The following is a 249,272-nucleotide window of genomic DNA, read 5'->3' as shown; positions in this document are numbered from 1 at the left end:
TGTGTCTGGCAGCCTGGTGAGGGGCCTCTGCATGCCTGGTCCCACTCATATAAGCTCATGTAATGCTCTTGGCAGGGAAAGAAGTCACACACAAATTTGTAAAGCCACTGGAGCCTGTAGGAGATTGTAATGAGAAAAGGTTAAGGAACAGGCTACTAGCAGCACCCACACTTGCCTTGATTATTTGGCTCTTCGAAATATTACTGCTCTTCTTGCCTCCTCTTGCTTAAAAACTACCAGGCCTGAAGGCAAGTCTCCCCTTCCACCTCCTGGGACAGCTGTTTTGGACAGTCACAGCCAGCCTTGCTGAGCACTGCTGCTGGGACATACCTACTGCTGTTTCACAGCCTTGAAGATACCACCAATGGGCACAACCAGTGTCTTCACCTGCTCCCCACCTCCACAAACAAACCCATACCTGGCTTGCTGGGATGCAGCCTGGAGACAGCAAGGAACTGCAAGGTCTCCTGCAACGTATGATGTGCACAAAGCCTGTGGTCTGGTCAAAAAACAGTAGTGCCAGATCTGACCATGGTGAAGGATCATCCTCCAACTGATCAGAGGTATCACAGGACAGTGAAAATGAACTCAAGACCTTCACAGACAGGTAAATGAGACCAGCTGCATGGAAGGGGCCATGCACTTGTGAGTCTTTTGATGTACTTGTAATGCTAGATACTACTGAAACCCAAAAGTATATCACAAGATAGCAACAGTTTGTGAGCTTTAGTATGTAACAGGTTTTGAGTTTGACAGATTTCAGCATATAAATTAAGAAAGGAAAGAAAATACACATAAGAGGCTTGAATACATGTTTTCTCTGGCTCATTGCAATGGGGTAAAATAGTGTCATGCAAAACTGAGTATATTTATGCCAATTGTATACTGTAACTCCCACTGCATTTTTTTTTCCATAACATTGTATATGTTTCGCCAACTGAATCCATATACAAGGCATTAAATCACAAACACAGGTTGTTGTTTACAAATACCACACCTACTAAAAGACCTTATATTGGTCTTCTCTAGACCAATGTACTGATGAAGCATTTGACTTCAATGAAGAATAGGTTTATATCTGAATGCTGAATAGTGGGCATAAGTTCTTGTGAGTGGGTAGTTGTATTAAATATGTCCCCCATTACATTTATTAATTCATCTGCAGAAATGTAAAAATTATGTGCTCATAAAGTAGGTAATACACTCCTCACAAAGTGTACTGTGTGTTGCATTCTCAATAAATAAATAAATAAATAAATAAATAAATAACCCTATTTCAGCTGTTTTTTTTTTTTTTTTTTTTTTTTTTTTTTTTTTTTTTGTGTTGTTTTGGTTTGGTTTTCATCTTCATAGTAGTTACAAAGTCCAGCCACAGTCTAGTAAAGGTAAGGCCTTCTTAATCTAATCCCACACAACACCAGAATGTAGGAAGTGACAATTCCTAACCAGCTCCAGGTGAACAATTAATTACTTTATCCTTTGTCACTGCTGGGGGTGGATTGATTTAATCAAAACTGATCAAAGGGATAATTCCATCCAACCCACAGACTCTACTGCCATGGCCTTTTAGGCCATAGGGAAGAAATTTTAGAGCCTCATGTGAGGCCAGACAGCTGCACACCTTCCTTGATGTCTGTACAAAACACAGTGCTTAGACTAAGGAAGTTCTGGCATTTACAAGGTCATTGACATTAGAAGTCTGGAGCAACATAATTTTAAAATAAATTGTTTAAACAAATACAAACACATTTTCATAAAGAAAAATGGATTTGCAGTAGTTGGTGTAATCTCAGAATTCACCTTGCAACCAAAGAAATCTGTATTTGTTTATTCAAGATATAATTTAGTTTAACATACACTGACTCAATATTTTTACATTTTTTATGTCAGATACTGAGGAATGATGAATACATTGTTTATTGGGTTGTTTTAACTCACAAGATGGGTAAAACTGCAGTAGGGATTTATCTAAATGTCATTAAAAAAAATCATTACTGTTATTTCTGTGTATGATACTGGTCTATTACAAACTTAATGTAACCACACTGTAACAGACTTTAAATACTGATTAACATGTCAGGTTTCTAAACTGACTAAGGATATGACTACAATAGCAAAGTATTTCATTGCAGCAGTGCATTGTTGAGGCAAATCTCTTATTATCCCTACTTAGTATGCTTTCATTTTCTTCATGATGCAGTTTTGGTTCCACACAAATTTTGCTTGCCTTTTCAATGCACCTTTCAAATGCAAACAATCTGGAATGTGCATTCCTGGAGTGCATATGATATATTGCTAATGTGATAAAATATATAAATGCATCTTTGTCAGAACCCATGAATTCCAGAGCAGCATTGCAGTAGTGTCCAAATAACAGAGGGTTTGGGAACCCACAAGGTCAGTGCACCACGGATCCTTCTAGCCAGAGGGGCAGTGTGGCCATCTGCGTTCATCCCAAAGGTCAAACATGCAGTCTGTGCTGGTAGCTGAGTCAGAACAGACAAAGGAGACCCCGTTCCTCAACTATCTAGTACAGTAGTAGAGACTGACACAGACATTAGCGTTCCTGAACAAATGTCAAGGACGCTCCAAGACACTAACTGAAGAAGAAAAAAAAAAAAAAAAAAAAAAAAAAAGCAGCATTAAAAAGGACACACTGTACACAAAAATTGCATGCAACCAAGATTACGGTCCAAGCTAACCCCTGGGCTGAAAATAGTCATCGGGTGCCAAAGCTACCAAGTGACAAGCACATATATGTATGTGCTTTTTCCTGCATGCCTTCTACTAACTGGGCCAGGAAGAATACTAGATAAGATTTACTCTTGGTGTACCAGTTCGATTGCTGTTACATACTTCAGTATTTTGTCTTGTCTTTCTACTGTTTCACAAAATATATAGATAGTGTTCTGCACACTATGGTTGAAAGTACTGTCTTACAGTATGTTTCAGATATGCTGCAAATGACAGACTACATCTGAAAAAAAACAGTAACAAAAAAAAGAGACTAGGTTGTATGAGATACTAGATGAACTAATTACGACCTTGTACATGTAAGAAATACCCAAGCTCTGTAAGATTATTTTGGAAACGCCCTGAGGGATGCAAATGTAGTTTTTGTGAAGATCAAAAACTGAAGGTATTAAAATCTATTATCAGAATATAAATATTTCATAGCAGTATCATCTCCTCTATTATAGAATCCTAGAATCATTTAGGTTGGAAAAGACCTCATCAAAGATCATCAAGTCTAACTGTTAATGTAGCACTGCCAAGTGTTAAGGACACTACCACTAAAATAAGTCCCTAAGCACTACATCTACACATCTTTTAAATAACTCCAGGGATGGTGACTCAACCGCATTCTTGGGCAGCCTGTTCCAATGCTTCATAACCCTTTCAGTGAACAATTTTTTACTAATATCCAACCTAAGCCTGCCCTGGTACAACTGGAGGCCTTCCTCTTGTTGCCTGGGAGAAGAGAGAGGTCCCCACCTCACTACAACCTCCTTTGAGGTAGTTGTAGAGCACGATAAGGTCTACTCTGAGCCTCCTTTTCTGTAGATTAAATAAATCCAGTTCCCTCAGCCACTCCTCCTAAGACTTCTTCCCTAGACCCTTCACCAGCTTCACTGCCCTTCTTTGGACATGCTCCAGCACCTCGATATCCTTGCTGCAGTGAGGGCCCCAAAACTGAATACAACACTCGAGGTATGGCCTCACCAGAGCAGAGTACAGGGGGACAATCATTTCCCTAGTCCTGCTGACCATGCTATTCCTGATACAAGCCAGGATGCTGTTGGTCTTCTTGGCCACCTGGGTACACTGCTGGCCCATATTCAGCCAGCTATTGACCAATACCCCCAGGTCCCACTGGGCAGCTTACCAGCCACTCTTTACCCAGCCTGTAGCGTTGTGCGGGGTTGTAGTGCCCCAAGTGCGGGACCCAGCACTTAGCTTAGCTGAACCTCATACAGTTGGCATTGGTTCATGAGAACAACCTATCCAGACCTCTCAGTAGACCCTTGCTACCTTCAACCAGATCAACACTTTGCCCTATTTGGTGTCATCTGCAAACTTACTGAGGGTGCACTCGATCCCCTCAAACAGATCACTGATAAAGATATTGAAGATAACTGACACCAGTATTCAGCCCTAGGGGACACTACTAGTGACTGGCCTCCAACTGGATTTAACTCCATTCACCACAACTCTTTGGGCTCTGACACCCAGCGTGTTGGTTTTTTTTGTTTGTTTGTTTGTATTTTTGTCTTAAACCCAGCTAAACATACACCCATCCAAGCCATGAGCAGCCAGCTTCTCCAGGAGAATGCTATGGAAAACAGCGTCAAAAGCTTTACTAGCATTTTTTGTCTAGGTAAACAACATCCACAGATGTTCCCTCATCCACTGAGTTCATCACCTTGTTGTAAAAGATCAGGTTCATTAAGCAGGATGTGCCTTTGATAAATCCATGCTGAATGGGCCTGATCACGTGGTTGTCCTGTATGTGCCATGTGGTGGCACTCAGGATGATGTGCTCCATAACCTTCCCAAGCACAGAAGTCAGACTGACAAGCCTGTAGTCCCCCCAGGTCCTCTTTCCAGCCCTTTTTGTAGATGGGCATCACAATTGCTAGCCTCCAGTCAACTAGGACTTCTCTGGATAGCCAGGACAGCTGATAAATGATGGAAAGTGCCTTGGTGAACACTTCTGCCAGCTCCCTCAGTACCCTTGGGTGGATCCCATCTGGTCCCATAGCCTTTAGTGTGTCCAAGGAGGTCTCTAACCATTTCCTCTTGGATTATGGAGGCTTACTCTTCTCTACATAAGTAATTTCACTAAAATTTCTGCGTATGAAACCAAATATTTTTCAGAGGTGTTAATGTTTTTATTTTCATAGCAAAATGTGATGTTTTTCAAAGTGTAGGTGACTTCTGTCTAATCCTGTTTTAGTTCAGTGTTGAAAAACTTGGTTTATTTTGATTGTTACTTGCCCACAAGAGAAGGCATAAATTATTTTGTGGAATACAGAGTACTTTGCATCCAAACATAAAGTATGATACTTCTAATAATAAAACAACTTTGAATGAGTTGACATTTCATATTTCAATTCGGCAGGTTATTTAATATTGTCATTAGTTACAGCAGTTTGTATGAAGTGATCTATATTTCTAGTGATTATGCAGAAATGTGTAATACTGTCAAGTTCGGGGGAAAAAAAAAGCTAATTTCTACAAATATTAAGACATTAAGTGTGAGGTGTTCTTTGATAAAAAAATTAATTCTAAATTTTGAGAGAAAAATCTGTATATATGTATTTGCAATGATTTGACACAAAACTTCAGTTTCTATTAGGCCCTGACTGATCAATGTGGATTTCTCTGCAAATTGATTTCATACATGTAAGGGTCAAAATACTGAAGTGATTCCATAGTTTCCCAGCAACAAAAGAAGCTACTACCCTCCTTCTGCCATAGCAAGTGATTATGTCATTATAGACTGAGGTGTTAGCATAGACTAAAATATTCTGCAAACATATTAACTCAAGGATAGTGATATATATACATGTATATTTTAAATTGTGCCAAAGCCTGAAATAAGTTTGATTTGTTCCTTCATCGAGGACAGAAACATAAAGTTCCATGATTTGAGAATGTAAACCAACAGCCCTGTGCTTTTATCCTTCAACGTTATGACAGGTCACCCTGTTCATCTTGCAAAAGAAATAAGCATGGGAACAACAACTGACAGAACAGAATGGTCAGTAATGTACCAAGATGTAAAATTCTTGAGATCTTTACCATCATGGAGTGGATGAAAAGTTGGTAAACATTATGGAATTAGTCAGATCCTTCTAGCAACATTTTTTTTTTTCCTGGAATTACTTGCTGTCCAATAATCTCATCGGCCCTTTACATTGTTCACATGAAACTTAGATTCAATGGAAACAAATCCTCAAAACTTTCACTGTATTACCAGCTAAACCAAACTGCTAGCATTTGCTGGATAGATAGGGTGAGAGATGTTTATTTAAATTAATATTCCTTCTCATGAACTATTTGAATGCAATGCTATGTTTATTAACTCTTTATGCTTATATCTCAAAGCTACTGTTGCAGGTGAGTGAATGCAAGCTCTATAGTCACCCAGAGATTCACAGAGGCTAAATAAAGATCCTACCGAGCAGTTACTAGTTTGGTAGCTCAGAAAAATTAGGTTCCCCAGTAGGAAGTAGTAGTTTCACTTGTAAAAATGCATTTTATGATGCAAGATTGTTCTGTTATACTTAAAGCTCTGTCAATTCACGATTTTTTATTTTTTTTTTACATATTTAGTTTGTCTAGTAATTTTTTTGTAGATAGTTGTTAAAAATGGTAACAGGGAGCTATACTGATGGTTACATGGAGCCTTGAAAATCACAGTAAATCTATTAATGGCTTGAAAACGCTTGTTTGGTCGAGGGCAATTTGTAGGGAGTTGTGTAATTGAGTAATTGTAGAGTTTGAGAGAAGTATGAGGTGCTTATGATAAAAAGGTATGATAAAAAGGTGTCAAAGACTGTCAAAGCATGTATACAAGTCGTAGACAGATGCGGTGATATTGCACAGCGAGTAGGAGCTTGTAAAGAGAGCGCATCCTCGGCTTTCGGCCGATTACAGCCAAGCGCTGCTGGCGACACAGATGGCAGGAGCGATCAAGAGCTGTACAGTCACTCGAGCCGCAGGCGGGGACGTGCCGGGGCCACAGACCCACGGAGCAGCGGCCGTCAGCTGCGCGGGCACCGCACCCAGCCAAAAACCGCCCAGAGCTCCGCGCCGCCGCCCCCCAAGCACCCACACCCCACGGCAGCGGGGGCACAGGGCGCCGGGAGCCGCGGCCGCCCCGGCCCCACGGGAGGCACAGCCGCCACCGCAGCCCGGCGGGCTCGCACCGCCGCCGGCCCTCCCGCCGTTAAGATGGCGGCAGCCGGACAGCTCCCCCACCTCCGCCGGCTCCTCGCTGCCATTTTTTGGGGGGTGAGGAGGAGGGAGTGGAGGGGGGGGGGGGGGCGTGGGGAGCGGCCGCCGCCGGGCGTTAACTTCCTGCGCGGCCCGCCGGCGGCAGCCCCCTCAGCCTGCGGCGGGCGCGGCGAGACCCCCGCGGCGGGCAGCGCGCCGGAGCCGGGCTCCTCCTCCCCGCCCGCCGGATGTGGCGTCGGGCGGCCCCGGGCGGCCCCTCGCGGACACGCCCCAGGCCACGGGCCCGCCGCCGCCGCCGCCGTTCCTCGCCCGCCGGCCCTGCGCGTGCCCGCGCGGCGGCGGCGGCGGGAGGCGCGTGCCCGCGCCCAGCCCCGGGGAGGGGAAGGGTGGGGTGGGAGGGGGGGGTAGGGGGGAAGGGGGGAGGTGCCCCCGCCCGTCCCGGCGCCGTCAGTCAGGGCCGGCCCCGCCTCTTCCGGGCCTCTCCGCCTGGGCCGCCGCCTCCTCCTCCCTCGCTCGCTCTCCCTTTTGTGAGTTATAGCAACCGTTGCCTTGTGAATCAAGCGCCATAGTCACCGTAGTCCTGGCGACTGTTACCCATCAACAACAACCGCTCCTCTCCTGCTCCTCCTCCACCTCCTGCCGCTCCTCACCCCCGTCCTCACCCCCTTCCTCGCCGTCACCCGCAACAACAACAACAACAACCACCGCCACCGCCACCAGCACCGCCGCCACCGCCAGCACCGCCGCCACCGCCACCGCGGCAGCAGCCGCCGCCACCTCCGGCACCGACGACAGCGGGGACGCCGCCGCCGCCGCAGCCCGCCTCAGCCCAGGTGAATATGCCCGGCGGCCGCACGCCGGCCCGCCTGCCCTCCGCGCTGCCTCCTGCAGCCGCTGCCTGCCCCCAGCCGGCCTCGCAGCATCCGGGCCGGGGACGCTCCGCCGGGATCCCCGCCGCTCCCCCGCCGCCTCCCCCGGCACGGCCCGGCCCCGCCGCCCCTGGGTGCGCGGAGCGCGCTGCGGGGAGGGAGGGGAGGAGGGGGGGAGTCGGCGGGGATGGGGTGCCCCTGGGTCGGGGGAGCGGGGAGCGGGGAGGGAGGCTCGGGTCGGCGGCACGCTGCGGGGAGCGCCCGGAGCATCGCGGGGATGCGGGGGGGAGGCGAGGCTTCGGACACAATCGAGGTGGTGTAGTTTTAAGTACGCGAAGGAGAAAAAAATAAAAAAATCAGCAAAACCCGGGGGAAGGGGGGGGGGGGGGAGAAGCGGCCAGGAGCACGCCGAGAGGCAGGGGGTGTTTCTCCTCGCACTTGTAGGGGCCTTGTTCTGGTTCGGGTGGCTGCTGGAGATGCAGATGTTTGTGAACTTCCGACGATGTCTTTTAACGATACTCCTGTGCCTTCAGTCGCTTTCCGTGCTTTCTGGAGCACAGTTTTTTGCCTTTTTCTTTTATTCGTAATTAATGTTGCTTCTTGTTTTAGGGTAAGCAGTATTTTCTTTGTTTTGTGAGGTGTTTTCCCGTTTGTCCAATACCCCCACCCATACAAACATACAGTCACAGTTTTTTTCTTCTGGCAGTCCTTCTGTTAGTCATTATTATTATTACTATAATGATGCTTTTATACTGCTCGTGTCGTATGGAACAGTGCCTTTGTAGATCTAGTTCATTCATAGTGAGTTATGTTCATGTGGAGAGGATCTATTTGATCTTCCTTAAACTCTCCACAATGAAGGAAATCCAAGATATTTCACTGCCACTTCAAGTTTGTGTATGAAGAAGCTGGGGGATAAAAAAAAAAAAAAAGTCTTTGTGATTTCTCTTATAGCGACTGTATTTCAGGAGGATTCTTGGGGAAGAAGGGAAGAGGCACCTTTTAACCTCTTAAGGGGTTGAACTAGAAATTTTGTTATAAATGAGCGTGCTTTTCTTTTTTTTTTTTTCCATGCAAAATGCTTGTTCTATTAATCGGTTTTTGTGGTTGCTTATTAACATATAAAGATTTGTTTTGCCATTGTCAGAAAATCATACTTTATACACTTCAAAAATATTTAGGATAAAGTCTATTTTTGGTATCTATTATGGCAATGAAATTCTCTTTTAGCATCTCTATAGCCCATTGCACTCTCTTCCTTAACATGTCAAATCACCTGTCGGTGTGGCAGGCTTTTTTCTTTTTTTGAAGTGATGACTTACTTACTTCCGTATTGCTTTATTTAGTTAAACTGCTAGGAAAAAGCTTAATCAAAACAATGTTCTTGTTTTTAATTAAAACCCCACAACGTAATTGTGTATATACTTTTTATATTTGTATATCTCTAGAGGAGCCCTTTGTAAAACCCAACAGTTTTTGTCAAAATTTAACAAGAATATGTTGTTTTATCTGGAATTGGAACTGGCAGTGAATGTGACAACAACAATTCTTCCAAGTTGCTATCAACATTTTATGTTGATGTTAATATATCTTGAGGTAAGGTGTACTGGCTCTTTACATATTTGGCCTCCGAGACATTCAAAAGAAAAAAAATAAAGTAGAAAATAAATTGTTTTGGGTGATGACCAAAGGCATCTACATTGTCATCTTTTTATTTTATTCAAGAGGAAACTGTTAAGAGCTAATTTTGTAGATAGTGCTTTGAAATATGACTGAAAGATATTAAGAATATTCAATGTGAGTATCAAGTCAGATAATGTATGTATGGCAGTCGGTAGGTCATAGGACTGTATCAGTTATATGGCACATTTAAATCTTAATGTAGTTGTTATTAGTTTTATCAGGTGGTATATGCGATTCATCGGTTGTGAAATGATTCCTTGCATCTACTGTTGTGGAAAAGTTAAGAGGTCAGTTCTGCACCATGCCTTTGTTGAGAAGCCCTCTTACAATGGGACAGAGGTTCTTACAGCGGTTCAGGATGGACTCCTTTCCTGGGTGTTGAGGTTTGTCCTTGCAGAACATGCATCCAGATCCCTGGTAGCAATGGAAGCGCACAGGCTATGAGTCAAATTTTGTTTTTCCTCTCAGAGGACACATAAGGAAGTTTTAAAGTCAGATTAAAAGTATCTCTCTCTCTCTCTCTCTCTCTCTCTATATATATATATTTTTTTTTTTTCTAAATGAAAGGCTTTTTTAGTATTATTTAGCTGCATTTGTTTCAGGCTGCAGTTTGAAAAGTAGTAATGCAGCCATTGTCACCTCTTTTAATACTATGGACTTCACTGGGAAAATTATTGACCCTATTCATTTTGGAATGCTTTAGTGGTCATAGATGAGATCGGCATTATGCACTCAGATTCCCTAATGCCCTCAGCTATCAAAATAGTTTTATGTTTGTGATGCTAACCAGTGTTTTGAAAATGAAGTGACCTGTGATTTTTTGTATTCATTCATTTTCATGACTTAGATTTTGTAACTACATCGTTGCTTCAATTGTTTCTGCACATCCTAATGAGTCTTTCTGGATCATATGCTCTGTTGTGTTGTGAGCAAACTTAGACTGTGCTACAGTGGAGGAAGGTTTTCATGATGTAGTGAAAATAAATGAAATGGGAATTAAAGGTACAATGCTGTTAGAGAGTTTAAGGTCTGGGTGCTTTATTTGGTAATTAGGTTTGGCTTTGTTAGCAGTATCCAATTTCTTGTTTCTGCCTGGTACAGGAGTTTGTTAATCACAAAACTGTCTCCAGATATATATGTTACTATTTCTTTTCACTTATTAAACTTCACATTGAGAAGAAAGGCTGTTTGGTCCTCTCTTCTTACTTGAAACTTAACCAAGTATATGAAATGAAATAATCTTTTATCATTGCAGTTCATTTTGGTGTTCTACCTAGTGGTCTGGTCTTCATGTTTTACTTTTCCCTCTTACAAAAGACTTTCTTTTAATATTCCATATTAGTCGCATTTTTACGTGTAGTCTCCGAAAGCTTACCAGCTTCAGATAGTGTCATGTGGAATATGTTCATTTTTTAAAGGTTATTTTTTAAGACAAATGACTCTGAAAATCCTTTTATAAATTGTTTTGAGTTGAAATAACATCTTGTGAATCCATCACAAATGCAAACAGAATGAAAAATAAACTTTCAATGATAATGTAGCATTCTTGTAGATGGAGTTCAGGTCTTAAATCAAGCTTTTTGTCAAATGGGCATATTAGAATACCAAAAGAAGTATCTTTTTAAATTATGAATGAAACTACTTATTTTTTACTCAGAAAGAGGAATGAAAAATTAATGAGTCTTTTGAACCACGTAAGATAATTATTAAGATGATGTTTTACTCTTGTCCACAAGTTTAGCGTTATTTTCATTGTTCTGGTAAAGGTGCTTTTATCTCTTTGTGATTGCAGATATGATGTATACACATATTTTGGAAATTTAAGGAGCAGCACATACACCGATTTAGCTAAATCTAGTTTGCTAGGGACAGATGGCTGGTTTAAACAGGTGTCACTTTCATTTCTTGTGCATTGTGTTGAGACTTCCAGAGGTTCACAAAAGAGCTGTCTAAAGCAGGTGGTGTTCTCTGCTTTTGTGATTAGCAAAATTTACTTTTGTAGGAAAACTAAATGTGTTTTAATAGTTAACGTATCACAGTTTTAAGCATTCCATATAGCACAATCATATAATATTTTAAACTTACTTTATTATCAAAATTATAGAGGAGATGCAACTATTTGGGTGTGAAATTTCACGTTTTATGACTATGTGGACAGCTGTAGTCCTAATAATTGTCCTGTTTGCAAGACCAAGAACAGAAAAACAGCTTGATATAGCATTTGTTTCACCAAATTACTGATTTTTAACTTTGTTAAATATCACTAAGCATTTTTTAAAATAAAAATGACCTACTATTAAGGACACAGAATTAGTTTCCAACTTTTTTTTTTTTCCTTGGTACTTCTAGCACAGCTGTGTTTTTTCTTTCTTTTATTTTTTCCATTTATAATAACCCTGTTATAAAAGATTGCAACAAGAAAGAATGATACTGAAATTTGACTTTTTTTTTTTCCTGACATTTCTTAGGCATGTGATTTTTCTGTTATTGGGGCTCTTCTTTTTTTTAATTTTTTTTAACACTGCATTTTGTATAACAATGACTGGTGTTTATTCAATTATTTTCCTTCTAGTAGATGCACCAGAGGGTGCTATGCTATTTGAAATACAAAAAGAAAAAAAAAGAAACCCTAACAAATCTTTCAATAAAATACAGTGATAATGTATATGGGGTTTAAATAAATCTTACTTTTCTTTTTTTTTTCTACTTTTTTTTTCTATGCATAGTGACATAGCAAACGTATTACTTTGGTAATACTTTGTGAAAAATTATGGAAGAAGTTGACTTTTGTATTCTAGAGTGTGTCTAAATACATGTAGTACACTCAAAATACAATCTGTGTTCACTGAAACTGAACAAATAGTTATATGTAAATTATGTCTGTATAGCATACAACTGAAACAGTTTTTATTTATTGACGTAGATTATTGCTCATCTGAAAAGTGAGGTGAACTTGCTTGAGAAAAGCATTGTGTAGTGAGGTTTACTGTAGTTATATTTTTCATTTATCAATATATGTAATTTATTTATTTATGGCTGAATTCTTTTATAAAAAATATATTTCTGCATTTTTTATTTTTTTTTTTGCTGAAATTCTTCCTGGATAACATTGAGGTTAAAGCTTACCTGTTTACTTCTGAAGAAGTAAACAGGAAAGTTAGTTGATCAGGATAGATAGTTTTCTCTGCTGATACTTAATTCTGGGGAAAGCAAAACAAAACAAAAACAAAGAAACAAACAAAAGTAAAAAAAAATATATATATATGTCTTCTACATATTTATGATGACAACTGTTTTCCATTTCAGAAGTTCCTCTATGAATATGAGACTGACAGATCAGAATTTCATTTTTGTAGTTTAGTAATATCTATTGTTGTTCTGTACACTGCTAGACTAATAAGGTAATGTTGTTGTTGTTCATTTATTTATTTACTATTGTTATTTTTTATGTATGTGGATGCATAGTGGTGTCCAGTTCAACGTAATTTGCCTTTGGAAACGTGAAAATCTGCAGTCTGGAAGTTGGGATAATTTACCTTAAATTGGTTGGTTTTGCACACTACTTTTAGTTGCTTTTCTTCTGGCATACCATGGTAAGTTGTTTAGTTTTAGTCCCCTACCTTCAGACTTAGTGCCCCAAAACTGAGAGATGGTGGATGGAATATATTGCAAGTTGAATTTAACAAAGGATTTATGATTTATAATATAAATTTTAATAAGGATTGAAGGTTTAAATTCTAGCAAGTCAAAGTTGCTCTGTAATTCCCAACATATTTCTAACATTACTTTCCTGTTGCAATTCTTACATGGCATTCATAACAATTCTATGTGAATATCAAAGATTCTATATTAATCACAAGTTTGATCTAATGTACTTGTAATATTTTGTGACTTATGACTTGATTGATTAGCTAGAGGAAGAAAGTATCTGGCAGTATTTTGAAAGGTCGTTTCATCCTCCCATGAACCCAATACATTGAGAACAGCTCATCTTTTTTGATCTTTGGGTAAACACGTAAGGCAACCATTGTGTAATGTATGTAGACTATATAATGATGTAGCACTATTTCTTTAGTTCTTTCATGTTCTTCTTAGTGAAGTCTTATTTAAAATAAGTTTGTAATCTCTTTAAGGCGAGAACAATGTGTTTAGATTTCTTTTTTTTTTTTTCACACTTTGGATCCTTCCACTACAAATAATAAATAACCGGGAGCCACATTTATTGTTCATCTGCTAAATAAATGATTTCTATCTTCTGTTTTATTACTTCATAACAACTACTCTAGCTGTGTTTTCTCTTACATACCTCCTCGAGTACATTTTGTAAACAGTTGAACTTAGGATACTTAAGTCCCTGATGCAACATTGCAAAGCAGAAATAAAAATGAGCAAATCCCTAAAAAAGCACAGGATGTCCCTTTGCAGATGCTGTTGAGTCAGTTTGTTCTATTTCAGTTAAGGTCTACTATTTTCTTTTTTGATTACCTCTTTTTGTACATTAACTATACTTTCCTTACAAAGGATGGAAAAATGAAATAGAATTCTGAGCCAGAACAATTTACACTATAGCTATTAAGGTTACAGATAGCCCTACAAAATCATAAAAAACAGCTAAAATTTAAAAACACATTTTTATCTCATATGAGCTAGTTCATATCTGCTGAATTTTCAGGTGTTGAATTGTATATAGTGTCTGAGGTACATTTGGTCTCTTTTTGCTAATGTGCCTGTATTTTGGGGGAGAAGGTAGGAGAGTTGATCTTCAGTCACAATTTTAAGTCACAGAGTCACATTTTTAAGTTACTTTGACAATGACATTGGATGTTCATAGGCCATACGAAAGTTTTTTTTGCTAGTGGTTAGATGATTAGGATTGTGAATTTAAGCTAATTCTCCTTGGTGTAGCCTGCTGAACATTATCTGTAAAGCATCTAGAAGAGTTAGTATTTGTCTTGGTAGACTATCTAAACAAAACAATACACTGTTGCCTGAGCTTTATCTTCCTCATCTCCAGGTGCTAACAGCTGAGAGTACAGACTGAAAGTGCAAGTGTTAGAAGAGTTGAAGTACAAAAAGTAGCTATCTACTAGGGAGGGATAAGTCTACAGGCAGGTGAAAGCAGAAATAACAATATAATTGCCGTTACTGTGGAAAGAGTTCGGAATGTCAGGATTTCTGTCTTATGTCAAAATGTCTCAAATCTGAAGATTGTATTTAACTGCTGGAAGAAAAAAAAAAAAAAGTTTTCTGTGTTCTTAGAGCCTGTGTTCTTAGTGTTGTGTTTTTTTTTTTTTTCCCCTTCTCTTTCCCTCCTCTTTTCCCTCTTCTCTAATAACATCTGTGCTGTATTCTTATATCTTTATAGTTCTGTAGCTTGACATAAGCAGGGGAGACAATTGCTTTACAAACCTACTGAAGGAAGAATGTTTCCTCCTCTATGTTCTTGTTGATTAAATGTACAATGTAGAAGAAACATGAAGAAGCATGTGTGGCTGTACACTAAGGATTGCCAAACCATAATTTTAGTTAAGTTTTTTCATACTGTATTTATTATTGCTATTCAGCATTCTTTGCAGTAAAGATGTAAAGAAGAAAGGAATTTACTTGCTTAAATTAAAAACCAGTGTTTGTTTTTCAGGTAGTTTTCTTAGGAAAACGGTTGTTCTGTAATAACCACATTTAAACTAAATTTACTTAAAATTCCTGACTAAAAATCTGAAATAATTTAGTGGTTGGATCATACATGTTTTTGTGTCAAGTTGTAGAAAATTAATCAGTGTTTAACTAATTATATATATGTATACATAGTCTATCACACCTGTTTATAACATGAATAAATGTTTTATGAAATATATTTAAATTACACCTGTAGGAAGGTCTGACTATATTTAAAGTTATATTAGCCTTAGCTAGTGAGGAACAGTTGAACTACCTGCGTAGTAGCTGTTTTCTCAAATTAACTGTAAGCCATAAGATGAAGATAACATGTTTGTTTATGGAGCAAGTGGTAGCTAAGGCCATGCCAACATGCAGATTTCTGTTTAGCATTTAGTTCACTATTTTATGTGGTCCATTCTATTCAACCACTTCATCTGAGTGGCAAGTTGCCAAATAATTGATAAATAATTTTTCTATATTTGTTTTTTTATTTTACATGGGATTTAGTAAATGGAAAAGTGTGGAATACAGTACATGTTTTTGCTTCCTCGGAGTTCCTTCTGTTTCACAGTAATAGCAATTACCCTAACTTTTAGAAGGATTTTTCTTCTGACTTTCTGAAAGGCTTTGAAAACTTTTCTGTGAGCTATACCATTGATTCTCTTGTTTCAGGGAGTAAAACATGCTCAGCTTTACAGTGGAGGTATGCAGCACAGAAACCTGGCTCTGTTTTGTTATTTTCTGGAAATTCTTTTATGGTCAGATTTGTATCTTGAGGTGAGGCAAGTGAGAATGTGCTAAGATGAAGGCACGGCTCTTTGTGGCATTGTCTCTTTTCAGCTTATCGGGTACCTTCTGACTGAAGGTTGTCCTGAGTTACACCGTTTTTCTCCCAACTGCTCTTTACAGTAAGAACAGTAGTCCTGACAGAGTATGTCTGGGAACAATAATGAGCAGGTAGGTTTGTAGAGATTTTGGTGCACTGCATCTATTGTTATATGAGATGAGAGAGGTTTATCACTTCAGGCTGGTTTGCAAAAAGAATTCACAAGTTTTTGTGACTGAAGTATGCTTCATGATACAAAATTAAGTCAAAACGAGGAAAGATTTTTTAAGGTTTAGAATCAGAATTAGTCCTGCAAAGCAATAGTATAATTTATCATACACGTAGTGATTCTGATTTATGGAATGGGGCTTCCGGTATTTTAAACATTGTGGGATTCATTATTATTGCTGGTTCAGTTGCAACAGTTTGGTGTGCTTTTTAATATTACTGTCTCAAATAATCCAGATGGTCAATAGCCAAACAGAATGAATTTATAAACTTGAGTTTGCGTAGTCTGGAATACTCAGAATCCAGTTGCCACATCATATCAATAGTTGTTTGGGGAAATGGATTATTACGATTTGAATTTCAGATACTCAATTTACCTTTCCTAATACTGATATGAACCACTGTGTCTAGTTTCATACTTCCAAGAAGGCATGAAGGTGCTCAGTATCTTCACCACTTGCCTTCATTTTAGTACAATATCTCTGTGGTGTCCTGATTGATTTCCAAAGGAACTGACATTTCTTGTCTTATGGGAACCGCTATCCACAGAATCATGACTTCAGTGCAGCAACCAACTTTCACAACCTTAGGAAGGTTGCTGTTCATATCTCCATGAGTCACAAGGTGTTTATCACAAACACATTTCAGGTAACTGAGATGAAGGGGAGCTTTGATATTTGTTTGCATGTGAAAGACTGCCTTTCGAGGGTTTCCACTGCTTAATTTCAAGATGGTTTTTAGGTTATATGGCTGGGACCTGGAACAACACAGTGCTGTAAATCCTGGCATCTCTTACTGGCTTAAGTCCTCAGTATTGTAAAAAACAAACAGTACAAGTTCTCGTGTCAGTATGTTTGTGTTGCTGGTTACATGGCATGCTCAGAGGATCCACAGAGATGATGAAGGGACTTGAGCATTTCTCTTTTGAGAGAAATGGGGGTCTCTTCAACTTGCAGAAGGCTAAGGGAGGATCTTCTCAATTTATATAAATACCCAAAGGGAGGGTACAATGAGGACAAAGACAGGCTCTTCTCAGAAGACAGAACAGGAGACAGTGGGCACAAATCTGAGCATCAGGTAGCTCTTCTTCACTGTGTGGGTAACTGAGCAATGGCACAGTTTGAACCCAGGGCACTGAGCACAGCTTGCCCTGAGCGGTTGCTATCTAGGCATGGTCCTGGGCAAGCAGTTCTAGGTGTCCCTGCTTGAGCTGTGGGTTGGACCAGATGGCCTCCAGAGATCATTTCCAGCCCCAGCCATTCTGATTCTGGGATGGATACAGGCTGGGGAGCAGCTTTGTGGAGAAGGGCAATAAGCTGAACATAAGCCAGAAGTGCACCTGGCAGTAGAGAAGGTTGACAGTATCTCTTGGGCTATAGGCACAGGGATACAGTGGGAAAACTGAGGGGAGTGATTTTCCTGCCCCATTCAGCAATTATTAGGCAACACCTACATCCATTCCATGAGCAGTTTTGCCATCATCTTTCCAGCAATACAGGACATACAGTAAACTGGAGTAAGTTCAGAGGAGGGCTGCAGAGACAGGAGTGCACACATGCCTATGAGGGACACTGGAGGACTTGGGATTGTTCAGTTTGGAGAAGAAAAGGTTTCAGTGGACCTAACAGCAGCCTTACCTAATACCTGCAAGGAGGTCTTCAAGATGTAGCCAGGCTTTTCATAACAGTGCACAGTGGGAGGATGAGAGCCAATGTTCATAAGTTGAATCAAGCAGTTTACACTGGAGAAAAGGAAAATATTTTTCCCTGTGAGGATAGTCCAGCAGTGCAGCTGGGACCAAGAGAGGTTTTGCTTTCTCTGTCCTTGGAGATCTTCAGGCTCTGACTGGATAAAGCCTTGAGGAGCTGGTCTCTGACCCCATGCCTGTTTTGGGAAGGAGGTTGGATTTAGGACCTGAGGTCCCTGGTGGCTTGAACTACACTGTGTTTTTGCTTGTGATTCCTCTTATAAAGCAGAAATTCCTAGCCTGTAATCTAGATTGTCTTCTTTTCTTGTTGGACAGTTCAGTTTTGTAGGACTTCAGTTGAATTGTCACCTCTGGAGGGAAAAGAGGAGGAATGGTGTCGTGGGGATAAAAGCACAAAATAGTAGTTTTGAGATGTATCACAAAGACATAGATTGGATGCACAAAAGAGTGTCTCCCAACAGCTCAGAACTATTGTGTTCCTTTTTCCTTCAGTGTGTTATTATGGTTATGTTACTTTGGCTCTGACGCTTTATTCTCTGGACTTTACAGACTTAAGACTAGACATAGATTGGATTCTGTGCACTTATTTATAAAACGCTTTTCAATAAAAAGCCTTGTAGAGGCAAAAATAATAGCAGTAGAAAAAAAAATGCAGTAAGAGGGAAACAAATTTATTACGATTCTTCGAGACAAAATGACTATAAGCAAAGGGATTTAAAAAGCAAGAAGAGGAAAGACCTGGACTAAACACCTGGCAAAGCCAAATCCCAATTGTTAATTTGTGTTTGCTTTTATTTGTATTTGTTTGTTAAGGTCTTAATTTGCTGTTCTTAACTCTTGTTGTGGTAAAAGACAGAAATGAAGAAAAAAGAAAACCAAGTTTTCTTGGTTAAAAAAAAAAAAAAAGGTTTAAATTCAATTCATAACTGAAAGTATTAAATTGAAATTTAAAATTCTTATTTGAAAGTATTTAACGTTAAAAAAGACTCAAAGACACTATTTTAATAATTTTGGATGAAACTTCAACTCCAGTTCAAAGGTTATTGATGAAGCAGTCTATATTTGACTAGCTGCTGGGTGATCTGTAAATGATACATAAAAAGTATAAGAGTTCTTTGTGATGAGGAAATCTAAAATATTTGGCTACAACTTGCCTCTGTTCATGTTAATTTTGGTAAGAACTGGTCTGTTTCGATAAAGGATGTGGGAAGTGAGGACGACAATTTCTGAGTGTCTGAAAAGAGATGTCTGTTTAGAAAAAAAAAGTTAGCTTTATCATATAGCTGCAAATATAAATAGCAGTGATGATGGAGGTGAAGATCAGTGATCTGAAGAAGCATGTGTCAGTATCTACTATTGGTGAACTCAGAAAAATACTTTCTGAGTCAACAGTCCTATTGATTGAAGTGGTTCTGACTATATTGTTTTGGCTGGGGTTGAGCACTGTGGGACATACAGATGCCAAAGTCCATAGCAGTATTAATGTATCACTCACGTTCAGGACTGCTTGAGGGATATGCAAAGAAGTATTGTACATATTGCTAACCGTGATAAATACAGCTGTGATAGTCAAGACAGCATTAGAAACTGATTCCATTATTTAAATGCTGATGTTTCATTTTTGAATAAAATTGAATAATTAAGGCATAAACAAGAAAATACATGATTCAGAACCTGCATTTTGATTGTGTTCATAAGTTGTTAAATCTACTTCTCTCAAATTCGAGAATTTCACTTGAAACGGTTACAAGATTTCTGTAAGGTGTTCACAGTGCATTTTTTCTTGGAAAATACCTCTTTTTTCCATGTGAACTAAGTAACTGAATGTACTGTGAAACTTGAAATGACCTAAAGGATCTAACACCATATATTCATTGTATTCAGTGTTGTTGATGTATGTCGTATTTTAGATTTTGATGTTGCCACATTATAAACAGAATAGGTAAGGGTACCTATTTAATAGGGTTATTTTACTGTTATTTGGCAATTCTGAAAAACAAAGGAGACATTTGTATATACAGTATATACACATACGCACACATATATGTGTATTGCATAGCTTTACATCCTTTTCAAATCACTCTCTGTAATCATCATGTATGCTTTCAATGCGTATGTCATTGAATATTCTTTATATATCGGTTGTTTTCTGGCATATATTGTATGTGTGCACAAGTATGGAGCAGAAATTTTATTAAGCAATTATAAAAGTCTATCAACATTACCTTTAATTAAACCCTCTTTTGAAAGTAATGGCACTTACATTACCTAAACATTAGGCTCAAGCTTTTTGACAGATTAATTGAAAATTTTTGTTAGGAATGTTCTTTGATTTTATAAGCCAGAAAAACAAACAAACCATGCTTTGGATCTAGCTGTTCTGAGATTCTGTATATTCCATTTGTACTGTGTATATATAGAACTCTCATAAATGTAGGGATTTGCTAACTACTCACAATCACATAGTGCTATCTCAGTTCATCTTTTTTTTTTTTTAATTATTTCTTGTAATTAATGGATTTCTCTCTCTCTCTTTCTCTCTCTTTTTTTTTTTTTTTTTTTTTTTTCCCAATTCTGTCTGCTGGTATGTTGTTCAGTATTCATCACTTTATTTGGCCTTTAGGCTGTCCTTTCTTCTTGTTCTGTCTCAGTTCTATTTCAGTGGTTTTGTTTTTGGAGATGAAAAGCCATGCAAGATAATTTCCAGTATAAAATACATCAACTAGATATGCCTACTTGAAGTAAGCCAAGTATTTGTTTTCAATACTTTTTAGTTTCAGCATTTCTGTTACAAGAACCATTGTGTTTTTTCACAATGTTTTATTTCCACATGCTTTATTGAATCAGTCTTAAATGGGAGCCTAGAGAACTGTTTCTCCAAGAAGTGCAGTGTTAAGTAAGGATTTAATAATTTTAGAATATTGTTTACAAATATACGCCTACAAACTAAAAACAAACAAGTTTAAGTGTTTGTTTTTAAGTCACACATGGAACAAAAATAAAAAATATTGGTATCTGCCCAAGAAATGCAAGCTGAAACTTGTTCAAATCACTGTCTTCTAAGGTGCTGACTACTGTCAGGTTATAAAAGCAGAGTGGAATGCATTGTCTGGGAATGTCTTTTAGTGAAAGCTGGACAGAAAGCCATGTGGGAGGTTCTGTTAGGTTTTGTGTGGTGCTTTTTGGATTATTTGGTTTAAGGAGTTTTTTAGTTCATTTTGTGTTTATGAATTTGTGTATGTTTTTACATTCAAAAAGTTTTTCATTTCATAAAGTACAGAGACACTAGAATTGATTTTTATTTTTTGAAACGATTATGTTAATAACTTTATTATTGTTTTATTTTTTTAAGCATTTATGGCAATAACACAGTTTTGTGAATAAATATATGGTTGTGAAAGATAAGATGTTAAGAGAAAGTTACATGAGAAAGCAAACAGGGTTAAAACAAGTATCTTAAATGTTGTTGTCCAGTGTGATACTGAATGTCAGACATGTTTGGTAATATGATTTTTTTTGTCATCACGTACAGCATAATACAGTTCTTATGCTTTCCACGTAGAATTTCTGTTGCTGGATTTACTCTTAACTTGAATATATCTTCAAAAAAGAAAGAACATGATAAACATAGTGATAATACTGTGATAATAATAGTGATAATAACCTCTTACACCTATACTCAGGTGGCAGAAGACTGGAATACTTCTATCATCAGTTAACATCTATCTCCATTTTCTTTTTCATAATCTTTTACCACTGCAGAATGATACTGCTTGATTTCCTTTTGAGATAACTTTATTACAAAAATATAATTTAATTTTACAATTACTGTGCTTTCAATATATGGGTGCAAAACAATAGATTTTTAAGGAAATACAATTCAGATGATTCAAGGGAGAAGGTAAAGGATATCTGGAACATAAAGCAGTATTTTAAAATAGCCAAAACGTACCAAATTTTGACATTTCTCTGTGAATACTTGTTTGAAAATCACAGGAAAAAATAATAATGGGATATTTTCTTCATATATATACTTAAATATTGTTCATTTTTATTTTCTCCTTTTTTTTAACTTAGCAAATTAAAGTAGGTATCAGTCTTTAAATCTTCCTTCATGTCAACATTTTCACTTCTTTTGCAATTTATGACTTAATCTTTGCTGCCTTAGTGTATTATTGCTTTTAGTGATGTTTGTTTATATATATATATACATATGTGTGTTTGTGTGTGTGTGTGTGTGTGTGTATTGCCACTATGATTCTATTTGTAATATTTTTGGTACTTGTTTTCAGTTATAAAGCTCCTCAGTTCAGTACCCATTGTTTTTTTCCTGTTCCAGATTGTAAGCCTGGCTTGTATGTGGTTTAATATTTAACAGTTTACCTGAGATAGTGGGGTGTGACAAAGCTGCTAAGCATCACACATGGGGCATTGCTGACATAGATCCAGCTGGGTGGTGGGTTAGCCTGCAACAGCTAGTGATCTTCACCTTCAGGGACTACACAGTGCGGCCTTTGCTAGCAGCCACTCTTCCACCTTCTTTACTAGTTTCAGGTGCCAGGGTCTTTTGCCTGCTTCTTGTCAATGTATACAAATTCAACACTTAAAAAATACATTTTGAAAATACATTCTGAGGAAGATTCGTTTGGCCAATTTTCTATCACTGCAAAAAGCATACATGTATATTGTACTGTTTAGCAACCTGAGAATAGGTAAATCTCTCCCACCCCTGGGAAAAAAATTCATTGAGGAATGGAAGGCTCCAAAGATCTTAAAATTCTTTTTGTTGTTGTTATTAATTGCTTTGAACTTATAAAAGTGTGCTCAGTTGACACCTGCTAAGATTTCTGCAAAACCCGTTAATATTTACTTGCTATTTTAGTGGCATCACAGTGTTAAGCTTCCATGACTGGTGGACCTGGCTGAAGAGCTGCTGCTATTTGTAGCGGTAAGATTGTCAGAATATGTCTTGGAAAAAAAAAAATTCACAGTCCTCCATCACAAAAGGAGGCCAAATTTGGGGGGGGAAGGGGGAGTCCAGGTCCTCCCAAGATATCATCAGTTATTATTCTGTTTACAACCATGATTTTCTTCACTCTTTTCCACACTTAGTTGTTTCTTGGTCAAACTTCAGACCAGAAATATTTAAATATTTCAGGCAGTCCAACCATATTGATCAGCTTCAAAGTATTGTCTTGCTGTCTCGGTTCAGGAAAAACTGAGCATTAAGGTTTGAAGCGTTCAGACTGGGTAGTTCTGTTTCAGTCTGGAGCTCTTTTCCAATAGTATGAGAAGTTGTGTTTGCTTAGAGATCCAGGTTTCTGCTACCTGGTTGTTTTGGATTCTCTCAGCCCCTTGTATTTATATACATATCCATTGTCCTTTATATGTGATAAATTCATATCTATATTCTCAGGTTTGAGTGCATTTTCCATGCACAGAAGGTTTAGAAAGGTTTTTTGGGGGAAAATTTACAATCACCATTTTCATTTATTTCCTAAGGAGTGTATTATTTTTGTAATGTTATTGTTAGGTTGGTAATTTAGATGCTAACTTTCATTAATATAATGATGAATTCAAGTTTTCAGTGGAATTATAACATACTACATTTCTTTTTGGTATTTATCTATTATAAAATACACAGGTCTTATTGCAGGCCAGACGTTTATGTTTGGAGATGACAAAAGGATACTATCTCCTTTCATATAATTCATAGTATTAATGAAAAAAAGAAAAAAACGCTTCGTAATTTAAATTTTGCTATTTTTTTAAAAAACAAAGGTGTAAGGAGCTGTAAAAATAGTATTTTTGTATGTTCACCTGGATACGTAGATAGAGGAAAGGACACACTTTTTATTTCACTGCAGTTAGTTTTTGTAGCACTTGGTTGTATGTACTCTTAGGTCTGTTATTTCAGAATATGAAATTTTTAGCTCTTGTGATGTTGAAAATCTAATAATTTGCAAATGATGTGATTGAACACAATAATGTGGTTTTAATAAATGAAGATACTAAGAATGTAGTAGATTTCATTAAGAGTTATAAACAATTAAATGGAACATATTTTACTTTAAAACAAACAAGATATAGTTATTGTAAAGTTTTTATACTTCTGATCTCTATGATCAATGTATTCTCTACATCAGGGTTGATTAAACTTGTGTTCAGTTTGTCTGCTTTCTATTCTTGTATACGGTGCTCTGATTTTGCAATCATTCTCTGGACGTATGGACAGCCTTTAAAAGTTTTTTTGCTTCTTTCTAACTGTTAGGCAGGAAAAGTAAAAGTTTCAGAAAGGGGAGAACTATTAATTTACACACATTATTTCCGTCTATCTTCCCTGCTTTTCTCTACTAGCTTTTGATTGCTTCTTTTCTCAGCTAATAGCTGGTCCTTTACATATCCTTTCCACTTCTTTTGCTGATTAGTCTCTTAAGTGCTCCAATTACTCATCCTTCTTTTGTTCCTTTCCTTGTCTACTACTTGTCCTTCATGGTTTTTCTGTATTAGCTGTGGATGCGCTGGAGATACAGGAACAACAATTTCTCAGTCGTTGACCTTAGGGCTAAACACCTTAATAAATTTGTTGGAGAGCAGTTTTGGAAAAAATCTTAGTCATCTCCATCTTGCTGTGTGTTTGCTGATGTGAGGCTATGATGTCAGTAGTCTGTATGAAGAAGATGATGGTGTGAGCAATTCATGCATTACTAACCAACATCTCCAGAGAAATTTAGCAGTCAGTTAAAAGCTTGATTTTAACAGTTTCTAGTAATGAAGTCTTACGGCTGTGCCGCATTTATGTTACTTTTGAAATTTGTGCATTTACAAAACCTTGGTATCAAATTGGCCAGGTTTTCAGTATCATAAAATGTTTATATTTAAATACAGTCAAAAAACCTTTTTTTTCTGTACCTTACTCTCAGAATCGAGGAGAATTTAATCTTCTAAAACTGCCTATTACTGCCTGTAAGGGTTAGAGAAATTCATGTATATTAAAGATACAATTAAATAAAAACACTTAAAATGGAAAAGCTTCAATAATACGAAGTATGGTTGGCAATATCTATGCCACTTAGTTTGGATAGATGTACAAATAGATTATACACTGTGAGTATAGGCATGTGTACGTTTGTATATATATGTTTTCAATACTGTGTATGTGTATGCAGAGAGGCAGTGTGTATGCATGTATCTTGTGCTTGCTTATAGCGTATGCAGAAACAAATCTACTCCACTAGCACTAAATGATTTCACATTTAGAAAGTATGAGAGAGAATTAATTAGTGGGGAATACTTCTGCAGGACTCCTAGCTCCATGTGCTCTTTCTGAAGGCTGAAACAGCTCTTCTGAGCACTTTAGACGGTTCATTTCTTCTTTCCCCACTTGCAGTGGTACCCGCAGAACATCAGTTTATTTTCATTACATTTTATTTATTTATTTATTTATTTTAATTCTGAACAGAATACATACTGGAGCAGTTCTGTGTGCATTTTCTCTGGTGTAATTGTGGTAGTGAATTATATCCTAAGAATTGGAGCTGTAGAGTTACAGGAGACAACATTAACTTCTTAAATCAGCTCAGTAATGTGGAACTGTCTCCTAGAGCTAATTTGCTACCTGCCAAGGGAACATACAGTTCCTTGAATAGCCACTCGTACAGGTGAGAGATCTTCCTAAGATGGAGGTAGAGGTTAAGGCATTAGGCCCACTCAGGCCAGGTTCTATGTGAACTTCTTTTCATGGGTTTTTAATGAAGACAACAACAGTGTCTCACCAACTTTAACAAATCTAGTCCTTATCCTGTTCTATGTAAACAAACTGTGGTGTCTGCAAGCTTCATTTTTTTCAGTGACATTGAAGGGAATATCGTGTGATGCTTACGAGGGGTCATTTGTGGAGAAAATGGTAGATGGATGAAGTTTTGGATCTCTGTTCTCATTTTTAAAGTGCTTCCTGTCTCTACTACATCCTTCTGCAACACAAAGACACTTAGCAAGCTGTAACAAAATGATGACTGTATAACTTAATTCAGACAATCAATATTTAGATTTTAATTACAAACCAGTAGGTACTTTTACAGCATTGCATGTTTTGTTTATTTTTTTTTAGCTGCATCTCTGTTGATGTTTTCCAAGCTGCCTGCTGTCTTTGAGATCACAGCCACTTGGGTCACCTAATATTGCAGTGATCTTTTCATTATAAAAATACTAAAAGTAAAGTGGCAGTGATCTAATACAGTAAGACTTTCAGTTTAAGTTTTTGGCTGTGTAACTTCTTCAAGCACTGCTCCCACACAGCTCCGTACCATGGGGTCCATCCATCACCCAGGAGCAAACTGCTCCAGCACGGGTCCCCCACGGGTGGGCGGCAGCTCCCCCCAGACCCCCTGCTCCTGCGTGGGCTCCTCTCCACGGGCTGCAGCTCCGGCCCGGGGCCTGCTCCTGCGGGGACTCTCCATGGGCCGCAGCTTCCTCCAAGCCACATCCACCTGCTCCACGTGGGATCCTCCATGGGCTGCCATGCATTTCCAATAACTTTTGAAACATTACATTTCTTCCTTTGTAGTCTTAAAGTGATGTGTTTTTGTTTGATTTTTTGTTTCCTGGTATGGCCATATTCAAAAGAGGGATAGACGTTTCAGAAAAGCAGATGTCAACAAGATAATTTATTTTCAAAGGTAAGCCAAAATGTAAACTTCCACTGAAGAAAAGGCAGTTACTACTCAGTTTATACTCACAGCAGCCTGCTGAGTTGGTCTGCAAACATTCACACCCTGTGCTAGTGTGCTGTCGTATGGATGCATTAAAGCACAAATCTGGAGAAAACATGGCTTTCTTAATTCTGTTACTGCAGAACAATTTGTTCTTTGGTGCAGGCTGGAACAGCCTCAGATTATTAGAAAGAGTAGAGAATACTTACATGTCATTTCTTAGCTGTTCTCCAGCAGATATGCAAAAATGATGTTGAAAGAACTCAATCTGCAGAGATGAATCTAGATGTCTGTTTTGTCTTGCAGCATCTGTATATGTGACAATGACACAGAAGAGCTGTTTGACAGTGATGTCTCAGATACAACTTGCAGGCCAGTTGGTTGGACATGTTCTAATATGGAGAATAAATACTAGGCATTATTTGGAATTTTTGAATTATTATTGTTATTGTAAGTTCCACTTTATGGAACTATGAAACTTAATGTGTTGTTCTGTTGAAGTTCGTTGCAAATTGTCTGCATAGACCACATTGTGCAACTCCGTTGTACTAGCAGCTGAAACTAACTTTGAGGGGGTTAGGTACTTGCGGAAGGTAGCCTTCCTGCTTAAACTGATGAATGAGAGGAAATACTGTTGTTTACTTTGCAGTAAGCGTGCAGGAGAAATCAGATATATTGCTTTTGTGTAATTTTTCTGGTTTCGTGTTTGTTTATATTGTTAGAGTCTGTCATTGTAACTTTTTTTTTTTTTTTAAGGATATGCTTGGAGTTGGGGGTTGACTGAGAAGAGTGTTAATCTATTTAAACAAACTGTGTGGAACCATAGGAGGAGGCCTGCGGGGTTTTTAACGCTTCTTAGCCTGAAAGCACTGCATAACCCTTTTAGGTTGCATAGCAACAGACTCCTAGCAACAATAATAGATTGAATTTCCAATAGTGACCAGGCCGGATGTAATAATAAAGCAAGAGTACAAACAGTTGTCATGGTTTTCTTTTCATAATAAACTATTCTGAATTTCGGGAGTTTCTGTTTCTCACAGCAAACCTTTTTGCAAAATGAAGGTACTTTTGAAAAGTTCTGGTGTTAACAAAGCTTCTTAGAGAGAGTGATTTTGAAGTAATAGTTTGAAACCTAGGAGAAAACAAAGAAACACTGAATGGATTATCAAGTGCTCACTTTTAAATGGCTTGTAAATCCTGACATTTTTTTATATAAATTGATCTGTACAGGAACTTCACGGAAATCCCTAGCTATGCAAGTAGATATATGTTACGGAAGGAATAGAACGAGTCACTCTCGAACTGGTGCACTTGGAAAGAGACTTCCCTTATGGAGGTTACTCTGCAACTCCCTACTATTTGGATTCTCAGTGTGTATCTTTGGAGCATGTGGTATCAGCTACCACTGGAGAGTGGTTGCTAGTCATAGTCAGGCTTTTCTGAACTTAAGTGTTTGCTCTGTTATCTTTTCTTGATTCAGCTAGCAGGTATTATGCAACAGTGCATCTACTTTGTTTTTTTGGAGGCAAGTTGTTAAAAATAAAAATCCATATTGTGAAGGTCTGTGATTCTTACAAAGCAAATAAAATAGGTTCCTTTAAATCATTAGAAATCTAACATTATTTTTAAAAGTTTGGAAATGTTTTGTGAAGATTATGTAAAATGGGGTAGTGAATAAAACTGAATAAAAGGGAGTAGTTGCCAGATAAATTAATTTTATGTCATACTAGTCTTCCAGCATGTCATGTTTTCAAGACTTGTGATGCATGAAAGAGAAATACGTGGGCAAGCTGGTGATCAGGGATGAAAGAAATTTTCTTGCAGAATAGTAATACATATATTACTGTACAATTACATCTAAATTTAAATGTTTTGGCCTGAGTTGAAAATTGAAACACTGATTGCTAAGGTAAATACACTGTACTCTAGATAAACACTCTTCTTCAATTCCCTGTCTGTTTTTTTGGAGTGGTTAAAGTCTTGTCATGGTAAAGGACAATTACGTCAACTGGAAGCCCAAGTTAGTTATTTGGAACCTCTTACATTCCATTAAAATGGAACCATTGTCTTCTGAAAAACTGAAAGCAGTTCTAAGGGTGTAAAATATCTGCAGTTGCTCACAAAAGTGGCAACAGTCAAGTGGCTACATAGAATAGAACAGAAAATTACAAAATATAAACAACTTGATGTTACTGAGTAGACTTGGGATTTTTACTGGTGTCTACTCTTTCTGTAGATTGAGATGTAGATCAACAGTATTTTTCCTTTTCTTACAAATATATATAGAATACAGAAAAAAAAAAAAAACACGAAAATCACGCTTTTTTTAAATGGACCTCTTAGATCTGACTATGTGATTAGTGTATCCTCCAACATAACTGTTCATGTCATGATGTTTTCTTTTGACATCATTTAACACTGGAATCCTCATGAGATAATATTCATCTGGTGAACTGCAGTTATGGGAGTTCTGTTAATTTAGATATGAGTCAAGCACTAGTTTGAACAACATTCTGAATTACTATGGGGTTCCTAATTTAGAAAATCAATTTATTTAAACTCCACAGTTTTAAAATATAATCTGTGGATTGATAACTTGCTGTATGTATTTCAGAGGTACTTATATGGCAAAGTAACTATTGCTCCTGCAGCTGGAGAGCCATGAGACTTTGGAAGATTTAAAAAAAAAAAAAAAAAAAAAAAAAAAAGGTTTATAGTTTAAAAAAGGTTAAAGTGTGATAGTAAAATTATAGCTAATAAGTAGAGAGCAGAAATTCAAAAATAAAAACAAAACAGAAACATACCTTCTGCAGTATTCATATTCTTAGACAGTACCTTATATAGGTGTTCTTACTAAAAGTTATTTAGTAAAGTAGTGAAATTTTGAAGGAGTCAAAGAGTCTGAAGCATTTTTATTTTCTAATATAAGGAGCACAATCCGATATTCACTATGGTGAACATGAATTCCCGGATCATGTAGATTACTTTCAAAATTTCATAAAGTTTCTGTAAGGATGCAGTTTAGTTTCCAGAACTCCAGTTGTTATCTTTGTTCTGCTACTCCCATCTATTCTCCCAAGTAGCTAGAATACTATATATTTTATTGATGTTTATTTCTAGACTAGACGGTGTTTCATAGAATCAGCTGAATTTCCATGAAGTTACAAATTCAATGCAATGAATTTCCATGTGTTATGTCTTCATATCACTTACTTATTCCTGATTTTTTTTAATTACTACTGTTGATGAACAACTTAATTTCCAGAATTTCCTATTTCATGTAAGTGTATTTTATTCTCATTTTGATTAGTGTCAAAACACTTGTGCTGAAGATGAAAGTATTATGTATCTTTTTAATGTCTGAATGTTGAAAAGCATGGCATAAAACATTAAGCCAGATACTAATTCTGAAAAAAAAAAAAAGTCCGTGAAAGCAAAACTAACAAATAACAAATACAAACAATAAAGTTTATGTAGTTTACGTAGCGCTAGTGAAATGTTTTGTAAAATTACTGCATGTTTTAAAGTATAGTTTATTTTATGTGTAAAGAATGAGTTTCCCATAGTTAATGTTTTCGAAGTCAAAACCAATATTGGCATTAAATGTACTTGTTTTGTGAATGACTACAGAATGTAATTAATTTTCTGGGAACCAGCTGCTATTTATGTGCCACTAGAGCATGTATAGTATTATTCTTCAATGAATTTACCCATATACAGTTTTCACTGTGGGATCATATACTATATTTATGGCACAATTATCTGCCAAGGAGAGTGAAGAACATAAATGAGCTGTTTTTCTGCTTAATTAAATACTTAAGACCCAACTTAATGAGCCTAAATCACATAAACATAGCACTTAATGAGATATAAGTACAGAACGCTATTAGAGTATTGAAGCTATATTTGTGTATGTCAGTATCTCTCTTAGTGATGTGCCCTTGAAGATTTGGAAGTTAGAGTGGCTTGTGTGGAAAAGGTAGGTGTAAGAGGCTTCTGTGATTCATCCCTGCATTTATCTAGATAGGACAAAAGTATACAAAAATTATCTTTATTGATGGCCTTTTGAAGAGATGGATGGAATTTCAAGTTGGTAGATGTATGTCCGTTAGTTCAAAAATGATAAATAATGTTACAGGAAATGGACAAATCACAGAATGACAGAGTTGTAGGGGTTGGAAGGGACCTCAAGAGATCATCAAATCCAACCCCACTGCCAAAGCAGGTTCCCTAGAGCAGGTTGCCCAGGTAGGCGTCCATATAGGCCTTGAATATCTCCAGAGAAGGAAACTCCACAACCACCCTGAGCAGCCTGTTCCAGTGCTCTGTCACCCAAATATACATATATACAGGCATACATAAACACACACAACAAGTATCAGTTTGCTGAGGACCTGGGACCTGTCCAGAAAGGAGGTAGGATTTTCAGAATGCACATTTGTGCAACTAAAAAAATAAATTATTTGTGAATCTACTTTATTTTTACTTTTTAAACTATAAAGAAAAAAGTGCATAAAGAATGCAGAAATGTGTGCATGCACATTAATTCGAGTTCTCTGGAAAACAGTCTCCTTAATATTTCTAGCTTCTCAATTGCTAAGAAGTGATGACGTTTCAAAGATTAATGGAGACAAAATTTTCTGTTGGGTTATGATACTCTTTTTTTTTTTTTTAAATACTCTTTTAAAAAAAAAATACTCTTTTTTTTTTTTAAAAAAAAAAAAAAGGTATTATGTTGGTTACTTAACATGTATTTACCATACCAACCTTAGAAGGGGAAATGGTATGTAACTCTTACACTGTCTGAAGGGAAAATCTTGATTACATAAACAACCTCACATGTCATTGTGTGCCCATGATTTAAGCACCTAGAGTATAAGTAACAACACTTTTTCAGGTTATAAGTAGGGGCAGTAAATTATTTTTGTAAGACACTGGAAGTGTGTCTTTCTTGCTCCATGCTAACTCAAAATAGTTGGATACCATTAATGGAAGAAGCATTTATTTCATTGAGACCTCAGATCCTCTAACGTGGTTTGGCTGTAGTAGCCATAATTTTTTCATTTCCATTAATCTGGGATCATCATTGCATCAAGGCATCTGATTTCCTCTGGGATGGCACAGTTTACAGAATCTAGGGCATGATGTATGTGAAAGAAGTGATCTTTTCCCTGTTTTACTAATATGCAATTTCCTTGTTTCGTTTGTATGACAGGGTAGAGGCTTATAGATGAGAGTAAGGAGTTAGGTATTACCAGTAGTCTTAAAATGCAGCAAGGCATACCTATCAGCTTTGTGAGTTAAATTTCCACCATGTTAAGGAGAGAATAACATGAAAATCTAAGGGAGGAATGGTAATGTCTGTATCCGTAGCAGTCAGACGAGCAGAAGACTTAAGAAACAAACTTTAATTTAAAGATCTTACAGGGGCAGGAAACATCTTAAATTATTTCCAAACATTATACCCAAGTAGAAATTAGGGAAGGGGAGGAATAACCATTCAAACATGTAAGCGATGATCAACATGTATCCAAAAGTCGTAGGCTTTTTTTTGACCTTCTGCTGGGGAAACCTATGTTCAACTGTCAATAATCGTTGTAAAATTCAATTGTGAATGGTATTCTTTACAGATATATAAACTTATTTTGAAAATAGCATTAGGTATATATATTGTATTGTAAGCCACGAGTAAATAAATACATTCATCACCATGCTTGTTTTGGGTATCAAAAATTGTGTGATCTAATGTGCAGTGCCTGATTGGATGTACTAAGTTTCCTGGTGTGCATTACAGCTAAAGGAAGTTGTGGTTTCTGTCGTATGAACAGTCCTTGATTTGGCCTTTGACAGTGTAAATCTAAAGTAAACAAGAACAGCTGCTATAAACTAGTAATTGCTATCTTAATCCATTTTCTTGACTTTTTGTGCTGAGGAAGATTATCTGTGCGTGTGTTCCTGTGATTGTTATTTCCTGCTCTCCACTTACTTGTCATTTTGGTTACTTCTTACGGTGCTGCCCATTGAGCTACTATATGATCTACTGTTCATATAAAATAAATGCATTTATGTACAGTGAAATAAATTAGTGTTGTAGGTTCAGACAAACGTCAGTCCTTTTAAACAGCAGCTGCTTCCTAAGACTATATGGCTGAGTTATCATTATCAAAACTTAACATGTCAGTCGTGACATGCATTTGAGTTTGGGTCTTTTTCCAAATTGAAACACTGTTTTGGTTTTCTTTGTTATTGGTGATTTCAATATCTGAAATGAAACAATTATAATGTTGAAAAGATGTCTTATACCAAGTAATAATGCCCTAAATGTTTAGTATTTGTATCCCAAATTGTACTGTTAGTCACTTGTTCCTTCATACTACAGTTCTTTCTTGTACTTGTCAGTTTAATTCTGTTTCTTTTCTTCAGCATGTGAGATGAATGTGTCATGGATAAAATGAATTGTTTAGATTGAAGTGGATAAAGTGAGTTATATAAGCAAAGTATCATTCTCATTGTAGCTGTATAAACATTTGTGATGTTACAATCCTACATACGCCACAGTGAGTTGGATCACAAGGGTAAAACAGGCCATTTTAAGGAATAAGTTTGCTTAAACAATCTCTTCAAGGATTGTTTAAATATTGAAATTTGTGGAAAGGAGAAGAGGGAATGAAATGTGAGACAGAAACTGAGGATAAATTCTGTGGGTACAATTTGAGGCAGGAGATCTGGTGGCAAAAGACATGGAAAAGGCCCAGGTACTCAGTGCATTCTTCATCTTGGTCTGTATTGGTAAGATGTGGGCTCAGGAGTCCCAGATTCCTGGGACCAGTTAGGAAGCCTGTAGCAAGGAAGACTTACCCTTGGTGGAAGAGAATCAGGTTATGTGTGTTTCATGATGTCTCTGAAGTGTGTGCTGATGCTGCAATAAGGCAATTAAGAACCATCAAAAGAGACTCCCTCAAAGCAATGTTGAAAGGATTAGAAGCACAGGTGATGTTCTCTGTCTTTGTGGTCAGAGGAAGGGGTTCAGGAAGGAGAAGATGAACTGAACAAGTGAATGCACGGCCAGTGCCATAGTTGAGGTTTTGATTTCTATGACGGATATACTTTTGGAAAGCTCTGTCTGTTGGGAGCTGTTGGGATTCACCTGACCACATTTTTGCCAAATAGCTGGCCAGACATATAAGGAGTGAAAGGGATGGAGTTTTGAGCATCAGATGATTCAGAAGCTGCTGATGTATTAGGAACCAACAGGAAAACACCTGTGAAATGCCTCAGAGGAGTTACGGCTTGTTCCTCCAAAAAGGTAACACTGTCAATTGCACAGCTGAAGCGCCTCCATACAAATGCACATACCATGTATAACAGGAGGAGTTGGAACTCATTGTGCAGCCAGAAAGCTATGATCTAAACACTGTCACTGAAACTTAATGGAATTAATCACATGACTAGAGCAAACATCACCTTTGTTCAAGGGAAAGACCTAAGGAGCTAGAAGTTGGGCAGCCTCACGTCAATCAATGAGAAGGTGATGGAGCAAGTAATCCTGGAAACAATTGCCAAACTGTATGGAGGAAGGTCACTGGGATGTAATCATGCCTGACCAACCTGATGTTCTTCTAAAATAGGATTGCTAACTTGGTGGATTAGCAGAGAGCACAGTACTCTTTATTATTATTACTATTATTTTATAATAATAAAGTACACAGTACTTTTATTATCATTATTATTATTTTATTTTTATTTTAGCAAGGCTTTCGACACTGTCCTATAACATCCTCGTAAAGAAGCTGATGAATCATGGGTTATATGAACACTGAGCTAAACTGCAAACTGACTGAACTGCCAGGTTTATGGTATTATGATCAGTGGCACAAAATCCATTTTGAAGCCAGTCAACAGAAGTGTGCCACAGGGACTGATCCTGGGTCCAATTGTTTTGAATATCTTCATTAATAACCTAGAGATGTTGGGACAGAGCACGCCCTTAGGAATTCTGTGAGTGATAACAAAATTAGGAGGAGTGTTTTGTAGACAAGATGGATGAGTTGCCATTTAGATTAACTTCGACAGGCTGGAGAAATGGGCCAACAGGAAATCTCAAGGTTCAACAAAAGGAAATACTGAAGTCTGACATTTGTGGAGAAGTAACCCCATACAGCAGTACTTGCCGGGGACTGGCCAGCTGGAAAACAGCTTGGCTAGAAAGGACCTGGGTTCCTGGTGGGCAATGAAGGAGAATGGGAGAATGAAGAACCACCCACTGTAAAGGATTAGGTCTGAGGCCATCTAAGGAACCTAAAGGTGCACAAGTCCATAGGAGAACATATGGAATGTATCCATGGGTCCTGGGATCCATGAAGGAGGATCATTTCCAGATCCTTCTGGAAACTATGCTAAGGTACATGGAGAACAGAGAGGTGATTGTTGACAGCCAGCATGACTTCATTAAGGCAGATTGTGCCTGAAAAATCTGGTGGCCTTTTATGATGGGGTTACAGCATTCTTGATAAGGGAAGAGCAACAGATGTCATCCACCTGGACTTGCGCAAAGCATTTGACACTGTCCTGCGTGACAACCTTGTCTCCAAATTGGAGAGACATTGAAGGAAGGGTTACTCGGTGGATAAGGAATTGGCTGGATGGCCGCATTCAGAGTTGTGGTGAATGTCTTGATGTCTAGGTGGAGACCAGTGACAAATGGTATTCTTCAAGGGTCAGTATTGGGACTGGCACTATTTAACATCTTTGTTGGTGATGTGGATAGTGAGATAGAGTGCACCCTCAACAAGTTTGCTAATGGCACCAAGCTGTGTGGTGCAGTTGACATTCTGGAGAGAAGAGATGTCATTCAGAGGCATTGTAGGAATTTCTACATTTTATTTTCTCTGAAAGTGTGCTACAGGTACTCTGTATTTTGGCAGACAGTACTGATCACTGGACCTGCAAAATAGGTAGGACTTCTTGATGCTCTATTAAAGCAAGATAATATTTTTTTCCTTTACTTTGCTAAGTGGGGAATAGAAGAACTTTTCTTTTTTTTTCTTAGAACCCTCTTGAGTTTTCTAAGAAAGTTTTTTGAAGACAAGAGGCATGTTAATATTCTTATGAAGAAACACCTTGTAATAATAAGACTATGGTATGTTCACTGAAATTTGTGTTGAAATCTTTGTTGCCTTCATCAGTACAGTCACCACTAGCAAAGTCAGTGTTGAGTTACTTGGGCCAGAGAGACTTTGTGCCTTAAATTCATTCCAAACCAGACTGTTCATCAGCAGTAGAATGTCTTATCAGCTTTTTGTATTTTCATACTTGTCAGAATCTTTTAGTGATGTAACATTATTAATTGTTTTTACTACTAATACTTTTTTGTTTATAGCTGTGACTTCTTCATTGGAGACAGCCTTGTGTGATAATGTGAAGATAATACAATTTTTTAGACATAAGACATTCAGATGCTTTTCAAGACAGATGTAATGAATAAAAAAAAAAAAGAGTTGAAGGGAATACATATTGCCCTTCAAAGTTTATCGGGAGGGTTTTCTGAATGTTTTAGGCTGGGTTGAATGTTTTAATGCTGTGGTTCCAGAAGCCTTGGAGGCCTCTTAGAAATTTAATAGTCTAGTAGATATGTAGATCTGCTCTTAATGTTCAGTCTTTTGTTCATAAACATGACAAAATTCTGAAACAGATTTCGTCTTTGAATTTCCATTGATTCAGTTTAAACTGAGACTTCATATTGAGCTCTTTTGAGTAGGAGCACATTTGAAACTTCTGTAAAATACATAGTATTGTTTGAAGCAAAAAGCTACTTATTTTACTTTAATTTGTTCTTGGAGGTATGTTGTCTATATCATTCTGCTTCTGTAAGTCTTGAAATATTAAATTATAGTTGGCAGAAGGACCAAAGGGACACCTGTGCATGAGGTTGTAAATGAGGACATTTCTAGCAATCAAAAGGCATGATTTACCCACCAGTTGCATAGAAGACAGCACTACATTTGGAATATTAGCTCTCTGAGATGTACCTGTAATTTAGCTGTTCCATTTCTATGATTTCCATATGTTGCCACATATTCCTGGTTTGTAGGTGTATTGTATTCTTCCTTTTGTATATTAAGGAAAATGAGAATTTCTAGTCAATTTAATTGTGTGTTCCAAATGATTCTTAAATAAGTCAGTGTCAGCATAAGTCCACACTTTTTGTTCAGCTGCTTCCTGACAGTAAGTTTGAGCATACTTGTTTTGTTGCAGTCCAGACTTACTTAGTGCCTGGACAATTGAACAGTATACCACATCCCATTACGAGCTGGAAGGTAAGGGGCACTTACAAGAAATCTTGCTGTGATGTGAACATTATGGAGGTGGGGGAAGGCCAGGCCAAATACACAGAGAGAAATGATGAATTCTTCAACTCATTGAATTGGGTGCTAACATTTCAAATCAAAGAGACGGGAAAGTTGGGTAGAATGGATGGAGTCCATGGATACATGACTGAGATCCTTGCATTGCTGATTGAGATAAAAGGCATTTCATACCATCAGACTTATCATCTCAGTCTGACTGAGAGCGTCAGTCTCCAAGTGTCATCTCTTTATAATCATGGAAGTGTCTTTGAGATGCAAGGTCTGCTGGATCCTCACAGTATCCGCCTGTCTAGATGAGGGAAATGTTTCCTGGCGCATAAACTGGCAAGACTGATTGAGAGAGCTTTAAGCTATAAACTAGGATCACTTGGGGAGGTGGAATACCAGTGGGAACACTGAAGTTAAGCAAGGGATTTCAGTGGCACCATCTGAGGATGGCTAGACTAATGGGAGCATCAACAACATTCCAGGGAGCACTGAGGATTCAGGGGCCTGAAATGCTTGTATATCAGTGTGCTCAGTATGAGGAACAAGTGAGATGAACTGAAAGCTTTGGACCTTTCCCCAAGTTATGATATCATTACTATTAGAGAGACTGGGTGAAACAAGTCCCACATCTGGAGAGCTGGGATGGATGGCTATTGGCTGTTAAGGAAGTGTATGCAGAGGGTTTAGGGGTCCATGAAAGCTGGTTACTTTTTAAGAACCACCTTTCAAAGGCCCAGGAACAGGCAACCCCATTGTGTTCCAAGTCAAGCAAGTAGGGAAGACTAGCTTGGCTGAACAGGGAACTCTTCTGGAAGCAGGGCAGAAAAAGGAAAAATACGGTCTCTGGAAACGAAGTCAGGCTTCACAAAGAGATTTACAAGCTGCAATTCACATTCTGCAGAGAGAAAACAAGATAAGCCGAAACTCAACTTGAGCTGACATAAGTCATTGATAAGTCATTGTGGTGTCAGACAACAAAAAAAGCCATTTTAAGTACATCAACAGCAAAAGGAGGTCTAAGGAGAACATTGGACTGACTCTTGATGCAGATGGTCACCAAACAAGTTATGATAAGGAAAAAGCAGAGGAATGTAATGCCTTTTTTGCCTCAGTTTTGAATAGTAATGATGGATCTTGGGCTGCCTAGTCCTCAGAGCTGGAGGAGCATGATCTGAGGAGCAGTGAGCAGTGATTTGCCATTTGTGATTTGCCACCTAAATTGCAAGGAATAAATTGTATCAGGTGAATATTCATAAAGCCATTGGGCCTGACAGGAATCACCCTAGAGTACTGAAGGAGTTAGAAGAGGGTATAGCTGGACACCTCTCCAGTAATTACCAAAGGTCCTGGGAGTCTGGGGAGGTCCCTGCTGACTGGAAACTAGCCAGTGTTATTCTGATTTATAAGAACAGCATGAGAGAAGACCCAGGAAACTGAATGTGTTAGTCAAGCCTCAGTACCTGCAAAGCCGTTTAAAGAACAAAGCTATTATCAGACACAGTCAACTTGGGTTCATGAAGGGAGAGTCTTCCCTTAGTAGTTTGATCTCCTCCTATGGTAAGTGCACCCGCTTCGTGCATGAAGGGAAGGTGGGGGATGTAATCTTTCTGGATGTTAGTAAGGCCATTGATGCTGTCCCGCACAGTATTCTTCTGGACAAATATTCCAACTGTGAGATGAACAGGTTCGTACTATGCTGGGTGGTGAACTTGCTTGAAGGTAGAGTTGAAGGTTGTAGTGAATGGGGCTACATCTTGCTGGTGGCTGGTAACCAGTGTTGTTGCCCAGGGCACAGTCCTAGGGCCAGTCCTGTTTCTCTCAGTGATCTGGATGTAGGAATTGAATATCTCCTTAGCAAGTTTGCTGATGTTACTAACTTGGTAGGTGCTGCTGACTCCCTGTAGGCCTGCAGAGAGAGATCGAGAGAGACTGGTGCACTGGACAGTCATCAGCGGCATCAAATTCAACGGGGGTAAATGCCAGATTCTGCACCTGGGATGGAGTAATGCTGGACACACAGGACCAGTGGCTGTGTAGCAGCTCAGCAGAAAGGATCTGGGGGTGCTGGTTGACACCAGGCCCAACAGGCCTTCCAGGCCCTGGAAGTCAAGAGGGCAAAACACATTTTGGGGTGCATTAGACAAAGCATAGTCAGCTGGTCAAAAGAGGTGATACTCCTGCTATATTTAGCACTGGTGCGCCCTCTCTTAGAATATTATGTGCAGTTCCGGGATCAACATTTACAAAAAGGATATTGAGATACTCAAACATGTTCAGAGGAGAGCAACAAAGCTGTCGAAAGGGCTGGAAGGCATGTCCTATAAGGAAAGGCTGAGGACATCTGGGATATCTAGTCTGAAGAAGAGGCTAAGAGGTGGCCTCATTGCTCTCTGAAACTTCCCGAGGAGGGGAAGTGGAGAGGGAGGTGCTGGCCTCTGCTCCCTGGTCCCTGATGACAGGATATGTGGGAATAGCAGAGCTGCAAAGGGAGGTTCAGACTGGACATTAGGGGAAAAAATTATTTACTCTGAGGGTGTTCAAACACTGAAACGGGTTTCCTAGCAAGGTGTTTGATGCCCTGTGCCTGTCAGTGTTCAATGCCTTCAATAATACACTTTAACTTTTAGTGAGCCCTGAAGTGATCAGGCCAGTTGGACTAGACGATCTTTGTAGGTTGCTCCCTTCTCCACTCCCTTCTCCTCTCCACAATTTTTCTTATTTCAAAATGGCCTTTGTAATGTTGAGAACTTAAATATATTTTTTTATAAATGATAACTACTGCTTTGGAGCATACTCTCCAAAAGTCCTGCCTAAGTGGTTGATTTTATGTTTATAAAATCCAACAACTGCAGTTGGTTAACACACTGACTCGAGGTTTATTCTGTACCTTCAGATCAGTTCATAAAACATGCAGTGTGCAGATGGGAATATGTATTTTATATTTTAACTGTACTTTTGTTGAACGCCGTTGTTTGTATATACTTATCACAGAAGCATAATTGCTTTTTGTATATTCTCATTAGAAAAAAATAGATATCTATCTATAGTGTTCACTTTTGCTTAGGATCAGGTTTGCTGTTCTGGCACCACACAGGCTAAAGAGAGAGATATACTGGTAATCTTGACTTTTTCTATTTTCTTTTCCTCATGCTGTTACAACATTTACTTATTCAACTATTCACTTATCAAAGTTTTAGAAAATTGAAGTTTGTTCTGAATGTAACATGATATGATTTAGTCAGTGTTTTCAAAGCTGGTTTGCTATTTGGTTTCAGTTTATTAAAACTGTTTCATGACAGTTTATCCACTGCAAATATAAGCAAGTAAACAAAGCTATAGCTCTGTAATAGGTTGCTTTTCATGAACTTTAGTCAGTTAAATAATCTTAATCAGTTTTAAAATCTATTGAGCTAAGTCTGATTAAATGCCAGAGTCAAAGGAGAGCACAGTGGTCGTCTAGATAGAAGGTGTGTAGTACAATTCCTTGCATTTTGTTTGTGTTGTTTTAATGGGAAAAAAATAAATCACTGAACTTTTCAACATACTTGAGGCTTTGTCACTAGATGTCTTACTAAGTGATCTGCTGCTCAGCACTGAGCTTATTCCTCTTGCCAATTTGATTTAAAATGGGTATCTAAGTGTTACACATTATATAATTGCTATCAGTGTCTTGTACCCATCTGGGGCTATTTGAGTTTAAATGACAAGGTACTTGGGAATTGATTTACCAGTCCTGAACATTAGCCAGAGCATATTTCAATAGGAAATGTCTGTCAAGACTCAATTGTTCCAGTCAGCAGTGCCAGTCCTAGAAATCTGAGAATAGTCTACTTCATGTGCTATATGCTGTTTGTTTGTTTGTTTGTTTGTTTTAATATATCTCAGTAGATCAGAGATTTCAGTGTATTTCTTCAGACTTGTGTGTGAGAGAAGTACGGCTTCTCCTGGAGACAGAAGTACAGCTGTCTCCATTTCAGAGAAGACTGAAACTCAGGCAGGCTAAGTGACATACTCAAAGTCCTGAAAGAAAAATGTGGGAAGGCTGAATATGGAATTTAAAGATCCCAACTCTTCAGCAAGGATTGTTACTGAATGAACTCTCCTGAACTTTCTATCCCAGAGGCAACATAGGAAATTGAATGTGTTAAATTTACTGGATAAATTTTTAATTCCCTTTCTATCCTTAAGTTAGTGAAATACATAAACTTGTATGTTCCATTAGATGATACCTATTGTGTATATTGTGTTATTGTGTATATTATTGGAGTCTAGAGCTGAAAAGAAGAGACTCTCTTCTGATGTTAGGTTAGAATTCAACGCTTGGAGATGAATATCATCTCTTCTGTATTACCTACTAGAGGGTTGAGTTCTAAACTTTCTGGAATGTGAATTTCCAGAAAGATATGAGAAAAGCAAATGGGTTAATAGACCAATTGCATTCTAGGTAAATTGGTTAAAATAATCAAAATCTTTGTTATTGAGTTAGGTCTTTATTTTTATTATGCTGCATGGTGCATCCCTTCTGTAATGATCCTGTAGTTTTCTAAATCAGCAGTTCTATTGGAACAAGAAGCAAGTAACCACAGCTAGTCCATTGACTGGAACTTCCAGGATTATCTACAGTTTAGCTACGTTCTTAGCGTATTTAGGTCTTTAAAATCATGTGCTCATACATAACTTTCAAAATCTAACATTATTAGAGAGATCTTTAAAATTTATCTTCGTCCTTGATCCTCATGCAGTGTAGGAAGAGCTAAATCTATTCCTTGTCTTCAGTGATACTATTGCTGGAATTGACTTAGCAACATCTTCGTTAGTTGAATTGTCAGAAATAAGTTCCAAATGCATAGCCACTGTGGTGGAACATGCACTGTAGTTTTAATTGATGTCTAGATAACAATTTAACAGTGTGATCAAAAGCATTTGAAATGATATGTGGATATGAAAAAGCATGACAGTATGTTTTTTTTAAATTAATCTTCAAACATATTTCATTAAGATCAGGTATATCATGTTTTTAAATAATTTCTGCATGCTGCCACAAAATAGAATTAAAATAAAATAGACCATCCAGATTAAATAAACATCTGTCATGTGGCTTCAAGTTCTGTTTTGGTAATGGTCTGTCCATATCAGTATTCATTAGAAGATGAGAAAGGAATGAGATATTCAATAGACTTTGTACAGACTGCACCTGAAATTGTAGACTGCTACATGTATGAAGTATTCATAACAGATGGTAGTAATAGAAACAAGGAGTTTCTAACTTCTTACAACCACATGAGTATAGGGGAGTCTATTATCAAGTGCAATCTCTTCATTAGCCTATTATATTTTTCTGCAGTTGATTTTTATGGTTTGAGGGAGCATAAAGATTTTTGAGCTTTTATACCATGATAGTTTAGAGATGATTGAGTAACTGCTTTGCTTCCTATGTGCTGCTTCTATACTTACATCACTGAGATACTATGAGGATAGTGATGATGTGCAATTGATTTAGTTAGGAAATGTTAAGTTTTATGTTAACATTTATTTTTTTTCTGCTTTGCTTGAAAACAATTAGACCCCAGTCCTGATTCTTTTTGGGCTGAACGGAAAACCAGTACTAGAATTACAAGTAAAACTAAAACTACATAACATTCATTGTTTTGTAATGAAGATTTATCAGAAACCTTAGAATTTAGGAGTGAGTGCTTATTACTGTAAAGGTAACACAGAGTGTACTTCTGAAAACTGCTGTACTTACTAAACAACATGTCTAGATGTCTACACTATGTAGGAAGAATTCTTAAATTGTGCGGTTACTGCATTACGATATACAACCTAACTGCTTTTTCTCACATGGATAAATTGGTACTTCCCTCCTTTTTTATCCCTAACTATCTTTTTTGTCAGCCTACTAGATGAAATGATACTAAAACTAGATGTTTTTTCTGCAAGTATCATTCATGATTAAAAAAAAAAAAAAAAACACTTCCTTGTCTCTATTCTGCCACCCTGTGGACCCATTTATTTTACTTCTAGAATGAGTTCTTCCTCTGTTTTTTGATAAAGAATATTTATTTATTTATTTATTTTTCATTTGTTTGTTTTTCTTACATGGATTGTTCTGCAATTATTTTCTACTTACTGTTTTTTAAAACTGAAATATAACAAACCTTCTCCTAGCACTTTAAATCACAGATAAGCTTTTATAGAAGGCTGGTCAGTCTAAATTCTTTTACTGACCTTATCTCCTACACTCTGGTGTCTGAATTTCTATAAGCAGATCAGCAAGAGGAAAAGATACAATCTGTAATTAGTGTTCTTATAATATACACATCAAAATAGTGGAGTGTATGTAGTTCAGTTCATTTGGCCCGTTGCTACAAGAAGTACATTGAGGCCCTGGAGCATGCCCAGAGAAGGGCTACAAAGCTGGCGAAGAGCCTGGAGCACAAGTCCTGTGAGCAGTGGCTGAGGGCACTGGGGTTGTTTAGTCTGGAGAAGGCTCAGGGGAGACCTTCTTGCTCTCTACAGCTACCTGAAAGGAAGGTGTGGGGAGATGGGGGTCAGCCTCTTCTCACAGGTAACTGGTGATAGGACTAGAGGGAATGGCCTCAAGTTGTGCCAGGGGAGGTTTAGGTTGGAAATGAGGAGACATTTATTCTCAGAAAGAGCAGTCAGGCACTGAAATGGCTTGCCCTGGGAGGTTGTGGAGTCACCATCCCTTGGGGTTTTTAAGGAAAGGTTGTATGTAGCACTTAGGGACATGGTTTGGTGCATCATATTGGTAGCAGGGGGATGGTTGGACCAGATGATCTTGGAGGTCTTTTCCAACCTTGATGATTCTATGATTTATTACAATAACCTTTAAAATGTTATTTTAACTTCTTTTAGAACAAACCAAGCAGAAATCTTTGAATGAGATATGTCTAGATTTTTTTATTTTTTTATTTTTATTTAGTTGTGTAACGTAGAAATGAATTTGAATGTCTAACTGGAAGTATTCTGTAGTCATAAAATTCTTGGATAAGAAAGAACACTTAAAATTTGCTTGTGCTATTTGCCTTCATTTCACCCACTGTGGAATTAAACATTTTAGTCTGTATTCCTCTTACTGAGTGTTTCAGCACGAATTAATCCAGTGAGTTTAAAGTATGTATGTAAATTTAGAAGGCAAAAAAGCTGGAAAAAGTATTTCTTGTTCTGGAATCGAGATTTTGTCCTGTGAAAGCATTAAAGTTTCATTTCATTTTATGCTCTAGAGAGACTCTAGACTCTTGCATTTGCATTTAATACAAGGTAACCTGCTCACTATATACGAATGTAGACTAATCTAAATTATATTTAAAAATAATAAAATTGTTAATTTTAGATCTTCCTGATATTCTTTTTCCTTTGGACATGTCAAGATTTTAATTAACTTTCTCCACTTATGGTGTAATATTCTTCACATATATGAAGTTTAAAAGCTTTGAATTTGATGTCTAAATATGCATGCCAGTAGAATGATAGTTCATTGTAATCCGTGAGGCTTCTAGACTGCATTGCTGATGAGCTGGCTGAAAAAACACATGGAAGTAAATGATGAATTTTGGTGAATCTGTGTCAAGCAAAACACCTTTAGTGAATATTCCTTGTAATGAGTGCTAGAAAGGTTCGCTTTATAACTGGAATTCAGGAACTTTGCTGTATTTTTCATTCCTCTGTGTGATGTAAATCTCCATCTGAAATGAAGGCATCAATGGCAATTGAAAGAATTAAAAAACAAAAACAAAACAAAATTTAGCTAATTTCATGTGAAATACCATCAAATTAAGAATGGAAGTTTAAAAATAGCAGATCGATTGACAAATTGGTCCATTCATTTGTAGTACTCTACTTAGATAATATTCTATATTGACAATTAACTGAATATGACAGGGTCTTGAAAATGGAAGATTCTTGTTGGGGAAGAAGTTTTGTACAGGGAATCAATGACTGATTGTGGAAGCATACACAAAGGAAGTTGAAGACAGTTGGGCAGACTTGATATACAGCATAGAGAATTGAGAAGGAATATTTTGATAAATTATGTGCTATAGATGACAATAGGAAAGAAATGGGGAATGGTATCAAAACATTCCAGATAGGAAGAGTGGAAAAGAATATGATTACTGTTATATTATAGACGGATTCTTATAAAATACAGTCGTGTTCAGTTTTTGACAAAAACGTAGGAAAAATAAATAAGGTTTCCCTAAAGCTCCAGATGTGTCAGTTTCAGCCAGTTAGAAAAATAAGTTCAGCCAGTTAGAAAAATAAGAACAGAACGTATGCTTTTGTCATCCATCCATTTCCTCATCCCCTCTCTCCATTTTTTTCTTATACTTGGCTGAAGAGAAGAGATTGTGATAGAAGGAGACAGTAAAGAACCAAGTCTTAAAAGGTCACATCTTATGTGAGTGACTTAAAACTTTATAAAAGAAACCTTCTACGTATAATTCATAGTTTTACAAGACTTCAAGATTCTCTCTGAAGTTTGAATTTAAATGTGTTAATATTTATATTTTCTGTGAGATTCACAGCCTTTAAATATTGAGCAGTGCGACATGAAGTATAATTTTTCAACAATTTTTTGTGACTTTAGACTATGCTCTTGTATACATAGAGTTTCTTTACAATTGTCAAAATTCTAGATAAAATAGTGAAATAACGAGTAATTCTCACTGAATGTCACATTCATCTTTAAAATAATATAGGGAATTGTTTTTGAAAAATTAAATCCTTAGAGTTCTTATGTATCATGCTTTTGTTCACTTTTCTATGTACACTTACTGTTTTATAATAAAATCTTGCTTTTCAGAAAGGGGGAAAAAATGGAATTTAAATGTGACAAATATTTTAGCTTGTCCAAGGCTAATGTTGATTTAAATAGGTCTAGGTCTTCATGGCTGACAGCTGCAGGTAATTAGCTTTTTCTTCCTTAACAAAGAAAGCAAATGGAGCTGCAAGACATTCATTGCCTTTTCTGTCATCATAATAATAATGTATGTATTTAAATTCTGCAGTTTCTTAAATTGATTTAGTGCTAAGCTGCCTACATTACATATAATGGGAGTGACAAGTAAAAGCTGCAAAGCATATTTGTATTGCAAGAGAAGGAATGATTGACAGCTACTTTCCTCTTTACAAGAAAAAGCCATGTTGGAGAACCTAAAAAATTGTCCTAAATGTATAATCCTTAACACTTCAGAACTTAATTTTGAAAAGTGATTACCACTTCAGTTGCTTTTAGTATGGATACAACAATGACTAAAATATTTTTTTCAAAAAGGAGTTCTTGTTCAAAATTTGTTAGCATCACCAGCAATGGAAATTAAAGAAAAGAGGTTCTGTATTTTACATTCTGAAATACATTTCAACCCAATTTGAAATAAACCAATTAACTTCATAATTAATCCAAATGTGTACCCTGGAAGGCAACGGGATATAAAGTAGTATATCAACGACATTCCATTTTGATAGGAAATAATTCAAGATACGTAGTTTTATTTCGTGAAAGATGGTTCTGATTTACATTAACATGTTTTTATAAATTGTATGCATATCTCTAATGTGTGTCAGTTCTATTTGATAAGGAAAGAAGATCCAGAAACAAGCATGTTAATCTGGAGACTTAGTCTGTTCTGTTTTGTCCAGAACAAGCTATTTGTACCTGAGTACCCAAAGCCATTTAGGACCATACTTACTCTTAGCTAATCCTTAAATCTTTCAAGTATTAATTTAATTACTTTTCTCAAAAGTGTGTTTTGTTTTTTTTTTTTTAAGTTTGTCAATATACTTAACATAAATTCATATTCTGATTTAGCCTCTCACTTAAGTTATTGAATTTGAAACAAAATTATTAGTATTTAAGAGACACCAGTCTTGTCTCACCATTTTTTCTTCTTTCAATGCTTATTCCATGGTTGTTTTTTTCCCCTATTTATATTGAGGAAATGATGCACAAAAATGACAATAGCTTAGTCAACAAAGAATAAACAAGACTGAATTGAAGGCTAAAATTGTTTATCATAGATCAGTCAACAAAAATTATTTTGGAACTCGACTATCAGTGTCTTTCTTAATCTATCAATTTATTTCCCAAAGGTTAATCCTTATCATTGTTAGACAATGCAAGAAAGCAAAGCTTAAAACTCATTCAAAAACCAGATCAATCTTATCGTGACATTCAACTAGCATCTATAAGCCATTCGTACCAGTTTTGTACGAATGGATGTACTTGCTGAAGGTGCACTCTATACCAGTCATTAATGGTCATTAATGAAGACATGAAACACATCCCAGTTATCAGTCCTTGCAGGTACTCAGCTAGTGATTGACCTCCAGCTCGACCTTCTGGCTCTAAAGGACAGCTCTCTTCTACAGTTAAAATTTACTCAGAACTCTTCTTTAGAAAGATGCATACCCTTAATGTATTACTTTTTAAACAACTTAGCTAGTCTTTTGCAACAAAGTTTCTGAATTACAACTCAAAATTTCCTTTTACCATCTCCAGTAATGTGGTTGTCTAAAGTGGCACAGAGGTGCTAACACATTCCAGTTCTTAATCTGTCATGCTCATGATCCAAACGAGTTTTTTTTATCCATGCAACATGATTAGTGAAGTAGATTTACAATATGCATTGCTTTTTAACAAATGCTTTATTTATTTATTTATTTATTTATTTTTCTGTAATGATGGTTATGCTTCTGTGTTCCTGATCACATGATGATAATTTCAAGTGTTGCACCAAAGTAGTTTTATTTCCTTTTGGGGTGGGAAGAGAGGGAAGGGTCCTAAGTCTTCTGATTTTGTTGTTATTGCATGAGATTTACATTATCCAAAACAATTTCCTAATGAGGTTAGATGCAATCATGTAATTAACTTACACTTCCCTTGCTTAGGTTCTCATCAGTAGTAGTAGTTTCCCTTTTTGTTTTATTTATTTATTAGCTATTTTTCACAGAATCACAGAATTTCTAGGTTAGAAGAGACCTTTAGATCATCGAGTCCAACCTCCGAATTAAAAATCGGGTATGGAGATTACTTAAATCTTTTCCAGCATTCTTCTTTGTTATTTTGAAGCTCTCACTACATCATGTTAGAGTGAATTGCAAACTCAGGTGGAGTCTAAGCTTTACTAGTAGTGAGTGAACATGTTTGAAACTCGGTGGTTCTATCAAACCATCTTTTAAGATATTTTATATTTTATTGTGCTTTTGTTCTTCTTCTACTAGCTGTAAGAATCTGAGTAAAATTAACTTCATGTTGTCTAGTGTAAAAGACATACTGTAGATGATAAAGTTGTTCCTTGCCTGTTTCACTAGGTTTGGACCTGCAGCCATCTTTGAGCTGGCTCTGCTAATGTAATGCTCCAAATAATGTAGAGCTAATCATAAACTAATACACAACAAAAGTTTTTAGTGACTTCATTATCGTAATAATACAGTAATAATAATCTTCATATAAAAGCTAGACTATAATTCTCAATAATTGTGATGATAAACTGTTAATACACTGTGACTTTGTTGTATATTAACTCCTGAATGAATTTTTCTTTGACGTTTATTACAGGATGTGATAACAGTAACTATTTAATTTATGATGACTAGCTAAAGGAAGTATACCTCTATTTACCCGAGGTCAGATTCTGCGTTTGCATTTTGTTTACTGCTTGTGTACTTCCTGTTCAAATCATTCAGCTTATTAGTTTTTATTTATTTTCTTGCTAAGTAAAACTCAGAAACTTGAGTCTTGCTAAAACAGAAAACAACAAAAACAGCATGACTGCTTTGTAACCTGTGCAATTAATTTAATAGTAATTTAATGCAAGTCGATAGATTTTTTTTTTTTTTTTTTTTAAGTGATTGTCATTTCAAAAGCAATTTTTTCAGTATCAAGTGACCATAGGAAGTTCTTTGGAGAAGACAGACTGAAATTCTTACCAAACATTAATACACTGTCTAAAACTTTTCATAATGGTTTATCTCAGCCTGCTTCATTGCCTCTTATAGCCACCATTTTGTCACTGCTGACTCCCCAACTTGGTACAGAGCATCCAGGGACCACTGGAGCTCTTGCAGCTCTTGATGCTTTACCCAATGCAGAGCAGAACAGGACATGCTGTATGGCTAGCACCATGCACCATTCTGAAAACCGGTGAAAGGACCAGGCCACTGGCAAGGCGGGGAGCAGCACAAGGCCAGGGCTCAGCCTGCACCAGGCACGGCAGCACCCCGGCCTCATCTGCATCGCCTCCGCTTGCCCCAAAGCCCCTCACCCAGGGCTCACACCGGCCATTCCCCACCACTCGTAACCCTGTGGAGCCACCATTTTGTCAGTGCTGGCTCCTCAAAGCAGAGCGGAGCAGGAGACCCCCTCCCACCACAGGCGCGGGGCCTCGCTAGGCTTTGCCCCCTCCAACATTGCATGGCAGGAGGCTGTCTCATCTGGCATCCTCATAGTGTGCTTTATACAAGTATTGTTTATTGCATAAATATATGTTGACTATACATATAGTGTAAAGATACATCAAATTAATCTTTCTCCTTGAAAGTGCACATAGAAAATGTGCAACACTGTTCATTGTAAGGACTAATAAAATTAAATAAAGTTTAAGGGTGCATATTAAATTCACTTAAATGTATAAATTAAATTCTAAGATAAAGTATGGCTGGGGGCCCCATTCCGCAAGTCAAATGAGGAACTCCTGGCATGTCTGGGGTAGTGGGAGAGACAAGAGGACAGAGGGGATTGTGATGAGGTTGGAGGGGTACAACCAAGTGAGAGCATCCACAGGGCCTATGGACCTGTCCCAGGAGTTGGTCTGTTGGGAGCCCCGTGCATCTTGGGCCATGTGCAAAGAAGAGCCCAGTCCCGGACTAAGAAGCCCTGCTGCTGGCACCAGACTGCCTGCCAGGATGGCCATGCACTACTGCTGATGCAGCTGTGGGGCTTTGCGCGGTGCTGCAAGACACAGGCTTTGCTGTCTCTAGAAGTGGAAATCCAGAACAAAATGCCAACTTTACAAGAATGTGTTAAGGGATGGGGAGGGGGAGGGAAGATGGTAAGGAAAAGCCCTGGAGGGAATCCCTAACAAGACCACGCAAAGCAGAAGAACCATCTGATGGGCTCATGAATCAGGAACTCTTCTTCCAGGTAAGTTTCAGAGAGAAAGGGCAAGTCCTGATGGGAGCTTCCTTTGCCCAATGCTTAGGGGGAATCTTACAGCTTCTTCTTATACCATGATGTGGTACAGGCTTGTGTTACATGTGTTTTCCTTATCCGTAGGTCGATGTCCTTATAGAATGTTTTAAAAAGCTCCAGCTGGCCATCTGAGGAGGCAGAAGAAGGAAGTGTTCCTACCTTGGCCTACATCAGTGGTAGAACAGAGAGTGGACAGTGGCTTTCAAGGAAGTGAAAAAATAACCTGGAACAGTTTGACCAGTGACTCACATGCATCATAACCTGTTAATAAAGTCTCTCTGTTAATGAATTAAACCATGGCCAAGTGTTCAGTTTCTTACATGTTTGTAGTAATGGCATGTCAGCAGAAATATCAGTATTACTTATCTTTTCAAACTCTTAGTTACTGTGTTCCTGGAGCAGTGGGAAGCTTTGGGGACATAAATCCTGTTTTATCCAACTGTTGATATGAAGCAAAACCAAATGGCTATTTGGCTTGTTAACTAGAATGCCTGCAGATTACACAAGTTTCCATGAAAACACTTTAAAAGAAACAAGGTGGTTGTGAAGAGGTGCATGCTCAATATCAACAGATCTGGTGGATGTACTGTAGCTTTTGAAACACGACAGCAGTATTTATTACAGCTTAAGTACCATGACAGACATATTATCCAAGCATGTCTCTGCTACTGGTCTAAAGGGCAAAATAGGTTCTGATATAACCAGGGCTTTTAAAGCAATTTTTATCAGGTGTTGCACATGCCAGTAATTACGGAAAGGATTTTTACAGCAGCCTTTAAAGAAGCTGTTACGGCAGTGTAATACTCACCGTCTGCTTACAGTAATGACTTAAAAGCCTTCACTACAGAGCATTTTAATAGGATGCTTAAAACTGAGCAGTGGAGATACTTTGGTGTGCAACACTTTTCATTCTATTGATACATTATCAGAGTTTATAAGGGGCTATAACCATAGTATCTACAGACCTATTAGTGCAAGGCCTGTGGATATGATCTGTTTAAACTCTGTGAGGGTTTGGAAAATCAAATCCTGGGACTCACTTAAAGAATATGCACCTTTGCTTGAAAAGGGAGAGCATATCACAGTGTTTATAACAAATGTGTTTTGAGAAAGGTTACCAGCAGATGTTCATGGATGGAATTTTCTTAGTAGCTGAAACTGGGGGAACACGTACTTACTCACCTGTGCATAATAAGTTATGATCCTAAAACCATTGAGGGAACATTTTATCCTAAAGAACTTTAAAAGTGAATCTCAGTGAGGGAAAAATCTATGAAATCATTGCTGTGAAAGTAAAAAGAAAGAAACAGCAGCCCAAGTCCGGGACATGTAGTGACTGGAGTTCAAACTGGGGGAAAATAAGGATGGCAGGTGTCAGGTTCCACCGTGTGCTACCCAGCAACACCAGCACCAGACTTTTCCCCCAGAATATCATCTGGAACATCGCCATAGACTTGGTGAGCATCTTAGAACTATCTGTTAAGTAGCAGGTGAGGCTGACAAATACAATAACTGCACAGTAAGAATGACAGCAGTGAAGGCATAGCCTTTTGAAATAGCCAGGTAAGAAATGGGGTAACAGAAGGCTGTATGTTTTGCAGAAAGCCTCTTATTATGATTCTTTCACTAGAGCTTCAGCCATGAACTCTCCAGCTGTAGTCCTGGCCTATGATCCTGTTGTAACGAAAACAAAGTGTAAAATTACCTTTATTTATTGTAATGATTCTCATAAATGTATCGTGTAAATAAAGCTTAGAATCCATCTGTAAGGCTGTGTGTGTGTTATTTAAGTATCCCACCACATACTTATTTTTAAGTGGGCAATGTAGACAGCAAAGTTTAAAATTTCATGATAACTGATGTATGACAGTGAATATTACAGGGTGAGTTGCTGGGGTTTTAGGTAGCTTTCTCCTGACATTGGTTTGTGTGTTGCTTCTCATTCTCATCATTCAACTTTAATTGTTCCAAGAGAGCGTGGTCTGCTGCATTACCTGTGACAAATGATGGGACATTTGCCACAGCCATGGCTTCAGGAAAAACATTCCAATCTTTAGGTATTCTGCATGTTAAAGAGGCATGCATCTCAAGGGCATCTCAGACGAAACTGGGCAAGCTGTCCCCTTGATGAAATCCTTGTGTAATAAATCTTCCCTGTTTTCCCAAGAAGAAATATGTCTATGTTCCTTAGCTTTTGTAGCAGTACTTGTACATTCCTATGTTATGGATTCATATTATCCAACACTTCCTGAACAACAGGGTCAGGGGCCTCAGGAGTTTCAGGTGGCTTTTCCACTTCTGTCTTGTTCTGTTCTAGAAAAGTGAGTTATTTTCCCCCTTTTCTGATTTATCTGTTCTGTGTTCTCCAAGTGTTTTTGCAGAGCAGCTGTATACATTTTAGCTTTTTTATATGGTGCTGTGTTTTTGAGAATGTCTTTCATTTCATCATCCAGTGCCTTCCCCAGATACTGGTGGCACCCTAACTTTATTAGATACATCTTAATTTGATCAGAACAAGTAGCCCATCAAAGTGTTCACATTCTCAAAAATAACTTCAGTTTGTCCAACTGAGAACTGGTTTGTTGCTGAAGGTATAGAGGCTAGTAAAATCATAGTAATATACCTTTATTGAGGTCTGCTTTGTAATAAAGACATACAGCATTTGTCTTGCTGCAAGAAGTGCACCTCTGATTATCAGCAGTATCACCAGTGTGGTCCTGGCTAAGAACTCTGTGAGAATCCCATCTGATTTCATCATAGCAGTCCTCTCATGCTCCCACATAAATCTGATGCTGATGTCAGTACACTTCAGGTGGTCCATCTTTTGCTGTGACATGCCATAAAAATGCCCAAAGGTGATCCCTGTCAGAAGGTTCTGGTCATTTTCATAGAAGCATTTGACACAGCCATGGAAGAAAAAAAAAAAAAAAGCTATTCAAAGCTGTTGGCACCCTGTCAATGACTGCATAACAATACAAGTAGGCACCTACTTTATATTCACTGCTTTGCAGTATGTGATTGATTTGAATGTTTTCCTTTTCAGCCATGTACATAAGACATTGATTTTAGGGAGCTGCATATCTTTTTCCACCAATGATCGCCTTCTGGAGGGAGAAATGCCACCATGTTATGTTTAAGAAACATAAACTAGTAAGGAGAGGTGAATACAGTATGCCGAGAGGAGTCTACACAGAGGTGAACATTAATCTCTTCACCTTCCTTTTTCTCATAGAATGCACATATTGCTTGAAGTCATCACCACAGTTCTGTTGTTGTGTATTCTACAAGCATACCTAAAAGGCTTTGCATCCTGTTGGCTACAGTAATAGCATCCTTTTTGCAAGTCAAAAATCTTTTGATTAGCTGTGTACCATGCCAAGAATTGCTATTTCTCTTCAAAACATGATGCTGTCAACCCCATAATATTCAAGTTGGAAGAGGGGCTATGTAATTTTGTTTTTAAGCACTGCTGAAAAAAAGGAGGAAATAACATTTGCAGCACTTAATTTCCAAAGCTTGGGGACCACTACTGAGTTTAACAGGCAAAAATTTAGAGAGTCTATGAACTGTATGTATTCAAGCTGTTTATCTCTATGCACATGTTTACCACTTCGGGGGTACCACTTTGTCAGGTTTTTTTCTTTAGAAGCTGGCTAATAATTAAGTAGCCATCATAGCCTTTGCAATTAGATGCTAGCAAAATGTAGTCCTTAAACTTTATGTCCATAAACAATAAAGTAAATACCACAGAACATATTTCCCCTTCAATCTCCTATTCTCCTTCGGTTTGCTTTTCCGTCCCTTCCTCTTTATCTCAGGGTGCATCTGGTGCTAACTTCAGAGTCAAAATGTAATCTGGGACATGTGTCCTGGTTTCCTGCATGCATTTCATATCATAAAAAATTACAGCCCTGTACTTCTGGATCATGAGCGTGAAGTCCTGGTTTATGTTACAGAGCTCTTCATAGCATATTCTACACTTTAAGGCCAGTGGTTACATTTATGATGCTTCCCATAGAAAAACTCAATTTGCTTTTTAATACCTGGGGCCTTGTACTTCTGTAAACATTCCCCAGTCCTGCAAGGCATTTGTCAGCATGGTTAGCTTATCTTCATACCTGTATTAACTGCACAGTCATCTATAATACTTACAAGTGTGTATGGGATTATGAAGTATAGAATAATGATCACAAAAGTTTCTTACCCCAAATAGCTTCTTGATGTCCCTTACACCATAATTATATTCATCCTTTAAAGCAGAGAACAGATGTATGGAAATATGAGGCTGTTGTTTGGCTTTTAAGTTGTACAACCTTTTTTCTTCTCAAATAGGAGAATAATGCTATAAATATATATATATTATAATATGTAACAGATCCTCAAACAAGGGAATCTTAGCATCATCTTCATGTGCACAGACCACCCTGTTTGTTCTGTAGCTTCTGCAGCACTTCACACTTCTGCATGTCAGACCAGTAAGTGCTTTGAGACTTCCAGCAAAAAAGATTAATGTCACCATTACTCAGATAGGTTAAATAGTGCAGCTGTTTGCCTGTAATTTTAGAATGGGGGATTGTATTGTGTACCCCACTCCTAATGGCTTTTATAATAATGATAGCCAAGTAGAAAGTCTCATAGAAACACAGCTTTTACTATTTGAGTGCTAACACAGTCTAAAATTCTTTGTGCTTAATATTGCTTAAATTAATAGTGTGAAAATAAAGGCTTCAGCTTGCTGACAACATGAAGACAGCACTGAGCATAATCACAGTGTTCAAACGAATAACATAAATGGTCAGAAATTTTCTCTGGACCCCAGACAAATGTTTCATAAATACCTGATCTCATATAACAAATCTTTATTCTTCTGCAGATCTCCAAGCCCCAAACATCTGGATCAGCCATGCTCACTGCTGCATGTGGCTTCCATGAATCACTCTGCTACCCTGTCCTCCTCCTGTGCTACATTTCAGGGTGAGGGGAAAGCTGGATTTCTAGACACCCTGTTGAGGTTTGAGAGAGCAATTTGAGTGATGCTCTTCCTGCAGACATCCTCTCATACTCACTCAACTTTTGCGGTCACAAACTCTTGCTCTGCAGTGGGTTGCAGTAACTAGAAAGGACTTTGCAGGTTACAACCCTGTGACCTAGCATGAGATATCCTCCTACTGCTTGACTAAGTTCAGAAATGTAGTTTGCACCTATGGGACATTTTAGTTTCCACAGCTCCTTGCTGATAAACACGTAAGAGTGCTGCAAAATTAATTCAGTTCTCCTAATCAATAGTCTTCTTTTAACAGACCAGCTCATATATTTACCCATCTTGCCTATCGCTCTACTGCACCTGAAAGTAGTCTTTGTGCTTCAGCTCTGCAACACCTCCTTGCACTTTCTTAAGTAGCTGTTGTTTTTCAAGAGCATAGTTCTGCAGGCTGCTTTTAAAATGTAATGGAAAATGTGTCCTGTATTCACAGTAAATGTGGTTTAAAAAGGCAGCCATCATCTTCTTACATGTATATGCAATTAAGGATAAGGAAACATAGAGCACCTCATCATGGTATAAGAAGGAGGTGTAAGATTCCCCCAAAGCACTGGGCAAAGGGAGCTCCCATCAGGACTTGCCCTTTCTCTCTGAAACTTACGTGGAAGAAGAGTTCCTGATTCATGAGCCCATCAGATGATTCTTCTGCTTTGCGTGGTCTTGTTAGGGATTCCCACCAGGGCTTTTCCTTACCATCTCCCTTCCCCCTTCCCTCCTTCAACACATTCTTGTAAAGTTGGCATTTTGTTCTGGATTTCCACTTTTGTGAACAGCAAAGCCTGTGTCTTGCAGCACTGTGCAAAGCCCCACAGCTACATCAGCAGTAGTGCTGCCATCCTGGCAGGCAGTTTGGTACCAGCAGCAGGGCTTCTTAGTCCGGGACTGGGCTCTTCTTTGCACATGGCCCAAGATGCACGGGGCTCCCAACAGACCAACTCCTGGGACAGGTCCATAGGCCCTGTGGATGCTCTCACTTGGTTGTACCCCTCCAACCTCATCACAATCCCCTCTGTTCTCTTGCCTTTTCCATCACCCCAGTTAAGCCTGTCCCACCACGTTCTGGAGTTTTTGTTTTGGAACTGATCACAGACCCCCAAGGGGGAAATGAGTGGCTGGCTTCTCCTGCCCATGGGAACCATGCATGTGGTAGTCAGCCTGAAGGTGCAGGATGTTTGCTTTTTCAAAGGTAGTTCATTGCACGCTTTGCCACTGTGAGCCAAATGGCTGTCATTACAATAAGTAATTTCACTCATAAAATGTGTCTATTTGTAAACCTAGTTTAATTTTCTTATCTTTCTTGTATATTTCTCATTCAGAAATGAGAAATAAAAGTGATACAGTGTATGAAGTTTGCAAAGTGTACTGGACCTCAACAAGTTGCTGTGCTACAAGTGTGAGCATTGTTGCATGTGTTGAATTTGTTCTTTACAACTCATTATAAAAGGTGCAGAGTTACATTGTATAGGGTGACATTTATAGTCACTCTCCTGTGAACAATACTCCTTAGTGAACAATAGCTTTTATGGAATAGGTTATGTTGTATGGATCTAACTATTCTCTTTTGAGCATGGAATAAAATTACACACACACACACCTCCAGTTTAGTGTGTTCACTTACAGAGCACCAAGTGTGAGACACATTACTTCTGTCCACACATAGGATACCAAGTGTGGGGCAAATAATGCTTCTTTGTGTTACACTAGCTTTCATTAAGTTACTAGCAATGTCCACATACACTCAGTTCAGAACAGCTAGCATAGTGTGTCTGTATCATCCTAATATTGAAGGTGCTTCCACATCATTATTAATATTCTGGAGAATGCAGAATAGGAATCTCTGTCATATAGTCCTTTTGGTATTGTAAGGTTTGCCACTTACATTTTTTACTAATAACTGTTTACAGCATACTTGCTGAATAAAATTTCATGGCTGCAGTTTATGGAACTCCGTTATCTATACCGGTTGAATTTTCTTCATTCTCTTTTTGATGTTTTTTCTTTTCTTTCTGATGAAAACACCCAGCTTATTGAAACTGCATTTTTCCCTAGATAGTCTTCATTTCAAGACAGCTGATACTGGAAATATTTCTTAAATTCAGGAGGGATTCTGTGGTACATACACATTTGCATGTCAGCAGTTTAAATGTGGAAGTGTTCCCATAGCACAGGAAGAGCCCAGGTTATGCGGAGGCTATATCAATGTTCAATTTAATTCATTGTTCTGAATGTAGAGAGGAGTCAGTTCAGAGTATCTGCATTATTTTAGTATTTGTTTAAAGTTAGTAGAAGGCAACTTACAAAATAACTTCATAAATTTGTTTTAGCTTACACGGTGGTACCTCAATACATGTATAACTGTTCCTGTTTATTTTTCTTGTCTAGTAGTTCAGGAACATACTTTTAATATTTCATTATGTATATTAATACATATAACTTTGTATTCTTTGTTAGCATTTTCACATTCTGTGTAACAGCTGGTGTTATTAACGATACACAGAATCATAGAGTGGCTCAGGCTGGAAGGGACCTTAAAGGTCACCTAGCTCCACCCCCCCGCCACCCACTAGATTAGGTTGGCCAAGGCCAACCTGGCATTAAACACCTCCAGACATGGGGCATGGGTTTATATTTTAAAGCAAAATTTTGGCAAAGCCTAAGAAAAAGACCTTAAATTTGCTATATAAACCTTGGCCTGAAGACTGCAGGCACCTTATTTCACCTTAATGTGCCATGTCTGCATAGGTGATAATTACATTGTAATTCCTTTGCATGCACCATCTGTAAATGTAGACCATGTAAATACTGATTTTTTTCGTGTTGTATCTCAGAAGTAGCCATGTTTCTGATATGAAGAGGGAAAATATAAAATGGATTATTTTTTTTTTCCACAATGCAAAATTACTCTATTTCTAAGGTTTGAGTTAGGTAGGTGTAATGTGCAAGTAGTGTTCCCTAAGGTAGAGAACTTTTCTTCAGGAACTTGAGACTTTTGGGAAGGTAGAGAGAAAGGTGGGATAGGAAGGAAGAAAAAAGCACTGATTCTGCTAAACATGACAAAACTCTAATAAGGATGTTCCTATGACTTCATTGTTTCTAGAAAATGCATAGCATCTGTCTCTGTAAGTAGTTTAAAAGTTAGGAAGAACATTTCATTGTTTTTTGATAGTCTTTTCTTGTAGTGTGTAATAAAGCATGCAGCTCATCCTGGTGTTCTTGATTTGTGTAATTTGCACTTCAGAAAGAAATTTTGTTTTGCCTGAAGTGTTTAAATACAGTAATTGAAAAAGTAGTAAATATGACTGGCTTCTGTAGTGGTTAATAAGCAGCCCTAACATTTCAAATGTGAATAAACTGTTTAGACTTGGCTTATTTGTAAACATACTCGTTATGGATCTACAATGGGTACAGCAGTACTCAGAGCATGAATCTGTCCATTTTTTAAACTCCCCCAAGTATGGTCACTGAGCTTGTGTAATATATATGGCATCAGTTGAACTACATTTCTTTCTCTTGCCTTTCCAAAATAATTGATGTAATTTTGTCATTATCCGAATTCACCAAAAATGAAGAATCACTTGGGAACATACTAGACTTTGACATTTTAACTGACTGTATTTTAATTGTGGTGGCAGAGTTCAGGGGTTTTGTTTATTGCTTTGTTTCTTTGTTATTTCTTGGAATTAAAAAGGGATTTCTGTTTGCTTGATATTATTGTAATACAGGGAACTGTTTAGTTTTTGACTTCGAAAATTACAACTAAGGAAATCTGGAGCAGAAAGCTATTAAGTATTTGGTACATGGAGCGTATTGTATGCTTTGGAATAACACAATGGAACATGGCATAGCAATGTTGAAAACAACAACAACAAAACAAACTCTTAAGCCAAAAATAAATATTTCTGCTTGGTACTTTGTTCTAGTCTGTATTAGAAACTTAAATTATAATCTAGAGAAATAAAGCAGATGAAAATCATTGCTTTTCACCAAAAATTTTAAACAAACAAACAAACAAAAAGACTATTCTTCTGGGCATGATCTTGTCACTATTCTATTTATGAATTGATCTCAGATACAAAAATGTAAATATAATAGCTGAATTGGTCTATATACTGTGAAAAGTAACACCTCAACAAACTTGTTTAAAACACATATCTGATTATGTAGTGTCTGACATTTAGGTGAGTATTCTTTTGCAGTCAAGAAATTCCCCATACAGTGGTTGAGATTTTGCATGCTTTTGTTGAATCTTGGCAGAAGTGCCTGTAATACCTATCTGTATATCCTAAATAAGTGAGTAGCTGTGACAATTTGTGGCTTTCAGCTGTGTTAAAATTGTCCTCCTAAAGTTACAAAATAAACTACATATTGATTTGTGTTGCAGATGATGTAAGAACTGCTCTCTATTTCTAGGAAAGGAAAGTAGCTTGCTCTCTGAAATAAGGGCAGAATTGGAGATTTGGTATATTAACTCTATAGGAATAAAAGTGATTTTTGTACTGAAAGTCTGTACATGCTGTTTTATACAGTGCAAGTTCCAAATGTCATCAGTGTATTTGCTCTTTCTGTGTGAACAGAATCAGCATAGCATAATTCGTGTAATTTTTGTTATGTAAAGAAGACTCAAGGGATGAAGCCATTTTATAGAATAAAAGCTGTGCGAAAAAATGCAGTAGGAATCAGACAGGTGTTGTTTTCACCAAGGACAGCAGGCCTGCTACTGTAATGCTGCAAGGTTTTCTGCAGTGAGTGCACAAATAATTCCCTATCTGTGTTAGCTGGAGGCAGGAAGATACCATGATATATTCCAAACAAGGTAAATGAGCAATGTAGTAGTGAACTTCATTATTAATGAGGCAAAGTTACATGAAGCATACTGAGTAAGTTATTTCATACACCCTACCAGCTGTTCTTGAACTAGCTCTTATTATTTCCATCTGTATGGTGGTGGAGAAATTTGAGATATCTGTTTTCCTCTAAGAGCTTTCTTTTCATTTTTCATTTGTGAAGATGATGTACAGATCCAAACTGTCCTTCTTTCTTCTTCTAGTTTATTGTTAGTATTCTTACCTTAAAGACTTGTAGCTTTGTCTTCTAAACTTTTTGTTCAAACCTAAGCTTCCAGTCTACTCATATTAGTTTTATATCCCATTATTCTTTTGGGTATCACACACCACACTGCAGCAAATGCAGAGAAACTGCTTTCACTCTTACCGTCCAGTAGAATCTGGAGCCAAACCGTCAGTAACCTCTCCATAGTTTGAGTTTGAGTGTGTTCTCTCCTCAACTGATCGTGCCCGCTGCGGCAGCCAGTTAGTATGGTTTTTCACTTCCTGCATACGGACCCCTTAAATGTAAGTGAAGCTATTTAGAGGAAACTTAAATGTTCCAGATTTTCTGATAGATTATCTCCCTTTTGATGCCTAGAAAATAGCAAAATAGCGATAACTAGACATCGTAATAGCTGGATAAACTGAAAATAGGTTAATGTACCTGCTGATCACTACCAATTTTCTAGTTTTTACCCCCTCAATGTTAGATGAGTCAAGAACAGATAAATGAGATGTGGAAAGAATGTTGTTAGGATTTTTTAGGTTGGCATACCTTTTTCAATGAAAGTCTAAGTTGTTTTAGACTTACATTATTAGATCACTGATGTATTTGAGAACTAGAGTCACTCCAGCATAAACATCATCTTTAGTATTTAGAAGATGTCCCACTGAAAAACAAACAAACAAAAAACCACAGTACAATACCAAAATGAAGGTCTCTTCCTCATAGTTTTGTTAATTAGTAACTTTGAATTTTGGCTCCCTGGCTATCTATGACAATGGTTAATACAGTTTTTAACCTGTGTTTGAGGAACACTTCCTATTCTATCATATCAAGAAATCCTTGAGGGACACTTGAAGAAATAAGGAATATTTTTATGCAATTCATTTTCTTTGGAGTGGACTATACATTTTGAAAATTCCTATTGGTATTTCTTTTTCCTTGGAATCCTAATATTATAAGATTTATGGAAGGAGGGAAAATTGACTGGAGTGCCATGTAACTTTTAAAAGTCTTGCAGTCAGTTTTGAAAGGGTAGGAAACAAGAACATGCAAGCATTTCTCCAATGAGTACTATTTGCTACAAATGACATCAGGAAATTGCTACTTTTTATGACTGAGCGTGTGGGGAGTCTGTCTCAGAGAAACTCTGGTAACCAGAAAATAATATTGTTTACCACTAAAAATACTTTGGTGTACCTTTTCTGAAGTTATAAAGGTATGTCATGACATTTAGGAGGGAAATAATTTACCTGTGCGTCTTCTCTTCAGGAGATTGTGCAGTTAGTTCAGAGATGGACAGTTAACCAGAGAAATTGAAGGAAAAAATATAACCCTAGAATGACTAACAGTACTGGTAAAGGCTGAGATGGTCTAAGTGCTCTTTAAGCAGACTAATTCTGTAAGCTGGCACATCTCCAACCTGATAATAGCCTACAGAGTACTGGAGGTTCTGAAAGACTACACAGCTTTAAATAACATCCTTTTTGATGTGATTATTTTATATTACTCAACATTGCTGTTTACTTCAAAATTAAATGCAATAAAAATGTATTTTACCGCTTTTTCTCTTATTTCTACTACTAGACTATAGTCCTTATTTATGTTATAGAAATTACAGTCACAGAATAACAGAATAATATGGGCTGGATGGGGCCTCTGGAGTTTATCTAATCTATCCCATGCTCAAAACCAGGCTAAGTAGACCAGGTTGCTTAGTGCATGTCCAGTTCAGTTTTGAATACTTCCAGGAATGGGGTTTCCAAACTTATATCACCTTTTCCATTATTTGACTACTCTTGTAGTAAAATTGTTTTTTCCTTGTATCTATTTAAAATTTTCTGTGTTCCAACTTCTGTTTGTTGCCTCTCATCCTGTCCCTGTGCATCTCTGGTAGTTTTCTAGCTCTGTTACCTCTACACGCTCCCATTGTGAAGGAGATGGATAGTGATAAGATTTCTCTGTAGACTTCTCAAGTCTGAATAAATCCTGTTTGGTCAACCTTTCTTCCCACATCAGATTCCCCTGCCCTCTGACCACCCTTGTGACTCTCAGCTGGACTTAATTGCATCATTTTTCTTTTTGTAGTAGGGAGTCCTAAACTGGACAGACCTTTCCAGAAGTGGTCTCAAGTGTAGAACAGATGCACCTGATGGCTACACCCTTCCTAATACAGTCAAGGTTACTGTTGGTCTTCTTTGCTTTCCATTTTCTTTATGGAGTAATGATTGTGTCTGAAAATGTAGTACTATGAAAACTGAAGAGAAAGCTTAATCAGAAAAATTTCCATGTATCAGTGTTTCACTTAAACAAATTAATATCATGCATAATTACAATTAGCACCACAAAAAAAAAAAAAAAAAGATACAAGAAACTTTTTTATGATCTTATCTATAACCAGCACATAAAGTGCTAAGATTTGTACCTTTTAAATTTTTCAGAAATAAATTAGTCTATGTTCCACTGTCAGTCCATTAAACCATTCGTCCTTAAAAATCCTCTTTGAAACATAAAACAAAACTCCCTAAGTATCTGCAGAGATATATGTGCTACTACAGCAAATGCTGTCAAGCCAGGAACAATCATAAGTGGAAGGGAGAAGGATGCTCTCTGCAGATCTATAAAGTAGATTACAGCATAAAAACATACAAACCTCCCGGTAAGTAAGATGTCCTAAAACATCAGTTTGTGTTGGTTTAAGACACAGAATTATTCAAAATACTACTTTTTAAAAATTCCTCTAGTATAGGTTTCATGTTTTGGTATTCCAGACTCTGTGAGTTATTTGGTCAACCGTTTACACCAGAAAGTTGTGGTTTTATTGAAACAGTTAAAAATGCTTTTCAGTTGTGGCAATTCAAAGGTCACATCTACGTGATGTACTTCATACAGCGGTGAGCAAGCTATGTAGGTGTTCTGTGCTGACTGCAGCTTCATGGCTGAGTTAATTACTCTGCTGTCAAGGAAGAGTTCGCATACCCTGCCAGACTGTTCCAGGTAATTCATGTCTGAGTGTGATCAGTAAAGGAAAGGAGCTTTGCACTGAAGTAATTCCGTTCACAAAACTTTGGCTTATTCTGTACCACACTGAAGATTGTTCAAGTCATAGGTGTACAGTCCCATAAACATAATGGTTATTGTTGGCTCTGATATCCACAGTCATTCATAGGTTTTAGTCTCTGAGGTCAAGATGGCCAAGCTTCTGGACTCTTGGACAAGGAAACATAGAGCAAAAGTGAGACTTTTTTCTCTTTTCCAGCTTTCACGAGATGTCATTGGCACTTGAACACCTCTTTGAGGGTCAAGACCAGTCTGGCCCAAAGGCACTATTTATCCTCAGGTGTCACTACATAGATATTGATCTGTTCTGTCTTCTTCAGAAGATCATTACATATTTACAAACTGCTTTCCAGTTTTGTTTCCTGTCAGATAGTTGCAGACTATTCCAAGGAAGCAAATAAGACAAAATACTACATTTCCTATTCTAAATCAAACAGTCTAATCAGGAGTCTGGGTGTAAGTCAAACAAGATATTTTCATTTTTCTGTTTTAGAGGCAACAGTTTTGTGGTATGTGTGTGGGCCAGAATAAAAGTGTATGTTTCACAAGTGGGACTCCACACTACAGAAGAAAGCACCGGTGAAAGATATATCTAGTCCCTTCGTTTTTAACAGGAGAAGGTAATCACTAAGTCATCTGCTGTTCTGCAAGACATACATCCTTCTCTCACAAAATGGAAGAAACTGATGAGATTTTATCCAGTCCATTCAACCTGGAATAGTTTAAATGATTACATAGAATTATCACTGTAGCAAGCCTACAAATATTGAAATATAGAGAGGATTTGGGTTAATTTGCTCATTTGTTTTAATCCAAATGGCCCTGCGCAATCTGTTCTAGGTGTCCATGCTTGAGTAGGGGGTTGGACCAGATGGCCTCCAGAGGTCCATTCCAACTTCAACCATTCTGTGAAAATATAACAGGAAGCATCACAACAAAACATTTGTAACATGGAGTTAACACACAGAGAACAGAAACTACTTCCTGTAAAAATTGCTCATTCTGTTAAGTAGCTTCTCCAATGACTATAATGCTTTCCCTGTTTCATTTTATATTTTGATCTATTGAGTGATGAAAACAAGTGTCATTTCCGTTTTCATACCAGATTTTCTCCCTTTCTTTCATTAGTATCAGGTTTACATAAACTCTCTTTGGACAAAAGTATTGCAGCATGTTAGAAAAAAATAACCCAACTCACCTCTGAAGTGAAATATGAATCTACTTCCAGTATCATATCATCAATACAGAAGTGAGAGGAATGATCTTTTACAGGTGGTGCTCTGCTTTCACTTTCTTCCTCAGAAAACATTGTTAGGCAAAATATCTTAAGTGGTGATTGTCAATGCTTGAAGTATTAGATTATATCCACCCTCCACCCCTCCCTGGCCCAGGACAGAATATCATAAAACTACTTTTTGTTAATCTCAACAAAAACATTGCATTTTTTTAACCAGAGCAGTGGTAAAAGAGATGGTTGGTGGAGTTGCCAGCAGTTACCACTTGCATTGGTCTCTTTTATTGTGTGCATTTCCATACTTCCTCTTGCTGTTACTCTGCTATTATAGGGTTGTACTACTGGAAGTTATATGTGAATCCAAAGAATCAGATTATATACTTTATTCAGTGCCATTCAGACCACTACTCTACCCATATATCCATGAAAAGCTGAGAAGAGTAATGAAATGCACGTTGCTAACTGAAATATTTAGGAACCAGTCTTTATATCTTCAGTGTTTAGCTGCTTACCTTGGTATCCCTAAGAACCAGGGAAAAGGCAAATGATCAAATAATGTTTAGTAAGAAATTGGTGTTCTGACATGAAAATACATTAGTATCTTAAAATTACTTACAATATTCCTTTTTTTCCCCCACTGTGAATAGCATGTATAAACTGCCTTCTGCTTTACTGCTAATACAAATAACTGCTTCCCTGTAATTCATTCAATATCTCTTGTTTGAAGGCAGTTATTCATAAAATTTATGTTTGCACAAATATTAAAAAAGAATTCTTATCTAAAACTCTAGGGTATTATTAAGACTTGTTTCAATTTATGCTGTTGTTCAGGAACCAAGCATTCTTCATTACATGTTGAAATTAGATGTTCTAAGAAGCTTTCCTTTATTGTGAAACACATTATGTGGCTAGAAATTCTTAATGAGTATATTGGTGTTTCAACATTATAAATACATAAGATCTGAAGATTAGCTTTTTATTCTCACCATTAAAAGCTTGTCATTATTGTGTATGATTACAAGATTTTGTTCACTTTACCTTCTGGGATGTTTTATTTAGCCTTCTGGAGGAGAAAAAAAAATTTCCTGCTGCACTTGAAAGTAAATAACAGGCTTTTATTTTCTGCATTAAATTAAAACCTGCTATATCATTTTGTGTAGGCAATAATGCATATGCAGCTGAACAAAACTTGGTGTACTCTAATAGCTTTAAAAAAAGTCAATTAGTTCAGAGTGAAACAGTCCAGTAAGAAAATAAACAGTAATCGTTAATATGACACATTTTAACAATCTTATTTGATAACTAATTGATCAAGTTAGATAGTTTTCAACTATTTAGCCTTGATATTTCAAGTCTAGAAGACAGAAGGATTCCAATTGTGAATTTCAGTGTATTAAAAAGTCTCTGGGGAACTTAACAGACAACATGAAATTTTACAGAATATGCAGGAAAAGGGTAATTTTCAGCATAGTAGCTTTGCCTGAGTACTGCTAGACTCAAGAAATACTAATCTTGTCACGTTCAGCAGCTGGGCTTGGGCAATATCTTTTTCCCACTTGGAGGGGTTAATTAGCCTTCTTTCAGAATGTGCCCTATTTGCTTTACATTCACATGATACAGCAAGCACTGGCTATACAAAGCAAAACCATTAACAGGTGGGTGTGTCCAACTGCTTAATTAGCCAGAATAAAAAGGATCTTTGTCAAACATGCATCTGTTGCTTGTGATACACCTGACTCCCATTAGGCAAGGATGGTGTCTTTTTGCTGTAATACATGTATACAGTACTGCACTTATAAGTAGCATCAGTGAGAAATGGAGAGACTCCATTAGATTATCAAAATGTGTTCATATAATATCGATGCAATGTAAAAGAATTACACTGACTGCCTCACAAACATGTAGTTACAAAAACTAATAGTGAATAGGAAGTTGATAAAAGTTTACTTTCAAACATATTATATGGCATCTGCAAAGGATAGTCAATCATGTATAACGTTGTATGGTAAGGAATTGCGTTTGGGATGAAGACTTAGAGCAGAATGATGAAAAAAATACTATTGAATAAGTCAGTATTCAATCATTTGGTTATTTCTGCATAGGGAAAACAAACAGCAAAGTTTATGTTCCCCAGCCATGCTGCAGCCATCCTCATTTACTTAGTGATAAATCAGTCTATAGAGCTACCAATTAGCCTGTCAGATTATTAAGAAAAATGTAACTATGATTCTGAGCTACATGAGCACATTAAATTGAATACTTAAATATGGGTCTGTCACCAAATGGACAGTGTAAAGATGAAATGGGCTCGGTCACCAAGCCACTTTGTTCTGAAACGTAGGTGCAGTTTACCAAGTTACACAGCTTCCCTGTCCTGTGGATGAAATGACGAGGCCTGAAGTTTGGCAGGTCACTGTCGTAGTGCCAGCTGTGTCATAGGTAGTCCTAGGACAGGCCACGGGGTCCTCTGGGGTGTCTGCAGTTCTTGGGGATTCTGTCCCACGTGCCCCTGGATCCACTCTCCTATGTCGCTGTAAGGTCTCGTGTGACTTTGTACACTCACCTGTAGGACTGGGCAGAGTACCTGATTCTCGACTACCCCTGTTTAGCATCCCTCAGTGCCTGTCAGCAGACTGTCAGTGGTACCTGTGGTCTGCCCATCTCAAGGCTTTTCCACAGTGACTGGCGGCTGGCTTACAAGCAGGGTATCCTCTCTTCTTGTGAGAAAGCTGATTCCTTTTTCTAAAAGGGCTGGCACTAATGGCAGTCAGGCACACTCCATGACAACTGCCACAAGGACAGGAAGACGTTAGGTTCCTCTCTCAGATTAGAGAACCTCCCTCTGACTTCACTTCATCTGGAATTGCAGATGTAATTAATGATCAAGTACAGTGTGAGATGTGACACAGCAATTAACAGTGTCGGAACGGCTTCTTACCAGTCACAACTGTATTTGACTACAGCAGCACTCCTCCTCCCTTTCGGTGACTGACATGTTTGTACACTGTAACCAGGAAACCACATGAAGTCAAGTGAAGCTAAAGGGTGCTACGAAATAATGCCTTTTAATTCTTTTGGACTCTCCACTTTTGCTTCCTGCTGGACATGCAGTGCCTTGTATGAGTGTTTGTTGGAACTGGTGGCTTAAAATAACCCTATTAACTGAGCCACGAAACAGACTGGAAGTGCATTTATATAGCAGAGAAATGCTTTAGGAAGTTACTTAGCATTAAGCTTTTGATTTCCACTAATCTGTCAGCCTACCAGTGTTTTTGCCCGGGTAACATGTAAGAGTGAACTCCAGCTGGCTCAGATGAGCTGTTTCTCTTTTTACTTCACATCTGAAGGATGTTATCAAGTTGAAGGCAATGGGCTGAGACAAAAGTTCATATGATTTATGAGTTAAGGGCTGAGCATCATCACTAACTGAGTAGACATATCCACAGGGTTGTTTTGATACTTTTGGAAAATTTTAAATTCTTAATTGGCTGAAAAGTAGCTTTTACCAGGCAGCACTGTGTCTGCACTACACATTTTTATCTTCTCTTCATTTTCTGTATTTATGAAGGATCCATAATGTGTAAAAAATTGCCTAATGATTTTTATATATGATTATGTAAAACAGGAAACTGTTTCTTCTAAATATTTTCAATTAAAAAAAATAGTTAATAGTGACTTTGCTTTTTAAGTAGTAAGAATACTTCTTTATCAAAATCGCTTGACTTCAGAAAGTGAAAGATCATCTGTAAATGAATCTGAGATGATCAGAAATTAGATCTGTAAATGAATTAAATGCAAATCGAAGTTCACAGTTTCCTGTAATAGCCAGTTTCATTGCATTCTCCTTTAAGAATGTAGATCTTATTACAGCCTAGGTTCTTTCTTGTTAGCAGTGACTTGGTGCTGACCAAGAGATGAGTAAAAATTGAATTGCGCAAATTTAGAAAATGGTTATAGTGTTTAAAAGATAGTGTTAGAATTTAGTATAAAACTAAAGTATTCCTTTTATCAGTATTCCATTAGGTATGTTGCCATTATTATGTCATGTGTTATGTTTTCGATAACCCCCAAAAGCACTTGCTATCCCAGTGTGCTGTGTCTCTTCACAACGTATGATAATCAGTGCTATGATTACTATTTCCATTTATAAGTTTATGCATATGTATATAAAACATAAATTCCCATTTTGCCTTTCTTTGCAGAAAATAGTTTTCCAAACCTTTGACTCAGAGCTTATTTAAGATCATACATTTACATTGTGGAGGAGTTTGGGCTAATATCTAAGGTCTTTTATGGCACAATGTTAAGTTAACTTACCTGAAGAAACTTCAAAAATGATTGCATATTGGAAAGTAAATAAAATTTTCTTTCAGGACTTTACTACTGGAAGATGAATGCTCTTGTTAATATTCGACTTAAGGGCAAAACTATTGGTTTTCAGCTAGGATAGACTGATATGTAAAATGTAGCACTGTTCTCTGAGATAAATAACTTTATTTTGGATTTTGTACTGCATTTTCTTTAGATACAAATAAAAGTATGAAATTTACTGTTTCACAGTAAGTGTATCTATCCTGAGGACATCCATTTATAATTGGGAATTTAAATCCTAATTTAATTAGGACTTTTAATATTTCAGTCATAGTCTGTGAAGTTTAGTTTTTCTTTTCTTTCTATATCCTAATTTTTGTCAGGCAGGCTGGAAAGAGGTATAGGGTTCAGTTGTCATAGTAACTTCGAGCTTATTGATCAATCTTGAACAAGTTTGATCAACAATTTTTCAGCCTTTCTGAATATTGGAAAAGCAGTTAAATCTGTTATGCACTATAGGCATGGCTCAGTGAAGTTTAAGCCAATAATGTTCCCAGCTGGCAAACTCCTGCCTGTCTTCTGTCCCTATCCCAAATTTATATGCCTGTTTCCTGCTCTGCATGGACTACATTTGAATGCACAGTCAGTTAGAGGGAGGGGCTGCAAAAACCTGGCTTTAAATCAGCTTAAACTGCTCTGGAACCCAGCCTTGAAAGGAAGGTCTGTTATTGCAGCTGGTTCAGTAGTCAAGCAAGGAGAATATTGAATTTTCTGAGGAGCTTCCAAGGTTTATTTGTGCAATAATGAATTCCTCCTACTATGAAATAGTATGCTCCTGAATAGATACATTTTTGATTATGGTTTTGTTTCAGTAAATATTGTAGCTTGTTTTTTTGGGGGGAGAGACTTCTTTGTCTGGCGGAGGTTAAAGTGTACTTTTTTTCCTGCCAGCCATCTGTGTCTGGTTGGTTAAGCTAAAAAATTACTTGGTTAGGGCATTGTAAGTATTAGTAGATCTGTAGATTATTCAAAGAAACCTAGATAGTAACGCTACTCGTTTTTGGTGATATTGGTACTTGGGTTGCCAAAATATTTTGTAGCTAAAATAGATTAATACGGATTAAGAAAGGCTTTTAGATAGTGATTAGTTTAGAGATTACTATTTCATATTTGTTTACTGTAATTCTTCACAGAAATATACAGCCTTCTGTTTTGAAGGTACCAGGTGAAGAAGAAACTGCCTCATCTGGTTATTATTTTCACTGGTTAATAACCCACTGCATAAAAGATACTGATTAAAAAACAAAACAAAACAGTCTTCTTCCTGGCTTTCAAATACTGTTGATTTGTTTTCCAGTCAATTGTATTGCTATATCTTCTGTGCAAAATTGAGGAACCCTATAGTTCCCAGTATATATTTTCTGTGAGAACAAATGGCATTCTCAGTTGTCTTTCTGATAAAGTTTTCGTTGTAAAGCATTTTCCTTGTCTCACAAATCATTTCACTATATTGTATCCAGTTTTCTGTTGTTCCCTTTAAAATGTCAGTGTCACAATTTTAGCTGCTTTTCTACTGCATATGTACTTTATGGTTTTAGTGGTAATATTTCTTCTCAGATTACAACTACAATGGTTGCTTTAATGCTTTCTGCTGAAGGATATTTGAGTTGCTTTTTCACTGTGACTCGTTAAATGCTTTTCAGAGACTGCTTTCCAGATTACAGCCCTTCATTTTGCGAAGTGTTCTAAGCTTAACTTTAAACTTTGTATAGAGTTTTTAGTATAATTCAGTAAGAAAGAAAATAAAAAGTTTTCGATGACCGGTTAAAAGCTTAGAGAAGACTTTACTTGCTGCTGATTTTTCTGAGTTATTCCTAAAGTAACAAAATGAGATATCTCTGCATATGTAAATAAAAGATATTTTAAATATAAGTATTAAAAAAGTAAGATGGAAAGCATTTGCACTAACTCATGCTAGCAGGGGAAAATTTGCCTTTTAGCTAATACCAAGATTGGTATTAGCAGATTTTGATATCCAATTAGGCTAAGTGACAAAACCACCAAATTAGGGTGCCAAAATAAGTGTCAAAATGAAAAATAAAAAATAAATAAATGTACTAACCTTTTAATTTTACTTCTTAATTTTATTCAGAGACCACGATGCAGACATCAGAGACTGGGTCGGATACAGGTTCAACTGTGACTTTACAGACATCTGTGGCTAGCCAGGCAGCTGTGCCCACGCAGGTAGTACAGCAAGTACCAGTTCAGCAACAGGTAGGTGGTGTTAGTTTTGGGAAGAGATAAAAAAATCCTGAGGGATAGTTCTTCACAATGTAGTAAAGAACTTGATTTTGTATGGGGCTGCTGAATTAACTGTTTTGCTCAGCTTTAATGATTTTATTTTGCTGGAACTAAAGTAGCCACGTAGAAAAGCAATCTGTTTTCAAGGTCTGTTCCTTGAACTAGAGTATCTTGACAAGCACCAGCATACGTGATTCTAATAGTATGTTATTATGTACTTTATCTAATAGCTCATATACATTTAATTTGTATCTCTGAATATTACATTTATTCCTTTGAATCATGAATAATGAGTATATTTATGATATTGCTGGCTGTATCATTTTCCCTTTAGTTTTGAGTTCCAATTAAGTGAAATATAAATGTTGCAATGTAAAGTGATTAATCTCTAGCCTTGATTCACTGCAGATCTTTACACAATGTCATGAAAGTATTTGTGATATGACCATATGTAATTCATAATGTACATTTGCCAGGAACGTAAGAAGACTTGTAGCAGCCAGAACAATTTACACCTCTGTTACATGAGATTGTCACTCACTTATGTAGCACCCACAAGCTTTGTGAGTGGTGACTGAAGGAAAAAAGAAAAAGTCGTGAAGTTGATAACAGGGACTGGACGTGAAAGCAGTAACAACTGTCTAAGATTTTTCCTGTTTATACAGAAATTAGCTGTCTGTGTGACAAGTACTCTAGGTGACAACTGATGTTGGTTTTCATCAACTGATGAAAAAAACTGACTTCAAAAACTGACTTCAAAAATCATTAATTTGAAAATCGTTAATTTGAGAATTGGATATAACTTATTACATAGTGTAGTCAGTCTCTGTCAATGAACAGAGTTCATTGTTCCCTAAATTATTTTTTTGGCATTTTATCAAGTTTAATTCCAGGTGGTATGTTTTTTCCAGGTGGTATGTGCTTTTGTAACATTTTTCTACACACTCCTACATTTTTCTAACATTTTCTACCTGATGTACAAGATACATTTCAAATGCCTTTCAGTACTATAGCTACTGCTTGTACGTTCATGTATCTTTTAGGATGCAAGCTTGTTTTTAAACCAAAAATGTTTCAAAGCATTAAATCTGGACTTAAAAATGTTATTTAAGTCTTTGTCTGTGTGTATTTGCTCAGAATTCACCGTTAGTGAATCAACAGTTGTCTGAAGTATTTTCCTGAGTTCAAACTATTGTACAGCTCTCTCCTAACTTGATGTTGATTAGAATAGAGGTTCTTTAATAGTGTGCTAAGTTTTAATTGATGCTTCAGTGATGCTTCAACTCAGAAAACCTCTGTAGGAGATTCTGTCTGGCTAATTATTTTTTAAGCACTGTAAAGTACAGGACTTTTTTTTCTTTATGAAATATGATCTGGATAACTTGACGAGTTTTTATGTTCTCATATGATGACAGATATTTGTTGGATGTAGCTTATGTGATTTATTCTTTGTTATTGCTGTATTTCAGCTTTTCAGATAAAATACAACAATTTGGTAGTGCTACACAGTTGTTTATTTAAGCAAATATGTTATATGGTGGTCTAATTTACATATTGAATTTGATCCATGTGAATACTGATCACTGTGATGGATTGAAGATTGAAAATCATTTAGTGGCATACAGGATACTTTATAGTATTTTAGTTCTAATCATTAAATTGATTAAGTGTAAGGATGGGATCTTCTATGCATTTCTGTTATATTTTTTCATAAGAAAATGGACAATGCATATAGCTTTGGTATTTATAAATTTTTGTTGTGTAAAATTGCTACTTTTCTGAAAACTTGTATCATAGATTTGGCTCTTTATTTTCCTACATAATTAATACATTTATCTCTGTCACCTATTGTTTGTATCTTTTCTGAAGTTATTCCAGTTTATCAATATAATACTCATGTCAAAAGACAGAAGCCAAGGAGTGGATTGTTTTATTGTTTTGGCCTTACTAGGCCTTAATGAGAACTAATTATTATTATCGTTGTTGTGGTGGTGGTGGTATGCAAGTTTGGAAAACTGTCCTTGATCAACTGTTACGTCCTGTTTAGTACTACTGCTTTCTGAGTTTTCGTTGCATTCAATACTCTATCAGTATTTTGGATTATTTTTCCTTATGGTAATATTAGACTATACTTTTCCAATTGCCTCCAACTCTGCCAGTAGGAATCAACATAATGTTTCAGAAAGAAAAGCTAAGTGGATCAACGCAGCCAAGGAAGAGGAGTTTTGCAAAATTTTGCAGGCATTGAATAGGCAATGAGAATGTTAGACCAGTCAATATAGACAGTATTGCAGTGAGTAAAACATGGTATGTGGGAGATACTTACATATGGAGAAAGAAAATAGATTATAGAATTATTGAGAAAACATTAGGAATTTTAAAAGATGTGGATGTATGGTGAGGAGAAACATAAGAGTGAAGACGTGAGCATGCTATGCCATTGAGAAATGTGATGAAGAATGCAGGTGGGATAGGTACTTTCAGCTGTAAGGTGAGGGGGGAAAAAAAGAATATCAAACATTGAAACAGTCATTGTGTAGAGAAGACTGTAGGTGTGATCTGCCCTGAAGAATTCTCTGCGTATAGGTTGCATTTGCCTAAATATTCGGCATTAGGTATACTCATTAGGAGCACGTCAATTTGCCTAAAGAAAATCAGGAGAAACAAACACTAATTTGATTATGTCATTATTTAGATGGGAGATAGAGGCCTTATTATTTTTGCATGTTCCAAGTTACCAATGTTGAAAGTGTGAGGGAAGGTTTTAGGTGAATGCTATATACAATATTCTTTTTTTTTTTTTTTTTTTTTTTTGTATGGCTTATAAAAGACATACTTGATAATAATGCCAGCGGTATCCACAAAATATGTGAATATTCACATTCATTTTATAGTCTTATATGAATATAATTTACAAAAATAATAGGGTATTTCTTGAATTTAGCAAATTCTAAGTTACTATAATATGCATTTGTGTATGTACAGCAGTTTGGTGTAAGCTGAATCTTTTCTATTTTTATGTTTATAGTAATTTATTAACACTTCTTACTGAATAAGACCATTTTAGATTAATTTTTAATTAATATTAAAGCTGTGTATAATATTTCATTTTTTCCTTTGAGATCTTTATTTTCGACATTTGCTTTGCTGTTTGTACACCATACTTAAATGACATCTCATGCCTGTATGAATTCAAGGTTATTTTCATGGTATCAGTGTTTTCATTGCCCACAAAATGTATGCTATATCTTTCCAAATTAACTTTTTTTTTTGCGCAGAAGAAGAACCAACTGGATTAGTGAAAGGGTGTAAGAAAGCCTTTCTCTTACAGCTGTGTTGTATTATGGCATCCTGTCTTTTCAGCAAACAACAAAAGAGTACCCCCTGATACTTTCAACTAAACAAATCCCTCATTTGCATATAGCTAGTATATATGTGGCTTTCATAAAACTCTGCTGTGGTACTTCAAAACAGAAAGGAAAAAAAAAACACAGATACCATTAATGAAAACCTAGGATTCCCTTCTGATAAACATTGCAATGGTGGTAGTTATTTATATGCAGCACAGCAACTGTCACTCTTGAGATGGAATGGAGGGGAATGGTGAGAGGACAAACATACACATGTGTAAGCAAAAAGCAACAAGGGTAAGACCAAAATGTTGGGAGTATAATTAAACTGTCTTAATAGCCTGAGGAATTTCTCAGGCTTCCTCAGATAGGGGGATTTTTCAGTAATCTATCATTGTTTTTTCAACAAGTGCCCTAACACAGAGCAGAAAGTTTCTGAAGATTAAAAATTATCTGCATTTAGTAGTTTATGTTATGCAAAGTAGAAAGATTGGAGAAATAAAACTAAAAATAATCATATAATCTGTTTTACAAAGGTATATCAATGCATCAGAAGTTGAACAAAGCAATTCTTGTAGTCAAAAAACAACACAGCCATCACCTTTAGAAAGAATTGTATCATTAAAATGAAGATGCAGAATTCTGGTAATCAAAATTAGTCTCAATGCAAAATCATGCCTGGCATATGAAAAACATAATCACGAGCTGACATTAAGCATTATATAAATATGAATGTGCTTAGAATATTACAGCATATGCTATTTATATATTGCTTGCCAAAAGTAATCCATACTAATGAAAGTAGAAACATTATTTTTATATACGAGGACAGAAGATGCATATACAACTATTTTGCATAGGCACCATGAATAATTATGTGTTCTCTTTTAAATGTGGTTTAAAAATCCTTATATGTTTTACTGTATTTTTCTACTCTTTGATTACTAGTGCTTTGAACATCAGCAAATTTCAAATCAGAATTTTCTCTTAAATTTTGCTTTTATGCTTAAAAGTATTTTCTGTATTTCCATGTGCTTTTATTCGATTTCCTTTGTTGACAAACTCTCATAGATACAATGTGACTTAGTCCCTCATTTGCTCCTTTGAGGTAGTATCATTAACAATATAATTTTCTTTTTTTTTTTTTTTTTTCTTTAACTAGTGATTATAATTACACATGTATATCAAAATAAGTTTTCATTCTCCTCTTGTTCTCCTGGAACATTTCAGCTGCTTACTTCTAATCCTGTTCCAGTTATTTCAGGATAGAATCACTGAAGCAAGAGGAATGAATGATCTTCTGTTTGACCCTATTTAACTCATTATTTCCTATGCCAGCCAGTTAATTTTCTGTTTTCTGGCCAGACAATAACAATTCCCATGACTGGTTCACCAGTCAACCCCACAAACATAAAATTTTTGAACTTGAGTACTGTTGCTTTGTAATAAATGTTTCATTGTATTTTCTGTTTTCAGCCTTAATCATTTAATTAAATTATTGGGAAGCTTTTTGTGTGTGTGTTGTCTGTTTTTTTGTTTCTTTGTTTTTATGCAAGTAGTCTATTTTGGTTTAGGTATCTGTTCAATGTTCTCTCAGTGATCTTCAATTTCTATTCTGCCCCAAAGCTAATGAACGTATCTAATGCAATTCCGTAACTAGTTTAATAAAATGTGCAAGGAAAATGATAAATAGAAGACAAAACGATTTTTACAATTTGCATAAAAATTGATTTTTTTTCCTGTGGTATTTTGTTTCTTCATAGCTAAATTCTTCTCAGATAATGGTGTGCTCATGGAGAGTACAGGTATGCACTTGATTTCTTCCTGTCCCTGAAGATTAAACAAAAAAATCCACAGGCACTTAAACTAATATAACTCTAATGAAAACATTTTTCCCCAAATGAAGTAAAACAGGAAATAAAAGTAGAATTTAAGTTATTACATGCCAAAGAGTCTCAGCATGGCAGAATTTTCAAATGCAAGGCTACTCTAAAGGTCACTTGTTTGATATTCCTTGGCAGGAAGAATATTTAAAAGCCTTGAGGTAGAGAAAGTCAGAGGTATGTACAGTGCAATATGGTGTAGTCACTAAAGATTTCAGCACCAGAATCAATTTAACTTTAGCAGTACTGAGTTTTGGAGAACCTGAAGCAAAGTAACACTTTTTTATAATCTGTCTTTATCGAGCTTCATTATTAAAATTTAAAAGAAAAATACTTTGATCTACAAATGAAGATTAGATGTTCTTATTAGCCCTGCACTTTAACCATTCTTAAATGCCAATTTAAAAAATGTTGTTTTATTTGCATAAAGTTATATTTCTGGCAGTACTGCATATTAGGCCCATAGATAATATATGTAAAAATTGGTGAAAATTTGAAACTATTCAATGAAAACTTTCTTTTAAACTTTTTTTTTTTCCCCTGTGGAAAACGAAACAAGTGTTTTGTCATTCCAAATCAGAAATTAAATATGTTTTGAAATTTTTCAGTTCCCTGTCTGAGCTTTGATACAGGCTATACCATTTCCTTCCTGCAGTCTCCTCTCAGATCCATGTTACAGGTGTTGCACTGTGCTGAATCCACAGTTTATGAAATGGTAGCAGCCTGCATCCAAGAGTATTATATTCTTATAAGAAGACCATAATAGCTTGTACAGAATGGGAACGTGACCTGCATTTACTGGCAGGAAGTTTTTAACCTTGCATTTATATGTATAGTAAGTTCCAGTTTAACCATTCGGAGGTTTTAGGAAAAAAATCAATTCTCTTTATTAATAAAACACAATGTTTGTTTTTTTGTTTGTTTGTTTGTTTTTTAATATAAATAGGGAGTAAGCCATATTCACTGCATGTGAGCAGGGAATAAAGGGATTTTTCAGAGAGGTTGGACAGAAGTATGTTGATAATTGCATCATTTCCCCAGTGTTTCCACTGGTGTACTGCTGGGACAGAAAATGGAACTGATCTGTTACATGGCAGGTGACAAATTACTGGTTTTAAGAACAAAGTCTGTTTTAAAGATGTTTTCTCTCTGTATAGGTTAAGTAGATCAGTTAAGTGCTCTGCTCAACAGTGACTCTTCCTTTCCCACTGATTACAGGTCATCATAGATTTAGAGTCACCCGAGGAGAAGAAATACTTTTAGAGTCAATACTTTTAGAGTCATATAAACACTTTATCTTAATAATTAGAATAATAATTAGAAATATCTTTATAGTCTTTATTTTTTTTTTTGAAGTCTTTATTATTTTTTTGGAAGTGGGTAAATCATATTTCAGGAATTTGTGCCAATTTAGATAATGACTTACGTAGCAAGTCAGAAAAATGTGCCTTTTAATAGATAGTTCAACCATCATATTGTATCACACCATTGCTATCATACTAGTAAAGCTGGATTCAAAACACTGTTGCATTTGTTTTCAGAATTTTAATTTTAGTATCAACCTAAGAAAAGTTTTCTGTGCAAAAGCTAGGTTTTCCTTTCACAGTCCGAGGCAATACTATAAAAGACTAGGAGAATTGTGTTTATTTAAATAAACCTTTAGAATATAATGGAGTGAAGGTATGACAATGAAGATATTCTCAAAGAGCTCTTAGAGATGATCCATCAAATGTAAGAGGTGCAGTTTGATCTGGGATTATGTTGTTTGCTGTTCTTAGGAACATCTGGATCAAGCTAAAGCTGCCTCATAACAAAGTATCCAAGAAAAATATCAGTCATTCACATGTAGTTTATATTAAATCTATTGAATAAATATGTGCATTGTCACTTTCTTGATTCAGTTCTAGGGTAATATTGTGCTAGTCTAAGAAGTCTCTAAAACATTTTGCTTCTTTTAGCTTTAGGACTGCTGAAATATGGCTTCTTTGGACAATAACGTGTAAAATACGGGTTTCTTTATCTCTGTTGCAGAAGAAAAAAAAAAAAAAAAAGACTGGACAGGAAATTTTCATGACCTTGAACTGCTACACATAGTATATGAGTCAAAGGAATTGTCTTGTGGCTAGTGATACACTCTTGCAAGGCAGGCATACATTCTCAGCCATATAGATGAAAATGCCATAGTGCTTCTTGTTTAACTCATTGGCATTATAAAAAGTTTTTCTTGGAGCATCTTATAGCTGCTGATATTCTGGAAAGAGGGTGACACACTGGGGTTCTTGATCTGTAATTGTACCTTTGGGTTAAAAACATTACTAGAAAAAAAAACTTAAACCACTTTAGTTTAACCCCAGTTGAACAAGAACTAAATAATTTTGTTGTAAACCTTTATTTCTAAATTTATTGTAGCACATTTAAGCTGTGTGTTACAGTACATTAAGAAGTATATTAAGGCTTCTGTTATTCATGGTTAAAATGAAATAAGAAAAGGCATACATATAGACAGAGGATACTTAGTAAATGTAATTCTTCAGTCTTTTTATGACAGCATCCCAATTTTAGGGTGTTCTTGTTTTCAGGTGCAGCAAGTGCAGACTGTGCAACAAGTACAGCATGTCTACCCAGCCCAGGTTCAGTATGTGGAAGGAAGTGACACAGTCTACACTAATGGAGCTATGTAAGTTGGCAAATGATCAGAATTTGTTTATTAAAATGTGAAGTTAAATGTGTATTTTCAGTAAGATTCTACCAACAACTGTTGGAAGAAAAAAAAAGGTTGAATCAAAATCTTTACTATTGTCATTTAAAATAGTTTTTGTATGAAAAGCTAAATTCACTGTTTATAAAGGTATAATTGTTGTGTGAAAAGAATCGTTGTGATTGTTTTAGTTGGACTTAAATGAAGTTACATGTGTACAGCATAGCGCTCTTTGAAGAAGTACCTTTTAGGTTTATGAGTAAGTTCTATTCATAGGAAGTGCTGTGTAACTTTGTGGTAGTGTTATCTTCTCATAGGCCTTCAGTCTTCCTTGCTGCAATCGTAGTGGAAAATCCATAAAAAGCTTCAATGGCTGCAGTTATTATTCAGAGAAAGTAATAATGTAATCCATTCCATTGTTTAATAAAATGATTTAGAAAAAAAAATCCAAAAGAATGAGGAGAGGTAGAGGAAAGAGAGTAATGCTTTCTTCTTTTGCTGCTTCTCTAGCCTCTTTTGTGGCTATTATCGTGCATTTCCTGCTTTTCCCTGAATGTGCTTTTTCAACATCACATTCCTTTCTTCAACACACAAGTTTAGAAACATAGAATGATAATCTAGGTTTGGTGGGACCTCTGGAGGTTATCTAGTCTAATCGGTGGTTTGGAGCAGGGCCAGCTCTGAAGTTAGCTTAAAATAAGATCATGTTGCTTGGATAGGAGCTTCCCTACCTGTCTTTTTCACTTACCTGCCTTTTTCTATTTTTGGTATGTTACTGGATTGAGGAGGAAACAAAGATCATTTAGGAAGCTTATTTACTGTTTTTAGTATATGTTGATGCTAATCCAGAAATGATTCAAAAGAGCAATGTAATTTGATTCAGAGACTTCTGATGTTAACACTAGCAGCCTGCTTTGGTCAATCACTACTGTTATATACTATCTTGTCTGCTTTTTTTTCACTTGTAAATCCTAAACAATGTTTTAAATATACATTAGACTTTCCAGTTATTAAGAAAGAGTGTTGACTGTTATCTAGTTTAAGCTATCACAACTGAAAGTCACTCATACGATTGTTAAACTGTAAGCATTTAGGTTTTCCATTTTCTGTGAAGAAAGCTACTTTTCTTGGAGCTAATTTGTTTTGCTTACATTGTTTTTGAAAATTGAAGGCATTTTAACTGAGGACATTCAGCTGTTGAGATAAAGGAAAACATCCTGATTTTCCTACATGTTAATTAGCTGTTCTTTAAAAAGTTCTAGCACTTCAACACTTTCAGCTGGAAACTTAAATCTGAGCAGTGGCATTAGGAATGTGTGTTTTGCTGCAGTTTAAACTTTTTCTGAGTTTCTAGATTTTATTTATTTTTTAATAAAAATGTTTTATTCTGTTGAGATGTTAAATTATTGAATGCTATAATAAAATTGTCAAACAGTACAAGTAATAGCAGTAAGTGAAAGACAAAAAAATCTATGCTAAAATCTGGACTGGGGTCAATTAGGCACTGGCTGTTAATTTTAGATAGAGTACTGGTGGAAGGGATTGAGAATGTGGTATCCACATTCTAGAAGACAGAAGGCAGAAAATTATGACAAATCTAACAAAAATCCAGGATGAGTGGGTGGCTGGGGGAAAAAAAAAAAAGTGTTAAAAAGGTGTGAATGGATAAATAGCCCTGAAAAACTGTTTCATGCAGGAGACTGCACATTTTTATTTATGTTGCTCTAGTTTTGCTGATATAGCTGCTCACAGTTTCTTCTCTAGACATTTTACTTCTCTAGACATTGCTTACAGTTTAACAACTGTGACTTCAAAAATAGGTAGAAGGAGGAGCTTGCTGGTACAATGTAGCTTGTACTGCTTTAGTGACTAAATGATTTTTATGTGATCAGTATGTTTCCAAAAGTGTAACTGTTTGTTTTCTATGAAACTAAAATAAACATATTTCAACACTAGCAAGCTTTGAATAAGCTAAGATATCATGTGGAAAATTTTTCTAGAGAAAAGTTGGTGAATATTTCCTCTCTCCTAGGTGATAAAGGGTAATTTGAGAACTAATTATAAATATTATAAGATGGGCCCTGTAATATTATATACTTATATATATAAGTATATAATATATATTATATATACTATTATAATATAATATATATATTATATACTTATATACTGAACATCATTGTTTCAATAAGCGTCTATAAGTATATTACTCTCAGGGGACAAAGAAAATATGTCCCTTTATACAAGTTTTTAAAAAGAATGAATCCACCACATTATTGTTCCTTTTTAGACACGAGAGTTCAAGACTTCTACTAGATTTAGTTACGGATTTGAAGTATTCCATGGTCACTAGCTTCTCCCAGATGTACCACAAAAAGGTTGTTCTCACATGAGCTGTCGGCACATGCATTTTTGGCAGTGCATGATATCTATATGCTTACAGTGTTTGGAGAAAAAAAAAATGTTACTGACTGCTTAGTATGAACTTTTGAGTGTCCATGTTTTTATTTTATTGTGTTTCTATATCCGAATACCTTTGTTAGTTTCTGTAGAATCAGTCAATAGGAAATAAAAAATCTCACTAATGAATAAGAGCATTCTTCTTATTAAGCGAGCCTAATCCAGATTGTCTCTCACACAGAAGAAGACTTTGCCAGTGATATGATTTCTGGTCCAAAATTTTTAGGAACTTTAACCTAGAGATTTTGGCTTCTTCCATGGAGGATAGGGCCAGTCTGTGAGTCTGTGTTTGTATTCAGAAGTTTTAAAGACTGTCTCTAGAGAAATTCATTTTCCCTTATACTCTTATTCTGCAGATTAAGAATGGAAAAATGTTGTTGATATGAATTAAAGTTACTGAGCATACGTACTATATGTTGAAATGCCATTCATTTGCCAGAAATGGGACCCTAGGTTGCTGTTAGCTAGCTTCCTTCAGAGCATAAAGAATTCTTCTTCTATTTGCTGTTTTTAACATAAGTTATGTGATTTATATAAAATAAAATAAAAAATCGTATCTGTTTCTCCTCTTCTTGTTTTGCCACTAGATTTGCTTATTGAGAGCTATATCAATGTGGAATTGACATTTGAAAGTTTTTGGAAGTGAATCAAAAGCTCACTACATCCCTAAACAAAGCTGGCATAGACTGTGTTGAGTTCTGCTGTGATAGAAAACACGGGCCAGCCTTTCTTTTGCTAAAAATATTTAGGCAAGTGTTCAGATTGCAGTTCATCCTTTTCTATCCATCATACTGAAATCTGTGAAAGACAAGCCTCTTGGATCCTGAAAAATTGATAGAAGTGTATTAGATCCAATTTATCTCCTTACTCCTACTCTAGAATTTGTCAATTTAACTTTCAGAAAATAGAGTTTTGTTTGTAAATGATGTGATTGAGTAGAGTGATCCCTACTTCGTCTTTTTGGTTATTTTCATATGATTATTTATTTGATTTATTCTATGACTATGTTAAATCAGAGTCTTAATTCTAACTCAAAATATACACAGCATATACTGCATAATCTATCAAATCATAGTTCTGCCTTAGCAGTGGAATAAGAAGTCTGCAACGCATAGTGAAGGATTAAGACATTAATTCATTATACAGGGATTACTGAAGTAAAAAGTTACAGTATGTCTGGTGAATGAGTTGTTCTTCATTTCGAAATAAAGAACATGTGCGCTAACATTGATTTAAGCCCATATATGATAGCAACAAAGAATGCGCTTTGAATATCTAGGAGAAAATAGTTACTGATTCTTTTGATTCTAATTATAGGAAGCTTGTTGGCTTTCACAGTCTGTCAGGTGCAACTGTAGTATTCATATAACACAGTTCTTCCTACGCATTTTATATCATGATTTGTCTACACTTAAACACTATTTGGTTTTATTATAATTGTGGGCATAATGATGATACAAGGGGTGTAACCTGCAGCTTGTCACATACTTTGTTTAAAATATGAGAATATTTGAATGATGTTATCTACCTTTGTGTCTTGTTAATAACACTTTTGCTTGTCAAGCATGTCACTCTATCTTAAAGCAAAAATGCATTGTTGTGATGTGCAGGTTACCTGGAGTTTTAAAATAGATAGGGAAAGTATATTGTCATTGCACATAGATTAAGAAGCCAGGTGAGGCCCTTTTTCTAGGCATGAACTTTTTTCCTACTCAAACTGTAATATTTACTAATGTATGCAATCTAATTAATTAATCCAAAACCAGACTTTTTTTTTTTCTGATAATTCTGGTGTGGCAAAGAAGGATTTAATTGCTGGGATTGTCTAAGAATTGATAATGCTGTTGAATCCAAATTGAATTGGTCATTCTTCACCAATTTGTTGTACTACAACAGTTGTAGACTATGGGTGAAACCAAGAATTTACTATTACTCTAATTGAAGTATAACTGTCTGATCAGAGAATTATGACTGCAGTTAAAATTACTATCTTCCTAAGTATCTTTCTTGTACTTGCTAGTCTCTTTTTTTCTCTGGTGTTACACTTAACCTTCCACTACCACCGTGTATACGATGGCCAATGACTTTCATCTAAGAAAGGGTTAGAGCCAGTTATCACCACCACAGTTGCTATGCCTGGAAAAGTATAATGGATCCACTTGCAGCTATTTTATGTATTTTCTAGCAGGATATACGCCTCATTCATTCTTCTGTGATTTCCATTTCTATCTTGTATCTTAATTTACTAGGTATTATCAATGAAGGTCACCTATTCATTGTTATGGAACAAGTTCTCTGGTTACAAATGTATTACACATGTAGGTTTTAAACTTTGATTTTGGCAATTTAACTTGATTGATGAAAAGAAACAATGATTTACAGTTTAATTAGTTCTTCTATCTCTGGCTGTCTTTAGACCAATTGAGAAAGCTTTTGTGGAAGACTTCACTGGGATTTGATCTGTTATTAAAATGCCTTGAATCAATATTCTGATTACAGGAGTAGATTTCTTTCTGGGGAGTAAGGAGACATAACCTCCAGATACACTCTCCAGAGGCTGCAGTAATGCACTGGATGCAGTGAGGCCTTCTGTTCATGTAAGAATCATGGAGTAATAGAATCATCAAGGTTGGAAAAGACCTCCAAGATCATCTAGTACAACCATCCCCTTACCACCATTATTACACACTAAACCATGTCCCTGAGTACTACATACAGTCTTTCCTTAACAACCCTAGGGACGGTGACTCCACCACCTCCCTGGGTAACCTGTTCCATGCCTAACCACTCTTTCTGAGAAGAAATGTCTCCTCATTCCCAGCCTGAACCTCCCCTGGCACAACTTGAGGCCATTCCCTCTAGTCCTATCACTAGTTATCTGCGAGAAGAGGCAGACCCCCATCTCCCCACACCTTCCTTTCAGGTAGTTGTAGAGAGCAAGAAGGTCTCCCCTGAGCCTTCTCTTCTCCAGACTAAACAACCCCAATGCCCTCAGCTGCTGCTCACAGGACTTGTGTTCCAGGCCCTTCACCAGCTTCGTAGCTCTTCTCTGGACACGCTCCAGGGCCTCGATGTCCTTCTTGTAGTGAGGGGCCCAGAGCTGAACACAGTACCTGAGGATGGCCTCACCGGAGCTGAGTATGGGGGGTGATCAGCTCCCTAGTCTTGCTGGTTATACCTGGTATATACCTATATTCCTGGAACAAGTCAGGATGCTGTTGGCCTTCTTGGCCACCTGGGCACACTGCTGGCTCATGTTCAGGTGAGCATCAGTCAGCACCCCCAGATCCTTTTTCTCTGCACAGCTTTCCAGCCACTCTGTCCCAAGCCTGTAGCGCTGCATGGGGTTATTGTGGCCAAAGTGCAGGACCTGGCACTTAGCCATGTTGAACCTCATCCCACTGGCCCCTGCCCATTGATTCATCTTGTCCAGGTCCCTCTGCAGAAGCCTTCCTACCCTCTGGCAGATGGACACTTCCCCTCAACTTGGTGTCATCTGCAAACTTACTGAGGGTGCACTCAATTCCTTCAACCAAATCATCAATAAAGATATTAAAGATGGGCCCCAACACCGATCCCTGGGGAACAACACCGGTGACCCGGTCACCAGCTGGATTTCACTCTGTTCACCACCACTCTCTGGGCCTGGCTGTCCAGCCAGTTTTTAACCCAGCAAAGAGTGTGCCTGTCCAAGCCATGGGCTGCCAGCTTCTCCAGGAGAATACTGTGGGAGACCATGTCAAAGGCCTTGCTAAAGTCTAGGTAGCAGGCTCAGCAGGCTTTTCCTCATCCACCAGGTGGGTCATCCAGTCATAGAAGTAGATGAGGTTGGTCAGGCAGGACTTGCCCTTCATGAACCCATGCTGACTGGGTCTGATCCACCAATTGTTTTGCACATGCACATTAGATGACTGATTCTGTTCTTAGTAGTTTCCATGAAATTCACAATTAGCTTCAGGACCACAGTAATATGCTAAAATGTTAAAAAAATTTCAGAATATTGTTCGGATGGGAAATTGACTTTCTTGGCTTTCATGCGCAGAGGTTTTCTTCCATATTGTAATACCACAACATTGATCATAAGTATTAGCTCCTCTGTTTTTAGATAATAATAGCATGTTTATATTGGTACACAGCTGAAATATTTGAAATGTTAATTCTCATCTACTGATTATTATATTAATATCCCAGTAAATAATACCATAGTTAATTAAGTATCATTAACTATGATTTCACTAGAGTTCATTACAGAGATGACAGCAAAAAATACTTAGATGCCTGTCTGCTAAGCTATGTAAGCAATCCATAAGAAAACCCATTTGAGTATTTTTGGTGTTATTACTAGATCAACAAGATGATTATTACACTACTTGTTTGCTTACAATATAGAATTACAGAAAAATAAAACATTTGACACTGAGTCGTTGTACAGCCACTGTGAAGGGCTGCTAATATTTCAAGTTATACAGTATGAAGGTATATATCTTTAGCTAAAAGACAATGTGTATTCTATCCGATACTTGCTATTTCTTCATCGGTGCCTGTAATTGATGACAAGAAGTCAATTCCTAATTCCTTATTTTGCAAGTCACTAAAGTTACTGGAATATAATTTAAAATTAAAACCTAATTTAATACAATCACAAACTGTACTTGAGTTAACTTGTCTGGAGTTCTAAACAGTTCATGAAATAGGAAATTATTCTGGTTTGTGGGTGTTCGTTTTGTTTTGTTTTGTTTTTGTTTGTTTGTTTGTTTGTTTGTACTAACATGTAGAGTGATGGAAAAATCCTTCACCAAAGCAAACATTTCCAAGCCATAAATAAAACAGGCATAATTCAGTAGGTGATGCTTTCTAGGCAAATGTAAATATGGTAAAGGTGAGTCTGTCACATCAGCTATTTGTTCAAAGAAAAGTTCATGTAAATACTGAGACATGATGGGGTGGCAGGAGCACAGATTTGTAGTAGTAAATAGATCAGAGTTTTGACATATACATAGAACCGAATAATAGATGCAGCTGGGAATAAATGATTTCCCATGTGTGCATGTGCTCTCTGACAACTAAGGGAGAGTGATAGTAAGATTTACTCATTCTCCAACATTGTCTTATTTATCTCCTTTATTCAAAGTGTCAGTGTCTTTGAAGAGACCGAAGTGTCTCTAAAAGCTAAGCTTAGTAGTATTATTGTCAATGTCTGTAATAAAATTGAGGACATTGCACTTAATTGGCAATGTCAGTGCAAGGGCTTACTGAATTTAGAAATTACTGCTTTCTGTTTTCATTTGCCAGAAGTATACTTTCATTAACAACTTTATAACACAACTCCATGTGTTTTGTTTCTAGCATTAAGTTTTTATTGGAAATCATTGTAAAATGTTTGTAAGCAATAAAGTATAATAGATGGTACCTCAACCTATAGTACTTCACAATCCTAGTCCAACTCATGCTGGTCTCGTTAATTTCCAATGTGGGATCTGAACATTGGACACATGTTCAGATTCTTGAATCTAGATGGAATTCATGCAATGTCTCTAACTTTGTGTGGCATGCTCTTGGTGTAAATATTGTCTAGTTTGCACAACTTCTGGAAGTTCTTCAAGTGTTTTAGTAATTCTGATGAACTTTCTAATATTTCATTCTAATAAACACTGAATTTCATAATTTTTCAGTGGATTTAGATTCTGTTTACTACCTTGTATCTCAAGCCCCAGTATATCACCAAGGTATTCTCATAAAGATCCAAAAGACTTCAGTTACATTGAGCTAATCTAATCCCTAGAGGATCTTTACATGCAACTGTTGAAGAAAATAAGGCATAGGAGGCTTGTGACAACCTTTGTAACAAGAAAGAAATTACTATATGATTTATGTCAGATGATTTGAGAACATATCGCATGTTTGTACTACAAGTGCTGTGGAGAGGTAGGATAACTCCCTTATTTCAAATTGCCCTTTGTGTGTGTTTAAAGGATATAACATTGTATTGTTCTCTTTGCATAATTTCATGGTGACAGTTTGTATTATTGTATGCACTGAAATTAAAATCTTTGAGTCACTGCTTTCCAAAACATCATCTTACCCAGTTGGTATGGGATATGCTTTTTTGTTTGCAACTCAATTAGTTTGTATTTTGGTTAAGCTAAAAAGCTCTTTGGTAAATTGCAATTATTATTGCATGTAATAATAACACTTGTACCTGACTTTTAATTACCCTTTTGATTGTTGCTGAAGGTTTGCTAATCATCTCCAATAATAATGTGTTTTTAAAGAATCAGCTGTAAGCATGGTTGTTAGAACAAAGACAAGTGTGTTTATCTTGGGATCTGACCTGTTGATCTACCCCAAAGGTTGCACTTGATCCAGTGATAAGGAGCAGTTATAAGCAGATGTAGGTGTTGTGATACAATCAGTCCTTACTTAGAGACTATGTATGATATACATACCTGAAAAAGGTAAAAGGAAACAAGCATTTCCTTTTCCCTCTCCATCTACAGGAAGATTGTGACTTTTTTTTTGGTGAAACATTGGGCATTCTCTAGCATTTGCATTGCTCCAAAGAACTGCTTCTTGAAACTTCTGCAAGTAACATATGTGACATCTTGCTTACATCCTTCGGACGATCTATTTCCTCTAGCCATAACTATTTTTACTGACAGCAGTGGCTTTGCATTTCATTCATTTTCTTACTTTGCATTTCATTCATTTTCTTACTGTGCTGTAGTAGAGTATTTCTTTGGGGATGGGAGTGGGGAGAGAGTGGATTTACAGTGCTCACTCCTTTCACAAACATTAGGGTGAAATGTTTTTCACCCTGAGCTTCCGCCATTCCTAAATGCTGCATATCACTGTTCATAATCTAAATAGTGTGACTCTAAGGCACATGCAACATCAACTCTGCTAGCAGTTACCTTGTTCATCACAAGGTAAGCAATATCACAATAATACCTTGGCTTGATTAAACAGGTGAATCAGTACCTGCATGGTTGCTGAACACATACATAGGCTATTGCAATGCAAACATGAACTGATGTTAGATTTCCAAAAGAAATATTAAAAAATTAACTGCCCACATGAGCATTGTCTCTAAAAAAACTGTTTATGTTTGTTTTCAGTAGACTGCAAGGCATTTATTTTAGGTTAACTTCAAGTTTCATGCAGCTGATAAAAAAGCTTTTGAAATACTCCATTGTTAACTAACTAAATAAACTAATTAACTAACTAAATCTCCATTGTTAACCAACTAATTAATTAATCTTGTGTAAGTTTCCATAATTAAAAAAACACAACAACAAACAGTAAATTTTCATTACCTTTTCTATATTGTGGTAAGAAACTAATTCTTACTTAGTTAACTGAAAAAAAAAATACATCTAATTCTTGGACAAGTGTATTAATCACCTTCTGTCTGTATAAAAGAGTGAATACTGCTTCCTGCTTTTCTTGTACTCTTGGATAAAAGCAGCTGAATTTTTTTGCTGAACTTGTTCATTGCATGTTTTCATATAATTTTGTAGTCCATATGATTATAATAAACAAATTGGAGACTTATGAAGAGATTGGGCACCTCTCATCTTTTTTTTTTTTTTGAATCATACTACTGTTAAAATGTAATTACTTGGAAAGACTGCATCTTAGCATAAGCAAATACAAGTTAATGGGAAACTCAGAAATTCTAAATAGTATTGTAAGTTGATTACAAGCAATACTACAGAATTTTATGTTTAAGCTAGAAAATTAATGGTTAAGTAAACTTAGTTTAAGTTTTTTACCTTTTGACTTTTCTGTTGTCATGCTTGCCAAGGTACCAGGAGTTGGACTTGATGATTCTTATGGGTACCTTCCAACTCAGGATGTGCTATGATTCTATGATTCTGTACAAATCTTAGCAGTTGGGAAAAAAAGATAAAATTTTCAGGCAGACTTTTCCAGAATAAGGAGTTTGGCTTTGAACCAATGAGTGCTACAGAATTAACAATTTTCAGATATAGAGATGATCCAACTGTACACAGAAGCAAGTACATATTCAATAACTATAAATAGATTATATAGATTATATAGATTATAATAGATTATAATGATTCAAGATGAGTGGTTAAATATGTGAAACATATGATAAAAGGTTGCAGTAGCTGAATAGTTTTTTTGTGGTAAACTGGTTAATGAGGCATATGTTTCATAGTTAGAAGTGATTTAAAAATTTTACTACTGCACACCTTTAACTTTGTGACCTTTTTACACCTTCTGGTTTGGTTTTATTTCTTAAATGCAGTTTTTCATCTTAATATGGGTTCATGTAAAATTTTAAATTTACCCTGTAAAAATAACTGCACGCTCTAAAATACCAGTGAGCTCAGAATTTCAAGCTTCAACATAGGACTATGAAAAATTTAAAATTCATAAGATGCCCGAATGTTGGATTTTCTTGGCTGACATTTGTATGATGTGTTCACAATTTTGCAACATGCACAGTATGAAAAGTGTGTAAGATTACTAAAATTCAAAATCTTACGGTAGAATTAAATAAAAAAAAAAAAAGAATGGAGCTTGATAAATTGCTTTACAGTTTATTAATAATTGTATGAGCTCTTTCTGTTTCCTCAATTTTGGTCATACTTCCCTTCTCTGCTCCTCTTCAGGTAAGACTAACAAACTTGTCCATAAGATTTGTTGAATACTTGGTTTAATGTTGTCACTGAATTAGTTATTTAGTTCTTCGACGTGATGAAATGTTATTCTCTGAGGAGGCAGGGATTTTTTGCCCACCATATTTAATTTGGTTATATCTGTTGCACACACATTTCTACAAATACAACATTTCCCTCAGCTAAATGAACAATACAAATAATTTCTTTTCCTTTTGTTTTCTTTTCTTGAAGCCGATCTACAACTTATCCATACACAGAAACCCAGATGTACAGCCAAAACACTGGGGGAAATTATTTTGATACTCAAGGAAGTTCTGCACAGGTGACAACAGTGGTCTCCTCTCATAGCATGGTGGGCACTGGAGGGATTCAGATGGGTGTCACAGGAGGACAACTCATTAGCAGCTCAGGAGGGACCTATCTGATTGGCAATTCAATGGAAAATTCTGGTCATTCAGTGACTCATACAACGCGGACTTCCCCAGCTACAGTAAGTATTTCAGACTGATGTGAAATCTCTGGGACTAGTTTTTTAGTCACTAAGATGTTCTTTCAGGCTGATATAATGTTTGTGATAGAAGATACAGCAATATTATGCTAGCAGAGTAAGTACTATACAGTACTTTCTTTGTAATATAAGAAATAAATACATGTATAAACAAGATACAGGAGTGAAACCTAAACACAGAGACCTTTCCCTTGATGGGTTGCAAATATTTACATCTTCAAGGTTAAATTTTTTCATGCAAGTAATACATGTGAAAACTTTGGGAATGCTCACAAAGTAGTATGTCTGAGATGAATATTGTAGGGGAATTCAACCAGCCCCACTTAACACTTTTTTTTAAAAAAAAAAAAAGGAAAAGCAATCTTGTTGATTATAATTATGTTAAAATATGTAAATATTATGTAAATGTAATATAATGTAACTTATAAGTAACTTCCCTGCATTTGTAGTTTTGTTTGTTTGTTTGTTTCTCAATATTAGTGTATGTCTGGTAGCTTATTTCAAAATATTTGCATTTCTTTGTTCAGAATACTACTTTGTTTTTACTCATCCATGGCATTTCCTAAACGTGTGTTGTGGAAAAAAAGCTCATTGTGGAAGTGTCTTACAATGCTATGGGAAGGTGCACGCTGTTATAATTGTGATAGATACTATTGTGGACACTTAAACATAGACACAGACCTTTTCCTTAAGAGCTTTCTCAGTTAGTCCTTATTCCTATTAAGAAAATGGCCATCAGGAATACTTTTACCTAATTCCTTCAGGGTATTTTGATGTGGTTGCAGAGATTTGGAAGTAATGGGGAACAGAACTGGGAGATACAGAGTAAGAAGATTTGAATAATGTCCCAATGGAGATAACACATGATTAATAATACTGATTTATCAGTAGTTTAATGGACTATGAAATGAAGGGACTTTATTTTTAAGAACTACTGTAACAAGTAAAAATCTAATATTCTTATTTTTATTTTATCCAAGTTTTATTTGAAATAATGATGAACATTTAATACAGCATTGGGTAATTTATATGATCCAATAAAGCATCTTAAGTTTAATTCCTAGCAGTTGGTATAGATAAATACACAGGTTTTGTACAGTCTGTAAACTTAGTATTTCATATAAACTTTGAGAATGCTTTAACTGTGTAGTATTATTTTCTGAGAGTAAAATTTATGAAGACTCATAATGAGTGAAGAGCATACTTATCAATAATGTAGCAAGAGCCTTCAGCTGGCAACAGATAATTTTGTATTTATTTTCTGTGACTAAATGAAAAACAGTGTTTTCGAACACTTGCCTGCACTTTACATGATTTTAATAGAAAAAAGTATTTCTGAATAGAGCAACATTCCTGTTTCAGATTTATTTAATTTAATCAATACTTTTTTTTTTTCTTTTAAAATGTTCATTTGGCTTATTTGAAAGATATGTCATGCAACTTTCTACATGGCTTTATGATTACCAAGCATAGGTAGAACAAGAATATCTTTCTGTAGTCAGAAGTAAGGAAGTGGGTCTCTAGACCGAGTAAAATTGGAAAAGTGGTGTTACTTTAAATATGTAAATACTGGTGATATTCCAAAGTATCTGTAGTTGATTTAAATTTTTGCACATTTGAATACAAATATTGCCTCTTTTAGAAATCATGCTAGTCTTCTCCTTCAAGTAAGTTCAAACAAGAATAGGTGCAGTTTTGTGGTTTACATATCACATTGCAAGTTTAGTTTTCTATTGTGACAACAGAATAAAGACATGAAATGTTTATCTGAATGTGAAATCAAGTGAGGTATAAATGTGTCCAGTAAACACAAATGAAGAGTAGTAAACTTAATTTTACGTTGGACATGCTAGAATCACTTGAATGATATCAAAACTCTGTTCTTCATTTTAAAGACTAAAAACCGGATTTTGTTGCTGAATTGAAGTCAGATTTGCCAAATTTAACAAAATCTGATGTTCGTTCTATCAACAACACTTTGTCTTCATGTATCAAAAATCAGCCTCTTTTAGTTGCTCTAAATAACCTTTACAGATCAATATTAATTATTCTGTTAAGAATATTAAAAATGCCCATATTTAAATCACAATGATTTAATTGTATTTTTTACACTAAAACAATATCTTCTGTTTTCTTTTTAAGGTACTGTTTATTTTGTATACTATAGTTCTGTAAGTAAGATGTAGTGGATTTCTTTCTAATTAAGTGGGACACTTTAGATTTTATCATTTTAGGCTCTTCATATGTATTGTTCAGCTGAAGTATTGAAGAGTCAGCTGAAACATTAAAGGTTCGACTAAAACTGTAAAGTTAAAACACAAAATCTGTTTAAATTTTACTAGAAGACTTAATTAAACTATGCAAAATAGAGCAATGTAATGTTTTATCTGGATTATACCTTAGAGACCTAGAGCTCGTTTCACTTGTGATCCTCATTTGATCTTCATCATCATCATATTTTTCATTCTTGCATAGAAAAGATATTGGAGAAATCAAAATAACATGTATGCAAACTGATTTGCTATTATAAATTTCAGCAAATATTTCCAAACATTGAATAAATTTGAAGAATAGAAAAAGGATATAGCAATGAATGAGAAGTTACTTATTGCCACATGTAAACAAACCAAACATTGTTTATTTTTGCCATAGTTTTGTTTACATACAAAGTCCTTTTTGTACACTACTACATATACATTATTTCTTTTATGCAGTATTCAATAAAATAGACTCATAGATTTTTTTTTAGTTTAAGTCTGTCTTCACTTTATTTTGTTGTGGCTGAGTTCAGTTTGGGGTTTAATAAAGGGTGAATATTTGTTCATAACTTGATTCATATTAATTTCTCTAAAGCATTTATACAAGAAAGATCTCCTGCACAAGCTATAAGAGGTGATAACAGTGTTTTTATAGCCAAAATATTAAGATTTGTGCACTTCCTTAACTGTTACAGCATAAATACTGTAGTGGCTTATGTTAGAGTTCATAAAGACAATTTTTTTTAGCATTTTCTTCTGTCATCTCACTTCCATTGATTTCATTGTTTCTTCCCATGATATCCTGTGCTCACCTATTAAATTATTTCTCCACTTATTATAAATGTATGTATATTTTTAATACAGTATAGAGGCGTTCCGATCCTAAGACCTATATCAAATATTAGGGAGATAAACAGCTTTGTAAATTGACCATTTTGATGTCAGTATATGTGGATAGGTCAAAAATAGATTGTGAATGCATTGAACAAGAAGTGATTCACCCTAGCTGGTTGACCATTTGAAATGAGTTTACATGTTTCAATTTGTTTGAAAGGTCTTGGCTAATTGGTAGTTATCCTTAAAGACGGGGCAGCTAGAGTTAAAAGTCTAACTTGAAAATTGAATTTCCATATTAATAATGAAACTTAAATCACCTACAAGTGTCTAAGAGCTAATCTTGTGATAAAATACATATATATATGTATATATATAAAATGATCGGATCAGCAAATGTCATAATACTATGAGTTTAAAAAAATACAGTTTTTAATAGTAAAGGTGTTGCTATGCTTGTCAGCCAGTGAGAGGCTTTCCTCCTCCCCCCCTCAACTTTAGTCTTTTGTTGTTTTTTTTTTTTTTTTTTTTCTAACCACCTTTAGGATTGTGCTGCAGATACAGTTGCCATTCATCAGTCATCACCAACTATAGGAAGTCTCCACTGATGCTGTTTCAGAAATGTAGACACTTTCAGTGCAGATCTAAATATGCATTAAAATAAAACCAAAATTAATATGGACATGTATCACCACAAATTATTATTTCTGGTAGCAGTAGAGTATGCTCCTATCCTTAAATAAGGGATGATACCTATCCAAAACGTGTCATGTAATTAATGAAAGAGAATAATAGATGATGTAAGGAAGCCTAGTGTAGACATCATATCCTGATTATAATAGCTCTACTGAAATTATATTATTGTTTTAAGAAAAAAAGCAATAAATGTTAAAATGTTTCATCTAAGCTGAAGCAGTTATCATTTGGAAAATAGTTGGAGATTAGGTTTTATTCATTAATCTCTTTCCCAGTAGAGGAACACTTTCCATGTCCATTCTTCAATTTTTCTGATAATTTGTGGCAGAATTGTTATTCATCTGTCTGTCTTAACAAAAAACAAACTATTTCTGATAAAATAGAAGATGCGTAGATTTTTATGCTGCGAAGGAATATTAGATCGTCTGGTCTGATCTGTTACATTGGCAAGATACTTCCTTATGTCTTCTTCAACTGAGCACATTAACATGCCTTTTTTGGAAAAGAAAAAACATCCATTTTCAGATAGAAAACAAATAATATTTTTTTTCTTTTAAATGAGTCATAACAATGGTTAATCACTACCATTGATTAAAAAAAATAAAAAAATAAAAAATATGTAGTGTGAATTAACTAAGATAATAATTGGAGGATCTGTGGATCCTGTGCCTTTATAAACCCCCTGCTTTAGTTTCTCCTTCAGAACTCTGGAGCATCATGGCTTCTCCTCTATTCAGAACAGTAGATAGTTTTCAATGTTGCATCATGGCCATAATAATTTTTCTTGTTCTGCCCATGTGAGTCCCTTGCTGCAATGTATGTCTTCAGTTGACGCTGTGCCCGTTCCACAAGATAAGGAATACGGGGAAAAGGGAGAATGACCCAACTAAGGTCAGACATACCTACCCTGTCCTGCATCTCACTTCTTCACCTTCCTATTCTCCTTGTTCCTCTTCTGAATTAAGTCTGGCTTACGCTTCCATTTGTTGGCTTTGGCTTCAACTTTTGTTTGTTGGCTTTTGGTCTGTTTTCTAAGTAAAAAGCCTTGTAGCAAGTTTTTCTCATAGTTTATTTCCACTTTGGCAATCAAATATTTATTCTGGTATTTTTATAAAAAAAATGAAGATGGAGTATTCTTGGAAACAAGATTTATTCCAGTGTAGCATTCCAATTATTGATAAAAGTCATTGCATGACACACAATGATTTTGTGATACTGAGATATTCAAAATGGGTGTGTCAGAATCCATGAGAAAATTTTCCATTATTTCCTTTTATTTGAAAATGCACTAGCTGGATGCAAGATGACATTCCATTAATATTCTTTTAACAGTCATTACCAGTGGTGTGAAGGTATCACCTTTCTGGAGAACTGGATCTTTCTGATTCTGACTAAATACCTTTTTTTGTTCTAAAACAACCAATCTCCCTCTCTGCCTTGACATACATGCTTTCAGGTTTGGTTTTAACAATAATCAGAACTCAGCTTTCCTTTTGGCTTTTCACTTTTGATTTTCTTATTTGAGTAACTCCTAAAAATGTGTATGACTTTTCCATGTTTTTCAGAGTTAAGTAGAATGTGCATTCTCTGAAGTTCTCACCTAAGCCTGATTTTTATTTTTTTTTCTGGAAAGTATTTGTATCATATATTGGAGATATTACCAGAGAGAAAAACAGTTTAGAATCTATTTGAAGCTGTAGATAATAGTTATTACACATAGAAAGAACTGGATGACCCTAGAGAGAGAGAGTGGAATTGGTCTCATTGTTTGAGAACCACCATCATGGAAGAGAAACATGGAAAACAGTTTTTCAGTTGTAAATTCAGGAAGGAGAAAGTCATCTGACCTAAACATTTTGGATTTTTATCAACCTATGGCTGTTACACATACTTTTCCAGTTTAATCGCAAAATGTCAGGCTTTAAACTTCATCTGATTGTCTTCAATCTATATGTCTTCACTTCCTCAGAACAGATTTGTGCTAATTAGCTGAATCATGAAAAAGTACTGCTTCTTCTGTCGTTGGTTCTTAGGAAAGCAGGTGGTTTTTTTTGCTTGTTTGTTTGTTTGTGGGTGTTTTCTTTTCTTTTCTTTTTTCTTTTTTTTTTTTTTTTTTTTGTAAGTGGATTTGGGATAGTTATTTGCTATGTCTATTTTATACACATCTGAAATTATAATGCATATTATGTTTATCTAGTAATAAGTTAATGAACACTAATGCATAAACTAACAAGAAGAGTTAATAACTTCCAAATCAGTCATTCACATAATGACTGAACATTGCAGGTTTATGGATGCATGTACTGGGATCAGACTATTGTATTTGTTAACACCAGGGAAATACCCTTAATCAATAATAGCTGTGTCAGAATATAAGGTAATATTTTAGATGGCAAACAAAGTAAACTGAGGGTGAAGTCCAAAATGATAGTTTTCATGGCTACCATGCTTTAATTTAGTTCACCCTCAATATTTATGTTACTGTAAAAGCTGATTATCATGCAATATTTAGCATAGTTCAGTAGAATTTGCAGTGATAATGATAGTGTACATTTCAGTTATCAGTCAGAACATTTTAATAAAAAATATTTTGGTCTTTTTAAGAGAAAAGTAGAAGAAATGTATGACTGATCAAAATAAATGAATATACACTCAAATAAATGAATGTAATTTTTTTTTTGTCTTTCAGCATTTTAGATACAAATAATGTTAGTTTTGCGTGGAACCTCTCAGTGCATATTGCTAGAAATGCAAGGATATCAGTCTTCTATGTATGCAGTACATAATGTAAATGTTAAAATTATTTTCATATTCTTTCTGCGAAATATCGTAATTTAAAAAAAACCTACATTACGTATGTAATTGATGTCCGTATGTGCTTATGTGCTGTTTTGAATAGAAATTAAATTACAAATAAATTAGTGTCTGAAAAATCTGTCTTCAGATTAAACTTATTTTATGCTAAAAACGTTGAAGAGGTGAGTGTTTAGCTTACTTAGGAAGAAGGTTTCTGTTATTAAAAAGAGAGAGATCTTTACAAAATTTAACAAACTTAACTTTACAGAAATTTAGACTAGAAATAATGAACAAAATAATTGGTAGTAAGGACAATTTCTATTGAGAAGGTTGTGATGATTACTCAGTTTAAATACAAATCTGATATCTTTCTGTGCTTGAGTTAAGTAACATGGGTTAGTGTTGGCCAACAATGGTGAGTTTGCATTATGCAGAAAAAGTGGACTAGATGATCCTAACAAAGTGAAAATCTTGTTTTAAAATCTGTGGATTTGTAAACATAGATTTATTGTCCTCAGTGGTACTAATGGTGAAAGCTACTTTAAAAAGAAACCCAAGCCACAACATTCCCCCAAATGACAACAAAGAAAGTTCTTCTTTATTTGGCTAATTGCATAGTGCCACAAACCATTGAAGAAATATGGCAGTGAGGAATCAATGTGATATGTAATGCCTCTTTATAAGTGTAATTTTTACTACTTTTTAACATATTGGTTCTCTAAATAAATGGGACACGTTGCAACAACAAAATGAGAGTAATGCAGTGGAACGAGCAGTACAAAGAAATGAGAAAGAGGACATGTAACTTTAGTGTTGTAGTATTGCTGCAGACTAAGCACTGTTGAACAAATAACCTGTGTTTCAGAATTAGGATTTTTATGTGTATGCATTCTTTGTTGTTTGGTGGTAGAAGGGAAATTCTACAGCTGTATTATATAGTGAGTTGATCTTACCACGATGATGTGCTAAACTTGTATTTATCATATTGCATGCTTTTAAAATTTGAACATTTCTATGTGATTGAGTACTTTAACCTCCTAGTATTCTCCATTGAAACAAGAATAAATCAGAATATTAAATTATTTCCTTGCCAGAGTATATTTTCTTACACAATAATAACATATTCTCAAGGCACTTCTATAAAAGTTTTATATATTTAATATTAAGTAGTTATAGGAAAGAAACAATAAATGATTTCTTATAATTAGTACAATAAAAATATTGGTCAGTCATTCTCTTAAGAAGAAGGGAGAAGCTAATTTTATATGTACAGTAAATTGGAATATCAAAGTATTTTTCAGTTTCTGGTATATGGAGAATTAATTAATCTTATACTGATATGACTAAAATCTTTGGATAGTACTGTGATTTTTGAAGTAGGATAGGAAGGGCTCATGAAAAAAGTACAGGGAGAATGACAAGTGGTTTTAAAAATATAGGTGGCATTTTCGTTGCTTTTGTTTTGGCCATTTAATGTAGCTATTTAATTATATGCCTTTTATTGCACATCCTATTGTCTCTGTCATTTTCGATGTTGGTTTTGCTCGGTTAAATTACAGTTAGGTTCCAATTTTATTCTTTAATGCTGTTGTTATGGAACATCAAAAGATCCGCTGATATTCAAAGAGAAAAGAAGAGGAATGGATGTGAGAGTGTTTATACATTTGCATTTGGAGAATAACTACTGTATATTTAATTAGCGGTGTGATGTTCTTTTCCCTTTAAAAGACAAAATTATTGTGAACAAAGCTTTTTTTCCAAAGGCTAGATCCTGTAGTCTGTGTGACTCCTGAGTTTCCATTTGCTTTGACAGCTGGGAATATTCAAAATGTGCTGCTGCAGTAGTCAGTTACAGTGATATCCTGTCCCATTGAAGCTAATGACAGAAAACCAGTTGAATTACTTGGGGTTGATGAGATGTGCTTGTTATTGCAAAAAGTACAAGTTTTGTTTCAAATTCAGTTGATTTTTTTCAAGCTGTACACTGTTCTTTCTGATTTGGAAGGAAAAACATATGGAAACCTTTCTTAAAATTCTGCTTAGGTTTTGTTTGGTTTTGTTTTGTTTTGTTTTATTAGTGATATCTTTGTTCAGTCAGTCATTGTTGCTTTATTGTTGTTGTTTTGTTTTGCTTTTTTTTTTTTTTTTTTTTTTTTAATATGTTTCAAATAATTTCCTGAGCAAGAAGGAAAGTAAAATGGGTTTAGTCTGTGATCCTATGATATATATGCAAACAACATGCCTTTTTGACCTCATTGGGGAAGTTTGTGTTCAATGGGACCCTGGAATGAGGCCTTTTAGAATGTATGTCCTAGCCAGGAAAAAAAGGAGGCATTTCTGTTAGTCTGTAAGCAACCTGTCAAAACTTCTCTGATCAGGCTTTTTTACTATCTTGTCTTGAGTCCTTTTTTTAATGACATCTATTATCAGATTGAAATGGCGATTGAGACACTGCAAAAGTCTGATGGTCTGTCCACTCACAGAAGCTCTCTTCTCAACAGCCATGTAAGTTGTCTCTTCTTCACATACACTCTCTCTTGCTTGTTCTGCATGCTTAGCCTGCCTCTAAATGTTTTATTTTATTACTACTTTGCAGTCTTAATCTTCCCATTTTATTTGCTTGTAACCTTATACTACATCTCCCATGGCTTTATTTTGTCAGGTTAAATGTCTTTGTGGTATATAGCACTGTATTATCTGTTTTGAAGGCTCTAAACCTGCATTAACACAAATTAACAAATTTGTTTTGCAGATTATAGTGTAAAAGTCAAGGTAATGTTCAAATGATCCTTCATTAGCTAGCTTTTCAAGAAAGTTGCCTACCAAGAACAATCTGTGTGCTCTGCATTAATTTGGGGGCATGTGAAGGATGAAGAGGCAAACAACACGACTAAATATCTTTTGATTATTTTTAGATTTTTCTTCATTTATTCTAACTAGACAATTTACCATGAAATGATTTAGGAATTCCAAAGATCCATATCATGACATGGAAAAAAAAATGAAAGCAGTGTGTTAGACTGAAGTACACTTAACTGTCTTTCTCTTTATTCATACTTTGAAAATCTTAACAGTTAAGAATTTTCCACATAGGAAGCTAGAAGATATATGTGTAAAAAAAAAACAAATATAGTGATAAAACCATTAAATGTAACTTTGACATGAAAGGAAAAAGGACCGAAGTTAGTTTAAAACTTGGTGTATAAAAATAATATTACTTCGTTAGTTCCTAGTCTTTCTTGAAATGCTTTTTTTCTGTCAGTATTTTTATTTTTGTATTTGATATTTTTTCCATGTTGATTGGTTCATATTCATCTTGCCTCTTTTCTTACTTCTCAGCCTAACTTATGTAGGTTATTCAAATTTTTTTATTGCTTTACTGTAGAAATTTAAATTTGGTCTGTGGTCTTAATTTAAAAATGTGGTTATAGAGCCTGTCACTCAAAAATCAAATTAAAAATGTACATGTAAGTAGGATTTAGTTCAGGATATTTTTTTTAATGGGTCTGGTAATTTTGTAATGAAAGCTAGAATTGTTTTGTTGCTTTGTGCTTAAGTTTTTGTGTGTTTTTGTTCTTGTTTAATTGGTTGGCTGGTTGGGTTTTTTAGTTTGTTTAGAAAATGACAAAAGTTAATGAGGAAAATCATACTACACAGTTATGAAACAGAAGGACTTTTAGATTTTAATCTTCTAGATTTTACTTCTTTTGTAAACATCTTTGATTTTATAATAGAATTGCTTTGAAGATAGGACAACCAAAAATATTAAAATTATTTAAATATCATTGTTAAGAGACCATAACATTTTTTGCCAAAATCTCAGAAGGTTGTGTTAGCACTTGAATTTATCCACTAGCTGATAAGTTTATGTTTAATCCCATTACAAAGTCCAGAATTTGTTACAAAACTGAGACTAATTATAAAATAAGGTCCTGTAAACCCTTCCCCTCTACTGTAATCCACTAGTTCCCAGTTCTCTGGAGTATTTACTATTTAATATCACTATTAATTTTATGTGCATCCAACTGTTACAGAAGTGTCATCATGCTATTCCTTTCTTGACTCAAGTTTTTTTCAAAATTATTCTGATGGGAATGTTATCTTTGATTCCGTGGAGTGGAAAAAAACAACAGCCCCTGTATGTATTTTTTTGGCAGTCAAATTTTCCTTAGCCTCAGTCATTTTAAAATAAGTTAATACAATCTAGATGAGACTTATTTGCCACTTTACCTATTTTAAAGCAATGCTTATTGTCTTTAAACTCAAGTAAAGGCAATATGGAGGGAATTTAAGTACAGGTTTGATGTTTGTGTCTTTAAGCTCTTCTTAATTTTGTCATCTACTGCTGGTTGGCATTTATTAAAAGAAATGGCTTTAATAGGTTTTAAAATAGAATTCTAAATTGTACATTTAATTAGTAGTAACTTTCACTTTGCAGGTGATGTATTAATTTGTGGGAAATACAAAGTCTTTGGGTTTTCACGTTGTGATATCTGTATTAGTTTTTTCTGGGATTTTTTGACTGAATTAATGTGTGCTTACTGTAGGGAATTTGTCATTTCCTCTTCTTTTCTCTCCTGATTTATTTCTGCATGAGTCTGACTTATTAAATTAATTGGTAGTTTAATGTTTTATGAATGTTACAGCTCAATCAGAGTCAGAATCAATTTAGCAGGTCTGACTGTAAATATTTCATACTTTTACCAATTTTACCCATACAGTATGGTCAACACGATGAATTAAAAAACTAGAATTCAAACCTGAAAAGTTCAGTTTTAGAATTATGTTTCTTCTTGTGAAGAAAAAAAAAATAAGTCTTAAAAGCTACCTAGCAGCAAATTTATAATATTTGTAAACAATTCTCTTTTTAAAATCATATATTAACTGCACTTTTCCTTCCAGGTTATAATCTAATAAATGATTCCAAACCTTTGCTACTGAAGTAACTCCTGGAGCAAAAATTCTTACATTGTACATATCTTTGTGTGGGAGCTGGGGGGTAGGAGTAGGAGGTGTTTGTTTTTGTTCTTGTTTTTGTGTTGGTGGTGGTGGTTTTGGCAGCCAAGATACAGTTGAATAACATATGTTAGAAAATGATATTGTTAATGAAGTGCACTTAAAGTGAATCCTAATAGGTTATAAGCCATCTGGAAGAAAATGTCTTTAATACTACATAGAGAACTCAATTGGAAAGAAATATGCATATTTTTTTGTCCAACAATTTTTTCCCTTTGGGGAAAACCAAAGTAAAATAAAATAAGAGTACTTCACATTTCTTATCTGTTCTGATTTAATTATGGATTTAATAATATATGACATGTTATATAATACATATTTATAATTAATATATATTTAAATTAATATAAATGTACTCATAGATTTAAAACAAAGATTAAACGTAAAGTTAAAATATAATTACCATTGTTTCTAAGCTCAGATAGGCTTATGTCAGGTCATTAGTAAAATTAACAGCTCAATACACATTGAGGCAAGAGTTTATTTTAACAATTACGTTTTTTCTTCAGTTTTAATATTTTGGTTTAAATAGTTAGGAAAAAAAAGGGAAATAAAATCCAAACAGAAAACAAAATTTTCAAATCATTCAAGGTAAATCTAAAGAAGGATTCCAGAGAACTGAAACCATAGCAAGTACTGGGGAAAGAAGGGGAAAATATTAATATGCCAGAAAACTGAAACAGTGAAACTTAAGAATGTCTTCAACCTCTTTCAACCTATTTCTAATTTCCTTTCTTGTTGTCCTTTATCGTTACATCAAGATGTATTTAATTGTCATTTTTAACTTGTTTTTTTTTTTTTTTTTTTTAAATCTATTTTGCACATTATTGGCAGCTAGAGGTGTTTTATGTTTGTTTGCTGTCTGTAAAGTCCAGTGATGTTAAAGTCTTTTCTTTCATGTTGCCAAAATTACCCACCATTGTTATAAGAAAATATTCATATTTTTCCAAGAACCTCACTCTGTTCCTCCTGGAAGTGAAAGTTAAGCAGACTACAACTGAGGAGTATTGTACCCCTTACTACTTTCAATGTTATTATCTAAATTGCTCTTTGGTTTATATGCAATAGCATTTTTCTTTTTGAATCCAAGAGCAAAAAAAATATATAAATCCTATTCAGTTAAGTATTCTAAAGTCTTTTTATTAGCAGGGAAAGAAAAACACTTTTTCTAATGCATCAGCTAACTATTGTTAATCCAAGGAGTTTATTTGTGCAATTTATGTGAATTACATTCTTGATGATTGTATTTCTGTGAAGTATTAACAGTTTGTCTCCAAACCATAGTTGCTGTGTGGTACTGAACCAAAAGTATTTTACGAAATAGACATTTACTTGAGATCACAAGTGCAATGAGTTACACTATTTCTTGGTAATTCTGGAGATCCTAAAGGATTGTGATGTAGCTAGCAGTTCTGGGATCCCTGTATAGAAATGAAGTTATTATTCAATAGACTTGAAGAGTGACTTCAAAACTGTCATAAGTTAATGTTGTATGATTAAGATAATAATAAAGTAGTAATAATAAAGTTTTAGTGAATTAATAATGAATTTACCTTTTTTTTTTTTCCCACCTGTTTTATATGTCATACAGCTTCAGTGGCTTTTGGACAATTACGAAACTGCAGAAGGAGTGAGCCTCCCAAGAAGTACCCTTTACAACCATTACTTACGACATTGTCAGGAGCACAAGTTGGATCCAGTCAATGCTGCCTCCTTTGGAAAACTCATACGGTCAATCTTCATGGGATTACGGACACGAAGACTTGGAACTAGGTTTGTGTTAATGGAATTCTGAACTATAATAGAAAATGCAAGCAATAACTGTGAGTAACAAACTTGTCTGCTATTCAAGAAACAAACAAAGAGTTTAAACATTACAGTGGTTTTCAGTATGTCAGGTCTGTCTCTTAATTTCAAACAGTTTTATGATTTCCAGATGTTATTTTTACTTTTCCTGATTTTGATGGTTAATATATTTACATTTTTATATTTACACTGCATGTTCTTATAAGCATAAATAAAATAGAGTCTGTGTTTGGAAATTACTCAGGATTGTGTTTCTTCATGACTTCGAGAAGTTGCATTTTGTTGTTGTTGTTGTTGTTTGTGTTAGTTTTGTGGTTTTTAATTTATTTTTTTTAATTATGATTATTTCTCTTAAGTGTAAAATTCTGGGTAATATTTGAGAGAGTGAACTAATTGCCCAAAGGTTGTAAAATGACATCTATGAAAAAAAAACAGGTATGAAAGGGGAGTCAGGCCTAATTTGTGGATATAATATTCCAGTCAATGTAAACTGTAAAGTAATGTGATGTATATGCATAAAAATGTTCTTACAGTGCTTGTTCTCTCATAAAGGGGCAACTCCAAATATCATTACTATGGGATTCGTGTCAAGCCAGACTCTCCTCTTAATCGACTACAAGAGGACATGCAATATATGGCTATGAGACAACAGCCCATGCAGCAGAAACAGAGGTAAAGTGTGAAATGAAGATGAATACTTATTAATAGTTCTAGTTCATAAAGCCTTATGTTCTCTTACATCGAAAATTCGAATGAGAATTCTGTTCACTTCCTGTCTTTGAATCATAGAATCATAAAATGGTTTGGGTTGGAACAGATTTTAAAGATCATCTAATTCCAAACCCCCTGACATTGGCAGAGACACATTCCACTAGACCAGGTGGAAGCCCCATTGAACCTGGTCATAAATACTTCCTCCACGGCTTCTATGGGCAATAGAAAAACAGAAGTTCGCTGTTATGCAACTGCAGATACACACTGAAGTCACACATCAGTCAACATAAAAAAATATTGACCTGGAAATCATTATAAACCCGCAAAAATTAATAATAAAAAGTGAGATGTGATACAACCAGACTCTTTTAAACTATCTTGAGATCTTTTACCACAATCTGATGAAAAGCATTAAAACCTTGAATTTTAAATGTTATTGTTTTTAATATGATACAACTTTATATATAAGCTGTTTATAACTGAGCTCGTGGTTAAGTTCAGTTTGACATTTATTTCTTTTCCCTGCGAAGGACAAAGATGACCATAACAGTTTGCCTGTAAGTGATTTAGGTATTTTCTCTTAGCATCTATTTTTACTGGGGATCTTCTGAAATCTCTGAAGTATTTGAAAGCAGTGGCACTTTTCTGGGAAGACTGAAGGAGATTTTTATTTTAATTTTTTTCACAAATGTCAAAATGACAGCAGAGGCCTATGCTTTTGGTGAAAGAATGTGCAGATATGCATATAGAAAAACCTGTATTGAACAGACATTTTTAGGGGGGGAAATGGAAGTCAGTACACTTCTTTGAAATTACTTTTTCGTTGAATGATGTCACTAGCCTCCCGTATTACACTAAAGTGAAATATCTAAGATGCCTGAGAAATATATCTAAGAAAAGCATGTTTTATCCATTTAAGTGCATTCACTTACAGGTTTCATTCACTCATGCTCAAAATCAAATGCATGCCCCAAGATATATGCCACAGTTACCTAACCAGAATTGTTTGTGTGGGACATGGAAGATAAAGGATGCCAGTTAACAAATCATCACCACCTCTTTTGTGTTCTTAATTCACAATGACAGAGTGATTTTGAAATTGTATTATATGACTCTAGGGAGTGGACACAATTTTTCCTTACTATTTGCCTTAATGTTTTGCTTACTACCATATATCTTGCATAGTTCTCTTGTTTTCCTTAGCTAGGGATGTTTGGCAGCGTTTTCTTAACTCTTTTAACTTTTCTTAACTTTTTAGGTCAGTTTGGCCTATGAATGAAGTCATACATCTGGCATTGTGTAGCGTTTTGTGCTTATCTTTCCTTCAACCCGTGTTTCATATGTGCACATGCATGCTCCCTTTCATATTCAGTTCATACCACACTTAAGCTTTGTTGCGATAATATGTAAAGATGTTGATTAAGGATGGAAAGTACAAGGCAGTGAGTAAGACAGTACATTTTGGAAAGTACAAGGCAGTACTTTTTCTGTTTAGTCATACCAATTCGTCCATCTCTATCACCTCTTAATTGGATAAACACTTTTAGTCCTTTCTTGCAAAAAATGCAGACTGAATATATGCTACCAACCATTTTCCTTCGTTCCTACTCTTAATCTGAGGGTCATGAACCTTTTCCATTTGTGTAACTTGGCTATTCCAAAGTACTCCTGTATGGTCATGTTCAGTTTGTCCTGGGCTTGAATTCGTGGTCTGAGATTTATCAGACATAAATTTCAGATGCAAGGTAATGCTCTTGGTTGCTTAGTCTTGGTTGTGATCAGTGTTAGCTGTGGGAGTACTCTTTCTCTGTTCCAGTAAGAGGAAAAAAACAGTAACTACCAATCACAGATGTTAACAGTCATATCTTCCAGCTGAGACAGTGGTTTGGAGACAACAACCATAGATCAAGAGACTTAAAGCACCTATGAATTGGAGTGAAGAATTGCAGTTAATGACTAGTCTTGGCTGGAAGATAATAGCTAACACCCTGCCTTACAGCTGAACCTGCTGTATGGCTCAGACTTGCAAGGGAAGGCCTGGCTTGCCTCTGCCATCAGACATTTTTCAGGGTAGGAATAAACAGGATATTTAAATGGTTATATTATCCATCAGTTCTGGGTCAAATGCAGGCTAACAAATGGTAAATGGACACCAAAAGATTATTAGGAAGAGATGAAGTAATATCCAACCCAAATATTTTGCCGGGTATACTTGTACAATTTTATGTCTGACACTAAACACTTGCAACTTTAAAGTATAGTCTTATTATGATCTCTTTCCCATAAGCTGTCCTTTCCAGACAGTTGTATCAGAGACTCACTCCCTACAGTCAAGTTCCATTTTTTTATTTTTTTATTTTTTATTTTTTTCTCTCTTAGCTCATAATGAGCAGAAACTTGTAGCTTAGGAGGAGGTGAGTTATCTTTATGCTTTACTCTCAGCAAATAGTTATAGACACACTTATCTGTTCCTTACGGCATTCTTCATGTTTCCATTTTTATTTCCATGAGTAAACCTCCAGCTTTCCAGGTTAATTTCAGATATATATCTCAGTACTTCTATACACAAGTTGTAGTTCCTTTTATTTATGGGAGCTCCACAGTCAGCTAAGATATTTTTTAATATATACAATAAATATATTGTTTTATACTGCATATTGTAACATTAAGCTAACACATTTATTAGTGTTCTAATCAGAACACATCAATCACTGCTTTCTATAGATGCTGTTTACCCTACATATTTATTTTATGTAGAAAATAATCTGTATTTTGGTACTGTTCTCTTGCGTGTTTTCTTGTGTTCCCCAAATATACTGTTTAGTCAAACATTACTTTTAAACCAAGCTATCTTGAGTCCAAAGCAACAATTATTTATTAATCTTTTAAAAGAGGGTTTGGATTTATGAACAGCAGAGAAACTACATGTTATAGCATTTTTGTATTTGAAGATACAGATCAATGCATCACTGCCCCAAAATACCAGTATCTGTAAACTCATCTACAATTTCCTTGAGACAGTATTCTAAAATGATTAATAATAGAACTTACATGATACACTACTAAACTAATTCCAAATGGAATACTTCAGAAAACACCCACAGCCTTTCTCTTGATCAAGGACATACCTTTTGTATATAGTATGGTTGGGTGCTGAGCTGACTGTGGCTTAAGGAATTAGAAAGGTCTGCTTCACCTTCTAGATTATGTTTATCTCAGCAACCAAGAAGGACTTTTTTTAAAAAGTGCACACGTTGAATTTGCATTTTTTAAAATTCTGTGCAGTTCTACCTTATTTGATTTTAGACAACCATGCTTTAATTAAAATACTGCCTGCATATTTTTGAGGGTTTATAATGTTTCACAACAGTGTACTTGGAAGTGTTGTTATTTCCTTTATACTAGAATGCAACTGGTATAAACTTGATCTCAATACCAAAAACTTCTAATATTCCTCAGTTATTTCTTTGTTACCTGCAACTTCTTATGCAATAAATATTTAAAGTATTTGGCTTTCTTTGATTTTTCTATAGTTAACTCTAGTAAGTGTTGCCTTTTGTATTAAAAACTGTTTGAAATATCTTGTTTTCTGCTAGTTTTAAAAGTTTATTTTTTCCCCCTGCTGACATTAATGGGAACATTTTATTTGTACACAATACTAAAATGCTTTACCATACTTTACACACTGTTATCCATAAGGTCACCACTTTGTTACATACTTGGGTGACAATGAAATCCTAGTGATAAATCACAATAATAGATTTAAAATGAGAAATGCAAGCATATTCTTAGAGCTTAGTTCTGTTTGTTTCTACAACGCCTACATATTTTGAGCAAGCTAGAAGGATAGAAATTTTTGTTATTAACAAAAAAAGAGAAAGAATATTATAAATTGCATAACAGCATGAGTTGAATTTTTCAGAAATATATTAGATTCTAATACTTAGAGGAAAATCCAAATACTGGCAACAAGGCAACAGTGCAAGCAAACAACAAATCTGCTGAAAACTTAACTGAAAAAGCTGCTGGTTTGTGTCTGTCTTGTGACTTAATCAGTCCATTTTGGCTCCTATTTATTTATTTACTTTATGAATTTATTTTTGTTTTGGTTTGCTTCTTGTCCTGCAGATCTTTCTTGTCCTGTATGTGCACTTCACATCAAGCAGACATTTTCTTATTCTTCCCCTTTCTGCCTTATTAATGAATATTAATTGTTTGCTGTACAATAATTTTAGGCAGTATTTATTGATCTGTTCTGTAGTGGGAGAAGAATTTTCTGTTAATAACCTTTCTTCAGAGTTCGACGGTGGAAGTCAATGGAGATGTATTCTAAATTAGGTGCCTAGTGAGACCAGTATATCATTCTGCATCACTTTTGAATTCCATGTTCTGATGTCAGATGTTCAGATTTTTGAGGGATTTCCATAGCTTTTCACAAATTGAGAAAATCTCTGATATTAACTAAAAACTTTGCTAAATTTTGCTATGTTTATGTTAACCTATATAAAATTAAAATTATGTCCTTTCTGGGTCAAATATCTTAAAAAGTTTTAATATTCATGTAAAATCAGGTATTATTTTCAACTCCGGGTCTCCTGGCACGTTGTAGTTTAAAAGAAAGGAAAAGGATGAAAGATTAAATAAGTTATAGGTTAGTAGGGGGCTAGAATAGGAAAACAAAGCTGAAAGTCTAGATTATTTTTTTTTCATAATAATTTTACTAGCTAAGAAATTCTAACCATTTTTTTCAATGCATCAAAAAAGATAGAATTTAACTAATGGTTTGTGGAGAGCCTTTTCTCATCTAAACTGACGAAGTTCCATCTGTACATAAACAATAGCAGATCTAAAAATCTTAACTACTGTTTGTGTATGTTTCATCTGATGCTCCTGTGCTCCTGCAAAGAATATTTTCTTTTTTTTTCATTCCTTGGTTTAAGTAATTTTGTAATGAAAATGGTTAATTCCTGTTACAAGTCCCCTGTCATAGTGCCAGAATTAGGATTTTTGCCTGGCATATGTTCAGTAAAGCACAGCAGATTAAGAAGGTGGGTAATCCTGATTCTTAGCACCAAAGGATTAAGTTGGCTTTTTTACTTTTAATTAAAGGTGGTTTTTTGTTTTGTTTTGTTTTGTTTTCATAACTGAAAAACAAAGGAGTGTCATTTTTAGTTCAAAATATTTTGAATCATGTTTCAAAAGCTGAAGGGTCTGTAAAATGATAAATTTTAAAGAAAGTATTGGAACTGTCATAGAGGTTTTGAAATACAAATATTTATAGAAGTTGGTCTGCCTGGTATTTGCAATTACAATACATAATGAGAGAGAAGTTAAGAATTCTTCCTAGATGAATGGCCTGGATTACAGGGAGATTTACCATCTGAGTTTAGTGCTACCATGATACCATAAATGAAATTTTAGTCTTTTTAAAGTCAATTAAAGCTTCCTTTCTGTCTTCAGTAGGCTCAGGATTTTACACTGGATGATTACAGAATGTGAAACTTAATATAAATGTCCTAGAGATAGGATAGGTATGGGTGTCTCTCTCTCTCGTTTTTTTTTTTTTTTTTTTTTTTTTTTTGTTTGTTTTTTGTTTTTTGTTTTTTGTTTTTTTTTTTTTCCCCAAGCATTTGACATTCCTGAAGTTATAAAACTTCTTATTAATCAGGCCAAGAGTCTTTCTCTTTGAAAAGGGTACTTTCTCTGTATTTTCTTATTGTATAGTTAAATTCCTTTCAAGAATGTCTAGAATACTGAATGGATGCTTTTCATGGGAACTTGCTTTTAAAGTAGTCTTAGTAGTTACACAGTGCATTGCTATTGTATGTTTACCAGGAACAAAATGAAAGTTCCCAAATGATTAAACTGCTTCTCAAAGTAGTGCATCTAGTATGGAATTTATTTTCACTTTTCTGAAGTTAGCATGGAGTTGAACAGTCTGCACAGCAATTCAAGCTTGAGTGGTAGTTAAAACACATCCTGTTCAGCTTTGGGGTTTCACTTATTTCCTTCTCTGCTGGCTACAATTCTGTTTTGAAGTGCAAAGTATGCAACATGGTACCATTAAGAACTGGGACAGAGTAAATTCTTATTTTTTAATGCAAGTCACAGGCAGGATCTTATGCCTACCAGAATGATGTCTTACAACACTTGACCATCCAATCTAACATTCCCATTTTAATAATTGTGATTTTTATCCTTTATAAAAGATTCTGATATATGACTAATGGAGGATTTAGTTTTCCAAGTAGCTTTCTCAGGCCTTCTATGTTTATAAGATATGTTTGTTGCATTTCAAGATCTTTCAGTTTTGTCCTCAGATAGTAATGCTGTTTTTCTTAAGGTAACAAGAACTTTGTTTTATAATACTTAATTCCTTGGAAGATGTGCCATTTGGAAAGGGAAATATTTCATTTATTTTGGTGTAAATGAGCTGGTCTTATAGGTATGCTGTTCCTAAGCGGCATTGAAGAATAAATTGGTATTAGTGCTGTAATATCACTTGCATGAATTCTGTTATGCATTGGTAATGTTCTAGGTTCCCTTAGTAATCTGTTTCTTCTGTTATTTACAAAGTAAATAAACTTTGATACATTATTTTATTACTTTTCCTCAAAATTTTATTTTGAGATGGAGAAATCAGAATGAACATAGACTGTATGAGCTCATTTATGAAGACGTGAACAAAAGGGTTAATTTCAAACTTGATACTTTTGTAGGTATAAGCCTATGCAGAAAGTGGATGGAGTTGCAGATGGCTTCACAGGAAGCGGTCAACAGACAGGCACGTCTGTTGAACAAACTGTAATTGCCCAAAGTCAACATCATCAACAGTTTTTAGGTATGAAAGCATGTTTTATTCTGCTGTATAAATAAGATGACCTCCACTGCAGATATCAAGTCACATAAGTACAGGAATTATTTCTAAAGTTATAATGTCCTCTTTACAATTTTTACTGACAACAGCAGAAAAAGGTACTTAAACTACATAACATGTTTTCTGTTGTGAGCTTTATGTAACATTTAATGTGCATCATGTAAGTATAAAAGGAAAAATATGCACATTCTGTGTTTGTGTGGTATATTTAATATTGTATAAATCACAATACAGTTGCTGTGCAGTTATATGTAGACATGTGTACTGAAATTCCTGTGATAACGATTGTTCCTTGCATGGTCGTTAAAGTGCATTTTGATGATTAATAATGTGTGTATGTGTGTGGGGGGTATATTACAGTTATAGTTTAACCACCCTCTTTTGAAAGTGTACTTCAGTGTTTTAAGTGGAAAGAGAAACAGTTGCAACTAGAACCTCAGGGTTCATGTTTAAAACTCTGCAAATTGTGCATTCATTGATCCAGTTAAGCATTTAAATTTCTCAGTAATGAAAACAAATAGTAACTTAGAAATTTGTTTATGTAAAAAGACTGTCTATGTTATTGCAGATTGTTGTGCACTTAAGTGGTTAGGATTTTCAAGCACTGAATCAGTTGGCCTAGTATTGTTATTATGGAAATCATTGAGTACACAAGGATGCTGTTAAAATACTTTGAATTGCCCTTTCCAGATGTGTTTTAGTGCAGCAGTTTTCCCTCAGATCAGCTTCTCTCTTGGAAATATTTGTGACAAATACAGAAATCACACATTTCAAACAAAAGATACATTATTGAGTCTACTAAGACACTTCATGCCTGACTACGTAGAAATTACAACAGTTGTACAAGACAAAAGCTATTCAACAATTAATCTTTTATACATTGACTTAAATATTTTTCTTCATCCTGTAACATCCTGAGCATGTTTGGTTTAACTTTTTCTATTTAGGTGTAGTATGTACTTTACCTGGCTTTTATATCTTTAAGAATCATTCTTTTTTTCTTTTTTTTTTTTTTTTAAATGCTGTCTGAATTTCTTTACAATATTAACATAAAACAAGTATGAAAGAATTTTCACTTTGAGCATTATGGCCTTTTGACATTTATTTCTTTGTATCATCTTTAATTTTTTCCTGATCATACTGTAATAGGCACTGTTCACAATAGTATTCTCTCATTATGTTGTCATGGAAACAGATGCATCTCGAGTACTTCCAGAGTTTGGAGAAGTTGAAATATCTTCTCTACCAGATGGTACTACCTTTGAGGACATCAAATCACTGCAGAGTCTTTATCGAGAGCACTGTGAGGTATCTCCTATATATATATTTTTGAATGGGGCTTTGGTCAAGTGGGACATGTCCCTGCCCATGGCAGGGTTGTTGGAACTAGATGATCTTTAAGGACCCTTCCAACCCTAACCACTATATGATTCTGTATGATTCTATGATTGTTTGGAAGGTCCCCTTCACAGGGAATAATATATAAATGAAATTTTCTGGAGAATGAAAAGTAGTTGTATTTGATTTCAAAATTTTAGAGAAACTAAACTTCACACTGTACATGAAGATCTTTGCCTTAGTAGGAAAACGTAAAAAAAAAAAAAAAAAAGTTATTTATTTACATTTAAAAACAACACTTTTTTCACATTAAAGAAACATTGAGAAGTTTAAAACACATTTCATATTGAATAAAAATATGTATTTTAAAATTATTTCAAATGTGTTTTCAAACCTATCTGAATGAATAAAATAGCAGGTTTCCTTTATGTTTGCGTGAACAATCTTTTGGGCTTGAATTCCTGTGATGCGTTTATGTAGGCTGCATTCATTTCTGGAGGCTTCCTTGCATGTGCACTTGGTCTTACTGTCAGTGCACAACAGCTTATACTACTGGATAATACATGGATATCAAAGATATTAAAACATTTATTACTTCAGAAATGTAAAGTTTGCACATGCTCCACTACGTTTTGAAGGAAAAAAAGCCATACCTTTAGTTGAAGTTGGGATTAGTGAGAAGCTGGGTAGAAGACAAACAGTATTTGCATTTTATTTTCTCAGGCAATACTGGATGTGGTAGTAAATCTTCAGTTCAGCCTGATAGAAAAATTGTGGCAAACTTTCTGGCGCTATTCTCCCTCTACTCCACCTGATGGCACTACCATTAATGAACCAAGGTCAGAAGATATTTTGTCTTTGTTTACTGCTTAATGGAAGTGTAAAATAATAATAATAATATAAAACGTTATTGGCTTTACCTTCAGAGTAGTAATCTTCCTTCATATACTGTTTTTTCAAATTAAATGTACGTTTTCTTTCACTTTCATTAAAGCTGTTTTTATGGCAGATTGCAGATCTGAAATACTTTTGTTTTCCATTTTTAATTCTGGTTAGCCAACTACAGTAAAGGTGTGTTTTCACAGTATCTTTTCCAGTTCTTTTAAGACAAAACGATCATTCATACCTCTGCATAATTTATGGGCTAGAGCAGTCCTATGAAAGCATTTTTCTAATCTAGTTTCATGTGACACAAGGTCTAAAGTTCTGTTCACTGTAGTTGAGCCATCTATAACTTTATTAAATAATAATTTTAACACCAGTTGTTGTTTTTTATCTTCTGCAAATGCATTTTCATTTATTCATTTGCTGCATTTGTTCACTCCAGCAATTTGAGTGAAATAGAAAGTCGACTTCCAAAAGCAAAGCTGATTACTCTGTGCAAAAATGAGTCTATTCTGAAATGGATGTGTAACTGTGATCATGTGATGTACCAGGCTTTGGTGGAGATTCTCATTCCTGACGTCCTTAGACCTATTCCTAGTAAGTTGAAAACAAAATATTTCATAAGGATTTTTGTGCGTGTATATATGTAGTGGTGGTTGTCCTGTGGCTTGCGGGGAAGTTTTAGAAATGATTTTCTGGGTTAGAGAACTACTGCGTATCATTTATCCCTAATTCTATTGGTTAGGAGACTGGATGCATGCCTTTATATTTTAAAAGTAACTAAGGATCTTAGAACAGTTGGAAGATCTAGTTCTCAAGATCAAGGTTCCCATGAAAGGTGCTTAGACACACTGTGACCCTGAGACAATGTGAACTGTCCATCAGTCTTTCCACTAAATTCAGTAGCTTTTAGTTTAAGCATTACAAATTAATGTCTGAAGAAAATGTATGTGAGCTTTGTGATTTCATTTTTGGACATTTAGTCTTTTGCTCCTTATCAGTCGCTGCTGAAATCAACTTTAATGGCTGTTAAGGCAATGAAGAATTAGCTCTGAATTTTTTAGTCCAATTTATTATTCTGACCCAGTATTTTTTCTCTCTTATATCCTGCAAGAAAGAGTCAGTAACAGTCTGACCATTTAACCATTATAAGGAGTGCATCTTTCTGTTGAAAGCTAATTTTACTAGAATCCATCATTGCTCCGGCAATGTATTTTTATGGCTATTTTTGGTAGAAAAAAAGAGAAGTTAACTCATTTATAAAACCTTTATTATTATCTCATGTGTATTGTGTTAAATATTAAAACAAAATCATGTTAGTAATACAGTATAATCCTTTTAAGTCCTAAGTGTTATATCCTTTCCATGAAACAACCAAGTCACTTTACAAAATTGGATTAATATGTTTTTAAAAACTAGGACCTCAAGTAGCTTTGCAGATAATAAAGTTATTTTTTTCATGCTGTAAACACCCAGTGACAAGCAGTTCATCAGAAGATGTGCACGTACTGCATGAGAAGTTTTATAGACTTTATGCATGTCAGTAAAACTAAACAAGATTTCAGTAAATTAAGTATGATACAAAAGAATTTGAATCATCAGTAACTCACATGGTAAAAAGAGCATTTCTAAAAGACAAGCATTCATTTCTTAGTCTACCAGGAAGTATTCAGCCATATAAACAGAATCCAGTGAATCTATACTTGGACAGTTTCTTCTCACATGTAACTAAAATCATTTGAAAGAAAATGTAGTTTTCTATTTATTTTACTTGTCTTTTTTTTTTTTTTAAGCTGCATTCATTCTCTATTAGCCTTTAGAAAGATGTAGTTTTTATTTTTGTCTCCTTTTCAGCTGTTTGAGTAAATGCAGTGATGTCAACAAGCTAGTGGTAGGTAATAGAAAATTAGTTTTTTAGTACTCAGGAGATAGGGTTTTCTTTTTTTCCAGGTGCAGTTCCTTACATTAAAATGTTTGAAAAAACAAAAGTTACCTTTTGAGTACTGCTGATCATTCAAGAGCTTCAATATCTCTCAAAATCTCTGTCACCCACTCAGCAGTTCTGTGGATGCTGTAGTGAAGGAAAAAAATACACACAGATTTCACACCTGTTTGAATAATCTAACCTTCTATCACTAAAACACACTTTCATGTTTTGCTTATTGATGATATCCTTAAATACTGCATGTTGGATTTTGTTCTTTAAAACTGAAGTGAATGGCACCATGATAGTATTTCTGGCTATACTGAGCTTGTTTGAGGAAACTGCAGTATTTGAATAATAGGATTTTTTCCAGTCTTTCTTCTAGAAGAGGTACTTAGATGAAATGGAAAGCTGAATGTTTGTTATGGATATTTTCAGTGGACAAGAAACAAATGCTGTGATTATTGATGTTCTTGTATAAGAATGCCCAAAACAATACTGCTTGGTCATCAACTTCTTGAAAGATTAGATGTGGAAGTCAGAACTGATTATTAAACCAAAACTAAAATCGTTATTGCATAATCTATATCTGAATGAGGCATTTTGAACCTACATTGGATTTGTCTTTTGAAAGTAAAAGCAGCAGATCTGCATATTGGCTATATAAGTGCTGAGGATGCAAACCATTTCAAAACAGGTACATTTATTTCTTTTCATTCCGTTTTTATTCTTTAATGTACAGGTGCCTTGACCCAAGCCATTCGCAATTTTGCAAAAAGCCTTGAAGGTTGGCTTTCAAATGCCATGAACAATATTCCACAGAGGATGATACAAACCAAGGTAGACAAAATTATTGCAGCGTTATTCTTGCAATGGCAAACCCAGTGGGCAGTATTATCTAAAAGAAATAGCATTTTAACTTTAATGCTAAATTTCACATTCAGCACTGTGTCAAATGGGAGAATAAACAACTTAAGTTTTGTAAAAGAATTAAAGGGAAGGAATTCCTTAAATTCCTTAAAAGGAATTTGATGTTACATTAACATAATTCACATTTCAGGGATCATTAATATGGAATATTAAAATTAAAGTAAATAATTAAAGAATTGATCTGCAGATAGAGAGTACAATATTTAAAAAGAAACGGATTTTTTCATAGGTTGCCGCTGTAAGTGCCTTTGCCCAGACTCTGCGAAGATACACATCTCTTAATCACCTGGCTCAAGCAGCTCGTGCTGTTCTTCAAAATACTTCTCAAATCAACCAGATGCTCAATGATCTTAATCGTGTTGATTTTGCCAATGTTCAGGTAAATTTTAGCTTTAAATAACAGGCTATGAAAAAACAATGTCTTATTTCCTCCAAGATTTTGAACTTTCATGTTAGTTGTCGTTGTTCTATTAAGAAAGTGAAGTGATAATGTTTTGCTCATTCATATATGCACTGATTTATTTCAAATATGCCAGGTCACACTTTAGGAAAGCGGAGCTGAGAGAGCTGGGCCTGTTCAGCTTGGAGAAGAGAAGATGGAGAGGGGATCTTACCAATGTGTACAAATATTTGAAGGCAGGTTGTAAAGAGGATGGGGCCGGACTTTTTTTAGTGGTGCCCAGTGACAGGACAAGAGATAAAAGGCACAAACTGAAACACAAGGAAGTTCCAGCTTAATATAGAGGGGCACTTCTTTACCGTAAGGGCGACAGAGCACTGGAACAGGTTGCCCAGGGAGGTTGTGGAGTTTCCTTCTTTGGAGATACTCAAAACCTGCCTGGATGCCATCCTGCACAATGTGCTGTAGGTGATCCTGCTTTGCAGGGGGGTTAGACAAGATGAGCCCCAAAGGTCCCTTGCTACCTCAACCATTCTGTGATTCTGTGAAAGTGAAAACTTAAAAGCATTGTCTGTTTACATTTACTGTCTTCAAGTGCTTGTATTCTTCCAAATTCTTTGCAAATGTGTCACACGTACATTCTTAGAATGGGTATCATGAATGATGTCTTAGTAATAGCTTAAATGATACTTCACGATTACATCAAAGATAGTAGAGCAGTGTTTGAATGTCTCTAAAAGTAATTAAATGCACAGCATTGTTTTTAGCAGAGACTGTTTCATTAATTCAAAGACAATTCCATTAGTATGCTTCATCTAAGTGTCTGTGCTGAAGTGCACAAGATCTCCAGAGCAGCTGATTAGATTAGTACTGGTTTCCAGTTAGCTATAAAGTGTAAGTTTATAATTTCATTGCACCTTCAGAAAAGGTTTCCCAAATATTTCTGCTCCTGTGAGGAAAAGGTTGTTTGTTTGTTTGTTTGTTTTCCTTTTGCCCAGCAAAGTGAAATATTCCAGGTTACTAGTAGTCCTATGTTTGAATTTTTTCTTTGTGAATAGATATTATTACGTACTCTTAATAAAAAACAGTTTACTAGCAACATTTCTATTATTTTTGGTTTTGACATACGCTTTTTAATGAATAATGTTTAACATATGTACTTACACTATACAACAATATATAAATATAAACTATAAATGGTAGTATTAGAATAGTTCAGTTGGAAGAGACCTAAAAAGAGCATTCTGTCAAAATAACAATAGAATATCATAGAATAAGAGAGTTCAGTAGAGTTCAGTAGAAAGGTACCTACAAAGATCATCCAGTCCAGCTGCATGACCACTTCAGGGCTAACCAAAAGTTAAAGCGTATTCCCAGGGGCATTGTCCAAATGCCTCTCAAGCACTGACAGGACGGAGCTCTGAGGACTAGGTAGCCCAAGATCCATCATTAATATTCAAAACTGAGGCAAAAGAGGCATTACATTCCTCTGCCTTTTCCTTATCATAACTTGTTTGGTGACCGTCTGCATCAAGAGTCAGTCCAATATTCTCCTTAGATCTCCTTTTGTTGTTGATGAACTTAAAATGCCTTTTGTGTTGTCCGACATCACACTGACTTAACTTCAGCTCAAGTCGAGCTTCAGCTTATCTTGTTTTCTCTCTGCAGATGTGAATTGCAGCTCGTAAATCTCTGTGAAGCCTGACTGTTTCCAGAGATCATACCGTTTTCTGCCCTACTTCCAGGAGAGTTCCCTGTTCAGCCAAGCTAGTCTTCCCCACTTGCTTGACTTGTGACACAATGGGGCCTTTAAAAGGTGGTTCTTAAAAAGTAACCAGCTCTTGTGGATCCCTAAATGCATGCCCAAGATCCTATATATGGGTCCCATGTATGCACGCCTGCTGGGTTGTGAACTCAGTGGTATTTCAGAGACGTGGTGGGTTGGTTACTGGCATGTTAGGATGGAAGGATGGAGGCTCTTTAGGAAGGACAGGCAGGGAAGGTGAGAAGAGGGCATTGCCCTCTATGTCAATGAGCAGTCGGAGTGCATGGAGCTCTGCCTGGGGATGGATGAGGAGCTGACAGAGAGCTTACGGGTCAGGATTACAGGGAGGGCAGGGGCAGGGGACATTATAGTGGGAGTGTTTTATAGGCCACCTGATCAGGAAGACCAAGCAGATGAGGCCCTCTATAGACAGAAATAAGCAGCCTCACATTCACAAACCTTGGTTCTCAGTGGGGATTTTAACTGCTCCAATATCTGTTGGAGGGACAGCAACAGATATTGGAGCAGTTAGTAGGCAATCGTTCCTGGAATCCATTGATGACAGCTTCCTTCTTCAAATGTTAGAGGAGCCAACAAGGAGAGGTGCAGTGCTGGATCTTATTCTCACCAAGGATGATCTGGTGGGGAATGTAAAACTCAAGGGCTGCCTTGGCTCCAGTGATCCATGAAATGGTGCAGTTTTAAATTCAGAGGGCAGCAAGGAGGAAGCACGGCAAGCTTGTTATCATAGACTTTGATAGAGCAGACTTTGCCCACTTTGGTGTTTTGCTTGTTAGAGTACCATGGGACAGAGCCCTGGAGGGAAGAGGAGCCCATGAAAGCTGGTTAATATTCAAGGATCACCTCCTCCAAACTTAGGAGCGATGCATCCCAACAAAGAGGAAGTCAGGCAGAAACACCAGGAGGCCTGGATGGATGAACAAGGAGTTCCAGACCAAACTTTAATAGAAAAAGAATGCCTGGAGAGAGTGGACGCAAATACAGATAGTCTGAGAGGGATACAGAAATACTGTCCAAGCAGCCAGGTATCAGGTTAGGAAAGCCAAAGCTCTTTTAGAAATAATTAAAACAGGGACATCGAGGGCAACAAGAAGGAGTTTCATATATACCTCAGAGATAAAAGGAAGGTGAGGAAAACTGTGGGCCCTTTCCTGAAGGAAATGGGAAACCTGGTCACTCAGAATATGGAGAAGGCTGAGGTATTTGATGACTTTTTTGCTTGAGGCTTCATTCACAAGAACTCCAGACACAAAGCCCAGGTCACAGAAGGGAAAGGCAAAGACTGGAAGAATGATCAATCACCCAGTGTAGGAGAAAATCAGGTTTGCGACCATTTAAAGAAACTCCAGATGCACAAGACCATGGGACCTGTAGGATACATCTGTGGGTCTTAAGGGAACTGGCAGATGTAGTTGCTAAGCCACTTTCCATCTTATTTAAGAATTCATGGCAATCCAGTGAAGTTCCCACTGACTAGAAGAGGGGAAACATAACCTCCATTTTTAAAATGGGGAAAAAAAAAAAGAAGACCTGGAAAACTACAGGCCAGTCAGCCTTACCTTTGTGCCTGGCAAGATCATGGAGCAGATGCTCCTGGGAACTGTGCTAAGGCACATGGAAAATAAGGAGGTGATTGTTGACAGCCAACATGGCTTCACTAAGGGCCAGTCATCACTGACAAATCTAGTAGCTTTCTATGATGTGGTTACAAAATTGGTGGATAGGGGAAGAGCAGCTGACATCATCTACCTGAACTTGTGCAAAGCATTTTACACTGTCCTGCATGATATCCTTGTCTTGAAACTGAAGAGACGTGGATTTGATGGATGGAACATTGGGTGGGTAAGGAATTGGCAGGATGTCTGCATACAAAGTGTTGCAGCCAACAGCTCAAGATCCAGGTAGAGATCAGTAATGAGTGGTGTTCCTCATGGGTCAGTACTGGGACCAGAACTATTTAACATCTTTATCAGTGACATGGACTTGGAGATTGAGTGCCTTCTCTTGTCAATGACAACAAACTGTGTGGTGCAGTTGACATGCTACAGGGAAGACATGCCATCCAGAGGGACCTTGATGGGCTTAAGAAGTGGGCCTGTGCGATCCTCATGAGGTTCAACAAGGCCAAGAGCAAGGTCCTGCATCTGGGCCAGGGTAATCCCAAGCACAAATTACAGGCTGGGCAGAGAATGAATTGAAAGCAGCCCTTATGAGAAGCACCTGGGGGTGTTGGTTGATGAGAGGCTTGACATGAGCCATGAATACATGCGTTAAGACCAAAATGCCAACTGTTATCCTGGGTTGCATGAAAAGAAACGTGGTCACCATGTGGAGGGAGGTGATTCTCCCCCACTACTCTGTTCTCATGAGACCCCACCTGAAATGCTCTGTTTAGCTCTGGGGCCCCCAGCACAAGAAGAACATGGAAGTATTAGAATGAGTCCAGAGGAGGGCCATGAGGATGATCAGGGTGGTAGGGCACCTCTCCTGTGAAAACACGCTGAGGGAGCCATGGTTGCTCAGCCTAGAGAAAAGAAGGGGAGACCTTATAGTGGCCTTCCAATACATACAGGGGGCCTACAGGAAAGCTGGAGAGGGACACTTTATCGCGGAGTGTAGTGGTAGGACAAAGAGTAATGGCTTTAAACCAAAAGAGACAGATTTAGATTAGATATAAGGGAGAAATTCTTTCCCCTGAGAGTGATGAGGCACTCGCACAGGTTGCTGAGAGAAGCTGTGGATGTCCCATTCCTGGAAGTGCTCAAGGCCAGGCTGGATGGGGCTTTGAGCAACCTGGTCTAGTTGTGTGTCCCTGCCCATGGCAGGGTTGTTGGAACTAGATGATCTTTAAGGTCCCTTCCAACTCAAGCCATTCTATGTTTCTATGATTCGGAACCCTCTAAAGCAGATTTCCAGGAGACACCACTAGCTCCCTAAGTAGCTCATAAAATAAGTAGCTCTAAGTTTGCTTTCTTAAAATCCAGGATGGCAATTCTGCTGACCTTTTTTCTCACTACACCAAAACTTTTGAAGTTCACTGTTCCATGATCATTGCTGCCAATACAGTCACGTATTGTCACACCTCCTACAAGGCAGTGATATGATAACTTGGGAAGGGACCAAAGCTTCCAGTTTGTCCAATTTATTCCTCAGTGTCCATTTCTAAATGAGCATTTCAGATGTGCCTTTGAACCCTCCAGTGCATCCCTTGACTTGAGTCCAGTGATCCTAGTGATCGATCCTATTTTAAAAGCTTTCTCAATCGGTATAGCCAGGTTATGAGCCAAGAATCATTTCCCTCATTGAGACAGTGGATCTTGTCAGGCCCCAGCAAATCTTGTGTCTCAAAGACTCCTCTGTGATTATAAAACCCACAGTTCTGGTTAGGGCACCAGTCTTGGAGCCAGGCACTGATGACCTGGGCTCATCTATTTCTTTTCATGTCTCTCATTACTGGGAGGATTGAGGAAAACATTGCCTGTGCTCCTGAGTCCTTTTGTGATTTTCCAAGGGCCTTTAAATCTCTTGTGATCGACTTCAGACTTCTTGTTACAGCATCATTGATATCTACATGCAAGAGTTGGTGTGGGTAGTGTACTTGACCAAAAATGCAATATATTAATTATGGTAATAACATAACATAGACACAGTCTGTGAATTTTGAGGTGTTAACTTGGCACGATTGCTATAGTTTAAGAGCATGGCTTCAGTGAGTCTCCATTTGTTATGTCTTAGTTTCTGAAGTGTCCTGTTAGCCTCATTTAAACTTGATAACACTGACTAAATTAAATTGTTCATTATTGCCTTCAGGGTACGTTTCTCCATTTGCTTGCAGTTTACTTTATACTTTAGGTAATGTGTAACCTATTGCTGCCTATAGTCAGCAAACAAAGCAATCCTTGTTTATATACAAAGCATTCTTTTATAAGACAATATAACTGAAATTGTCTTTAGGCTTAACTTTGTCATAACTAAAGGAACCTAGCACTTGATTTCTTTTTATTTTTTTTTCAATTTTAAATTATTATTATTTTTATTTTAATGGGAGTTTATTACATGAAACTCCAATTTAACTATTCTTTCTGATTGGCATGCCTGCAGTCCCAGCAAAAACTGGCAATTCCCAAATATTTCAGTAATAAAATTATGAACGAGGAAAGTGAGAGATGTCTTTTTTTGAAGATTAACGCAGAAAACTACAACATACTTGATGTTTTCTTTTACATGTTGTATTTTCCCCACCCACTGTCTTTCAACAAAACTGTGACATATATAAAAATAAAAACTATGAGTTTGTGTCATAAGCATTTTTTGTCCTTTTAATCCACTGAATTGCTTAACCTTTAAGAATGAATTTCATTCTCTGCTTTGGTTTATGTATTGTTAATTCAAGAGTTGCCATTTGCTATAACAGGAGCAGGCTTCCTGGGTGTGCCAGTGTGATGACAACATGGTTCAGAGGCTAGAAACAGATTTCAAAATGACTCTTCAACAGCAAAGCACTCTGGAGCAGTGGGCTGCCTGGCTTGATAATGTAATGATGCAAGCACTGAAACCATATGAAGGAAGACCCAGCTTTCCTAAAGCAGCACGGCAATTTCTGTTAAAGTGGTCTTTCTACAGGTAGTATTTATTAGAAATCTAAAACATTTTAAGTATTCTCTTATTTGCTGAATTGTTGACAGATGTAACATCCTACTGACTCACTAAGTCATGAAAAAATTATTAAAATATATATATATATATTGTTCACATCAAATTCAGGGACACTTGTAACTTGGCAGGAACTTACGTGATATTCTTTTAAAGTCCATGTGAAAAAGAATGCAGGTAGAATTTTGTTATGAGTTAGAAAGATCGTGTGAAATCTTTAGGTTGAATAACTATACAATTATTAGGTCACTATTTTTAATATTATTCATTGAAACACTGGTATCTATGTTTATTAGGTAAGGAAGACAAAATTTTTTTTTAATGTATGGAGAGCTCATTAAGACAAGCGTTCTGTGTTAGTTGCTTATTGAAACAGTGTGGTGGTTTTACCCAGCTGCGAAGCTGAGCTAAAGCACAACTGCTCTCTCACTCACACACCTCAAAGGGAAATGGGAGAAAATACGATGAAAAGGGCTCAGGGGTTGACATAAGGACAGGGAGATCACTCAGCAAGTATTGTCACAGGCAAAACATACATGTACTCAGTATAAGGAGATCAAGAAAATTTATTGTCTATTACTAACAAGGTAGAGCACTGAGAAAAAGAAAAACAAAAAACATCTTCCCCCCATCCACCCTCTCCCACTTCCTCCCCCTGAGCAGCACAGGGGAATGTGGCCTGCGGTCAGCAGCTTTGTCTCTGCCACTCCTTTACAGTCACCATCTGCCCCTGCTCTAGTATAGGTTCCCTCCCATGCCATTCTTCCCAGCCTGATCCTGCATGGGTTTCCCACAGGCAGCAGCTCTCCAAGCACTGCTCCCACATGGCTCCATCTCAAGGGTCCATCCATCCATCCCCCAGGAGCAAACTGCTCCAGCACAGGTCCCCCACAGGTGGGCGGCAGCTCCCCCCAGACCCCTTGGTCCTGCGTGGGCTCCTCTCCATGGGCTGCAGCTCTGGCCCGGGGCCTGCTCCTGCGGGGGCTCTCCATGGGCCGCAGCCTCCTCCAGGCCACATCCACCTGCTCCACTGGGGGCTTCTCCACCCATGGCGGGGCTGCAGCGTGGAGATCTGCTCCATGTGGGACCCATGGGCTGCAGGGGGACAGCCTGCTCTCCACAGGCTCCAGGGGAACTGCTGCTGCCTGCCTAGAGCACCTCCTGCCCTCCTGCTGCACTCACCTGGGGACTACAAGGCTGCTTCTCACTCGTCACTCTCCCAGCTGCTGTTGTACAGCAGTTTTTTTTTTCCTTTCCTAAATCTGCACCTCCCAGAGGTGCAATCAACATCACTTATTGGCTCAGCTCTGGCCAGCAGTGGGTCCCTTTTGAACTGGCTCTTAACTCACATGGGGCAGCTTCTGGATTCTTCTTACAGAGGCCACCCCTGCAGCCCTCCTGCTACAAAACCCTTGCTGTATAAACTCACTACGAACAGTTAGCAGAATAAACCTAGTAACCTAGTTCTTTGAAAATGACTGTCAGCTAGTTGCTGAGGATATCAATATCATATATATTTTTTTTCATTTTTTTTCTTTCTGTTTTTGAATTTCAAAGTTTTAAAATTCTGACAATGAAAACCTTTGTACTGGGGCGGTGTGCTCAACATACATTATTTAAGTGTTAGCTTGTTTAAAGTGAAACAGTTTTCATACACTTTTGTTTCTTTTTTTGTGTGTGTGTTCTTAACAATTTTATTCCTTCAGGTTAGATTTTACGCATAGTTAAGTATTGGTAGTTACGCATATATGAAAACAAAGAAAATGGAAACCAAAACAATCCAGTTATTTCTTAATATAATGTGGTATCCAACAATACCTTCAGCAAAAGGAGAGAAGCAAATACTTTTTCCTGGACATTTCTTTCTGAAGACACCATAAATCAGACATTTGTGGATGATGTTGCTTTTAGGAATGTTGGTTTTGAGGTGAAATGTGTGTATGGATAACTTAAAATGACTATAACATATAACAGAAATGTATCTTTTTCTATTTTTGAATAGCTCCATGGTGATTCGAGATTTAACCTTGCGCAGTGCTGCTAGCTTTGGCTCTTTTCATCTGATCCGCTTGCTTTATGATGAATACATGTTTTACTTAGTAGAACATCGTGTTGCTCAGGCAACAGGAGAGACACCTATTGCAGTTATGGGAGAGGTAAGAACATGTAAGAGACTATACTGATGGATTTAGTGATGAATTTGAGTATGTATCTTTGCAAATTTTCTAAATATTTATGTGGAGCTGCAGAAAGTTCTGCAGTGTAAGAATAGATTGGGTTATTAGTACATCTACTAATTTGTTGATTTTCAGAGTTCTAAAATCACACTGAATTCTAACATCCAAATCTTTGCTAACAAGCTTACTCCTTTACAAACCTGCACACAGATTCATGTGCCTAAGTTTGGGCACAGTTTGAGAAATGTTTTTCAACATAAAATATTTTTTCAGTTTTTGACAACTGAATGTGTGAAAAATAAAAAGCAAAACCAAACCCTGTTGCTTACATGGATCTGTTTACAAGTATTTACACACGTTTTAAATTTCAACACAAATGATAACACAAGTGAGCTGACTACCCACACTGACCTGAGAAGGGTGTCTCACTTGCAGAAATTTGGTCTGTATGGTACTGTTCACATTCATGTCACCAGTGCCAGCATGCTTAGAGGTCTGTGACACAGCTGATTTTCGTATCTGTGTTTCAAAGATTATAAGCTTTAAAAAACACAAAAGTCTCAGTTGAGAACCAGTGTTTGAGAACCAGTGGCATCTGCAAGGCAAAGTTTATCTCATCCCTCTGTGCTCCAGTACTTCATCTATCTAACCTTTTGAGTGAGATGTTTGATTTTTCAAAATAAATTTATATTAAAAGTGCTGGAAAATTGATATATTTAAAAATATACTCAATGCTTAATGAGATAGCTTTGTTACATTTTTAAATTTGGGAGTCATTGTATAATATTGATTACTGATTACTTCCAAGATATTTTGTGTGTGGATGTAACATCAGGTGTCATTCTTCCTTCAAGATACACAAATAGTATCACTCCATACTATAAACAGATATACTTTCAAGAGAAACTGGAGATTTCTTACTTCATTTGTCAAATAATTTCAAACCACATGGCATAAGGTTTCAGAAAAAATAAATTATAAAATTTCTGCTTAGTGACCCACCAATATTATATTTGCTTAATCTCTGCCTTATATTTGCAAAAAGATACTACAGAACTATATTGTTTACACATCCTTTTCTTCTTAATAGATATCATATATTTGTACATACATTTTTGGTGTAGTGTAGAGTCTTAAAAAAAAATTATGCAAATTGAAGATGGATATATTACTGGGAAATAAGTAACCTAGAACTTCTGGAGGTGAAACAGGCAAGACAGAAGTTGTGAATTCTCATTAAGTATATGCTTTTTACTGTTTTCCTATGATTGAAATAAAACAAGGAAGTCTAAGACTGTAGTCTGACAAACACTGGTGTTACAGCTAAGAAAAACATTCTCATTTTCCACCTGTCCCCTTCTCCCATCTTTGGACACAGGTATTGGCAAAAGTACTTTGGAGTGCTGTAGTTAACTGCAGCCAAATAAAAATGACCTCATGTTTAAAGGTTTTTCTCTTAGGTGAGTTTTGTTATACATTTCTGTTGCGTGGTTGTGTGAACACTTAATGAACACAGCCAAAATATAATGATAGGTATGATGATGTGAAAGAATGGCTACTGGAGTTTATTCTACTAGCATTCCTTAAATTACTGTCTTACCTTACTGTACTTCTGAAAAAGACTGGTATCATTAATTATTGTTAGAAATTTATTATTTATCTGAATAACATACTCTTTTCATTTGTGATTGATTCATGACATTTTGCTTTGCCAATCTCATTAAAGAGTAGGTTAGAAGATTCAGGGAAAGAAAAAAAAAAGGAAGGTTGTGCGTCTAGCTTGTGAGCAACTTCTTTGAAAAGGTATCTTTTTGATATAAGTGAACAGTTAACAGATTCTAAACCTTTTCTCAGCAGTGGCCTTCATCTACCTTGTAAATCTGCAATGCTGTAACTGCTTTTTTTTGTAACTTCATTTTTATTCTAGCTTCTCTGGGAAATTTTAAAAACAGCTTTTGGATAAAATATTAACAATTCAAAATGGATATATGTATATTTTCTGACCTTATGCAACACAGAAGTAATTCGGTTCAGGTGATAAAGGCCATGATGAAGGTATCTTAAAAAAGAATTATATTATCACCCATTTTAATTTAAGAGGGCTTACTTAGTGACAGTTATCTTAGAAAGTATGAGCCCAGGATGGAATCAAAAATGAATCGATGTGTAATGGATGTGGCTACAGTCAATACTATGTGTTCATATGCTAGCCTCAAACCAGTATGGACCTGCTCCTTCACAGGTGCTCTAAGTTTATATTTGCATAAGATGGTGTCTATTTTTTTTTACCGTTTATTTTGCAGTTTGGTGATTTAAATGCTGTGTCCCCTGGAAATATGGATAAAGGTAAGCATTTTAATCTGTCCAGTAATTCTGTATAGAGTCTCTGAGCAAAGTAGCTTCTTAGATTTTAAAAATACATATACATAAATACATATACATACTATGATTTTAAAATGTGTGTATATGTATTGTGGATACATTAATATATGGATACTGCATCATATAATGACTACAATATTTTAGTTATGTTTCCTAATCAGAATTTATTTTAAAGATGTTTACTATTTACACAAGAAACATTCCAATTTTTAACCCAGCATTTAGTTGTTTCTGGTAGGACAGAGAAGGGGAACAGCCATGGGAAGAAAGCCAAGAGTATGCTCATGTATCTTTATTACTGCTAAGTGAAGATGTCAGGATTACATACAGTTGCTAAATAACTTGTCAGTGAAAAAGATAGGAAGAAAAGAGTTTTTATAAGGTCTTCATGCCATATTTTGACATATATTTTTATACTGACTGGTTGTGTAATTTGATGTCAAGTCATAACCACATTTCACCTCAGTTTCCCGATCTATAAGTAAGAGTAACAACTCTTTTAAAAGTTTATCAAGTTTTATAGATGAGAGGTATTTTGCAATTATGAAGTTAATTAGAGTTTGATTTTGAGGTTGCTAATTGCTCTTTCTTGTTACTATATGAATAGTGTGTAACTGAAGTGATCAGAACTGGGGTAGTCTGTTAATCTATTTTAAATAATCATTAATGTTTTCCATTAAAATTCTAACTCTTCAGTTTATACTCTGTGAGATTGCTAGTCTTCCCTGCATCTTTGTATTTCAAATACTATTTGCAAAACAAAAGTCCTTGTATTACTTTTTTTTTTCCTTTGTGCTACTTTTACGGTTGTTTGTTTGTGCAGATGAGGGCAGTGAAGTTGAAAGTGAAATAGATGAAGAGATGGATGAAAATGGTGAGCCACAAGCCAAGAGGGAGAAAACAGAGATAAACCAGGCATTTCAGGTGGGCTGCATGCAGCCTGTGCTTGAGAGTGGAGTACAGCAGAACCTCCTGAACCCAATTCATAACGAGCACATTGTTGCAACTACTCAGACTATCAGACAATGCAGTGCTACTGGAAATACATATACTGCAGTCTAATATGAAACTTTCCCCCCACCATTACATTAGCCCTTTGGGTTTAATATGAAAAAAAATAAAGAGAGAAAAAGTCTGAAGGTTGACTGTTGTCAAATTTTAACTGTGCTGAACATAATTTTATTGGGGTTATTAAATGGAATGGATGTATGTATTTTGCCAGATCTGTTTAAAAAAAAAAAAAAGAAAGAAAAAAGAAAAAACAACAAAGATTTTTTTGTAAACTGAATCATTTTACATTGGCCACTCAATATGAAGAGTTTTCTTAGAATCAAATGCAAGGAAGATTTTTGCAAAGCTTGATGTTAATGTTTTTGTCCTCTTACAATAATTTAAAATTTTTCATAGTTTTTTAAAAAAAATTAATGTTAATTATTAGTTATGACAATGATTTCATATACATAGGTTTCTAATTAGATGCACTTCTGTGAAATATCAAAAGAACTATTTTCTTTGATTTACACTGGAGGCATACTTATTTGACAGCAGATGCATCAAATTTGTTATAAAAGGTGCTTTTCCTTGGACAACTAAAAGACACTATTTTTAAAAAATTGTGAGCATTCAGGGGGAAATTTTGTAATAATGCTGGAGGATTGGGAAGATATTCTAGTTTCTTTCTGTAAGAAAGAAGCAAGTTTAAATAATGGAGTTATAACAGAATGTGATAATATGTACGTAATAAACGTACCTAATTATTTGACCATTATATTAACAATGCAAGGTTCCTTTAAAATCAACAGTTCCAGATATTATTTCCTTACCAGTTCCTCTGTTTTGAAGACTACTGATTCTTTATGTGGCACCACTGAACAGGTGCATTTGGCTGTTGAGTGGTACTGTAGTTGTTAGAAGCTGAAGCTGAAAAACAAGTGACTTTATTATTATTGTTAATTTTTAAGTGTACATGCTACTTAAGCTGAACTGGACATACAGGAAAACATTCCATTTGGATGACTTTCTTCTATTCCAGGTCTTTTCATATTAGTGGTTCAATCTGCTGCTCTTAGAGAAGATGATTTATAGAGTGCAAGGAATGTAGCAACCTGCATCATTTTCCTTTCAAAAATATTTCCTTGTTGTTAAAGGGGAATTAAATTTTTACAAAAAAAAAAATTAGATAAGGCAGTGTAACTGGCACACCTCACTTGTACTTATTCCCAATTGTGTAGAATTTGAATAGGTGGCTAGATGGACCATTGCCATTTAAGAATGTACATCAGGGATCATTGTACCTCGGCTATTACATGGTGCCTTAAACAGAACTGAAGCTAAGATTTAGTACTTTTTGTTATTCTTAATTCTTAAAATAATTCAACAAGGTGTGCCTGTCATTTTCAAATTCCCTAAGAAGTAAGGACAGGTTACATAGCCTTCAAAAGAAGAAAATGATTTTTTATTATTAAATGATTTTAATATCCCTCTTAGAATGACAATAAACCTATTTTTTCTCATTTCTAGCTGGATTTCACTTTATTACAAATAAAATTTGCTTGGGAATTTAGAAGGCAAAACTAGCTTTAATACCAACTTCAAATGTCAAAATAGATTGACCATAGTCCCAAGCATGATTATATATTTTTTAGACCCCTGTCTACTTTTAATTTTAAAAAGTAAAAATAAATAAATGAGCAGGTACATAATGCAGTGCATGTTTTCAATATGTATATTTTGTGGGGTATCAGCCTGATTTTACATTTTAATGGTTAAATCTCATAATGACAGTTTATATAGCCCATATTGATTGACATTAAACAATCAGATTTTTCTTCTTAAACATTTCATTATGCGGACACGTGAATTTGCTACACTAAAATAGGGAATTAAATAAGAAACAAAGCCAAAAACTAAAGGAGAGCACAAAAAGATCAACTTTATACAAAAGACTGTGTAAGAAAATTAGGATTTCATTTATTTTGGATTATCTACTGTGTCTGTAAAATGACTTTAAAGTAATATATACCAAATGGGAGAATAACATGAAATGAATAGTGTACTTACAGCAACAGGTTTGTTGCTATAAATTACATATGCTTCAAAGACAGCTACATGTGAACTGAAACGTCCTAACATTGTTGTACAAAATTCAATTTAAATTCCTTTACGGAATGGGGAGGTGAATCCATCCTGCTTATTCTGTGTAGGTATAATTCCTAGTTAATGTCAGTAGAAGGCTTTTGCCTCAGTAAAAAGTGAAAGTGAGGCTTATATTCATTACTTCTAAACTCATAAATGCACTGAATCTCGTTATATATTTTGTTCTCACCTATATCGCTCAGTGTGTCCTGATTTTTCCATGGAAATCGGCACATCTGTACCCTTCACCAAAAATGCTAAAACTAAGCTGTGATAAATATTTACTCCCCTTCATTGTGCATTATAAGATGTTTACAATTAAAATAAAGTGACATAATTAAACTTTTTTTTTCATTTTCAACTTTTTTTAATTCTGTAGTACTTCTTTAATTTTTTGTGTTGACAAACCTATAATGTTTTTCTATTATTGTCTTTTATTGGTTTAATATTGTATTTGTTGTTGCTGAGAAAAGAGAATGATTGTAATAGGTAAATCTAGATCATTAAAACAGGTGGGACCTGAGTATCTTTAATTATTTAGCTCCCCACTCCCATCCAGTTGTTCACTGTTCACAAAGTGCAAAAACAACAACAACAACCAAACAGAAAACCAACCCACAAACAAAAAAATAAAAATTCTGAAAGACAAATACAAAGCTGGAATGCTGCAATGTATTTCATAGCTTCTATAACAATCAGTTAACAAAGCAAATTAGAACTATGCCAGACTTAGAAAACTGAATGGCATCTATATTCCTATTCTTATCAATTGATTATTCTGTAGAGTTTTTAAACACTCTTTTCCCCTACCTTTTTATCATATTTTTAAAAGAACTGAGTTACTGTAAGCTAATTTGTATAGTTATAAGTTTGGGAGTCTTGTGTTTTGTTTTTACATTTACTGAAATTTGAATTGAACGTACTTAGGCAAAATATTTTGCACACTCCTACTATCTTTAATAATTTTAGTAATGATTATATGACAGAGATACGAATACCTCAGTCCAGATCTTATAATGTGTATCGTGTGGTTGCATTGGCATACCAGCTCTGAAGGCTAGTGCTCTGGAGAAGTGTAGCATGTATCTACAGGATAGACATTATTAGATCTGATAACGATTTATGTGTTTTATCTGATCTTGACATAGAATTGAAAATAATTATTTACAGGCATTTTCTCCATTAGCACAAAAGGCACAGTGAACAGTGTGAGGGAATGGGTATTGTTGAACTACCTTTTCAAAGCACAGGGCCCAATTTTCAAAAGTTTTATATTTATGATAATTTTTGGTACATTTCCATCTTTCTCATGGTAAATCAGTTTTAAAGCTTTTCTTTTTTTATGTTTTCAAATTTTTTTTTATGTGTGTGTTTTACTCATGTACTGTAGCATGCTATAAGCACCTTCTTTTAAAATAAAACTTCCATAAAAAATTGGAAAATAGATTTGAAATCATTTACTTGTAAAATGATGACTTACAGCATTACAGCCTTTAGTTCATAAATAAGAAAATAGATAATGTTCTGGTGTATGGTCATTCAGGAATGTATAGGTCTATATACAAATTTAATTTAAAGCGAGGTATTTTTAAATATCTAAAACACCTCTGTTTTTCACTTTTTTTCCCTAAGAGACATGATCTGATATCTTTGTCAGTATCACTTGTTGACATCTGCACTGTTTAGAAAAACTTATTAGAGATGCACTGCAATCCGATTTAATTCAGAATGGTTTTACAAAATAAAAGTAACAGTCATTAGCCATAAATTATCCACTTCCATAAAAGAGGAAGAAAAATATATTCATTAATAATGTAAGTATGTTTTGGTACTTATCCGCAACAGTAATTTCAGAGTTTAAAACATTCATTTGAGAGAGCAGCATGAATTTCTGAAAATTGGGCCCTTGTCTCTCTAACGGGACAACCTCTGTGTGTATGGTTTAAAACAAATCAGTAAATGGAATTGTACTATCTCTGCTAATTTGTTTGGTGATCTAAGACAAACAAATAAAAAAAAAAAACTGGAATAGGAGCATAAACACACAGTGCTTAGTTCTAGTATTAGAAAATTAATTTAATGTAATGCCTTGCATTAACCCTTTGAGCATTGTAAGTCACATGATGAGAATAAAGCTTTTTAGATAATTTAGTTAGGTCACTGAACATATACTTTGAAATACCTGATAGCATGGTAGATTTTTTTGTTTGTTTGTTTAATTTCTAAAGTAAATACTTGCATACTATATAGGAATGATTTTGTGATAGGAGGTTCAATAGGTTTAGCCAAAATATTCACTGCCATTGATGTGTACTGTCTAATGGAAAACAGTTCTTCAGCTCCCTTGTTTTCATAATCGTAGAAATACATAAAGAAAATCAAATGTGTTTCTACAGACATTAAAATATCTGATTTAAGATGCCTTTAGAAGATGAAGGTTTAGAAAATATATTATATTTAGCCTATTTTGAAAATCTCCTTAGGTAGGTTAGTATTGGAATACTCTGGTACTGTACAAGAGAATCTTTAGGATTAAAAGAAAGATTAGTGAAGAAGAAAAATTTTACAGAATATTTGATATGTTTGCATTAAAATTTTCTGCAGTCTTTTTTGATAAGCAAGAACACAATTATGTTCATATTCCTTTTAACATTCAGCCATTGCAATAATAACTATTGGAAGGATGAAGGTATTCTTTTCAGCTTCATCTATAGGGGTACAATTTGGATGGCCCTTATTGTATGTCAGAATTTTAAAAGCAACCCAGAAACTGCACCAGCCTTTTGCCATGTTAAAATGCCCCTTAGTTCTTATAAATACTGCTCGAAAGAACAAGGGAACAAGTGTAGTAGCAAGTACAGATTCTTTGAAATTAAAGAGAGAAATGCCACCTTACTAAGTGAGAGTACTGTACATTTTCTACTGGTTTCTTGCAGTATCAATCAGTCAGCAAACACTAAATGCAGCTGTACTTATTTAAGTCTAGCTGAGGGCAAAAACAAAGGTCTCCTTTTAAGTTATTTAATGCAATTACGTCAGTAGTATAATGCAAGTAAGCTGTAAACATTTTTAGTCAGTTAATGCAAGTTCATGCAGAATTAATTATCATAAATGCAATACTCAAAGGGTTTTAATTTAACAACTTTTTTATTCATAATTTAATGTAAATGCTTCTGAGTTTGCATGCCTTGATCATTGCTGCTAGTGATTTTATGTGCCAGTAGACCTGAGTTTAATTTACCAGTTTAACTTGAGAAATAGTAAAAGCCACTTACAAAGTGACTGCCTAATGTTTGTTTGAAGTAAAATATGCCTTAGTTTGAAAATGATCATTTTAACTCGTTTTTTTCTGATTTTTTTTCCTTTTCCTTTTGAAAAAATAAATTAACAATTTGGGATTGGAAGCCCTGAGTAGTTAAATATTTGCTAAGAAATGTTCTTATAGATTGCTCATTAAGGGTGAAATTTATTTTAGAAAAGAAGGCCCAGAACAAGACAATGAGCATCAAATGAGCCTCACATCTAAATCAGAAAAAAATATTTTTTTCTATATTTTTAAGCACTTTCTTGATTCAGGTGCAAATGTCTTACAAGAGTTTTCAGTTCTGGATGAATTTTACTCTGAAACAATAAATGTCCTTGTCACAGGAATTTTGGAGGGCCAACCTCACATGGATTGGTATTAACCAGGAACTCGTTTCAATTATTTTTGACTTGCTGATGTCAGTAAGAGCTTTTTCCACAAAGAGTACTAAAGGGTTCCCCAAATAAAGTTTCCTTCAATACAATATTAATGTGATTGCTTTGCATTTAAACATTATATCCATCTTAAAGTAACCCAATTTACAATGTCAGAAAAAATAACACTTTGTACCAAAGCAAGTTGCCCATCTCCATGCATCTTCACTGAAAATTTGGATTTACAGTTAGTAACCAATGAGGCTGTTAAAGAAACTTCGAGTGCCTTTCAAAAACTTGGAAAATTGTGCCTGAGGTGGTAAACTTTAATTAGGTTAATTCTAGAGCTACCAATCAGTAATTTTGTCATCACTCAGGGCTTTCTTACCTTCTAGGAAACTTCCATTCTTGCATTTATTTTATACTGTATTTTTTTTTAAAGTGCCATCATTTAAATTTTCACTTAGTAAGTGGCAGATTACATTATTCAGTCCCACAGCACAGAAACATCATAACACTAGGACATATTCAAACTTTTATTTTCCAGTTGACTGAATATATTATGTAAATGAGGTAAGCAACTTTTTGTAGATTGTATGTGTGAGATAATGTAATGTTCTTTTCCAGTTTTTGGACTACAGTTGAATATACTTTTTAATTATTTAAAAAAGACATCTTTACAGAATAACGTGATGGTTTTTTTGTATAATGTATTTGATTTTGTAAATACGTATTTCCTGATGTGATTTTTGTGAGAAATGCTAAATCTTTTAGTATATCATGTCCTCTCAAAACTGGCAGGAGCTAAATAATAGTTTGTGGGCAATTTGTATTGTGTACTGTACAATAACTGGGGAACTTTTATAATTATAAAAATATATATTAACTTTTAGTGTGTTGTTTAAAAAAATGACTGGAACATACTAAAGACAGTAGGATTTTTCTGAATATTTCAGACTTGAACTCAGGCTAGCTTTTTGTGTTTTTCAAAACAAAATTGTGTCTTGTCTTTTAAAATCAATAAATTTGTTTTCTTGTTACAAACATAACTGTATTGCTTCAGTTTTTATATAGCCAGCTATTTTGGATTGTAATACTGTAGATTTTGAGAGAGAAGATTATTTCTACTTATGAATTCTAAATAAAAGTGCAAACACTTACTTAGCAGCAACAAAAGTAAGTAAGAACATGTCTCAGACTGTCCATCTACCCAGTAAATACAGATAGTAAAATACTTACTAATTTAAATATCATCAATACTTCCCCATTACAGATTTAGTTAGTTAACAGCTGTCAGTGAGGGGGCTTGCAGACTGCGGCCTTCAGGAATAATTGGGTGTTAATTTTCATTGCAACTAGAAACTACTTCTGAAGGATTTGTTGTAAGTATTCTACAATATACTGATGCACTGAATGTTTTTGGAGTTTCACAAAACGGGCTGTTTTTCTCGTGGGTCTCTAGTGTGTGTTCCAGCCATGGTTTCATATAAAATGCAGAATGTTATTTTAACTGGGGAGGACCTGCCAAATAATAGGTGACAAAAAATCAAAATGGCTATTGGATACAAAATATAGAACAGGTATTTTTCACAAAATTATGGTAAGGATAGGAAAGCTTTGTTATTCTCAGAAAGTTCAGCTGTAAGTTGAACTGTAGTTGAACTGTGTCTATCATTTCATTTCAAATAGTCCATAAGCTTAGTAGAGTATAGTACTGGTTCCTGCAATGCATCCTACCAAACAAGACTAAAAATTTTCTGCTACGGTGACCAGCCACATATATCTGTGTTTACAGAATGCTCCTAATTGTTTTGTTAATGAACATGAAGTCTCCATTGCCTAACTGGTGTCTTGCTGACGCTGAAAAGGTCTTGCTCCAGCACACATACAGGAGAAAACAATCCATAGAGGAATATCTCTCATGCCAACTAACAGTTGATAGAGCCAACAGGCTGTATCATTCGGTTCTTGTCCAGTGATGGCATTACCATTAAGATCCTGCAGAATTCAACCTCTGCTGTTGCTGATGTTAATTAATGTGTCTTAGTTAACTGAGGAAGGTTTTGTTCAGCATCCTGAAGTGCTACAGTCCAGCACTTAAAGCCTGAACCACAACAGAAATATAGGAGAAATTCAGACAGAGCAGGCGCTATAAGAGGACACTAGTGTAAGGGTTACAAATGAAGATTATTTTTATTATTATTACTTCTGTGAAGTAATTTTCTGCATGATGTTAATGATACAAAATAAATACGATACATTCTATAACAAGTTATTTAAGTGTATGTAATTTCTCTTATCTAAAGCACTGGTTTCTATTCTACAAAATGTCATATAGCCTGCAGCTACCCAATTTGTATCAGTTTATGTCCATATTAAGGTCTATGCCAAAAGCCACATGAAATTTAAAGTCAGTTATTGTTCCAAAAAGACATCTAACCAAGGCAAGTTAGAATCCTTGATCCATTTTTGGCACGCTGACAGTACACCAGAGAGAGTTTTTATGCTTACTAGATTCTGCTGTTCTGATTTCATTCTAAATTTTGCTAAATCCTATTTTATATGTTCTTATCTAATACCTGTATTAACCTAATCAGTACATTTTTTCTATTAAAAATATAAAACTACTTGTCCTCAACTACAATGTGCTGTTGAAGGCAGTTTATTCTAAACAATTTTATAAGCAGGACTGTTCTAAAAAGAATCTCTCTACATATTGATATTTTCCACTGGCATACTGCACGAAAAATCTGCTGCTGCTTTCATTATCAGAGTTTAGGGCAGACATAGTAGGTCGGTGCTTATTTAGTAATTAGTAGTTAGTAAATCAGACATGCTTTCAGAGATGCAGCTTGAAGTGGTATAAAAAAAATGCTGCCTCAAGCTGTTCTCTTTTTGATTGGATATAACTCTTGCCTGCAGTGGAACCACACTAATGGACAGTGTCCCGACACAGCTCTGGTTTAACCACCTTTGTTCAAACTACTGCTAAAAGTGGTTTGTATTAATGTCTCTGCTGCTGTTGGTTAGAAAGGCCTGACAACCTGCTGAAAGCATGGAAGTGCTCATTTTCTTTATTTTCTTTAACGATGTAATGGCAGAAGGATATTTACAATCCTTGAGGTGTTAAAGCAGAGTTAAGTTAGCTACTGGGAGTACTGTTGTGAACAGAAATACCTGAAAACCATTTAATATGCACTTTAGAAGGACCATGAACTGGTTCGTGAACTGGTTGTTTGCAGAAGCTAGAAACTGAGGTTATATTGTCTTTCACCAATACTGAAAGACTGTAGAAGCTGCTGAAGAAGCTGTGCTAACAATAAATTGATTGAAGTGATGGACACAAAGACTTAGGTATAAAGCAGCTTGTAGTACTCAAAGAATTTATGTGTGTTATGGTTTAACTTTGCAGGTGGCTAAGCACCATGCAACTCACATCCCCTACCCACAGTGGGATGGGGGAGAGAATTGTTGGGGTGGGGGGAGGAAGGGGGGTGAAGTACGAGCTTGTGGTTTGAGATGAATACAGTTTAATAGGACAGAAAATGAAGAGAAATATTAATAATAAATAATAGATACAAACTTACATATATACATACAAAGCAAGTGATGCAGAAAGCAATTGCTTACCACCCACTGACAGATGCCCAGCCCGTCCCTGAGCAGCAGCCCCCCTCCCCCCTCATCCTGGCCAGCCACCCCATTTTTATTGTTCAGCATAATGTCATATGTTATGGGATATACCTATAGGACATCCCTTTGGCCAGTTTGAGTCAGCTGTCCTGGTTCTGTCCCCTCCCAGCTTCTTGTGCACCCCCAGCCTTCTCACTGCCAGGACAGCATGAGAAGCTGAAAAGTCCTTGGCTTTGTGTAAGCACTGCTCTGCGACAATTGCATGTTAGCAGCATTATTCTCATCCCAAATCCAAAACACGACACCATACTAGGAGGAAAATGAACTCTATCCTAGCTGAAACCGGGACACTATCTACCCCTTACTGCATACCACTTATGTCATGCTCGGGTCCCACACTTTCCAAAATATCCCAATTAATCGCTTTTCCTGTATATATACATATAGACATATACATGGTGTCCATTGAGTTAGTTTAGTTTGTCAGATGGTGTGTGGTGTTCAATTGTTACATACTGAAGCCAGTTCTGATCCCATCACTGCTGTGTTTGCGCAGTTCTATCAAAATTCATTTGTCATTATCCAGGCGACTCTTACTGTGATACCATTAGTGTGACATGTAGCAATCTTCTTTGTGTTGATGTACAGTATTACACAGCAATTAACATCATACAATTCAAATCACGGGCTATTCTCACACATCAGATTCCTGTGAAGTACATACTGGACTTTCCCATTCTTCAGCATTATCCACCAAGTGTACCCAGGTCTTTGAGCAAAAGAAACCCCACGGATGGGTTTGCTTTTGCCTGAGGCAAGAATAGCCCAGACTGCCTTTCCCAGCTTGTTTTTTACAGGCAGTACAGGGACTTTATCCCCTTCAACAGTACGTAACAGGTTTGATTGGACAGGTCCAGCGTGCTTGGTAGATCCTCTAGCGTTGACTAACCATTTGGCCTTTGCTAAGTGTGTATCCCAATGTCTGAATGTCTCAGCACCCATTGCCTTCAGTGTAGTCTTTAACAGTCCATTATATTGCTGACATTTCCTGAAGGCTGGTGCATGATAGGGGATATGATCACAGAATCACAGAATCACAGAATTTCTAGGTTGGAAGAGACCTTAAGATCATCGAGTCCAACCTCTGACCTAACACTAACAGTCCCCACTAAACCATATCCCTAAGCTCTACATCTAAACGTCTTTTAAAGACTTCCAGGGATGGTGACTCCACCACTTCCCTGGGCAGCCTGTTCCAATGTCTAACAACCCTTTCGGTAAAGAAGTTCTTCCTAAGATCCAACCTAAAACTTCCCTGGCGCAACTTAAGCCCATTCCCCCTCGTCCTGTCACCAGGCACGTGGGAGAACAGACCAACCCCCACCTCGCTACAGCCTCCTTTAAGGTATCTGTAAAGAGCAATAAGATCACCCCTGAGCTTCCTCTTCTCCAGACTGAACAACCCCAGCTCCCTCAGCCGCTCCTCATAGGACTTGTTCTCCAGGCCCCTCACCAGCTTCGTCGCCCTTCTCTGCACCCGCTCAAGCACCTCCATGTCCTTCTTGTAGCGAGGGGCCCAAAACTGAACACAGTACTTGAGGTGCGGCCTCACCAGAGCTGAGTACAGGGGGACAATCACCTCCCTAGCCCTGCTGGTCACGCTGTTTCTTATGCAAGCCAGGATGCTGTTGGCCTTCTTGGCCACCTGAGCACACTGCTGGCTCATATTCAGCCGACTATCAACCATCACTCCCAGGTCCTTCTCTGCCTGGCAGCTCTCCAACCACTCATCTCCCAGCCTGTAGCTCTGCTTGGGGTTATTGCACCCCAGGTGCACTTGGCCTTGTTAAACTTCATGCAGTTGACCTCAGCCCATCGGTGCAGCCTATCCAGATCCTCCTGCAGAGCCTTCCTACCCTCGAGCAGATCAACACATGCGCATAGCTTGGTGTCATCTGCAAACTTACTGACGGTGCACTCAATGCCCTCATCCACTAGAGCCTTATACTTCTGAGGGTCTGACGTGCCAGAACATTGAACCCATACAGTCCAATAAACTTGATTGTCCCTTTCCTTATTCTGGCTGGAGGTAGGGCCCCTCTAGTGCTGATCAGAGTATTCATTACTGTGTCTGGGGGACCGACCACTGGTAGCTAGAGCTGCAATTTTCTCAGAAAAACTCCCTTTTGTGATTGCCTTTCCTTGAAACTCACATACCTGTGCCTCCCATTTTCCATCCCACTTTCTCAGGTCCTCTCCATGGTCATGCAGGTAAAACCACAGTGTGGCATGTGGTACCCACAATATCCCCCTTCCTGAGCAGAGGGATGCAAGCAATCCAGCTGACTGCCAAAGCCCTAACTTTTCACATGCAGTTTGCTATGCACAAACACCTGATGGTATGTGCAGACTGTCTTATTCCCCCTTTGTAAAGGCGAAGTCAATTTTTTGTACAGGAACATTAATAATTCCTTGACAAAAGAACGGGGGGGGGGAGGGGGCGGGGATGTCTCCTTTTCCTTCTTAGGAAGGTTAATTAAGTCGAGGCAGAGAAACAGGCTATTGCAGTGACAGAACTTTGTTGCCTTTACAGACAAAACATCCAAGTCATCAGTGCAAAGAAACGCTCAGCAGTGTGTGTGCTACTTGACTACATTTTGTGGGTTAAGTGGCTCAGTGGAACAAGTTCCTGTCCATCTGGGCGACCAACCTGCTGACACAGCCAGTGCAAGCACATCCTCTGGCTTTCCAGCCAGCTAGAGACAAGCTAGCCCGTGTCATGGCCTGGAGATCTTACCGACGCACATGTTGCAATAGTGCCTGGGAAGTGAGCAGAAGCCCGTGTAAACTTTCAACAGAAAAAGAAAAAAAAAAAAAAAAAAGAAAAAGAAAAAATATGTTATTTTTCTCCCATACCAGGACTTAAAAAATAAATAAATAATTTTAAAAAGAACAATCACGGAAAACGTTTTATAGCAAAATAGCGGCACCTACTGCTTAACGTCAGGTACACGGTTAAGCTCCTCGAAAACAGAGCGGCAAACATCGAGGTGGGGGGGGTGCGCAACCCGCACCGTCTGTGTTTCCCTGCCTCTTCCCCGCACACGCCCCGCCGCGGGCTCCGTCCCAAGGGGCCGGGTGCGAAGGCGGAGCCCGGCGCGGGCCGCGCCGCCTCCCCCCCGTGCCGGTCCCGGTCCCGGTCCCGGCCCCGGCCCCGCGCCGGTCCCCGTGTCCCCGCGGTGCGGTGGCGGCGTTTCGGCCGCGAGGTGTCGCTGCCGGGCCGCGGGAGGCCGCTGCCGCCCGTGCCCTCCGCCACGGGCCTGAGGAGCGCCCTGCGGGGCGGGGCGGGGCGGGGCGGGGCTGCCGGGCAGGTGCCGGACAGCGCCGGGGGGAGGCTCCGCCGCTCGGGGCAGGCTCCTCCGCAGCCTTCCCACGGCGCTGTCAGGAGGCAGCCGCAGCTCCGGCGGTGTCCGGCTGGTGGCCGAGGCGGTGCCGTGCGGCGGTGGCGGTGGCGGTGGCGATGGCCGCGTCGTCCCTTCAGGCGCAGCAGCCGCTGCGGTGCGGCGTGAGGCTGCTCTTCCTCAGCGAGGAGCTCCTGGCGGGGCTGCGGCTCGCCAGCCCCAGCCAGAAAGCCCTGCAGCTGGAGCTGCAGCCGGGAGAGGACGCCAAGCTGATCGTGACAGACGGTAAAGTGCCTCCGCCGCCAGTGGGGTTCGTAGCTGTGCGGGTAGAGCCGGGCAGAGCCCCGTTCAGATTTTGGTCTGTGCAGGCTGATAAATGGGCTGGCATTGAAAGCTGAAGCAAACTCTCCCTGATTCCGCACGGTGGGATGACTGGGGAAAAGCAGCAACTGCTGTATCTATAGGAAGTAATGAAATATGCTGTCAACGAGGTGGGTGAACATGAGCGCAGTCCTACACAGGTCGAGACACACAGCGCTTGTTGGGACTGATTTGTGAAGAGTGAGCTGAGTGACTTCGGACAAGATTGCTGAAATATACGGGTTACAGTCTAGTTTAGGTTTGGGTCAGCCATGTTAAAGGTTGGACTTGATAATCTTAGAGGTCTTTTCCAATCTAAAGGATTCTATGATTCCATCTGAATAAACCAGTATGCGAACAGTTCAAATTCAATCTATGTCAATATGACATATTGAGGTATGTCATATACTCAATGTTTGCTTGTATTATCAGATACTTAACATGCCATTTAAGGAAGTGTGAATGACATAAACTAACCACTAACCACAAGATCTGCTTCCAACTTAGGTTGTATTAATTTGATGTAGTTAATGTTGTTGTATTGGTCTTTCATTTCACATATGCTCATTCTTGCATGCAAGCGTATGAAAGACCTGCTGGAACTGGGTAACATTGTTACCAGATTTTTTATTGGAAGGGCTCACATAGAACACAACTGAAAACTCTGAAGATGCAGAAGGGATTTTAAAAAATACTTTTGTATTTACTTTAACACTTCAGTGTTGCCAGGCATTCACTGAAGACTTGTCTGGTAAATTTTGAAAGAGGGTGCATCTTTGAACATCAATATACAGCTATGCTATTCTTGGTAAAAGGGGGGAATTGCAAACCTGTTCTAAAGTGCAAGCTATTTTCTTTCCTCTTCTTCATTTCATAAGAAGATGTTGAAGCTATGCCCTACCAGACATAACACAGATACATACATAACACAAATCTTTTCAGCGGTATCTGGGAGTTCAGTAACAATGTTTGAATACTTTTTGCATTAGATGGGAGAAACAATCTGCAAACACCTAGTTTGAAATACTCTAGTTCTGCCAGTGTAGTGTGTTTGTCTATAGTTACCTCTATACTCAGAAATCAATACAACTACTCTATATCCTCTGGAAGGAGTTGGAAGCTGTAGAATTTCTCTATAAGTGGAACCACTGGTTGTGACCCTGAGAGATGCACAAACTCATAGATAAACACAAGATGTTGAAACAGGAAAGAATGAAGGATTGTGCTTTACCAGGCAAAGACTTTCTCCCATCTCCCTGATGGGAGAGAGAAAGAAACTCCACAATGTGTTGGTAATATATGTAGAGTGAGAAGAAGCACTGGACTTTATAAAGTACAGGCGCCAAAGGCAGGATGCAAGTACACTTCTGAATGCTATACAGTGGGCCCAGTGCTGATCTGGAGCTACAGCCATTTGAGGGCAGGGTGCATCAGGTTTTCTGGTGAGTTGTCCAGCACTTTCTTGGAGACCTCTCCTCTCCAAGGAGAGCTGGAAACTGATGCCTCTTGCGGAGGAATAGTGTCAGTAAGACAGATGATCACCAGGTACTACTGATTGTCTGAGATGGTTCGTAACATCTGATTCAGGTCTGAAAACATTGACTGCCAAACTACTCTTGAAATGTTGTCAGCTGCTGCTGAGAGGACTCAGACCTGGTGTTAAAATATTTCTGAGGGTGTTGAACAGAATAAGTCCTGTTGTTTGTGGCTTTGTGCATTGGTTTGGGAGGATGTGATACAAAAAATGTGGCTTGTAGCAGTTTTATGGAATGCTCATAACAGAATTGCGGAAGTCCTGATATGAATAGATAGAACATCTTGGAAGAGAGGAGAAACTGGTGTCTAGGATGTGCTCCTGAGAGACCAAGAGAAAAACCAGAACTGCAACCTACTTGGATAAAGGGAAGCTTAGGAGCAGATGGCTGAGTGTAGTACAATGCAAATGTAGCAGTGTGGTGGCTTCTCTGAGACTGGGAGACCTCTTGGATTTCATTTTCCTGTGATAAGGTTTGGTATGTAAGCAAGTGACAATCTTAAACTAAGTTCTAATTGAAGGCTTCAAACCCAAATTTGGCAGTCTGGAATTTTTTCTTAGCTGCAGCAGTCCTTTAATTATTCCATATTCCTGCTTAGGTGTTCTGAAAAAATACCGGTTAGCTACTGGTTCTCTGAAGTATTTTTCCCCACATTACCTGACAGTTCTATAGGCAATTAAAACAATGTGCCTTGAATCCTCTTTAAGAACACACTGTTAACTCCTTGGAGCCATGCATTGACTTCTGTTCCTACCATTGCGATATTGTTGTCCTCTTGCAAGTATCAAGGATATAAATACAGACGAGAATTAAGCTTCCAAAGAACAAAACATGTCTACCTCCGCATTATGTAGTAGAAGTTGATAATACTGTGCTCAGTCATGGTGTTTCTCTGATGAAACAAGGTTTACAGCTATTGAGGCTCAGGATAGGAAGTGGTGGCTAATAGTTGCAGCTTCCATGTATTTCTGCATAAAGGTCCAAGTTCTGTAGAAGTGCACAGTGTACCAGCTTTTCACTCATTAATTTGTTTTTCCTCAGGTTACTAAGAAAAACAAATATATGGTATCTTTTTAGGAAACGGTTCATTGCTATGCCTCATAGTTTACAGTGACGGAGGGAAAGAGAGAAGCTTTTGTGTGCATGTATGTGATTCAAGGGATAGTTCAAGAAGAAATCAGTTCAATAGCAGTCTAGCAAATAATGTAGTTTTCTCTCTAGTTGTGTTCAGAATAAACATAGTGATACCTGAGTAGGCTGCTTTGCAAACTTCCTTTTTGTTCAGTGTACCTGTATAGTAGCTAGATGAAACTGGGAGGGCAGAAATTCTTTCTTCTGAAAAATAAGCAAGCAGTCTTCTTTGAAATTCTGCTGTGTGTGTGTGTGTGTGTTTTTTCCCTTGCCTTTCATATTTCAGTACCTGCAAAGAGCTTTTTAGTTGTAAATGACAGACATAAAATTGTGAGACTACTAAATGTTCTCATTTGTTTTCAATTGAAAGATTAGGAAGTCTGCAATAAATTTGTGTTTTGTTCTTTATATGTTAGGTGACGTCAGAAAAGAACTTGAACCTTACATAAACTGCCGGGTAAATGCTATCCTTTCAATTTTTGTTACAGTGTCTTCACATGTACTTAAATTTTTAATATTTTTCTAACTATGGCTGATCAGAAACTATGAGCAACTATGGATGGCATGAATTTTGGAAGAATTGATACAGTAAGTAAAAGCCCCAAAGAAAGTTACATTTTACATTGTCACTCATGTTTAAGATCCATCACATCATCTAAAAAGTTGCCTCTCTGAATTCCAACTTCGGAACTCTAGGAAAAATAACAACCATTTTTGGTTGAGTTATTGATAATTTATTTTTTTTTAATTTGTCACATACTCTTCAGGAAGTAATACTGTGCCTGAAGAAGCATATGAAAAGTCCCAGTCATCAGTGGTGTTCCTCAGGGTACTGTTTTGGAGCCCATCCTCTTTAACATCTTTATTGATGACTTGGATGAGGGAATTGAGTGCACCCTCAGTACATTTGCAGAGGACACCGAGTTTGCGGGAAGTGTCAATCTGCCAGAGGGTAGGAAGGCCCTGCAGAGGGACCTGGACAAGATGGGTCAATGTGCAGAGGTCAATGGGATGAGGTTCAACATGGCTAACTGCTGAGTCCTGAACTTTGGTCACAACAACCCCATGCAATGCTGCAGACTTCGCGCAGAGTGGCTGGAAAGCTGTGCAAAGGAAAAGGATCTTGGGATGCTGGTTGATGCTCCCATGAACATGAGCCAGCAGTGTGCCCAGGTGGCCAAGAAGGCCAATGGCATCCTGGCTTGTACCAGGAATAGCGTACCCAGTAGGACCAGGGAGGTGATCGCCCCCCTGTACTCTGCTTTGATGTGGGGCTGCACTTCGAGTGCCATGTTCAGCTTTGGGCACCTCACTACAAGAAGTATCTTGTAGTATCTCAAAGCCTACTGTCGAGGCCCTGGAGCATGTCCAGAGAAGGGCTACGAAGCTGGTGAAGGGCCTGAAACACAAGTCCTGTGAGCAGCGGCTGAGGGCACTGGGGTTGTTTAGTCTGGAGAAGAGAAGAGAAGGCTCAGGGGAGACCTTCTTGCTCTCTACAACTACCTGAAAGGAAGGTGTGGGGAGCTGGGGGTCGGTCTCTTCTCACAGGTAACTGGTGATAGGACTAGAGGGAATGGCCTCAAGTTGTGCCAGGGGAGGTTCAGGTTGGGAATGAGGAGACATTTCTTCTCAGAAAGAGCAGTCACCGTCAGGCACTGGAAGGGGTTGCTGAGGGAGGTGGTGGTGTAAACATCCCTGGGGGTGTTTAACGAAAGGTTGCACATGGTGCTTAGGGACATGGTTTAGTGGGTGACATTGGTAGTAGGGGTACGGTTGGACCAGATGATCTTGGAGGTCTTTTTCCAACCTTAATGGTTCTATGATAGGCAAATCATCTCCCAGCTACTTCAGAAAATTAACTGCAGAGAAGATGGATAATAAGTAGGGAGTACTAACTATCTCACAGGATGCGATAAACTGTTGAGAGCCACTGCTGCCTTTTGTCTTAATAAGTACTAATACTGTTAGCCATATATTTAAGTTTTATAAAATTACATAAGTGGGAAAGTATGCAGCATTGATGGACTCAAACTGAATGTGTTCTATTTGTGCTCTAGAACACAGGTGATAATTAAAACTTTGTAGCTTGGAAAAACTCATCACTGCAAGCTACTCCAGTTCCACCAACTCAGTGGAAACAAAACAGAGATGGTAGTGAGTTTCAGGCACTATTGATCTGGACTGGATGTGAACCATTAACCACAAGAGATAAATTCTGCATTCTTTCACTTGGCCCCTGCTTAATTACACACATGCAGTACCTTCTAGCTGAATATATTGTGTAATATTTTCCTATCACATACTGAGAACAGTGTTAAATCCTAAAACATTAGGAGACTAGGAAAATAAAATAATTCTCATATGAGCTGAAATGCAAAAGTATCAGGATTGGATACCCTAGAAAATGTATTAATAGTGTGAATGGTCATTTACGGTCTGATACTGTACGTTCACATGCAGTTGCTACTAGTATCGGCATCCCCAGTGTGCTGGGAGAGGGCAACCACTGTGAACCGTTCTAAACAGCAGATCTGATGTAGTTTGACATTTCTTTTTCCACCATGAAAATCTTCATTTTTTTCTAGTGTGGAAAAATCAATTGCTAGAGAAAGTTTGAATAGATCACAATTGCTAGAGAAAGTTTGAATAGATCACTTAGTTAACATTTTATACGTAAAAGTCATGTACACTCTGACATGGAGGTGATATGGAAGCTTTTAGCTGCCCTTTCCCTCTTCTTTCAATATCCATCAGGGGAACACAAAAGGTTTGGAGGGGTAGGTGGGAGGTCGTAAAGAAAGCACTTAACATTTGTATAAATTATAATGGTTATTTTCAGGCCTTTTTTGTTTACTTTTCATTTTCCCTGCCCCTCCTAAAGGGATATTGCATAAGCAGAATAGTGCATTTGAAGGAATTGTAGTGTTGTTGAACATGGTATGATTAGAAACAGTAATCCTGTTTTGTTTGTTCATTTGTTTTCTTTTAACTGTTTCATATCATAGTACTAAGCATTCTAGTGGTTAGTTGAGTAGATAAATCCTTAAATTTAAGTTCTAAAGGATCTTTTTGTTATTTCTCCAGTGCATTTTTTTTCTTTCTTCCCTACAGAAGCTTGTTGTTTTTTTTTGAAATATGTAAGTAGCTTGCTAGTCAATATGCAAAATATGTTGTATCTGCAAGGAGATGTAGATAAAGGAGAAGTGTCAGTTCTGCAGTAGGAGCATGCCTCACCATTAAAATAAAAAGCACTCATTTTTTGTATTTGCATGAATATAGATGTACATATATATATATATATATATATAAACAGGCGTGTGTTTGTATAAGTAAGTAGGTAAGTATATAGAGAGATAGTAAAGACTGAATAAAGAAGTTTGATAACTAACTTGAAAGACTACAGTGGACTCTGGGTAGCTTGTTTGTGGTTGTTGCTGTTGATGGGATTTGATTTTATTTTATTTTTTAATGTATTTATTATCTGTGTGTTTGCATGTGTGTGTTTTGTTTGCTTCCTCTTTTTTTTCTTTTACTTTTTGGTGATGATGATGATTATTATTTTGCTTCTCCCATCTTAATTAACTCTTGTTAGGCTTTTTTATTATACCACCACATTGCATGTACTGTATATTAAATGTGGTGCTCTGGCTAGGGATACCTGGGGATATACGGAAGCCTGATCTCAGTTCTGTGCTCTCCTATGAAGTGTCTGCCTCAACGATACAGCTAATCTGTCTGTAAAAATGTGGTGATAAAACTTCTTGACCCATCAGCCATGTGGTAAAGCTAAATGTTTAAAGTTGTGTGGTGCTTAGAAACAGTGGCAATGAGACCATTTGTAGATGGATTGAAATATCTTTATAGTGTATGATGCTGGTACTGGAAGTGTTAGAGCTTAATGTACTGTAAATAGCATCATCTATAATGATGAGAAGCCACTATATTTGCCCAGCCTTATTATCCTGTTAGTGTATTTGCCCTCTGAACCAGTTCCTTCTCGCATGCCTGCAATTTTAAGGTGCAATTTGATGGTCTTTATGCTGTTGCTGTTAGTAATGCTTTCTAGGAAAAAAAAAAAAAAAAAGAAAAAAAATGAATTTTCTATGTTTGCTTTTAAATGTTTTGCAGTGCTGCTCAGATACCTAAACCAAAACAGAATAGTTATTTCTTAAGGAGTTCAGAGCCTAACTAGAACATAGGGATTTTAAAAAGTCAGTAGGGAGTAAAGGAAGAGATCCTTGTTTTGTTTGTTTGTTTGTTTGTTTTCCTCTAGATTGCAAAGCTAACAAAGAAGCATGCCATACTAGACAGTTTTGTGTGTTTTTTGTGTCACATGAAGTGTCACAGTAATCTAGGTTGAGTTTAACATATGTCAGCCCTCTGAAATACATTTACTTTTCTGAGTTTGTTTTTGAGGAAAGAAGGGAAATTATTCAGGTTTTTATGGGGATTGGTTTATTTAGAATCGTATAATCATAGAATGGTTTGGGTTGGAAGGAACCTTAAAGGTCAACCCGTTCTAATCCCCAACCATGGGGGGGATTATCCCTTCCACCAGACAATGTTGCTCATAATCCCATCCAGCCTGGCTTTGAACACTTCCAGGGATGGGACATCCACAGCTTCTCCGGGCAACCTGTGCCAGTGCCTCACCACTCTCTGAGTAAAGAATTTTTTCATTATATATAATCTATACCCACCCTCTTTTAGTTTAAAGCCATTCCCCCTTGTCCTATCACTACACTCCCTGACAAAGAGTCCCTCCCCAGCTTTATTGTAGACCCCCTTTAGGTACTGGAAGGCCACTATAAGGTCTCCCCGTAGCCTTCTCTTCTCCAGGCTGAACAATCCCAGCTCCATCAGCCTGTCTTAACAGGAAAGGAACTCCAGCCCCTTGATTATCCTTGTAGCCCTTATTTGGGCTCATTCCGATACTTCTGTGTTTTTCTTGTTCTGGGGGCTCCAGAGCTGAACACAGTGCTCCAGGTGGGATCTTACAAGAGCAGAGCTGAGGGGAAGAATCACCTCCTTCCACCTGCTGGCAAGACATCTTTTGATGCAGCGCAGGATCTGGTTGGTTTTCTGGGCTGCAAGTACACTTGGCTGGCTCATGTCAAACTTCTCATCCACCAACACCCCTGGGTGCTTCTCATAAGGCCTGCTCTCAATCCATTCTCCACTCAGCCTGTATTTGTGCTGATCCAGGTGCACTATTTTGCTCAGTTGAACTGCATACACAGAGAAAATGTATGGGTAGATGCCAAAAGGATTTCATTCAAAACGTGTTAATACTAGTGGGAAAGTTTTCACTAATTTCAAGGGAGCCATATGATGCTTCTGCCTGTCTCTTCTCCAACCAAAACCAAGTAAAAGGATCAGTGTATTTATCATAAAAGCAATGAAAAGTCAACTGAAAACTTTGGTCAGGGAGATGTTTTCATAGCTGGCAGAGCTTCTGCACTGCAATGCATTTTAGTGCAGTGAACCTGTACTCCTCTCTCATACAATAAAAGTCTCTACTGGTTTAGTCCTGTGAACTGAAGATGACTGAACTAGTTTTCTAAAAACACAAAAAGATTTCTATATAGTTGTGGTGTCAAAACTGTACCCTCACAGGTCACCTCTACATGTTTGTATTAACATAATAAAAGTCCTATTACTGGTGCATTTTGATGGTATTTTCCTATCCTGTCTTGAATTTTCTGTGGGTGAATTTTCATTTATTTAGTCTCTGGGTAGAACTGACTCTGTGTACATATACATTTAGATTGTGAGGTAAGTAAGTCCAAGGTAAATTATATTATCCTTTCAATAATCTTACATGCTATGTATAAATTAGTTAAGGTCTCTGCATCTGAAAACACAACATGAACATTTTATATCCTTCTCTGTTCAGCTGTTTAGTTTTCAGTGAGGCTGACAGAAACCCCTATTCTGCAAAAATCTATACTAGTTATTTTGTCTCTGTGATTTATTGCCATTAAATTCAGTTGGCAGTATTCCTGAAAGTAGCATGGGTGTCATTACCTCTGCATGTGTCCATAGGATCAGGTTCTTTGTAGCCAGAAAACGAATTGCAACTGTTTAATAATAGACATCTGGAAAGCAAACCATCTGCACTGAGGCCAACATGGCCTGATCATTTTGGTGCCATCTGCTTGAATAACATATTCTTCTGGCAGCTAAAGAGTGTGCATTAGAGAGAGGCATTCCATACATTTCACACAGTCATACGCACAGAATGTTTCAAATATGCAGTGGGTTTTGCTGAATGTGGACCTAATTTAAGGTGTTTTCTAAAACGGTAGCAGAAACGCTGTATTAGCAGCTTAGTTTTCCTAAATGCATGTCTGCTTGTTTGATTTCCTAATGATGTAAATGTGTACAAGGCAGTGCAGGGGCAGGCAATGATAATAGGTCCAAACAAGGGTGGGACATATTTAATAGAAAGAAGTTCCAATTATTTGTCCAGATATAGGAATTCTTGAATATCTACTAGTTACCATGCTCTGTGTTTAAAAATTCGGAACTCCACCATACACAGAGACTATGCCTTTCTGAGTAGAAAGTAATACTGTGTTGTCTGCATGAATTTTTGTCAAATCATACATCAAAAACATTCATGAAGCAAATAAAATATTTCTAAAATGGAAAAACTACTTCAAATATATCACGTATAATTAAGATGTACTAAGCTAATAAAATAAGGTATTTCTGCTGTTTTGGAAACAGCAGCCGTAAATGACTGAAAATTACAGACTACTTAGCAAACTACAGGATACTGAGGTAAGGCAATAAAAATTACTGCTGTCCTGGGGGTGTCTGAGTCTTGTTTCTTTGTTTCTTGATACCTCTCACCAGTTCATAAAAATGTAAAACACTGTCTTGTTTTCTTGTTTAACAAATCATGTATTGGGCAGTGACTACAGTTTCTTAATTTCCCTAATTTTAAGTTGCTAGTCATAAACAGAAGATTACTTTCATTAGATATTCATGGATAAGAGATTCTTAATTTCATGCTCTCCTTCATTTCTTTATCACTATTAAAAGAGGAAGTTTCCAGGAAACAAACAACCTTTATTATTATTATTTATTTATTCTATTATTTATATTTGATAATAATTTGCATTGGCTAATAAATATTTAGGCATTTTAATCTGTTAGTTTACTCCTCAGTACAAAATGGAAGAAGCTTGATTATCAAGGTGATAAATTAATTGCTGCTGGCATTTTTTGCTGCACTGCACCCATTAATTCTTTTAAAAGTGCTGCTGCTAATTGTGGTGTACAGTCCAGAGAGCACTGTGCTTTTCAATCTATAGTCTTGTTATAATTTAAATACAGATGGTCAAAAGGCATGTATCGTTGTAGCTTTTCTTTGATAGTTTTATGGTATTTTATTCTTTTTAAATCTTATTTATATAAAAGTGTAGCTGAATTATAATGATACTCTCAAAATGTATGGACATAAAATAAGCAAAATTTAAGCAGAAGTGAATATATTTTATTGAAATTAGAAAAGGTTTTGCAATGTGAGGAAACAAGCCTGGCCTTCTCTTTCTGCAAATTTGGTAACTTTACACCAGGCCCTTCCTCTCCAAGAAGTTTTTGTATAAAAAAGGAGATTCATTGACCCATTAAATTTCAAGCCAAGTAAACACCAGTAGCATGACATCAGCAGTATGAGGTATTATGAAATGCTATTTTTGACTTTTTTATTCTATGTCCTTTAAAAGTACAAGGAAGTAGCATATACATTACCATTGTATTTGCATGTCTCGCTTGACAGCTCAGTGCTATAATGCTTCTATGTCACTAATCTACAGTAATTTAGCATAGTATACTATGATTAATACTTTCTAATTTGAAGTTAATGAAACTGTTTGTTTGTAGCAGAACAGTAACAACAGTAATTCTTAATACTCTGTTAGAGATACTGGTGTATAATTCATTATTCATTTATCAGACTGGAAAGACTGAGAAAGTTCAATGTTATTTAAATGTGTTTATAAAAAGTAATTTCTCTGAAGGTCAGTATAGTTCAGTTAAAGCAGTTCTTATATTCTGTCCCTCAAATCACATTCCTGGTGTGGTTATTTTTAGAATACTTGCTTGAGCTCTGAGTATCTTATAAACTACATCCAAGCCAGTCAGGATACCAAGAGGGCAGTAGTCCTAAACTGTCAGCATTGTGAATCTATGTCACAAAGATTCACTACACTTTCTGATGCTGTTTTTTTGTCATGTATTAGGCTATTAGGCTTTAAATCGTGCAGTTGATATTTAGAGCAGTCATCAATACTGAGATTACAGGCAAAAGTAAGTTGTTGGGTAAGGTGGGTTGCATATTGGAAAAAAAAAATCAGAGCCCTTGGTTCTAAATATCAACTATATCAACTTGCTGTCCTCTTTTTTTTTTTTTTTTTTTTTTTGTAAAATAAATTATGTTTTTTGTTATCAATGTTATCAAGCATGACTCATTCCACCATTGCTTTCTGTGTAGTTTTCTGAATAGCTCTGAATGTCTCTGTGTTTGTACTTCACACATGAAATGATGCAGGCACTTATCCTTATTCTTCATGCAAAAGGTCAAGCACCGAAAAAAAATACTGAGGTAAATTAGCACATTTAATTAGTGAAAGTTAAGATCTAAGTTCACTTAATATGCATACCTACATATTTAAGGACTAGTCAAAAGCCTGGTGATATCAGTAGAAGTCTTACAGGAGTACTGCAACAAATCCATATTTTCAAGTTTTGAAAGGGGGTCAATATTATCAATAGCAGCCTTGGCTGTACCAATCATGGAATAACAATTTGAAGATCTGGAGTGGAGACAGAAGAGTAGCAGAGGACAGATTATGGATAGAAGAGAGCAGACGTGCTGCTCAGGGAACTGGTAGGTATGATCCCATAAGAAGCAACTCTGAAAGATGAAAGAGCTCAAGAGCTCACAGATCTTTAAGGACAGCATCCTCCCAGCACTCAAACAGTGTATCCAGATAGGATGAGGAAAAGAACCAGGAGATCATTTTGGCTAAATAGAGAATTCATGACAGAGATGCAGTGTAGAGCTGATGCGTACAGGAAAGCAGAGACAGGCTACACAAAAGCAGTGTAGAAACTTTGTCCAGTCCTGAAGGAATGACACTTGGAAAGACAAAGTTCATCTAGACTTCAAACTAGCACGTGATGTCAAGGATAACAAGAGCTTTTGTTGCTGCACTATCATTAAAAAAAAAAAAAAAAAAAAAAAAAAAAAGTTTCATCCTGCTTCTGAATGGGGTGGTGACTCTGTGATAGGAGGCATAGGTGAGACTGGGGTACTTAGTCCCTTTTTAGTCCCTTTATCTCAGTCTTCATTAACAAGGCTTACCTGTCTTCTGTGTCTACATGTGGTACTAAGCTGAAAAAAACTACCATAAAGAGGACAGAGTCAGAGGCATCCAAGAGTTCTGAGGAAACTGGTTGGTGTCATTGTGAAGGCACTCTGTCATGGAGCTCCAGAGAGGACCTTGAAAAATGGGGAAAGGAACATTACACCTTTCCTCAGCAAGGGCAGAAAGGATCATCTGAAGACCTTCAGGAAGTTCAGCTTTGCTTTGGTTCTAGGGAAGACAGTGGAAGAAGTCATCTTGGAAACCATTTCCAAGTGCATAGAATAAGAATGTGGGAACAGCAGTCTTCATCCTTCATCTATCTGGTCGCATTCAGTAATAAGATGGCTAGATATGTGGATGATGAGAGAGCAGTAGATATTGTCTACCTCGAATTCAGCAAGACACCATCCTTGTATCTAACTTGGGATATTATGGCTATTTGAGTGGATAGCTAGGTGTGTGAAATAATGGCTGCATCACTCATTAAAATGAGTGCATTCCAGTATTCCATCTGGAGGCTGGTTACCCATATTACAGAGGTCTGTCCTGAGACCTTCCCTGTTTATCATGGTTACCATCTACACTTTGAGTTCAATAAGTAATGGCCCTGAAAATTCAGGCATAGGGTTGAGGGTGTCTGACAATGGGGGAGATATTGACTGGATACAAGTAAAAACACCATACTGCAAGAGTTACAAGGTGCTGAAATGGGTTGCCTGGAAAAGTTTTGCCATCTCCATCCTTGGAGGTCTTAAAGACCTAGTTGGGTAAAGCACTGAGCAACCGGTCTGATTTCTCACCTGATTCTGCTTTTAATACAAGGTTGGACTGGAGCCCTTATAGCCTGAATTATGCAGTGATTCTGAGAATAAGTGTTAAGGGTCCACTGGAAGACTTTGAAAGGATGTTTTTCTTGTACCTGTGAGGTAGAGAAATAATATTAGAAAGCATGTATGTTTCTAGAAGGTTCATTGCTCCAGCCTATTTAGGAATTGTCAATCAGATCAGTGTGAATGAATTGAGGTACAGGTAAAAAGACGATTTTTGTGGGTGTTTACAGACAGCGTGAACCAAAAATTGGTTCATTCACATTGTATTGTTGTATATATAGAGTGCTTTGCATTTATACTTAACTTGATTGTTTTTTCAGTACTGATGATTTTAAATAGCTGATGGAGTATATATAACTCTTTCGAAGGAAGGAGAGTAGTGTTGCTGGATATGGGTGAAAGATAAGTTTAGGTTTTGGGAAAAATAAGAAGATGTGTGATCCAAACAGAACTCCAGAAGACTACATGCTTACCACTTTGCAAATCTATGAAATGTTTTGCCAAACCATAGTAAACCCATATATTTAGGGAACTATAACATATGGTTTACAAAATGAGGCTGAGGGAGCTGGTTTTTGTTCAGCCCAAGGAATAGAAGGCTAAAAACAAAAGAGCAGCTGGCGAGTAGGGAATAGCATGTATACGGGTATATTCATCACCATTATTTGTGGAAGTGGTGAGTGTTATTTCAAGTCTTCTTACTGCTTCCTTTTGGTTAGTCTGTCCCTTGAGTACTCCAGGGATTTACAATGGAAGTAACATTTGAATGTTGAGGATAGAGTTGTGTAATGGATCAACTGAAGGATACTTTTAATTTTTACATGCATGAATATGTAATGGTTCCTTAGTTGAACAATTTTCATTATCCAAGTCTGAGACCTATGTACAAGACTATAGGTGCAAACACTGTAAAAATAGTAGAATGTGAATAAAGCCTTGGAAATTAGTGCTAATGCTAAGGAAAAAGTCCTTGAGCTGTGGAAAAGTAGCCAGCTGTGCAACTACGTTTGACCTACTGTAGCAGAAGTACAAAGCTGGTGTTCCTTCAGTTTGCTTACAAGCCTAAATTGTGGAAAAGGCTACAAATGCAATTGTGTGTGTGTGCCACACTCACCCATTTGTGAGTGTGGCACAGGTGGGACACATCTTTTTTTTTATTTTATTTTTTTTATCCTGATTAAACCTTGCTTGAGATATGGAACATTATACAATGATCTTTCTATCTGTTCTGTTCACCTGTCATTACAGCTAGTGCTGTGAAATGTAAGGTTTCAAAATGTACTGAGTACCTCTGTGATACCTCCATGTGTCTGTGTCTGCCTTCTTGCCCTCTGTGGTCTTTCAAGCATTGTTAGCACAATAACATAGTGAGCAGTGCATAGTTAGCTTTCCACTGAACTTTTATTAATAATTTATTCATCATGTCTCTTGCTTTTTCAAGATGTATGATTTCTTCTGGCTGTTTTTAACTACTTCAGATATGTGTGTAAATTCATTCTGGCTGTCCTTCAGTTTTTCTCTTGTACTTTCTAACATATTGCAGTATATCACTTTTCTGTGGTGCTGCTAATTCCTGTACTTTTGATTTGAATTCTCTATTTTATTTCTGTTTTTCCTTAAACCTTTTATTTTTTGTTTATTTTATTTATTTTATCATTTTTCTCCATAAGGATAAAAAGTGCATGGGAGGAACTTAACTCTCTGCAGCAGAGTTGACTAAAATGAATTCAAGAGTTGTCCAGGGAAATGGAATCTTGGAGCTTTGCTGGTTGAGGGATGAAGACATATATAACAAAGAAAAATAAAAAGCATAATTTAAAAGCTTTGCCTGGTTTAGCCCATGTCCATAGCTGCTGTGTGCATGGTGTTTGCTGACCTCTTTCAGCTTTCTGGAAGTGATAGTGTGCATCCTGCTTCATGTATTCATGCAGCTGCATCCTGACAGCTGCAGTGCTGATAATAAGACAGTGTGTATAGGCTACTGTACTACTTAAGCTTCTGATACTGATCCCACTCCTTAAGGAGCACAGCACAGAAGCTTGCCCTCTGATGCTTTGACACCTAGCTCTAACATACCTGTGTTCTTCATTTTCAGAAAAATTGCATTGTTTTACCTCACATGGTAGGTTTGTTGATAGTTGCCACACATGAGGTGGTATGTAGTGTGTGTTTAAAGAAAAAGTATAGGTTATGTCTTGTTTAGCTGATGTAATTTATTCCTGACTCTTTTCCCTGCCATTTCATGTGCCTGAGCAGGTTCTCTAGAGATTGTCAAGAAATGTGCATATGGGATTGTGGAAACAAAACAAGGAGAAATAATGTTCAATTATGACCTTGTTTGGATTGAGGTAAAAAATTAATTTAGGCACTTATCTTTCCTTCTTCTGAGGACAGGGCAACTTCAAGAAAGTACGTATGATAAGTTGGATGAATTTTTTGCAAAGCTGTAGATGACTGGAAAATCAGCTTAAGTAAGAACAGTTTAGAGAAAATTCATTGCCCCCCAAGTTGTATACTTCAGATATATGTTTATGTATATTATTAATCAAAAGAGACATCTAGTTCTTTATATGTCTTTGTTTTTAACTACTTGAAGTTTCCTAAAGTATTTTTTTTTTCCTTCAGATGATGGCATCTGTGTGCTTAAATGCTTAGTTAACAGAAACACTGAATACTGTCGTGTGGGAAAAGAGTCTTTGTTAATTACACTGGGATTCAAGAGTGTCTTGCTTCGGTTCAGATCACAAGTTGGTAAGTACATCTTACATTTGTGGCTATCTTCTCTGTCCTGTCGTCTAACTGTATTGGCAAATTTTGCTTTAAGACATGTTGTTGTCTTCTACTACTGTTTCATGCTGGCTATTTGAATATTACATTTTGTTATGATTTGCACAACTTCATCTGCCTCTGACCCACTGTAACTGTCTCTTTTTGGAGTACGGGCCATTCCCATGGGGAATATAAGTCTTTAACAAAGCAACTGCAAATTCATTTTATGAAGAAAAAGCACATGTAGATAACAGATTCATGTGACTTAAATTAATGAACTGTAATAACTGGTAAATGTAATACCCTATATGAGCTATCTGCCACTTACTGTCCCACATTCAGATGTTGTCTTACAGATTTGTTCATCTGAATAATTAATTAAAGTACTTTAATATACACCTGTAGTTCACAGGATATTTTGTGAGTAGTGATGGTAAAAATAAACTCACTGTTACAGAAACATAACTAGTTTAGTAAAATGTTGGCTCTATATTTTTATGGTTCTAAGTCACGTTTTTTTAATAAATCCAACAACCGCTACTTTCTGTTACATACTATCTTCACGTGTCCTTACTGGCTTTTTCAAAAGCATTCTTAGTTTTTTTGCAAGCAAATTCAAAAGACTGCCTGTTAGAATATTCTGAGTAGTGTGTATGAGTTGCATGGCTGCAACTCATTTTGAAATTTTATAACTACAGGTAACATACAGCTTCCTCTTTAACAAGAAGCAGGAGCTCTTACATAGCAGAACTACATTAGCAGGACTTGTGATTTCCAGAGGGATCCATTATGGTTATTTCCATTCTATGTTGTGTGGAAGCTGAGTCACAGAACAAGTATATTTGCTATTTGTCAGCTTATTTAAACATACATATGTGTTTCGAAGTATCGAAGGCTGAGAATTTTGACATATATGGGTTTGTGCAATGAGTTCATAGAAACTCTGAATGGTCACACAGACACAAAACATGCGCTCTTCAGTCTCTGTAAGAGAAAATGCAGTTTTTAGACTCACCCAATTTTTCAGTTGGGTGACAAATCTTGGTGGCCTTTAAAGTCCTACCTTTCATCTGTATTCATCAAGAAAAACTTCACATTTTCAATGTCTTATTTTACAAAACAATATGAATGTAACCTAAGAATGACTGTTAGTGTTGTGCTGCTGTTATGTGTTTTGTTGCTTGTTTTTAACTTACATGTTTGAGAATTACAATTCAGCATTGTGTTTTCATCGATCTCTTTCTCTTGAGCCTGCAATTTTGTGTTGGCACCTACAGAGTGCTATATCATAACTGAAGAGATAATTAAGATTAGGTTGTTCAGTGATTTACTTGGCTTATTACATAGATAGCTTATAACAAGTGATTAAGGTAGCAGACAGACAAGTTTTTCTCTACTCTTTGGTCTACAATCTCTACCATGGCTTACTTACCTATGGAGGTCCTGATTCCAAACGGCACTGATTGTTTGGGACCCCAAGAGAAATGAAGTTCCCATTAGTTCTCTTGTCCTCCTTTAAAAACAAGTATTTGTAAAAAAATAGTTTTCACACAGTATGGTATTATTCCTGGGAGGAGTACTTTGAAGATTAAGTGGTAAATTCAATCCCCTCTTTAGCTGTATTCCTTGGTGATTTATCTTTAGTTAATTTATATAGCTAAATATCATGAATTAGATAAGAACAGTATAGATAGTCTCTTAATTTATTATTTCTGATTGTTTTTTAACATGACAAAATTGAGCATCAATATTTTTGTCTTGCATGCTGTGTTAAACTGAAAGTCACTGATAGAATGGTTTTTCCCCATGCTATAGCAATAGTTTTCTGGTCCTTCTACATGTTAAGTATATCTAGTAGTCCCTAATCTTGAGAAATGTATCTGCTTTTACAAAGAAGACAAGCCTTTAAAGAAGAAGCCAACCTTTTGTTTGTTTTTAACTGCATACAAGTGCAGGTGTTAGTCTCACTTTTATGAATTTTCAAATGTTTATATGCGTATAGTATATAAATGAAAATTATTCTGTAATTCAAAAAAAGAGGTCTGAAAACTCCTTGTTGGTATGTTAAAAGTGTTAACTATGAAAATGCAATGTAAAAGGCTTAAAAACCCTAAGTCCTCTGTCATTTAGGAAGATAGAGGAAGATGAGGAGTGAGGAATGAGGGGAGAGGGAGATTAATGCCCTGCTTGTGCCCACACAGAGAATTGCTGTTTGGCTTCCATCATAAATCACAGACTGTATCTTCCATTTCCTGCTGAACATATGTTAAACATCTGAGAAGGATCATGCAGGCAATAAATACGAAAGTTAGTAGCCTAAAGGCTTTTTTTTTTTTCCCCAAAAAAAACAAAGATCGTTTCTCTATAACAGATCAACCAACCAGTCAGTAACTCATCTGTGGCAGATTTGGTATGTAGCTTTCTACTCCATGGTGGAAATGCCCTGCTTAATTTAGCACAGAATTCGTTCATGAGCAAGGATAAATTGTTCTTTCTGATTCTGGCAGAATGTGGATTCCTTCTCTTTCAAACCTAACTCTGTTCTCCAACGACTTTCACAGTGCGTCCAGACATTAGACATACCAGTACTTTGCAGATGTTTATTTACTAGCAAAACTCATCTTAAAACTTGTCAGCTCTAATTATGTGTGCCACTTATATAGAAGCACAATAGAGGAAAATAAAAATGGGCTTCTTACAGTTTGTAGTTATAAATAACATATATTACTTGTGGATATCCACATAGAGAATTGAGATAGAGACATAAAAGTGTGTGCCTGTATATACATATTAATATATATGTAATACATATATTAAAGGTATACATAGTTATTTTGTGTATATAGACTGCACATGCTGTTAGTGTAGTATAATTTAAGCAGAGGAACATGGTATGTCTTATGGTGATTTTTTTCCCCTCGATTATTATTTCTCAGAATGACATATCTGTTGAGCTATGACCCCATTAACCAGACAGTCCAGAGGAAACAAATCTGTAGAACAGAACAATTGGTGCCGAGGACCTGGTGTGCAAACTGTACTTATCTGAGAAGGAAGCAAGAATAGAGGGTGTGTATACTTTGAACTAGATCTAGACTATTCTCATAGACTTAATACACACTGTTGAAGTTTATTCCTGGAATGCGTATTTTGTTTTAATTTCATCCAGGACTCAGCTTAGTGTGACTCCATGACTGCACAGTCATGCAATCCAAAGCACAGTAAGTAGAGACAACTAATGGATTTACCTGAAGGCCGAGTAGTTGGAAGAAAGCTGTTCAGCTGTTTAAATGTAAGAATTTGTACCTAATAATAAGGTTCATGAAGTAAACAACCAAAATGACACTGTGGTTGCTCACTAGATTCTGTGTGAAGTAGTGACTTGAATTTTCAGCAGAAATAAAATAAAGAGTTTGGCTTGCCTAAGTCTTATTTTGTTTCAGTCAATTTAAAATTCACAAATGTTTTTAATATTGCAACTTGAAACTTGTGCAGAGTTTCACTGCATGAACAATGAGGTGCAACTTTTTAAGAGAACTTTCAACACATAGAATGTAATTGCAACTAACAGGAATCATGAAATCTAGCATTTGTTAGTCTCAGAGAAGCAGTAGGAGGTTCTACTATTGAAATTACTACCAAATCAGAAAAGTTTTGATTTTTAAGCCATACTGCATGCACAATTGTCATCCTTAACTTATCACCTCTGGGGCATAGAGTTTGGTTCTGTGTTGCACTTCAGTTTTTGCATTTGTCCACTGCCATATAGTGGCTCTAAGCTTTGTAGGTCTTTTCCCTGAGTTAAACCATATATGTGTCTATCCCAAACACTGGATGGTCTTTGGGAATATGCAGCCATCAGTTTGCCCTCTTCAGATTCCAAGGAAATAGGTGTCTGTTAATAATTTTCCAGGTTGTTTTTGGAGTTGAGGATTATGGTGTGCAAGAACAAATACTCATCATGTGATTTTGGAGACTGTTCATCTATCTGTAAATCTGAACAGAGGAGGCTACCAGTGACTGTGCCTGCTGCTGTATCTATATCCATTAGTCTTACTGTTCAGACCTTTGGGTTTGCCACTGTCTCAGTCTGTGATTTTCTATGGCATTGCTTTTCTTCATCCAATTAAAGGCAGCTGTACAAAAGTTCTGTGGTGTTTTGAGCTGACTCACTGTTTTCAAGGTGTAGAATCTAAGGGAAAGCTCAAGGCCTGAGCACTTCTGGCACAATTTTCAGTACTTTTTGTTTCTCCAGACTTTCCTTGAACATTTCTGTGGGAATGTTTTTTAGCATTAGTATTTTAAAATGGTTGTTTATTCTGATTCCTGGGAGGACAAATTAAAGGGGATTGGAAAAAAAAATCAATCTCCCAGCTTTTGAGCAATTTGTAATACTCTAAAAATAAATCGCCACTAAACCTGTGCTACCAGATAGCAAGACATGTCTGTGTCTACCCATTCAACGAGGCTCTCCCTAAGTGTTGCTAGACCTTTCATATACCAAGACTTTCAATACTGTGGTTGTTTACATCTAGTAGGCACAAGTAAGCCACCTACATCAACCATATCTGCCTCAATATTTCCATTTCATCCTATTGTACTGTATTAAGCCAAATAATCTTTCTTCATTAAAGCATGATTAAAGCATTCATTTTTCATTAAAGTTTAAGGTGTATTTTGAGGAAGATTGTTTATATAAAAAATCACATTTTGAAGATGAATAAAGTAAAAGATCCAATTCTTAATATGTTTAAAAGTTCCAAAAATATAATGTTAAGAGTTTTGCAATATGACAATAATCTTTGCAACCTTTATGTAAATCTAACTACAGCTTTAAAACCCATTTGTCTCTCTGTTGTTTAATACAACTCTAATGGTTGTTCTAAAGAAAGTGAAACATTCAAATTTAGATACTTCATAAAGTCATTTTATGAATTATGAATATTCTTTAGGTAATAATTTTAGTGTGAGACTAACACGGGGGGAAACTTTGGCATCTGCTAATTCACATTGCTTTAGGCTGTGATTGAAGCTTGAATTAAAGGTGCTCCTTTAATATTCTTCTTGATAATAACTGACTGCTCAGTGAATCTGGCTCCATTTTTGTTTTAGTTCAAATGTGAATTACTTACTAATGGATGGAATGTTCTGACTGAAGAAAATTTATTTTAGTTAGAATATTTAGGTTGGAGGCAGGACAGTATTTTGCTTTCTGCTTACCACAGAAAGTGTGTGTTACTGTTGCTAAAAATGTAAAAGATTTTTGCTTTGGGAAAAGTGTGACTTAGGAAATTAATAATGAGATTTGGAGCATGTGGAATCCATCTTCTGATGCAGCATGACACAATGCCATAAGTCATGTTTCCTGTAAAAATGTACAACTGATTGAGTCCCTTGAGTGCTGACTGAATTTCCAAGCATTGAATTCTAGTGTGCTGATGCTTGAAATGATTCCCTGAATAGTATGTGTGGAACAAACCATTCCCATTACAGAAATCAAGACTAATAAAAGAGTTTAAAAGTACACTGCAGAATTTGAATCTTAAAGTAGTATTCTGGTAAGTGACCCGGTCTGCAAATTGTGTTTTAATATTCAGTCATGTTCAAAGCAAAATTTTCTAATGGTGATTGAAGTATTTGTAAATGAGCTGTTAAAATGAACAGAATCTTATTAGTCCATTCTGCTCTGTTTATGACTATGAAATGTTGTATATTTTGTTAAAAGATGTATCAAAAATCTTTTGAGCAAATGCTATCAAACAGATGTAAATTCAAGGATTTCTGGAAGCTTTTTTGACTGTGTGGTGAACATTCCTGGAATTTTACTAAAATACTTGTAATAGGTGTCACTGTGAATGTCTGAAGTCTCCTTACAAGCAAATAAAAACAAAAATATATTCTTCCTTTTTTAGAGATGATACTCCAACCTTGGACATCTTGGATGGTAATCTAACCTTGATCAGTTTACTGTATTTTTATTTCCCATTTCTAATTTTTTTCCAAAGCAGGCATTTTATTATTTAGATATTGTTCAACTCTGTTGTTCCAAATGGCAGACTGTGTCCCACTTAATAACAGGAGACAGGTTGACCAGTCTTATTGTTTGACGTAGTCTTGTAATGTACTCTTGTCTGATGTAGTCATGGACTACCATACAGATGAGGGGGGTGATATTGCCCTCTATGTCAATGACCAGCTGGAGTGCATGGAACTCTGTCTGCCTGGAGGAGGATGAGGCGCCAGCTGAGAGTTTATGCGTTAAGATTAAAAGGAAGGCAAAGACAGGTGACACTATAGTGTGGGGGTCAACTACAGGACACCTGACCATGAAGACCGAGTAGATGAAGGCCTCTGAAGACAGGTAGGAGCAGCCTCACATTCACAAGCCTCATGGGGGGTTTCAACCAACTCAATATCTGTTGAAGGGACAACATAATATGGCATAAGCAATCCAAGAGGTTCCTAGAATGCGTTGATGATAACTTTCTTCTTCAAGTGACAGAGGAGTCAATGAGGAGAAGTGCTATGCTGGGTCTTTTTCATACCAACAAGGAGGAGCTTCTGGGGAATAAAAAACCCAAAGGCATCCTTGGGTACAGTAACCATGAAATGGTGGAATTCAAGATCCTTGGTACAGCAAGAAGGGCACAATTCAAGTTCACAACTGCGGACTTTGGGAGAGCAGAATTTGGTCCCTTCAAGTATCTACTTGGTAGATCCTCCCAGTATCATGGGATAAGCCATGGGGGGAAAAGGAGCCCAAGAGAACTGACTAATGTTCAAGGATCACCTCTTCCAAGCTCAAGAGCAATGCATAGCAGCAGAGAGGAAGTCAGGCAAAAATGCCAGGAGGCCTTCATGGAGGAACAATGATCTCCTGACCAAGCTCAGATACAAAACCAAAACCTACAGAGGGTAGAAGCAAGGACAGGTAGCCTGGAAGGAATACAGTGAAATTGTCCATGTAGTGAGGGATCAAACTAGGAAAGCTAAAGCCCAGAGAGAATTGTATCTGGACAAGGACATCAGTGGTATCAAGAAGATCTTCTGTAAGTATGTCAGTGATAAAAGGAAGACTAGGAAAAATGTAGGCCCTCTCTGAAAGGAAATGGGAGGCCTGGTTACCCAGAATATGGAGAAGGCTGAGGTACTCAATGACTTTTATGCCTCCATCTTCACCAGGAAATGATCTAGCCATACAGTCCAAGTCACAGAAAGCAAAGGCAGGGGCTGGAGGAATGATGAACTGCTCACTGTAGGAGAGGATCAGGTCTGAGACCATCTAAGGAACCAGAACATGCTCAAGTCCATTGGACCTGATGAGTTGTATCCAAGGATTCTGAGGGAACTGCCAGATGAATTTGCTAAGCCACTATCCATCATGGTTGAGAAGTTGTAGCAGTCTGGTGAAGTTCCATCTGACTGGAAAAGGGGAAACATAACCCCAATTTTTAAAAAAGGAAAAAAAACGAAGACCCAGGGAACTACAGAGCTGTCATTCTCACTGCTTTGCCCAACAAGATCATGGAGCAGATCTTCCTGGAAACTGCTAAGGTGTGTTGATTGGTTACAGCCAACATGGCTTCACTAAGGGCAAGTCATGCCTGACAAGTTTGGTGGCCTTCTATGATGTGGTTATGGCATTGATGGATAGGGGAAGAGCAACTGATGTCATCTACCTGGACTTGTGCAAAGCATTTGACACATGACATCCTTGTCTCCAAACTGGAGAGATGTGGATTTAACAGATGAACCACTAGGTAGATAAGCAATTGGCTGGATGGTGCAGTCAAAGAATTGCGGTGAATGGCTTGATGTTCAGGTAGAGACTAATGATAAATGGTATTCCTTTGGGGTCAATACAGGGACAGGTGCTGTTTAACATCTTTGTCAGTGACATGGACAGTGGGATCGAGTGCACCCTCAGTGAGTTTGTCAACATCACCAAGCTGTGTGGTGTGTTCAACATGCTTGACAGAAGGGATGCCATCCACAAGGACCTGGACAGGCTTGAGAGGTGGTCATATGTGAGCAGCATGCAGTTCAATAAGGCCAAGTGCAAGGTCATACACCTGGGTTGGGACAATTCCAAACATGAAACAGGCTGAGCAATAAGTGGATAGAGAGCAGCTCTCCAGAGAAGGACTTGTGGGTACTGGTGGATGAAAAATTTGACATGACCCAGCAATTAGTTCTTGTAGCCCAGAAAACCAATCATATCTTGGGCTGCATCAAAAGAAAAATGGCCGGCAGGATGATGGAGGTGATTTTCCCTTCTGTTGTTCTCTCGTGAGACCTACCCTGGAGTACGGTGTTCAGCTCTGGAACCTGCAGCATAAGACATAGACCTGTTAGAGAGGGATCAGAGGAAGGCCACAAAGATGATCAGAGGAGCACCTCTAGTGTAAAGAAAGGCTGAGAAAGTTTGGATTATTAACCTAGAGAGGAGAAGGCTGCAGGGATGCCTTACACTGACATTCCAATACTTAGAGGGGTCCTACAAGAAAGACTAGGAACAGACTCTTTATCAGGAATTATAGTGACAGGACAAGGCGGAATGGTTTTAAACTAAAATCGGGTTATTTTATATTAGATAAAAGGAAGAAATTCTTCAGAGTGAGGGTGGTGAGGCATTGGAACAGGTTGCCCAGAGAAGTTGGGAATACCCCATCCCTGGAAGTGCTCAAAGCCAGGCTGGATGGGGCTTTGAGCAGCCTGGTCTAGAGGGAGATGTCTCTGCCCATGGCAGGGGAGTTGGAACTAGATGATCTTTGAGGCCCCTTCTAAGCCAAACAATTCTATGATTGTATGTTGTGTTTTCTTTTTTTTTTTTTTTTTTCAAACCCATTCAAAGTTATTACTATATACCTGTCATCGATTGTAGGCCAAATTGACTGCATAATATAAGTACTGCATTTTAGTAGTAGCCTGTAACACATAATGCAAAATGTTGTGGGAATAGCACTTCTCTAAGGCTTTTAGCAAAACTCCCTAGATCAGAAAATTAAATGTTTGTTGGTAAATACATTTTATTTATTGGTTTATTGAAAGTATCATTGTTTTGGATTGTTGCTCTGTGTGTTTTGTGTTTTTGTGTTTGTTTTGTTTCTGTTGTGTTTATTTTGTTGTTTTGTTTTGTTGTTTTTTATTCCTCTCTGGGCTTCTTTTATTCTTTGCATGGATTTTTTGTTTTGTTCTGTGTTTATTTTCCCTCCATTTCTCCCTTATCTGCCATCCAAGTTTAATGTTAGATCTTTTTGTTTTGTTATGTTTTGACTTGTTTTGTTTTGCTACTACTCCATGCTCTTCACCTTTTGGACTAGTAATAGAATCTCATCTGAGCAGATGAGTGAGATGCACTACTTTAATATCTCGTGGTTTTGTATGTGTCTTCTGCTGTGAGGATAAGCACTTTGTAAAGAGAAATAATTATGAAAGTTCTGTTTATGCAGTGTGCAACCATTCAAGTGACAAATTACCAGGAACAGGGTATGAATATCCCTGTGGAAACTGCTAGAGTTCTAGAGCTGCTTCTTTCCTTTTTGAGAAGGAGCAGAACTCTTTGGGAGGATATTCCTGTTCTCTTTGGTCATGAGAATCAGTTTTAGCTGGCCTTAATTCAGTGTCTACACCGTGCAGTTTTTAGGTTATCACTGTAGTAATATCTGCAGAATAGTTCCAACAAGTTATCAGACTGTACAATTGATTAGTTCAGGTTCAATATCTAACAGCAAATACAAGTTAGCTGAGATGCATATCTAGTCAAAACTTCACACACAAATTCCCCCATTTTTCACCAAAATATAGCTTTCTGTCAAGGTGAAAGTTTTCGGAGGAGTACCTGTTATAAGACTTAAATTAAAAAAAAAAAATAGGGAAATAAAAACAGATCAAAATCCTAGCAAGCTTGGCTTTCAAAGAAAATGTTTAAGAGTTATATTTTTAATGTTCTTTTATGAAGTAAATTGCAAGGGAAACCTTTTATTTTTTCTAAACAAGATTCTTGCAAAAGCATTTCAGTCTACGAAAAGTGGAAGTTCTTCTTGCCTTTTAAGTGGCTGGGTAAGTGAGAGTTTTGTTCTGAAATCTAATAATGCATTCATTAAGTTGAGAGGGGAATATACAGAAAAGTATAAATGAAAAAAGACAATAAATATTTCTTCATACCTCTCTAATTGAAAAACTTGAGCTATTAATATGACACTATTGCAACATGTCTGTAAGTCTTGTAAAGTTTTGAGTTTTTTTTTTTTTCAACCTGCTGGTTGATTTAGTGATTGGGGCAATGAGAGCATAAGGATTTATTTTTCAGTCAGTGAAAATTGTAAGATATTTCTTTGAAGACAGCCAAGAAGAGTTCCTATGTTCTTCCCAGTTTACAGTTTTACCAGACAATAAAGCTAATGAAATAGTTGGGAGGTTAGAAAGAAACCTTAGCATGGCATCAAGAAGTACCTGTGCCCATCCCCCCCAGACAAAAGCACGTGAATTTGGATTTTGCAGAAGACCTTTTGTTTCCAGGTATAACCCCTGATAACCCCACAAATTTCATGAGTAAACAGATTCCTGTTTAAAAATTTTATTTTTTTAAATATAGATAAACAAGCAAAAAGTCAGAACTAAATAAAAAGTGGTGACATTCTAAGCAGTACACTCAGATTGCTAGGCAATACCCTCCAATAAAGAAGCATTATAGCCAAGATTGATTTTGTAAAGATGATAAAAGATCTGGAGAGGTTAGCTGATTTTTCCCTGAGATGAGAAATTCAATTCCCTACAGCCTCAAAGGAAAAGATTTGTAGAGTGCTAGAAACTTGGTGAAGAACATAGGACTGAGGATTAACAGCAAATAGCCTTTGTCTGTTCTTGAAAAATACTTTGCTCATTTTTAGTCTTGTATGCTTAACTCCTGGTTTTAAAATAAGTGACCCACCAGTAGTCCAGGCTGTCTGGTTTTGGTGTAGATTCTTTTCTTATTCCCTTCTACCATTAAGAAAGAAGAAAATCCATTTTTCATAAGAGCTAGGGACAGTTTTTCATGTATTTCTCTGTATGACAGCTTAAGTTTCCAGATTCTTCAGAAGATCAAACTAAAATTTCATTTTAAGGACCTTAATCAATATGCACATAAAACTATATTTTATATCACAAGCAGAATGATGTCCAAGCTAATAAAGAATTTCCTTTATAGAAAACATAAGGTAACAGCTTAGTGTATTTGCATGCAGAAGCAAATAGAGAAAAGATAGGCTATTGTTAATAGTTGTTAGATATAAGAAATAGACTTGCTGGATATAAAACACAGACTCAAGAGAAATGCTTTGCTTTCTTTTGGGACAGTCTACAAAAGGGAGAAACATAATGTTGGTTGTCTGTGCTGAAGAGAGACAGAACAGTTCGTGTACTTTGTGTCATGTGTGGAGTGTGCACAATAGCTTACTCCTTTTTTTCTGTATTTAATATTCATAATTATGTGTATTTCTTAACATACAAAAATGTATTATTTGGCAGTTTTCCCTGAGAGTCACGTAAATGAATATATGTCTGAATTCTCAGAAAATATTTGAAACATTTCTCAGAAAATAATTGAAACTGGTAGTAATTCTTACAAAAAATTCCTGGGCAATTCTGTATGCCCTAAGTGATTTCCTTTTGAATCCTTTAACTGTTTGCATTCAAAAGCAAAACAAAATCCTAAATTCACATCTGCAAAAATAATTCCTTCCCTAAACTTGGTATTTAGTGATTGCTATGTAGTAAGTAGAAGTAACTAAAAGGTTTTTGATGAATGCTTTATTTGTAAGTGTTAGAAGAAAAAGAAAATCACTGAAGAGATGAAGAGTAGCAAATTCATGCCAGGAGTGGAATTTTCATGGTATATTTATTCAATCAGCATGGGATCACAGAAAGATATGAGTATTTCTCAAAGGTGGACTCACTACGTTTTCATGGATAAGTGATGAAGTTTGTTTTGCTGGTTGTTTTTTGGTTTTGTTTTGTTTTTCACAAGTGCATTTTTCACTTCTCATGCAACAACAGTAGTTAAGTGAAGTTCTTTACAGAACTACTTTAACAGTAGTTGAAGTTAAGTTCTTTGTTTAACCTCAGATGTTTTTTCTCACAGTGTTAGTCATGGATAAGTGTGTAGAATGTGGAGTTGGGATTAAAAGTTTGTGAAAAGATTGAGCTGTATTAGATCTAATGCTGTTCCTTCTTTTATTCCTGAATCTTTACTGCCATCTAACAGAGAGGATTTTTAGTGTCTATTTTTTTAGAGATAGATTAATTAAATTACACTTTTTTATTTTATTTTATTTTTTTTTCTGTTATAGCTTGTCAGAGCTTTTTGTGATCTTACAAATACTCTACTATAAAAGCTTTGAGGGCATCTGAGGTTCGTTATGAAAGATTGTGGAGGAACTTTGCCCGTCTCTTGTTATTTCTTTCTATTTTGATGTCTATTATGTTAATATCTCCTCAACTCAGTGAATATTAATTGTGTCATTTGCCAGCACCTTGGAGAGCGCCAAGTACAAACTTCTTACTTGTATATAGAGGAGTACTGTACCACAAGCAAGTCATACTTTTTTTTTTTTTTTTTTTTTTTTTTTTTTTTTTTATGGAATCATAAAATAATTCAATTGGAAGAGAGCTCATTTGGTTACCTGTTCAAATCTCCTTTGCAAAGCAGGTTCCACCCAAGGTTGCTCAGGGCTTTATACAGTTATGTCTTGAAAACTTCCAGGGATAAAAAAGTTCACTGCATAACCTCTCTGGATACCTTCTTCCAATTTTTCTCACCCTGCCCTGGTTCTGAAATCAGTTCTTCAGGAGGACACCAAAGATGTTCTTCTGCGTTGCCAAAAAGTCTCTGCAGAGGTATGAAGATAATGCTGACGTGCAACTTGAAAGGAGACGAGCACGTTGTTGAAACTGTAGCATTATCTCTTACTGTCAAGTAGAAGAAGAAAAAAAAAAAAAAAAAGGGATAAGCTTAAGAATATCTCTGCTGTTAGTTGCTTTTCTGGTGGTGTCTCTCTAAAGCAGAGAAATAACAGAATGACTGATTTATTTTAAGCTGTTTCTTGCTTCTTGCAGTAGAAAACTGATGCTGCAATTTGTGCTTTTCTTCATCTTTTGTCATGATCCAATCACTTACTGTTACATTCTGGCCATCATCCTTGTATATGTGAGTGAAAAGGGCATGTTGAAAGCATCTGTACATTTTCACTGGAGTTTACAATTACTTTTGTACCAACTTGAGCAATTTTGAGTCCTCATATCACCTGAAATTCAGATGTGTGACATCTTTTTCCCACTTGAGTCGACGTGACAGAAGTTATGAAATGAGTTAGGATTACTTTATCTCACCTAGTAATGGTCTAGGATAATGCGCATAGTGATTACAGTTGAGCACTCTAGCAGATTTAATCAGTAGGTGAGGTGCTTGTGTTTACAACAAATTACAGAATAGGTGTATGAATTTTCTTTTAGAATATCACTGCCCTACTGTTTTCTGCTGCGGTTGGGTTAAACTTGTTTGTAGCAAACTAGTGCTGTAATGCTTCTAAGAGCTGTGCCCAGAGAAGCTGTGGATGCCCCATCCTTGGAAGTGTTCAAGGCCAGGTTGGATGGGGCTTTGAGCAACCTGTTCTGTTGGGAGGCGTCCCTGTCCAGGGCAGTGGTGTTGGAATTAAATGGTCTTTAAGAGCCATTCCAACCCAAACCATTCTACGATTCTATGATATTATTGCTCCAGATTTTTGACAAGTCATATCGTTACAGCTATTAGAATGCTAATAATCTCAACTAGGAAAAATGACCTTACTTTCCAGAGGTTTAGGAGTGAACTTTGTTATATTAGTCTAGCTTGGAGTTGCCCAAGAACTTCAAGGGGCTATGTCTTCAATTCATTCAAATTTCTCTGAGGAACTATGGCTATTTGTCATTTTTTTGAAACAACATATGACTACCTCAGAAGTGGAGCTTTTTTATCCAGTTTTCAAGCCTTAGTGATTCCTAGCTGTGCAAACAATGGAAGGCTTGGATAAAAACAATGATAGGCTGTGAAACTTTTACTGTGGTCTTTGCTGTCTTTATTACACAATTGCTGTCTTTATTACACAATTTTACCAAGTATTTAAAAATTTCTACAATTGGTCTTGCCTTATTCAAAAATATTTTTTGACTCAGTAAAGGTAGCTTTGCATTAACTATACTTATGTCAATTCCTGTAGACATGGGTCTTTGATTTCATTCCCAGATATCCTTACATTGAACTTGTCATGATTTCCAAAGGTAAATGGGAAGTGACTTGCTATCTTTTGCCTCTCTTTGCTTTTGGATATACCAGCTTCCTGCACTGGAGAAGGATCAGTGCAACAAAATTTTTGTTTTGCAGATTTCATAATTTCCTGAAATGATGAGGGAAATCCTTCTTTTTGGTTACTATTTTGAGAAGTTTACTAATGAGTCATTTCTAATGTTTACTTCAAACCCTTTACTTCAAACGGCTTTTATTAGAATTATCAAATTGTTATCAAACTATCTCCAAAGAACTAGAGCATTTAACAGGTGCTTCCCAGTGCACATACTTATATGCTCCAGGCACTTGTTATTTTTCATTGAAAATCTGTGAGCTGTACAGGAGTCTCCTGTTGTATTTAGCAAATTACAAATGGAAATGGCTTGATTTCTCTATCTTCTCTTTTCCTTGTATAAGCAGAAGTTTCCATCTCTGCTTTTATTCTCTATTTATAAGATCTCCCCCTACCCACCACTGTTCCCCCCCTCTCCTCCTTGCCCTCACCTGCCAGTTTTTCAATATTTCTAGATACTGTCTCTGCTTACTTACTGGCATGTCCTTGTCTTTTGGATGTAAGGAATTACTTTGTGTCAGAGGTTGGTCAGATATTTTTTTAAGATTGGGACAGGAGCCCTTCTGTTTACTATTTTTCAAGTTTTTTGTTTTGTTTTGTTTTTAGGTCAACTAGAATTTTCTTGTTACTTTGATAATAACAGAATTGATTTTGTCCACAGAAGCCTAAATGTTATAAATCTGAACTTTTTTCTTTTTTTTTTTTTTGTTAGACTGCTTCTAAAGGAAGATAATTGATGCTCAGCCTGGCTTTTTATGCCAATTAAATTTTGAGTGTTTTATTATAGGTTTTAAATCTCCCAACTCAAATATATGTATTTCATAATAACCCTAGGTGGTTCTCTCTTTCTGGAGACTGGATTAGTATAGTTTAACTGAAATAGTAGGTGGAGTCTCATGTTCAGCTACTCCTCTGATAAGAGTTCACCATTGCAATTATTTACAGTAGTTAGCTAACATGAATGAAGAATCCTTGACAATATTGTTGCATTCATCCAGGTACTTCTTAAAAATTTAGAGGCTGATCTTCGCAAAAATTCTTCTCTGTTTAATGAAATTAAAAACTATTTTCTGTGTCTTTAAGAACACCATAAGCCAAATGAAACATTACTCTCAAGTATGAGTGAATCTGTTCCTATCTTGTCACTGGATGTTCATCTTAATTTACTATCCTTGTATGTTTTTCTACATTTGTGCCTTTTCTATTTTTCTTTTCCAGAATACAACATATTTTCAAATGTACTGAAGATAGGCTGGAAGCAGAAGAAAGCTACCTCTGTGTTCAGTCAGAGAACAGATGAAGCATCTGCTACTCAGTATTTTCAGGTAATGAAAGTTTTCAGTGCCGATTTGTGAAATCTAAATTGCTGTTATTTTCATGACTTCAGTCACCAGGCCAGTTAGAAAGATTGCTTAGGTTTATTCAGACTGGTCAAGATCTTTGTAATTTAAGTACCAGTAAGACTGATAGAAATGGGATTTATCTTCTCTCTCTCTCTCTCTCTCTCTCATTTTCTTCACCTCCTCCATTCCTTTTAGTTTTATGGCGGTCTGTCTCAACAACAGATTATGATGCAGGATTTTGTGAGGATGACCACTTACCATAGAGCTATAGTGCAGAACCACATAGATTTTAAAGACAAGGTAAGCTCTGTTAAGTCTTAAACGTTGCAGTGTGATTTCTAATTTTGTCATTTTGCTCTTATGTTGTGAGATACCGTTTGATTGAAATTGCTAATCATTCCTCAATTTTTGGTGAGATTTTGTCATTTCTTGTTATGTAATCTTGCTTCTGAGATCAACATTCTAAGTCCTCTCAGCTTTTTTCTTTATGAAAAAGTAGTGCATGACACATTATTATTCTTACTATCTTTCAGTCACCATAAATTCTATGGCATCTGTTTTGAGAATGATTGGCAGGACTTATACATGGTAGTGAAGACAATGCCATACAATTAATTTATACTGCAGAATTCTGACTTTCTAGTTATTCTTTACTGTACTTTTTATAAATCTTGTATTTATTTACTTTTTTTTCCTGGGACTACATTTATTCATTGAGCATTGATCTTCACCAAAGAATTCATAATGGTGCTTAGGCTCACTCTTTTTTTTTTTTCTTCTGTTTCCTGGCCTTGATGCAATTCAGTTTGAACTTGGACGGTATGAGAATAGTTTAGATTTTCCGAAAGTAATATTATTCGGCACTGAGTTGAGTTTACCTTGTATTGACCTGTCAGTTACCTTCAGTACATATCTGTTCTTTCGTTGACTGAAGTTTGTGTCATCTGCAGATCCTTGTATGACACTGCTCACTTCTCTTAATAAAAATATTAATAAAAATAATGAAAAATAGCAAAAAATATTAGACCACATTGAACATTCTGTAAGCTAATAGGCAGTTTGTAAAGAGCAGCTTAGCCACCCAGCAAGATTGTGTTCAAGGGCTCAGAATGTCCACTGAGATCATGTGAGTTGTTCTTCTGATGTCCAGACAGAATACTGCAAATAAATAAAGATGGAGAGAATGAAGTTAAATTTCTGTATATATATTTTTACCCTGTTGTCATTTCTTGTGTTTTCTCCCTTTCCCTTTCCTTCTCTCATCTTCTAAAAGGAGCCTCTTACTTCAACTCATACCAGCACAAATGGTCTTCTACATCACCAAAATGAGTCTTTAATAACATATAAGCAAGTATTGAACAAAACATTTCCCTCTAAAAGTGTAGCATATTTAGAGCCAAAATGAGGAGAATTGTAAGTATGAAATCTATTTTGATTATTTTAAGATTGTTATGTTTTAGATATTAATTATTTTTAGTAATAAATTCAAGTCAAATGATTTCTCTTTGTCATGTGACTTAGGCAAAACATGATTCTTTAGAAACTATACTTAAATATTTACCTTCTTAGAAAGAGATTTCAGTCTCTGTAATTTCTTTCTGGCCTGAGATAATTCTTCTCTCCTATTTAATTCAATAAAGTTAGCAAACTAGTGTTGTACACAGGGCTGTGCCAGTTTTCTATAAGCATCAGAATCAAACTCCAAAGCATGTGGTATTGGATGATAGCAGCTCGGTAAGCAGAGCTATTGTATCATTAATGGATTAAATTTTGTACTGGAACATGGAACTTAGTATATGATGAAAGAAACAACAGAGAAAAGATTTTATTTGCAATTCACTTCTTGCCGGTTAGGATACTCACATATTATAACCCAAAAGGATGATTTTTGTATGTAGGTAACATATCTTAATTTCATCTTTGTGCCTGCAGTAGGGAATTCAGGCCTTTTGTAGTCTTTGCCTCTCCGGGAAATGTTGCTGCTATACAGCAGTACAGCTTCCTTACTTTTACTCTTGGTTTATTTGTTTTCCCAACTGTTGGAGGTGCCTTGGCTTCTCTTCAACATACCTATTAGTAAAACTATTACACACTGGGTGTTGTTGGCCACCCTTGTAGAAAATGATCTTTCTTTTTCCTGATTCTGTTGAGAAATGGCAATTTTCAGAGTAAATGTAGCTGAAAAAAACTTGAACTATCTACATTGTGGCAAAAAAAAACGTTCCCATGAGAACGTGAGAATCCAATTGTGCTGAGACTGAAGCAGGCCAATTTGGAAATACTGCAGCTACATTTATCTTACATCCAGGAAATGCAGGGCAGACAAATGTTTAATGATGGCAGTGAGGAGATTAAAAACGGCAAAAAGTACATAATTATTTTCATACCTTCATTACTGAAAGAAATTTCATTCAATTGCTATTTGACTTACTGTTTCCTGCCTACTCTGCATTCCCTCGGTGTATTTTTTTTTTTTTTTATTCTTTTTCTTTTTGCCTTCTTCCCTAGATTCTCAGATGGTATATTACATTGACATTTTTGCTTGTAGTCAAAAGTTATCTGTTGATAAGATATATTTTCCTTACTCCAGACTTTATTTTTTCTAAAAATTATCTTTATGAGAAAATGCAACAGGTAATATGAGTTGTGCTTGACCCATTGAGAGGGTTCTTGGTGATAAATTTAAACATACTGTGTCTCAGAGGTAAGGCACTATGGAACCAACTGGGACAGAACTTGTGTTGATTATGTATATTGTATCTTAAAGGAATAAGGACAGTTCATTCAGAATATAATGAATCTAAGGTTGGATACTGCATATTAATATTGTAGTCCTTACTGATATATACTCTTCATGTTTACCCTTTGAAGGAAACTTTTTAGAACTTTCACTATTTTTAAAAGTAAAACTTGGATTTTGAATAGTTGTATTGCCAGAAGAGGTAAATTAAGGTGTTTTACTTAGTTAAAATGAAAAAAGGCTTTCAACTAAATACAGTAGCAGCATGTAAAGCTGTTTCAAACTGAGTACAAGCTGACACATCTGTATTTCTTCTAAAACAAGTCTAAATTTCAGAGCCTTTTTACATGTATTATTTTTTTTCTTCATAATCTTTTTACAAATAGTTTACTTAAAAGCAAAGCAACTTGAATCAGAATATCTTTAGTGATCCTGGAGGAAGGATCACAGAAATTAACCATTCAGATTATGGAAAGGCACATATTTTGTTTTGTGTGTGTGTGTGTGTATTTTTATTTGTTTCTTTGTTTGTTGTTTGTTAAAAAGGAATATTTTCTTCATATAATCTTGCTGATATATAGTAATTTTGAATAATAAATGTAATTGTAGATATATGACATTTTTGCTTTTAGTTTTATATGCTTGCCTTCTTACAGTCTTCCTTCTTCAACTCCTCACCCCTTTTTTGCAAAAGTCCTTTTCAGGGCTTCAATTATGCAAGTACTTAAGTATGCAAGCCTATTACCACATGTGAGTAATTCCCATTAAATTCACATTTGGCATGTTATTCATCTGTGTAGGCAAAGAGGAGCAGTACTGAACTGTGTTCAGGAGGGTAAGGTATCCTCTATTCCTGATTACAATTTCTGGTAATACTGAATTAGCTGCATTCAGATTTCAAAGTAAATACCGAAACACATACAATCTATCGGTAACCTTTACTTTAAATGTGAATGACACTATCATGCCCCAGCCACCTATCTTAAAATTCTTACCTATCTTAAAATTTTACTTTTCAGAAATGTGTATGTTAGTACAACATATTGAATTTCACAGTATTTCATCTTGATTGCTCTTACAGCTCTGATCTTAGAATCATAGAATTAGAATCTTAGAATTATAGAATGGCTCGGGTTGGAAGGGACCTCAAAGATCATCTAGTTCCAACCCCCCTGCCATGGCCAGGGACATCACGCACTAGATCAGATTGCTCAACGTTCATCCAACCTGGTCTTGAATACAAGGGATGGGGCATCCACAGCTTCTCTGGGCAAACTGTTCCAATGCCACCACCCTCTGAGTGAATGAAGTATTTCCTCCTAACCTTTAATCTAAATCTTCCCTCTTTTAGTTTAAAGCCATTACCCTTCATGCTGTTTGAGCAAAGAGTCACCCTTTATCTCTCCATCTTTTTTTACGTCCCCTTCAAGTACTGAAAGTTTGCAGTGAAGTCACCCCAGAGCCTTCTCTTCTGTATGGTGGTAGAATGCTCTTCCTATGTGAAGCAAGGAAGGCTTTCTGTAGGACATGGCAATGATTGCAGCAATGCCAGTTGGGGAGTAAGGTGTGGTATAGCATCATTGGATTGCAGTACTTTGGTTTGGAAAGGACCCCTGGAGGTCTTTAATACAAATGTAGTGCTTGCGATCTGTCTAGTCACATTTTGAATGGATCTGAGAATAGAGATTCCACACTCTGTGAGCAACCAGTTCAGTCTCTAAAAGAAAACATTCTAGAAAAATATTAAAAATTTTCACTGAAAGCATGAAGTGGACTGTGGAAGACACAGATGTTAAATCCTAAGCCAGAGGACACTTTCAGATGTAAAAATGCCTTTCTAATTAATTGAAAGGAAAGACCCTAGTATAATTAGGAATTAAAAGATAAGGGAAGTTGCTGGAATTCCTCCAGCAACTAAGAATTACAGGCATGTTATTTACTCTTCCTCAAGGAAAAACAAGCAAACAAACAAAAAACAGGTCTTCATGAAGTGAATCCACAGGAGGATGATGACAAGCTTTTCAGAATCTTAAAGGCTGAACATATAGGACTGTGTTCTGCCTGAAGCCAAAGTAGAAGGAGAGCTTGGCCCAGGATTTAATCTTCAAAAATCAGAAAAGAACAAAGAAGAAAAAGATCATCCAAATAAATAATTAAGTAGTCCATGCATTTTAAATAAGAAGCTTTGTAATTACAAAAGACTGAATTTATTTAGGACAATTCAAGTTGCTAAAATAATAAAGTGAAGGCTAAGTCATACATCATAAAAAAGTTTGAAGGATTTCGAACAAAACAAAGAACATAATCGTGTTTTTATTAAAGGCCTTCAGGTAGACAAAAAAAATATTGTTCAATACTTTTCACCTCTTTCATCTTTCTATATATTCTATACTCTAAATGATCCATATCTTTGATGTATACACATCAAAATATCAGTAAAAAATAACAGTAATTACAGTTAAAAAAGGGGGGATCTTAACCCAACAGAATAGTCCTGGCAGGACAGATATAACAAAACTTTTTTCTGATGCTTAACATGAAACAGGTTTTCAGCAAGAATTTCTGTTGTCATTAATGTTAACAGGATCCAGGTATCATTCACCTAATCTCCATCAAAGATTTATTTTATTATTTGAAGAACAGCAACTTGGCTTTGTTCTGACAAAAATCTTGCTTTAGTAAGTAAAGTAGTAAAGTTTAGTAAAGTAAGTAAAGTAAAGTAGTAAAGTTTAGTAAAGTAAACTCAACTTTAATCTGCGTGAATTAAAACAATTTCCGCTCTACTTTGACCCCATGTGATATTTTCTGTATATAATTCTATATAGAATGCAAATAAATAAATAATTAAAAAGGTGATTTTAATTGCTGTATGATTTGCAGTTGCACAAGAAGAAGGAAAATGCAGTACAGCACCTCTATATATTTTTGGTTATCCAAAGAGGAATCTTTTTTTTTTTTCAGACGCAGTCTCCAGACATTTGAATTTTTGAAAACTTTAAGGCATTTCTGTAGCAATCAACATGACATCTTCATATTTCTCTTTCTTTTTCTTTTTTTTTTTTTTTCCCTTTATTCTCAAAACATTTACAGAGTTTCAGAGTTTTTATGCATTTTTGCTCCATCTTGAGCAGATAAACCAAACTCTGAATTACAGGATGAAAGAAGTAGAGGGATGAAAGAGTCAGGACACATGGTGAAAAATATTATATGTAGCTTAAAAAGTTTTCAAACCTCCACACAATTTTTACATACTCACAAAGTAATTACAGAAAATTTTCAGTATACAATGAAGAAAGATTTAGTGAACTTATGGAACTTTTCAAAGGTTATTAGTTTTGCCAAGATGGCATGATCAGTCTTAACTAATTTTTTCATTCGTTTAGAATGAAGAATTCTCAAGAACTACAACAAAGACCTGGAAATCATTACTGAAAACTAACAGAGGTTGAAAAGTCAGGACTTTTGAGACCAGGACTTTTGAAATTTGAGACTATCTTTATATCTTTATGAAGTTTGCATAACTAGGATGAGTCATTTGTGAAAGCTTTTCTGAGAAAGTTATCTAGTAAAGAAACACTCACAATACATAAAATACTCACAGGACAATATACATTCATCCAGAGAAGGCATACAGTATATTTATAAGACAATAAGATATCTAAATTAATAGAAGTAGACAAAAAAAAAAGAAAATCATAAATATATAGCTGGTCACTATGACCTAGTTATGTGCATTTTTCATGCAACTTCCTCTACAATAAACTCATGCATGTATAGCATGAAATAGGGATGTCTGAAATTTCATTATGAAGAATCAACAGTGGAAATTCTTTCTCTGGTGCCTAGGTTTGAAACCTTTGTTTTGAGAGAAAGTAGTTAAAAAAAAAAAAAAAAAAAAAAACAGTTTGGATGAGTATTGGAGAAATACAAGGGAGATCTGTCAGTTACCTGGAGAGCAAATAAAGAAATCAACAGCTTACTTCTTCCTAACTTTCTTAGGAGTGAGGGCTTTTGTTGAATGCTGTAGCTATCTGTCCAGTAATGACTAAATTTAAAATAAACAAAAAATAAATGTAATCTAACATACAGCACAAGTGTATGATAGTTGAAACATCTTGCTGAGATTTGAATGATCAATCTAGTCATGATTATATAGTTCATTTAATCTTAACAGTCATCCTCTTAAATACGTAAAGTGAGGAGATACTCTACCTTCTTCTTCCTCATTTCTAGAAGTGCATTAGACAGAAGATTCTTGCAAATCCTCCCACTCCCCAGGGATGCCACAGACATCTTCATCTTCCATCAGCTCTTCTGTAGCTGGCTTCCTGAGAAAAGTAGTACAAGTGTATGAATTTGGACAGGTCACAACACGTAGCACTTCAACGTGTGCCCAAGGGCCATCCAACAGTGGATATAATTTGACCTGCATATAGGTTCATTACTCTCCAGTGGACATCTTGTAACTACATTTGGAATCCTTTTTTCAGTCTGATGGCCCATTTTCTTTTTCCATTATCATTCCAGAGATGTGAAATAGATGTAAAAATCAAAGTAATTGAATAAGCAATATGGGAAAAAATCCAGTAAGCAGAACAAGTATATAATTGATATATATAATTGTTCTTATTTATAATAAGAACAAAGATATATAATTCAGTTTTATTCAAAATACTTCCACATCATGGAATGATTTTTCATTTGAAAATACATAGTTCTGTATTCAGTAATAATTACTGTCATGTCATCCCTCCCTCCCTGTAGTTGGCTTAGGCTCAGTATTCAAGTTGTCCTCCCAAGGAAAGTTTAATAGAAAAACCTATTTCATCCAAATATACGCATGTAGTTACACTTGAAAATAGCCTATGGTCTCTTAAAAATATGTTGTTGCTGCTAGAATGTAATTTGCTGTTGCAGATCAAGGGTATTCAGATTCTTTATAAACTATTTTTTTTTTGACTTTTTCATGTCGAATTCATAATTTTTATATCATTTTTTCATGTCAAATTCAAACAAAAATGTTGTTACTTAAAAGAGGTGTCAGAAAGTGAATTTTAAATACTTTATTTCTTTCGGTGTGCCTTTTGTTTTCAAGGTGGTCCTAGATGTTGGCTCTGGATTAGGAATCCTTTCATTTTTTGCAGTGCAGGCTGGAGCTAGAAAAGTCTATGCAGTTGACGCCAATTCAGTGACAAAATATTCAGAGGTAAGTGCTTTATTTGAGGCAAGTGATAGAATGGTATAGTGTGAAAACGTTAGAGATCTAGTACTCTGTCTCTAAAAGGCTAATGTCAAAAATTTGATTTTGATTTTTCTAATAAATCAGATCTTAGTGGCATCACATCTTGGATGGTAATTTTTGAAGGTGACCTGAATATTATATCAGGTCTGTAAAACATAGCATCACTGGTTTTGTGAAAAACTTGTGTTCATTGTTCTAACTGTGATTAAGTTTTTACTTTCAGAAGCAAAAATCAAAGCAAAACAAAGAAACAAAGAACAAAAAAAATCAACAACAACAAAAAAACAGATGTTGTTTTTAAGGGTTCTGTGCAAAAATATCAGGGTGTTTTTTCCTGGGTCTCTTGAACATCCATGTGATCAGGTAGTTAACTGAGTTTCCTGATAAGTATTACCCTTTTACTCATTCACCCTTCTTATGAAAAAACATGTTTTTATGTTTACAAAAGGCATGTCTGTAGAGTGTATTCAGTTTTAAAAGATATTTTTCAGGCATTGCTTTTACAAAGTATTATAATATCAGTCAAAGTAAGTTAAGCACTGAAAATGGTATAGAAAACTAAATGCCTTAGGAAAAGTCCGGTACCTATAAGGTGCTAATTCTAAATAGCAGCAACAGCAAAAATCTCCATGTCTTTTCTCGCTGTCTCTGCTTGTTTAGGTGAACATCAGAATGCGTGGGGAGAGTGAGAGCATTATTGTTACAAATTTTGTTAACGCTGATCACCTCCATCTGAGTTTTTACAATAGCTTTAATGTAAAAGAGGGTGAAAAGTAGAGAAGTGAACGAATTTTCATCCCACACCTAGAAAAAAGTTGCAGTATCCAGATGTCCATTGTTCTTTTTGCTTTGCTGACCTAGATTCTAAATGTCCATAAGCAGGATTGGGAGTCAATAGTTCTTCAAAGCCCACACAAAGAGTATGCAGTAGTTCAGTGGAACTTCCTCCCTTACGCTCCTTCAGCAACCCAGCCTCATGGTAAAGGCTAGTGAAGACCGATTGTTAATTGTAATACTGTAAAGGAAATGCACTGTTATTGGAATTGAGATAATCTGTTTAGATTTTAAGGAAGAAAATGTGGATACTAGGCATTTTTATTTCTCTCCAGGCAGAAATTTATAAATTATATGTATTTTTCATTCCATCTCAAATACAAAACTCTTAATAATCTCCCCATATACATTTTTCATTAATTCATATACTGAATAAAATATTGTAACACAACTATCTCTTTTCTATTTCTAAGATATGTGTATATACTATTATATATAGAATTCACCTGAGAAATTTCATATGGTCATTTCCTACTTCTATCTTATTTATATTGCTGCTGACAAAAGGCTTTATTATTATGTGTTTGTTACTTTCGGAATTGGTTAGGGAGCACTAGCCTGACTTATCTGCTAAGTACTAAAAGAAGATTTCTGGGTTTTAGTATAATTTGGATAATTAGAAAAATCTACCTAATTAAAAGGATTTTTTTTTGCTGTTGATTGACAACACTAAGCAAAGGTTAATATATGGAAGGTGTCTATCAGAGGGAATGGTGAAGAGTGGTTCTTAGTTCATGTAGGATTTTGTAAATAGATGCAATGTTGTCCAGTATCTTTGTTTCATAATAGACACAGGTTTTACAAAAACATAATAAAAATAGCAAAAGACAACTTGCTTATCCTAGCAGGTAGTGGGTATTGGCTCACTCATTGAGTCTTTGTTCACTCAAAACTTGGCCCAAGTCAGAAGTGAGCAAAATCACTAGTTGTGATAGGGTACATGTTGCATCTGTAGTCTATCAAATCAAGTATGTAACTATATTGCAATATAAATGTGAGTAAAATATATGGCAACTTCTTGACAGAGAAACAGCATGAAACCATTGGCTTTGGGAACTGAATTGCTTTTCTTCTGGGGTGGATAAAATGCTAAAATGATAAAAACTAGGATTGATAGAGATGTGAAGAACCGTATATAGCTGTAGATCCTTGGGACTACTGGCTAAAGTGTTATTTTTAGTTTGACAATTCATAGCTTTTTGGTTATTTTCTTCTCCTTCTACTTCCCCAAATGGGATTCAGTTTTCATAAGAAGTATAATAGATTTCCGTGGTCATCATTTCTTATGAAAACTTGTTCACTCTTATGAATTGTATTGCAGATCAGATGACCTATTAACACATAGCATATTTTAAGAATTTATTTATTTTTTTCAAAAAAGGATGCTTAGCTGGATCAGTCAGTTAAATTCCTATACTGCATATTCAGTATACTATTTGTCATTTCCTCATCTTCCACAATGGGATTTCATTAGTATGGTTTATCAAGTATCTGGATTATAAAATGAATGTTACTTTCCATCGATTTATTCTCTCATTTCTGTACGGACTTATCGTATTTAACATCTGTTTCAGATATATACAATATAGCAATCTGAATATGAGATTAATGAGTCTTTTTCATTTTTTTATGTTTTAGTACAAAGCAAGTATTCCAGTACAATGAACTACTGACTGAAGTGAAATTATACTTGAGCAGTAAAAATTAATGTTGTAGTACTACTTACTGAGAAAGTTGTTGGTATTACATAGATTCCTCTTTATGGTTAGAGGTTTATTTTGAAAGAATGATATTAAAAAAAAAAAAAAAATGACAGTGTTGAAAACTGTACAGTGAACAGATGTGCCGTGGCAGAACATTTGAAAATTATGTTAATAGGAAAAATTATAGCAGCTGCTCTATTGGGAAACATACCGGCTGTGCTTAGTCACTCATTTGTTTTAGATATTCAATAAAAAATACTTCATGTCTGCAACAGTCATTGGTTTGCAATTCATTGGTTTGCAAGTCAATACGTTTGTATTTCTGTGTTGTACCATGGTGTCATTATGGTGTTCAGAAAAGCTAAACAGACATGAGTCTCTGCTATGTTTGTATGTATATATAATCCTCCAGTGACAGGTATTCTACCACATCTCTGGGGAGGTTCTTCCCATAATTGATTGATTACTGTCAGCATAAAGAAGTATTTCTTATATTGAGATAAAACTTGTCCCAGTGCAACTTGCACTCATTGGTTCTTGTCTTCTCCATATGGCTCCTTGTGAAGAGTGAGCCTCCATCCTCTCTGTAGCTGCTCTAGAATACATACTGGAATACATATTCGTATTCTGCTGGGGACTTCTTCAGGGCAAAAAGACCTAACTCCTTCAGTCATTCCTTACAAGGCAGGTTCTTGAACCATTTGATCATCTTCATGGCCCTCTTTTGGATCCTCTCCAGCCCATCAACATGTTTTTTGAATTGTGAAGACCAGAACTAGCTGCAGCAGTGCTGGCGCAGCCTGACAAACGCTGAGTATGTATGCATATTCAGTCATATGGTATGATTGAATCTCTAGTAATAACCCTACAAATGCCCCAGAAATGCTTGTCAGTCTGCCATGATATAGGACATAAATTGTGCATAGCAATATATAAGACTGCCATTTATTGTGTTGAAATAGCCAAACACAAGGGAATAGATTTAATTAAAGATAATTAGCCTTGAGCAGACTGAACAACAACTCCTGTGAGAAAGCCCATTTATGTGTGGATTCAGGCTGCATATAAGACATATACAGGAGTTTGAACAGGCATTTTAACATGCTCTTAGGACAGCTACTTTTGCAAAGATTCTGTATCAGTCACCACAATGTTTGCACCTGTTTGCTGTGTAGTGTTTAGGTGATATTTGTATGCACCATGCTGTCTTCTGTGGAACAAACAAACAAACTGCACCTGTTTCTGTGTTTTTTGTTTTGTTTGTTTGTTTTGTTTGTTTGTTTTGTTTGTTTGTTTGTTTTTAAATTAGTAGGCTTTAATTGCATTTAATTATGTGGTAAGGTGCCTGCTATCTTATCTGGTATGCCAGATGCTGTATGATGGATTTTATATAGTATGGTGATGATATACATTGAAAAGAGGAAAAGAAAACACTGGCTAGATGCTGCTGTTGCAAGGGGCAACTTTGTAAAAAAATGAGAGCATAGCAGTTTCTCTGTCAAGGAAGATGTATTTCAGCTGTCCAGCTGAATGCATATATAAATATATATGTATGTTTATATATATGTATATATATTTATATATATATATACATATATATAAATGTTAGCCATTTCAAATAAACTCAGCAATTGCTGCTGAGAATCTGGTGAGATAGTCTTCAGAAACAATGTGATGGAAGTACAAAGCTTCATAAGAAGGCTTCTCCATCACAGAACACAAAGTTTGTATTCTTTGGAATTCACGGAGAACAAACATCTTGTTTAGACACTCTTAGATTTCCTCAATATTTAATAGACTTGGCAGTTCAGATAAACTTTAAGATATAGACCTTATATTTTAAGTTCTTATATAATTATGTAATTACTCCTTTTGCCTCTGTTAAGAGAGGTCAGAGAACTGACTTGCATGCTTAGATAAGTGCAGCTGCTGCTAAGGTGCAAAATCTGAGCAGGCAGAGAGTACTAGAATAGTTCCTGATAGACTAACTCTACAAATTGTCAAATTTCTTTTGCAGCTGACTAACTGTGCTCTTGTCTATGACAGCTGATGATCACAGCCAATTAAAGCCTCTGCCACACTTTTGGTTAGGATTTTGGGTGAGCCATCTGTCAGTCTTACAGTTAACTCTTGAAAAAATGCACAGAGAATGTGTATATCAAATTAACTCTATTTTTCTGTCTGGGTTTTTTGAAGTGTCACACAAAGACATGTTTTTAACATGTATGTTCTCAAAAAATTTAGTCCTTCTCAGAGTCTTCTATTTACAGAGAAGTTACTCTGTTTTCTCTATATTCATCAGCATTCAATAAAAAATTTAATTACAACAATATTTTATATTATATATTTATATTTTTATATTATATATTATTATTTAATATTATTAGTATTTATATTATATTAGTATTTATATTATATATTATTATTATTATATTAATTACAACAGTATTTTCAAATATGTAGTTCTTAAGCATCCCTAGACAGTATGTAGCTGCACCATTAGATAAGTAGCCATTTGACTACTTGTGTTTCAGTATTAAGGATGCTGCTATGTTATTTACTGTTTTGGCGGAGTTCATACAGCAGCACACGCACAGATCAGCTTTTATATCTGTGTGAAATGCTTTGATCTGTTTGCTGTCTTTGGGGCTCCTTTGGAAGTCAGACTTTTGTTGTTGTTTTCAGAGTTTTATTTTTGTTCCATGAAGAAATTTCTAAGTTTTATTTGTGCAGAGAGCAATGAGGCTCTCTCAGCCTCCTTTTCTTCAAACAAGACAATCCAAGTGCCCTCAGTCTCTGCTCAGCACATACATCCAGCACAGCTTTTTTTGCCTTTTTTTTTTTTTTTTTTTTTTTTTTTTTAATGCTTTCAAGCAACTTAACATCCTTTTTGTGTTGCAGAGGTCCGCACTGCACACAACATTTGAAGTAAGGCTGCACCAATGCTAAATACAGCAGGAGAATCACCTCTTTTGACTGGCTGACCATGCTGTGTTTAATACACCTGAAAATGTGGTTTGCCCTCCTGGCTATCAGGGCACACTGCTGGCTCACATTAAGCCTGCTGTTAATGAGTACTCCCATATCCTGGGATTACCACAGGGCTGACACGAGCAAGTCCAGGAGGTTCCTGAAGCACCTAGATGATAACTTCTTGGTGCTGGTGCCAAGAGAGCCAACTAGGAAAAGGTGCTTTCCTAGATCTGTTGCTGGAGAACAGAGAGGGTCTTGTGGGGGATGTGGCAATTGGCAGCCATCTTGGTTATAGTGCCCATAACATGGTTGAGTTTAAAATTTTTGGTGACAGAAGGAAAACTGCCACCAAAACTTCAACCCTGGGTATTGGGAAAGCAGACCTCAGGCTGCTCAGGGAACTAGCTAGCAAGGTACCCCGGGAGACTGCTTTTGAGGGCATTGGCACCCATCAGTGCTGGTCAGTCTTTAAGCACTGCCTCCTAGAAGCACAAGATCAGGCAATTCCAAAATACTGGAAGGCAAGCAGGTGGGGCAGAAGGCCGGCCTTGATGACCAGGGATCTTCTACTGGAGAAAAAAGAAAATGTACAACTCCTGGAAGGAGGGTCAGACGACATGGAAGGAATACAGGGACACTGTTCGCATTTGTAGGGAGAAAATTCATGTGGCTAAAGCCCAATTAGAGTTGAAGCTGGCCAGGTCTGTGGAAGACAATAAAAAAGTGTTGTTTTTTTTTCATATGTGTGAACAGAAAAAGGAAGACCAAAGAAAACATAGGTCCGCTACTTGATGGGGAAGGTGGGGAAGGTCTCCTCACACACAATTACATAGGCAAAGCAAAGACGTTTAATGCCTTCTTTGCCTCCATCTTAAACACTGATGATGGACTTCAGGACTCAGGGTGCCCTGAGCTGGAGGACCACGATGGTGGGAATGATAAACTCCCAACTGACCCTGAACGTGTGCGGAATTTGCTGCTCCATCTGGATCTATACAAGTTCATGAGTTACATGGGATTCATCCCAGGGTACCTAGAGAGATGGCTGACATCACCGCAGGTCCTCTCTCAACTATTTTTCAAAGATCTTGGGAATCTGGAGAGGTCCCAGTAGACTGGAAGCTGGCAAATGTTGTACCAATTTTCAAGAAGGGCAAGAAAGAAGACGCCAGCAATTACTGGCCTGTCAGTCTCACGTCAGTGCCTGGTAAAATTATGGAGAAGATAATCCTTGAAGTTATTGAAGCGCACCTGGGGGACAATGCTGTCATTGGTCCCAGCCAACATGGGTTCACAAGGGGTAGGTCTTGCCTAACAAATTTGATTTCCTTTTATGATAAAATCACCCATCTAGTTGATCAAGGGAAACCAGTTGTGGTCTTTTTGGACTTCAGCAAAGCTTTTGACACAGTTTCCCATAGGATCCTACTGGACAAAATGTCCAGCATACAACTAAACAAAAACATCATATGATGGATGAGCAATTGGCTGACAGGCAGGGCTCAAAGGGTTGTGGTTAATGGGGCCACATCTGGCTGGCAGATGGTCACCAGTGGAGTCCCTCAAGGCTCCATTTTAGGGCCAGTCTTCTTCAATGTTTTTATAAACGATTTGGATGTAGGACTAGAAGGTGTTCTGAGCAAATTTGCTGATGACACCAAACTTGGAGAAGTTGTGGGCTCTTTTGAGGGTGGAAAGGCCTTGCAGAGAGACCTGGAGGGGATGGAGAGCTGGGCGATCACCAACTGCATGAAGTTTAACAAAGACAAGTGCTGGGTCCTGCACCTGGGACGGGGCAACCCTGGCTTTACATACAGACTGGGTGACAAGATGCTGGAGAGCAGCCCTGCAGAGAGGGATCTGGGGGTTATGGTTGACAACAGGTTGAATATGAGCCAGCGGTGTGCCCAGCAGTCAGGAGGGCCAACTGTATCCCGGGGTGCATCAAGCACGGCATTGCTAGTTGGTCGAGGGAGGTGATTGTCCGGCTCTGCTCTGCGCTGTGCGGCCTCACCTCGAGTACTGTGTGCAGTTCTGGGCACCACAGTACAAAAAGGACATTAAACTGTTGGGGAGTGTCCAGAGGAAGGCAATGAAGATGAAGGGCCTAGAGGGGAAGACATATGAGGAGTGCCTGAGGTCACTTGGCCTGTTTAGCCTGGAAAAGAGGAAACTGAGGGGAGACCTCATCACAGCTTTCTCACAAAAGGGAGTGGAGGGGCAGTCACCGGTCTATTCTCTTTAGTCACCAGTGATAGGACGCTGGGGAATGGTGTCAAGCTGAGGCAGGGGAAGTTTAGGCTAGACATCAGGAAGAGGTTCTTCAGCAAGAGGGTTGTCGCACACTTAAACAGGCTCCCCAGCGAAGTAGTCACTTCACCAAGCCTGTCTGAATTTAAGTAGCATTTGGACTGTGCACTTAGTCACATGGTCTGAATTTTTGGGTAGACCTGTGTGGTGCCAGGAGTTGGACTCAATGATCCTTTTGGGTCCCTTCCGACTCAGGATATTCTATGATTCTATGATTCCTTTCTGCGGAGATATGTGCTATGGGGTTCAGTATAAGAGATGAAAGATAGATGTGTTTAAAAGGCATAGCTGATATTCCTGCCTGAGCAAGTCATACTGGTGATGGCAGAAATAACTTTTCATGTTTAAAACTTTCAATTCATGAAGGTGCTGCAGAGATTGTGTTAATATAATATTAATAATTCTGTGAAAAGTAAGGTCAGTTCAAACAAGGTCGGAGTTGCTAGAACAAAGCATTAGTTTATAGCTGCTCATTGTAGCCTTTTATTTGTTTAATCTGATTTGGACTAATAGTGTGTGGGATTAGAAATTAACACTGTTTTCTGTACTTTCCCTATAATGCGCTTCTGTTGTATATCTGTTTTAAATTATTTATAATAACCTCTGTAGAATCTTCATCATGTGGAAAAAGAGATATTTGTGGCAAACTGTAGCTCTGAACTACTTAATGCCAATTAATTGATTTTTGCTTCTGTTTCTGTGATAATGAGCTACTACTCATAGTTCATCAATGCATGATAAATTCCAGTTTCAGAAAAATAATCTGTTTTTTAAACCAAAAAAAAATAGTAATTAAATGCAACAAATGTTGGAAACAATGAAAAACTAGCTTTCTAGTCTCTCTTGGATACACTTGTAAAGAATACTTAAACTTGTATTCACTGGCATCCTGAAAGTCAAGGTACACAGACTAGGATTTGTCAGATGCAGGATTGCTTTGCTTCTTCAGAGCACTGTCAGAGCATGTTTGGTAGGACATGGAGAAGAATGTTCTGTGACAAGAAGAGGTTTCTGTTCCCTGAGACTCTCTAGGCAAAACCTTCCTACAGCATTTAAACTCATTGTAAATAATGCAATTTTTGCTTCTGTTAAGCTTTGGAAGACTGAATGCACAGAGAGCTTTAGCTTTCCCAAGATGTAGCTCCACTCTGAAGGACAGAATTAGTACTGACAATATTTCTTGGTATTTTGTTTGTCTTTGCTGTATACGAGGGTAGGAAAACAAATAAACAGTGGCGATTTTTTTTTAAGTTGTATAATAATAATAATAACATGGAATAGCAATGAAAAGCCTTTTCTATTCTACTTGTCTCTCTGCCTTATTTCCAGTAAAAGTAAGAATTTTCACAACTTAAGTATCTCCACCACATATGAGAGGTATTGCAATATTCTGCTGCCCTCTAGCCAACTGTGAGGTATCTATGACAGTCTATGATGGTCTGAAATGATTTAGGCTTCTTTCCTTTATTCATCCATGCTGCTGCCAAGCTGTTCTTAGATGAAGAATTCACCTGTGAGTAAAAAGGTAATTACATTTCCAAAATGAAATCACATTGCATGTTTTCTGGCATAGTCTTCAGTCTAAAGAATTTTAAAATAAATATATTTTTTTGTCAGCCTGTTCTAAGGAATGGTTACAAAAACACTTGGGACTAAAAGAAGAAGCAGTGTAATGTGCCTAATTGTTAGTGTGTCAGTGTAGGATTTTTTTGGGGGGTTATTCAATAGTTTAATTACCACATTATCATGTATATAGTGTTGTGTTTTGGCTGAACATAATTAACTTTATTATTCATTAAAATGATTGGTTTAGCTAATCACAGAATCACAGAATGACCAAGGTTGGAAGGGACCTCTGAAGATCATCTAGTCCAATCACCCTGCCAAGCAGGATCAAGCAAGATGCACACTGTGCAGGATGGCATCCAGGCAGGTTTTAAACGTCTCCAGAGGAGACTCCAGAACCTCCCTGGACAACCTGTTCCAGTGCTCTGTCACCCACACAGTAAGGAGTGCCCTCTCATATTCAACCAGAACCTCCTGTGCTTCAGTTTGTGCCCATTGCATCTTGTCCTGTCACTGGTCACAGCAGAAAAGGGTCCAGCCCCATCCCCTTGACAACTTCCCTTCAGATATTTACATGTATATGCATTGATGAGGTCTTCCCTCAGTCTTCGCTTTTCCAGTCTAGACAGGCCCAGTTCTCTCAGCCTGTCCTCGTAGAACAGGTGCTCCAGTCCTTTAATCATCTTAGTAGCCCTTAGTACCTAATAACAGTATTAGTCTTTCTTTCCCTAGTTAAAATGAGTTATAAGTTTCATAGCCGTTACCTAGGGCCCAGACTGTGTTGGAAAAGGTTTGCTGAAGTAATTATGCACTTGTACTGATGTTATAGTTATACCAATGCATGCACATCTGTGAGGAAATGATTTCTAGTATTTACTGAATTGTGTATGCTTGGTTTTCCTGGTATCTCTGGACATCAGTATGAATCAATAGCTAGGCATTGGAATGTGTTGCTCAGGAAAGTGGTGGAGTCACTGTCCATGGGGGTGTTTAAGGAAAAGTTGGATGTGGTGCTTAGGGACATGGTTTAGAGAGGTAATATTGGTGGTAGAGGCATGGTTGGACCAGATGATCTTGGAGGTCTTTTTCAACCTTAATGTTTCTATGTTCCTATTGTGCTGTTGCAAAGGGTATTTCATTTTAAAGAGTCTCTTCGTAGACACCTCCCTCTGTTAGAGTAGATTAGTGCAAAGTAAGTGATTCTGTATACATTTGTTCCCCCCCAAAACCAGATTCTACTCGTAATTTGAACTTGACAGGTTTAGCTACTTCTCTGTATGTCTGATTACAGCACAGCTAGGTAGGATATACGTCGATGTGTAGATGTATAGAGAGTTTGAAAAGGTATTCTTTTCTTTAATAACTTGCTATATTGAACATGAAATTTGAGGTCCATCTCTCCTGTTCATTAAATGTTTTGCTCTGAGGTTCACTATGCAAATAGAAGTGAGTAAGTCTCCAGTACACTGGTTGTAACTACTAGCTATTTGAATGCATTTATGCAAATGTAAAGCTATGTTCCACTTATGTTTAGAAATGACTCACCTCAAACTTTTCAGCTATAGAGTTTCTTCTTCTTTCATAACTGAATAACTTATTCATGAACAGTTGTGGTTGCTTTTTTTTATTTATTTGTCTTTAACAACTTGGAGAAGTCAGAAAATGCTTTCTTTGCAATCTTCTGATTGTCATAAAATACCCACTTTTTATTATTATTATTCCTGGTAATTCTCTTATTCTTGTAGATTTTAATTACAATTATTTCTTATGTGACTTTTCTTGTAATGATGCTTTCTGATCCTGCATGATATGTTTCTTTGAGTTTGCTCCAGTGAGCCCCAATCTTTGGAAATTTTGGTGCAGCAAGGAAAAATGTCTACTTTTATGTTTTAATCTGATTATCAGGTTTAAGTAGCTGTTTTACACTGTAGGGGTTTTCATGTTAATTAAAAATCTCTGATATGAAGTCTGTTAGTAAAAAGAGTCAACACTTTCTGTGTGTTTTTTGTTTTTTGTTTTTTCTTTAGCTGTTGGTGAGAAGTAACAACCTTTCTGACAAGATCACAATCCTGACAGGGAAAATTGAGGAGATCTCCCTGCCTGAGAGCGTTGATGTGGTAATTTCTGAACCAATGGGTTATTTGCTGTTCAATGAAAGGATGTTGGAAAGTTACCTCCATTCTAAGAAATGGCTGAAGTCAAATGGTGAGTGTGCCATCACAGTTACCCCACTGCATATAGAAAGGAAAATAAAAAGCTTCTGAAAGAGAAATCAAAGACCTGCATTATTAGTCCTGGATATTGATAGTTTGGTATTATACTATGGTATACTCTAGCACCAACATCTAGACAGACCAAGGGAATAAACATAATGATGCAGCTATTGTACTATGCTGTGACTTCTTGCTGTTTCACAGTGGAAATAGTTTTTGAGTATGTTGGTGTTGCATTGCCAAGTTCTTCCTGTGTTTTAATCTTAACATGATGTTGTATATTGTATGATTGCATCTTTGTTGCAACATATAACAATAGATGATGGCACAATAACCTCATATGCCACACAGAAGAATGTGGATGAGAGCAGAATGGTCAAATAGGATGAGCTTTTTAGTGGAAAATTATATTTTGCTTGGGAAAACTGAAATTCAAATTGTTTTGAAATCCTTTCACTGGGCTTCTCCCAGATACCTTAATTCTCATGCTCAAATCTTACCTTTTCAGAGACATATCAGAGATTCAGAGCATTTGGTACTCTTTATTTCATTTCTCCTGTGTTTGGAGGAGTTTTGAAGGGAATCTATGAGTTCCTGGGCCTCTTGCGAATCTTCTTTGTGAGATGAATCTGGGCATCCATTTGCTGAATGAGAAATCTGTGTGAATTGCTGAAAATGAACTATGAAGTCTCTCTTTAAAAGACTTCTTTCTCAAGTAAAATTATTAGATCAGAAATTTGTGAAGTATGGAGTGAATCTGTACATCAAGGCAGAAAGCTACTGGTTTTGCTTGTTTCAAACTTGCAAATCACATTCAGGTAGTATTTTTCAAAAGTCAGCCACTGATTTGAAGTCTCCTGCATACATTGTTAGGACTCAGTTTCCAAAGAGGCTTCTGAAAATTGATCTGTAGGCATCTAATTTTCAGCTAAAAATATGAGTGAATGAATATGATTTCCATATTTTACAAACTTCCTGGTTACTCTCTTGCACAGTGGGAATGAATCACCTTACATAGTGATTATTAAACTTAATGATTGTCTAAGAAGTGAGCTGAAATCCTGACATTTTGTTTAAGTTGCAAATACTTAGTTATTCCAAACAGTTAAGTTTGTAAACTTTCTATCCTACATTTTCATCTGCAAACTTGTTAATTTTCTCCCTATGACCAGTTTTAAAATGCACATCTTTTTTTGTGAGTGGGTGTTGTTCTTTATTTGAATTCCTGTGGTCTCTTCCTGTATGTACTGAATACAGAAAAGCTGTTTCTTTTTCCCTACCATCCTTTACTTGTCCTCCCCTTCAGGTATTCATCATGTTTTGTACCAGGTAAACAAACAGCTGATGAAGTATGTTCAAATGTAATTCAAAACAACCACATTTATAGAAGCTACAAGATGATTAGAATACAGTGTAGAATACAAGGGCTTCTATTAAAGCTGCTAGTTGGTCTGAATCACTGTCCACTGAAAATAATGGAAAATAGTTCCTGTGGTTTTCTGAGCCATTTGAGTTTGAGTTCCCAATAAAAATGAATTCTTGCAAAAAGATAGATCAGGATTTAACTCCCTGCTCTGTAAATAATTTGCCACACTGTAAATAAAATTCTCCATTCCTCAATTTCATTATGGAGGGAAAAAAGAAAAAAAATAATATCTTTTTATGATAGTAGGATTTTTATTTATGTATAATATTTATTCCTAAGTGCTATCAGTTTCCTGGATAAAGGCTTAAGAGTGATATATACATGACCATCTCAGTCATTAACAGCAGTTCTGATCTCAACAAAAAGCATACCCAGCAATTTAGAATCATAGAATAGGATCATGGAATCATTTAGGATGAAAAAGAGCTCTAAGATCATCAACTTTAACCTAGCATTGCCTAGTCTACCACTAAACCAGGTCCCAAAGCAACGCATCTGCATGTGATTTAAAAACCTCCAGTGACTCAACCACTGCCCTGGGCAGCGTGTTCCAATGTTCACAACCCTTTTAATTAAGAAATTCTTCCTAATATTCAGCCTAAGCCTCGCCTGGCACAACTTGAGGCCTTTTCCTCTTGTACTATCACTTGTTGTGAGGAGATGGAGGACATGTGAGGAGATGGAGGAGAGACCAACCGCCATCTCACTAAAACCTCCTTTGAGTTAGTTGTAGAGAGTGATAAGGTCTCCCCTGACGTGTATTTTGCTAGGCTAAACAACCCCAGTTCCCTCAGCAATTCTCATATGACTTGTGTTCCAGACTCTTCACCACATCCGTTACCAATCTTTGGACATGCTCCAGCATGCTCCAGTATGTCCAAAGCTTTCTATATTGAGGGGACCAAAATAGTATACAGAACCTGAGGTGTTGTCTCACTAGAGCTGAGTACAGGGGGACATTCAGTTCCCTGGTCATGCTGGCTACTCTATTCCTTATACAAGCCAGGATGCTGTTAGCCTTCTTGGCCACCTAAGCATACTGCTGGCTCATATTCAGACAGCTATTGACCAATACCCTTAGGTTCCTTTCCTCTAGGAAGCTTTCTAGCCACTCTTCCCCCACCCTATAGTGTGGATGGAGTTGTGTTACAGCTGCAGGACCTGTCACTTGGCCTTGTTGAACTTCATAGAGTTGGCCTTAGCTCATTGATCCAGCCTAACCAGACCCCTGTGTAGAGCCTTCCTACCCTCAACCAGATCAACACTACGCCCTACTTGGTGTTGTCTGCAAACTTACTGAGGGTGCACTTGATCCCCTCGTCCATATCATTGGTAAAGATTTTAAAGAGAACTGGCCTCAGCACTCAGCCCTATGGCACACCACTAGTGACTGGCCTCCAACTGTATTTAACTCCATTTACCACAACTCTTTGGGCCTGGCCACCCAGCCAGTTCTTTACCCAGCAAAGCATACACCCATCCAAGCCAAAAGCAGCCAGTTTCTCCAGGAGAATGCTAAGAAAAACAGTGTCAAAATCTCTACTAAAGTCTAGGTAGACAACATCCACAGCCTTTCCCTCGTCCACTGAGTGTGTTACTTTGTCATAGAGGGAGACAAGGTTAGTCAAGCAGGACCTGACATTCATAAATCCATGCTGACTGGGCCCAATCATGTGGTTGTCCTGTACGTGCCATTTGATGGCACTCGGGATGATCTGCTCCATAACCTTCCCCAGCATAAAAGTCAGACTGACAGGCCTGTAGCTCCCTCGGTCCTCCTTCCAGCCCTTTTTGTGGATGGGCATCACACTTACTAGCCTCCAGTCAGCTGGGACTTCTCTGGATAGCCAGGACTGATGATAAATGATGGAAAGTGGCTAGGTGAACACTTCTGCCAGCTCCCTCAGTACCCTTGGGTGGATCCCATCTGGTCCCATAGACTTGTGTGCACCTAATTGGTTTAGCAGGTCACCAATAATTTCCTCTTGGATCATGGGGGCTTCACTCTGCTACCTGTCCCTATCTTTCAGCTCAGGGGGCTTAGTACATGGAGTACTTTACTGCTAAAGACTGAGGCAAAGAAAGCATTAAATACCTCAGCCTTTTCCTCATCCTTTCTTACTGAGTTTTCTCCCACATCCAATAAAGCATGGAGATTCTCCTTAGTCCTCCTTGGCTGCTAATGTAATTTTAGAATCATTTTTATTGTGTTTAATGGCATTAGCCATACTAATTTCCAGCTGGGCTTTGGCCTTTCTAATTTCTTCCCTGCATAGCCTCATGACATTTTTGTAGTCCTAGTTAGTGGATTGCCTCTTCTTCCAAAGGTCATAAACTTTCTTTTTCTTCCTGAGTTCTAGCTAAAGCTCTCTGTTCAGCCAGGCCAATCTTCTTGCTCACCAGCTCACTTTTAGACACATGAGAATGGCCTGCTTGTGGGCTTTTTAAGATTTTCTTCTGGAAGAGTGTCCATACTTCTTGGACTCCATTGCCCTTCAGGACTGCCTCTTAGGGGACTTTGTAAGCCACTCTCCTAAGCAGGCCAAAGTTTGCCCTCTTGAAGTCCAAGGTGGCAATTCTGCTAACATCCCTCATTACTTTTTGAAGAATTGAAAACTCTATTCATTTGTGATTGCCATGACTAAAATGGCCTGCAGCCTTCACATCATCCACAAGTCCTTCTCTGTTCACAAGCAAGAGGTCCAGCAGGGCTCCTTCCCTACCTGGCTCACTCACCACTTGTGTCATGTAGTTATCTTCCACATACTCCAGGAACCTCCTAGAATGTTTCCCTTCTGCTGTATTGTATTTCCAGAAGACATCTGGTAAGTTCAAGTCCCCCATAAGAACGAGGGCTGGTTATTATAAGACTTTCTCTGAGCTACTTATAGAATATTTTTTCTGCCTGTTTATCCTCATTGGGTGGTCTATAACAGACTCCCACTATGACATCTGCCTTGTTGGGCTTCCCCCTGATTCTTACACATAAAGGATCAACCCTATCGTCCCCATTATTAAGTTCAAGATAATCAAAATACTACTAACATACAGGGCTACCTCACCACCTCTCCTTCCTATCCTATCCCTTCCAAAGAGTTTAAAGCCATCCATTGCAGCACTACAGTTGTGCAAATCATCCCACCATGTTTCTGTGATGGTAACTATGTCGTAATTTTCCTGCTGCGCAATGGCTTCTAGCTCCTCCTTTTTGCTGCCCACACTGCATGCATTGGTTTGCACTTCAGTTTGGCTAATGATCCCATCAACTTTTTGGGGGTAGAAACCCTAATTCCTATGTGACCATTCTTAGGCACATCTGTGATTTCTAACCCATCAATATCCTCTTGTCTTTGCTGTAACATGTTTCTCCATCACCTACTTTCACTGGGATGGCAGACAGGAGAACCTTGCTAGCAAACTGTCCCACAACCATTGGCATACTGCTCCCAGGCTTATATTTAGTGAGCCTGTTTTTATCCCTTTCCCTGTGGCAATGAATGCACAGACTCTGATGCATGTTTCAAGCAAAGGAAAAGATTTTTTTTATTGTCTCTACCTCTGCTCTTTTATATCCGTCCGGAGATAGCACAATACCATGGAAACCTCCTAGCAACAGAATATAGCCTATGTGCCCTCAGTTACTTTCTCACTGCCAAAGGTTAAGCAATCTCATGGTAGCACTTACATTACAAAAACAGTCTTTCGGTGCTTTCACAAGTTTCTCCTAATTGCCATGTTCCCAGGGCTTTCTGCCTACCAAAGCGATAAGACTTTGGTGGCTGTCCAAGTTAGCATATGCCTCTGGCCCCACATTTTCCCCTTCAAATCTAGTTTAAAGTTTTCAGTGAGCCCTGCTAACTCCTTTTCCCTCTTTGAGATGGGTATACCCTGTCTGTTACAAGTAGGGCTGCTATTGTGTGAAACATGATCAAAAAAACCAAAGATCTGCTGGTGACACCAGGCTTGGAGCCACGTATTCATCTGGTGGGTCTTTCTCTTTCTCCCCTCCTCATTCCCTGCAACTGGAGGGCTAGAGGGGAACACTACTTGTGCTCCTGATCCCTTAACCAGTTGTACCAAGGCCCTGAAGTCTCTCTTGATTGCCCTTGGACTTTTTGGAATTTCATTGCTGTCTATCTGAAAAATCAATAATGGATAATAATCTGGGGGTAGCAACAGGGTAGGAAGGCTTCTCTTCACATATCTAACCCAGGCCCCATGGAGGCAGCAGACTTAGCTATGAAGTGGGTCGGGTCTGCATGTTAGGCTTCTTGTTTTCTTTGGGAGGGAGTCTGCTATGATAATGACCTATCTGTTTTTCTTTGTGTAAGCTGTTTTGAGGCAGAGCGTAGGCCAACAACCTTGATGATGCCTCCAAGCCAGATGAACCACCATCCTCAGTTTAATTTGAGATCAGGTCTGAACTATAATGAAAGTCCCTCACACAAATATTGTATCTATTGAGTAAGCAAAAAAAGCCACTATAATTCCTCTAGAGAACATTGAGAAGCTATTTAATAGCTAGCATTTTACTTCATTTGAAGGGAGTTAAAATATTCAAATAATTAATATAGGACCATAAATTATGAAGACTTTATGAAGTATTGTATGTTTGTTTGTTTGTTTGTTTGTTTGTTTTACTTGATGCTTGAACATATTCATACATCAGTAATCCCTATACTAATAAAACTAAATGTTAAGATATTTGAACTGGTGGTTTTAAGTAGTTAAGACATTCCTATAGAGTTGCCTGTGGGAGTATGCCTTGCTACTTTATTTTGTCTTTTGTTTACTAGGAATGATGTTTCCAACGTTTAGTGAAATTCATTTGGCTCCTTTTTCTGATGAGCAGCTGTACACGGAACACTACTCCAGAGCCAATTTTTGGTAATGGTTATTTATGTTTTTTGTTTATCACCCAGGGTTCAGTAGAGGTTAAAAAATCAATCAGTTATTTGATTCAGCCTAAAGGGGTGCATAGTATCTGTCAGTATTGGAAGAGAATACTTTTATATTTTCCTTCATTACTTCTCTGAACTAGAGCCATACTGTTTATTGTGCAAACCTGGGAGATCTTTCAGAAAGTGCTAGAGCTGTCTGAGTCTCTTCTTGAAAAAGAAATTAACTCTATGGAGCATCTATTGTGAGAAACAGTTGTCTGTAAATCAGTTGTTGGTATTTCCTTTGCTATACCAGAGTAGAGTATGCTGTAGATGGTGATTATTTTATTTCTTCAAATCTCAGCTGTTTGAGCATGGCAACAACTCCTTGGGTGTCATCACAGAGAACAAATATTAACTCCTGTGTCCTGAGCAATTTCCAGTTTGGTAGTTACTTTGTCCACCTGAATTTTTCTTTCAGCTTCAACAAGCAGTTGCACTCTTTTTTCCCTTGAAATGTCCCACTGCAACTCTCCACTGTTGAGCTGTCACTATGCCGTATATAGGGGAAAACATTAGCAGTGATATTCTTATGAGGAAAATAATAACATTTCAGCAAAACTCCAGTTGCCTTCTAAGCATCTCCAGTATTCTGCATTTAATCAGATGAATTATCTGTCAACTACTGCAAGACTTTCTGAGAAAGGGGGAAAACGGATCACTCAAGTCTTCCCTAGTAACTACTTTCTCTTCACACCAACAATGTTTTTATCATTATTATCACAAGCTGTAGTAATACTTCATAATTGTGAGAGCATTCAGGTTGGTATCTAAATCACAAAGTATTGCAGTCTCTCCTTCACCCATCTTTGCAGAAGGATGTCTCTCATTTTTGATAGATCTTTGCATTACCTCCATTTGATTTTTGATGAGAATGGATCAACCAAATTAATCACAGAAGTGTGACACAATTACCTGTAGTGATACGCCTTTTATTTCAGGTTCTGTTTGATATATTCCTAGTTTGTGCACTCATAATATAATTTATAGCTGTCTTGAAATGTTCTCTATGCAGAGGACTACATTATCAGTCCTTCTATCTATCCTTCTGTCATCCCATATGGTTATAGTTTTGGATGGATATATGCCCAGTGAGTGCTCTACAGACCAAAATATTAGTGCTTCTAATGTCTTCAAGCAAATGTGGGATCAACATTTTTTGAGTAAGAGTGCAGCAGTTCTGCTTCAGCACCACTTTAGGACATTCATGTTCTTAATATTAAAAAGACTGGGAATGTTGCTAGATCCCAAACTATAAAAGTCCTACTTCAGACAGCACTTTCTGGGCTTTCTTGGGTGTTTGAAGTGTACTGTCAGGAACCAGTTGTTGACAGCCTGGAAGTTTTGTAAGCTGTGAACTCCAGTCTTCAAAATACAGCCTCAATTCATTGTCCAGTTTTATTACCTGGAACAGAAGATGTATTTTTGTCTAACAAATGATTTCTTATATAGCTAACTGCATATCCCTGTGTCTTAAAGACTGGATGCATTTTTGGGACCAACTGGATGATAATAGTTGCAAAAAGACTGAAAGAAATATCTGGATTTGCAGTTTGAAATTGCCTGTGGTAAAGGCACCAGGACCTTGGAAAAATCTTCAAAATAATACTGAAAAATCATAGTGTGTGATTTAATGCTAGGTGCAGCAGATAGCTTAGCCTGTTTACTGTACAAAGGAAAGGTTACATATTTCTCATACTCTTAGAATTATTGCAATTATTGTAATAAAAATTATGACGTAAGTAGGTTGTTCCTCTTCAGGCCTGTAGGTTGGCTTACTGTTGTCCTTCAGAGTTGTGTTTTAATTTGTATTTACCATTAATCATTCTTAGAAGTGTTATAATACATGTATATAGTCTACCATAGAAGAGCAGACTGCTATTTTTGTTATGAAAAATCTTGCCAAGATAGAAAGATACAAAGCGTAAATATAAAAGGGGTTAAAAATAACATGCATTTTGTCTGGTTTTCATCAGTAATAAATATGCAACTCAATTACAAAGTGCAGCAAACATATGGATAAAAGATCACTTGCAGTTGGTGTCAGGTGATTTCTGCTGTTGTGCTTATTTGAGTTCCTTCCTTAAAGATACTTTATCAGCTGTAGTTACCTAAGCATTTCCCATTTATGCAATTAGCACAGAATGTAGAATTTATCAGTGTTAAATGGGTGTTGCCAGATTAGTGTAGACTTCCTCATCCACTTTGAAAAAGTGATGATAGCTTAGGAATTGTATGATGTTTTAACCATGAGAACAGACTTTCAAGGTTTCCCTTTTATGTGTTTCCGAAGACTCGGAAGAAGGTTTGCCATAGTTTTATGACACTTCCATCACAAGAAATTGAGCTCTCTTGCTGTTTCCCCTTTCTATCCCATTTTGTTTATGTTATCTGGGGTTAAAGATACCTGTTAAAATTTTCAGTGAGTTGATTAGACCCAGGGTCTGGTATGATTTCTGCAGACACGTACATTTTAATTTCAAAGTTCACACTGGGAGTAGCCTGTATGTACATTAAAGGAACGTTTGCAAAAATTTGTAAGATAAAAATAGGATTTTGTTTGTTTGTTTCCTCTTTTCAGTTGGTATCAGATGGTCTTTATTTTCCCCTTTTATATCAGTAAAAGGGACTGGACCTGTAATATAGGCAAACTGAGCACCACTTTTATCTGCATGAGGTCCACCCCCATTTCTGGAATAGATCAAGTTTGCAAAAGTAGTTTAAGACTGCCTAACTGACAGTCTAATTCCTGTTCTTTTGTTTCCATGGGGGGGGGGGGGGTCTTTGTTGTTGTTGTTGTTGTTGTTGTTTGTTTTGTTTTTGTTTCTGTTTTTGTTTGTTTGTTTTTCAGTAATGAACTGTGAAATGTCTACATAATGTCCACTTGAGGGGGTCAGGTCACCTAACTGTGCTGGCTAGAAGGCCTGTATCATAGGGAAAATAAACTGAGGAGGGCTGCTATTTTGTCTCGGCAAAATGGAAAAAGGGAAAGATGTGGCCAGCTGTAGTTCACCTGCTGTTTACAGTTACTCTTCCTGGGTCTGGTTGGAGCCCAAAAAAAACATTTTTCCACTAAAAATTTTAAAATGTGTTACTGTTTCTAGGTACCAAGAGTGCTTTTATGGGATCAATTTGTCCAGTCTACGCAGTGCAGCTGTGGAAGAGTATTTCAGACAACCTATTGTGGTAGGTTTGTTTGTCTGGGGGTTACTTCTTACATTTTCCCCTCTCTTATTCCTACCTTATTCTCTCCACAAAATCCTATATGTACCATAGACTCCCTGTTTAACAGAGCTCTGTGGCTGCTGAATAAAGAGCCAGCAACACACTCTGTGAGAACTGTGAACAGAGCTGCTGCGAGAGGTTAACAACTGTATGTGATATTCCTGGTTTTGCTGTAAGTAACAGGTCTAGATATGCATGCATTAGGGAACCACAGCATGTGAACACATCTGTTTTCCTAACATGCAACTAGTTTCCCTCAGTTTTCATTCTCTTAAACAAGTAACTTGACCTTGGATTTTCCCTTCCTTTCTCTGATCCACAAATTAAACCAAAATAGGAAGTGTCCAAACAAAAACATTTCTGCATTATGAAACAACCTTTTAAATTATTTAAATGTACTTTCTTCATGGGTAACTTGTATCTAGCCCCTAATGCTCTCTTTCTTTGAGCTGTCTAACAAAGAAAAACACCCACAAATCAAAAGAGTTACCCCACCACCACAGCCTGGTTTAATGCTTTAGTGTAGGCACAATGTAAAGGTCTTCTCTCAGAAATCTGACTGCAGCAAATTTGGGCTGGATTTATGCTAACTAGTTTAAGTAATGATAGAGGTATAACTGCTGTTCCATGAAGGAATCTGTAAAGATAACCAGCCTACTGCTGCCATCTTTTGCACTCTCTTGCTTTTACTGTGTGAAATAAGAAAACTCTCTCATTTGTATTCATAGATTTCAGCCATCTTTGATTATATAGCATGGTCATCTCAGTGCTGGTTCTTTAGCTTTCAATTAGAGAATGGAGTAATCTGTAGGATTGAAGTACATCTTTCCATCCCATATGAATTGATGATTGGCTTTTGGCATTTTCTTCCCTTGAAGATCATAAAATTATGTATCAATAAAAGCTTTGTTAAATTGTTTTTTCTTTAAAATAATCATTTATCTCTTTGGTTTCCTCTTATTCTATAGATATTTTTCAATTCTCATTCAGCAGGATATGATATAAGCATTTATGTTAAGGCTTTGCTTTACTTGTCAAGTTGTTTACTTGGTTGTGAACAGTAATGGTTAAAATAAGGGTTAGTGCATGTGACTGAAGAAAGAAAAATGTAGGGAAATGTTCCATTTGCTGACTATCTGCTCTTAACATGTTTCTAGAAGGCAGTCTGCATTAATTTTGCTTCCTATACTTCACTATTGAATTTTCAAGTCTTGTCGTAGTCTCTTAGTTTGGTTTATCCAACTATGTGGTGCATAAGAACACATCAAACTGTGTGCTTTAATAAAATAAAAAATAAGAACAAAAAAAAAATCACAGCATTTTTATAAGTTATCTAATCAATATAGGGACAGATTTTTTTTTTTTTTTTTTTTTTTTTGGTTTTGTTTCTGGCTTAATAAAACATTCTTTGCTATCAAATAGCTAACATAAGATATCTAGTATATTGAATTCTGATGATGATATGGAGTTTTCACATCTAACAGTGTTTCCAGGGCCAATTAAAATAAATTAAAAAAAAAATGAAAATATATTTACAATGGGTTTATTGGGGTGAAGTTTGATTTGTGTCTTCTTCCCATTTTGTTTAACAGATATATGCTGTTTAACAAGTATATGTTTAACAAGTATATGCTGACAAAACTGAATGGTAATACATATTACCTTTCCTCATCTCCTCTCTCCCCCATTAGGATACTTTTGACATGAGAATTCTGATGGCCCAGACAGTGAAGTACACCATTAACTTCAAAGAAGCTGTAGAGGAAGATTTGCGTAGGTTAGCAGACACCAGCAACCTACTTTTTTTTTCCCTTTTTGTGATTGGCTTTTGATGGTTAATGATGGGAGACAGAGAAAGTCTTGATTAGCGGTGGGTGTGGAGGAGGGAAGGTGGCATGCCAAGATGGTTAGTACACCTCTGGTAATGTACCAGAACATTCATCTGCAGGATGGTTTGTCTACTGTTAGCAGAGAAGTCTGTGAGTCTGTGAAACAGTAAAGAAGTTTAGAAGATTCTTACTGAAAGGGATAAACTGGACTCTAGAAGTCAGTTTGCTGCCAAGCTTTGTCTGTTAGGATACAGTGGCAAGGTAGTTGTTTTTCCAGCTAGACATCCTAAAAGACCTCAAATATTCTGGGTAAGATGGTCATCACAAGCCACTTTTGTGTATGTTTTCTGTTGGTTTTGGTTTGTTTGTTTGAGTGTTTCTTTTTCTTTTTTTTTTTTTTTTTTTACTACATTTATTGTGTAAGAGGGGCCAGTTGCACCTCTTTTCTTCCCTCCAGAGATCCTTCAAATCTTTCCTTGGAAGGTCTTATATTTGCAATGACCTACATTCATTGTGTCCAAGAGTTATAGAGAGAAGCTTCGTCCTTGGTACCTTAGAGAAATAAAATGTATCTTATGGGAGAACTTGAGGGAGTACTACAAGTACTTGCAAGACATCGTCATCAGAGGAAGATATCATATACTGTCTTTGAAACTCTGAACTGCTTATTTCTCAACCTGACTCCTAACTAATTGCATGGTCTAGTGAAGGAAAGGAATTGTTGTGAGAGGGGAAGACAGCTGGAGATCTGCTTTCCAGTTTCAGCTGGCTAGTGTTGACTTATTTCAGTCGTTCTCAGGAGGACTAATAAGTTCTACCTGAATGCTAGTTTTTATATGTTTCTGCAACAGTGAGTGAGATTTGGCTAAAACTGCATAGCCAGTAATACTTCTTTTGGAAGTGAAAATGTTCCAGCTCTTGTTTGGGTAGCTCAGTTTTCAGCTTTTGATTCCAGTAGTAGACCTGTTTGTTAAATTTGTAGTGGAGCATTTTACTGTTCAAAACTAAATTCAAATCCCTCAGTGGGAATAAGATTTTTTTCCATTGGAAAGACTGAACTGCTGTATTTGTAACATCCTGCAGTGATGTAACAAATGATGCAGTAACACATACATACTGACATGTTTGATTCTATGGGCAAATAAGGCCAAATCAGTGCCATTGGTTAGTTCTATTGATATAGAGAAAAAGAACTTTTTTTTTTTTTTTAATATGTGGAAAATTGAGACATAAACTGATTAAGAATGGCAATATATAAATTAATATAGGGTAGGTTTCACTAACATATTTCTGATGGATTTTTGTTTCCCGTACTTTTTGTTTTTTTTTTGAAATTACTTTTGCAGCATTCTGATTTTCATTTTGTTTGTTTGTTTTGTTTGTTTGTTTTTTTTTGTTTTTGATTTTGTTTGTTTGTTTGTTTTTGTTTTTGTTTTTGTTTTTTTCCTCCTATAGAGTGGAAATCCCGTTCGTTTTCCAAATGATGCAGTCTGGACTAATACACGGCCTGGCCTTCTGGTTTGATGTGGCATTTGTAGGGTCATTGTGAGTACTTCTTTCATACAATGTGTGCCATAATTAGAAGTTTATCTGTTGCAGAGCTGGTTTATAATGTAATTACCCATGCCCTTTGTTATTTTAAGATAATGCCTTCTAGAGGTAACAAGAAATATGGTAACTCGGAGCAGCAAGACTCAGATGGTAGTGATTTTGTTGAGGGTCATAATGCATGTATTTATACTGTTCCATACATCTGTTTCTGCATAATATTATATATTATGTTATATTTTACATTGTAAGTAAAGAAGCAGCATTCAAATACGAGGTGTTTTTTCTTATTTGTGCTGGTCTTGTTTGTGGGCAAAAACAAGAGCTGATTGCAAGTTGCAATTGACAGAATGGAAATGTAGAGAATTTCACCAGGCTTGGGAAAAATTTTCATTGCAGCACCAGGTACTTATTTCAAAATGTGGAGAACTGGTATAGGAAGTAGGGGAAAATTAGCTAAACTTAGGTAGTCAGTATATAGATTTCTGTTAACTATATTTAGCTTTTAGATAAGATTTATTGACATTCCAGTTAAATAGGTCTAGTTTTAGATGAGTTTTTTTTTTTTTCAAAATATTTTAAAATACACTTTCATCTATTTGTGTTGATAAATGCCCTTTATTAGCCTTTGAAATAAGGTTTTACAAGAATTCAGAATAGTATATCCATTAAAAGAGAAAAATGATATGGCATTTATATTTATTTTAACAACTGATAGTAACAGTTTTAATCCTAAAAGAAACTCTAAAAACTCCACATGATGTAAAACAATAGACAAAATAGCAGACTTACAGGAACTAACTGAAATCCTTAGCTCAGAAGGCCTCGATTTTGCAGTAGAAAATTGATTAAACAGCACCTCTTTCATGTTGGTAGAACTCTAGAAGTTCTTTGCCTTACTATCTGAAATCTCAGTGGATCAAACTCACAACACTAGGACACGTGTTATGCTTTTCTATACACCTACAAGACCTTTCAGGAAAATTGTTGTAATATGTTTTCCAAGAGAAAACTACATACAGAAGCTTCTTGGGTAGTGTTCTTAAGGATAAAACTACCATTGCAGAGAATTCTACTGCCATGTTCAGGAGAAACCTTTCTTTCCTGTAATTTTTTAGAGGTTAGATTTGTATTAGGAAGAAATCCTTCACTCAGAGGGTGGTAAAGCACTGGAACGGGTTACTCAGAGAAGCTGTGGATGCCCCATCCCTGGAATTGTTTAAAGGCAATTTGGATGGGGCTTTGAGCAACCAGGTCCAGTAGAAGGTGTCCATGCCCACATCAGGGGAGCTGGAACTAGATAATCTTTAATTGAAACCCTTTCAACTCAAACCATTCTAAGATTCTACGATCTAAGTGGTGAAATGGGAGAAAAATCAGTATTTCCTGTCCTGGGAGCATAGAAAGAAGAGAGAATAGGAGTCTGAAGAGTCTCTTTTTTAATCTGCATAATTGGTCCCCAGGTCTTGTGTTGATGTGCACAGCATGAGCTAAGAAAGAAATTAAGGCCTAATGTATTAATTTCCAGACAAATTCCTCACTATTTCCTCACTACAGAGTGATTCCATAGAATTGCTTGCCCCATTGACTGTACTAGAGTTTAAACTTCATTATGAGCAGTTATGAAAAGCCACATACACATAATCATTTCTGAAAGAAGATTGGCAAGTCATTCTACATAGTTCCTCTCTTCTGTTTTAGGGTAACTGTTTGGTTGTCAACTGCACCAACAGAACCTCTCACTCACTGGTATCAGGTACGCTGCCTTCTTCAGACGCCACTCTTTGCTAAAGAAGGGGAAACTCTCTCAGGCACCATCTTGTTTGTTGCAAATAAACAGTAAGTGTAAAAGCTTCCTAAGCAGATTTTGAAGTGTTAGAGGTACACAAGCAATAACAGTTAATTTTCAGCACGCTTGTACTCATGTTTATTATCAATCCAACTGATAAATCCACATAAGCACTGTTGGCCTTGCAAGACTCTACTCACCAAAAGGTCTCATGTGTAATGTTCTTTCTCACATAATTCCTCCACGAACACCTGTGAAATTTTGCTGTCCCTCACAATGCTACCTGTAACTTTTGCCAGCTCTCTTATCACACACAACAGTTTTCTTAGGTCATGTCCAATCATTTTCCACACCTTTTTTTCAGTTAGCGTTATGTCTAAGTCATCAGCCTAGTTGTTTGCCTGAAGCCCTGACATAATCCCTCAGCTCCCACCAAGTTCCATGCAGAGATAGGCAGAAGTGGGGTTGATTTCCAATCCATGATATTTTGTAATTCTGAGGGGAAAAAAAAATCCTATAGTCAAGCTGCCCTCTTTAATAGTGCTTTCACATGCTCTTAGTCCTTCCACTGAGTCTAATGACAATGACTGCTTTTGGAAGGGCATATTTCCTCACCAGAGTGCTTCTCTTCTGCTTCTGCTATCAATCACATTTGGAAACTCCACTCAAATACTTAGCTTTGAAAATTATTGTCAAGAGCCTGTACCATACAAGTTGCAGCCTGGTTTGTTTACATATATATGTGGGTTTAATAGAAAACAAACCAAAACCTTCTCTATACAGAAAGGTGAATCCCCTTCCCCGCCTCCGCCAAAAAAAGGGGGGTAGTGGGCAAAAGGAAATATTCAAAGGCTCTTCAGTCATGCAAGTAACTAACGCTTTATGTGACATTTGGCAAATGCCAACATCTGGTTAGGAACTCCTCATGGAACAAATAACAAATACAGGTCTTCATATGCTTCTTTCAAAAGTAAATTATTCAGTATTTTAATATACAAAAGAAACACTGTATGCCACAAAATGATCACACAGCCACTGCTGTAAACATGTCAATATGTAAGGCATATCTACAATTGAGCATGGCTCAGAGACACCTGCACTACTGACCTTGCCAGATTTAGAATGAGCAGTTAAACCAAGTTTAGCACAGAGCTAAAACCCACTACAAAGCTAATTTGCTTCTAGAATCAAGATATCATCTTTATGTAATTCTGCACTTGCAGTTCTGTGTAAGAGAAGCTTTGGTCAGCTTCAGCCTTTTTGTATGTTCTCCATTGCTCAGTCACTCCTGTTTACATTTCAGAAATTTGGTTTCTTGCAAAAAGGTATGTGAAGAATATCTTTTCAGATGAAACCTGGGATTATAAAAAGACTAAACCTAATGGTGTTTGGCCAATAAGATATTTTTGATCATGAAGACTTACTCAGCTAATTTAGAAATTTATAGTATTTCTGTTTGAGAGAGAGAAAAAGAACTTTCACTACTGAATACCATAATGTAAAATGATAGTGTTTTTTCATATGCAAACACTAAATACCAGTTACGCGTCTTATAAATTATTCTTCTTTAGATATGGTTAAAAAATCATGCCCTGGCACTGATAAATAAATGTATTGTAATACTAAGTGGTAATTTTGTTTGATTGTAATACTAAATGGTAATTATTCAGAGAGCGACTACACTGATATTTTTCACATAAGATATTACAGTTTTAACTATAATTTATTTCCATTATCTCCTTTTATACTTGTATTTCTGATGCAGACAAAGTTACGATATTCACATTGTGGCTATGGTGGACCAGACAGGATTTAAATCTGGTAACACTCTTGATTTAAAGAATCCATTTTTTAGGTAAGAAATGCATTTGACTAAAATACAACATTGTATTTAATGAATCAAAGTAGAGTTATCAGATCTTGTGTGACAGAAAGCAAAACACACTTACTATATAAAAAAAGTTTTTGAACTTGTGATTTATTTTATTTCTACAGGTGTGAGTGTATTTTTGTTTTGTGTTAGCAGTAGTTATTTATATAATCATTATTCTATTTAGGCTGCATAGAAAATAGAAAAACACATAGAAAAATAGAAAACACAGGGTTTCCCGTGTGAGTCTTCATTATAGTTTTGTTTGCTTGTTTGTTTACTGACCGTTCTTCATTTTGTCCCTGCCTTCCCATAACTGAGTTTTTCAGATGAAGAGTTGAAAAAGCAGTGACAGACTTCCCCAAAGAAAAGTGCTTATTTGTCAACATAAATAAGTGCTTATTTATAAACATAACTTTAAAAGCATTCATAAGGTTTAAAAAAAATAACGTATAACCTGTATTTTAGACTAGGACATGCAAATTGTCACGCATGGTGGGAAACACTTGATTTAGATTTCAGGCGAAAGCTTCTACAACTTCTTCAAGGGGGAAGGAAGTACGTAGCTGACACAAACAGCCCAATGCTTTTCTACATCACTGCCTCAGAATACACCTGATTCAAATACTTATTTCTGTACCATTTTTGGCTCACTCGGAAAAACTCCATACAAATTCTATAGCATAGGGCAAAAATAAACTAGAGTAGACTTATTTCTGTAAACCGGTGGCCTGAACTGGTATATATATAAGCAGATAAAAAGTCACTGCCTTTGTAAAATAAGCTGTTTGTGGATTTGGCAGCATTTTACACCTGTGGCACAGCTGCAGATATAGATGAAAAGTTACAATATAAATTTGAAAACACACTGTATTTAATACAGTAACAGCACAAAGTTTTATTCCAAGCACACATTTTTATTCCAATGAGACCTCTCTGCCATGCATTGTCTGAGTGTTGTGTTTACAATACTTCCAATTTCATAAAAACCCATATTAAATATTATAAAGCTGTCAATAGTTTTTTTCTTCAGAGTAAAGTAAGAAAAGCTGTATTAGAATTTATTTACTTTTTTAATTTAGCTAATTCCGTCAGGTGTCAAAGAACTGTGTATTTTATTATAAATATCTTATTCTTTCATCCATTTTAGATATGACTAGAACATAGTATAATACGGCACATGAAAACAAAAATGAGATTCTCACCAAGCTGAGCAGCCAACAACAGTGAAATCTGTTCAGTACCTAATACACCTACTGGTCTTCATGTAAAATCAATCTGTAACTGTACATGTATGTAATAATAACAATAATAAAAAAGTGATTGGCATAATAAGGGAGTATTTTTTTTATTTTGTGTGTGTGTGGTTTTTTAACTGAAATTTAGCTTGCACTCACAATTATGACTTTTATTACATTTATGACATTTACAACTTTATTCCAGAATAGAATTAGAAATAGAATAGAAAACAGAATTTCAAAGAATCACAGAATCACAGAATTTCTAGGTTGGAAGAGACCTCAAGATCATCGAGTCTAACCTCTGACCTAACACTAACAAGTACTCCACTAAACCACATCACTGAGCTCTACCCCTAAATGTCTTTTAAAGACTTCCAGGGATGGTGACTCCACCACTTCCCTGGGCAGCCTGTTCCAATGCCTAACAACCCTTTCGGTAAAGAAGTTCTTCCTAACATCCAACCTAAAACTCCCCTGGCACAACTTTAGCCCATTCCCCCTCGTCCTGTCACCAGGAACGTGGGAGAACAGACCAACCCCCACCTCGCTACTGCCTCCTTTAAGGTACCTCTGGAGAGCGATAAGGTCGCCCCTGAGCCTCCTCTTCTCCAGGCTCCCTCAGCCGCTCCTTGTAGGACTTCTTCTCCAAGCAGAGCTACAGGCTGGGAGATGAGTGGTTGGAGAGCTGCCAGGCAGAGAAGGACCTGGGAGTGATGGTTGATAGTCGGCTGAATATGAGCCAGCAGTGTGCTCAGGTGGCCAAGAAGGCCAACGGCATCCTGGCTTGCATAAGAAACAGTGTGACCAGCAGGGCTAGGGAGGTGAGCGTCCCCCTGTACTCAGCTCTGGTGAGGCCGCACCTCGAGTACTGTGCTCAGTTTTGGGCCCCTTGCTACAAGAAGGACATGGAGGTGCTTGAGCGGGTGCAGAGAAGGGCGACGAAGCTGGTGAGGGGCCTGGAGAACAAGTCCTACGAGGAGCGGCTGAGGGAGCTGGGCTTGCTCAGCCTGGAGAAGAGGAGGCTCAGGGGCGACCTTATTGCTCTCTACAGGTACCTTAAAGGAGGCAGTAGCGAGGTGGGGGTTGGTCTGTTCTCCCACGTGCCTGGTGACAGGACGAGGGGGAATGGGCTTAAGTTGCGCCAGGGGAGTTTTAGGTCGGATCTTAGGAAGAACTTCTTTACCGAAAGGGTTGTTAGGCATTGGAACAGGCTGCCCAGGGAAGTGGTGGAGTCACCATCCCTGGAAGTCTTCAAAAGACGTTTAGATGTAGAGCTTAGGGATATGGTTTAGTGGGGACTGTTAGTGTTAGGTCAGAGGTTAGACTCGATGATCTTGAGGTCTCTTCCAACCTAGACAATTCTGTGATTCTGTGATAATTTTACTATCACAAACATAACTGCAATGATACCTCTAGCAAAACATAATCACCTGCTAGCCCTTCACGTGCTGATGCAAGGCGGGTCTGAATGAAAAGCTGCACCAAGGCTGACCCTTCTTTTGAGAAGTAACACACAACATTGATCAAAAGACCTTCTTAGCTAAGGAGCCCTGCTGAAAGTAATTAAGAAACAGTTTAGGATTTTTTTTTCTCATTTTTCCAAGACAATAGCCATTTAAAGATAGTTTATTAGATTATCAAAAGTAGTCTCTAAAACTGTGAAACTTGTAAATGCAACATGAACTTCATGGTTAAGACTGCGAAGCCATTGAAGTTAGTGTCTGAATGTAATTGTCTCAACAGTCTCAACAGGACATTTCCAGTAGCATTTAATACAGTAGAGGACAAGTTTCTTGTTGGAAGGGACTTGTGGAGATCATCTGGTCCAACCTTCCTGCTAAAGCAGGGCCACCTAGAGCTGTTTGTCCGGTACCATGTCCAAATGACTTTTGAGTATCTCCAAGACAGCTTTTGAATATCTCCAGTATCTTCTTTCCTGCTTTGAAGCTTTGGTGATTTTGAGTGTTCAGGAACCCACCCTTAACCTGTACAATGCACTGTTTTCAGCTTACAGAACTTTCTGGGTAGAAACATGATATTTCCCTGCCCTGCCCTGCCCTCCCCCTCCCCCTTCTCAATTCTTCCTGCAGTGCCTAAAAATGGTCCAGAGAAGAGGTCCTTGGCATACTGCAAATGGAGAAGCAGAGATGCAAACAAGTGTGTTTGTGGTGCCGGGTTTTGTGCTGTTATGGCAAAAAAGACTAAAAACAACAACAACAAAAACACCTTTTATATTCTGGAGGAAGTGTGGAGAGAGAGAATGATTTGAAAGCCAGTTCAAGTGTGTTGACACATCTTCCAAGGGACCCGAAACCATGTTCATGATATAAAGCTGGAAACCTCATGTTCAAGGAATAATACACAATTATGCAAGTGAGTCACAATTTTAAAATAATCTGAATGTAAATTTGGCTTTTGAGATCAGGCTCCTGGTAGCGACATGGACTGATAATACTGAATTTCACTATTACATATATTGTACATAGATGGCAAATTGATTTTTCTGAATTTCCATCTTTTGGTTCTTTAATTATTTTTATCTCTATGAAATCACAACAGCATCTAGAAAAGAGATTTATATATTTTTTATTTATTTTTATTTTTTTTTTAATGGACATGAGAACATCCATACTGACTCTGAACATATATGTGGAAATATCCTGGTGACCTGATTAGGTCAATAATTATCATGACAACTACAGGCTGTTGTAAAGTACCTGAAGAATCTTAAGGGACCAATAATTATTTTGTAAAACAGATGAATGCTCAAACGTGCATTCATCATGAGTTTAAATCTCTGGTTGACATTCAAATGTTTCATTGCTTTATTATCTGGGAGGTGTTCATATTATTAGCAACCAAGTTGAACATAACAATGAATTTTCTAATGCCTTAATTGATTTCACAGGTCTTAGTACTTGAAAAGAAACCACCACCAAAAAAAAAAAAAAAAAAAGATAAGTTGAGTGGAAACATAAACACCTTGTTTGCATCTGTCTTTACTAGTAAGACCTTGGGGTACTCAGCCGTCAGCCTCCCAACCTGGAATTCTGGGACAAGGAGCAGAAGAAACCTGCACAGTTCAGGTAGAAACAGTTAGAGACCTGCTGCTCCACCTGGACTGCCAGAAGTCCATGAGAATTGAGTGCACCCTCAGTAAGTTTGCAGATGACACAGAGCTGGGGGGCAGTGTCAATCTGCCAGAGGATAGAAAGGCCCTGCAGAGGGACCTGGACAAGATGGGTCGATGTGCAGAGGTCAATGGGATGAGGTTCAACATGGCTAACTGCTGAGTCCTGAACTTTGGTCACAACAACCCCATGCAATGCTGCAGACTTCGCGCAGAGTGGCTGGAAAGCTGTGCAAAGGAAAAGGATCTTGGGATGCTGGTTGATGCTCCCATGAACATGAGCCAGCAGTGTGCCCAGGTGGCCAAGAAGGCCAATGGCATCCTGGCTTGTACCAGGAATAGCGTACCCAGTAGGACCAGGGAGGTGATCGCCCCCCTGTACTCTGCTTTGATGTGGGGCTGCACTTCGAGTGCCATGTTCAGCTTTGGGCACCTCACTACAAGAAGTATCTTGTAGTATCTCAAAGCCTACTGTCGAGGCCCTGGAGCATGTCCAGAGAAGGGCTACGAAGCTGGTGAAGGGCCTGAAACACAAGTCCTGTGAGCAGCGGCTGAGGGCACTGGGGTTGTTTAGTCTGGAGAAGAGAAGAGAAGGCTCAGGGGAGACCTTCTTGCTCTCTACAACTACCTGAAAGGAAGGTGTGGGGAGCTGGGGGTCGGTCTCTTCTCACAGGTAACTGGTGATAGGACTAGAGGGAATGGCCTCAAGTTGTGCCAGGGGAGGTTCAGGTTGGGAATGAGGAGACATTTCTTCTCAGAAAGAGCAGTCACCGTCAGGCACTGGAAGGGGTTGCTGAGGGAGGTGGTGGTGTAAACATCCCTGGGGGTGTTTAAGGAAAGGTTGGACGTGGTGCTAGGGACGTGGTTTACTGGGAGATACTGGTGGTAGGGGGACGGTTGGACCAGATGACCTTGGAGGTCGCTTCCAACCTTAACGATTCTGTGACTATGCCTGCAGACAGTTTCCAGCACTGACACGACGCCCTTTGGCTGCGGCGCTCCCGCCCCTGCACCCTGACAGGACTCGCCCAGCGCCTCCCCCGACCTAGGGCAAGGGCCTCCCCGTGCTTTACGGCCGGTGGCTTCACGCTGTCGCGCGGTGCCGTGAGGCGCGGGCGGCGGGCCGGGCCGGGCGGGGCGCTGAGGCCGCTTCTCGTCTGTTCCGCAGCCGCGTGGCGATGGAGGGCAGGGGCAGGAGGAAGCCGGCGGCGAGGAGCGGGAAGGCTCCCGCTGGGAAGGCGCCGCAGGGGAGGAGGAAGTTCAAGAGAGACCACGGTAAGGAGGCTGCGTCCCCGGGAGGCGGCTGTTCCTGGTGGCGGCACGCCCGGGCTCTGCGGGAGCGCCTGGCCGCGTGCAGGGGCCGGCCTGGCAGCCCGGGCCGTGGCCTCTGCTTGGGCTTCAGGAGCGCCTTGACCTCCGCTGCCCGTCCCGTTCGCACAGAGGAGTCGGTGTGTGTGTGCTGCGTGAGCTGCGATGGGTCAATACTGCGTTCAGTCTTGTTTAACCTCTTCGCTAATGATCTGAATGGTGGGGCACCCGCAGCAGGTCTGCAGATGTCACAAATCAAGGATGAGTGGCGGATACACCGGAGTGTATCTGGCTGTGCTGCCATCCGGACAGCCTCAACAGGCAGGAGAGACGGGCAAGTATTTCCAGCAGATCAGCACAGGGTAGCCATCCCCTCTACTCTGGACTGGTGAGGCTGTACCTGGAGCACTATGTCCAGTGCTGGGCTCCCCAATACAAGAGGGAGATGAGCCTACTGGACAGAGTCCAGTGGAGGGCCACCAAGGTGATCAAGGGACTTGAGCACGTCTCCTGTTAGACCAGACTGAAAGAGCTGGGGTTGTTCAGCCTGGAGCAGAGAAGACTCAGGGGGATCTTATCAATGTGTATTAAAACCTGAAAGGAGGGTGCAAAGAGGATGGAGCCATGCTCTTTTCAGCATCGCCTAGTGCCAGGACAAGAGGTGATGAACACAATCTGGAACATATGAAGTTCCGTCAGGAAGCACTTCTTCACTCTGCTGGTGATGGAGCACTGGAAGACGTTGGCCAGGGTGTTTGTGGAGTGTACCTCGGAGGTCTTCAAAAGCAGTCTGATCATTTTAGTGGGCTTTAGATGTTACTGCTTGTATACGGGGGTTGGACCACTTGACCTCCAGAGGTTCCTTCCAACCTAAACCAGTCTGATTCTGTGTTGCATTCAAAACTGATTGTAAGATCAATAAATTGATCTGTCCTGTTAGAATGTTCTGTTAGTTCTAACATAACTAACAAAATGGTTAGAACTGATGTCAAAACAGCTCTGACCTAAAACTGTGAACAGGTGATTGTAGGACTGGTGACTTTAATATCCTTAATTTAGAACAATCCTTTTTATGCCTGGGCTATTATGCTGCAGGCTGGAAAATAATGCAAGGTTTCTTGGGCAAACTGCAAGACCTAAGACTGCAAAAAAAAATCACTGGCTTTGAGAAGCAAGAAAGAATTGTTGCTGTATATATATTTGGTATTACATATTATAAAGTAGTGTGCTGCTTTTTATAATTGTAATTTGTTATTTTGAAGCTTTAGGGTAATGCTTTAACTTTTTATTTTTTTTTTTTTTTTAAGTAGATTCGGGTCCTCCAAAGAAATTTCCTAACAAAGGAGATGAGGAGGGAAAGCCCAAATCCACTTCCAAAAAATCTGTGAAAGGAAATTTAAGACCTGGAAAAGCTACTATCAAACAATTCAAGAATAAACAGCAGTCAGGAAGTCTTGCAAAGAAGAGGAAACTTCAGGATGGGGAAGAGGGAGGTGAGCAAATTTAAGCCTGGATATCAATGGAAACGAGGATTTGATAAACACATTGTTCATCTCAGTCTTTTATCCACATCTTGTTATCACCTTTCCAAATTGATTGCCTCCAAATTTACTTTCTATTTAGCCTTTTCTGTGTAACGATTTATTTCACCTAGTTAAGCCTGAGGCCAAAGTGATGAGAATCAACAGTTAAAGAGTTTTCTTTGGAATCAAAAGTAAAGATATAACAGCAAATTTAAATAACTGATACGCCATCATAAAGCTGTGATTATTTAAATGACAATGTTGTGGCAAGCATGAAAGTGACAGTTTCCATGTAACTCTGAAAAAGAGTTATTCGTAGACTTGCCTTAGAAATGGAATCCGCTCTTATAAAAGTACTGGCTAAAAATTTGGAATGAAAACATTTGTGAAACAAAGTTGATTATCCTTCTTTATATTAGTTTGGACCACAGAAAAATATCTAGTCACGCCTTAAAAAAAAAAAAATGTGTTTTTTTTATACACTTCACGTCTTATTTTGTCTTAAGATAGAGAGGCTAAATAAAGGCGTGTTTAAATAGTTGTTTTTTTTTTATAACTTTGGTACAGGAGAACTTTTGCTGTCAAACAAAACTACTGGGATGATTGAACATAAGCATCAACAGAAAATGAGAGGTGGAATCTTGCAGGGTGGATTCTGAAGTTCTCTAGAAAAATGTTAGTTGTCTGAAGGACAGCAAAAAGTGCTGGAGTAGTGGCTGTTGCACATTTGCAGAATGGCTTCAGAGATGGAAAGATTGCATGGTGGTGTGTTGCTCTCAAAGCAAAGTATCACTATTACTTTTGGACAAGTGATACAGAAATTCTAAAATACACTTAGTAAAAAGAGAGCATGGTTTTTGAACAGGCAAAGTAATTAGTTGCATGTTGCTGAATACCAAAGAACAGTGCTTCAGGGTCCAAAAACTTAAAGCTCTATCTGTAGTGTTCCATATAGAAGTGATAGCGCTTGCTTCTGGAAAACAAACTAATATACAATCACTTCTTTTGTCAGGATGTGAATAAAACTAAAACACTTCAAGTTTTTTTCTTATTTCATTTTGTGGCACTTTCTATAAAGTCACTCTAAATGAACTTGCTGTGTGGCAGGGTATAGCTATTGTATAGCAAAATCTCCTGTTTTAAAAATTTGAATAAAAAGAATAGGCTTGCAAAATTTTTTTATGTTTTTTCCTTTCTCTGAGATTTCAGTTATGTATCTTCAATTTAAGGGTATCCATTTGAGAGATGGAAGTAGTATCCATCCATATGTGGACAGAGGGAAAATCACCTGGGGCTGTACAGCCACAGGGTGCAAGGTGCATCTAGGGTCAGTGTGCAAGCTGTGAAGAGGTTTCTGATGCATTTTTTGACAGAGCTTTGAGGAAAATCATTGTTTGCTTTGTTCTTCCAGTATTCTAGAAGTGGAAATAGCTAGCTTCGCATACTTATTAACTACTTCTGCTCTCATATTAGCTAGCTGAGAAACTGCTGGCAAAGCTCCTGACTTGTTAGGAACTGAAGTAACAGAGCTAGCACAGCTCAGTCTGATAGACAATTCCTTTGCTTCTCTCTTGTTAACTATAGAAAATATGTTTATTTTTGTCTTCAGGGTCAGATTCTAAAAAGCCTAAATGGAATGACTTCAAAAAGAAAAAGAAGGAATTAAAGCAAAGCAGACAGCTCAGTGATAAAAGTAATTATGACATAATTGTGAAATCAAAGCAAATATGGGAAAGTGTTAGAAGGTAATGATTTATTTTTTTCTTTTATTGTCATAAGTTGCAAAGAGATTCTTTCTCCTTTGGTAATTCTATGAAACTGTATTTCCACGGTGAAACTCTGTGAGTAAATCATAACATTACATGCAGTTCAAGCATGTAATGTTATGATTTACTGATTTACTCACAGGGTAAGTGTTCGAGCAAAGTGTGGTGATTTGTAATGCTAGGAGTGTAGAAATGTCTGGATTGGTGTCACTTTTATTTTAGGATAAAATATTTAAGGAGTTATGTTGTTTTTTAAATTGTGAACCACAGATCATACGCTGATTTGATCTGATCTTGGAGTTAGATCACTGCTTTTTTTTTGTGGGAGTTTATACTATTTCTCTGTGCTAGCGTAATTCTCAGACTGAGGCCCCATGTCAGAAGGAGGAGTTAATTCTACTATGCTCTGATTGTATGTGCTTTTCATTTTTGCTTGTAAGACATTTAAGAATCTAGTATCTAAGTGACATGAGCAACTGTGGTGGTACGTGTAAGTTTATAGTGTTTTTAATTGTTATTCAGAAGAATATTATTTCAAAGTGTGATTATCTGTTTTGGTTTCTAGGCACTGAAACTGCTTAATTATATCTAGTCACAGCTTTAATTAACGTCAGTGTAAATGTGGATTAGCAGGCACTAATTTCATACTGTTTTTTACCATCTTGCTTTTTAATATATAGATAGAACTGAATCATATGTTTCCTTAATTAAGATTGTTTTACTTCTCTGCTTGTAGGAAGAAATGCGATAAGGAGAAGCGGGAAGAGCTGATGAATGATTTACAAAAGCTGCTTAAAGGAAAAATTAAAAATGTAAGGAAAAAATCAACACCATGTAACAAACATCATGTAACGTGCTCAAATTCACAAAAGTTCCTTTTAAGAATAGAGAAGTATAAATGCTATAATATAGTACCAACCTTCTTTGCTAGAAGGAATGTTATTTTAGCCACATTTAAAACAAACAAACAAACTAGCAGGGTTGAGAGGCTGCTTCTGCCCCTTTTAATTTGAGAATGGTAGTCCTGGGATGCTTTGCCTATCAGTTGACTATTATAAGAATGGCTGTTTTGCCAAGCAGATTTAGTCAAGTGAAACTATGTTAAATGAAATTTAAAATCAGCCACTCAGGCTTTTGGTTAGTTACAATTGTTGTTATGCTTCACAAGTAGTGCTTCACAGAAGTCATTGCCCTGATAATTAACTGTACTAAACAGTCTTTCTGTTAATTCTTGAAATGTGCAAATGCGCGATGAGATATTGCTGTATTCTAAAGGGATTCTTGGTATTCCATGCAGAAGTGTAACTGTAGAGTAACACTCAGGAATTGCGAAGAATATGAGTGAAAACAAGATACAATTTCATGGTTTTAATTCAGAGTTAAATACTTGATGCATTTTACAGTTTTTCTTAATTGTCAGCAATTGCAAGTATTCTCTGTATATTGTTTGGTAGTACTTCTAAAGATCTAAAAAAAACGTAAAACTTGATTTGTTGCAACCTGTAATGACAATTATGAGTGGTTATCTGTTACATGTGGCATAGAGCTATATCAGAGACAGAATGCATTAAAATAAATTTTGTACATAATGACATATGAATGGCTTAAGATAATGAAATGTATCTGTCCTGCAGCTGGCATTTGCACATGATTCAACTCGAGTGATCCAGTGCTTTATTCAGTATGGTAATGATAAGCAAAGACAAGAGACATTTGAAGAATTGAAAGGTATTTTTTCCCATTTTACTTGTATTCTTGTGCTTTGCTGTTAAGGTGCATTAAAACAAGCTGAGTTATTTTCGCTAAAATATTTTTTGCTTTGTGCTGAAATAATACATCATTTCTATTGAGCTCTTGAAAATTACTTAAATAGTGGCATCTTGTTCTGTATTGTTAATGTCAAGAAAAATAAAAGCTAGCTGAATGTGTTTTCCCTTCTTCTAGATAGCCTAGTGGAGTTGAGCAAGTCAAAATATTCCAGAAATATAGTGAAGAAATTTCTTATGTATGGGTGAGTATGAAGTGAGATTGCTTAGCTGTCATGCATTGTTTCATTTTCACTGTGAATACTCTGGAATGTATGATGATTTAAACAAACGAACAAACAAAAGTATTTGGAAGCATGTTTATAACAGTGGTGAGACAGGAGTGTTTGGTATTTTGCCCAGAGAATTTGTGGAGTCTCCTTCGCGGGAGATACTCACAACCCACCTGGTTGCCATCCAGCTCTAAATGATTCTGCTCCATGTAGGGGATTGGACTAGATGATCTTCAGAGGTCCCTTCCAGCCTCGGCCATTCTGTGATTCTGTGATTGCTGGTAGTTGTTTTTCTTTTGCAAGTAGTAAAGCTAAAGCTGTACACATAATTGAGGAAAAAGTGCCCAAAAAGCTCAGATGCATGCTGAAAGTTGATTTTTGCCTTACATATAATAACTGGCTTATAAAGATGTTCTGTTCTCACTGAAACTTAGTGTTTCAGGAAGTCATTCTTCTGCAGTGTTTATCCACTGTTTCTTTTTGTTTTATCAGAATGCATACTTGATCATCCTTCATAACTTCTGCAGATCCTTGGGTTTTCACACTATTTTTGTAAAAGCTGTAATGTTGATCCAGATGCATGCATGTTATCTTAACGCTTAGATAACATAAGATATCTTAGATAACATAAGATATCTTAACACTTAGATAAGCTTCCAGAAATAAAACTAATGCTGGATCACCTCTTTAACGTTTTAACTCTTGGTATCAATCTTTCCCTGTGAAACAGGACAAAACCACAAATTGCAGAAATAATAAAGAGTTTTAAAGGTCACGTGAAAAAAATGCTCCGTCATGCTGAAGCATCTGCTGTAGTGGAGTATGCATATAATGACAAAGCCATTCTGGAGCAGAGAAATATGCTGACAGAAGAACTATATGGGAATACTTTCCAGGTTTACAAGGTGACTACATTACTTTCTAGGCTAAGGTGTTGTGGTATCTAGTATGTTGTGTTATTGATACTCTACCTATCTTACCTGCTACTTCTTCTGATAAATTTCGTTTCTCTGAGCTGTTCAAATGCATTCTAGTTTAGCATAAGTAAATGCTATGGAAGTTGTGCATTTCCATGATGAGTGTTTCAGTTTGAGCTATGTGAAGTCTATTACTTTCATGTACGAGCTTGTTCTGCTCATCAAAGACAGTCTAGTATTCTGTAGTTGGAGTTACCAAAGTGTCTAGCCTGATGTAGTCATCCTTGCTGAGATACGATTTAGGATTAATTCCCTTATAATGCTGTAACTGGCTTTTGTATCAGAACTGGATTATATCCCATGAGAACTGCGTGCAAGGAAAATGTGCTTGGATCTATGTACTGCATGCTGTTTAAGCCTAATTTTTGTCTTAGTTTCCTTTTCTCACAGAGACTATTGGACTTGAGTCCAAACTCGTGAAACCATTTAGATGCAGATGCCCAGCAGACAGCAGAAAGATTTTTAAACGTGGCCTGCTTTGTTTTGACCTCTAGTTCATTTTCCTTGCTGATCTGGTTTACTGTTACTGGAGTTACAAACAATTCTATTTGCTACAAAGCACAAAACTGTTTTACCCAATTATTAACTACAGCAGAATGACTTTTGTACCTTACATAAAAAAAATCTGGAAGAATTTTAGAGGAATTTAACAGCATATTTCTGAACTTGAAAGCTTTTTTTTTTTTTCTTTACAGGTTATCTTAAGTTTTATTAAAGCATTTTGCGACACTATAATGCAAAAGGCATATTTTCTGTGTTTAAGGACTGTAATTTTTCTGGGAGTATACAGTCTTTGAAATCAAGCATGCAGTCAGATTCTACCATTCTAGCATTTGTCTTGAGTGCCTCAAATAATCATACTTCATGGTGTAAAACTAAGACTCAAAAATAGGTGGATTTTTATGAAATTATGACATAATCCTTAAAAGACAAAGAATTCTGTGGAGTTTTGAATTGTGATCCCATTTTCCTCTTCCTGTCTCCAAGTTCTCCACTCCCATTCCAGCAGGATATACAAAATATATAGCAAATAGGAAAAAAAGGAAGATGGTTTTCTTCTAATTATCTGTCTAGTTTGATCTGGTGACCAGTGATAGGACTCAAGGAAATAGCTTGAAGCTGTGACATGGGAGGTTCAGGCTGGATGTGAAGAGAAGGTTCTTTATCCAGAGGGTGGTCAGGCAGTGGGACAGGGTCCTCAGGGCAGTGGCCACAGCACTGAGCCTGACAGAGTTCAAGACACACTTTGACAACATTCCCAGACAGATGGTCTGATTTTTTTGGGTGGTCCTTTGGGAGACCAGGAGTTGGACTTAGTGATCTTTGTGGGTCCCTTCCCTCTCAGGATATTCTATGATTCTACCAGAAGTTAGTTCGGTATTCAGAATGTATAGTCATTTCTACATGCTGTTCTTGGACTGGAATTTCATGGACCTCTGTTAACTTCTTAATTCGTTGATGTATTATTGTGTTGACGACTGACATATATGCATCTTGCTGTCCTGCAAGACTCCCTTAAACACACTGCTGATTCATGTATTTTACTTTGTACCTGACAGTCTCATGAGGAGCTGACTGCAATTGTCAGAAAACAGTTCGGTCCATAGAAGTAGCTTTTGTTTTGTAATGACTAATACAGTTTGTGAGAACTTAAGTATATAGCTTCTGACATATTCAAAGTAGATAACACTTATTTAGAATTTTAGTTCTAAAAGCTGATAGTTTTGCAGAAAGTTCATTTTGTTTGTGATATTGTTCATGAATTGCTGTTTGACAAGGGACTGAAGAATGTTATAATTTTGTATGAACTCTGATACCTACTGGGAATGATTAAACCTCTGAATGGACATTCTTTTCAGACACCAGTCGTTCCAACGCTGGATAAGGTATTAGAAGCTCAGCCTGAAAAGAGAGAAGCTATCTTGGACGAAATGAAGCAGATTCTTACACCAATGGCACAGAAGTAAGGACAAAAACTAACTGAGCTAACTAATGTCAATCTAGCATGTACCTGTTTGTTTCTTTGTTACTTACATTATCTGCTTATGTAGAAGAATAGCAGTAATGCTGCTGTTCTTTTCACCTGTAACATCGCTGCATGGAGTAACAAGTAACAATGGCTTTGTCAAAATTGCCATAACAAATATCTTAAATCATTGTGAGCTCAATTTCTATAAAGTAAAATGTCCTTACTGCTGCCACTGCCTAATAGAACTCTGGACAGTGTGGTATGCCTTCTTAATGTGCTATCGGACAAGAATCTTGAGTGGTCTTAGGCGACAATATCTTACGAAGTTTTGGAATTTTCCTTTTGGTAGAATTTTCTGTGTTACGCAACTGCTAAACGTCTTAAGTGGAGTGACTGTATATTTTCTGCATGCCATACTGACTGACTGGGTATTTTTTAGAAATACGGATGAGGCAGTGTTAGCTTATGTTACAACCATTGCTAATGGGGGACTTTTTCTCATTTTTTCTCTTCCCAAATACAGAGAGGCTGTGATAAAACACTCACTGGTACATAAAGTATTTTTGGACTTTTTCACTTACGCTTTTCCAAAACAAAGATCTGTAAGTATCCTTTGGTTGTTTTTGTTTTCTCTTACCTTTCAATGAAATGTTTTAAATGTTGTTTAAATAGCATTGTAGCTACAAAGAAATACAGTGGAAATGGTAACTTTTCTTATCTGGTCATCCAGATGAATGTCTGGGGAGTGCTATTTTATGGGGACTTAGAGTGATCTTTTATACTAAAGCAATAGTGTTGGTGATGTTTGACTTTAAAATAATTAAAGTGTAATGCAAGACTTAATGTGATGGAAAACTGATGTTTTCTCTGTGTTAAATGTTCCTTCTCAGTAGCTGGAAAATAAGATAGAAGCTTTGTTTCCGGCTTTAATTGTAGTAGTTCGGCTTTCAAAGTTTATTAACCTCTTCTAGCTGTTTTACAAAATACTTTTGATCAAAGTATAATAAAATTTGTCCTTTCTGTCAGCAGACGAAACAGTCTCCTGCCTATAAGCCAAGCATGTGGCTTGTATTGCTATGTCTGTATTAAACTGCAGTTTTAAGCTTACTCCAGCCACTCTTGCAAAAACTAGGCCTAAATTTATCCAAGTAAAGTGACATCTGTATGAGCTAGTATCCTGCCTGGTGTCACCTGTCTCCAAACCCTGTCCAATGTCCTCATTTTGATTCTGCAACTCAGTGCCATCTGACTCTAGGCCAAGTGGAGCCTTCTGGACTTGCTGTGTGTCTAACCTATTTTCTGCTATACCGAGCTCTTTTTCTGTTAGAGTTAACACAGTCAAAACTAGTGAGGTGGATTATTTGTGGCCTGTTCTACATACAGATCTTATCTAATTCAAGGTTCCTATAATGGTTTCCTATAATAATTCCACTCAAGAAGAGTAAGGGCATGGCTCTTTTCCCTTGCCTGTCTTTTTGTACAGATATGGTAACATTTGAATCTTCTCTGTATGAAAGGATAGATGGATACATTTTTTTTTATTTTTGTGCACATGCAGCCATTTGGAAACCTCTTTTGTAGACCTGTCCCTTCCTGTGCGCATAGCCAGTGATGCCATTAATTCTGTAATTTAGAGACAGTTTTTAGAGAGACAGAAGCAGCTAGGGCTAGAAGGGGAGAAAAATGGAAACTCCATGTCAAGGTATCTATCGGACAATAACAGGAATAGTATTTAGTAACCTAGGTTGTTGTTTTTCTGTTTCGTTTTTTGTTGTTGTTGTTGTTGTTGTTGTTTGTTTTTTGTTTTTTTTTTCCTGCTGTTGTTTTCAGATGGCTTCAGAACCTCTTCCATTTTATATTGTGAGAAAAATCTCAAGTAATTTTCTTCAGACAGGATCTTCTGTGAAGCTATTTTATTCACGATTGCAATGGCAGGCGTCCTTCCAATTAGGAGCGCATTTTAGTAAACAAATCATAACATTTTATTCCCTATTACCCAACACCTGATTGCCTCCCGTTTCCTCATTGCCTGAGTACTACAGGTTCACAAGCTACTCGACGCTCCTCTATACCATATATGTAATTTTTTTTTCTTCAACCCTTTAATTTCTTCTTTTTCCCGCCTTTTTTTTTTTTTGTTCCCTTTTTTATGTTTTGAGAACTTGTGATCTTTGTTTTACTGTTCTCATACTGCTGATCCTGTCCTTGTCAAGCTTCTACCTTATTTGGGAACCGTGAGGCCTTTTACTGTCCACTTATCTACTTAGCATTTCTCCTTGTCATGACTACGCAACTACCTTTGAATACAGAAAATGAGTTCTCTACTGCAAAAACACAACTTAGTTTCTCACAATATGAAAACCAACTTTTGGTTCAATCTTGTCATATCTGATTTACATCTTTTGATGTGTAGATGACCTTTTAGTTCATGCTCTCTAGGAGATGCCCTGTATGTGTAAGTAAATTGTATCCCCTCAAAGATTTTTTTCTTGTATTTTTTCTGACAGGACAAGTGACAGACTTTGACATGCTTTGGATTTCACATGATGTACAGTTTTGGAAGAGGAAATATTGTGTCATTTATAGTCTTTGGCATTCTTTTTGAGGCCTGTTCTTGTAGGTCAAGCCACTGAGAGCGATTTTGCAGGAGTGTTGATGCTCTCTGTAGTGTCATGAGCAAAAATTCCTTGTATTTTCTTTCTCCATTTACTTACCACCTTTTCTTCATCAGGAAATGATAGAAGCTATAAGAGAGGCTGTCATATACCTGGCACACACTCATGATGGAGCCCGAGTAGCAATGCACTGTTTATGGCATGGTACTCCCAAGGTACTGTTTGGTTCCTTTCTACTCAGCTCTGCCTGAAAATAGTCTGGTCTGAGAATATGTGACTATGACTGCTCATGTGGGTTGAAGCTCTGTAGATATAGGGTATCAGCTTTTGGAAATACTATAATGTGCCCTATCTCTTTGCATAAATAGAAAAAGAAAACACACATTATTTCAAAAAAAATAAAAATTTATAAAAACAGTTTGATTGTTGAAGACAGTAAAAAAAAAAAAAAGGTTGCTAGGGACCGGAGGTTAGTAATGTGTCTAAAGAAGACTGAGTAATGATTGTAATATCTAGAAGAACAAACCTGGGGAAGCTTTCTGCAAAAAATACCATGCTAGCAAAGGTGTTTTGTGACAGGTTAGAGTCCTTACTTTTTTAAAGATTCAGGTCATATTGAATGGGTTTCTTTCCAAGCAAAGAGTGCCAAGTGCATTGCTATTTCTTAAGTAATGGACGGGATATAGGTGAATATTTTTTTTGAAGTTGCCCCTTTTTTATGTTTTCACATGCCCCTTTTTTATGTACTCACATTCCTAGAGTGAACGTGTGGACATCTCACAGAACAGCCCCAAGACTGACTCTTTCACAATTCGGATTTAGCCATTTATCCTGCTGTTTAGATGTTGATTAATATTGCAAATGTTGGACATCAGTAACTATTCTGTGCTTTAGGAAGCAAATTGTAGGTTATCTTTCTGAAGGTGTTAATAACAATTCAGTTGTTCAGAATCACTGATGTTATAGGCTCACTCAAGTTTTTCTTTTTTAATAGGACAGAAAAGTCATTGTGAAAACTATGAAGACATATATTGAAAAAATAGCAACGGTGAGTGATCATTAGTCATTTATTTCATAAATAAAAATTTCTTAAATACCTGATTTAATGCTTAGAGGCTGATTTTAATGTGCTTTGGTAGTAGAAACAACTGTGAGGTCTTAATAAAATGAATCATAGAATCATAGAATATCCTGAGTTGGAAGGGACCCTTAAGGATCTTCAAGTCCAACTCTTGACACCGCACAGGTCTACCCAAAAGTTCAGACCATGTGACTAAGTGCACAGTCCAATCTCTTCTTAAATTCAGACCGGCTTGGTGCAGTGACCACTTCCCTGGGGAGCCTGTTCCAGTGTGCAACCACCCTCTCTGTGAAGAACCCCCTCCTGATGTCAAGCCTAAATTTCCCCTGCCTCAGCTTAACCCCGTTCCCGCGGGTCCTGTCACTAGTGTTAATGGAGAAAAGGTCTCCTGCCTCTCGACACCCCCTTACGAGGAAGTTGTAGACTGTGATGAGGTCTCCCCTCCCCTGTGATGAGGTTTGCAATAGTGATGCTGTACTAGATAGTATGGAATATATTCAACTTGATTATTTGGAGACACTAAGAAACTTCATTGCAGGCACTACATTTGGTATTCTCTAAAATAGCTGAGTTAATTATGAATCTTTTTTCTATGTTTTTTTCTTCAATTAAAGTATAGGAGAGTTAGTTTATAGGAGAGTCTGTTGAAGACAGAAAGAGCAGGTATCTTCAAGCCTATCTTTATGTTTTGTCTTCATACTACCCCTTCATTAATTTATTAGAAATAAAATCTGTATGCAGAAGAACAACAAAAATTAAGATTTTTTTTTAATTTTTTTTTTCTTAATTTCTTAATTCAGACCGAGCCTGTCTGAATTTAAGAAGAGATTGGATTGTGCACTTAGGCACATGGTCTGAACTTTTGGGTAGACCTGTGCGGTGTCAAGAGTTGGACTTGATGATCCTTAAGGGTCCCTTCCAACTCAGGGTATTCTATGATTCTATGATTCTAAGATACGCTAGGGATGTCATTGGGAAAGTTGTTTAAGCATATTAGTTTTAGAACGTGCTCAATGCATTTTTAAGTCAGGGGGCTCTAAAATGAATTAGTATTGAATTGACGTACAATGGAAGAAGTCTGTATATATTTGTTTTTTTAATGAGAAGTATGATTGGAGACTGCGACACCAACAGAGTAGCAGTTGCAACTAGTTTTCATGTTACAGGGCAAAACTGCAACCATAAAGATATGCTTTTTAAATGTATTCCCTTTTGGGTGCTGTGTTCTGTTTACTAGTAGTTGGTCATCGGTCTCCAGGCTTTTTTTTGGTAATGCAACTGTATTAGTAAAAACTTATGAACACATATCCCCAGTATATGTATTTATAAATAATATACGGTACAACTGTACTAATACGTTACATACATTATAAAGTATACACAAAAATATAATTTTAGAGGTTAAGAAAATATCTTTAAATAGCATTTGCTTTATTAATGCTACAAAAGAGTACTTAGTCTCACACCCCAGTGGATAGTCTTGCACACTCCAGTTTAGAGACAACTGGCCAATGTAATGTTTCTCCATGATTTTCTAATACCAATAATAATTTATGTTATATATGGATGTATGCTTGTATAAAAAAATTGAGACTGTGGTTGAGTAACACTTCAGTTTTGGAGTACATTGAAGGTCTGGCCTCGCATTCATGCAGTGTCTCACTGACGTACAAGAGAATTGGGTGGTGCCCCTGCTCCATGGGCTTGTATTTGCTAGATACATACTCTCCAGAAGTACAGCATGTGATACATCTCACTTTTAATTCAGTTTTTAATTCTTCATTCACAGGGTAGTGAGGCACTGGAGCAGGTTGCCCAGAGAAGCTGTGGATGTCCCATCCCTGGTGGTATTCAAGACCAGGTTGGACAAGGCCCTGGGCAACCTGATCTAGTGAATGGCATCCCTGCACACCGCAGGGTGTTTGGAACTAGATGGTCTTTAAGGTTCTTTACAACCCAAGCCATCCTATGATTATGTGTTCCAGCAAGGCAAATCCTGTGATTTCAAACGATTATCATGCAATTGGATGAGGTTAACAGCTTGCATATGATAAAGCAATGTATTAAGTTATAATGCCTCATGAAATCTTTTTTAAGAGGCTTCTATTAAACAAACAAACAAAAAAAAAAACCAACAAACTCTTTCTTTCAGAGAGCCTAAATGTGAGGTTTTCTGCGACATTCTGTGACAGTGGATAGAATTTGCTTGTAGACTTATGTTGTGCCATGTTTGAGACAAACTGTCATAAATGTTGGTTCTAAATGAGTTACTGTGTTTGTAGAACTCTGCTACATGTTCTTGAAGCTTTCTCATGTCTCATCTTTGCAGGGTGAATTTTCTCATTTGGTCTTGCTGGCAGCATTTGATTGCATCGATGACACTAAACTTGTGAAACAGTTAATTATATCTGTAAGTAGTTTTTCCTGAAGTACTGTACTAATTAGTGTCTTTGTATTTGTCATTGCACTGAAGGATCAAAGTAGGAATCCATCCACTTGTTACGAATCATTTAATTCCTTTCCAACTTGTGTATTTCCTTGTATTTGTGTCATTTTTTTTGTCATAGATGACTCAGCACTTTAATTTATTGAACTTGAATTTAAGCTTGATTCACTGCTTGCTGAAAATTGCCCTTTTTGTGTATGTTCATTCTAGCTAGTGAATGACTTCAATCTCTTTAATGGAAAATGTCTTTGTCATAAACGTTTGAGCTCTGCTAGTATGGCGAGGATTGAAGTGATGTAAAACTTTAGAATGAGGAAGATTCCTTATACATTTTATGGGCAAACATAAAAAGTCAATGATATCCATGGCTAGAATGTCATTGTAATGTAAGCTTTTTTGTTGCAAAAAAGGTTATTTAACATATACTCATTTCCAAGTAGTGTCTTGGAAAGTAAGATTTCAAGATGAGCTGTTGCTATCTTAGAGGAACGTGGCAACATGTCTGACTATACTGTTGTGAGGCACTGCAACCTGTTGTGCAGAGGAGCTATGGCTGCCACATCCCTGGAAGTGTTCAAGGCCAGGTTGGATGGGCCTTTGAGCAGCCTGGTCTAGTGGAAGATGCCCCTGCCCATGGCAGGGGGATTGGAAGCACATGTTCTTTTATGTCCCTTCGAACCCAGAGTATTCTATTATTTTATGATAATATAACATCAGTTTGAACAAGAACAATTAGTTGGAGACTTTTGTCTGGATGCTGAATATGTAGACTCACATTAACTGTCAGAATTTGATACTTGGCATAAGGTGTTGATAATTAAATGAAAATTGGCCTTCTGGATAAAATCCATGTAATATTTTTATCAGACCTTCAAAATGGATATAGGTAGGTGTCTGAAACACAAAGAGTGCTGTAGCTGTTTTGCAGCACCTGCATGAGGTTGCATGATGAACAGTAATGGTAGTATGATGTAGTCTGCATCTGCTTCCTTTTGGATTGCCCCATTTCCCCATTTTCTTTCAAAAAAACACTTTAATGGTAGTAAGGTATTTCTACTTAGACCATATTTACATGCAAAAGTTACTGCTTTTAAGTTGTTTTAACTGTAAATGACCATCAAGTTGTCTTTTCACACTGAGAAAAAAGACATTATAGCACACAATTTTGATGCAGGTAAAATAATTAATGTTGATATATATAGGTTGCAGTGTGCTTATGGTCATACTTGTGATCATTAATGATACGCATAGGATCACAGACGTTGGGAGGCAGTGGCAAGGAGGTGTAGATAACAAGGTGAATGCTCTGTATGTGGAGAAGGAGTATGAGAAACCAGTCATGAGGAGGCTTGCTTTGCTTTTATTTTTGTTTGATTCCCCCTATACAACATTCCAGATTTCTGTATCCTAACACAGATATTCATCATGAAGTCTGTTCCTCTCCTGTGTGTATAGAAAGATTGAAAGTGTTCCAGCGTGGAGGTGGTTTGTGTTCCTTACGTATATTAACTGTGATCACAGCTGGCTTTGTTTCCAGAGTCTATTCAACAATGTAATGCCTTTGGGCAAGTTCCAAAAAAATAAGCCCTGAAAGATCAGGGCATCTTTGTACAAGATCACTGATGCCTTACTGTTCTATGTTGCAAGCACTCAGCATGCTGGGCACTTATTAGTTAAGATACTGCGTTTGACTTTAGCTCCCAAAGTGCCATTTAATTACAGAATCATCTGTGGTTTTCTGCCGTCTGAGACCTCCTTATGTTATCCTGGGTAATGGAGTGTTTACTGTTTGGTGCAAATGGAGTGTTTACTGCATCAATCTGGACAGAGGAATACAGGAGAATAAGAAGGGGTGGCCTTTGCATATACAGAATTAGCCTGTCTGGGTTTATATGAGGCCAAAAATATGAAAAAGGTGTCAAGGAAAAGGAAAAATGTATCAAGTCAGATCAAAACCAGCTCTTCAGATGGGGAAAGAAAACTAGTAACTTGACGATGAGGTAGAAGCATCAAGAAATCAGGTCTTGAAGCACACTCTATGGAACAATCAAAAACTTAATTTTCTTAAAGTTAGATTTCTGAAATACTTTATACATGTTAATAATTCTGTCCATAATAAAAGCTTAATTGAAGGAAAGAAAATAATGAAGATCTGGGGAAGAGAAAAAGCAGTGTTTGCCAAGTATTTCTCTTTTGTTGCTGTTGTTGTATTATAAAACAGATTGCTTATGTGGATTGGCAGAATGGTAGGGAATTCCCATGTAAGAGAAAGTTGTAAGCTCTTAAAAGCCTCAGAGGAAAGTCTATCCTTATCTCTCAGCTATGCAGAGTCTTAATCCTAGACCAGAGAATAAGTATGTTGTCTTAAACCTTCAAATATGATTGGAATTGTAAAATACGTATTTGGCACGTGTTAGAATTCAGGCGGATTTCAGAGGGAAGGCTGTAAGAATTCTGAGTAAGCAGTGCTAGTGTTACATGCTATCGATGTAACAATATCCGTTGCCGTTTAGAGTTTCTCCTGATACTTTCTCACAGTTCTGGTGAGGAAGTTCTGTAATTTTTCAGAATCACAGAATCAGATGGGGAAATAGAATTTTGAAGGACTTAACAGAAAATAAAGGCATTTCTTTTTATGCTAGATGGCTGTGCCATGGGTTGATTTCAAAGTCCAGGATTATTTTTCCTTTGTTTTTAAAAATTGTGACATTGGTAGATAGACTTTAAGAGGGAATTGATAGTTGCAATAGTCATGAATATCTGGATGGTATTCAGGGTTCTTCAGTGTTACTTGCATAAAAAGAAAATTATTACTCTATGAAAGGGCATTTGTCAAGATGCTGACAAAAATGTGAGTACAAACCTATGGGCTAAGGTAGGTGCTTCTGTCCAAATATAATAATGTACTTGTATTAGCAAGAAAATTCCATTATATACTAAAGCATTTCTTCCTTAGCCCTGTCATTGCATGAGGGTGTGAGGTACATACTCTGTAGCCCACAAAAGAATTATTCCTAGCCAACCGCTGGTCTCTGGAGAAAACCCGGTGTTTTCTTCTAATGCTTAAATAAACTGCAAATAATACTGGTAGTGCTTGTGGCAGAAGTCAGCTTTATTCAGTTATTGAAACTTTTTTGATGTTCTGTGATCAATTTAAGATGGAGTTTTCCTTCCTAAGCACTGTCAACAGTGTGTATGTACTTATGTACAGCCATTTCAAAGTCAGCATGGTTTCAGTGATTGATTGTAGGTGCTGTGGTAGATGATGCTTTGTATGTTTGATCTGTTGAGGTTATGACTTCTACTCAGATTATGTCTGACCATCTGACATACCAGAATATGCAGTGTTCGTGCTGATACAAGCAAGTAAAAAGAACAAATCTTGTTCTTTCAAAGTATTTTTCTTATTAAGACATGTTTATCAGATGCATCAAACCTTAATATTTTTTTAAGTTTCTCTCATTTCTGCAAACTTGCATTTTGATTAGGGTTTTTTTGGATTTAATTTTAGTAGCATGTGTGAATCCTATTCACAGTATTTAGTTTTCCTGAGCTTTGTGTTTGAAAGACAATCAATAATTACCAGTAACTCAAAACTTACTTATATCTGTTGCTGTTTGTTTGCTTTTACAGGAAATAAATGCTTCCTTGCCCAGTATTATTAACAACAAACATGGAAAAAAGGTTTTGTTGTACTTGCTAAGTCCTAGAGACCCTGCACATTTTGTTCCAGAAATCATCACACTTCTGCAACAGGGTGATGGAAATGCCTATAGGTAACTGAGATGGCAAGTTTAAGTTTTTTCCTAGAGTCCAGAAGAGTTCATCCAACTTCTGCATGATAAATTTTCTTTATAATATATCTAAGTAATATAAACGCTTTTGTATAATGTGCAAATACTATTAGATACGTTAATCTGAAGTCCTAACTCCTATACATTTGGTTTGAAGCTTGTGTGTGATGATTGGTGATTATCAGTGTTTTGGTGATCAGCAGTTTTCCCCTTCTGTAAAGGGCAAAAAATACTATGTGTTCTTTGTTTAAATTCCTATATCAAATGCAGAATAAAAGTAAAATATTAATATGCATTTTGAGTTGCATAAAAGTATATCTTAAAATCTAGCAATAGAAATGTAAAATGTTTGTTTGAATTCAGTCCCCAATATTGATAATGACATTGAAGCTTATCAGCTTTTGAAGAAGCAGCAACTTTGTTTAAGCATCTCTCTCAGTAGTTGAGGTAACAGAATGAATAGGCAATATATGGAGGTCAAGTAACCGTTGTTAACAAAATACTCTATGAAGTTTACTGACAGCTTTAAATGCTGTATACTTCCTCATTCTGTGTTCTTAAAATGTGTGCAATATTTAATTGTATGAGAAACAGAGGGAAGAATAATGGTTTTGACTTTTCGGTAATATATAGCTGTCTCAAATAGTACATGTATGTGTATTCTGAATTTCTTTTGACTTGATGTGCATGAGGAGCAAGTCTTCTACAGTAATTTGCTGTCTCTTTTGTCAGCAAGAAGAATACAGAACTCCGCCGCCGTGAACTCCTGGAAGCCATTTCCCCACCTTTGCTAGAATATTTGCAAGAACATTGCCAAGAAGTAGTGATGGACAAAGCTACCTTTGTCTTGGTTGCTGACATTTTAAGAACAGCTGTTGGTGAAATCCAGCCCACATTAGATGCAATTGCTAATTTAGCAGCAGAAGAGCTGGTTCCAGGTGGCCATGATGGGCAGGTAATGTAACAGAGGATAAGATGCTGATACCTTGCAGTGCATTTGTTTCATTACTAGCACAAAGTCTGTTCATTTTTCTCTTTTGCGTAAGAGATCAATGATCTTCCATGATAGACTCATACACTAGAAGTGGTCTTCGTTCTGTTTCCTGACATGTTTCTTTAATAGCTTATTGTGTCTGGAGTAACGAAGGCTTGAGCCAACATTCCATCTGAATTTGAGAGCAAGGTACTTCATAGTCTTGAGTCTTCCAGAATTAATTTAAACATTTGGTTGAAAGGTAGCTAACAGTCATGTTACGCAGGCTCTCTTTTAATATTATCACTATGAAATCAAGTAGTTAGTAACTTTTTATAGTTCACTGAACTGTTTGCACTGCAAATGTTAGGGTCCCTTAGCTTTCAGGTATGTACATGTATATATCCATGAAAGGGAAGATCTTAGATAACAGTGTCTCTGTAGTATGGCCTTCTCTTCAAAATGTGCATGAGAGGCCTTTTCTGATTTTGTTGAGTCAGGCAGGTAAGTCTCTGTAGACTAGAAAATAGAAAGTGCTGTGTAGACTGTATGTGAGATAGATGCTCTCAAGATTATTAAAGTTTTGCTGAATTGTCTTGGTCTCCCCCAGTTTTGCAGTGCCCCTTCCACTGCAGTGCCTATAGAACGCAATATATATAGTTCACATAAGAGTTAGCAAGTCAGTTTACTGTTGGAGGAAGAATACTGAAAGTATTGTCTGTCCCTAACAAACGAACTAGATTTCTTGCGTCTCTGCCATGCCATGAAACACGTGCCTCTACCCTTCTTTTTTCTTTTTTTTTTTTTAGATTGGCATTTGGTAGAATTTTCTATGAACTATTGTCTTCTGTACTTTTCTGCAAGTCATACTATAGTAAATTTTGGAATCAATGAAAACATGAAAAGTCCGGATATTCATGTAGAGGCAACAAGACCTTGAGATTCTGCTAAGTAAGCATGAAGTCTTAGGAGTGATAGATGAAACATTAGTGGATGTGGAGCAACAGATACAATTTATATTACTAAAAGTCAGATGCTACAGGGCAGAAAGTAAAATAAATAAGCTGGTCATTTTAAATAAGTGTTCAGATGTTTGCATCAGACTTGCTGATATTTGCAAAGGTAATGACTAAATGGATGAGTGTGGTTTGGTGGCTTCCCACAAAGGGAAAAGTATATAAAGCATGCAAAAATAACTACAGAACTACATTTTGTATTGTTATCACTGAATAATTTGTATTTTTCCCCCCTTAAAGCTTCACATTGCAGAACATCCAGCAGGTCATTTAGTATTGAAATGGCTAATAGAGCAAGATGAAAAAATGCGAGAGAGTGGAAAAGAAGGTATGTTTGAAATTCAACTTTAGTTGATCAAATTTTGACTTTGGAGTAATTAGTTAGCTGACCTAAAATAAGTTTGCTACATTTATTTCTTTAAACCTACTGATATTTGGAAAATATAATATACTCTCTAAGATCATTGCTATTATCTTTTTTTTTTTTTTTTTTTGCTGTTGTGAGTTGTTGCATGAACAGAATGCAAAAGATCGTGTTGTTTTTTTTTTTTATACAAAGCAAGTACTAGTCTGTTTTTGTTCTCTGGGTTTACAGTGTATTTGGGACTCTGTTCGTTTCTGCGCTTAAAATGTCTTTCTTTGCCCAAATTCTCAGCAATTTAAAGGATAATTATAGAAAATGTAAAGCTTTTCTGACAGGAAGACTTGTTTCATTACTGCTTGTAAGCCAAGCTGTAATCCATACTGTGTTCATTAGTGGTGCTGAGTTACTGCCTTAAAACTGTTGCTACAATAATTCAGGCACAAAAATAGGACATCTTTGCTATTTTATATCCCAGAAGGCAGAGATTGGGCACAGATGTTCTCATCTTAATTTAGCTTTTTTGAACTCATTTTATTACATAACTGCAAAATCTTGTTCTGTGAATCACCATATCCTAATAGAGATTACTTTTTTCATATGAAAACCTTGAAAAATGGAAATGGGTGGGAGGCATACTATAACGTGAACTTCTGTTGTGTGTAGGGGGCTTTTTCATTGTGTTAAACCCTTTTTTTCTTAGTGTCCAGCCATCTACTGTTTCATTTTAAAAATAAGAGGTTGCTGGCCTTTATTAAATGTTCCTCGAGGGAGGCTGTTTTGTTACTACTTTTCCCAAGTGCATGATTGGAAATGTTCAAAGAGGAAGTTTTATCTGACTGTCTTTCAGAGACTAGACTAATTGAGATTATAATAGTGGGTTTTTTTGTTGTTGTTGTTTTGTTGTTTGTTTTTTTATTCTGCTAGCAATACACAATTCCTTTTTTAAACACAAGTGTTTCCCTTTGGTTTCCTTGATTTTGTCTGAAGAATGTGCCATTCAGAATTGTTGGTTGTTTTTTAATGCTAATGCAATAAACTCACAAATCATTATCACATAGGGAACAGCTGAATAAAAACTGACCTGTTCTTTGGTTGGAATTCTAATCTAAAGTGACAGTGAAAAATAGCTTCAGTGTTTATTGGGAGCTTGAAGATGGGGGTTCTTTTGGTTACTTCCTGATAAATTTGCTAAGCTTACAAGTTATAAGATCTGGTTCCCCGAAGTTTGTATAATCATAGAATGATTTGGATTGGAAGGGACTTTAAAGTTTCAACCCCCCTACCATGGGCTGGGACACCTACTAGATGAGTTAGCTTAAAGCTCCATCCAGCCTGGCCTTGAACATTTCCAGGGATGAGATAACCGTTTCAGTTCGTCAAATTCAACTATGGGCTTACGGTCAGCTTTGTTTCTTTCTTTTACATACATATTTAGTGTAATGCAAATCAAGTTATGCTTTCAAAGCTACTGAAGAAGTAGAGCCCTGTAGTATCAGTACAACTGAAAGAAATAAGAGTCAGGTTGGTTTTCATGTGTCACTAAAGGATTTGATCTGAAGATACCAGAGGGTATGTTGTTTTGTCATGTCAGTTTGCACCTTGTACAAATTCTGTTTCTTTGCTTGTAGCGTCAAATGCTAGAAAACAGCATTTTTCAGGACAGGTATCTGCGTTAGTAAGTTGCATGTAATTATCTCTTGTGTTGATGTCATTCTTACCAAGTTCTTCCATTGGAGTAATTGCCTTTTTTGAGATGTGGATAGTCTTTGAAACCATTTAAAAGAGAAGCAGCGGATATACTTCTTTATAATAGTAAACTGTCACATTGTGTTGTTACTGTCTAATTTTAAGCAATGCTTGGAACTACAATCTGCAGAGGTATCACTGCATTGGATAGCCAATTATTTCAAGAGAGCATAAATTTGTGAATACTCGATGGATAAAATCTATTTGATTAAATTGCAGCCACGGATAATTTTTAGTATGTTTCTTTGTATAAAGTTACTGTCTTAATTTTTTCTCCCCCTGCTCCTTTCCCATGTTTTACAGGTTGCTTCGGAAGAACTTTGCTGGAACGTGTTGGTATTGAGAATTTGAAGACCTGGGCAAAAGTAAATCGAGGTGCCATTGTTCTTTGTTGGTATGTAAGGCTCATGACTATTTCTGATTAGGCCCCAGTATTAATTTCTTGAACAGCTAAGAGAACATTAGTTACAATTTCTACCAGCATAATTCCATTTTTTGCTCATGGAATACTGTCATCCATGCCACTGATAAGTTTTGATTGGAATAAAGTACTGGAAAAATTAAAACTGAATTTCTACAGGTTGTCCCTTGAGCTCAGGCTTTTGCAGTTGTAGGAAGTAGTTCAATGTTGGAAGAAATCTTAAGATTAAAAAAAAATAATCATGTTTTTTGATCTTAAAATACATGTTTTTTGATCTTGTACCTACCAATGCATGCTTTCCCAATGCAAAAGACTTAAAGGGGGACTCCACGTATTAAAATAATAAACCCTGAAATACCTGTGGTTGGGGTCAGTATGCACAAATACAGTTTTTATTCCTGTAACTTGCTACTTTGTCTTGATGCATTAATTATGGAGCCTGAGCATGTTTCATACTGAAGTAGGAAAGTGTTTGGAATAGACCGTGAAAAGGATTATGATGAGCTGATTGGTTTACAACTTGAAAGTCATGAATGATACAACTAGTACGATCAAAAAGAGTGCACAGGAATCAGACCACTAACATTACAATTTTGTTTTTATCAAATGCGAACAGTTGTATTAACCATTGCTATTTTCACATTGTAACTAAATGTCAGTGTCAGGTCATAGAAACCCAAGGTTTTGTCTTAAGACTTAAGTGTGTGGTCTGTGTTGTGGAACTTCTGGGTCAGCATCACACTGCTGGCTCCTCGTAAAGACTTTCACTGAGCCAAAATCAGCAAACAATTCAGACAACATACTTCTGAAAAATGAAACTTCTCCCTTTTTCCACCTCCCTTCTCCTCCTAAAGTTACTTTGGGTTCCTTGATGATTGCTTTCCATCTCTGCTTCTTATTAGCTTAGAGTGAGGCTACTTTGTTCATTCTCTTTTGCAAGATGAATCAAAAGATGTTTAACAGAAGGTCTATTTCTGAAATTGCAGTTTAATTCTAACTTGTTTAGTCATTGCCACTCAGATCACTACTGAGAAGAACTGGTAGTAGAAGAGTAGTGGTAATCTTGATACAAGACAACATCATAGTAGTCATAGGTATGGTGGTTAAGGTTGTTCAGTTAACAAAAGTAGAATGCTTTTTCTTTTTCTTTTTTTTTTTTTGTATCTTGCAACTACAATAAATGCATCTAATGTTTATAATCTAATCCTATGCACAGATGTTCAGTAGAGATCTCTTATAAAGGTTTGTACACTGACAGTGTGTTCATGCTTGGACTTCTTTCCCTAACTTAAGACTGAGGAGATTCATTTAACATGTGCTGTTGCTGCTTTATGTGCTAAGCTATTCTGATTGTCCAAATGATGTTTTGAAGTAAATTAATGGATATTTTTTTTCCATGCATGACACTTTAACAGCTGTTCAGCTGTCGGTATGACAACAGTTTTTCAATAGGTTTTGAAGACTTTTGGAAAAAACAGGAAACTAATAATTACATATTAGTAGAAGTGAACACAGGAGTGATGTTATTTTATGGAAGTGACATAGGAAGGAGAAATTATTTTTTTCCTTTCTGATATTATACATGGAACTACAGGGTGGGGATTTGACAAGGGTACTTTGTTACCAAGTAGGTGTGCTTATCTCCTGGACTGTCAGTTTGAACACTTATCACCGAAATTGAACCTCATCTATCTGGATGGAGATATAAAAGTAGTGGGGAGTTGTGGTTTATTTGTTGTATTTGTGTGTTGGGGGGTAGTATTCCTTTTTGATTCTAAGTAAATCTGAATCGGTTGAGGTTCTCTTAATGACTCTCTAGGCAGGATGCCCTTTTGTTTAGGCGGCTGAGAACACGTAAATCTAACCAGCTGTATTTGTTCCATACCATGTGACACCTGTTTAGCACAGTAACACATGTAATTAGTCCTTTTCTTGTTCAACTGCTTGCACTGAAATATAGAGAGGTTACCTAAATTATACAGCAGTGATAAATTTAACTTACTCATGTATGTATAATGACTGCAATTTGTTTCAATAGAATCACTTGAGTTTTTTAAAAACTTCTCATCTAAAAAAAAAATAGGTTATTCTCCTATCATAAGAGAGCTCAGATCCCTCTTACAGAGGTAACTTGCAGATACTGACAGTTCTCCTTGAAGCTATGATTAATTTCTATTGTGTTGTTGGCTTTTGGAAGCCATCTGTTACTTACATGCAGATCTGAAACTCAGAATTACTCATTCAGTCCATTTGAAGCTTTCGGCTTTTGAGTCGTTTAAGCTCATTCACCAGTTATGTGCAGCTCATTGACTGCACTCAACTGATTAGCTACCTGGTATCCTCTGAACACTATCCTTTCAATGTCCTAATAGCTTTTGGTTTTATAAAAGAATCTGGGACCCGGTTCTGACTTAGCACAAGCATGCAGTATTGGAAGAGTCCTTAGGTTATGAGAGAGCCCTCTGCAGACAAGCAGTCAAGCTTAGTATAAATAAAATGTTTTAAGTACTTGAATTTTATGGATGCTATTCTAGTTATATCTCTACATCTGACCATTCCTCAGTGTACTGATTTTGTCAATGGTATGTTACATCAGGATAGATACACCAACTTTATTCATCTCCACGTGCAATTTTTGTAACTTGTAGAAGTTACATTTTATATCCACAAAATACGTAGATATCTGCTTACCAGATTTTAGAAGAACTTTCAGAAAAAAAAAAAATACTATCATAATCTTTTGGCTGCATTATTAGACATGTAGATGTTCCACGTTAAAAATGTGGTGTCTTGAAATAGCTGTGGATTCCAGCAATTTGAAAACAGCTTTACATGTTTTCATACAGCACTGGGAGATGAAATTCCCTTCTAAAATATCAAAGTGTAGTCCAGAATGGCTTGCTGCCACTTCTGTATGCTTTTTGTACCAGGTGGCAAACCAGGTGAGTCTCCCTATGTTAATTGCCAGTGTATTCAGCACATCTTTTGTCATTACTTTTGACTTTCTTGCTCTTAATGGGTGTACATGACCTATAGAAAAGCTGAAAAAGTATGACGCTGGCCTGTGTTGAATTCAATTTTAAGGAAGGCCTCTAGATTAAATACTGCTACAGCTATAAGTAGCAAATAAGTACTTCCGGTAAGTGTCACTGGAAGTTGTTAGTCATAGAGTTAAATATAGGAATAAAGTGGCTGAAAATAGTAGTGTTGTTCAATGGGCATCACATGCTTTCCTGCCTATTGCATTGTCATCCTGCACAGTATACAGAGTCATAAGAAGGTAAAATTTAAATCTCTCCTTGAACTATAATAATTTCTTTTTTGTTTTTACTCAGTTCAGCTTGCCATATCTAATGCATAGAATCATAGAATCACAGAATTTCTTCTTTATATCTAATCTAAATCTACCCTATTTTGGTTTAAATTCATTACCTCTTGTCCTGTCTCTGCAGTCCTTGATAAAATGTCCCTCTCCAGCTTTCTTGTAGGCCCCCTTTATGTATTGGAGGACTGCTAAAGGCTTGTTTAAAGAGTATGCTAGAAACAAGCTTTTAAGATAGCTGCAAATTTGTGATCCAGGTGGAAGAATCCTAGGGTTTTTAAAGACCAGCAGTGTCACACGCCCCTCTTGGTATCAGTACATGTGTTATAGTTTGCTTCCGATCTTAGTTTATTTGGATGCCACTGTGACTTTTAATTCTGCTGCACATACTGGCTGCAGAAAACATTAAACTTTTTAGGCAGTGTTCACTCACCATTTAGAATTGGCAAAATAGATGTGCCATTACCTCTACTTTGCATTGTAATACAAGCATGTTTCACTACTGCCTCAAAGAAGGGGAGAAGTCACTGCACATGTGGGTGTGCAAGAAAGAAGCTTTTACTTTTCTAGTAAGCTTACTGTGAATTTCCTTGTTTCTGGGGAGCAAGTTATCTAAGAAAGGCAGCTTGTTTTCCAAAAAGACAACAACTAAAAAACAACCAAGACTGTTAAGTTTCTGTAGCCCCGTGATAAAGGAAGCACAGAATTAGAATATTAAAAGTACTTGATGTGTATTAGGCATATGTCACGGCATCCAGTTTTAGAACCCCCATTACAAGAAAGATATCGACAACTGGACTGAGTTCAGTAGTGACTGGCTAGTATAGTCATGGCTGGAGGACTTGCCCTGTAAGGTGAGGCTGTGGAGTGGGGCCAGGTCAGCTGGGAGAAGGGGTTGGCTTTTGGGGTACCCAGCAGCAGCCCTGGCACTGGCAGGATGGGATGGAGGAGATGCAGCCAGGCTTTGCACAGTGATGCCTGGTGGGAGGGCAAGAGGCATGGCACAGGCTGAGACACAAAAGGCTTAGGCTAGAGAGGGGAAGCCTTTTCCCACCAGGACAGCCTGGCTGGCTGTAAAGCTGTGGACCATGTAGGCTGGGAGACTTTACACCCCAGATGAAGCCGTGAGCAGCCCAATCTGACTTCATGCTTGAACCTGCTTTGAGCAGGAGATTCAGCTTGGGCTCTGCAGCTCCTCTGGGTCTTATTTATCCTGTGTTGGTTGTGTTCTTATGTGGTATTTCCTGCTTTCAGAAAATTTTACATCTTTGTGTAATAGAAGATAATAGTCTGCCTTGAACTGTCTTGTTTTGAAATAGTTAACTGTTTCATAATACGGACAGCTTTTCATATGACCTGTATTCTGACCTTTCATGCCCCTTTTTTTCCCTCCTTTTGTAGCCTTCTCCGGAGCACTGATCAAGAAGTGGCAAATGCAGTCAAAAAAGGACTGAAAAAGCTTGTCCCACAGTTGAAGCTGAACAAAAATGTGAAAGGAATAGAAGCATTACTGGAGAAATTGACTTCCTAGTGTAACTGATCTTTTTAGCTTCAAATACAACTATGCAATGAACTCCCAGTTGGTAAGATTCTGCTCCATGTCTAAAAAGCATTTGTAAATTAAACCTTTTTTAAAGCAATCTGTCTCCTGTACTCGTTGTGCTGTGTGTGGTAAATAGCTGCTCACAAATGTTTAAATCTTGAGATTTCAGAGTTTGTGGGAACTTCTGATCGTGGAAACAAGAAGTTAAATCTTTCCTGATAACTTGCACAAAGGTGTTTTCATTCCTGTTGAAAATCATGTGCATATTATATCCTAGTTACCATAGAAATGGAAGCATCAGTTCAGGAGATATTCCTGTGTACTGGGCAAATGCACCTGTTCATAGTGACCTTCCCTCTTGTTTTCCTCAAAAACAAATTAGACGAAAAACATTCTTAACATGTGTGAAGGACCTAACAAGAATAGAATTAAAATATTGTCTCCAACATTTTTCAAACACATTCCAGAAGGGAGAGGATGACTCTCAGTCAACTATAGTTTGATTCTCTTTTTCTTCAAGTCTTTCTAAAAAGTACGGACTTTTAAGTCCTGATAAACCTGTGTGATCATTTTTTAGTGTTGTGGGGTTTTCTTTTCTTTTGTTTGCTTTGGTTTTTAATCTTCCTTGTAACAGGAGAGGGATGAGGAACCTTTTCACAGGTTGAGGAAGGGGATTCTTCTCTATTCTGCTCTGTTGGGACCCCAACTGGAGTGCAGTATTCAGCTGTGGGCCCCAAAGCATAAGATTCACTGTTGGAGTGAATCTAGAAGAGGGTCACAAAGATCAAAGGCCTGGAGCACCTCTCCTATGAAGACAACCTGAGGGAGTCGGAGTTGTTCAGCCTGGAGAAGAGAAGGCCTTAGAGAAGGGAGACCTTACAGGGGCCTTCCACTGCCTAAAGGGGGCCTACAGGAAAACTGGGGAGAGTGACTCTTTGTCAGGGAGTGAAGTGATAGGACAAGGGGGAATGGCTTTAAACTAAAAGAGGGTAGATTTAATAAATAATCTCTTCCAAATATCTATCTATGAGGGTGATGAGGCACTGAAACAAGTTGCCCAGAGAAGTTGTGGATGCTCCATCCCTGGAAGTGTTTAAGACCAGGTTGTATGGGCCTTTGGGCGATCTGGTTTAGCGGGAGGTGTCCCTGCCTCTGGCCAGGGGGATTGGAACTGGTTGATTGTTAGGTCCATTCCAACCCAAATCATTCTTAGTTTATTTACGCATAACATGAAGCAAGTGTTCTAGAAAAATCAAACTAATACTTTATTTTTCTCTTCCTTGGCAAAACATCCATGTAACAACCTGCTGGCATTTAATGTCATGCTGATAGACTGACCTACATAGAGAACAAAATTAATTCAATCCCTGACTGTAGGAGTCACTCTCTACTGCTGCATATCCTGGTAGGATGTGCCTCCTTTATTAGTATGAGATAGTTAGCCATTATAGAAATATAGCTTCCTCTGCATAAAGAGCAGTGCGACTGGTTGGAAGTGGCTAGTGGTTATTGCACTAACATGTACAAAGAAATGAGATGTAATGTTCTTAGGGATTATTTTTCCAGTACTACAAATAGCATCAGATGCGGGGGGTGGATGTCAAATTTAACATACTGTTTTCATGACTGAGGACCTCGAGGTCTGTGAGTTTGTTCAGGAGTAAAAAAAAAGTTATTTCTTAGAATCGTTTGGTTGGAAAAGACCCATAACATCATCGAGTCCAGCCATCACCTAACACTGTCCAGTGTCCACTACTAAACTATGTTCCTAAGAGCCACATCCACACATCTTTTAAATACCTCCAGAGGTGGAGATTCCACCACTGAGCAGCCCGTTCCAATGCCTAACCACTCTTTCTGTAAAGAAATCATTTCTGACATCAAATCTAAACCTATGGTGCAACTCGAGGCAATTAGCTTGTGTCCTATCGTGTCACCTGAGAAAGGAGACCAGCATCATTCCTGATACTTGAGGCATTCCTCATGTGCCAGTAACAGTGATGTCAATTTAATTACACATTCTAGTACTTCAAAGATTCATGTATCTATGCTTTTTGATAAAGCAAATTAGCATGTGCTGGATTTCAAACATCAGTGTCTGGACATTGAAACACTGCAATGTTTCTGATGCTGTGTGTTACAGGGACCACTCATTTTGAAGTCATCCAAGACTGTTAGCTATCATCAGTAGTACTGGCATAAACTTCTGTATTTTCAATACATTAAATCAGTCTTCTAAATTCGATGACTTTAGTATCAGAGGTAGTGATGATCCACAACTACTTTTACAGTCCATTGGGAACTGCAGTGCTCAGCATCCAGGAAATTCAGATTACCGAGTTTGAGACTCAGACAAGCTTGCATGCTTAGCATGTGGTGAAATATTCTGGTTTCCTAGAGAACACAAAGCTTACAGATTCTGTTTACAGATTCTGGAATTGTTAAGTATATTTCAAGATGTGTATGTTTAATTATAAATAGTTTATACAAAAAAGAGAAATGCATTGTTTTTTCATAATAAGAAGTAATCTCTTGCTACTCACTGGTCCTGTGCTTCTTACTGGTCCACCCATTCTAGGGGGAACATTTTAGAGTATAAAAAAATGACAAGGTGCCTGCATAGGCAAATTTTTAAAAATCATAAACCCAATTTTAATTACTTAACCCAATTTAAGTAGTACTTCAGCATTACACTTGAAAGTGGTTCCCGAGTTTGTTTCTGTTTGTATCTGTTGATTTACTGATACTTTGCTGACTTTGCTTCCTTCTAATTCCACCTAAGCTTTTAAGTAGTAGTGAATACTTAAAGGTTAATGCCAATTAGACCTGATTGCCACTGGCATAAAATGTTCATGCTTGTAAACAGATAGCCTCACCAGGATCAGTTACTGAAGGTTGTAGCTCATTAGTGTCTGTAACAGGATTTTCTCCTGTGACAATAAAACATAATTAGCAGCAGATAATGAATTTAAACTGTTGTGAACTGTTTCTAAAGAAGTCTTATTTACTGTGCCTCCCCCCCAAAAGGAAAAAAAACAATCTGAAAGAAAAATGCAATAGAGTTGTGACTGAACGATTACTGGTAGAATAAAATAGATATTGGGGGAAAGTATGATACAGCCATTTCCAGTTTTCAAGTTACTGTGGCAAATAAACTAATGCTTAAAATCTGGAACTGAATTTCAAATTCAGAGAATAAAATTCATAACTAAAGATAGTTACCCATTAAAAAAAAAAAAAAAAAAAAAAAAAAAAAAAAAAAGCAAATCTGTATCTTAGGTCACTTAGGTGATTATGATTTTACATGCTTAAATTCCAGTTGCTTTAACTGGCAGCTATGTGTAGTAGTTTGGAATGACTGTCTACTATTTTTTGTTACTACTATTTGAGAAATGCATTTTTTTGTTAAGTAGACATTAGTTTAGATGTACACTAAAGACGACACTTTTTCTACTAGAACTTAAACAAATTATTACTCTCCTCTGAAGAGGCCTCTGAAGATCATCTGGTCCAACCCTCCTGCTGAGCAGGATCACCTAGAACACACTGTGCAGGATGGCATCCAGGCAGGTTTTGGACATCTCCAAAGAAGGAGACTCCACAACCTCTCTGGGCAACCTGTTCCAGTGCTCTGTCACCCCCACAGCAAAGAAATGCCCTCTCATATTCAGATGGAACCTCCTGCGTTTCAGTTTGTACTTGTCATGTCTCATCCTGTCACTGGGCACAACTGAAAAGAAACTGGCTCCATCCTCTTGACACCCTCCCCTCAGATATTTATATGCATTGATGAGGTCTCCCCTCAGTCTTCTCTTCTAGAGGCTCAACAGGCCCAGTTCTCTCAGCCTGTCCTCATATGGCTGATAAACCAGAGGGCTGTGCTGCCATTCACATACACATGCTGGCATGTGTAGCCCCTCGCTGCGGCAGGCAGGCTACGACTTGGTTGCCATCACGGAGACGTGGTGGGACCAGTCTCATGACTGGAGTGCTGCAATGCCTGGCTATAAGCTCTATAGAAGGGACAGGCAGCATAGAAGGGGTGGTGGTGTGGCTCTCTATATTAGAGAGTCTTTCGAGGTTGTAGAACTCGAGGTTGGGAATGACAAGGTCGAGTCCCTTTGGGTTAGGATCGGCAGGGACAACAAGGCTAGTGTCCTGGTCGGGGTCTGCTATAGACCGCCGAACCAGGATGAGGAGACGGATGAGGAATTCTACAGGCAGCTGACAGAGGTTGCAAAATCATCAGCTCTTGTACTCGTGGGGGACTTCAACTTCCCTGACATATCCTGGAAGCACAACACAGCCCTGAGAAAGCAGTCTAGGAGGTTTCTGGAGAGCGTGGAAGATAGCTTCCTGACGCAGCTGGTTAGTGAACCTACCAGGGGTGGTGCCCCGCTAGACCTTCTCTTCACAAACAGAGAAGGACTGGTGGAGGACGTGATCGTCGGGAGCTGTCTTGGGCAGAGTGACCACGCAATGGTGGAGTTCACTATTCTTGGCGAGGCCAGGAAGGGGACCAGTAAAACCGCTGTATTGGACTTTCGGAGGGCTGACTTTGAGCTGCTCAGGACACTGGTTGGCAGAGTCCCTTGGGAGGTGGTTCTGAAGGGCAGAGGGGTCCAGGAAGGCTGGGCGCTCTTCAAGAGGGAAGTCTTAATGGCGCAGGAACGGTCTGTCCCCACGTGCCCAAAGACGAGCTGGCGGGGAAGAAGACCGGCCTGGCTCAACAGAGAATTGTGGCTTGATCTTAGGAGGAAAAAGAGGGTTTATAAGCTTTGGAAAAGTGGGCAGGCCACTAAGGAGGACTTTAAAGAAGTAGCGAGGCTGTGCAGGGACAAAATTAGGAAGGCCAAAGCTCATCTGGAGCTCAATCTGGCTACTGCCGTTAAAGATAACAAAAAACGTTTCTATAAATACATCAACACAAAAAGGAGGACTAAGGAGAATCTCCATCCTTTACTGGATGCGGGGGGAAACTTAGTTACAAGAGATGAGGAAAAGGCGGAGGTGCTCTATGACTTCTTTGCCTCAGTCTTTAGCGGCAATACCGGATGTTCTCTGGATACTCAGTACCCTGAGCTGGTGGAAGGGGATGGGGAGCAGGATGTGGCCCTCATTATCCATGAAGAACTGGTTGGTGACCTACTACGGCACTTAGATGTGCACAAGTCGATGGGGCCGGATGGGATCCACCCAAGGGTACTGAGGGAACTGGCAGAGGAGCTGGCCAAGCCACTGTCCATCATTTATCAACAGTCCTGGCTATTGGGGGAGGTCCCAATCGACTGGCGGCTAGCAAATGTGACGCCCATCTACAAGAAGGGCCGGAGGGCAGACCCGGGAAACTACAGGCCTGTCAGTTTGACCTCAGTGCCAGGAAAGCTCATGGAGCAGATCCTCCTGAGAGTCATCACGCAGCACTTGAAGGGGAAGCAGGCGATCAGGCCCAGTCAGCATGGCTTTATGAAAGGCAGATCCTGCCTGACGAACCTGATCTCCTTCTATGACAGAGTGACACACTGGGTGGATGAGGGAAAGGCTGTGGATGTGGTCTACCTTGACTTCAGCAAGGCTTTTGACACCGTCTCCCACAGCATTCTCCTCAAGAAACTGGCTGCTCTTGGCTTGGACTGGCACACGCTTCGTTGGGTTAGAAACTGGCTGGATAGCCAGGCCCAAAGAGTCGTGGTGAATGGAGCCAAGTCCAGTTGGAGGCCAGTCACTAGTGGCGTCCCCCAGGGCTCGGTGCTGGGGCCGGTCCTCTTTAATATCTTCATCGATGATCTGGACGAGGGCATCGAGTGCACCCTCAGTAAGTTTGCAGATGACACCAAGTTAGGTGCGTGTGTCGATCTGCTTGAGGGTAGGAAAGCTCTGCAGGAGGATCTGGATAGGCTGCACCGATGGGCTGAGGTCAACTGCATGAAGTTTAACAAGGCCAAGTGCCGGGTCCTGCACCTGGGGCGCAATAACCCCAAGCAGA

At 37.0% G+C, this 249,272-nt stretch overlaps 3 protein-coding genes across 12 annotated transcripts; all 3 read left to right on the top strand.

The window, feature by feature from the left end:
• Window positions 1-7,506: 7,506 nt before the first annotated feature.
• On the top strand, window positions 7,507-136,089 carry RFX3 (regulatory factor X3). 5 transcript variants are annotated; one of them, XM_084503999.1, is made up of 18 exons: window positions 7,507-7,796; window positions 71,062-71,186; window positions 76,327-76,368; window positions 79,026-79,123; window positions 90,484-90,742; window positions 99,775-99,849; window positions 103,952-104,133; window positions 104,719-104,838; window positions 111,600-111,721; window positions 112,953-113,065; window positions 113,819-113,934; window positions 114,423-114,577; window positions 116,647-116,744; window positions 117,064-117,213; window positions 123,435-123,643; window positions 125,676-125,829; window positions 128,154-128,196; window positions 129,056-136,089. In XM_084503999.1, exons 2-18 carry the CDS (start codon window positions 71,070-71,072, stop codon window positions 129,292-129,294), a joined length of 2,292 nt encoding a protein of 763 aa, XP_084360125.1. In that variant the 5' UTR covers window positions 7,507-7,796; window positions 71,062-71,069; the 3' UTR covers window positions 129,295-136,089. The 5 variants fall into 5 exon arrangements, with proteins under 5 accessions (XP_084360125.1, XP_084360126.1, XP_084360122.1 ...); XM_084504000.1 differs by lacking the exon at window positions 76,327-76,368; XM_084503996.1 differs by lacking the exon at window positions 99,775-99,849 and having other exon boundaries at window positions 7,664-7,796.
• A 6,006-nt stretch (window positions 136,090-142,095) lies between these two features.
• Window positions 142,096-211,345, top strand: LOC311427834 (histone-arginine methyltransferase CARM1-like; the record flags this gene model as incomplete). 3 transcript variants are annotated; one of them, XM_084505419.1, is made up of 13 exons in its annotated part: window positions 142,096-142,364; window positions 157,941-158,066; window positions 173,681-173,787; window positions 174,001-174,105; window positions 181,641-181,751; window positions 193,201-193,378; window positions 199,609-199,699; window positions 202,857-202,938; window positions 204,669-204,754; window positions 206,262-206,351; window positions 208,056-208,110; window positions 209,909-209,998; window positions 211,164-211,345. In XM_084505419.1, exons 1-12 carry the CDS (start codon window positions 142,199-142,201, stop codon window positions 209,957-209,959), a joined length of 1,248 nt encoding a protein of 415 aa, XP_084361545.1. In that variant the 5' UTR covers window positions 142,096-142,198. The 3 variants fall into 3 exon arrangements, with proteins under 3 accessions (XP_084361545.1, XP_084361543.1, XP_084361544.1); XM_084505417.1 differs by having other exon boundaries at window positions 208,056-208,193; XM_084505418.1 differs by lacking the exon at window positions 211,164-211,345 and having other exon boundaries at window positions 208,056-208,193; window positions 209,909-210,002.
• A 4,156-nt stretch (window positions 211,346-215,501) lies between these two features.
• PUM3 (pumilio RNA binding family member 3) lies at window positions 215,502-243,383 on the top strand. 4 transcript variants are annotated; one of them, XM_084504302.1, is made up of 17 exons: window positions 215,502-215,659; window positions 217,000-217,185; window positions 218,825-218,960; window positions 219,718-219,793; window positions 220,616-220,709; window positions 220,926-220,992; window positions 221,750-221,924; window positions 223,856-223,959; window positions 224,489-224,567; window positions 226,697-226,795; window positions 227,575-227,628; window positions 229,991-230,071; window positions 233,741-233,883; window positions 234,634-234,856; window positions 236,131-236,218; window positions 238,304-238,394; window positions 243,145-243,383. In XM_084504302.1, the coding sequence occupies exons 1-17, from the start codon at window positions 215,563-215,565 to the stop codon at window positions 243,272-243,274; spliced, it is 1,923 nt and encodes a 640-aa protein (XP_084360428.1). In that variant the 5' UTR covers window positions 215,502-215,562; the 3' UTR covers window positions 243,275-243,383. The 4 variants fall into 4 exon arrangements, with proteins under 4 accessions (XP_084360428.1, XP_084360430.1, XP_084360429.1 ...); XM_084504303.1 differs by having other exon boundaries at window positions 215,504-215,659; window positions 217,003-217,185; XM_084504304.1 differs by lacking the exon at window positions 227,575-227,628.
• Window positions 243,384-249,272: the final 5,889 nt, after the last annotated feature.

The sequence above is a fragment of the Aythya ferina genome, assembly GCF_964211825.1.
Source record: "Aythya ferina genome assembly, chromosome: Z".
Lineage (NCBI taxonomy): Eukaryota > Metazoa > Chordata > Aves > Anseriformes > Anatidae > Aythya > Aythya ferina.
This window is presented reverse-complemented; position numbering and strand designations above follow the sequence as displayed.

Bases quoted from the DNA above. Each gene is read 5' to 3' on its own strand.
- RFX3 (XM_084503999.1), top strand. From the start codon at position 71,070: ATGCAGACATCAGAGACTGGGTCGGATACAGGTTCAACTGTGACTTTA. The intron at 123,644-125,675 runs GTAGTATTTATT...ATTTTTGAATAG, and splicing joins TTAAAGTGGTCTTTCTACAG to CTCCATGGTGATTCGAGATT. The intron at 128,197-129,055 runs GTAAGCATTTTA...TTGTTTGTGCAG, and splicing joins CCCTGGAAATATGGATAAAG to ATGAGGGCAGTGAAGTTGAA.
- PUM3 (XM_084504302.1), top strand. From the start codon at position 215,563: ATGGAGGGCAGGGGCAGGAGGAAGCCGGCGGCGAGGAGCGGGAAGGCT. The intron at 233,884-234,633 runs GTAACTGAGATG...CTCTTTTGTCAG, and splicing joins GGTGATGGAAATGCCTATAG to CAAGAAGAATACAGAACTCC. The intron at 236,219-238,303 runs GTATGTTTGAAA...CATGTTTTACAG, and splicing joins GCGAGAGAGTGGAAAAGAAG to GTTGCTTCGGAAGAACTTTG.